The 264,045-nt window shown below is 39.9% G+C and overlaps 8 protein-coding genes across 16 annotated transcripts in view; 3 read left to right on the forward strand and 5 right to left on the reverse strand.

Moving 5' to 3' along the window:
- The first annotated feature begins 79,683 nt into the window (after nt 1-79,683).
- Nucleotides 79,684-88,989, forward strand: hnrnpa3 (heterogeneous nuclear ribonucleoprotein A3). Of its 2 annotated transcripts, XM_037790768.1 has the most exons (11): nt 79,684-79,790; nt 81,606-81,728; nt 81,868-82,014; nt 82,875-83,085; nt 83,187-83,276; nt 83,390-83,461; nt 84,101-84,148; nt 84,639-84,800; nt 84,929-85,054; nt 85,145-85,251; nt 85,353-88,989. In XM_037790768.1, the coding sequence occupies exons 1-10, from the start codon at nt 79,785-79,787 to the stop codon at nt 85,234-85,236; spliced, it is 1,077 nt and encodes a 358-aa protein (XP_037646696.1). In that variant the 5' UTR covers nt 79,684-79,784; the 3' UTR covers nt 85,237-85,251; nt 85,353-88,989. The 2 variants fall into 2 exon arrangements, with proteins under 2 accessions (XP_037646696.1, XP_037646697.1); XM_037790769.1 differs by lacking the exon at nt 84,639-84,800.
- Nucleotides 88,990-89,618: 629 nt separating this feature from the next.
- On the reverse strand, nt 89,619-96,914 carry nfe2l2a (nuclear factor, erythroid 2-like 2a). Its single transcript, XM_037790767.1, has 5 exons — nt 96,727-96,914; nt 92,879-93,145; nt 92,514-92,606; nt 92,236-92,421; nt 89,619-91,251 (listed from the first exon to the last, which is right to left on the reverse strand). The coding sequence occupies exons 1-5, from the start codon at nt 96,760-96,762 to the stop codon at nt 89,989-89,991; spliced, it is 1,845 nt and encodes a 614-aa protein (XP_037646695.1). The 5' UTR covers nt 96,763-96,914; the 3' UTR covers nt 89,619-89,988.
- Nucleotides 96,915-104,312: 7,398 nt separating this feature from the next.
- Nucleotides 104,313-140,078, forward strand: agps (alkylglycerone phosphate synthase). Its single transcript, XM_037790765.1, has 20 exons — nt 104,313-104,620; nt 110,817-110,906; nt 112,165-112,255; nt 112,356-112,476; nt 112,638-112,712; nt 113,700-113,771; nt 114,570-114,649; nt 116,648-116,728; nt 117,845-117,970; nt 118,272-118,380; nt 124,359-124,486; nt 125,440-125,491; nt 127,002-127,078; nt 127,171-127,283; nt 129,284-129,353; nt 130,932-130,993; nt 131,799-131,888; nt 133,978-134,077; nt 134,190-134,247; nt 138,505-140,078. The coding sequence occupies exons 1-20, from the start codon at nt 104,421-104,423 to the stop codon at nt 138,624-138,626; spliced, it is 1,917 nt and encodes a 638-aa protein (XP_037646693.1). The 5' UTR covers nt 104,313-104,420; the 3' UTR covers nt 138,627-140,078.
- A 1,873-nt stretch (nt 140,079-141,951) lies between these two features.
- On the forward strand, nt 141,952-243,207 carry osbpl6 (oxysterol binding protein-like 6). Of its 8 annotated transcripts, XM_037789475.1 has the most exons (26): nt 141,953-142,145; nt 182,419-182,579; nt 196,673-197,026; nt 197,157-197,298; nt 209,096-209,344; nt 221,064-221,186; nt 221,564-221,617; nt 223,296-223,409; nt 223,503-223,673; nt 227,060-227,198; nt 227,385-227,488; nt 227,923-228,015; nt 229,684-229,852; nt 231,514-231,644; nt 233,046-233,153; nt 233,553-233,684; nt 234,558-234,645; nt 236,653-236,906; nt 237,315-237,452; nt 238,448-238,511; nt 238,734-238,812; nt 238,903-239,047; nt 239,141-239,285; nt 239,430-239,556; nt 239,628-239,750; nt 240,217-243,207. In XM_037789475.1, the coding sequence occupies exons 5-26, from the start codon at nt 209,195-209,197 to the stop codon at nt 240,326-240,328; spliced, it is 2,763 nt and encodes a 920-aa protein (XP_037645403.1). In that variant the 5' UTR covers nt 141,953-142,145; nt 182,419-182,579; nt 196,673-197,026; nt 197,157-197,298; nt 209,096-209,194; the 3' UTR covers nt 240,329-243,207. The 8 variants fall into 8 exon arrangements, with proteins under 8 accessions (XP_037645405.1, XP_037645409.1, XP_037645407.1 ...); XM_037789477.1 differs by lacking the exon at nt 197,157-197,298 and having other exon boundaries at nt 141,952-142,145; nt 227,063-227,198; XM_037789474.1 differs by lacking the exon at nt 197,157-197,298.
- On the reverse strand, nt 145,026-188,426 carry pde11a (phosphodiesterase 11a). Its single transcript, XM_037789472.1, has 20 exons — nt 187,301-188,426; nt 184,977-185,135; nt 174,042-174,131; nt 173,324-173,464; nt 172,428-172,492; nt 170,765-170,897; nt 170,022-170,097; nt 166,089-166,156; nt 165,894-165,986; nt 163,812-163,862; nt 160,946-161,092; nt 160,682-160,789; nt 158,624-158,733; nt 156,334-156,424; nt 152,977-153,077; nt 152,678-152,755; nt 152,533-152,596; nt 151,609-151,683; nt 150,733-150,816; nt 145,026-146,412 (listed from the first exon to the last, which is right to left on the reverse strand). The coding sequence occupies exons 1-20, from the start codon at nt 188,114-188,116 to the stop codon at nt 146,176-146,178; spliced, it is 2,787 nt and encodes a 928-aa protein (XP_037645400.1). The 5' UTR covers nt 188,117-188,426; the 3' UTR covers nt 145,026-146,175.
- On the reverse strand, nt 190,335-192,812 carry LOC119500056 (cytochrome c-like). Its single transcript, XM_037789482.1, has 3 exons — nt 192,663-192,812; nt 191,837-192,013; nt 190,335-190,932 (listed from the first exon to the last, which is right to left on the reverse strand). The coding sequence occupies exons 2-3, from the start codon at nt 192,006-192,008 to the stop codon at nt 190,787-190,789; spliced, it is 318 nt and encodes a 105-aa protein (XP_037645410.1). The 5' UTR covers nt 192,009-192,013; nt 192,663-192,812; the 3' UTR covers nt 190,335-190,786.
- Nucleotides 243,208-244,778: 1,571 nt separating the features above from the next.
- Nucleotides 244,779-253,378, reverse strand: prkra (protein kinase, interferon-inducible double stranded RNA dependent activator). Its single transcript, XM_037790338.1, has 8 exons — nt 253,034-253,378; nt 249,650-249,825; nt 249,048-249,129; nt 247,812-247,890; nt 247,410-247,527; nt 247,219-247,313; nt 246,911-247,073; nt 244,779-245,870 (listed from the first exon to the last, which is right to left on the reverse strand). The coding sequence occupies exons 1-8, from the start codon at nt 253,090-253,092 to the stop codon at nt 245,713-245,715; spliced, it is 930 nt and encodes a 309-aa protein (XP_037646266.1). The 5' UTR covers nt 253,093-253,378; the 3' UTR covers nt 244,779-245,712.
- A 1,906-nt stretch (nt 253,379-255,284) lies between these two features.
- casp10 (caspase 10, apoptosis-related cysteine peptidase) overlaps nt 255,285-264,045 on the reverse strand; it is an 8,911-nt gene continuing 150 nt past the window's right edge. The window contains exons 2-13 of the mRNA XM_037790337.1: nt 261,977-262,265; nt 260,477-260,582; nt 260,094-260,229; nt 259,399-259,466; nt 259,233-259,281; nt 258,782-258,804; nt 258,667-258,697; nt 258,498-258,590; nt 258,278-258,366; nt 257,426-257,546; nt 256,815-257,310; nt 255,285-256,040 (exon numbers count right to left, since the gene is read on the reverse strand). Of these exons, the coding sequence (XP_037646265.1) occupies nt 255,869-256,040; nt 256,815-257,310; nt 257,426-257,546; nt 258,278-258,366; nt 258,498-258,590; nt 258,667-258,697; nt 258,782-258,804; nt 259,233-259,281; nt 259,399-259,466; nt 260,094-260,229; nt 260,477-260,582; nt 261,977-262,257 (1,665 nt within the window). The 5' untranslated portion in view covers nt 262,258-262,265 and the 3' untranslated portion in view covers nt 255,285-255,868. The remainder of the gene's footprint in view (nt 256,041-256,814; nt 257,311-257,425; nt 257,547-258,277; nt 258,367-258,497; nt 258,591-258,666; nt 258,698-258,781; nt 258,805-259,232; nt 259,282-259,398; nt 259,467-260,093; nt 260,230-260,476; nt 260,583-261,976; nt 262,266-264,045) is intronic.

Below are 264,045 nucleotides of genomic sequence, written 5' to 3' on the forward strand. Positions count from 1 at the left end.
ATTTGTTTTGCGACTTAACGTTTTAAGGCGTCCCGCTTGTCAACAGATATTCATGGAATTTTCGGCGAGGGCCTTCACAGTGAGCCTGAGCAGAGACGCGGGGAGGCTGACAGCGCTAATGGCTATAAAGATAAGTGGAAGAATGTTGACGCTTGAGAAAGCCACAGGCAATGGGAGAGGATGAAAGAGAGAGTTCACCACTTAGACCGCTCCCTCACAATGGGGGGACACAACTAGTATTTATCAGCTCTCACACTTCAAATTACTCCCTTTTTAAATGCTGCTGAATAAATAAAGCTGATTCATACAAATCACACAAACCAGCACTGTGTTTGATGCCGTTATATCATATTATGTATGGAGATGTTTTTGGCCACTTGCCTGCTGTTTGGATGTGGTTTTGCAGCAACATGACGACTTAAATAAGCACAGAAGAAGACAGTGATTGTTGCGCTGTTGAGAAATGAGATTGTTGCGGCGTGCCTGCTCCTCTCTTCCTCTGTCTTTTATCTGTCTTTTTCTTGCCCTCCTCTCTCTCTCTCTCTTTCCCTCCATCTGCTTCTCTCTGAGGTGCGGCCAAAGTAAACACCATGTTCAGCGCTCTCAATCACAGGATCTCTCAGAGGAAGAGGGGGCAGTGCCCTGGCACAGCGCTGGTGGCCAGGCCTGGGGAGTGGGAGAGGAAGTAGGCCACTGCCTCCGAAACGTTCTATCATTCCGGCGCCAATAGGGAATTCACATCTATCAGAGCATGTGCTCCCACACTCAAGTGCTCCTACTTGACATAAATATTTGCATGACATGGGCTGACATGGGAGATCCTATCATAAGTCATACAAACTCATCATAGCCCATTACGAGCCGCACTCACGGTGACCACCAAGACAGACAGTGGCTAAGTAGAGAATAATGGCTGACTCCTGGAATCGGTGGCGGCTACAGTTACAGAGACATGGGATCATTCTGTCATCAGCTTTTTAAACAAAATGTCATCCCCAGCTATTACATTGTCATTTTTAGCTGCTCTGTCACAGCCGCGCAAAAAAGTCCTGTGACGGATCGTTCTCCTGCTGAATGCCTCTCGGCGGTTATGTGCCTGTGCTTTTTTCCCACGTACTTCAACCTCTGCCTGACTGCAGCACACATCACTCTCAATTGTGCTTTGTGTAGCAGCACGAGGAAGAGCCTCTCTGTTATTTTTGGTGTATGAATGTGTCCGTGAGGTGTTGTGCGTTTGCGACAGGCCTATTCATTTTCACTTGTGTCCATCATCGCCTACTGTATTTGAGAGGAAGCCCTGGCTTCCATGCAGCGCATGGGGGCCGGTCTGCATCCATGTGAGCATTTCCTTCATTTAGGGCAAAAAAACATGCATGCTTTGTGACAATACCTCTGTTTCACGCTCACCCTGCTCCTCTGATTCAAAGTGTGTGTTACAGATAGCTTTGGCTGGGAACCAGCGCAGTTTGCCAAGCAGGTTATCCCGCTGTGCTCTTAAACATAAATCTACTGCTAAATAGTAACTCCTCGACATGCAGACAAGTAGCTTGAATTAAAAAAAAACACTTATGGGATGTTGGATTGGTGTTGGGTTAACCATAAGGGACTAAATACATGAGCAGAACAGGTCGAAAATGTTTCTAACACGCATGTAAATCTGAAATGTGTCTCAATCTCAGTGTGAGACTCTTTGCTGTTCCTGTCACACGTCGTGAAGGATTATTTTACCGTGTAGATTCGCATCTAAAGCCTGCAAGTACTTAAATCTTAGATACTGGATTACAAGACTATTAGACCTCATAAAATAATAGATGTCAGTGTGGTCAGCGCAGACCACTATGATCAAGATAAGGATTATTTGCATGCATTCATGCAGCGACTCTGTTAGAGAATGATCACTGTCATCCCGGGAACAATGGAGCTGATTTATGAAATATGACAATACTGAGACATTCATGATTATTGATTGGTATTGTTAGCAGCTTTAAAAGAGCCATATGTCTTCATCTTCGGCAATGACACACGTATAACAAATAAGTTTACCGCACTGTGTGAAACCCAAAGGCAAACATTTTAAGGTTCTGATGCACATCACAGGGTTACTTCATTACATCTTGTGTCATTATAGTGAGATTCGTGCATGAATTAGCAAAATAAATGAATACAAACCTTTTTCTTGACAAGCACATCCATAAAAAAAAAACAGGAGGGAAAAGTTTGTTATTGAAATACAAATGAGTTCCTTATTAGACAGGTGTGCACTGTAATAAATACAATATCATAATACACTTATAACTTTTACAGTGGAAAGAGAAACACGGTATGCGCTTTCAGGGCTCATGCATCTTAGTCAAGCGTGATTCCTCTCTGAAATGTGTTTATGAAAATAATTCTCTATTTGTTTTGGATTGTCACAGACAGGAGGATGTTGCCTCCTCTCAAGGTTAGCGAAGTTGCTCAGATGAATGGCTGTTTGAGACTGCGCTCGTATGTCAATGTTTACCCCATTAGTGACAGCTCCGAGGCAGTAGGCCACTTAATATTGTCTGTGTAGCCCTGACTGTCCCCGTGTGCCGGTTCAAAAGTTCAGCCACTTCCTCAAGGGCCTCATCACATTCTCGCCACATCTTGATTTTCAAAGCTACACGGAGAGGACTCGACCTGTCAGGAGAGATACCACAAAAAAACCCATGATGGAACACAGGTTTGGAGCCAGGACCCCGTCAGGCCAACAAAGCTGCCTCCTGGCTCTCTGGTTAGGGGGCCTGGACGGACGATGGAGCTCATATTAAAGGCTGTGTAGCGGTCCAGGGCACGGCTGCCTGCATCAAGCTAGAGGAGGAATTGATTGTTCTGGAAACTGATGAAGCTCGGGCACAATTAGATTGCAAGGCAGTGCTGTGAGGTGAGAGAGCACCCTTGCCTGCCTCACTGTTGATTGATGGTAAAATAATAACCGCTGCGTATTAACTATAGAGTTCACCGCCGGGTTAAGGTGGGCCAAAAATTGCTGCTCTTATTAGATTCCGATATGACTTGCGATGTAAAAAGATTATTTTCGCTGTGGCAGCAGACAGTCGTTTTGCATGCAGTGAGGTGGTTTCCTACAGTATGTTGCTGTCAAACGTCTAGTCAGGAGGGCATTAGGTCAGGAGTCACACCAGGACGTTGGCGAATGTTATTCTGACATTCCAGCCTACAAAAACAGATGTGAAGCTTATTCAAATACGATCACTCACACTGAAGGTCACGTAGGGTCCATTTATGTTTCACTGTTTCCTCATATCTCCCGCACTGCATCAATGTCCGCTCAAAAATGTGGCTCCCAAAAAGCTGGGGGAGCATCAGTTCATCATATTACCGAACTTCAAGATGAATATCCTCTTTCATGCACATGTCACGGAGCCAAACCAGTGAGTGCACAACCATATTATAATATATGGGTAAAGAAATGTGCAGCTCATGGACAGGGGGTAGTTTCTCTGAGCAATCGGTTCAGATAAGGATTAGGGAGGCCAAATAGTCAAACAGCAAATGTATTTTTTTTCGTGTGCTTACAAAACAATCTTCCCTCCTGCTCAAAGCGTGTAATCCTGCTGGTCATTTGTTAGCTGGTGCATCTCCCATGTGGAGCCGAGGCCGCTGGCAGAGTGTCGGGGTATACAGGAGGTGAAAGCTTATAGTAGCATATCAGAGCTCTGGGATTCACGCTCATTTATCTCCATTTCTCGGCACACGGTGTCTAGTAATAAAGGCTCAAGTGAAGATGGTGTTTATCATTGGAATGACAACATCTCCCAGATGCTGCGAGAAGAAATCAAGAGAACAGATAACGCATTACAATAGCGAGTCCTTACTCTGCGGAGAATCCAATTAGGAGAGCCTTACATCATGATAATCTAGCGGAGGTGGACTGGGTTCATTTAGACCGGTGGATAACAGAGCAGAGGGAGGTCTGGTCCTGGGGATCAGGGTTAGTTGCAGTTAGACCTGCTGCATACATCAGCAGCCATCTAGTGTGGGGAGGTTTACCCCCTAGTGGTTTAGAGGAGGAATACAAGACTGAGCTGCTTTTAATACACATTATGGAAAATGGGTTTAAATGCTGATTACTGCAATAGAGTGAAAACACCCACAAATAACTGAAAGCATCTTCAGTTTCTTTTAGAGAAGTACAGTTGAGTTCATTTACAGAATTGTGAGGTCTATACTGCAGCAAGCAGAAGTTTTTCTATGCACTTTTATGTGCAGATGTTCTTATGTGCGAATGCCAGGAACGGATGCGATGGTGAGATACGTTGTTGTGTTGTTGTGGGAGTGGGTGCACCGCTGGGCCTGTCTGTTCTGGTGTGCTGGTTTCCTGCTGCTCAGCATTTCGCAGGGCCTCGGGGGGGACATGGGGGGGAGGACATATGACTGGGCCATGCAAAGCTGAGCTAGTCACTCCTATCGTTCCGCAACAGACACATCCCTTTGGCGTCCTTCTGTCTCTTCATTGTCAGCCCACTCCTCAGCACGGCAGCAGACATGGCGGCGAGCCCTGATGTTCCTCTCCCCGTTAGTTAGATCCCTCGCGTCTCAGCGCCGGCGACTGCAGAGCAGGTGCACATGTTGCCACAAGGGCAAAATGGACATTTCTGCACTCCTTTCTCAGCAAAGCTCTGTGCTGACATAACACTTTGCCACCCACCAGCACGTACTATGTTTGGATCACTCTTTAACATTTACATGACCATGCAGTGATTTATTGGTGCTGTGATAATTCCTTGTATGGGGATGCAAGGTATGCTCTAACATGTCAAAGATGGAGAACACGTTAGATTTCTGGCTCTTTGAAGAATTGGCAATTATTGTTGTTGTTGTTGTTGTTGTTGTTTTTTATAATTACGTAGCAAATTAATTAATCACAAACATGATAAAAGGTCTGTTTTATATATATTTTATGCAAAAGCAGATATGTTCAAGATAGAATGTGAGCTGATTTGAAGGTGCTCTATACGATATCCAGAGCATTCATGGAGCATCAAACAACTATTGGCTATGTAAAGATATAGAGGAGTAATGTCCACCTGAGCAGAGAATGAAGTCGCCCTCCCTATGTGTGTGTGTTGGAATTAGAGCTTCTCTGTTCTTTGTTTTCATAGCTGGGCTGGCCGTGCATGCTTGCCCCTACCGACGGCGACATCGCGGGAAGCGTAGCACCCACCCTCGGGTTCCCCCTCAGGCATAACACTGCTATCTCTGTCATCACTTTCGTTGTTGTTTGCACTGTTAGCGCTCGCCGTCGCCATGTTGAGAGCTGTTGAGAGGCAATAGAAATGCTCCCAATATCGCATTTAGCACCTTTATCTTAAAAAGGCTTTTTAGTAGTACGTGTTCTCAAGCAATACGTAATAAATTGATCCGATGCTCTAGTTCAACCAGGTTGATTAATTGATCTCCAGATGGAAACTTTGCACATTACAGCAGCACAATAAACCGTCTAAAGAAGTACAAAGGGGATAAAGAACTATTTAAAATGATACAAATGCAGTAAAATACAATCAGAAATTGAGGAAACAACATTACAATACTAAAAATATTATATACATTACAATACTTTAGGGCCATAGCATTGTACATTTTGAAGCCTATGTAGCTTTCTTTATATTGTATATATGACCGTTACATCCCTTGTAACAACCCCATCTGTTTGTTCTTTTTATTGTTATTTTTGTTATTTTTCTTCTTCTGTACATTTATTTTAAAAAGTTAATCTAATCTAATATACATGATTTGTGCAACTACATATGTGCAGAAATAGTGAGGCTCGTGGTGCAGCTCTGCAGGCTTTATTGAGGTAGTACTGTGAGTCAAATTTGTTAAGAGTCATACTGAAGTGCATAAATTAATTAACTATAGTTACTGTGGTATTTATATTAATATTGTGTGTGCTACATAAACTATGAAATCCTAATCCCAATTTCTGTATGCAGCAAGAGCGGAGTGAGAAATTCTTGAATACTCAAAGGATAGAAAATATCTCGAAAGCATGTTTTACGTAATTAAATTCTGGCTCGTTTGAGCAGCCTGTGGTGACTGTCTTCTCTCTGTGCTGTGGGCAAAGCTGTGCATTGTTTGCGACGAGCATGAATGCTGACCTTTGACCCCTACGGTGGCCTGTGCAACCCCCCGACAGTTCACAGGAGGGTCAGAGAGTACTTGTGCCTCTACAGACGCTGTGTTGATGGAAACTCCACCCCCCCCCCATCTCGTCCAGCCCCCTCCATAAATCTGTCTGTCTGTCTCAGTCAGACACACACACACACACACAAATCAAACCAAACAAACAAAACCTGGTCACGATGTGAGCGTGAGGTTCAGAAAATATTTCAGCTCTGACATTTGTTTATTTCACGACACTGAACTGGAAATATTGAATAACACATAAAAAACACAGCTAAGATTAATTAAAAGAAATGGTCAGATTAAATGATTTACATATTGTCAAATGAATTAAATTCAGTCATCTGCATACATTTTTTAAAACGAGGCCTGTTTTGTTTTCACTCAGTGATCAGTGACGTCTGCTCATAGTGAGCGTAACAGTGTTGCGTTCAGGACCTCAGCTGCTGGGGCAGAATAATTTTCCTATGCTCCGTGGCTTCAGGCACGGCCACTGGCAAATGGGGTTGACGCTCATCACATGAGATATCACATGCTGCTAGGCAGAACATCCACCATGTCCTGTACATGAGATATGCTGCCGAAACATGGAGATCATTTTCATTTGGGGAAGCCATTAATACCGAAGATCTCCCAGTCCCACTGATTTCAGTATGTAAATTATTTTCCGTGAGCCCAGAGCATGGCGTAGCGCTCTCTGGGTTCGCTGTGATAGGTTGTTTAGGGATCAGATTAGGCCCCGTGTCATTTCATGCTAGAGATGATAATAATGGCCGCCACTGCCGAGATGACTGTTGACATCATTACTCATGTGCTCTGCCACACGCATCAATCTTCACATGCTGTACAGACGCTCCTGAGGTGAATGAATTTTTCACTTTGGAGTTCAGAGCGGGGTCATGCAGACACATACCCTCAGATATGAGAGGAGCGCAGCAGGTAAACCAAAAGACTTACACCGCTCATTTTTCTTTCCTTTCTTCCCCACCACCCCCCCACGGTATCAGATTACTTTGGGCTTTGTTTAATTTTCCCACTCAGCCGACTGATATGTTACTGTACATGATCTGGAGGGATGTTTCTGATCCAGATCCAGATGTATGACGCTATCAAGTTCAATGACACGCTGGGCAGCAGATGTATGCATAAAACTTGTTTTGGTATAGTCCAACTCTAAATTTGATCCAAAGCCCCTAATGATTGCACGTGTGCGCCCTTTTATAAGATCATAGCGGTGCTTCTTTAACTGAGGGTGATGCAGCGGTAATACAATCTGGAACCCTGCAGTGTTAATGCCATGCTCTACCCACTGGGCTTTACTGGATAAGCAGAGCTAATCCCCAATGAAAGATCAGGCTTCCACAGGGCTGCGGATCACTTTGTAAGATCATTTTTTCCCGTAGTTGGGATCTGGGGGGACAATACAGATGTAGATGGTGTATCGCGTTTTAACAGAGGTGTCCTCCACTGACAGGTGGAGTGAAGGTGTAAGAAAGGCAGGATTTACCCTCCTAAACTGTGTGCTGTCATCTTTACAAAGTATGTTCAGGGGGTGTGAAAGGGATCATTAGTTTGTGTGGCAGCGGAAGCAGCCGCGTTGTCAGCTACCTGCTATTTACTTCCCCTCATTACTGTACGCTGGCTGGCGCTGGTGGGAGTGTCAACATCATTAACATGACTGTCATTAGTCCTGTCCCACACTGCATGGAGAAGTTAGTCCTGGGGAGAAAAATTAAGCATCTTTCACCACCAACCTCTCTGCTGCTGCAGCTACCGCACTGTGAACGCCTGCATTCAGTTGGACATGATAGAGAATAGGCAGTGTGAGAAGAATAAAACAGCAGCTCTGGCACAGTGAATTGAAATAACTCTTTGTTAGAGCAGTTTATGCCATCTGAGAGACAAATTAATAATTTAGAATAACATGAAAATATAGAATAATAAGCCGGGTTTCCACCAAGAAGTTCCTGGTAATTTTAGTCCCTGGGGCTACTTTTCAAGGAACTAAAAGGTTCCTTCAGCCCATTGTTGTCTGTGCTTCCATAGCGGCCTAAAAACCTGCAAATTAGTCCGCTGACGTATGAAACAGCAACATGACATGCATGGGACGAGGGCTGCTGGTGGTCACAGCGGTAAACACTCTGCAGCATGCAGTTCAGTGTGCCCACCCGTTTCACCTAAAAAATACATTGGAAAAAAAAAAATTGCGATGACATTTACTGCTGCATAGTATTTACTGATGCATGTTGGATGTAATAAATGAAATGCAGCGAAGGAAAATGAAACTACAGTAAGAGAGCCTGTCTCCATAGTAAATCCTCTGAGTGTTTGATGATTATTTATTTGAACTTTAGAACGTAATCGCCGTGAAACGATCAGAAAATTACCTTTTTTTTATCAAAGTGCCTTTTTGAGGGGTAAAATGTTCCCGGAAAATGTCCCTGGAACTTAATTTAGACCTTTCCCTGCAGTCGAAACGCAATGAGTTCCTCAAAAGGTTCCCAGTCGAAACGGGGCTATAATAACACAACTAACTGACACACTTTACTGAATATAAAAGTTGATGCATATGCAACAGCTGAAATGATATCACCAATAATTTCTGTATATTCACAGTTGCTGCAGACAACTGTTCAAAACATACAGTAATCATGCTCCAGAATAACAGTGAAGGCTCCTGAGAACATGGACTCATCCATAGACTGTTGATACATGAATGAATATGATAAAACCACCATTATCTTCAAAATACACTCTAGATTTTGTTGTTTTTACCAGCAGCATCTCTCTTTTGAGTTGGCACCTACAGCAGGATTAAAACAAACAGGCTCCCTCACACCTTGTCATCTGCCTGACTTGGCTGGATGTTATTGTAGCCAACTTCAAGGCCTCGGCAGCAGCTGCAATCACTTATGGCAGTCTGCCTCAGTGCTCAGCCCCTCCGTGCCCCCAACTAGTTTCCCATCAGCCTTGAGGGGGTTAGGGCTCCTCGCACTCAGTTTCAACCCTCCTGCTCTCTGTCTTGCCTCGCCGAGACCTCCTCGACCTCTGCAGAGGTGACTGGAGAAGTGGACCAAACCCGAGAGCCGCGCAGAACGTGTCCCAGTGCAAACGGACTGCGAGTGGATCCACATACTGCGATTCCACATGCCTCGAGTTCAAAGTGGGCTGGGCTTTTCTAGAGGAATGGTGTCGTCCAATGGCAGCGCCGGGATCGCTGTGTGGCTCGTCTTGATTTACGGTACCATTAAGTCAGCGCATTCCTTCTCCCTGTGGCCCAGGTGGCTGTGGGGCCTGAGGCCCAGACTCGCAGGAGCAGAGAGCGGGGCTCTCTGTGGAGCACAGCACAGCCGAGGGGAGCAGCAACACAACACAGAGGAGCAGCTGCAGACCAGTGGATCCAGCTCCATAGCACGGCCAGGACAGGAAGCACTTAATACAATACATCTCAGCACCTTCTGTGTCTATGAAGGATATATGTTGTCTTATTTATAGGCCCACAATCCTGTTTTCATTCAACTTCAACTGCGACGAAGATTAAGAACTAAAATAGCAAGAGGGTTCGCCGACCTCTGACCCCTGCAACAGCAGGATGTGTTACAAGCAGGCAGTCATATATAATTTAAAAAGATTATTATTCCTCCCCAAATATGAACCGTCAGGCTAGTTTGATGTAAAGGTCTCATTGAGGGAAATAGCTTGTTCCTGTAACAAACATTCATTATGCTGAGGATTTATGTGTTATATATTACATGTTGTAATTAGTAATTTACACCCTCGTGAATGAATGATCTGCCAAACATAGTCCTTTTTCATCTCCAATATCTCAGCAGTCACAAATAACTGATGGTGGTTTGAGTCTGGAGAGATTTTTGGAGCTGCTTTGCCCTCTAGTGGTAACTCACAGTGTCAGAGTCCACAAAGACATGAACCCCCCCACCTCCTCTATAACACACCACCAGGCAGCCAGTGCATGAACCACAGCCTACTGTTAAAACTCTTTGAACACAGTAATAAGATGACTTATCAATCTGCACAGGATCTCACATCAACAGCTTTGTAATATTTTGCAGACTGAGTAAAAGGAAGTAGCTGTTGGAGATTTCAGCACTTTATGAAACTTTACAAGCAGACTTTAATATTTACAAGGCTACTAAAAACTCTGGCAGTCCTTTCAGCTCTGACCTACGCATTAGTGACATACTGCGGTTTATGTTGGGGGAAGAGGCGGCTTACAGAAACTGGCTGTGCGACTGTTTGATTTATCAGTTTTATGGTTTGTTTTATAACTTGAATATACATGCGTAAGTGAAGAAGAAACTTCACAGCAGACGGGACTCCAGAGTGTCTGACAAAATCAAACAACCCCTATTTGGTGGTGTTTTATACAGCAATCAATTTGCATCTATGTGTTTGTGGTTAAGGGAAAGATTTTATTCACTATCAACGATAAGTTCATTCAGGAGGGGAAAACGTTGTGGTCGTTCCAGCGTTTGGCTGCAGCTCTGGGAAATAGAAACAGTGTGGTGATGAGGTACTTCCTGCACGCTGTTCCTGTGTGTTGGTGGAGCCCCACAGAAATTGGCGCTGGTGTTGGTGAAAAGCTCCTCGGTCTCCTCACTGACAGTGGTAACGTGAGACAGACACTGTGCCATTTGCTGTGTGTGTCTGACTCAGATGTTTTGACCTGGCCGACTGGACAGGCCTGACTTCCAGCTCTGGCTTATCTCTCTGGCACAGCATTGGTCACTTCACACCCAGACGCTCGATCGGACACATTTGCACAGGATCGGTGAGACAGGAGCGGGTCAGTCTGCAGCATTAGGTGTTACAGTGGAACATAAACCTAAAACCTAAATAAACTACTGATATTCATTTTATATCAGTGGCTTTGAAGCCAAATTCAAAAGTTTGCTGAAAGGTAACCATTGACTCTGCAATTTATTGGTTTTGCTTTGTACACAAATATCCGTACTTTTACACTTGTTGCAGACATGGTGGGCGTGTGCAACGTTTTATTATGTGTCCTGTATGTCTAGTTTATTTAATGCTGTTCGGTCACTATGTTGACCTGCCAAGAGAGATGAAAATTAGCTTCAAGCTAACTCTGGTAGAATACGTCAAATGGTAACATTTATGTTTGATATTGTACATGGTCCCTCACAAATAAAATACATTAATAATTAGGTATATATCCGTATTTACAACAAGTCAATATGGAGAAAATACACACAAGTTCACTTGTTTTTTGCATTACTAGACTGAACTATTTTCAAATAAACTCAATTTATAACATTTTTGCTTATAATTACCAAATGTATTATAATATTACATTAACCTTTTAAATGCATATGTTTTGTCAAACATTCCTGCCATACAGACCTCTTACTTATTCAACATAGATTGAACTACACATTACACAGTACTGAACATGTATTTGTCATTTATTTAAAGGTGCAGTGTGTAGGATTTGGCGGCATCTAGCAGTAGAACTGAAACGTCTCGTGTGCCAAGCATGTAGGAGAACTACGGTGGCCGATACAAAAAATGTGAATGGCCCTCTCTGGAGCCAGAGTTTGGTTTGTCCGTGCTCGGCTACTGTAGAAACATGGCAGCTGGCTCAGTGAAGAGGACCCGCTCCGTATGTAAATATAAAATATTCCATTTCTGCCAATAGATTCCCCTAAATGCTACACACAGTTCCTTTAATTACTAAATGTAATATAATATTAAATTAGCCCTTAAATGCACAAGTGTTTTGCCAAACATTTACAACAGACCTCAGTAGGGATGCACCGATACCGGATCGTATATCGGGCCGATACTGACTCAAATAGCTGGATCGGATATATCAGTGACAATGGGGCCGATCTATTCAATCAGGTTCTATGTTTATGTGCTATATACATTATATACTGGAATTTTTATTCCTGTTTAAGTATTGACCAATTTGTTGCTGCATTAAAAAGTTTTACACATGAATTTTAATTCCTGTTAATTTTGAAAATTTATTTTACCAAATTACTGGTGTACAATTTATTATTAAAAAAAAAAAAAATACAATTCAGTAAATTTATATCTATGTATTTATTTGTTACATTTAGTTTTACAAAGTTAGGAAAGTACTGTTTAAGTCAAGCCTGATGTTACCCTACACATAAAAAAAATGATCCCAGTCACTTCCACACAGTGAAGCATACATCTTATTAATTAAACACTGTTATAAGATCGGTACTGAACTACATATTAACCAGTATTGAACATGTATTTGTCTAACTGTCAATGTGGCCTATTATATTCTATGTTCATAAACATATTGGACCAGTTACACATTACCAAACAGCAGAGTATTCACAGTTATTATCTTGTGGTCATTGCACATGGCTTAGCACACTGTGTATAGCAGCTTGGCTGTCAAGCTCATGACCTCTGAACTAATACTCTTGTTCTGCTCCTGAAATATCTCACTGACCACTTGGGGAATAACAATTATAATCCTTGTGATCAGTTGCTTGAAGCACATCTTCATTTTCTTAGTTACTTAATGTGAAAGTAAACTAACATAAACAAACTTCTTCCTCCTCGTGTGCGCATTAATTCATCAGTGACACAAAACGAGGTTAAGCAAGAAAACACATTACCTGCTTTTACTCTACTGGCATACCTTGAATAAAAACACAATTCAAGGGCTTATTTAATTAAATGAATGAATCAGACGTGGTGTAATATGGTCCCAGGTCTCTGAAGACCCGAGGCTTGTGTGTCTTTTACGCCACGTATGGACGCATGATAAAGCTCAAGCCACTTCACTTCAAGTCTGAAATGAACAACCATTAAAACTTCCAGCAAAAAAAATATCTTGTAATACACCTACACACAAAGCCCGAGTCTGTTTGCTGACACGGTGAGCCTACAGCCGTCACACAAAATAAATGTTCTGCCCAATAGGAAAGCAATTTTGCAATGCATCACTTTAAGTGAGTGGACCTCTGTGCCGCAATCACCGTCTCTTAACCTTTCCTTAATTTGTCTTGTCTTGTTATGAGCTCTCAGGAGCAACTCTGTCCTTTCACTACCGTAGATGTGAGTGCTCGGCCTCCACATCGGTTCAATGTCAGAGGATGAAAAGTCAGATTTTGTTGTGTATGGCTCCCTGCTAGAGCCGATGCAGCTGTTTCCTCTCTCATTCGGTCTTTGAAGACGCACAGAGATACTGCACGGCAACATGGATCCAACACACGCTTCTTCCTGTTGTCAGAGCGCCATTGTTAGTGCGTTTAAATGAGAGGTTAATAAAGAATAAGTTACTGCAACTTTTCACTGCGGACTTGATTTACTGCCACCGCACAAACATCAAACACTTCATTTCAACAGAGAGCTGATAAGGAAATGTTATCTCAGTGTGAAGGAGGCAGTGACCTCCCCTCTGGCTTGTAAGAAGGTTGCAGCATTGTCCGGCATCAACCATCCTCTGAGAGTGTAACTGTAGTTAACGAGAACATGGAGAGCGCTGTGTGGTTTTAATCTAGCCAGAGAGCAGGATCACACTACATGATTTGGTTTCTTCTAAAAAAGAAGTGCTTTGTCTCAGGAGTGCAGCTTTTCCACTTGTGTAGATCATCACTCTTGTTCAACAACCTGACACATATTTTTGGTAGGATTGTCGCCACAAGAAGGAAGTTGTAAACCAGTGAGGCTCCCAGTGCAGGAAGCCTCCTTTCATTGTGGATAATGTCACCTTGAAAACACGGTGGTCCTCAGTAGACCCTACACAGAGCTTACACCAAGACTCGGAACAATAACTACTTTAACGGCCAGAAAATAATGTTAATAATGATACAAACTGATCCCAATGTTCATGTAAAAAACAAACTCAACACATCTCGTCTGGAACGGTTGCAACATGTTTCAGATTGGCAAGTTGAATTTTTAGGACTTGTTTATGTTGTGTTTATTCCCTCTCATTCCCTGGACACTTTGGTAACTCTAACCCTTCATTAAGCCTTATTACGCACACCACTCACTCAACATCTGGCTTGGGGCTCCCAGAATGGCTCATTTGCCGTGCTTTTTATTGCAGTCATATAGTTGGAGTTGTAAACGACTGTGTGGCTGTGTATTGTTTTCTGTTGTGGGGAGCACGCAGTATTCTCACCAGCGACGACGTGGAGTGTTAATGTGCAACAGTCACAGTTTCACTCCTTCTAAGTTTAAGCTTTTATCTGCAGCTTGTTGGGGTTGAGAAGCCTTTTTTTTTAAAAAAAACAAAACATAAACAACAGGTTTTTATTAAAAAAAAGCCATTAGCAGCGTAGTCGTAGTAGTGGGTTGTTCAATTTAGAACCACGGCCTGTGATTGGACGGATGTCAGTTGAGTAAGTGGCACGTAGTGGAGGGATTGGCAGCTCTATAACTCCCTCAGACAGGTTTGTCATCTGTGTCAATGAGCCACCAGGGAGCCGGCCCTGATATCAAACCCAATGCTGATGGATGACCACAGTTCCAGCTGTTAAGGCACTGTCACAAACTGGTTCCTCCATACCCTGTCACCTTATGTGTGTGTGTGTGTGTGTGTGTGTGTGTGTGTGTGTTGTAAGTTGGATGTAAAGCTTCGGTCAACCTTGATTTTCTCAGTCTATGACCACAAGAGCTGCTGCTGTCATCATTACCTCACAGGGCCATATCTGATGTTTTGATGATATTTTTCAGGCAGTTTTCTGTAGCACATCAAATATGTGCTTTTGTAAACTTGTATGCTCTATTTTCATTGTTTTTCTTTTCTTCTGTCCAGGGCCGGCTTAAGTCACAGGCCATATAGGCGGTCGCCTATGGCGCCACCTTCTGGGGGGGCACTGGTCGCTCTCTCTGTAAATAAATAAATAAATAAATAAATAAATAAATAAATAAAATGCCGTGGGCGCCTTTCCTCATTTTCTGCATTGAGGTAACAAATGAACAAATAAAGAAAGAAAGAAAGAAATACACTTTTCACCCCTGTAACTCTCTTTGTCACACTTTTTCATCTGCTCGGCCGCACTTATTGGTTAATAAAAGTGTAAATTGTAGTGAAACTGACTAAACACTTTTAAGCCAACAGTATTTGAGACCAATTGTTTATTTATATTATAATAAATACAGTTATTTATGAAAAAAAAAAAATGTTTTGTCTTAAAACCACATTGTCTGATGTGAGTTGCGGTTCACGGGGCTAGGGTTAGTGCTCTGGAGGCCTCCAAATCCGAATTTCGCCTAGGGCACCAAAAGTGCTTCTGTCGACTGTTTCTCTTAAACAGAGAAAAACTTAAAAAAAAAAAATTGTTCTCACAATACTTACGTAACATATTCCCATTGTTTTCATGAATGTTTTCATGTGTGAGAGGTTGAGGTTGTCTGTCAGACAAGGGAGTCAAAACTAGAAAATCCCAACAGGAAATGTTGTACCTAAATGTATCTAATCCGTATTATTCATTTGTTTTATTTAGCTAATTGTGGATACAGTCCTAATGTACAATTTGAACTGAGGCAGAAAAATCAATGCATGTGACATAAGACTTGTATTTTATTATCAAACCGGTTTAGTTATGTTCACTGCAGAAAAATACAATAATAAATAAATAAATAAATGTGTTGGTGTAAAGGGAAGCCACTTTGTAAATCACATATTTGAGTTTTAAAAGGTTTTTAATTAAGTGTATCTATCTAAAATGTGACATAAATAACACAGGGCTACCTCACACAGAGGGACGTAAGGTTTGAATTATAATGCTGAAGGTGACAGAAGGCACCTCTCTCTACAGCACACGCTCTCATTGTTTCATTGTTCTGCCTCGCTTCTCGGTTCGTAGTGGCTCAAGTGTAAACTACAGTACATTGCAGGAAGGAAGAGGGACCTGGTGGTGGTGGGGGTTGGGAGCAGGATCCCAGACCATAAAACCTGGCAGCCGCCCTCCTGCATTGTTCACCGCCACCATTCCAGCCCAGTTTCACTGTTTTCTCCCTGTTCTGTGTGTGTATCCTGCATGGAGGCAGTAAATGTTGTTGTTGCTCAACAGACAAACATGAATCCTGACCCGGGCTGCTCGTCTGCCTTTTGTTCTTAGAAGACTCTTGAAGGCAGGAAGAAGGTTGTGCTAAAAAAAAAAAGAAAAGCAAATGAATAACCTGGTTATAAAGTTTGACACAGGCCTCATATGGGTCCAATCAGACACACATCAGGTTGCATGCAGCATGCATTACACTGTATAGAGAGCACAATAAATACAGCAATACAATCCAAGCCTCTCAGATGGATGGTAACACATCCAAATCTCCTCTTATAGCACCACCTTGTGGTGGACTGAGCGGCCTTCTCTGCATCTTTAAAAGCAGTGACTGCTGCAGTGTCTTATATCACCAGAAACTGATTCAAAGTGGACTTAATTAAAAAATATATGCACATTTTACATTTTTTGCGTCTTTTTAGTCTGCTAATATGTATTACAGCACATTTCAATTAACATACAAATATTTTTTATAACATACACAACACAGCGAATGTGATCACATAATGGATATCCCTGCATCTGCAAAAGTATAGTGCAAATTTACTTTATCACAACTTACTTTTTAAATAATACTGCCTGAGAAACTGTTCGCTTTCTATCATAAATGATTTCCCTGTTCTTATGCGTGGCATGAAACGTTCAACATGAGCGCAGCGGGAGAGCACAATCTTTTTTGTGGAATGCAGATGCTTCTCTCTCTCAGTCTATTCATGTGATTTAAGGCTGTCAAGGAAGTCACGCAGCAGGCTCTCTCCAGACAGGAGGCTGGACATGACAATGAAGCTCAAGTCCTGCACAAACTGCTCCTCCTGCTGGCCGGGCACAGAGGGAGCTGAAAACACAAACCAGAGGAAGGAATGTGGTCACTGAAACTCTCCATCTAAGTGTGTTTCTATTCTGTGTGTTACGATGGAGTTACCTAAACATTATTAGTCAAGTTTGGAGATGAAGACAGCAAGTAAAAAAAAAACAAAAAAAACAGGAAATGGATGTAAAATGCTGGACATAAAGTGAAATGCTCTGTGATGATGTTAGCCCTCATAGTAGCCATTCCATTGCAGTGAGGCCATTTTTTTTTAACTTGACCTCACTAAAATGACCTTTGGTGACCTCTAGGATAATCACAGCCTCATGCATTTTTACAACCACAAACTAGAGACCTAGGGCATTCAGAGGATGGATGGCTTTCCTAGCTAGATTGATAGTAAGGGGGTTTCTGAGCAGTTTCCAGAACAGTGCAGAAAAATGCAATTCTGGTAGAAATCTCCAAATATCAAAAGTTTTTGATACAAAATCACACAATGGCTTTTGCTATGGTGTTCCACAGGTCTTGGTGTCTTAATGTGGTATTTTGGAGGGAGTTTTGATCAATTCTCATGTGGAAAGAAAATGGTTAAATGTAGCACCAAATCTGTGTGACAAATGCTAACCCAAAAACTGCTGCAACAACTTATGAGACATAATATAGACTTTCCCTTTTCATTAATTCATTAATCCATTCATTTATTCATTCATGTTTATTTCTGATTTATGTCGAGAACAACTTGACATACAAATTAATCTTCAGGTTCCCAGCTTTCAGATGATGTACACCACTTCTATGTGACATATACTGCTGACCTGCTATCTCCTCCTAAAGAGCCCCGGTACTCCCCCAAAAAAGACGGGTCTATATGGGTCTTTTAAGGTTCAACATTTACTTTAGTTTTTAGAGTTTCTGGGTCAGTTATTGAGTACAATAGAGACCAATTAACCTTCATGTCTTCACATACGATGTCCCGGCTTTCTCACAAACACGCACGTTTACTCCCAGTTCATCTGATAACCACATTTGTTCTCCTATCACTCCTTCTGCTTCTCGTCTATAGCTCTTCTTGCCAGGACCAGAACTGTAAACACGGGCCAGAAAACGCCTCTGCGATCCCAGCTGCAAGTAGAAAGCTGGAGACATGGGGAACAATTTTTTCGGAAACCGCTCTAACACTCCAAACTAAATGCAGCCTTTCTGTGAGATCAGAAGGACTGATGAAGCCTGTCATAATCATTTCTATGCTACATTAACAGCAGTAACACTGTAGTTTGCCTTGGCGCGGGCAAGTGTTGCTCCACGGCCTCAAGCATTTATAGACTCCAACCTCCACTCCTGCTGGAGTGAAGGGCCAATGTCTGTCTGAGTTTAACAAGTTTCACATCATGAGCACTTAGAGCTGCTTTTTAAAAACTCAGTGGAAAACATTCATACTAGTTTGTAATGTGAGTCCAGCTCTAATAGCCCCGTCCCGACTGCAAGCCAAAACTATATTTAATGGAGTTTATATTTTGTATCCAAGATGTTTTGTTATTTGGGATAACTACATTTTATAGTCCTTTATCAGATCAGAGAGCTCCCAGGAAACACCCCGCACTTTCCAGGCACATGGTCAGTATTTTCAAAATCAATTTCTGTCTCACAGTTGGTTGCAGTGCCACTGAAGTCATCAGGGTCACGCACCTCCCTCCGTAGTCGTTTGCCAGCCGCTTCCAGCTGAAAAATGGAGCTTTCTGGACTAGAGGGGTATATGAACAGAGATAGCTTGACACAACCATTTGTTTGGCTCAGGTGAATACAGCCAGACAGCAACACAGTCCCTGCTCTGCAGCGGGGCTTGCACTATGGCCAGATCCTACCGGACACTCATTCCTCAAAGACACTCCGACGCTCAGCTCAGATACACCGCTACTGTACTGTATGGGAAAAGACACTTTACTGTATGTACAGTATTTAACTTTGATTGGCAATAGTTTAGCTGGGAATGTTTGGTAAGGGGAGAGGGTAAATTTCATTTCATTTTCAAATTTCAAGAGCTTTTCATGCATTAAAATCAAAAGAAATGATAGGAAATAAGCATCATCCGTCTGTTTTAGTGAAATTATGCATTAAACTGATTTTAGGAGAATTTGTTAAAATATAGATATATTTCATTTTCTCAAATCCCAAATCTAAATATGTTAAAAAAAAAATCAAAACAAACAAATACTGGCTCAACATATAAGTAAAGTCTGCCGGGTGTTTCTTTATGTGGTCCCGCAGGTGTCCAAAATCCAGTGATAGAAGAATTATTTACTTACTTAAAAGTAGCAGTACCACAACATAAAAATACTTCATTACAAGTAAAAAGTTCTGCATTCAAAATCTTACTTACCTAAAGTAAATAAGTACTATCAAAGGAAAAAAGTACTCATTATGCAGGATAAGGATGTAGAATGGCCATTGTTGTATTATTATATACAGTATTACTGGATTATTTCACCGATGCACTGACATGTAAGAAGCATTTCAATAGAAGGGCGAGGTGGAGCTTTACTTTAGCTACTTTATACATTAGTAGATTAGTTTAATCTGTTACAATGCATTATATCTTATAAATTCATTGTATTTTGTTTGTAAAATGTTTGTTTTGCTGCAAAAATCTGTCTTATTATACTGAAACACAACAACAAATAGCACCGCATACTGCATGTAAACACGCGAGTACAGAAACAGTCTTTGATGACACTTAGCTTGTCTCGATAGCATCTCACTACACTTTTTTGTGTTTTTAAAAGTCTTGTCCATCTCTATTATTCAATTTTACCTCAATATAAAAGCTTCCACTGTCACGCTGAAAAATGTTTACAATCACAAAGTGTATCTGTGAATTTCAGAGACGAAAATACAGCGGTGATAAATATAACACCACAGCCAGACTCTGTTGACAGATGTTATCTTGCACACATTCATTCCTCTGCTCTTTATTGACTGCGTCCTGTGACTTCATATCAAGAGTTTTGCTGTAACTCTTGCGTCGACTGTCACAACTTCTCAGACTGCTGTGATATTCATGGCTGCGTACGTACAGGTACGAACAGCTACAGCCTGGCACCTTGAGTGTAATGAATTTGAATCCGTGGCTGACTCAGTATTAGTCTGGGTTACTGCTCAGCCCTGCAGGAAATGAATTGCCCTTTATTTAACATTACAAATTACAGGTGACCCACGGTGAGGAGAGCTGTGAGTTTGAAAGGTGCGACAAATAGATTTAGAGGGGCAATGATTCCCTCCTAGATCCCTGTTGTGCAAATGCAAGAGATTAAATGACAGAGGATATTAGGAAATAATTTGTGATTCCCGCTGTGATAAACATAATGTGGTTAGGAGGCAATGAATATGTCTGTTTTTGTCACAATTAAATCAAATTAGGTATTGGATTACATTACATTGATTTGTTGTATTGCAAATTGTCATGTTGACGGTGCTAGCAGAAATGAGGCATTGCTGCAGGGGTGGATTTGTAGGAGGTTACAATGTGCTGGTGTAAGTGCTTCAGGTGTGGACCGAATAATTAGACATCCTGGACCCTGTGGTAAAGATTAAATCCTCACTTTTCAGTCAGCATTGTTTATTGACAGTGTTGGTGCCAGCGAGTAATATCCAAGCAGCACCGGTGCTGAGAAATGAAGCCAATGCAGAAGTGCCAAGAACTGCAGTTCCTCAAATGGCCACTTGAGGCTCCAAAAGTGAGTCAATCCCCATAAACCTCCATGTTACAATGCCCAACTTTACAGCAGAAATGAACATGTTTGCAGCCTTGTACAAAAAATGGTTTTGGTCTCTATTGCTAAGTTCCCCATTCATGACAACTGTACGGGGGTGAATGTTTACATAATTTACCCGTTTAATTTATATTAAGGCTTAAAGTTAGGCATAAATGAGGGTGTGGCCGCTTTGAGTGACAGGTGGGTGCCGTCTCAGGTCGCTAGCTGCTAGCTGTCTGCTCTGCTGCGTCACCCAGGCCCGCCTCAACTCCACCGAAGATCCACCTCTTTGCCCATTTTTGGATGAGCTGGAAGTTATGGTACATGTCCACATGGGCGTTTTTGGAGGGATCGCCTCCCTTCCCAGCATTGGACGCTTGATGGGCTACCACTAGGCACCTGATTGGATGAATCCTTTCACTCGTGCGGGCTGTTGCTCACAGCCTACAAACCGTAACCAACATGGAAGCTTGTTTGGAAACTTTTTTCTCGTACAGTATATTATGAAAACAATTTCACCGGAATGCATTTTAGGTGAGAAATGGCATGCAGTTGCTAAATCTGTCTTCATTTTAGATCAACAACGGTTAGTTTAAATGTTTTTCGTGAGTTTTCTGAGGTGGCGAGTCGCAACGGATGCCTCTGGTTTGCATAAAGTAGCCTAGACTTCAACTTTATGCAAATGAGGAGCGAGCAATATGACGATCCGTCTCTCGAAACGCCATGCTACACTACCAGAATGCATTGCATGGCTGCTTACATAGACAATGAATGGGAAGCATGGAAAGGACGGATCCTGTACCATTAGGCTGTCGTCACTGCCAAGATGGTGACAGCCGCAGCCGCCCACTTTGAGTTTCACAACGACTCCTCAGAAACCTATGGGTGACGTCACGGAGACTACGTCCATATTTTGTACAGTCTATGGTAATAACCGAGCTAAGTGCTGCACAGTGAAATCCTGTTGTCGGGAGCGTGGCTGAGTCATGCAGCAGCCACTTCTTACTTTCCTCTCTCAGGGATCATTCAGCCAGAGTTAACCACATCACGCGAATGCTAAGATCATGTTACCTCGGAGATAAATCCATCAGTCCCCTCATGGACGTATCGAGGCGAATGCGTTCAAACCACGCTTTACACCATTTTAGGCTCCCTCTCTCCAGCCAGTTGACTTGGCCTGTTGAGTAATGAAGTGTTGGGGTTCAGTAATGAGACTGTTTACAGGGCGTGCTTGTTTCACATGAATCAAGCCCAGTGTGTGGTTAGATAAATACCAGCTTGGCCCTGCACGAAGCCAGTCAAACCTTCTCCTCTGCTCAGGAAATGGCAGCCAAATTCCTGTGGAATGAATGAAGAGGAAATCTGTGGCAGCAGCCTACCACGAGATCGCTCTGAAAAGGAGAGGGTGGAAAAGCCGTGGCCCTTTCCTCAGTCTGGCGTGGACCCGGGCCAGGGCTCACTAGGTGAGACTGATGGAATAATAATACACATCCTGAGTGTTCTTTTCATTAGCAGCACGGTTTCATGTTTTTCATCATCCTGCTGAGAGAAATGGAGAGACCCTTATTTCTGAGCTGGACAAATTACCCTTTCCCCTCTGGGAGATGCAGCTGCATTCAATATTGTGTGTCTCTACGAGTGTGTGTGTGTGTGTGAGTGTGTGTTTCAGTTGAGGGTCGTGGCTGGATGCAGGGATTTCCTGTGGAAATAATAATTAACCACAACACGGGGCCGCCGATAAACGCTTGGCCCTCTCGCTAAATATCGTCTTTTACAAGCAACCAGTTAACTGGAATCATCTCATTTCCTACACGAGATTTAGATGTGAGGCAAACTTCCATTAGGATATAAGGAGTATTAACTTAAAGCCGTGACCTCAATCTGTCAGTTGTGTAAACCTATCAGTCCGGGTTGTTTGAACTGAAGTGACAGCATGGCCGTCTGTATTGAGAGCACATTATCTGTGATTCATATTAGCCCTTAACCAAGGCAATCCTTCCATTAACTCCACCTGCAAACACCTCATATCCCAGGTGACCTATTTTCCCAATTACCAACGCCATTACTCTGCACCTCGCATCCACGCCGGCCGTCACCGGGCGTCCAGATTAGAGCGGATTTCATAGAAACTCCTCTGACGGTTACATTAGTGTACATTTTTCTGCACTCTTATTACAGAGCACAGAGACGAAGAGTTACAGCGCCTCTCAAATGAAACAGGCTTGAGTGATAAATCTCCGGCACTAATGCACACGCTTAAGAGTTTTTGACTGTAAATAAAGTCATGGGAGACATGCTGTACTTACATGGGGAAAGCCTTGAGGAAATGGCTTCCCCCCTTGAAAGAACATATGGGTGTGTATGTCTGCAGCCAATCAGGATGGAAGTTGAAAATGCCTTTTTTTTTTTCTCTTGGAGTCTTCACCAAGGCCTCATTGCTGTTTTTGTCTTCTTGTTTGTGCGATAATGTGACCCAATATTTCAAAAATGATGATCTAACCATACTTGACTCTTATTGATAACAATAAACACCCATTTCATATGTTGTTTACTTCAATTTCTCCCTAAAAAAAAAGCAAAATACGATAATCTCTTCGGCAATAAAACAGCCGTGTGAATATTAGTCAGATAACTGGGAGGACAGTTCATTCCGGGTCAATATATAGCTTTTCATCATGATCATCAAAGCATCATCCATCTCTCTGTGCAAACACTGGTGACACCTTAATTGCCTCTGATAATACATTCATCCTGTCAAAACGAGGTGATAATCAAGTCGTTTCCACAGCACCCATCGATGTCTGCTCTAAATCAGTGTTCATGCACTGTTAAAGAAAAAAGATGTTACAGTTAGACACCTCTGAGGATATTCAGCTCATTTTTGTTGCCGCCAGATGCTCATTCATTCATTCATTCATCCGTCCTTTTTTTCAATCCCAAAATTTTACACAAAATATAAACTGCAATCTGTAACAACATAATACACAACTGATGATTGAAAAGGAGCAGAGAGAAGCTAAATCTTGTATTACCTGCCTTCTTGTCAAAGTAACTAACATGAATAGTTATAGATATTCTGTCAATGCTTTCGACAACCGTTAATGAGACATGTGCACTAGAGCCTGACCGATATCCTGATATCAATATTTGGGAGTTTAAAAAATCCAATAAGGATATGGTGACAGTATTTTTTTTAACACAATCACACATTACAATTGAAAAATCAACTTGCCAGTGCTCTCTGGTGGCCAAATTATGTAATGGTGACACTGTTTTATTAATTACCTACAATTCTGTACTGCAATTTCGTGTTACTTATTGGCCAATCTCAGAATCTATCGGTTATCTGATAAGCCTCTGAGGGCAAGGGGCTATATTTCTTGGGTTTTGGTGTAGCCAGCGGATATCCGGGCCAAGATTTCCTTTTCTGCGCGCTGCTCATTGTTTACAGTCCGATTAGCAACTTGAGATGCGAGACTGCAGTTGAAGTTGAGAGACGACGTGTACAGTACGACCATATTGTTTCACTAGTAGCCAGTTTACAAGCTAATTTTAAACCAATAAAAAGCTAAATCATCATCAGACGATAGCCGGTGGGTTCCCAGATTGCCTTTCGGCCAATGCGTTCCGCCTCTTTTGCTCTCCACACAGACTGTTTACCTGCATTCAACCAAAGCCTGCTCGAACATGATTGGTCATTACTACTCGGACTACATACGGAAACCAAAGCACTCACCTGTCTGGTCAGGTGCACATATGAACACTGAAACAGGTTTTGCTTGCTGTAATCATTCCTCTTGTTCATACTGGACATGTACAGATCCCTTTCTTATTTGTTTCCAATGTAAGAGATGGGGGACAAAATCTACAGTCCTCATTCTTTACGAAACTATATTAAAAATGAACTATTGTCTTTGAGTACCAAAGTCCCTCTTTGCAAGGCAACAAAGAAACAAAAGGAAGGAATTCTACACTAAAAAGGCTGAATCTTTGGAAGATATCCACTTGATTTGATCGACTCAGACTGCTGAAGCTTCATGTTTGCTTCTGATAAACTTTCTTTTTTACATAAAACAAGGACTGTGGATTTTGTCTCCCACCACTTTAGTACATTGGGAAGTTCACGCGGCCAGTGTGAACATGAGGAATTGTTACTGCAAGGAAAACCTGTTTCAATGTACATATGGTCACATGAGTATTGTTTTAAGACAGACTTTAAAAAATGTGAACCTATCCTTTAAATTCAAAACGTTTGAGTGTAGTGCATGCATATTGAGTTTTTAAATGAAATTTCCTTCTTTGATCCTCATAAGCTGATCTTCAAATTTAAATTTTTTTTGTTTTTGGTTCTTTACATACACTAAGTTATATTACCGTCTGTTGGTATGTTCCCTTGAATTCACCTTATTGATAATTATTTTTGCTCTGTTCTGTAGTATATATAGTGGATTTATATTAGTTGTATGAATTGGCCCTCACCTCTACACATTAACGCTTCAGTAGGCAACAATTTTTTGGCATCATTGGGCAAAAATTCCATAATAACCTCTTAGCATATTGTAATTAAAGTGTTCTGAGAGAAAACTAGACTTCTGCACCTCCTCATGGCTCTGTTTTCAGGCTTGGTCGGAGTCTGCGAGTAATTGACAGCAGGCTCTCATAGACGGCAGCTGGACAGCAGACTCCAGATCAGCTCTGATTGGTTCTTTTCCTCCGGTATGTGAAATCTTGCAGATGCCATTAGGAGCACCGGAGGACACAGAGGCACATAATTTTTTTTCAGATTACCTGTCTCATGCACTACTGTCAGGATATAGCGTTTTATATAAATAACTTTTTTGAATAATAATTTGCTCCAATCTCGCCTACTACAACTTTAACTAAAATATGGTAAATAAGTGAGCAGTGCATGTATACATATACACTGTGTATAGCTCTCTAAATGATCAATTGTTATGTCATTTGCAAAGTTCTCAGAATAAACAACTTCTAATACCACACACATGCTGCTGCTCGTGTAAGAGTTTCAAGTTGAATTTCCTGGCTCTTAAACTCAAAGATCTGCTGGCTGGCGACGTATTGACTATTTAGATTAGCTCTCACTGGAGTGGAAACCACCTTCACGCAGACCATCAAGTGCTAATTGGTTTGGAATGGAGCAAAGGTATCAAGAAACAGATTCCAGATGACACGCCAATGATGGAAACATCCTTAAAGTAAATGTAGCAGTCGGCTCCAGCGCGCCGCACCATGCTTCATCTGCTTGGGACTTCTGATTACGCGAGCAGTGAGTGCCAGCTGAAGCACAGGGTTCCTCTGTAGTGTACTGTTTGCTTTAATGAAGTGCACTGCTGCAGTTGCTGTTCTCGCTCTGTGTGAAAGTGATCTGCCTGTACTGTACGTGGGAAAGCATCTGAGGCGGCGACGTCCCGACGGGATGCAGTACAGATGGAGCAATTAAAGGCGAGCCACAGCAATTGTCTTTTTTGAGGCAGACATATTGGAGAATGAGTAGAAACAATGCATCCCGCTTAGAATATTTTACTGAGGTTCAAAGAAAACAATATAACTAGCCACAGGAGGACAGAGCATGTGAAGCTGCAACTAAAATAGCTAGCAAGTCTGTGTTGTTCAGGGACTCTATATTTTGCAGTTAAGTGCATCACGAAAGTGAAGCTGTGTGTTTATATGCAGTGTGTCAAGCAACTGTTAGTCTTATTTCAGACCAGTTAAAACCAGTCAAAAATAAATGCATTGGCAGAATTTTTATTTTTTACCCTTCAGCGGTTCCCAGTTCAACAAGAGCCAAAATCCTTTACTGCTTGTTCCAATAGACTGTGTATATAAGAAGTGAACATAGTCATCGTGACGTCGCCCATTGGTTTGTGGACTGCCGTTTTGAAGCCTTGAGTTTTGCATTTTGACCGTTGCCATCTTGGTTTTTGGAAACCAGAAGTAACACGAGAGGGTGGAGCTAAGCACAACTGAACTACACTTTAAGACCAAAATGTTATTTCATGAACTGAAAACACACTGTGAAAGGGTTAAAGTTCAAAGATGAAAACACAGACAACTCCCAGACCAGACAACGCTGTGGTGGCGACCTGTCGATCACAAGGTAGCCACGCCCCAAAGCATACCCTGCTTTATGATCTGTTTGACTCTAAATGGGACCATAATTTACTAAATGAACATCATGCTGTATTGAAGAAGACTTGAAACTAGCGATTGAGACCATAAACTCATGTTTACAATGTTTACTGAGGTAATAAATGAAGTGAGAAGTGTCATTTTCTCATACACTTCCATACAATCTGACTTCTTTTTGCAACCAGAGGAGTCGCCCCCTGCTGGCTATTAGAAAGAATGCAAGTTTAAGGCACTTCCACATTGGCTTCACTTTTCAGATTTGCCTTGTACTCTATTGAGGTGATTTATGCGCTGCATGTTGGAAAAGAAGATGTCTATCAGAAATGATTTTGAGGAGCAGACTGTCCTGGCACATCGCCCTCTAATAGGCCGTCTCCCCAGCTCAGTGGGCGAGGGACAACAGCAGGAGGGAGTTGGTGGGAATTGTATTTTCTTTCTCATCATGGGGTCTCCTCCAAGCTCGCTGGAGGTGTCGGGACGCTGTGCCGAGGTTGATGATATCAGGTTATAATTAATACGGAAATCAAATTCCACCCACTTTGCATCCTCTCCGATTTGATTATTTTTGTGTGGGTTAACATCATATAGCACCATCTTCTCCATATGAAATGTTTTAACCCATTTACTGTGTGTGCTTCACCCACTAAAAATAAATACAGCTTGTTTAAGGAGGCGGTCTTATATCCTCTCTAAATCACCCTTGCAAGAGCTTAGTCTATGATTTAAGAGCTCTTTTTATAAAGCCAATTTTCTCTGTTTTAGTAATAAACATGCTCTCAGCTTTCTAACAGTTGTTACCTTTTACAACAGTGTCAGTTGCCTCTCTGATGTTCGGTACTGGAGGCGTGTTGCTGCAGCAGGAACACAGATGGCTCACACATCAGACACTCAGCACATCATTCCATTATGGCAATTAAAAGAAGAGGACCTGGTGTGCAGAAATGGAGAGTAAGCTGCTTGGCTTACAGTATGGCTCAGGGCCATTTGGTCAGCAAGTCCTAATCAAGGACTCCAAGCTGTAACTGAACTAGCCCAGCAACTCTCTCCTGCCTTGGGACTCCTGTTTTAAAGAGCAGCCAAACTCCTAGCCTCATTTGTGATTTACTGCATATGTTACTACATGATTCGCTCCATAACGTTCCCTAATCAAACCTCAGGGTTGTTTTTCTTACCTGTTATCCAGCAGTGAGTTGTTGTATCTTCAAAAATATTTTCATATATCCCACAGATGTTTTCTGGTTGCCTGGAAAGATTAAATATTTCCACAGACTGACAGAGTCTGGAAATATTTTAGAATAGTTAGACATTATAGGGAAAATATGCTTACTCGCTTTCTTGCCAAGAGTTAGATGAGGAGATTGATACTCTCTAATATCTGTGTAAATATGAAGCTACAGCCAGTTAGCTTAGCGTAAAGACAGGAAACAGCTAGTCTGGCTCTGCTTTTATTTAAAGAGGACGTATTATGCTCATTTTCAGGTGCGTACTTGTATTTTGGGTTTCTACGAAAACATATTTACATGCTTTAATGTTCAAAAAACGCTTTATTTTTCTCATGCTGGCTGTGCTGCAGCACCTCTTTTCACCCTCTATCTGAAACGCTCTGTTTGAGCTCCTGTCCTCAACCCCCGAAAAACCCAGTCTGCTCTGATTGGTCAGCTGGCCCACTCTGTTGTGATTGGTCAACCGAACAAAACTCTTCGGACTCCGCTCCAGCTCCGCTCTAACTAGCTTTGTTTGTGCCAAACGAGCCACTAAGCAGGTATTATGCAAATGTGTTACCTGGTGACATCACCACGTTAAGGAACAAAAGGCGGGACTTCAAGCAAGACATTTCAGGCAGTTCAGGAGCAGTGTTTCTGTGGCGGAGAGTAACTCCCTTTGCCGTGGACTTTGGGCTTTGTAACTTTGCAGACCTTTTACATGCATGAAAAACTATATGACACACTAAAGGAAAGAGGAAAAAGCACAAAAGAATAATTTGGCCTTTTTAAAGATGACAAAATCTGCCATAAAACAAAGTGTAAACACAACACATGGTTTTATAAGGGACTAAGCTAACCAACTGCCGGCATTAGCTTCATATTTAGAATACTGTACAGACTTGACAATGGAAATAATTGGATTGGATTTTAATGCTGGTTATGACTTTTCCCATTAGGTTAGAGAGCAGAAAATTATCAGGTAGTAGCCTAACATACGAAACACTGAGGTTACAGATGGGGTTACTAAACTTGACGCATGTGAACATTTCACACATACTGAAGTTGTTTGTGCTCTTATGCACATTATTCCCCTCATACCAAGTGCTTTACGCCTGCTAATTATGATTATATTATAAAGATACAAACCATAACAGTAGGCTAAACTAACAGTTGGTTGTGTAGCCTACAAGCCTACATGACCAAGCTCTTACATAAGGGCATGCCTGTCTGTTTTTACTGCTATTTATTAAAGACAAAGTATTGTAGGTTGAATTGTAATAGTGTTTCAAGGTTATAGTCCATCTGCATGATAATAATAAGAGAAAGAAGAAGAAGTTACTTTTCAGCTGTGGTTCAAACTGTTATGTGTGCAGCAGCAAATGAAACAAAGGCTTAATGAACAGGATTGTGTGGATTGGAAAGACGCAGACAAATTGCATATTCTAAAAAGTTCTGAAACAATGAGTCCTAGTTGCAACAGATATACAATCTGAGCTGTAGTGAAGATATAGATCACGGTTTGACAAATGATTATGATGATTTTGATATTTCCCGCAGACAATTCTACTTTTTCATTTCCTGGTAAATTGTCTACAGCTCCAGTCGCGTCCTGGTGGGCTTCCCTCCCGGTCCCGTCTCCGCTCGGTGGTTTTATTAAAGCTAACATTTGTCAGCAGGAAGATGGTTGATATGCAAAATGTGGAGCAGCTCACACCTCACGCTTTAGTTATTCTGGCTGTTTGAGGAACGAGATAGGAGGAAATGCCCTGCTACAACACAAAAGATAAGAGACATGAGTAATGCTCAGAAGATTTTGGTGTTATTACTCTTTATTATATATATTATTTATACCTGAGTAGAGAAAATATTGCACTCTGAGTTTCATTAACAATTTAAGAGAGATTCTTATGCTTAAATAAGGATAAATAATATTTTTTTTCTCATGGAATATGCATGGAGAATTATTTAATCTACTATATTTTGGTCACAGAACTGTAATAATGTAAAAGAAAGTATGAAAAAAATGAAAAAGGGTGTTCGCTGAATTGAAATAGATAACTTTTACTGAGTTGCTCACTGGAGGGTGAATTAATTTGCAGCATTCAGCCACAATATTAATGAACAATTATTTATCACAAATCTGCACCATTCATACTTTTGCTGTCTGCCACACGATGTAATTGCAGCGGCCCCAAATGTCAATATATTCTAGGCGTCACGTGATCCCACGGAAATTAAATTAATCTAACGCCTTCATGCACAGGATGAGATGAATTCCACGGGACTCATTGTTTCCAGATTTCAAAAGCTATTACTTTCCAATTTTAAGTTTAACTTGTTTCATAGAATAATTAAAACATTCAGGCTTTTGCAATGTGATGTTGATGAGATTGGAGCGTATTTTAGGTCAAATCAAACTGCTTGGATTTCTCATAAACGTATATTAAGTTGTGACTCCGACATACAGAACATGATGTTAGTCTACAGCAACAGTTTGCACGGTGAATTATTATTTATCATAGGATTTATCAACTCAAAGAGACAGATCTTTTCTTCTCCCCTGATTGTGTTGTCAAGCCAGATATGTGATACAATAAGGTACAAAACAGTTTGAAAGCAAGGCAATTTCTCTGAATATAATTTCTACTGAAGCGAAAGGACCATGCTGTGTGAGGAAATTGTTCTGCTAAGTGACTCTTCCCCTCACATTGCCAAGCAGCATCTCCCCATATAAATGGCCGTCCAGGCTATTTGTCAGGAACACACATCAATCTTCGAGCGTATCGCCACAGAGCCAGGAGGCGAGGCGGCGTAGCGCTGCTGTTACCAGTCAGAAATGTGTTGAGCTTGTCTCCTCAGGCCATCCTCGCTCTGTACAGTATAGAGGAACAAAGCTGCAGCCACCGTTCTGGAGACTGGTCACTTTCATTATAGAGGAGACTTTAAAGGAATTACACGAGCCCGGCCATAGATTTTTCTTGAATTATCGTACTTGGATTTTGCTCGATTCATCAAGAGTTTAACTGAAAGGCTGCAGTGATTGTTGCAAAAATGTTTGACTGCGTGTGAGAAGCGAGAAAACTAAATTCTTCTAATATTATGTGTGTTGTGAGTCTTATTTTTCTGCCACTCCTCTTTGCATCTGCTGATTTCCTCATGGCTTCCCTAAAGGGAAATATGGGGCCAGAAGGATAATCCAGTTAGGAGAAGAATGACTGAAAAACAAGATTTTACAATCAGTCTGAACTTAGTTACTGTAGGTCCTTTCTTTGCCTTCAGAACAAACAGAATTCTTCAAAGAAAATGTTCAACATGGTGCTGAAAACCTTTGTCAGGGATCTTAGTTCATACTGACATACTACTAAGTCATTCACTCATCTGGCAATATTCTATGTTCTTCAAAAACACAATCCTAATAAGTATTGTCTGTGTAGGCAAAGTCTGAAAATCCACCTGATGGCTGGATGGATGGGGTGTAAAATGGGTTGGAGGTCGGGGGCGATGGATGGGACACAAAACACAAGGTTTTCACCCAGGAGACTGGGGGTTTGCATCGTGTGTGAAACCAACAACGTGTGGTTGTCTTTGTGTTCATAAGCGTAGTTATTTTAAGCCAAACACAAGGTTTTTCCCTAAACTTAACTAAGTGATTTTGTTGCCTAAACCTAACTAAATGTTTTTGTTGGCTAAAAAAGTTATAGTTTTGTTGCCTAAACCTAAAGAAGCAGTTTTGTTTGTGTTCAAAACTTAACGTTTCATTCAGTTTTACAACATCTTAGAACGTGTTGCTTTTAGGTTTCTCTTTCACTTTCACAACGTAGTACACTTAGTAGGCCCCTATTGACCCACGTCTATGGTGCTTATAGCGACCAATAACGCCTATTTAATCGCCTGATAACAGTCGAATCAGGTGATCCATCGCCCCCCCTGACTTCTGCTTTTGTTCCTGTCATAACTACTACAGTCGCTAGAGGTTGCTGTCGTGTTCTTTTATACCTTCTTTCGGTGATCTGCCATGTGAATAGATGATAAAACCTACTATTAGGTGTAGTAGGCCCCTATTGACCCACATCTATGGTGCTTATAGTGACTGATAATATAACAACTTTCCACTGAGATGAGTCAGTGGAACATCAGAAACATCATTGAGAGTAAAATGTCTCTATAAAGCCAGACTGAAACAGAGAAATATGATCAAATCTTGGGAGATTCGCCCTCAAATAGCTGATGAATAACAGCATTTCTCCAAAAATCATTTGACTCTTGCTTTGTAGTAGAGAAACCCTTTGAAATGAAAGCCTACTCAATTCTCAAATCGTCCAACACTTTTACCGGAGACACTTGAAATAAAGAAACATTCACATCTTTCTTCTTATTTCTGAAGGTTTAGTCGTCTGATAATAATCAGTTATCATAAATTCGGCATATCTATATGTGGTTTTCCACCGGTTTCCCCCTCTACTCATTTTTCATGCTTACATTGTCATGACCTAGAAGAGTGTGTATTCAGGGGGATGTTTCTGATCCCGTGTCCTGAGCTGTGGAATAATGTAAGAGCACTGGTGTGTTGCTGCTGCGGCTGGGGGAGCGTGTTGCCATAAAATATTAACGACTTGGAAGCCCAGCCACCTGACAAGATGAATGTAATTGGCCCTCGCAGCTCTATCTGTGCATGTTAATGAGATGGGATGGTATTTAAATCAGTCGCGCCCCAGACACTGTGGCTGCAGTCTAGAAAAACCACAAACAAAGACGCAGTGAGAGAGCACGGATGCAGCGGGATAGATACAGAAAATGTCACTTATTATTCAGTTTTGGGGACCTAGCTGCTTGCATCTCTTTGTATTATTGTTGGGGGGGTTTTGTTTGTAGCTGAACCTTTGAATTACTTTTGATCAAAATGCTGAGATAAATTAGTTTTTTGGGTTGAGAGAAGCTGTGGATAAAAGCCAAGGTATAAAGCTGAGCTAAAGGTGTGCACCTGCACAGCACCTGTCCTGCCAAGGCGCCGTGGTCAAGCCCCGCCTGTCACCAGTGGTCTGGAACAAAGCTGTAGTCTCTAAAACAAAATGTGACCACCTCAGGAGAAAATACGGGGCTGTGGTAACCACAAACAACAGCTTGAGTCATCTCTCCCAGGGGGCAGGACGCGGGAAATTGTAGCAGGTAGCAATAATATAACCTAAATCTTAAAGGGAAAGAAGGCCAGCTTGTGTTCAGCGATGACGCCCAGTTTAAGTGCGTGTAGGTGATTTCTGGAAAGCTGAATGAATAAAACAAGTCAGCAGATGGGAAGCTGTGTCACTTTACTTTCATTATTCTGACAACTTTTACCTTTTATGTGACAGCGCCGTGGTCATCCTCACTAGCACCCCATAAAACCTCGCTGGTGTCCTCTGCTGCCGTCACGTGATGCTGGCCGGACGAAGGTGTGATGTATCAAAGCCCCGGTGTCTCAGACAGAAATCTTGGCGTGCTGTGTTTGTATCAGTGTGTGTGTGTGTGTGTGTGCAGACTGGGAGAGACCTGACGCCCAAAGGGTGGGGGAGGTGCAGGCAGGAGGACAGATGGTCTCCCTCATGGTGGCTGAAATAAAAGAGGGAATTAGAGGACTCCAAGGTGTACACTCTGACGGCAATTACAGCAAATAGATTGGAAGTGGACCTCCAGGCACCCGGGGAGGCAGCTCCATGGGGGAGAGCTCCACCTCACCGCATCTGGTTCACACACCTCCAAAAAAAAACAAGTCAAGATAAAACCACACACCCTGTCTCTCCTTTAGCTGACCATTAACATACTACTGTATATCAGAATAAGTGTCAGAACATAAAAAACTGAAAATAAACTTCATATGCGCTGCAGAGTTTGAAATGGATTTCTTCTATATTACCATTTCTCTTGGTTTGGATGTGTGGCTGAAGGATTTGCAAAACCAATTTCAGACATCCCTGGGAGCTGTTTTGGTTAGTTATTCTGCTGCCCGAAGGAGTTTGAAAACAGTCAATTATTTTTGTCTTGCTCGCTTCCGCCCATTGATTCTCAAACGATTTTCACTGCCCCTCCAAGTAAGGATATGCAGCAATTGAATTAAATAAGCTGCACCCAATCAATATAAAATACGTAACACATCCACGCTTTTTCTTTTTCATCGCCTGTGGAAACTGAGAATTCATTGCAGATGAAAATGCAAACAAACTTGAAAGATACTTTTATAGATCTATGAAGGCTGTTATGAAGTTTATGGATGGCCATCAAATATTTGGAATATAAAATATTTAATGCATTACTTCTGGCAATATTTGTGCGCAGAATTTCAAACAGAATTTGGGGCTGCTTGTCTTTCTTTTTTCCGGAGCCATTTAGAGCGGTACAGGGATCAGCAGATTCCATTAGCCTTGCCCCGTGGCTCAACGAGGGAGATACCATTTACAGAATGTGTCTCTAACCCCAAAACCTTGCGTTCCCATCAATGCATAAATGATAAAGACACAGTCTAATGAAACAAAAGGCTTCCTGCCAAAGTCGGCCATAAAAATAACATTTGGGTTGAGAGAGACCTTAAGCTTATCCATTAACCTCAGAAAAGTGTTTTTACTGTTACTCCCACACGGTGCGATCTGTGGCGCCAACTCCACTGAAATACACACAAGACAACAGTCATAAAAACTTCAGTGATCCAACTGCGTCACTTGATACTTCAGTGAGTAATACATGTCGAAGATCCGGTGGTCAGACTGGAAGCATGCACAGCCAAAATCGCCATTCAAAGTTATATATTTTATGGAAAATCTCTTGATGATTATGAATTTAATGATCCTCACTATAACAAATATGCATAATGCCTTAACAGCAGTGGTGGAAAGTAACTAAGTACATTTACTGAAGTACTGTATTTAAGTACAACTTTGAAGTACTTGTACTTTATTTGAGTATTACCATTTTGTGCTACTTTATACTTTTATTCCACTACATTTATTTGACAGCTTTAGTTACTTTACAGATTTTGATTATCAATACAAAATATAAATCAACTAATAAATTATGATATATTATTATGGATTAAGCTACCCAGCAGTATATAAAGTAATTATAATTAGCTCCACATTTACCAGCTGACACATTAAAGTGATGAACACATGAAACCTGCAGTAGGCAGAACGTTTTGGCATCATTGGGCAAAAAATCCATAATAACCTTTCAGCATATTGTAATTCAAATGCTCTGAGAGCAAACTAGACTTCTGCACCTCCTCATGGCTCTGTTTTTAAGGTTTTGGAAAATCTAGCCCGTGACTTTCTCATTTTACAGCTAAACAGTACACTACAAGATGTTTCTGAAAACATTTGAGGCGAGAAATAGGCATTACAGTAACAGAATATTGATTCATATTTGATCAGCGCTGCCTAGTTTGAAGCGTTTGATCGGAGTTCTTGAGTGATTGACAGCTGCTCAGAGACGGCAGACTCCAGCTCGGCTCTGATTGGTTGTTTTCCTCTGGTCTGGGAAATCTTGCAGAAGCCAGTAAGAGCACCGGAGGACACAGAGGGACATTTATTCAGATTACCTGTCTCGTGCACTATTGGCAGGATATAGTGACCGTTTTATTAAAATAACTTTTTTTAAATCAGATTTGCTCCAATTCTACCCACTGCAGCTTTAAGTAAAGTTTGAGGTACTTGTACTTTAACATTTTGTGCTACCTTGTACTTCTACTCCACTACATCCCAGAGGCAAATATTGTACTTTTTACTCCACTACATTTATGTGACAGCTTTAGTTACTAGTTACTTTGCAGATTTTGATTATCAATACAAAATATAAATATCTCATTATGGATTAAGCTTCCCAGCAGTATATAAAGTAATTACAGTTAGCTCCACCTTTGCAGGCTGAAACATTAAAGGGATGAACACATTAATGCATCAATAATTATAATCCAATAATATAATACACACTATTCTGAAATGGGCCATTCTGCATAGTGAGTACTTTTGGCACGTTATGTATATTTTGATGCTAATACTTTTGTACTTTTACTTAAGAAAGATGTTGAATATAGGACTTTTACTTGCAACAGAGTATTTTTACGCTGTGGTATTGCAACCTTTACTTAAATAAAAGATCTGAGTACTTCTTCCACCGCTGCTTAACAGAGGCACAGAAAATAGAACCCGTAGATGTTCCTCGTTGGCTACCGCAGAGTGAAATTGTGCACTATTATAAGCCACACGTATTCCCATGAAGATTTACGCACCAGGCCTAAAACAAAATGAGAAATCAGGTTTGTATTGTGTACAATGTAAATAAGGCCGACTTTTGGCCTGTGAGTTATGGCCTCCACAACTGGCTGCTTTCCCTTGTTGCATAAATTCATGAACAGTAAATCACTGGCTTCTGAAAAAACAAAGACAAAAAAAAGAAAGAAAAAAAGAAACCGATGCATAAAAGATAATTAGGCAGCGAACATGTGTAACCAATCAAAAGGTTTAGCTATTTTTACACACATTATAAGAAGATGCAGAAGGAAAAAGTCACAACAACAAATACAGATTTATATCTTAAAAAGCCCTTGCTTGCAAAAGTGAATTGTTTTATTGATGCTTGAGTGAATAAGCACATTGTTAACAGTTGACAAATGTAAGCTTTAATCTAACATGCAGATGTGCAACATTTTTCAGTGCTCTTCCTGAATGGAGGAGGACTCTTGAAATTAAGGAAAAAGAAGAAAAGGAGAGAAGTGATGTAACCTCAGTGGAAGCAGGCAGAATAATATCTACAGACCCACTATTAAATACAGTTAGTTTTATGTGGAATCATCAGGGACCATGATATGGAAGAAAGCACAGAGCAAGAATAAATAAAACTCACAAAGAATCATAAAAATGTTTAGCAAGTTAAAATCCCTCCTGTTGATGGTGCTCTTGTGTTCAGTGATGCGGGTCCAAAGAGTCACTTTCAGACTCACTGAACCACGAATGGTGAGGGATTTAATTTTACTATTTTACCAAGGTTTAAAAATGCTCTTAGCTTGAGGGGGAAAATCATAGATTGTATATAAGAAGTGGTCACCGTGATGTCACTCGGTGGTTTGTGGACTGCTGTTTTGATGCCTCCAGTTTGGCATTTTGGCCGTCGCCAACTTGTTATTTTGCAACCACAAGTGACACGAGAGGGTGGAGACCGAAAGCTGAATAAGACATTTTTAGATGACCAAAATATTTTAATTAACTTTCATGAACTGAAAACACACTGTGAAGGGGTTAAAGTTCTAAGACGTAAACACCCAGACCGGACAACGCCGTGGTAGTGACCTGTCAATCCCAAAGTAGCTACACCCTAAAGCATACCCTGCTTCAAGCATAATTTTCTCATAGACTTCTATACAATCTGACTTCTTTTTGCAACCAGAGGAGTCGCCCCCTGCTGGCTATTAGAAAGAATGCAAGTTTAAGGCACTTCCGCATTGGCTTCACTTTTCAGACCCGGAGGTTGCCAACTGGTGAAAAGGCGAGATCAGTGTGCACAAGGCCGGTGTATTGATTGTTCTGTATAGAGGTGTAAATTCTGCATGTGGCTGGTTGTCTTAAGTTTATGTTGTTGAAAGATGACCGTGGGCCTCTCTCTGAAAACATTTCATCTGTCCCTGCTGAGCTCATGTCACTTTGCTCCTGTTCTCTCTCTTTTTTCTTACTTCAAAAGTCCTACTGCTTTCACCCTCAGTGCAACCCGAGGAAGAGCACTGTGCTGGATATGTACATGTGATTATTATGTTTTCATGTGCTTCTAAACCACCAATATCAATTAGCACTTTTTTCAAGCAAGGAACCTTTTTATGTGCTTTAGATTACACTTTCCACTTTATGTATGTATATTTTACACATGGCAATTTATAGTATACGCAATGTGTTTTTGAAATTTGACCAATCTTGGGAGTATTTGCAGCAGCTTCTTAACATGCAGAGAATGAAAAAATCTGACCTTCACTGTGCATGACTGCTGTGTTTGTGTTGGATTGGAAAGTCTGAGAATCAAAGTAAGAGAGTCTGTTGAACTCATACAGCGTGTGGTCATAAATCACGGACTATACTTCTCCAAATAAGCAAATCTATAAATCCTTTATAATAAAAACATACACCGTAAAATCACAAGAGCTTATTTCTGTTTTGTAATTCTATATGGTAATTGCTGTTGGCGCTACAAAAGTATTGCAAAATAAACCTTTGTAATAGTGTGGCAGTGACCACAACTCATTACAATGATTCACAATTCAACATTAGATGTACGCTCATCCCTCCACACAGTCAGAGCAGTGTTTTATCTGCACACTCTCCCAGATGTTTGTCTGTCCGAACTGTCTGCAGGTCGATTTGCTGTGGACAAACAGCAGCTGCAGGAAATCTCTCTGCCTGGAAGAGCAAACATGTTCTGGTAATTACTGAAACAAAAACATACTTTTGCAATGACCCATACAACCTCATATATTCAATTTCATGGTACTTTACAAATGAAATGAAACCCAACATTTCCCAACAAAAAACCAACTCAAGCATGTTGAGCTGAATGTTACTATTTTAGTTAGAATTATATTAAGCTTAGAAGCAAAGCAGAGACTCTTGTCCAATTTAGTGGTGGAAGAAGCACTCAGATATTTTACTTAAGGGCGCCTTAGGATGAAAAACTGACTTTTTCAGTGCTTGTGCACGTACATTTGGGTATCTGGAGTGCCAACCAACCCACAAACTGTTTTTTGTGGGCTACCTAGATCAGAAAACATGTGATTCAACAAGCCAATCAGATTTGGCTCCTCTTCCTATGTCACATGTAGGCTCATTACAATATATCACCCACAGGTTGAGAACTAGCTTTGCAAAGGTGCACCATATTTTTTCTCAAGCCAATCAGAGCAGACTGGGCTTTTTCTTAAAGCAGCAGTGGGTAGAATTAGAACAAATATGATTGAAAAAAGGTATTTTTATAAAACGATCACTATATCCTGACAGTAGTGCATGAAACAGGTAATCTGAAAAAAATGGTGTGCCTCTGTGTCCTCCATTGTCCTCCGGTGCTCCTAATGGCATCTGCAAGATTTAACAGACCAGAGGAAAACAACCAATCAGAGCCGAGCTGGAGCCTTGCCGTCTCTGAGCAGCTGTCAATCACTCAAGAACTCAAACGATCAAACGGTCAAACTAGGCAGCGCTGATCAAATATGAATCAATATTCTGTTACTGTAATGCCTATTTCTCGCCTCAAATGTTTTCAGAAACATCTTGTAGTGTACTGTTTAGCTGTAAAATGAGAAAGTTTGTGACCCAGCAGCCATGTTGAGATCAGTTGAGGAAATACCAAGCACCGCCCACCAGCCGGAGCACAGCCAATAGGAACGCTCAATAGGAATGCTCTCTCTGAAATGACCTGTGATTGGTCAAAGTTTCCCCTCACGGGCTAGATGTTCTAAAGCCTGAAAACAGAGCCATGAGAAGGAGCAGAAGTCTAGTTTTCTCTCAGAACACTTGAATTACAATATGCTGAAAGGTTATTATGGGATTTTTGCCCAATGATGCCAAAACCTTGTTGCGTACTGAAGATTTAAAGAGGTGCGTAAACGGAGAATTTTAGACAGAGGGTGTAGGTCAGTATGGGAAAAATAATGTGTTTTTGGAATCTTAAAGCATGTAAACTTTTTGAGTTTAAACTTTTTTAGTAGAAACACAAAATACAAGTGTGAACCTGGAAATGAGCATGATAAAGTAGTAATACCACAGTGTAGATTTACTTTAATTCAAGATCTTAATTAGATCTTAATCTATTATAATACATTATACTTATATATTGTATTAATAATCTGAATCATCTGCAAAGTGATTAATATCTAAATATGTCAAATAAATGTAGTGGAGTAAAAAGTACAATATATCCCTCGGAAATAAAGCGAGTACCTCAAAACTTAGTTTATTGAGTAAATGTATTTAGTTACATTCCAACATGGTGCACTTATGTGTCAAGTTGGATCTCACACATTTTTCTTTTACATGTGTGCAACACAGAGTGATGGGAGTATATCTCATTGAACTGGTAATTTGCCTGCAGTATAGACCGAGGATCGTATTGCTGTATAAATACCATGTGATCCCAGAGACAGATTTATTTTTTCCCACAAATGAACACATACGACATCAAAATAATAACCAAACGCAACTGCAATAAGCATGTGTTTTTGTCTTCAATGTAATCATCATAAAAACATTTAATCAAATGAAAATACATCTTATCAGATATTTGAAGTCTTTAAAGAACTATTCAATATCCTCCATGAATGATTTTAATAGAGTGAGTCATATTTCAGGTGGCCTGCTTTTCAGATCGTATCACTGCTCAACATTTGTCACCTGTCAAATTATTTTCCCCCCGCATGTCATGTTCATTTGTCAAAACAGCGTTGTTCAAAGTTGCCTACTGCTTCACGTCCAACCAAATCAGATTTGGGGGGGGGTGGTCTTTATTTGGATGTCATATTTATGGTAATGTTAGAATAATAAAATTGTGCTAGAATTCTAAATGTCATTCATCTAAGTCTCAATGTATTTAGGCGAATATCAGGACTAATGACTGGACCGTAAAGTGAGAATGAGCAGTTAAACATACTTAATCAGTCACCAGAATACAGAAACAGCTGCTGCAGACATCACCTCAATATGAGTCACTTGCCAAAAGGAAACAATTGCAGTCCTGTTCAATGTGAAGGCAAAAAAATTAAAATGAAAACTATGTTACCTGAAATTTGAAAGGACATTTAACCTCTTCACATTAATGAGAGCTGGACCTGGCCGGAGTCCAGACCACCAGAGGCCACGACCGTTCCCAAGCCGGGTAGAGACTTACTACTGCCTCGTACCCGGGTTTTAACACGTTAATATTTCTGCAGTGTCTGATCAATGCCAGAGAAAAGCATTTCTTATCATTCTTCCAGCTACTTAGAGCCACATCTGAATTACGGTTGGTGTATCCGATGCACATTTATTCTTCCCTCCTGACAGTTTTATGGAACTCATTATCCGCTTTGTGGCCATGGCTGTGAATGGAGAACCTGTGGGGGTTTTATGTGTAGCCAGTAGCTCCTCCACTGACCACATTTAATGTCCTCTCAGAAACAAAAAAACAGGCGGGTCGAGGGGGTGGGTGGGGGGCATCCAAGCCCCCTTTGACAACAGCAGTAAGGTCTGCTCGCATACAGACTGCCAGTGTTGGGTCTGTTGATGTGAGGGTGAGGGCGCAGACCGAGAGCCAGACCAGAGTTTTATTTACCTCAGGTGCAACGGCTCATTATAATGGTGTTAATGAGGAGCAGATGTAGCTGAGTGAAGGGGGGAGGGGGGGAGGCGGCTGGAGGAGCGAGGTGTGGCCTATCCAGGGCAAGCCTACATGGAGGTCCTGTCCAGGGATTCCCAAATCCCCCCTCTCACTACAACCAATACACCCGCTCCTCACGTGTTAATATCTACTCAGCAAGTGCCATTAGCAAACACTGAAAACTGCCTACCGCAGTGATTTAGTGAGCCCCTCTCCACGTTGGCTATGCTGAAAGGTTATTGGGATATTACTGTAGTCATGAAAGATTTAGACCTGTAAGGCGCCATCTTATTTAAGTTATTTGAATAAGGTTGTTGGGGCTTTTTCATCAGTCTGTATACCATAAAATCCACCAACCATTCAAATCAACCTAGCAGGGATGTTCAGAGCAGCGGCCATTTTTATGTGTACCGTTGCCATTGCAACCATTTCACAGTTGTAAACATACCAAATGTGTCCCAGTTTATTTCCTGTTGCAGTGTATGTGAATGACAACAGCTGATATGACGTAAACATGGACCCAAGCTGTTGCCTAGGAATACAATTCCGTTCAAACGGTCTATAAACCGACTTGCGGCAAGTCGCGGACTCACTCATGCCGGTGTGACGTGTAAAAAAAGGGTTGGTGTCTAGCCTTTAATAAGTAGGCCTAAGTAAAAAAGAAAATATAAATCGGCCTTTACAGACGTTGTTTCGGCTCTTGGAATACCAACACACTTTGCGGCCCCACTGACATGTGTTGGCACCATCACAACTAACAGCAATCGCCATTTTCGTTTGACCTAATCAAATGACCACGTCAAACATTTTAATGTCCGTTCTACTCCTATTCTATTTCTATATTTTTCTTATTGTCAACAAATCCCATGAAAATACCATTGACTAACAAGTATTGCCTGTGTTTTCAAAGCCTCATATAGTGTATACCTCTGTGTCATGAACCTCATTATTGACCGATTAAAACACATCAATGAGTCACACCAGTGTACTGGGTGACATGTTTCTTCATTACATTGTAGTTTATTCTGAGTCCATCCTACATACGCTGTCCTTCTACCATAAATACTCAGAGCACCAAATGTGTATTAATCCGCAGCTGAAAATAGTCCCCAACAAATGCAATGTTTACTCCTGTTTGAGTAACGTTTGCTAAAAACTACAGTGCCCTGCTGTTTTAGGAAATCATTTTTGTTAAAATGAAACATATTATATATTTATTGCCCTTTTCACATCTTCAGTTGGAACCAGTGGGCTCGGGATTGAGCCACAGATATTCTGGGGAAGCTGAAAAGTAACTCCACGAGAGGGAGTATCACCATTTTTAAAGGAACAGTGTAGCATTTAGGGGGATCTAATGGCAGAAATGGAATATAATGTTAATAAGAGTGTTTTCTTCAGTGTATAATCACCTGATAATACGAAACATTGTGTTTTCATTACCTTAGATTAAGCCGTTTATATCTACATACGGAGCGGGTCCTCTTCATGGAGCTGTCCGCCATGTTTCTACACTAGCCCAGAATGAACCAAACACTGGCTCTAGATATAGACATTCACGTTTTTGCGTTGGGCGCCGTAGCTCTCCTACACACTTGGCACATGGGAGAAGTTTTAGTTGGTTGCAATCTGCATCCTCACCGCTAGATGGCGCCATATCCTACACACTGCACCTTTAATTGGATTTGTTGACAAAAACAAAAACAGAGAATCCATTAGCCTTTAGCATATTTCCTCTTATGTTTGACATGTGCTGCACATAATAGTTGAGGTTTAATTGTAAGGCTAATGCATATAAAAGCAATCAATCTGATATCGTCAATGTGTTATTGCTGAATAATGTTAATAAAGAGTAAAATTCCAAAACTCAAAGTCATTTTTCAGCACCAGAAAAAGCATCTTTTCATAAATCTATGATATGGCTGTTTGTCTGTCCCTAAATGCCTCCCCTGAATCCCTCAGCTAAGAGAAATGCAACCCTCTGTTAGTGACGAGCCCCTTTTTGCTGCTGACAATGGAATAGCTTCAGCTTTGAGTTTGCCATTGTGACTTCTTCACTGACTGCGCCCTGGCAGTAATGATCTCCATGAGCCCTCTGTGCATGCCAATGGTGGGCCATAACAGTCTTTATTCACCATGAAACCTCCACTGGGAGCATCTAGTGGTCCCCAGGACAACAATGCTGGCAGCCGAGCCCACAGTCGGCCCGGCTCGTCTTTTACGTTTTTATGGGCTTGGCCTTCCCCCTGCTATTGAGGCAAATGTAGGCCATCAAACAAAACAATTTATGACCCAGTCTAAATTTGACCTTGGGCCTCCTGAAATGCCATTGCCCTCAGAAAATGCTTCAAACCTATGAATGAAAAGATGTATATATATGAAGACATAAACTGGTTTCTTTATTTTTCCGTGTGCTTAGCGTTACATGAGAACATTTCACCCAGAAAACGAGCAGCAGGGGAGTTTTGTTCCAAGTTGCCGCACATGACGGATCCTGCTCGACACGCTCATATCTAATGGGGGATTTGAGGATCAAAGCCTCCATATGAGAGATAATAGTGTTGTCCTTCATGCCTGGAGCAGAGAGCGACTGCATTTTTTACTGCCTGACCTCAAATATTTCTCTGCTATTAGTATTTTTTAGTCACTGACGCAACACAGTGACCTGGTCGACTTTTGCCTTCTGGTTTGTGAGTAGAGCTGCAGGGAATTCCTTATTTACTGCAGGGGTGTGCCTCGCCTTGTCTTCATTCACCAGCACATGTTAGATTGCTGTCTCTCGCCCCGCTGCAAAGCTTCAGTTGTTTATGGCTTTAGTTGTTTATGGCTCATCCTTTCGAGGAAGTGGAAACCCCCAAGCTGCTGATTGTGTTGCTCCAGATTTTTCAGATTTGCCTTCTACTTTACCAGCTCCCAATGGTTTGGCCCTATTTGTTTTTTTATTTTTATTACAAATATTCACAAAAAAGACAGACACAATTCAATCCAACATGAAACATGGAGATGCAAAATAGAAAATATAACAAAATTAAACACAAAATAACAAAGTTGTATGCATTAAACTGAAGCAAGACACATAAAAACATTAAAGATTGCTCTGTTACATTACAGACTTATGTAGTCTTAAGTATTACACTTACACCCAATTATTTGAAGGAACATGCATGCATGTAAACCTGCAGCAATTAGATTACATTATTGCAGTTTTAAATGCAAGAAAACATTATCTTTTCTCTGAATATGTGCAAACACGTTTGCAGGATCCTTGCAATTGCTGTAGAGTGACCAAGAAGCATGAATGATACAAGCTGAAAGAAGGGCTTTCCATCTCTGTATGTTATATGGATTCTTCTCACGCATTTCCCTCTGAGACAAGGGGTTCAGTAATCTGTATCCTTTAGTGAGAGAACCCCATGGAGATGCATTAAAGAGATAAATTGGTATCATCCCCAGTGTGACAGACTCCTCATCTGTCTCTGCTCGCCTCCATTGATCACAATTTATTTTATTTGTGTTGTTTCATTATTAGGCGGAAGAAAAGCATTGCATTAATAAAGCCCTGATTATAAAGTTAAACAGAAATGCTATACTGTTACACAGGAAGCCGGGGTTAGAGCACGAGGCTCCGGCACGCCTGCCCCGGTATCTTCTTACAGGAATAAACTGAGATCACAGGCGGCACTGATCATTCACAGTAGATCTAATTCATTTCTTAACGATTATCAGGCTCTCCTGGACTGGACACACTTCTCTAAATAGATCAGTAAAATCCTGCATTTCCCAGTAGCCTCGTCATATCTGAGACAAAGCACTGAGATGAACTAGAGAAACATATAAGCCCTAATATGTTTATAGTTATATAAACATGACATCAATATCAAAAGCAATGATTATAATTATTATAAACTTCGTGATCTTGTGACTCATTTATGAAATAAAGAATGATTAGTTAAACATGTAATGTATGAAACAGCATTTTATTTGTAACTAATAACCATTGTTTGTCAAATCCATAATGTACTTTGATCGCCGAGTAAACGACTTCAGCAAGTGATTGTAATGAAACATTAAATATGTTTTCTCTCATTGATGGGAGAAGTATTGAGATCATAATACTTACCGTAAATAAAAGGAGTACTATTAAAAAAAATACTCTATTACAAGTAAATGTCCTGTATTCAAAATTGTACACAAGTACAGAAGAATTCATAGCAAATGTATTTTCAGTATCAAAAGTTTAAGTACTTGTTAAGCATAGAGGGCCCTTTCAGACTATTATATATTTTGCATTTAGTGGTTTAAAGGAACAGTGTTTAACAGTTAGGGGGATCTATTGGCAGAAATGGAATATATAGTAATAAGTATGTTTTCTTTAGAGTTTAATCACCGGAAAATAAGAATTGTTGTGTTATTGTTACCTTAGAATGAGTCGTTTATATCTACATAGAGAGCAGGTCCTCTTCACGGAGCCGTGTTTCTACAGTAGCCCAGAATGGACAAACCAAACACTGGCTCTAGATAGGGAAATTCATATTTTTGCGTTGGCCACTGTATGTTCTCCTACACGCTTGGCACACGGGAGAAATTTCAGTTGGTTGCAATCTGCAACCTCGCCACTAGATGCCACTAGATCCTACACACTGCACCTTTAATCCATAATGATGTATAATATTTGTTGAATTGCATAAAATGGAAAGACTCAACGTAAGTACAAGTATCTCAAAATTCAAGTAAATGTACTTACTACTGGGCACATTTAATCTAAATCAACAAGATATGAAGATCACAGTGTAAAGATCACATCATTATTACTTGTGTGACTCCAGATGGTGCACATTCAGAGAAAATCACATTCCCACAGAAGAGATTGTATGTTTCCATATAACTATTTTTAGCAGTTACAAACTGTTCACAGTTTATTGAACATTAAATATAAATGTTGCTGTCGATTCTGATGCTTAAGGAGAGATTTAACTGTTTCACTACAGAGCACAATATTTTACTTTCCAATCCACAGCTGTCGTGTTAAAGTAAGTGTTGATTCACTGCGCTTACTGGAGAACTGTAAAGCAAAGCAGTCACACAATTCAAACAAACGATATGTGATGACGTATTTCTCTACATTCTCAAAAAACGAGAGGTTGTGCCAAGATTCCCCGGGTGAAATCTAAGAGTTTGTAAAACTGGACTGAGCCGGTGGCCATATCCTTTGATAAATAGATTGATGTTTATGTTGAAAATATATTTATTAGCAATCATGTAAAATGACTCCAGTTAAAATGATTGGACCTTTGGATTTCCTCTGTTCCTGGCTCAGGTCACAGCGAAGAGGCAGCCAGTAACAACACTGTGGTAAAGTGCTGGGGTCTTGTGCTGTGTGTGCACCAACTGTATGTCAGGAGGTGATGTGGTAATGTGCTGACAGCACCATATTTCAACACCATTTTAGGGTGACCCGACTTAATATTTTTCCTTATGAGCCCATACGATTCACCATAAACACGCAGCAACCTGGATTTGCTCTTAATATCTTCTCAGTCTGAGTGCTGATCTGGGATCAGTGACCAGGTTGAGGTGAGCTTTACTTCAAACAATTGAATACAACGTAGTTGAGTCAAACAACCATGTGCTTTATTTGGAATACCAGTAAATGTTTTGGGGGTTAAAATGAAAATATATGTGTAAATGAGAGTTATACAGTCAGAAAAATTACATTACATAGCAGAAAAGTAAAATAAATCAAATGTAAATACATCATACAATAATATACAAAAACTGCATATACTAAACTACATTAACAAGGGAAGTTTAGGTTCTGTGTGATGGGTCACATAGTGTGCAAAGATACAAGTAATGTTGCCAGATAAGAGACAATGCGGTGATATTATGTGCCATTAGACTACCAGGGTACCCCGATCAGCATTCTCACTCTAAGACACCTAATACTATGAATTCTCTTTTCTGAAAACGAGGCAAAAAAATAGTTTTTCTGAGCCAAAATGTACAAATTATTTTAACAACCCGATCTCATGAGAAGGCATATAAATAGCAGGATATTACAAGGACATTCCGCGTGTCATGAGCACGCATTTAAGGCTTTTCACGTGTCATTTATATGCTACGCAACTAAACTAACGTCTGCAGTTAGGTTTGGCAACAAAACCACTCACTCAGAATCAGAATCAGGTTTATTTTGCCAAGTATAATGCTGCTCTCTCAATGTACTTACACAGAATAGAAATAACAGTGGAACAACAATGGCCAACAATAAAATAAGAATACCATAATAAAAAAATAAAAATAATATACAAGTCAAGTGTTCTGGAAGTTGTAAACAATACAAATAAGAAATAAGAAATAAATACTGGATGGATATACATGGGCTGGATGATTATATACGGTATGTACGTATATAGAAATCTATATGTACAGTGAGTAGGATTTATATTGGCAGTGACAGATGATATAAAAGAAATGTGCATTAAAGACTGTATATTATAATCTATAACGGCAGCAGTGGATATTTTATATTTTATATTAGGTTTAGGAAAAACACCGTTAGACTTATAATAAGTATGTAAACAAAGCAAAATATGTACAGAAACAATGTAAGATAACTACAGAAAACACGTCACAAACGTCACTAAAAAACATGTGACAAACGTCACGTAAATTACAAAACAAAACTCCGGTCTCAAACACTGGCCTCCTACTTGAAAGTCCTGTATTTGTTGGACTCATCCACCTCCTCTTCCCGCCCACCACAAGCAAGTCTTTCTCAATTTTTATTCTCCGTCACTGAGCGTAGCATATTTACGTGGATACGTTAACATCGCAGTCAACACAGACTATGAACGACGTTCTTCTTGCACGCTAAATGTCTTACAAATTCATCATACGCCTTTACGTGCAACTAGGCTGTATTTTATAACCATGATCATGTTTCATGCACTTGGTATTCACTGGCCTCTTCACCCTCTTAGCAACACAGAAAATATTACTAGTTTAGTGGCTCTTGATGCTTTCTTTAATGATCATATGGAAAATGTTCAGGGTGAGAAGACATTCATGCCGCGCTGTACAGGTATTTGTGCTCACTGTAAAAATAACCCAGACTGGAAATAATTCCTATTATTGCTGCACCTCAGAAGAGTAGCACAGATATTTTTTTTCCACATTCTTAAATCTCCAGAAACAATAGGAGTCATTTGAACCAAATAAAATAAGTTGTGAAATAATGGTAACATGCCCTGTGAGATTTGGTCGGGAACGTGTGGCAGCCTCAGTGTGACAGAACTAGAATGGGGCGCCCTGGACGCCCACATGTCATGTGCTACACACCCTCATACAGCAGCAGCTCCTGTTAAGGTTATTTTTACTCCGGCACCTGGAGGTGTTGCAGACTTGCTCCGGCCTGCACATTCTTTTTCCCTCAGCACAATCAGGTGTGAGAGCAAGTGATCTTCATTCACTGCAATTAAGATTCTGCCTTCATCTTCTCCTGGTACACAATTACTGCTCCGCTGCTGTTTGCTCTAATTGCTCTTTCTGCAGGGATTGGTGGGGAGCCAGTGATTGTGATGGGTCGGGGATTATCTCCTTTCCTTTACTCTGCCCCCTTAAAAAAATCATTTGTAAACTCCCCGGTGTAATTACTGAGCCTCATGATTAATTGTCTATTGAAATTAGCGCGGGCCTAGCTTTCATTTTTACTGCATCGAATATTAATTAATGTTAACTCTCCCCTTTCCTTTTTTCACCCTTTTCTAAAGCACATCTTTTGAATATTCATTGTGGTCGTGAAAAATGGGCACAACCCAGTACCTTGAGTCTGAGTACTGACACTTGGCTATCACAAAAAAATGTATATCTGGAATTAAAAGATGTGTTTTAGGCCCATAAATAATATTTACAGGAGGTCGACAGGTGAAGAAAGCGAGCTCTTATTTAAATCACGTCTCATCTGTTAGTCGAGAGGTGTCAGGGAATATGCAAAGCAGCGCCTCAGCTTTTGTTTTCCTTTGGAGAGGGAAGAATAGTCACATTTAATTCAGTTTGTTTATTTAACCCTTGTGGGAAATGACAAGTTGAATAAGTGCCATGTAATCACATTCAGCATATTGTCATACCATAATGTATAGAACGCAATGTCACCTTGAATAAAGCATCCACCAGAAGAATACATTTGGGTAATAATATGGAAATTTACACTAAGGTCTGAATCAGATTAACATTAGAATATCTCCATATTCTATCAAGTAGAAAACACTCTCATTGGCCTGGACCCCAACCTGGAGCTCCCAGTTCACACTGGTGTACAGTATATAACACCAACTGGCATATACTGTACACATATATGGTCAAAGTATAATATGATGTTTGATCACACATTTGTGGAGCTGATACTGTATGTTCCAATATGTTTTATTTCAATGTCTCACACTAGAGTTTACCCTCTCAAATAAAAAATTAAAAATAATAACTTTAATATACTGTACATCACTTTCCAAAAAACTAAGTTTGCAAAATAAACACTGTAGTTTATTTTGACTCAGTCCCACATAAAATGCCCTGCTGCTGTAAATACTCACTAGTACACCAAATGTGTATTCATCCACGCCTGGAAATAGTCCCCAACAAATACACTATCTGCTCCTGTTTGAGTAACATTTGCTTAAAATTACAGTGCCCAGCTGTTGAAGGAAATTATTTCACCTTTTTTTTTTTAATTGCTTTTTAAAATTTACAGTTATATGAATGGGCTGCCACAGAAAGGGTACAGCAGGGTAGGGGTCTTTTCATGATTTGTTGACAATAAGAAACATATAGAACTAGAAAAGTGCACTTAGTACAGTGCAGATCTTCGCCAAATGTGTCTGCAACGACCACTGCTGTAATGTTTGATTGAGTGAATACAAACTACAATTCCCCCCGTCTAGACAAGCAAGTGTATCAAATGCGTTTTTCACTACGCTCTCATTTGAATCTATGCAGCTGTCTGCACCGGCTCTGAACAGTTAAACTGAATGTAACACTTCATGTTGACTATTCAATGCTTCCTCTGGACATAGACTATCAGACCTGCTGCGTGTTTAGTCCCGTTACCTATTAGCTCTGTTAGCCAAACACACCGTAGGACTCCCACTGGCTGCTGACAGCTAACTAGCTCTCCTGACATGAGAAGACACGCTCCGTTGTAGTCAGCACTTGGCTCAGTTTGTCATTTGCTAAGTGATAGTTATACATTACCTAGGTGTGCAAATCAAAAGAGGAATAATGCGTAACGTTAGCGGAAACAAGAGTCCAAACTGAAGCAGTTGTTGATCACGTGCGGCCCCTACCGGCCGGTTAAGAGTATGGAGGAGTCAGCAGTCAATGACGGTGTAAAACAGTCCATAAAATATGTTTTCAGAAAGTGTGAAGCATTGCAACCATGTGAAGTCCTTGAGCTCAAAACATATTAGGCTGATGGGTCCAGTAGTATGCAAGATTAACCGTGGACAGACAAACAGATACACACAAATGACCGAATACATAATCTCCTGGCGGTCATAATAACTTCTACAATTTATCCTTTAATTTGGCTGATGAATACAGTAATGGTTTAAGAGCGTTTTGTTATATATAACATAACATTAAACTTTGTCTTTGTCTCCATTCACTCACTCTCTCCAGTTACACTCTTTGTCTCTGTGTGCGCACTACGAAATCCAGTCGACCTTCATCTTGCCTTACTCAATCCACATTCAGATAAAGGGATCATACCCGGCAGATCAAACTAATGTCTTCACCCCTCAGCGTCTCTGAACGGCCACTGAATAAAATCGCAGCTGCTATGAAATGGCTGTGACATAACTTGATCCACGCAGTGACGGCGCACACCACCGCTTGCACCCTGTAATATATCAGTGCCAGGAAACAGTGGACGTGGAGACACACTGATTGAATCAGGGGCCATGGAGCCTCTGGGGAGAGTTCATCTACACCAAACCAGCAGCAAACACACAAGAATCCCTCTAACAGTGTCTGCTGTAACTACGTTTAAGGACTTAGCGGTCATTCATTCAACTTCTTCCTGACTAAGCACACAAAAGAGAAAACACAAAATGTTTCATCAAATGTTGCGTGGAAACCGAACAGAATTTATAGCAACTGATCTTCGGTGTAAATCACGATGAAACTGCAAAACGACCAATCGAGATTAAGTGTTTCTGCATTTACCTTGTATCCTAAATGTGTGTGCATAATTTTAAATGGCGTGCATAACTTTAAATGAAGCACATAAAAGTTGTCTTGATGATCATGGTCTTGACTTGAAGCAGTACAAACATTAGTGCTCACCTTATTGTTTTACAATTCACATTTGATTTACAGCTGAGAAGCCTACGATTTATTTTCTGTGAGCATAAACAATTAAGTGTTTATGGCCGTCACTGCGCTTCCTTCTTTACGTCTTTATGACTCATCAGCTGTTAGACATCTCACTGTACTGAGACATACCATTGTTCTGTCGGGATAAGTGACCAATAACTTTGACAAATGACAGTAAAATTGCATTTTAAGAGAGATAATAGAAATCAGATTTTCAGATTTGACAGGTTGGCGTTCGGCATTTTTAATATGAAGATTACATTAATATCCAAAGTGTGTGATTGTAAGGTTGACAAAGGTATTTTGCTTCCGATTTAGCTGCCTCGTGAGTAATAAAGCTATTTTGAGTCTTTGCTTTGTCATTAAAATATAATAATAGTTCCCATCTCATGACCCTGAGTACAAATATGCCCGGACGGAGAATATGAGGATGTATCATCATCTCATGTCTTTTCTTCCTAGAAAAGACAATGAATACTAATGAATTATTCATCTTTTTTGTATGTTTGGTTCAGTTAATATGGCTGCAGAGATCTGAGTGCTGGTTAAAGGGGAACATCAGTTAAATTAGGAATTCCAGTATGTTATTTGCAGGCAAGTTCAATCAATATTTGTGAACATGAGCTGCTCTCTTTCAATGCCAGAATCCAGAGAAGTAAGTCTCAAACTTGTGATGTCATAGGGTATAAAGTCTGGCAGACTGATTTTATGAACCCACAGGATGTTTGTTTTCCTTTTTATTCCCAAATGAGCTTTATTCTGTTGTCAGTTGTTGTCATACTCAGCGGTGCATGAAGCAAAAAAATGTTGACTTCCGAGTATAAAATTACCCAATCTCCCGTATCCATTGGGCCCATAGAGCAGGCGCAGTAGCGTTTCCTTTAACTCCGCCTCCCAGCCTGCGGTCCAGCCGTGGTCTGGGCCTCATTCACATGAACGGAGGAAGGGAAATACCTCTGGATTCAGCTATTAGTGTATTTTACAACTTTTAGACCTAATGATTTAAATAATTACTATTCCAGTGTTCGTATTGGGAAGTCGTTTACCTAAAAAAATATATACGCTGATTTACGGACGTCTCTTTCCCAATGTAAGTCTTTGGGAAAAAGTATTTATGGGCCCAATGACATCACGTGACGGACATGGAAGTTATAGTACCGCCGTTTGACCATTATGTAAAATTTGCTTCAAAGCCCGTCACTCTTTCGTGGGGCTTGGTCTCTCCCAATTCATTGTCTATGGAGCAGTTCCACACTTTATACCCCATGACATCACAAGTTTGAGTTTTAGCACTCTAGTTTTTGGGCTGTCTTAGACCATAGGAATAACATGTATGAAATTTGAAAATGGGCGTAGTTCCCCTTTAAACCGCCTTATGAGAACAGTGCAGAGTGGCGGCCGTGAGCTAAACAGTGAGATGCGCTCACATGCACTAACATGTACTAACATGCACTAAATGCGTGCACGGCTGGCCCGGCTATATCAATGAAGCTCGGATTACAAAACACAAGGAGGGAGAGCGACTTCATTCTCTGCTCAGGTAGACATTACTCCTCTATATCTTTAGCAAATAGTTGTTTGATGCTATCTTAATGCTCTGGGTATCATATAGAGCACCTTTAAGGTTTCTTTTTGGTAATTCAAACCACTTTTTTTGTGATAATAAAACAAATCAGGAAATCTTTTCTTAGGCGTAATTGTTAATTGATATTTTTATTCAATACAGACTACTGGGCTTAGACCAATTGAATGTTTGGGATGATCTGAGAAATTACGTGGTTCATCAATGCTTTTACTGGATTGATCGCTTCTTGTATCTTTGATGAGTGATTGATGAAGAGACAGGAATGATTTGTATGGAGAATTATCCTGACAGCTACTTACAGAAATGAAAGACACCACTTCAGATATGATTCAATGATATGAATCAAACACAATTCTTTTGACTTGCTGTATACAAAAACAAAAACAAAAAAACAGGAAAAAAGATGGTGTGCTTGTTGAACAAATCTGTTCAGTCTAAATCCTTATGATGACATCATTTTGGCACCTACAAGTAAGACAAAATGATTAAGACTTGCCACACAGTCTGAAAACGTTGTGATTTGTGGAGCTGCTCTCTGATGTCGATGTGTTAATTAACATCATCGTCATTTTCTTTCTTTGATTTTGACTGATAACCACTTAAATGAGTTTAAATTTCTGTTTTATTGTCCAACTGGACACTACATGCAACGTGCAGTAATGCATCTCTCTGAAAATATGATACGTTATTAAACTGTTCCCTAATATGCTAATTTGTTAAATTAAACTGTCTTTGGCTCAGCAGGAATAATAAAGCAAACTGATTTAAAAGAAGTCCTCTCATTTGCGATATTACAGCTGATAGATAGTTCATTTTGACTCAGTCCCACATACACCATCCTGCTGCTGTAAATACTCACTGGCACACCAAATGTGTATTAATCCACAGTTGAAAATAGTCCCCAACAAATACACTATCTACTCAGGTAATGTTTGATTAAAACTGTGCCCAGTTGTTTGCTTTTATAGATTTACATCCCTAAGAATGAATGGGCTTTGGGCTGAGAGCCACAGAAAGGGTATAGGGTTGGGGTCTTTTCATGATTTATTGACAATAAGAAACATATAGAATAATTTCTTCAGTGTATCCTTTCATTTAGCTGATTGAATAAAGGTTATATAATATAAATGTAAATCTGTAGTCATGTTTTTGTACCTGTGTCTTCTGTCTGGGAACAAGGACAAGTGACTAATTTTCCTTACAAGTGTTCGAGCTCACCCCTCCCAAAAAGAAAGCGGGCTCCATCCCATCTCCTGCACCGCTGTGACCCCGATCCTCTCCGGAGTTGCACCGCTCCAGAGTAGCCTGCGTTGCCATAGTTACCTCCTCCCGGCTACTTTGTAAGGTCACCAGCTCTGGCGAGCTCTTCCCTCAGAGAACAGGCATAACTAATGTCCTGCAGGTTCAGGCCTGATGTAAATAGTCTCAGTTGACAGCCTACTGTACAAATACTCAATTACGTTTGCTTAAAGGAAATGATTTGTTGTAACAGTGAGCACTCAACTTGTGTGACATCAGCGTTGCCCGGGCAACGGCGGCTGATTGCACAGGCTGGAATTAGGTATTGATCAGAGGAGGGGGGCCTGGCGCCAGTGAGGGACTGGAAGCGATCCGCCACTACGATTTACAGAGGATGGGGGTGGGGGTGAACCTGCACACTTCGCCCCAGCTCAGAGAGCTGAAAACCCCTCAGGAACCAATTTACACACCGCTACAGTGCAATATCTGCAGCAGTCAATAATGGAAATCTGATGCCCCCTCTGCCATCAATGTGACCGCTCCTCTCCCTCTCGTTAGAGCACCTTGAAAGTTCTAGGCCAATCCATAGACACAATGGATTTCCAATGGTGTAGGGATATTTTGACTTTGCTATTCTCCGTGTAATTACACCTCTAAGTAAGGTTGCAGCATTAAACAGGATCCGTCCTTTGTAGTCCGTTTAAAATGAATCCTTCTTTTATTTAATCATCATCCCATCACTTTCACATTATTTTAAACTGCGTACTCTTTCCGCCCATTTACTAGTCAGTAGGCAGCGCTTATGGCTCAGTTCCTGCTGACACACATGTGATTTAAAACGCCACTCAAATAGCATCTTCGCTTAATGAATTAAGAGCCTCGAGTGTGTGTCAGTATGGGTCTTACATTACTGCATACTTTTACTTTACTTACACAGTGTGTTTATGTCCATGCTTGCACGGTCAGCTAGTGGATCAGCTTCAGCTTGCAGGGATTTCTTTGGAAATAATGACAAAGCTGTTGATGCATTTTTAAAAAGTAGTAATGTTAAAGTCAGAATTTAGCTTGAGATGAAGATTTTAAACCATTTCTTGGCATGTTTTTGACAGAATCACGATTATTTCCTTCCAGTTATTGCCATCAGGTCCACACTACAAAGGCCACTGGCCCCGAAAGAAATCTACAAAGTCTTTTATTCCCTCAGCGATCATCACTCTGAACAAATTTAAATAGGCTTTGTACCCTGACCTCTTAGTACTGCTCTTGCCAACCGTAGTTTTAACAGTTTTAGTCATATTTTACGTATGTGTGTGTGGTTTTAAATGTGTTTTCAATATACAGTGGGTGCCAGGTGTGAAATCAGTAAAGATTCCTTTACAATCCTTATGAAAAATGTTGGACATTATATTACATGTAAGTGGTGGCCGCGGTTAGCACTGGGTTTATATTGACCACAGCTCCTTCTTCTCTATATGTGGAGTTTGCATGTTCTTCTCGTGTTCATGTGGGTTTTCGCTGCGGTTTCCTCTCACAGAAAAAGACAAGCATGTTAGGTTTCAGGAGGCGAGGCGCCAACCTCAAAACAGACGAGCGCGTGTTACTATTCAACAGATGATGTGTGAAATTAGATCTTTTGTATAAGACATCAAACTTCCCTCCCATAGGGGACATATTTGTAACAACAACAATCAGTCACACACAAGATACATCTCTCTCACACAGTACTGAGTACCTGATTGTGGTTTAACGCAGTGTTTCTTTTAGCTGAACTGAAGCTGAAACCAGCTGTTGAACCCTGAATGTTGAAGCCTGTTTCTGCTGCAGATGCTTCATGCAAACAATGTCTGAATCTTTGCTGGATATACACATGAAGTCTATGTGCAACCTTAAATGGAGCCAATCACATTCCTGACAAGAAAAACTCCCTCTCCTGGCAGCGCTCTGTAGTGCAATCCAGAGTGTGAGGTAACACCTCGTGACATCTGAGGATGTTTAACCCCGCAGGGCTCATTGTAGCCAAATTTCCTCCGTCTTCATAGGGAGGCGTCTGCCCTACAAAAGATAGAGCTGTCTCTTTTACGTTGCACAGACCTGGGAGATGTCAGCCGCACAGGAATCGATTATAGAATACATTTGCCATAATGTGATGTATGCATATTAAAGTAAAGCCTCAAAGGCAACAGAGACTGCCTCTTTAATAGAACCCAGCTATCATCAAGAGTAAATTCCAAGACCTCGATGTAATGGAAAAAACGGCCTGTCTGATCTTCCCAAAGCTCTCGTGTGGACTCTGAAAGGCAGCTCGCTGCCGTGAACTGGGCTGTGGTCACGGGGGTGTTATGGGTAGTCAAAAATGACATCCATGGGTTGGAGAAGGGGGGTTGGGGTTGCAGGTTGATGTCACCAAAGACACACATTTGCCGCAAAGTTATGGCACCATCATCAGCAAAGCAATGACAGCTTCATAAAGTTTGATTTAATCAGACAGGAGAAATTGAACCATTATACGGCATAATCTACAACTCTGTGATGATATATCTCAAATGTGATGTGCGACGGCGCTGATTAGAATTCATCCCTTTGAGAATCTAATCTAGAAAGCAGCTTGAAACGAAAAATCTTTACAACATAACCACCCGCTTGTGTGTGTGTGTGTGTGTGTGTGTGTGTTCATGTGAGCCTGCCTGCCAATGATATCTATTAATTTTCCTCTGTTTTGTGTAGTGTTATTACACATTGGCTGGCGCTGCAAGTTTAATATGTTGTACATCTTTTGTCTCATTCCTTATAGTAGGTTCAATGTCATCTCTTTGTTGTCTCAAAATGCAATCAATGAAGGTCTTCCTACCCCATCCACTGAAAGTCAAAGCCAACCTATCTGGGGCCACTCGGAGCTGTTCTGTCAAATCTAAGAATCAAGCCCATATTTCTTGGAGTCATGTTGTGCTAGTCCTCACTCCAGTTTGTGTGTGCCCTCGCACCTAATATACAAAAGATCTATTGAAATATGCATGAGGCCCATGATGCCTGCACTAAAAATACACTCAAATAGGGAATACATTGACAGCTCTGTTATTGAGCTCTCCTTGAGCTTCCTCTGTCACAGCAGCCACGGATCGCTCTCAAGACTCATGTATTATCAAAAGCATGCAACACCGCTCTCTCTCTCTCTCTCTCTCTCTCTCTCTCTCTCTTTCTCTCACACAATCTATATCCTCCTCTCACACTCACTACCACTCCCTCTTTTTTTGGCTCTACAGTATCACTCTCTTTCTCTCTTTGCTTGGCAGTCACATGCAAATTCACACACAAAAGAAGATCTTTTTTTTTTTTCAAATTCCGCTCAAAGACACTTTTCTCCCCAAAATAGTAGAAATCAAAAGCTGGGTGCACCAGCTGTTCTTAAGCTAACAATATTAAATGTTTACTAAGAAGGTTTACACATTAAGACAGGTTGCACCACACAATCTAGTTTGTATGTAGAGATACTTAATATTTACACTAGGGCTGTCAATCGATTAAAATAGTTAAAGGCGATTAATCGCAAATTAATTGCACATTTTTTTATCTGTTCAAAATGTACCTTAAAGGAAGATTTGTCAAGTATTTAGTACTCTTTTCAACATGTGAGCAAATATGCTTTATGCAAATTTATGTATATATTTATTATTAGAAATCAATTAACAACACAAAATAATGACAAATATTGGCTCACAGGTACTGCATTTAGCATAAAAAAATATGCTCAAATCATAACATGACAAACTGCAGCCCAACAGACAACAACAGCTGTCAGTGTGTCAGTGTGCTGACTTGACTACGACTTGCCCCAAACTGCATGTGATTATCATAAAGTGGGCATGTCTGTAAAGGAGAGACTCGTGGGTACCCACAGAACCCATTTTCATTCACATATTTTGAGGTCAGAGGTCAAGGGACCCCTTTGGAAATGGCCATGCAAGTCATTTGTACGCAGTCTGTACTGACTGCAATGTAAATGCATCCACATAAATATGCCAGAGGTAGAGCTACTGACGTAGAATAAAAAGCAAAAAAGACTGCTTATGGCGGTCGGATGGGGAGGTGGATGGGTGTTTCATTTAGTAAGTTGTGTTAGTGACATTTGTCACTGGGTTTTTTAGTGACGTTTGTGATGTGTTTTCCGTACTTATGTTACGTTTTTCTCCATACATATTTTACTTAGGTTACGTACTTATTTTAAGCCCAACCATGACCTAAGACGTCACTGTAGTTTTGTTGCGTGGCGTACAAATGACACGCAAAAAGTCTAAAATGTGTCCTCATGACATGCAGAATGTCTGTGTAATGTTGTGCTATTTATACGCCTTCCTGTGAGACCGACTGGGTTGAGTTTTGAGGAGTAAAGGTGGTAATATTGAATAGGATCGATATACAGTATCTGACCTGACACTGGATTAAAATGCAGTTTAATAATGATTAAAAAAGTATTATACTAGTGTATATATACTACTATATTGTGTTAATTCACAGAATTAACACAATATATATAAAATTACAAAACATTTTGCCACTATCGTTAGCCTAAACAACCAAATACGGTTACATTCAGCTTAACCTGAACTCTAAAGTGCTACAAATGCTACAAACACACACATACTTTTCCATGTAGCACGTATGAACAAAACATATTTATATCTACATTTAAAAATGATTGTCTGGTTCAATACAGTATCTCTTGGCCCCCTAAAACCATTATTTTTTGGAAATTAAAAGTAAAGATATTTTCTAGCAACTAATTTATACATTAGTAAAATCTTCACTTAAGACATTTAAGTTTTGATGTTGCGACCACATTTAGTAAATTTGATATAGGTAGTCGTGACTGAACATATGAAACTTGGATTTAGCGAGTGCAACCCAATCCTGGGGCTCCAGCGACTTTTTGAAACACACCCCAAGGCACCATGTGTATAAATGTAAGAAGCGGTTAAAACCAACCACCTTCAAAGTAATTTCAACAATTATTCCTAATACAGTCAAGGCCTCTTTTTACTGCCATAGATGATCTAGAGGGCAGAGTTTTATGCCACATTAGCCGCTGCTCTACCATAAAGAATGATGAAGGGACAGAAATTGGCCACCAACATACATGTGCAGACCCTTTTTATTTGACATAATATGACATAAAAGCAGGGCTCACATCCTGTTAACCCTTATGTTATTGGTTCTGTTAAAACATTTTGTTCAATATTATCGCAGTAAACTGCGCTGTTGTCCTGTCCACTTTGACAAAAGTGGTGGTGCTTTACAGTTCGGACTTAGGGGCCAAATTGGTCGGCACCAGTACCAGGTACACCTCTGTAATTGGGCAGATTTTAGAGAGGTGGTATGAAATACACCCCTGCAACTTTAATAAGTTCCAGAGTCCTGGGCTCCAGGTTGCTGCTCCCAAGGTGCTGGTCTGAGTTAGCTAACATTTATCACATAAACATCTAACACCGCTCCTGCTAAAGCAGACAAATGCCTTCCTGCTCTGCAATCCCTTCCGTAGCCGTCAGAATCAGGGCAACAAATCCAGCTTTAATAGTTATCTATGGAGTCTCTCGCATGCAATGAACACCCACATTTATTTCTCTGCTTTCTCCCGATGAGGGTAAGTGGATCAATTAGTGAAGACTACAAGTTCAGCATCTTTACACATAGTATCAATTGTTAAGTTGAGCAACAGCAGGTCCCCAGATTATCTCAGATCTGTGCCTCCCCTCACTCCCATCCCTCCTCCTCTCCCTCCTCCACATCCAAAGCTAGCCTCATTACAAATGATCCTCTGATACACACAACCTTGGCACACACCTCCTCGCTAATGGCCCACGGATTGATTTTTAATTAGTAACACTTTTGGACGGTGGCCAACTCAAATGGACTTTTATGAAAAACTAATCACCTTTTAGCTTTAAGTGTTAAAAGGTGCAAGTGGACGGTTTGAAGCTTCAACAGTGTTTGGATATTCACAATAAATGAAATCTACTCAAAGCTAATTATTCACATTTGTGTGATTTATACTGGTAGCGTAATATGTTCGAGGAGGAACTATTTATCACCACACAAAGAGCACAAAGATGACCTATAGAGTTCTTATAAAGTTGTGTGCTGAGAGGACGGCGGCGGTGGATGAAAAGTGGGTCAGGTCAGATATCGTCTCAGGGTTGCTGAACATTTTGGGCCAATGAAATGTCAGTCCACATTAAACAAGCAGGTCAGATGAGACTGAAGCTGTGTACCCAGTGAGTTCATCTGGCATGAGTTCATTATCAAAGTGTACCCAGCTTTAATAAACTGGGCCAGTATTTATGGCAAAAAAGAGACACGAACAACATCTGCAACATTTTAGGCCCAGATGTGCACACTGAGATCTGCTGGGTCAAGAAGTCTGCTGCAGAGGAATACGCATGCTATCCTTTACCATCTTTTAGGATTGTAAGATTATTTTATAAGCACTAATCAATTCATTTTCACACATTATTATTCAGATTTTCAGATAATATTCTACTACCACTATTACTTTATTGTAATTAACACTAGTGCAAATTTCACTACATCTTTTACATGATTTTACGGGCACTTTTCGCATCCAAAGTGCCCTATTTCTACAAAGAGCATTATCAATAGGCAGTCTGGATATAGAGTTGTGTGGCTCTCTGATCCATATTGTTCTTAAATGTCAGCATTTTTAAATTAATATTGTCACTCTGTTTCTCCATTTTGTAATTTTACTATTGTTATTACTGTCTACTGTTATATACAACATCTGTTCATGTCCGTCCATACTGGAAGAAGGATCCCTCCTATTTTTTCTCCAGTGTGTAATATTTTGGGGGATCTGGCAGGAATGGAATATAATATTAATAAGTATGTTTTCTTTAGTGTGTAATGTCCTGAAAAAAACGAATCGTTGCGTTTTTGTTACCTCTTGGTACGTGTCCACAGCCTCCGTCCTTTACATGCTTCCCATTCATTGTCTATGTAAGCAGCCGTGCAATGCATTCTGGTAGCGTGGCGACAAGAGACGGGGCATCAAGTTGGCCACTCCTCATTTGCATAAAGTTGAGGTCTAAGCTACTTTATGCAAATCAGGGGCATCCGACGCGACTCTCCGCCTCTGGAAACTCCCTAGAAACTTTTAGACTAAGCCTTGTCGATCCGAAATAAAGACCGATTCAGCAAATGTATGGCTTATTTATTGCATAAAATGTTTTCAAAAACACATTTTGATGAACTATTTTCGTGCTATAAGAGAAGAAAAAAAAGCCGTCATGTTGGTTCCGGTTTGAAAGATGGTAGCAGCAGCCTAGGAGGGAAAGCGTTCATCCAATCAGGTGCCTCGTGCCTTGTGTCTCGTGGCAGCCCATCAAGAATCCAATGTTGGGAAGCGAGGCGATCCCTCGCGATAAAAAGACGCCACTGTGGACATGTACCATTAGAATGAGCTGCCGCCAGCCGCCATGTTGCTACAGTAGCCCAGAATAAACAAACCAAACACTGGCTCTAGATGGGGCCATTCGCGTTTTCATCTTTTCACGTCGGCCACTGTAGTTCTCCTACACGCTTGGCACACGGGAGAAGCTTCAGTTGGTTGCAATGTGCAAACTCACCACTAGATGCCGCCAGATCCTACACACTGCACCTTTAAAGAGATTTTTTGTTGTGATTTTTCTTATCCGAGCTGAGGGAAGATAGAGAGTGCTTTACAGATTGCAAAGCCCTTTGAGGCAAATCTGTGATTTTGTGGCATGAAAAATAAAAATGACTTGACAGTGTATATAACATGTTAAGCCCTTCGTCGGTATAAATACTGTGAAAGAGCATGCTGTCGTTAAGTATTTGTTCTGTTGTGAAGCACAATAGATATATTTACGATTGCTGAAGTTTCAAGGCTTTTGTTGTTTGTTGGGAAGAAATGGTAAACATTCAGGGGGAATGTGAAAATGTAAAACAAAATGTGGAGAGCACAAGCCTGACATAAAGTCATAAATGTCTGAAGCATGTTCTTTATACAAATATAGCCTAGGGGACCTTGTGGACATGCATGGGCAACACATTTCCCAGTTGTAACACTCAAAATATTAAAAACCTACAACCAAAATAACATGTAATTTTGTACTCAAAACTGTCAGCAAATGAGATGAATGACAGAGTTCGTTGTCCACAGTTTACACTGCGTATTACGTGGCATGTATACACATGTTTGCCTGCATGTGTGTTTGCCTTGCTCAGGGGGGTTATTCATACTTTCCTGGGTGTTCAGGACTATCACACGCTCGCTGCTGCCGCTCACACACACACACACACACACACACTAACACATCTGACCTAACAATCCACTCAACAGTAATTTATCGGTGTGATCCATCATTATCATGTTTTATTATGGCCACCGTTGGAGATATAATTCACAAATAGGCACACACGCCGTAGCGATGACAGTGAGGGAGAGGGATGTCCTTTACCTTCGTCCTCTGCCAGGAGCCTTCAGGAGTCTCTGCGGTCCCGTATGCAGGAGACCGGACCCTGAATGGGCAGGGAGGCTGGGGATCTGGGGAGCAGGAGCCTGCCCTGTTAGCCTGCTGCATTGTGGGCCAGCAGGATTCCCATTAAGTGCCAGAGAGAGAGAGAGAGAGAAAACACACCACAGCAACAGCAGAGTAGTATTGGTGCCATGTCACATGACCACGTTTGTATTCGGTGGCCATAACTCACTGCCTGTGCGTAGGGGATTGATCCCAGGCTGGACACTCCCCGGAGGAGCCCTGGCACTCAGCGGAGTTTGATCCCTCAGATTAATGCAATAGGGATTCCCGGTCCAGGCCTTTGTCTCTAGCCAAACACTTAACGTCCCCCGAATTTGTATCCAGCAAAGGTTGAGTCCCATGTTTATTTGGGTAATGAATTGCTGTAATTAATGCACCTATTGATTCCTCCTCAGTGTCTCCTACAAAGGCCAGTCCGATATCTAATTTAAAGGGAGTGGGAGTGTTAGCGAGGAGGATGAGGAAAGGAGGAGGAGAGCCCAGTATGGGCAAAACAATTGCACTGTGCGCTCGCACAACGAGAGTGTAATTGTTCAATGAATCACATTTGAATACATTCAATTAAATCTTTCAAGTTGAGGGCGTTCGTTCTGTGCGCGTGTGCTGTTATATCACTTTGGTTTCCCTCTCGCGTTGTAATAAAAATGTAAATCCTTGGAGGGCATCTGAGAGCCGATGAGGACGTTTGCCAAGCAGCATCTAGGAGCTCTGGTGTCATGCTAATAACCACAATGCAATTTTGCTCGCACAAACAGGCAAGAGTGCATTAGCATATAATCCCCTGGAATTATGACTATACTAATCTCCATCACTGTGCCCTCCGTAAGGAATTACAAAAACTGTTACTGCATGTGGAGGAATTTTCTCTTCAAGGACAGGAGGTTTCCATTTAGGATGAAAATGTAATATTAGTTTTGGATCATGTGTGTGTGTGTGTGTGTGGTACGTCTCTTCTTTGATCGGAGACCTTTGCAGGGCTCCTTTAAATGCTGTTTATGTCCTTCCCCTTGCCGTGAGGCTGTGTGGCTGTGCCCTGTGTAAACACCTGGTCACCGCCGCTGTGCAGCGTCTGACCACAGAACAATGAACAGCCAGCTGCTCCATCTATTATTGTTTATTGAGGTTCACCTCAAGACTTGCATTCGCCCCCCTGTGAGTAATTACAAGAAAATGAGCCTTTGACCTTTGATGTATATTGGAAAATAAAACTTTAAGAGTAATATTGTCAATATGTGCGTATTGATCACAACTGTAATTACTACTAAATACCTCCAGAGGTGGGTGGTTTTACTGTTTTGTCCGCTGCAACGTAATAAATTACAACACAGGAAACAGATAACATTACTCTAATCGTGAAGTAGATTTGTTCTTGCTTACCATTAAATGAAATTGGTTTGATATTCAAGGATTATGTGGGTAACAACAATGTAACAGGGCTAGTTATTCAGCTCATTAATAACACACTTTAACTAAATCATAGCCAGCAGTTCAGTCCATTGCTCAGTTTTTCACCATTCTAACAACAATGATGATGAATAATGATTTATTCTAACCTCCTGGATTTTCCTAAGAACCTATGGCATGCCTTATTAAAGACAAAATAGGTAGAAGACTAATTAAGCAGACCAAATAGGAATGACGGCATGCCCAACTGCCAGAGCCAAGTAAGGGCTTGAAAAATGGCTCCTCTGCTATTTCAATTAATCAGTTGTATTTTGCTTAATTTTGTTTGACGTTGGCAGAGGGAACGTCCTCTGGGAGTATCTGTCCTTTGACCACTAATGCTTTAGTAATTCTTCCATCAGTAGAAGCCGTGATTGAAACAATCAAGTGTGTGTGCATTTGAGCCAGCGTTTGTGTGCATGCCTCTACATGTATGACTGTAGCCTACATACAGTGAATATATGCACCTGTTCACAGCAGAGCAGTGTGCATCAGTCGTTCATTCATTCATTTTGTGGTGCGTTCATCATTTTTTCCCCTCTGGAGACGAGAATGGAGGTTGATTGCGAAGCCCACACAACTGAGAGTGGAACCTGATTAACCTTACAGTGACTCCACAAGCATGTGACCACCGCCGCTGCTTCCCCTCCTCTCCAACCCATATAGCCCAGGAAGGAGATGCCGAACTTAACCTCTGCTACAGTGATGAATTAACAATAGAACAATTCAATGCCCCCAGTAATTACCAAACACTTTGGACACGGCGACATTTTTCAGCTCTGCCACACAGGTTTTGTCAGTATTGGTGGCTTTCACCTGGAATCCTGGGGCTCTTTGCTCTTCCTAACTTTGTTTTCTCTGACGCAGATTAGATCTGCCACCCCATTACAGATTCATTTTCCTAATTTTTCATGTCTGCGCCGCGCCCCATCTGCACAGGGCTGATAATTGTGGGGACCAGCCCTGGTGATTAACATCAGCAGAATTAATTACGCCCGCCATTAAGGCTCCAGGTTGCACACAATGATCAAGAGAAATTAACTTTCTCCCAGGCCCCTAAATCATCTCACCTTCAAGAGGAGTGATGGCAGAGAGACAGGCCACGGAGTCCCGGACCCCGCTCAGCACCTTCTTAACCAAACACGAGGTGCGCATCCCACACCTGCACCACTTCCCCACCAAGGAGATTATAGCCATGGCTGATGGGTATCAATTACGCTACCTTATGTGGTGGGATGAGCGAGAGGTGTCCAGGGTCTGGTGACTAATGGACCTGGGTTGGAGCCACCCTGCGGCTGGAGACCAGGGAGCTGACTGGTTCTCTGGCCAGGGAGCAGCAGCCAGATGCTGAGGGGCTCAGTTCACCGGCCTGACACACACAGGTATATATCTGCACACCACATTTGACTGTGCACTCTGCAGTAGGGTGGCCGTGTGATTGCAGGTTAGCCAGAAATTGATGAAGATCAGTTTGTTTTCCTATAGAAAATTGTATCTTATCTTAAAAGGACACCCGTAGACATAAGAAATGTTTTATACCTTTTTAAGATGCTATTCGGTTGTCTTGTAGCTGAGCATCCATAGATGAGCGTGGCTCCTCAGAGAGAGAGAGTGATGCGTTTGTAAGCTATGCTAATGGAGCAGGCCCCGTGCCCCCGCAGCAGGGAGAACAGTGGTAATGTCAGGAGGAGATAAGCAAATTGCGTCTGTATCATATTGACTTGTCAAGGTTAAGCAGTGTGAGCAGGGGGAGGAGTAAGAGGCGAAAACTCTCCATCCTTCTCACTCCCTCTTTCCTTGACTGTTGAAAAAGATACATGAGAGGCAGGAGGATAGGGGGGGGCGAAGAAGAAGTGAAACAAGAAGAAGAGGTGGCCGTGCCTCGAAGCAACCGAACGCAGAGTCCTGTCGAGATAGCAATCACACAGACACACGTTTGTACGGGGAGGCTTTGGCTCTCTGCTCTCGTTTAGACTGATTTGATTTAGCTCCACAGGATCTAATTAAGCTCAGACCCAAACCTCTTTGGAGTTTCAGCAGCCATATTGTGAATGTCAGGCTTTGAGAAATGGCCACGAGCGATCAAACCTTTGCGTATGTGTGTTTTTTTATGAACACACATCACAGTGATAGAATAATGGCTGTCAATGGATATATGGTAATAAAATCTGACGATCGTTATGCATAAGGGGCCGCATAAATTTTAATGACAGCGAATGCAACGTGTAGTAAACATAATAACCAAGACAGTAACAATAATGGCTCTGCCAAGTTAACTTGCACACAACAAAAAGGTGGGAAAATGCAGTGAAAAAACCAGCAGCACCGCCTCAGGTTCATCCCATGGTGATTGTCACAGTGCTTCCCTTTGCCTCTAATTAGCTGTAGCAGTTTTGCTTGAATTCGGAGTATAATCCCCTGGATGAGGTGCAGTCAGCATCTTTCCTTTTCCTAAAAGCACGAGAGGTGCAGTATCATCAACTCCATCTTCGCTCCAACACTGCCTCTGGATGATTTAATAAGGTTAAAAGACTAGTCAGCAATTACCCCCCGCTCAGTGGAGGAAAACTCTGAAACACAATTGCATTACAGCTGTAGACAAACGCCAGATCCACAAAGAAAGTGGCTATCTCTGCCTTTTACAATCCAAGCGTGAAAGAGCTTTTTTTTTTTAGTTATAAATATACAGAGGGTTTTGTTAAGAAGTTATTTTTGATTTTCTGGGTCTATCCCTGAGCCTTGTAATGGTCGGGGTGAGATAGTCCAGAGAGTGTCATAGACTGACATTTACTGCCTCTGCTGTGGGGAAACAGGTAAGCAGAGCACACCATCTACAAAGTAGTCCCCTTTGACACCAGCACTCTACAAATCAGGGCTGAAGGGGCAGGCCTGAACGGGGGGCACTGACACAGAGGTCCTTTAGAGTTCCAGCGTGGCCCAGGAATGTGGTAGAACAACCAGACGTCTGGGATTTGTCTGGCACCATGTTTGATTTTTACTAACCTCAACGTAAGACAACTCAAGGGGAGATAAGTGTCTGCAGTTCCTGTCCCACTAAACTAACTCCATACTTGTGATAAAAGTTTCTAACTGGGTTACCGTCTCCACCACGAGACGCTTGCTCATGGGGGGTATCAGCTCTATTGAAATTAGTCCTCCTAGTTGCACTTATTAGATAATACTTCCTGTATTAGTGATAGCAGGCAGATTTACAGCTCTCCGCGGCAGGCGGCTCAACTTTAACATGGGCCGTGTTAACTCTGCTCATTAAACAGAGGATGTCATCACTCCACGCCACCGCTGCATGTAACGTGTCACACATATCCTCCATAGGCCAGGCTCTGTCCACCCCCGTCCACAACATCCTCTAAATCTGTCATTGCCACCTGGTCCAGGGGTCCCACGTTTGACCACACTGCTTCGTACGTGCATGTGGTGGGCACATGTGTGTGTGGGAGGGAGATACACAGGTGTTTGTGTGTGCACACAGAGCATTACACACACCCACACTGCATGTGTGGACGGATGTGTGGGACAGCGGTCGGTCCGTCCACATGGGAAGAGGTGTAGGCGTGACGCTCATTACAGACCCAACTCTGTACACAGGCTAGATAAGCAGAACAGGACAAGATAAGGAAGCGTGGCCGGCTACAGCAAAGTGCAGCCAGATATTCTGATGCCACCACCAGATGAAACAGCATCCAGTCGCTCTCTAAACTCTATTGTTCACTCATGAAAGCACTATTTTAATAAACTGCATTTTAATCAGTGCAGGGAAAAGCAACTGCTGAATCTACATGTTTTGCTCAATACATGTTTTACTGTAAGAGAAGCATGCAAATTAAAAAAAATACAGACTTTTTTTAATCATACTTTGCTTTATGCAAACATATTTATGTTGTAGAATATGCCTTAAATGTAATCAAAGTAATATTGGGACAACTTATTGTATCTTTGTACTATAAATATTTGCTCAAGAAGAGAGAAAGGGGCTAAAGGCTCAACCTCATGCTTAAGGCTCCCTCCAAAGTTGTGTCTAAGCATTGCATGTCAGTTATTTTTCCACATACCTTTACATGAATCACAATTCGCATCAAACCCAGAACAAAATCTTCAATGAAAGAAAAATTACATTTTTCATGCACTGGTCAATTTTGAGATTTTGGGCTATCTTTTTAGACTAGTGGAAGGAAAACATCAAAAATACACATTGAGGTGTTTATTTTACGACTTGTATATTTGGGTCTGTAGATTTCTCCTAAATTAACCTAAAGTTAGCAATAGATAATGCCTCATTTGCATATTTAAACATAACATTTGTAATGCAAAAAATATGTATCTTAATGTAAGTAATCAACTGGGGAAGTTTCATGGCGATATATATTAGTTATTTGTTTTACCCTATTCACCTGGGGTGTCTCCCCTTAAACCATCATCTATTTAAAATTGCACTTGATAAAGAAAAGGAATTTAAAACTGGATGAATGCCAAGATCAATATAGCAAATATAAAATATTATTTGCTTAAAGTGAAGACAAGTATGGCATTTCACCAAGGGAATATTTAGCATTGTTTGTTTTTATTAAATTGTTAATTTGAATATGTTGCATCGTTGTTTGCTTTATTAGCAGCAGAAGTTTCCCATAGAGCACCATTCTCCTATCTGTCTATATACCTTGATTAATTCCTTGTCCGGGACATGTTTATTGTGGGCATTGTATGATGAAAATGGATTTCTATAAAGTCTAAAAAATGTGTTGAAATGCACTGATAGTAATCATTTCTCTAACTGGATAAAGGGCCGTAGAGGATTTGCCTGGGTCGACTTGCAAAATGACCCACGCCAGCACCGGCTATTATACTACATTAGTCATCGACTCCTGGGACCGCGTGGGCCTTATGGTTATTCTTCTTTAAATGGACTATCATCTAATTCAAAACATAGAAATGTGTTTATCTGACTGCACATAGCAACGTTTCTATATGTTAGTGTATATAGCTATTTGTGTGTACATGTGTATCCGTGTGTTCATAAGCCCCATGCATTGGTTTTGTGCGTGTGTGTGCATGTCTGTATTGGATCGCCAGGTGCGAAGGTCATAATTCAGCTGCTTCATAGTGATGCAGATAGTGTTTACTGTATCCAAGCGGTGCCATTAGACATCATGTCTGCAGAAATTTAGCCGTTGCCTCTCATCCAATAGATTGCTCCTCTCATCATCAACAGTGCAATCATTCTCAGTGATGGCAAAGCACAGGGGAGGGAAAGAGGAGCCGGCCCTCCAAGATGGATGTGTGTTATTGTTTGTGGGATGACAGTGTGTTTCAATCAGGATCCTCTGTGCTCTAATCCCAGGTAGAGCTTTTCAAGTGCTGAGTCAGTTACTGCTTCATCGATCCATCACGGTGGGTTAGTAGTGGGCAGGTGTACTCCCCGGCTCCCAGGGGACACGAGGAAACACCTGCCCCGCACTGCTCGGGACTTCATCATCCCGCCATTCCTTTGTCTCGTTCTGCCGGGAGCTCAACGTCGGGGCCACAGAAAACTGTGAAAGCAGCACTTTTGTGGTCGTTTGTTGCCCGTACACAAAAATTAGGGGAGATGGTTTTCCCTTGCCGCCCACACCTGCCCCCTCCTTTATTTCTCACCCATGAAGAAGGGACATGCACTGAATGGACCGCACACAACAGATCACTACAGGTTCACACCATTTAAACAGAGAGCAGGGGAACATGAAAATCTTAATTTCATTAGACAATCCCTGCGTTATCAAAATGAAAACTCTTTTACTGTAGAGGTGGATGACTTTAGAAGTACAGTGAGAGAATAGCTGTTATTATTACATCTGAGAGCAGTGCGCCGGCGAGGGGTGAGAGTCTATGTTTCTCCTGCTGCAGGCAGTCAATTAGTGCCAGAGGGAAACACAGCACTCCTCTGCTGCTCTCCACTGAGGAGCTGTAAATAAAGGTTTTTATTACACCACACTATCTGCGTCTCTTCTCTGGACATCAATAGGCCAAATGCATTGGACTGTTTCCTAACATAATCACTCCTCCTCTTTCTATTTCTCACCAAAATCAAGACGGAAAGGTCACGGTCGCTGGCTTAAAAAGACAAAAAAAAATGATCACATTCTTGGATTGATTGGTATTTTTTTTTGTACTGACTTTTTAGCTCCAACTTTCACACAAATTACCTTGAATCCTATCAACGCATTATTCATTTGGGAGAAGGATTGACAAACCAAGCAACCTAACACACTTTATTGCTCCCACAGAGCATCTGGAGAAAACCTGCAATTATGTGTCCGTGTACAGGAGAAGGAGAAAAATACTCCGAGCCCATCCTGACCTGTGGCTCATTTAAAAAGGCTTTGTCCTGGCCTGTGTGACAGTATCAATACACAGTGTGATGGCCTCCATGTATCAGACTAAAAGAATCAGTCAATATTAAAAAGCAAACTAAGTGCATAGATGTTCATGTTATGAAAACAGTGCATCGGAGTCTCTCAGGAACTCGAGCAAAACACATAAGAGTTAACAACAAAGTTCAACAATTCTCCCTGCAGGAAAACTTACTTCTGCTAAATTATATAAATTAAAGAGACTCTACACAGAAAGAAATGTGATGATCTTGGGAACACTAAACACTGTAACACATTAGCTTATACTTTCTCTATTTTCTTTATCTATTCTTTATTTATCTACAGAAACAGTTAATACAATTTTACATAATACACTCTTGACACCAGATTTACAGACAGCAGAAAAGACATTTCTTTATTTATTTTTATTTATTTTATTTTTATTTTTATTTATTTTTTTATTTTGTACAAGACCATGCAAATACATTTAGGACTTTAAACAACAATGCTAATTTTCACCACATAAAACTGCAAAATTTAGAAGCATTATTCCTCTTCAATATGTAAACCGAAGAGTGCTGACTAATTTTGCATATCTCTGAGATTTATTTTTAAAATAGATACACATAACTATATGTTGGACTCTAAAACCCTCTTTTAATCATTATGCTCTCTATGTACTGTATATATGTGTGTAGTCACATTCTATAAGAATAGGGATTCTTCTAAAAGTACAAATATAGAAAATTATTGCATAGGAGAAAATATAGAAAACACGGAATTGTCATATTTAATCCTTTATGCTGTTGTACTGCTGAATATGTAATTCTGGGGTAGAAAAACATACTTTTGCTTTATTATGTTTCCAGTTTAAAAAGCACTTGAATACCTAATGATGATTATATGTCCTTTTTCAACTCTTATACACACGTTTTAGTGACAGAGAGAACCAAAAATGCAAGGCCACTGTAACCAACTTTAGCTCCTGCAAATTGAATGCTGATTCTATTTATATTTGGTGTGATTTACACCCAGCTTCCTCTATGCGAGTGAACAGGAAACAGATGCTAGGAATTGTTCTTTCCCTAAATTCCTCAGAGAGAGATTCTCGTCAACACCGACGTGTGAGATTGGCTTTGTACTTGCATGCGAAAAGGTAGTAGACAGTGACTAAATTGACTCTCGGGTTCCCCTGCTCTGAATCTCCATTTCCTCACAGTTTCCACTTGCGTACGTCCGTCTATACCCAAACGCCAGGTTACGGGCAGGCAGGCTTCCCTAATGGAGTCATGGAGCCAAGTCTACGCTTTCTCAGGACAAGGTCGACCTTACAGTAACACCCCAGGCACCACAGACACTGAGGGGTTGTGAGGGCCATTAAGTTCATAAAAATATTTCAGTGACATCCGATAATACCAGGTAAACACATATAAAAAAGGAAATAATCTCTTGCAAATACTGTTAAAGTTAATGCTTTAAATACATCAATCATCTTGTAACAGTCCCCCTAATAAAGTTCACTTTTGCTATAATAAAAATGTGCTCCCCTATAATTAATTAAGGAAACAAATAGAAACAAATACAATTAAGGTTTTGAGGAGATTGCAGATAATCAAGTAGCCAGACATGTGACACAAGGGAGAAATAATAATTTAGTATCGAGGAATACTGTTTGACATTTACAAGGTGATATGATCTGAAAATAAAAGGCCCTATCTTTTCATGGACCATGGTGCCATCTAGAGGACACTGGAAATGAAGAATCAGACACAATATGGCCTCATTTCAGAGGTTATATTATTTGTGTAGTTATTTGCTTTTTGCAAAGTACAAAGCTTGTGTTTGGGAATATGTGAGTTTGTAGGGGGAAAAAAAGGTAATTTTTGTGTTAGTCCGAGTGGATAAAGTGGATTTAGTGGAAAGGAAACCCTGCAGGCTTAGCTGGTCTGTTATGTATGAACCTTGACACATGGCACATTATGATAGGGTGCCACCTACTGTTGGATCACCTCCTATATAACTGAACAATCAGAGCTGCAATGATATTGATCTTATCAAATTAAACTGACACAAAGGTTAAAAAAAATTTAAGTGAGTGTGTATGTGTGTGTGTTTTCCTACTCTATACCACCGGATAAGAATAAAAGGGGGGAAAGGTTATATCCATGTCATCCCTCACCTCACAGATGATTTGCAGCCGCTGGCTCCTCCCTCACAAAAGATTTACTGTACATGAAATTTTTGCTGACATGGTACTCTTCGGCCGCCGTGTCTCAGATATATGGCAAACCATAATTTGGAGGTGTAAAATGGGTATAAAACCTGTATTAATTATTTAATCGTGGTTCTAAGTGCTGCCTTTTAGTCCACACCGGGATGTCATCCTCCTCTATTTCAGGGCATCGTTATATCACTCATTTGTCACACAGAAAAAAAAATTACAAGATGGAGATTGTGTCTGGTAAATCAGAGCAAACCAAGACTTTTTTATTGGCGTCATTAACTGTTACTTTTATTAATTTTTCACTCCATTTGATAGAAGTGAGCCGCTAATTGCATTTAAATCTCAGTTTTCTGGAAGAAATAAAAAGCTGTTTTTTAAAAATGCCATATGAGAGGACAAAGCAGCCGCCACCACTGAATAGAAACGTCCCTGGCAGGTAGCAGTGTGTGGGACCTGTGATATATCTTTGTGTCAGGGGGCAGTTAGGTACAAAGACTGTGGGGTGTGATCAACAACCAAACAAACATGTTGTCCTGAGGTCGGGGCGAGGAGGTGTACACACAGAGCATCCATCAAACTACATCTGTGAGAGGCTGATACTCTACTGTTTACTCTCAATACTACACACTCAGCTCAGCTCCTCCTCGCCAATCTCAGATGTAGACTGTCAATTATGAGATTATTTATCAGTAATGATGGCTGGGCATTTGTTCATTGTCTGTCTGGGTTATGATGGCCAACATGTAGCACAAAATAAGGTACAATTCCACCTACTGCCAAGTTACATTTAAATATAGTGTTGTTTGTTGACCCTAATGAATCCCAAAGCCAAAATGTATATGTGTTAATAATTAAGTTGTTCTCATACTACAAGCATTGTTAGAGTTTTCGTCTATGACCATGCAGATCATTAAACAACAGTTATTCTTAAAGTTGACATACTGTGATTTCAGTCAGCTACACACATATACTTGCTCTTCTTACCTCTGAAGAGGATTCAGATACAACTAACAGTGTTGGAAGAAGTATCCGGAGTCTTTTACTTGAATAAAAGAAGTCATTTCACAATTTAAAATACTGCATTACAAGTCAAAGTCCTGCTTTCAAAAGGTTATATTCCTTTAACAGCTGCAACCCGCACAGTAAAATCCTGAAATGTTGCCAGGAAAGAAAAGAGGTGAAATGTATGATTTTACTCAAACAAATCATGCAAAACTAGATATTTTTAGCAGAACTAACCATGAACCTATCATGATAAAGTATTCAGTAATATACTGCATTATAAACTCAACAGCACCGGATCAAGCAGCACCTTTGCTTCTCTTTACCTCTCAAGAAAGTATGAGATAAATAAATTAGTAAAAAAATAAAAGTATTCATAATGCAGGCAGAATGGCCCTTGTCAGTGTGACATTAGTATTTGAATGTGTACCCAGCATTTACAGTATACTCTATGTTACATTAAGATGGAGATAATTATAACTAGTTACACTGTTGGGTAGTTTAACATGTAGCAAGGCATTGCATTTTATAAGCATATAAAATGAAATGCATCATATGTTTTGCATGTAAAACATGAATGTATTAATATTAATTATTCTACGTACAGCAACTCTATATAACTGTATAACTGTTAAGATGAATATTGTGGTGTAACATGCTGTGAAATAGAAGTATAAAATAACACATGGAAGTATACAGTACCTGAGTAAATACTTTATATAGTTACCACCACTGTCATTTGGTAATACATTTCAGACATGCACATGGATTTAACAAATTCAAACTGCCGGGTGAAAAAGTAAATTACATTGTATTAATACATCAGCTATATATTGCCAAAATCAGTGATTTTTAGCTTTTCATTTCAAGAAAACATCAGCTGTCTGAAGCTAAAGTTGATGTTTACTTGGTAATAATTGTCCAAATGCAATTAAAATGCAAGCAATCGCAATAATAAAGCTACAGTATTGTGGCCGTCGGATCAGTTTTCAGACAGAATCTGATATGCAGAGTATGTTGCATGATGCATTCTGATGTTGTTTGGGTTGTAACTCTGTTCCAATACAGACATAGAAAAAACTTCACCATGACATTTGGACAATACCCCAACCATCTGCTCTGTAGCTCACACTGGCTTCAGAAGTGTAACATTGGTCCTGCTGAACAGGCATCCACTGCAAATACACAGATAATATATGACCCTTTATTGTCGGCAATACCATCACCGTCCTCAAATGGTCCAACAGGGTCCAATTGTCAAAGAGGAAGATGCTTTTTCACATGTTCCCTCATGGCAGGGCATCAAAAATAAATATGTAAAACAATAAAAAATAGGATATTAGTGTTACTGCTTTCAATGATGTTCCCTAACTAAGGGTAGCCTACTGTTTATGCTCAGAAGTAGGAATAATGTTACCAATTCCTCACACTAATTAGGAGTTTAAAGGGACAGAAAGTATAGTAAAAACTGTAATTTGGCTGTGATTTACTCGTATTTTTTAAAGATAAGAGCCTAATGTATCCATTATCTCTAAGCAAATACAGTAACTGCAGTAGAATAAAGGGAGCAAAACAGAGACTGTCTCTTGAATTTGAACTATGGGCCGATCATAAATACTCATCATTAACAGTGTCAGAGAAACATTACCCTTTTTATTGGGGCTGTATTTTCCTCACACACAACAATAAAGTTAATGACAGACATTGTCTAAACCATAAAGCAGTCATATATTTGGATGCTGGTCAGCTTCAACAAGGCTAGTAGCATTTGGCTCATAGATCATACTCGCCCCATCAAGTATTCCTGTCAGAGAGATCTGACTTGAACTGAAAACACAGATCATGTTTCCACAATCACAGCTGAATAAAATTGGAATTTCAGAAACACTTTGAACCATGTTCAAAGGCCGTTTGGTCTGAGACATTTGGTCTGCTAAATGAAATTTTAGAAATTGTAGAAATTATTGCTTAGTATGTAACATCATGCCAATATACGATAATGAATGAATGAAAGTTAACAATGACAGCGTTGTTTGAAATGATGCTACAAACAAAGACAAACAAAACATCTCTTTAATACAATAGCACTTCAGTGAATATACAAGTCTGTGAAGTTTGTTTGTTTTATTTAGACTCTTTAAAATGTGGTCATTTTTTGAAACAGCTGGTAGTGTTGTTAAGCAAATACAGAGATCCTGAAAGCTGGTGCTCTTTAATATTGCAGCTTTCCTGTCTGAGGTTTATGTTATCATGATTTTGAGTCTTTTCACGTTACAAATAAATAGTTTGTTTTGCAGAATCTGATGCTCCATCATCTCACAGACTATCTGGCCTTTGTAGTAGTACTATTTCTGTAAGCTGCCTTACCTTGAACACCAAATACAAATAATGATTGCTCTGTTAAAACTGGAAACATAGACCTATCTGTTGTGATTATTTAAATGACCTCCCATTGTATTTGTGATATTTTGTGATAACATTGAATAATTATGTTACGCGGCAAGGAGTTTAATTTCAAAAATCACATCAGTAATTCCTTGATATTTTTTATTTATACTGATACTTTTATTTATTTTATTTATTTTATTTATTTTATTTATTTTATTTATTTTATTTATTTATTTATTTTATTTTATTTCGTTTTTATTACAGGGAAGGTAGTTTTAATGTATTTATTTAGTTATTTAGATTTTTATTATTGTTTGTATTTATTTTTATTTACTTATTTATTTTGTAATATCATTATTGTTTTTATTGTACTTGTCTACCTGGTTTAGGTATATCGTGTATGCCTTGTTTTATTATGTATGCAAAACCACTATAAATAAAATTTTCAGAAATCACACTGGCATATGCCAAACACTGGAGAGATGTATTAAGAAACATAATGCTCAATTCATGCTTGTTGTTGTCACAGCAGCACCCATGGTAACTTCTCATACACAGATTCTGCAACTGCCCCAGGCTGACTGCATGTCAATTGGTTTTAATAATGTGATTGATGGCAGATTTGTGACTGAAGTATGGCGCCAGTAAAGTGTCAACTAAGTTCTGTCCTGCATTGTTAGCCTATTTTTAGGCCATACCTTGTAGAGGAGCCCTGTGTCAAAATGTAGTTTTAAAAACGTAACTGTTTTGTTTGTATTGTGTTTACATGTTGCACATCCATGCATATTCCTACACATTTGATTAAACCAAATTACCACAAACTAAATAGCGCTGCTATTCCAGCGCATGTTGTGTGTTTGTTGCACTAAACTTTGAGGCACCAGTCTACATGCACATTCTGCAGAGGGTGGTAGGTGGGTACAATCTTGCCATGGGGCCCCCTAACAGGTTAATCAGGCCATACAGCAAGGGCACTATACTCACACTAGTAAGACGTGCCATTTTACATGCCACATATCCTACTAATTGAAACATCCAAATAGATGCATTTAAATGCCTTAGTGCTTTTGAACAATTGTGTTTTTATTGTCAAAGTTAGACTTACTTTTAGGCGTTAGTCACTTTTGTTGTCCATCTGACTCATAAGATTCTTTTATAACTCTGTTAATATTCACATCTATATTTGTATTTGGGCTTGATAAAAATAAGTCTCGGAAGGTAGATCACCAACACTGAACGGGAACACCTGATTAGATAATTGCTTAACAACACAAACATGACGTGACAATCAAGATCATAAATGGCTGCCATCCAGTTAAATCCACACCCAGCAGTCTTAATTATTGAATGTTCTTTTAACACATCCATGATGTTCAGCCGCACCAGATTGCAGGTTATTTCAGGTCTATCGAAACCCACAGTGTTTGGATTTTCCAACTGTCGGTTTCTACTTGAAATTCAATGTCACAGTCATTATGAACTGAGGTCTGCAAAACAATTCAGGGTCTGGATGAGCATTATTCTGTCATGACTAAACTCATGATTAAGGAGATCTGTTGTCAGACAATAGGAATATATAAACAGTGTTGATTTTCTCATGCAGTTGTCAAACAACAGACAGATTTATATCTCGGTGACGGAACATGTAAGGTGATCAGCCATATTGACATGCAAAATAGGTGAGAAAGTCAGTGGTGACAGAAACGTGTCGGCTATGTAGAAATGCATTGTCAAGTTTGTGAGTTGACTGCCCCAGGGCAGTTGATTTCAAATGTATCCAGAGTGCAAATTTGAAAATGTCGCCTTAGTGTGGATAACAGGCCAGAGCAGAGAGATTGTCTATCACATGAACCTACATTAGTGTGGACATGGTGTCATCCATGACAAGGCTGCAAGAATACAAGAAATATGGTCAAAGTTTTAATGCATAATATATTTTACCCATGTTTTTTAGGTGGCTATAGTGGAGGACGAGGTGGTTAGGGCGATGATTTTGACAATGGTAAGCTCTTGTAAAGTTTTACTTTAAGTAAAATATTTAAATTCAATAGGTGAAATATCCTTGCTTTGCTTACACAACTGTGTCGTATCTTTAAAAAAAATATTTACAACAGTGTTATGTTAATACCTCTCATGAGCTATTCATGTCACTGTTATAAATAGAGCTGCAAAACAATTCAGGGTCGCACCACAAGACATACATCTTAGTCACCAGGCAAAGAATATGATAGCTTTTGCATCTCTATTATCTGAGACGACTTATACTTCTTAAATGGAAGGAGAAGTATCCCCCAACCTTTAGGATGTGGTTTAAAGATCTCATACATCATTTGGTATTGGAGAAGATTCGCTATACTACAAGAGGGTGTGCTCAGAAATGTTATGCTATATGGAGACCCTTTTTAATCTATATAGAAAAAATGGATACAACTGACATTGAAGTTTTAAACTGCTGACCCCATATTACATATAATTCACAACTTACACTTTTTTTTTTGTTTGTTTGTTTTTTTAAATTTTATTAATTTATTTATTATTATTATTTTTAATTTACTTATTTTTTGTTTTTTTGGTTCTTTCCTTTTTCTTTCTTTTTTTTTGTCTGTTTTGTATGTGTTTTCATTTATGATGCTATCGGATTTAATTTATATGTATAAATGTAATTGCTAATGAAATTAACTCTGCTTATCTAATGGTGCAGTAATATTGTCATAGGGATGGGGAGTATAATTTGTTTATACAATCATTTCTGTAATTTATTGGATTTTGTTCAGAACACCAATAAAAAGACTGAGCAAAAAAAAACTATTCAGGGTCTGGATGAGTATTATATGTGTCAGGATGTATCCCAGTTTAACCAGTAGATGGTGCAAATTATCTCCTTTTTTTCATTGCACAAAGCCAGACAGCAAAAAGGGGACAAACTTTACATTTTATGAAGAAACAATGCTTCATTTATGTAGGACTTTGCATGATCACATGCATGCATGAAGCACAGCAGCTCATCATGTTGCTATAATTGTAATATTTGGATAATAATAATGCATGCAGGGCGGGTCTGGACTGGTCACACCGGTTTCCTCATCACGTGATCCACCCAGAGAGATCCGCGGCCGTGGACATCATCTGCAAAATGGAGGTGAAGTACTCTGCAAATGTTGCAACTTAAATACGTTTTTTTGTCAAGCTGTGGTCACTCTTTAACATAGTTGCAACATTGAGGAAGGCATGCACGCTGTTGTGTTGTAATTAGTAGATTATCTGTAGCTTGTACAGTGCTGAAGCAGATGTTTACTGGAGCTAACGCTGCAGCTAATGGGTGTCAAAGTTACAAGATAGGTGGTGTTATCGCTATGTTGGGTTACTGTTTTTAGTTGACTGTTATATTAACATTGTTGTACGGTTTCTTTAACCCACATTACGCACTATAAATTGTAGATAAGTGGTGTTTTTATGTAATAACACAAGGCTCCAACCTGCAGCATTCCTGCAGGAAACTAACGCTAGCTGTCAAAGCCAAGGCCTATAGAAGGAGGCTAGGACACGGTTCTTGGGGGTGTAGTGTATGACGCATGCGCTGTGTAACTCAAGCAGCGGTCAGATTCTACTGCGCATGTGCAATACCCCTGGATGTATGACGCGGGTCCTAGCCTCTTTTCCATAGGCCTTGGTTAAAGCTACTAAAGCTATCTGTCAAAGGCCTCCCAGGCTCGCTCCTGTTGTAACTTGTATTATGGATTGCAGGCCTCTTTTATACAATATAGTATATATAATGTTGCCATGATATCTTATTGTCAGTGCACTGGCTTTCTTTAAGAGATTTTACATTATAATGTACATTATCTGTCTGTCGCCACAACAGGAAACGTTATATCAAAACTGTCATTATATGTATGTGCAGACATTTTTAGGCCATACCTTGTAGAGGAGCCCTGTGTCGAAATGTAGTTTAAAAAATCACATCAGTAATTCCTAGATATTTCTTATTTTATTTTATTTATTTTATTTATGTTATTTATTTTATTTATTTTATTTATTTTATTTATTTTTATTATATTTCGATTTTTATCATATTTCGTTTTTATTACAGGGGAGGGAATATGGATGAGTTTTAATGAATTTATTAAGTTATTTTGATTTTTAATATTGTTTGTATATATTTGTATTTACTATTTTTTTTAATATCATTATTGTTTTTATTGTACTTGTCTACCTGGTTTAGGTATATCATGTATGCCTTGTTTTATTACGTATGCAAAACCACTATAAATACGATTTTCAAAAATCAAGCTGGCGTATGCCAAATACTGGAGAGATGTATTAAGAAACATAATGCTCAATTCATGCTTGTGGTCACAGCAGCACCCATGGTAACTTCTCATACACAGATTCTGCAACTGCCCCAGGCTGACTGCATGTCAATTGGTTTTAATAATTTGATTGATGGCAGATTTATGAGTGAATTATGGCGCCAGTAAAGCGTCAACTAAGTTCTGTCCTGCATTGTTAGCCTATCTTTGGTCCATACCTTGTAGAGGGGCCCTGTGTCGAAATGTAGTTTTTAAAACGTAATTGTTTTGTTTGTATTTTGTTTACCTGTTGCACATCCATGCATATTCCTACACATTTTATTAAACCAAATTACCACGGACTAAGTATTATTCCAGCACAAAAACCCTTGTTGCACTAAACTTTGAGGCACCAGTGTACATGCACATTTTGCAGAGGGTGGTAGGTGGGTCAAAATGTGCCAACCCTAACAGGTTAATCAGGCCATACAGCCATGGCACTAGTCTTACTCACACTAGTAAGACATGCCATTTTACATGCATGTTATTCATCTGCAACAGCATAGTAGCGTTATGCAACCATGCTGTAGGTGTCTTCAACTAGTAGTCTTGTAACAGTATTTTACAACTGCAATGATATTTATCTTCTTGTTTTTGTTTTATAGGACCGTGAAGCTAAAGAGCCCGAGCAGCTCAGAAAGCTGTTTATTGGAGGTCTGAGCTTTGAAACCACGGAGGAGAGTTTACGGGCCCATTTTGAACAATGGGGGACTCTCACGGACTGTGTGGTACGTGTGTTTTTATTGTAATCTGTGGCAACATGGCCTCAGATGATAATAATAAACAACGTGATAATGTATAAACTGAGCTGCAGGCCAGTTAAAACTGTCCTCACTACCATTGTGTGTGTCGTTTTGTTGTTGCCAGGTGATGAGGGACCCCAACAGCAAGCGATCAAGAGGTTTTGGCTTTGTGACATACGCCGCTGTAGAGGAGGTGGACGAAGCCATGAAAGCAAGGCCTCATAAAGTTGATGGACGAGTTGTTGAACCCAAGAGGGCCGTGTCCAGAGAGGTAAACAAATCCCAGACCTGAAGGCAGATACTACAGCGGTGTTAGATGATACACTCTTGTTTAGGGATGTCACGGTACCAGAAATCTAGTAGTCGATACCAATACAAGTGAATTTTTCCACGATTCCCGATACCAAATTCGATACCACGGTGAAAACGAAACAAAACAACAAAAAAATCCCCTGTAATTCAACATGTACTCTTTTATTAAAAACATTTGAACATTACAAAAACAGAGGCATGTAGCCTTTAAGTAATAAATAAAAATAATTGACCCGTTTTGTTCATTTTGGCATATCAGCGGCATGCTTTCAATCGATAGTCAGACGACGGACACTACATACTGACCGTGAACGCATCTGGTCCGTCAGCTCAGAGTGGCAGGAGCAGAGGATTTGTTGTTGAAGTGAAAAGCAAACGCACCTATTTGGCAATATTTCACGTTTAATCCCAACGCTATAAGGGAACCATAACATTAATGAGGTAATCGTTGCGAGGTGGATGGAGCTTTCACAGCCGTTGTGCGCGGAGCAGCAGCGCCAGGTAGACCCCCGCAGCGGAGCCCTGCAGCAAAAGTGCTACCGGAGAGGCCAGACACACCGCCGGTAAAGATCAGAGTCAGCGCTCTGCACATGTTGACCGTCATCTTTCTTGTTAAATGTCCGGTGTAATCGGTAACACCGTTGTTGTCAAAAGTTTATTAACCGGTGGGAACATTTTCCTCACTGTCACATCACTACCAATGACCATTACAGGCATCGTATGGTACTGTAGAAAAAGAGTGCCGTCACTTTTTTAGAATTTTGGCATCGACTTGGTACCGAAGTATCAATTCTCGTGACATCCCTACTCTTGTTACAGGACTCCAACAAACCAGGCGCCCATCTGACGGTGAAGAAGATCTTTGTTGGTGGCATCAAGGAGGACACTGAGGAGTATCACATTCGGGAGCACTTTGAGAAATATGGAAAGATTGAATGCATTGACATCATGGAGGAACGCTCCACTGGGAAGAAGAGAGGATTCTGCTTTGTCTCCTTTGATGACCACGACACTGTAGACAAAATTGTCGGTATGTGTTTGTTTAGACCTCGGAGTTAACAAGGTTGTTAGTATAGTAAACATTAAGCAATGTTACGCAAGTGTGTTGTATTCTTCTTGTTATCCTTACAGCCCAGAAATTCCACACAATCAACTACCACAATTGTGAGGTCAGAAAAGCTCTCTCAAAACAGGAAATGAGCGCCATGTCCACTAACAGGGGTAAGCACACCATCAAACGTTATTATACTTACGGACCATTATTGTATAAACTGTTTGCAGCTGACGGTTCATTGATGTAAACAGCTCTAAAATTACATCTTTGTACCAATCAGGCAGGAGTGGAGGATCTGGAAACTTCATGGGGAGAGGTAGTAATTTTGGAGGTGGTGGCAACTTCGGTCGAGGTGAGTAGTATTTGCATTGCAAATGAATGTGCCTCTGGTCTTAACCACACTAATGCAGGTACATTTGATAGGGATGTTTACATGTCAATAGGGGTTGCGGGATCCTAGTTTCACAACCACGCTGACACTAAATAAAGTAAAATGGTTGCATCTCTTCTTTCAGATTCCAACTCTGTGGGTACCTCCTTTTGAGTTTTATCTCTGCTAATCTCATGATTAAGGAGATCTGTTGTCAGACAATAGGAGTATATAAACAGTGTTGATTTTCTCATGCAGTTGTCAAACAACAGACAGATTTATATCTTCGGTGACGGAACATGTAAGGTGATCAGCCATATTGACATGCAAAATAGGTGAGAAAGTCAGTGGTGACAGACACATGCAGAAATGCATTGTCAAGTTTGTGAGTTGACTGCCCCAGGGCAGTTGATAAACTAATAAAATGAGTCATTTTCAAATGTATCCAGAGTGCATGTTTGAAAATGTCGCCTAAGGGTGGATAACAGGCCTGAGCAGAGAGATTGTCTATCACATGTACCTACATTAGTGTGGACATGGTGTCATCCATGACAAGGCTGCAAGAATACAAGAAATTGGTCAACGTTTTAATGCATAATATATTTTACCCATGTGTTTTAGGTGGCTATAGTGGAGGACGAGGAGGTTATGGCGATGATTTTGACAATGGTAAGCTCTTGTAAAGTTTTACTTTAAGGTGAAAAATATTTATATTCAATTTGTTTGATATCCTTGCTTGCTTACACAACTGTGTCGTATCGTTAAAAACTAATATTTATAACAATGTTATGTTAATATGAGCTATTCATGTCACTGTTATAAATAGAGCTGCAAAACAATTACAAACATTGCAAAATTCTCTGATTCCAGTTTCTTAAATGTGAATATTTTTGGTTTCTTTACTCCTCTATGACCGTAAACTGAATATCTTGTGTTTTTGTTGTGGACAAAACAAGACATTTGAGGACGTCTTATTGGACTTTGGGAAACATTTATCCACATTTTTCACCATTTTAAGACATTTTATAGACCAAACAACTAACCGATTAATCCAGAAAATAATCAACAGATTAATTGACAATGAAAAAAAGCGTTAATCGCCACCCTGGTTTTAAATAAGGATCTATTGGAAGCTTCCTTTTGTTTTTCACCGTTAAAGGTCCAGGAGGAAATTTTGGAGGAGGACCAGGTTATGGAGGGGGCCGAGGAGGCTATGGAGGTGGTGGTGGTGGTGGTGGTGGTGGTGGTGGTCCAGGGTATGGCAACCAGGGTGGTGGATTTGGTGGCAACTGCGATGGAGGCTATGGAGGTAACGACGGAGGTAAAAATGTTACGGACCCCAGAATTTAGTTTGTTAAGCTAAGTGCTAGATGTAAGCCATAGAAAGTGTGCAGTACCAGACTACAGAAATGAAGACTTGCCTTTAAAGATTGACACTTGCATCTTCAGGATATGGAGGAGGTGGAAATTACAACGACTTTGGAAATTATGGTGGACAGCAGTCCAGCTATGGGCCCATGAAGGGAAACAACTTTGGTGGGAGAAACTCGGGTGGAGGTGGAGGACCCTATGGCGGTGAGTTTTACCCTCCAAAATGATACCTCCAGTGACATCATCATTTCTCCTGATCTAACGTATTTTGCGGTGGCCGATCCTTAACTGCAGGTGGCTACGGCTCTGGTGGTGGTGGTGGGGGTGGCAGCGGCGGAGGAGGAGGAGGCAGCGGCGGAGGTGGCTATGGCTCACGGCGCTATTAATTATTTCGTGTTTTGGTAAGTTGCATTCAGTTCGACACCACCCTCGTAGCACAGTACAGAGTGAGCCCTTGAAAGTGCAGAATAACTATTTGTTCTATCCTGTATCCATTCAACAGGCTTCAGTTCTTAGCAGGAGAGGCGAGGAGGTGAGCAAAGGAGTTGTCAGGAAAGCCGCAGGTTACATTGAGGCAGTCATCTGAGCATTAGAGGAACACACAAGTCAGACATTACTGCAGCTAAATCGGAGAAGTTTATGGAAGAAGGACTGTATACACAAGACATGAGTGCAGATGATACTCTTCCCTAATTGTGATAGATGTTTCCCTACCAAGCTCTTTTTCCTTTTGTGCGTCTGAAGTGTGTGTATTGTGCCTATGGTATCAGGGGTAAAGAGTAAATTGTTTTTTTTTTAATATTATTATTCTGAAGCCAGTTCTTAATATCTTAATTTTTCTTTTTTTTTATATGGGTTAGTTTTCTGCTGGTCAATTAATCATTTGTCTCTTAACCTGGTTTTTGTCATATAGCATAGTTATATCAGGCCCTCAGATGAGCTAGAATTACAACAACAAAAAAAGTCTTTCTGAAGTTATTATGATTGCTCAATTGCAAGTGTCAAGTGTATTTTGATTTTGTATGTGAAGCACAGTATGTAAAATCCTTCATAGTAGTACCAGTGTCAACAAATATAAGCAGTCTGGGTTAGAAATCAAGGGAATCCCTCTCACTCTTCCTGTTCCCAGAAAACCGAATTCTAGATTGTTCGAATATTTTGATTAGAAGAAAAAAGACCGAATAAAATTGTGTAGTAAAGTGACATGAGGTTCAGTGCGTCATTGGTTCAGAAAAAAAGGTCAAATGAGTTATTGATTTATCTGTTGCCTGCACATTGTGACTGTGGAGTTTAGCAAATCAGCCTGTCCAGAACTGTCTCCTCCTTTTGGAAGCATTAAGACTTGTGTGGGTGTAATAGTGTATTTACTGTATTTACTTGTACAAGGGTCAATGACAAGGGAGTTTTGGGTAGTCCTAGATACACCACCTATACCAGTGTTGAGCGAGTAGGATTATAACGGCCACAAGCACCTGCAGTTTGGCCCTCAGCGTCGCTAGTGTGGAAGATTTGCAGATGACTGTCAGACAGGACGTCTTCAGCCCCCAGCACAGTGGACCAGTCAGCATTTTGAGAGAGAAGGGAGAAGGCAGCATCGAGCACAACGCCCATGGAGGAAGCTTGCAGTGTCGTTCCTGGTAGTGAGCGTCTATCTCTGTCAAGGCTAGCTAAACCCTCCAGCAGCTGGTGCTAGCGAAGAAAGACTAGTTCCTGGACACATTTGGAGATCCTGTTGAGTCAGAGATACTGCAGTTTTACCCGCAGATGCTAGATTTCAGACATTAACAAGAAAAGGGAGTGAGTATTTCACAAAAAAAAAAGCTGACTTAAGAAGATGGAGCAGGTAAGAGTAACTGCTTTGCTTGATTTGCAGATGTGGAAAGAGGCATTCTCTCTTCTTGCTGAAAATCTGTAAAGACCTGATAACATGGAAGGTTCTGGATGGGTAAGACTTTTTCAAAATATTATCCAAGGCTGCTCATATTGTAATCTAACAGTGCACATGGTGATTATACGAGGTGCAAGGGTTCCTTGAAGGTAAACGGAGCAGGATGACATCCAGTATTCAGGTCCAGAATCAGCCTGCGACCTTCACAACACTGCTAAGAATATCTTGAAAGCAAAATATGTTTTCATGTTTTATTACCTTTGCTATCAGTCAGATAGTCTCAATGACTTCCCTTTCGGGAAACCACAAAGGATCGTGCTCGGAAAACATAAACTGTGTTTACACTCCGTGGCCATTTTATTAGGCACACCCATACAATCTATTACAGTTCAATCCAGCAGATCTGCAATAAATTCTGCTTTTTATAAAGTTGAGTTTTTGTTGGAAATGTGTCAATTCAATTATATGTTTATTACTGAGGTCATAGTTAAAGTTGGTGTACCAGACTACATTTTATTGAGAAGGGTTTCTAATTTTGATGTCCTCCATATTTGCATACATAAGGGGGGGGGAACACTATATAATGTAATCCAGTATCCAATCTAATGTAGTCTTGTAACACCACCACTAATTATAACCTCAGTGAAACATATAATTGAATTAACACCTTTAATAGCCGTGTCCAAAAAAGAACATTATAGGCATCATGATGGTAGAACAGTTGCATTAGATTGTACAGGTAGGTGTAGTGATGCACCGATCTTATATTCTTTTTTTTTTATGTGTAAGGCAACATCAGGCCTGACTTAAACATCACTTTTCTAACTTTGTAAAACAAAATATAACAAATAAATATATAGATAACATAACATAAATTTAGTGATGTGTTATTTATTATGAAAATAATAAATCGTACACCAGAACTTGGCAAAAAAAAATCTTTAAAATGAACAGGAATTGCAATTCAGGTGTAAACTGTTTTAATGCAGCAACAACTTGGTCAAAGCTTTAAAAGGAATTAAAACTCCAGTATGTAATGTATATAGTATATAAACATAGAATTGAATAGAATAAATCGGCCCCATTGTCACTGATATCCGATCCGGTATCAGTATTGGTGCATCCCGAGGTAGGTGTACCTAATAAAGTAGTCACTGAGTGTTTATACCAATGCCAGGATATCACTTGCATCATGCAGTGGAAATCAGGTCCTTATCAGTCTGTAAATAAGCAGAACAATGTAACATAATAGAAAATTATTTTTTAACTCTTATGTAACTTATTAATGCGAAGGCAGTAATAAGTATATTAGTATAATGCAAAATAGTATTTAATTTATAAAAAAAAAGGGCTGCTAATCAGAACTTTTATAAGCCAGTTTTAAAGCAACACGAATCATCAACAAACTATCAACAGGTCTGAGGTCAAATCCTCTGCAAAAAAAAAAAGAAAAAGTATTTATTAAACAATTATTTTACTTGCCAGGCAGTCAAATGAAACGTATTGAAACATGGGTATCAACAGAGAGGAACTGTGGTCACATGTTGAAACTAACCAGCAGTGGTAGGACAAACACATTATATACAGAGTATTCACAAATACTCGTTGTTGGCACTCTGTCCAGGAAGTGTAAGCGTACTGTAGACGACCTTTGGTTCAAAAGCTTAATACTTTTTCCCTAAGTGCTGACATTTTGTCATGAGTTCAAAATAAGTTAAGATGTTGAGGGAAATGTTGTAAGGCTTCCTTAAAAATGGGAACTCAAGACCTTTTGCTTTTGTTAATTACTCTCCTTGAACATGTGGCAATTATACAGTAAGTGTTGGTAAGTTTAAACATGCATTCCAATTACAAATCTTAATAAAATAATACATTTACACTTTGGATAATGTAACTTCTTTGAGATTGAAGCATATCAAACATTTAAAAAATTGATGGTCGCGTAAAACACCAGGTTATAATGACTACATATGACCCCCATGATTACCTGCCACAAATTTAACTGCATTTTAGAATTTGTTAGGATTCCACGGAGGTCGGCTCTTCTCAGTCTGAAAATGGGGAAATGGCCGCTGATATGTTTCTCAATCAGTTGAAGGATCGTGTTTCTGCAGAGGAATGTAGTATGACGTACTCAATTACACAGAATGACGCTGTGCTTGGCAAACGCTCACCAGTGTCAATGAACTATGTTCAACACTAATATATGTGATTAAGTGTTTCTTGTGCTCTTAAATAAAAATATTTTCCATGACTTGAGTGTTCTATTTCTGAAAGCAATAAGCCGAGCTGTATATGTGTTTATTTTTTGTACAATACAACTGTAATGGTTTGATTGATTCACAGACGTCTAACCAGTTTAGTCTGCCAACACACCCTCTGAATGTTATGAGAGCAGAAACTGGGCTTGATGATCAAAGGTAGTGTTTGTGTGTGGAAAGTGCACGTAGAGCACATACTGATTGCGTAGGGCTTTACCTTTTGAATATGCTCGCCCGGGTTGGACCATTGTGAAGTCGTCATGCATGGTTCCCACCGAGCGCGCTCTACTGTAGCTCCACAATTGTGCTCTTTGTTGTGTGACATAATGAGCGCAGTGGGTGTGATTACTTTTGCGACGGGAGTTTTGCGGTATTAAAAGATTTAGGTTACTGTACAAACAAGCTCGCTCTAATAAAAAGCAAGCAGATTGTAGAAGTGTTTTAAGCCAATAACTCTCTGTACAATATTCCTTTTCTTTGTTAGAGCCTTCAAGTCAAGAACTGACTTGAACATGTGGTAAGTTATGCAATCGTTCCTTAAACTATAGATCCATCTGGCATCAATCTGTTCTGCAGGCCATAGTACACCACACTGTGTTCTCTCAGTAAACAGGAGGCCGTGTAGCTATAGGAATACTTTATTGAAAAGCACAGAAGATTTTTATAAAAGAACCTGGGCAGCAAATCATAAAGGGACAGTTATAAAATATGAGTAACAATGATTGAAACAATCATTAGCATACAGAAATATGATATATACAATATATATATACACACACATACAGTAACAGTTATCAATCTCAAAAGCAAGTTTATATTTACAAACGATATTGGTTAAAGAATCTGAGTACAAAAGAAGTAAAATATCAAAAATATTACAACATTCAGGAGAAGGGAGCAAAAACTATACAATAGTTCTGCTAATGCTTTAAAGCTGAATGACTACAAAGTTATTGCATAGTATTACTATGATAATGCAGTACCGTATATTACAAAGGGGACAAGAGGCTGTCCTCGCTTTTGATGAAAGTCTTTTTGATGCGAGGGACGAGGAAGACGTTGCCGTCGGTTGACTGCTGGAGGGAGTACTCGGAGGGGGAGTAGGAGTTCCCCTTCTCGTCCCTCAACATGCTGAAGACCTCCAGGTACAAGCTGTTGAGTTGCTGCTTCATTTCCTTCAGGCTCGCCGTGTTCTGGCTCTTTTCGCTCTGCAGACGGTCCTTCTCATCCTTCAGCGAGTCCAGGTTGGTCTCCAGGCCCACTATGTTCTCCATCTTGCGCTTGCGGCAGTTCTGGGCAGCCACCTTGTTCTTGCCACGGCGGCGTATGTCTCGGACCAGGGCCAGCTGGGCCTCGTTCAGATGGTGTTTCGACATCATCTCGTTGAAGTCGTCAACGGGCAGATTGATGATCATGTCGACAGTGAAAGGGATTTTGAGGGCCTTAGCCCTCTGCTCGTCTCTGGAGAGACGCTTCTCCGAGCGTTTCTTGTGCTTGTCTTTGGTGAAGGGGGCGCTGTTGTGGCCGCTCTCCTCCGCCGGGTCCGTCTTGTGGTGTTTGGGTTTCTTCTCCTGCTGCTGTTGTGACTGCCCTAGCGGCACAGAGAGAGAAATTGACGGATGAAGATCATCAGGTTGGAAGTTTAGCGAGAACATCTCTGAGTAGTCGGATTCTGCGCTTCCAGGGTTGTGGTCCATCTCCTCCATGTCTGAATCGCTGTAACCAAACGACTCGTCTCCGTACACAGACTTCCCAGTCGAACTAGCATTCGGACTCGTGTTTGACGAGATTCCCGAATCCGAGTCTGGCAAATCTGCCGTGAGATTCTGTTTGCCTCTGTCGAACGCATCTCCAGACGAGAGGCTGTAAAGATCCACCGGTGTGAAGGGAGGCTTGTTTGGGATATCACACAAGCCGTTTTTTTCATTTCCTTCAAGGCTGTGTCGACCACTGCTCTCTTCCAGGATGGCGTTGGGGTAAAATATGTCACAGAAACTGTCTGCAGTGAAGTTAGCATTTAACTGGGGAGCTTCCGCCTTCATCTGGCTGAGATTGTCTGATGGGGCCATGCTGGGAACAGAGCCATCAAATGTATTCATAAACTCTGCAGGACAAACATTTAAACGGTTTGTTTCTTCGTCTGTGAGATTCATGGGGTAAAAAGTGTAGTTTGGATTCTGCACTTCAGGGCTGTTTGGAAGAGGATAAGTTGTGGTCTCCAGTGTGTCCGCCATCTGCATGTTCAGGCATTGCTAGAAGAAACACATAAAGACCCATTAAAATAAAAACAAGCAACATATTGCAGTACAAAATAGGCTTTTTTTTGTGTGAAAAGATTTCACAAGTTTAAGTGAATATAAAAATGTCAACATGTATTGTATGTGTTGTTGTGGATGCATGCATAGTATGTGGTCATATATGAACCTACAGCTTCTTCCTAAACATGATCTGTGGCCCATTGCGATGACAGACATACAAAGATACATACAGTACGTAATCTATTATCAGTAGACGGGTATTTCACTGACAAATGCTGGTGGAGCTGGGTGGAGCACAAGGTAGCCAACACCAACTACATATCCAGTTGTTGAAATAGATCAGATAAATCACCACTACCAATCTCCCAGCATGCACTTGCAGAGTACATTATCTTCACAAAGCAGCTTACAAGACCTGAAACAAAATTCCACACAACTCCCTTTTTTTTTTCTACAATTTAAAGTCTTATCAGCAGCTTGCCAGAGAAACTAATGCAATGCTATGTAAGCTGTATGATTCGGACTGTAGTCCAGTCCACAGGGAGAGGTAAGGGCAACAAATGGCACACTGCTCCACCCATCAAATGCAAATATGAGCTGCCTCAACACAGAACTGATAAGGCAGTTACTGAAGAACTACCATACACAAATTTTGACTATGCTGCCAGAAAGTAAAGGTTTTAGGACTGCCACACCCTCTCTGAGCAAGATGTCTTCTTGTTCCGCTAGATGAAGAAACTGCATCGCATCTTGAACACCTGCCTTCCTAATTCTCTAAAGAGTCTCAACAGTGAAACCCAACCACAGTAGAATGAGCCGGGTGCACCTGTCTCACATGTATGAGACCCATTCTCATAGAGCAACAAAAAGGTGTTTGTCCTCTAATGCCGGGCTCCTGCCCGTTGATGCATTCTTTAGGTATTTGTTCCACAACGCAAAACACCACACCATTGAGGCAGTAGAATCCGTGTATTATACCTGCAGCTCAGGGAGGGACAAAAGCTCCATCCAGGCCTGTTCCAAATCTGGGGACGTCCTCTGTTGTGTCTGTTGTGGTGGTGGCGGTAGTGGACCTGGGGAGAGGGTGGCCGGTGGCAGAGCCGGCTGCTCGGGGGAAATCATGGGTACTGAAACGGCAGTTGTGTCCAAGCAAACTGAGGCGTTCTGTCAGATAAACACAAAGCATATCACAGTTTTTATACAACTGAAAGTCAAGCTATGATGCCACATGTGTGGTAATATTGCAATGTTCTTACCTCAGTTTCCTCTACAGGAAATGTCTCCGCCAGTAGCTGCAGACATTCATCAAATGACATGGCGTCACCGTTATCTTCTGTGAAGCCGACATTCTGCAAGAAAGGTTGAAATACACTTTACCACCCAGCATCCTTTGTGGCACACCGTCTTTTAAAAACGGCACACATATTTCATATTTATAGAACGTATGTCTCTGTAGAGTAGTTTCTAGAGCAGAATACACCAATGCTAAACTACAGACCCACCTGTGTTTCTGTAATTACACAGGATGAGTGGTTACCTAGCTACGACACAGCCGCAGCCTATCAAATGAGGTGGGAGTGGTCCACCTCTGACGTGATTAATGAAGGCCACGTGCACGTACCTGTGTAACCTCTAGAGGTGTGACAGCTGACTGCAGTGGGGCGCTGGGTGGCGGGCGGGGTATGTACTCTCCCGTCTCCTCGTCGAGCTGCAGCTGTGCCAGCAGGGCCTTCTCCTGCTCCAGCACCAGATGCTGCCTCTTCTTTTCCTCCAGCTCCCGCTGCCTCCGCAGCTCATGCTCTTTCTGACGGTGGTTGTAGTCAAACACCTCGCGCCTGGCGCCGAGATCAATGTCCTGCTTCCACAGTATGTCAATCAGCTCCATGTCCTAGAGAGAGAATCAGTTTAGAGAGTTATTGTGAGCCATGTTGTCCTGCAGGGAGAATGTGAGCAGCATTGGAGCAAGGAAGAGCGTTGCCCTGCTGTGAAGCGTGGCCGCTGCATCCGCCACACCCTGTCCCTCAGTATCTGCTTGTCTGACAACAACACTGGCACTAAAGTCAAGGGGGAGAAGCCGCATGAATAATAGATGCACTTCTCTCTTTCCCCTGTTGCCACCACGCGCCAGCAGATGACACGGATCCTCACTTGATACTCTTTCCAGGGGAAGCGATCATTACCCATCTGATTACTGTGAGGTGTGAATTCATTTGTCTTATTCAAACGCACAAATAGGGCACAATCTAAGTCGTGTTTTCGCACAAGTGACTTCCTTTTAGTTCTATAAATGAAGTACAGTTAAAAGCCCAAACATTCATGTCATATTTTACTAAGGATGTAAGAAAATATCGAGTATCGCGATATTGTGTTTTGTGTAGGGATGCGCCGTTACGACTTTTTCAGTCCCGATACCGATAGCGATACCTGGGCTTTGGTTATCGGCCAATACCGAGTACCGATCCGGTACCAGTGTTTAATTAATACTACCAATAAGCTGTGCGCCTCACTGTGTGGAAGTGACTGGGATCATTCTTTTATGTGTAAGGCAACATCAGGCTTGACTTAAACATTGCTTTTCTTAACTTTGTATATTAAAATGTAACAAATAAATACATTATTTATTATTGAAATAATAAATCGTACACTAGCATCTTGGTAGAAAAAACTTTTTCATGCAGCAAGTTCAAACCCGGCTTGGGGCCCTTCCGTGTGGAGTTTGCGTGGGTTTTCTCCAGGTACTCCGGTTTCCTCCCACAGTCCAAAGACATGCAGGTTAGGTTAACTGTTGACTCTAAGTTGCCCTTAGGTGTAACTGTGAGCGTGAATGGTTGTCTGTCTCTATGTGTCAGCCCTGTGATAGTCTGGTGACCTGTCCAGGGTGTACCTCGCCTTCACCGAATGTCAGCTGGGATCGGCTCCCCCCCAATATATATCAATATATCACCTTGCATACAGTATCGCAATGTATTGAATCGTAACCCCTGTGTCATGACACGTATCGCCAGATTATAGCCAATACACAGCCCTGTATTATACAGCATTTATGAAATCAGGACGTTAAAAGGTAAGTCTATAGTTGTTGTTTTAAAGGTAAGTCTATAGTTGTTGTTTTAAAGGTAAGTCTATAGTTGTTGTTTTTAAATATGGTACCATAGTTGTTGGAGAATGTATTATTTCTTTTTTTTCAAATGACATTAGTAATATTCTTTAAAGGGTGGTATTATATAACCAAATACAGTAGAGGATATAAGGGTTTCTTTGTTTTCCTTCCTGCTAGATCTTCATGTAAATAACTCAACTATTAATAACTGACCTCACACTCCACAAATTATTTTGTCCTACATTTAGTGTTTACACATTAAGCTGAGTGCTGCTGACAATACAGAATAATAGATGCAGGGTACTAACAACCATGAGGGTATTTTAATACGGTTTCCTGTAGATTTCCACTCACAGGCTGATTGTCATTTGCCTTTTCAAACAAGAAGGTCTAAAGATAAACTGTGCCTGCTCACTTCCTTGGGTCTTTTACACAGAAATTATTTACAGAAGGAAACCATTTCACAAGGCCCAGGGATGTTGCATAAACGGCTGGTTCACAGGAACATGTCTGAGCATGTGACTTGTTTGTTCCTTGAATTTGAGAATAAACAGAACTTATGGGCAGTCGGTCAAATGGCCAGAACGGACATGAGGAAGACGGGGAGGGAACCAAATGGAAAATAAAGCACAGAGCAGAAAAACAAAAATAAAGAGGATGTGGAACTGAGGGTAAAATATTGTATAATAATGTTTTTCTCCTTAGATTTTTTGATTCAAGGAAAATGGCGTGTGCTCAATCTTCATAATAACAGCAAACAAGCATCTATATATATATATATTCTTAAACCCTGTTGACACCATTACAGCTTTGGCACTGAAAAATAAGAACCCTCTAACCCTCTTTGACTCAATGTTGCATCAGAAGCATGACCGCTGGAGGATTACACGTCATTACAACAGAGTGAGAGGTGAGCACCCAACCAGACATTATGGCTTCTGAAGGAATAAGGAAGTAGCCGAAAATGTCCAAGTGTGGGACGTCTGGTCATCCATGTTTTCCAAACTAATAAACCACACTCTCGTCTGTTTGTCACACTTCATAAGCTCATCTGACATTAGTCATACGAGTCCCTTAAAAGAACAATCCCATGTCGTCTAAGGTGAGGTTCAATCAGCCCTTTCACTTTCACTGATTTTAATTGTTGTATAAAGTCACTGAAGCACTTAATACATCATATAACTCCTGTTCTATAGGCATATTAATGGCAAATAGGTCGTGTAAATGCGAGGGTGTGTCAGATCAGGTTGTCGGTGTGGTATCTGTAACCGTCACACTGGCACCATAACAAGGAAATTGGCTCATAAAATGGCTTAGATTTCCCACACCTCTCTGCCACACAATACACAGATGTACCAGCCAAACTATGTGCCTTTAGTTTCAAATTGGTGGCAAAATATGCAGAACAGACAACTCCCAATTACCAGAAAGTAATTGAGAAAACAAGCCCAACTAGTATAGATAATAGTCCCTCTGGCTCATCAAACTGGGTGACAGAGGAGTGACACAAAGTTGTTCATTTACCTCTCCTCGGCTAAAAAACAAGGGCCTCAAAGGGGACCTAACTGGCTCCAATGGTTTATTACAGCTTCTTTCATCACAAGTCGCTGGACATCCACCCTTGACCGGGGGATGATGAAACACATGTTCCAAAAAAAAAAAAAAAAAGCCCTTTTTTCAGTAGACCCTCATCAGTCAACCCTGAACTTCCACTGACCCTCACTCATGGCAGCTTTAACTAAACACTAAAAAGATGCATCACATGAGAGAATTAATCCCCTAATTCAACATCTAGTCTGGACTGAGAGTTATGAGGTTCTTTTTTTTTATATGTCAAAGTACACTGGAAAAAAAAACAACAGAACAAGCTTTTAAAGAATCATTCACAATGGTTACACACTTGTCTACAACAGATAAGGGATATCACATGCTTGGAGGAGGAAGGGGGAGGAGGAGGAGGAGGGAGTTACCAGAAATTAGCTCATGAGACTGCCTTACCAAACATGTCAGAAATACTATTTCATATTATTCAAAGTAACACCACAAACTCTTAACATTTTAGCCTGTTTTTTTTTTTATTATGTTATTTTATTTCTTGTCTATAGAAAAAAACGTCACAAGTGAATGACTTGCAGAAGTGAAAACTGTACAGAGGGCAACCTTAATATGTGTAGAATTAAAGAAACAGTCACACAGTGTATTCTGTATAGCCTTGCTATTTATACATTATAGGCTATAATCTCTTAACTACGCCATAACCAGGTTGTCAGTGCGTATTAGTTATTCAAACTTTACCTGAACTATTCGGTTATTACGCATCTGTCTCCCATGTCAGATCAGTATAATAAACAGAAGTTTTCGTTATTTACCTGAGGACTGGAATGCATCACCTCCATTTCCATCATAGTGGAGATCCGTAAAGAAACAACCTTATTACTGATTAAATGTGTGTGTTATATCCTTCAGATGGCAGGTTAAAATGGCGAGCGAAGCTGATAGTGTCCGTCGCAGCAGCTGAGCTGAGGAAAATATTGCTGCTGCTTCCTTTAAATCTAATGAACATTACGGAAATGATGGCCCTGCCCACCGGAGCTTGCTTCTGCTGGGATCGTCCCCCTCACAGCGGCCTATGAGGCGGCCACAGCTCTCTGTGCATGCGTGGTGGAGCTGGAGCGGATATAGACACTGAATACAGCTGGTTACAAAATAAAAAAAATATATGTATGTTTGTGAAAGTTGAAAATACCGTCAAATTTGATTTGTACGCATGATGCAAAAAAAACAAACAAAATTTAATTAAATTAAATAATACAAGTTGTCTGAAAACAATTAAAGCCACTAAAACATTAGGGCTAATATTGTATTATTTATTATTTAACATTTTTAGCTGCTAATAGCCAGCTGATATGTAATAATAAAACTTAAAAAACACGTTATAGTTTCTATTTTAACTCCACCATCAATAAGAGTTTGGATTGGTGCACAGCGCCCCCTGCTGGTCACTGTGCCCGGTGTGGAGCTGGAGGCCCTGGGGCCCTAATGTCCCCGTGGAAACACTGAGGACATCCACTGACACAGCTGGGACAGTGCCACAAAGCTCCGAAGAGAGAAATGAGGCCCTGAAGAAAGCCTTTAGATTAAACAAAAAGTATTCATTATGCAGAATGGAATCCCTGTCAGTGCATATCTTTATATTATTATTGATGCATTGACATGTAAACAGTACTTTATGTTGTATTTGGTCGAGGTGGAGCTCATTTTAACTGCTAATACTGTATGTATGTAATACAGAAATGTCTTAGTATACTTGGCTTATACTGAAAAGTATAAAGAAAAGTCTAAGTATACTGGGCTTATACTGACAAGTATACAAAAAAGTCTAAGCATACTTGGCTTATACTGACAAGTATACAGAAAAGTCTAAGTATACTTGGCTCATGAAAGGGTACAGAAACGTCTAAGTATACTTGGCTTATACTGACAAGTATAAAGAAAAGTCTACTTGGCTTATAATGACAAGTATAAAGAAAAGTCTAAGTATACTTGGCTTATACTGACAAGTATACAAAAAAGTCTAAGTATACTTGGCTTATACTGAAAAGTATACAGAAAAGTCTACTTGGCTTATACTGACAAGTATACAGAAAAGTCTACTTGGCTTACACTGACAAGTATACAGAAAAGTCTAAGTATACTTGGCTTATACTGACAAGTATACAGAAAAGTATACTTGGCTCATACTGACAAGTATACAGAAAAGTCTACTTGGCTTATACTGACAAGTATAAAGAAAAGTCTAAGTATACTTGGCTTATACTGACAAAGTATACAGAAAAGTCTACTTGGCTTATACTGACAAGTATAAAGAAAAGTCTAAGTATACTTGGCTTATACTGACAAGTATGCAAAAAAAGTCTAAGTATACTTGGCTTATACTGACAAGTATAAAGAAAAGTCTAAGTATACTTGGCTTATACTGACAAGTATACAGAAAAGTCTACTTGGCTTATACTGACAAGTATAAAGAAAAGTCTAAGTATACTTGGCTCATACTGACAAGTATACAGAAAAGTCTAAGTATTACCACATTTTGGGTGGTCTAATCCAGTGGCTTCTCAGCCAGGGGGTCTGGGAACCCCTAATGGACCTTAAGTGCATTCCAGGGGTTTCCCCAGAAAAATGGGGAACAGTTTATTCTTACTATAAATGTGATAGGGTAACACCTCCCATATTTCAAATTCAAGGAGGACAAAATACTATAATTTCACTTGTTTAATTGGCTCACACCACAATAAATCTATTATATCACATTTGTTATGCTTATTGGACTTTGGCTCTAGCACTCCATCGTGAATCTCATTGTGTGAAGTGCAACCTCCTTTACCAAAAGTTTATTTTCACTATTTAATTCCCTATAGAAGTGAGCCCTGTGAGTAAGAGTCATAAGAGGGACTATTCTGATAATAGGTTTCACTTCCTATACGTCATCTTCTCAACTGTATTGACCTCTATATAATTCTGTTTTTAATCATCTAACAACCCAAATCTTTTCAGATAGAGGCCTCTGAAACAAAATCTTGTCAAATGGGGGTCCGTGACCTATCAATTTAGGGGTCCTTGACACGAAAAAGGTTGAGAACCACTGGTCTAATCAACAACAAAGCATCATGTTTTATTTGTTGATCATGTTATAGATGTAAAATCTTCATCTGAGAAGTCAATAATAACTATAGCTGTTACATTAAATACAATTAATTCAAATTAAATACATGTAGTGGAATACAAAAGCACAATATTCCCTTTTGAACTTTAAGTACTTCATGTGGCTATACCTCACAACTGCACTGAAGTAGGCTACAGTACGTGTAATTTCTCTCCACTTCTGACTTTGGTAAATGTTTATTTATTTGGCTTATATACTGATGATAATGAAGTGTTAAAGTGTTATTTATTAAAGAACAGCCCACTAGAGACAAAACCAAATAAACTCGATATTGCATACATGGGCTACTGGTATTAAAACAATAAAGAGCAGCAGCCTCTGGACAACAGTGGTGGAAAGTAACATTTATATTTTATTATTTACTCAAGTACTGCACTGAAGTACAATTTTGAGGTACTTGTACTTGAATATTTCCATTTAATGCTATACTTCTACTATATTACAGATGGAAATATTCTCCTGTTTCCCCCACTAGCCTACATTTATGTTTCACAGGCAAAACATATGAACAATTTATAAGATATGATGCAGTGCTATACAGTATAGCGGAATGTATTTGCTCAGGTACTGTTGAGTACAATTTTGACTTTACTTCACTATACTTTTCTGTATACTTGTCAGTGTAAGCCAAGTAGACTTTTCTGTATACTTGTCAGTATGAGTCTAGTATACTTAGACTTTTCTGTATACTTGTTACTGTGAGTCAAGTATACTTATAATTTTCTGTATACTTGTCAGTATAAGTCATGTATACTTAGACTTTTCTGTATACTTGTCACTATAAAATTGTGACAGTGCAATATGTTGCATCTGTGTAATATTGGGCTATTGTCTGTGCAATATGGGCAAGACGGTAGACGGTGAAGTGCACTACCTGGGTGCAATGCCTGCCATGGTGTGTGTGATAGTATCTGCCATTATGTACGTGGACTGTGTATGTGTTGAAACATCTGTTTCTGTGGAACTATTTCCCTGTCTTGTGTGGAATCGTTTATTATTGTTGTTGATGCTGTCTTAATTTAGAGATTGTAACTGCAGTTGGACGGAGTCCAGGAAAAATTTCCCCACAGGGACAATAAAAGTATATCTTATCTTATCTAATCTTATCTTCCGAGTCAAGCATACTTAGACTTCTCTGTATACTTGTCAGTACAAGCCAAGTTTACTTAGACTTTTCTGTATACTTGTCAGTATAAGCCAAGTTTACTTAGACTTCTCTGTATACTTGTCAGTACAAGCCAAGTTTACTTAGACTTCTCTGTATACTTGTCAGTACAAGCCAAGTTTACTTAGACTTCTCTGTATACTTTTCAGTATAAGCCAAGTTTACTTAGACTTTTTTGTATACTTGTCAGTATAAGCCAAGTATGCTTATACGTTTCTGTATACTTGTCAGTATGGGCAAAGTATACTCATGTATACTTTTGTAAAGTATATCTCTGATAAGTACATGAAAGGTAAACTGAAAGTATACTCTCTTACTTTCAGTTTAAAAGAAGTTTACTAATAGCACACTTGAATAAACTTATTTTCTAGTAAGGGATGCTATTAACTACTTCTTTTTTTTTTTAACTTCAAATGGTTGGGGCTGCTGCTATTTAAGAAAGTTGTTAAGGTTTTTTAAAAGTTAATTAAATTGTAACCATTCTGACACCTCAGCATATAGGATCGAAATGTAATTAAGAGGTCTTTTGAAACATGTCAATGTAATGAGACAGAGCTGTAGCACCTATCTGTGAAGAAGCTCACACTAAAGTGCAGCTCACTGTGCCACTGCGTGAAATTACACTAAAAAAGACTCTTTTTTTTTTCTAACCCCCCCCCCTCCTCTCCTCTCCTCTCCTCTCCTCCTCATGCGCGCTCATGAACACGCGTTCACGTTTGGCAGCTCCACGTCGACATTCTTCCAGCTGCATATAGTGAACTGCACAGGACTGGGGGAAGAAAAGGTAAAAAGCGTCGGTGTATAGCCACCTTTACGATCAGAGCGCTGCAAAGTCCGCAGACGGACACCGACTGCAGTGCGAACAGACGTTTTGCATTGTGAATCCAGACGTGGCCTTGCTATATATCCTCACATCGCTTTCTGCTTTTTTTTGCATTTTATCATCCAGACTACTTGCACCCCTCGTGTTGGATTGCAGCTGGTCCCTTGCGTCCTACCTATAGCCTATCAGGTACAGTACGACTTGCACAACTTTAATATCACTTCTTGTGTAAACCATTGTCAAAATAATGATTGTTTGTTTTGTTGCATTATTTTGCACTTCTTAAAGTTGCTGTCACTTGATTGCTGTTGGAAGTGTGCAAGTGAACCTAAAAGTACCTTCAAAACTGACAGAACTTAATACTCCTGGAGCTCAGCTGGCCTCCTTGCTCTTTCCTCATTGCTGTCATATCTATCTACATTGTTTTAAGTGTGTCTCATTCCTCCAGAGCACTTCAGAAAGTTGTTCAAGCAGCAACAGGTAGAATCAATGACACACTGGCACAGGATAAGGAAATAAGGATAATAAGTTAAAGATATCACCAAAACTTCACACATGTCAGCTAAGAAAATAGAGGGTTTGCTTCACTTTTGCAACCAGATGGCCAAGCGTAAAGAGGTAAGTATACATTTAAGGGTCATTTTTGGTAGGATAGACGACAGGATGAACTAGTGCACATGCCCTAATGATATTTAGCCATTTAATAATTTCTGTAGAGAGCTGACAGTGTGTAAAAAGACTCCATCTGGCCTGCTTTACCTGTGGGACTCTAGGGAGGACCCACCACACAGCAAGCCTTTCTGTAGGCCCATTCCTAAAAGCATAGCAGTCTTAACTACTTGTTGTTCTCTATACAGCTATTTTCTCTCTTGTAGTTCTATGTTTCAAAAGTCAAGAGATAATCAAAGTGGATGTCCTGTTTTTCCTTGCTTTTTGTGCCTTTCAACAGGTTAAAGGAGCACCCAGTCATGAGGAGGATAAGGCTCTGCACAAGGACAAACCTATGAGGTGGCACTATGTGGCTTTCCAAATAAAGTTCTGTGATACACTTAGACTCTAAGTGCTTGCAGTCAGTGCATTACAGAACTTTGTTTTGGGAGTTAATGCTTTATCCTGTGGGAAATAAACCTTCAGACATCTGGACATTTACGTGTGGACGACATTTTACAGTGTGGTGCAATATTTCTGTTGACAAATAAAAGTTTCTCTCTGTTTTAAGCATTTTCACAGCCTCTTGTATTTTTTTTTTTTTTAAAGTTTCAACCAAGGTTAATTTGTATTCTAAAGTAGCAATACTGTTGTTTTTTGTGATTTATTTACTCTAACTTTGGGTTAAATCATTACTTAAAGAGCACTGCTGTGTGCCATATGGAAACAATAGTCAGGTGAGTGAGTGAGTGGAGGTAAACAGTGAAGTCATATTGTTTCAGGTTACTCTCGGCTTTTGAGAATGCGTCACAAATTACACAAATTGACTTCTGACACTATGATGATGGTGTTTTAATAAGTGCAGATAGTCATAAATAAATGAGTTTTCTTTATATGTGGAAGACAATGCAGTTAAAATGATTAGTACAAAACGAGATTTATCATCTCAGGTTTAAAGATGTCAGTTTTACGCAAATACAATATATGGGTGCAATCTGATACTTAGCTTACAGGTTTGATTAAATATTTTTCCACTTTTGATTCCACTGTTTCACTTTCTAGCATTATCCTGAGCCAAGCTAAAGTGGTGTTAATTTACATTGCCTAATTTTGCACAAGCCTTACTTTTGACTTGATAAACTGTTTATAAAGGCATTATTTGTAACCTTCAGTTCACTTTAACATACTGTAGATTTATTATTTATTATCAAAAATCATTTTTTTACACAACTTCCTGTCCTCTTCAATATTGAAAGTAGTAGAAGAAGGGTTATCTCATAACTATGTGACTGTAAATTCCAGTCTCAACAGTCAATGGAGCATATGTAACCAGTCGTATATTGCAAGGCATGCTGGGAAATACGCACACTGGTGCCTTCAGGGGCAGAATGACGAGGACACGTCAGTTGTGTAACTTGAATTCTCTGCTTTCAAAGTTAAACAAAGAGAGAATAAAAACATACAACACGATTATCATCTTAGGTCCTTGGGTGTCATATTCCCATTACTTGTTATGTCCTAACTGCAGTCCAAAACCCCCCACAAACACACACACATATATATATAGGCCGTAGACTGTTTATTATGGGCCTACAATACCATCATTTAAGATAAAGAAAAGCAGCAGATGCTCACATTTCAATTCAATTCAATTCAATGTTTTTATTGCCATGTCAACCCACAGTTGATTGGAATTTGTTTTTCGGTGCAGTGCTCATTAAAAATAGACAAAAGCACACACATATGAAACAAATTATTGTATACATAGGAGACAACCACCTACATTTATACAATCATTCAGACCAATAAAAACCTAGACATTGTAAAAGCTATAGGACAAGCAAATGTTTGGCATGTTTTTGATGGTAAAATTGACCCAAATGAATATTCGATTAACAAAATAGTAATTATTAATCAAAAAAGAGAAAAAGTGCTCGGAAGTTCAAATCAGTGTGATGAAGGTGCTCTTTGATGGGGTACACAAAGGTTCAAAAAAAGGGGGGAGTCCAAGACACTCTTCTGGCAAAAAATATAAAAAGCCTTTATTCACTTGGTGACTAAAATGATGATAAAATGCTAAAAACAATGCTGATACATGCAAGATTGGGGTGGGTTGTTACCCAATCTTACATGTACCAGCATTGTTTTTAGTAATAATTAATTTTCTGTCAATCTCCTAATTGATTAATTGACTTTTTACCCCTCAATCTGAACCCATGCCTAATAACCAAAGTAACCCTCAAAAGATTTATTATATGGTATTATCTTACAATTGTGTGTTTTAGTGTTCTATATGCTTTATATATCCGACTGTCAAATGTGGCAAGAGAGAGATTCCCATTTTTTGGTAAAATGACCCAAATTAATATATAATTGATTAATTGACTTTTACCCCTCAATCTGAACCAATGCCTAATAACCAAAGTAACCCTCAAAAAAAGATTTATTACATGGTATTATCTTACAATGTGTGTTTTAGTGTTCCATATGCTCTATACATCCGATTGTCAAACGTGGCAACAAGAGAGATTCCCATTTTTTTCCCCAGTTGCCAGGTTGTTTTCTTGTCATTCATGTGTGGACTGACTGGACTGTGATATTTCCGACGGTCTATGAACGCAGCTTACTTTCCCTGCGCTGACCTCTGACAGAGCCGCGGTGCGTTCATGGATCCGCTGCCTCCCTTCACAAACACGGAAGCAGCATGGCGTCCAACAGCTCCGACAGGCAACGGATCGCACAGCAAAGACTGAGGATAATAGCCGGGCATTTACTACAGGGACCAGGGGACGGTGGCGGCGACTCCTCGACCATCTTATCCGCCGAGGAGTGCAAAGCTCCGACCGGCAGCAGCAGCAGCAAGACAGCCGACTCCAGTGAAGGGAAAACGGTGCCGAGGAGGAGGTAACAAGGCTGTGATGGAGCGGTGGACTACCCATCCTCTGTGGCTTCTTTAGCTTGTTATTACGTGCAAAAATCAGTGGACTAACATGTAAACAACACCCACTAGAGGTGGCATGCTCCAACATGCTCTCTGCATAGCGTTTATAGTGTAGAAAGACATGTATAAAAGCTGGTTTTAATCAGCCTGCTAGCTGCTTCTTGGCTACAGATTGGGGCATTCACTTGCTATGAGGAGGAGTGGGTGCGGCTATAGCTTCACTCTCAACACTTTAATGTGGATGTGGTCGACTTTCTTTCAAGTTTGTCAGCTGAAGCCTCTTCTGTGGCTTATAATAGACCACTTAATGTGTTATATGGACGTTTTTCAGTGTTGTAGAGGTTGTGAGAAGCCTAAAGAGAAGCCTACTGCTTCATAGAACAGCTGGTGCCATTCAATAACTGCACATGAGCTATGATGTGGTTCATAGTTACTCTTTATTTGATTCAAACATGTTTGTAGGGAAATCATTTAGATAGTAATCTTTTTCTTAATTAAATCTCAAGATATGGAGAAAAAGAAACAAACAATTGAATCATTCTTTAACAGCAGATGAAGGGAAACTTCTCTGTCTCCTCTGATTGGCTAGAAAAAGTGGTGGTCTGACTTTCAACCTATTGGCAGCTCAGTTCCTCTTTGAGGAAACACCATCATCACACTGTGCTGACATCTAGTGTCAGGCTGTGGTAATCTGAAAAAAAAAAAATCATGTGCCTCTGTGTCCTCCGGTGCTCCCTAATGGCATCTGCAAGATTTCACAGACAGGAGGAAAACAAGCAGTAAGAGCTGAGCTGGAGCCTGCCGTCTAGGAGCAGCTGAATGTTTTTCAGTGTCCTACAGTTTGAGTCAACAGCTGGTGCCATTCAATAACTGTACATGAGCTATGTGGTTCATAGTTACTCTTTATTTGATTAAAACATGTTTGTAGGGAAATCATTTAGATTTAGAATATTTTTCTTTATTAAATTTCAAGATATGGATGAAAAAAAACAACTAAAATCATTGTTAACAACAGTGAAACTTCTCCCTCTCCTCTGATTGGCCAGAAAAAGTGGTGGTCTGACTTTCAACCTATTGGCAGCTCAATTCCTTTTTGAGGAAACACCATGTTGACATATAGTGTCAGGCTGTGGTAATCTGAAAAAAAACATGTTCCTCTGTGTCCTCCTGTGCTCCTAACGGCATCTGCAAGATTTCACAGACCGGAGGAAAACAAGCAGTAAGAGCTGAGCTGAAGCCTGAATTTACATTGCCTAATTTTGCACAAGCATTACTTTTGACTTTATAAACTGTTTATAAAGGCATTATTTGTAACCTTCAGTTCACTTTAACATGTATGTATTATTTATTATCAAAAATCATTTTTTTTTACACGACTTCCTGTCCTCTTCAGTATGTAAAGTAGTAGAAGGGTTATCTCATAACAACTATGTGACTGTAAATTCCAGTCTCAACAGTCAATGGAGCATATGTAACCAGTCGTATATTGCAAGGCATGCTGGGAAATACGCACACTGGTGCCTTCAGGGGCAGAATGACGAGGACACGTCAGTTGTGTAACTGAGTTTAAGTCTCTGCTTTCAAAGTTAAACAAAGAGAGAGAATAAAAACATACAACACGATTATCATCTTAGGTCCTTGGGTGTCATATTCCCATTACTTGTTATGTCCTAACTGCAGTCCATCGCACCATCACACTGTGCTGACATCTAGTGTCAGGCTGTGATAACAACAGCTGCAGCTAAAAGGGTTAAAAAAGCTGCACTAAAAAAGGATGAGCATTTGGCCTCTCTCTCTCTGAATTTACCTGTGATTGGCCAAAGCTAGATTGTTTTAAAGCGTGAAAACAGAGCCATGAGGGGGTGCAGAAGTCTAGTTTTTCTCTCAGAACACTTGAAATACATTTTTGCCTAATGATGACAAAGATATTCTGCCTACTGCAGGTTTAAGGCATGTCAGGGCAATTTTATTTATATAGCCCAAAATTACAAATCACACCATCACACTGTGCTGACATCTAGTGTCAGGCTGTGATAACAACAGCTGCAGCTAAAAGGGTTAAAGCTGCACTAAAAGTATGAGCATTTGGCCTTGTGAAATTCATCCTGTTCCGGTCAATATGACACTGTGATGATATGATAGAGTATTATGTCTTGCCCCTTGTCTGTTATGCCTATTGTTATGCTGAGCTTGGAGTCCTGGGCATCTACACAACACATAACAACACATAAATTAACAACATTAAAACTTGCTCATACAAAACACTTGACACACACAGACAACCTGGACTGCAGCGATTTCACCAGAGCTTTAAACTCATTCAAGGCAACTAAGTTTTGAAGTTGAAGATCAGATTGTACATTATTCAAAGCAGTAAGTGCCAAAAACCTAAACGCTTTCTTTCCCAATTCAATACGTACTTTGGGAACAACAAATTGCAAAATGTCCATAGAACGAAGATTATGACTTCCAGTTTTCCTTTTTAAAAGAGAAGATGAGTAAGAAGGAACTAAACCCAGAATGCTTTTGTAGATAAACACATACCAATGACTGAGGCGACGAGCACTTAAGGATGACCAATTCACTTTAGAGTAGAGTACACAATGGTGAGTCAAAGAACGACAGTTTGTAATGAATCTCAGTGACCCGTGATACACGCTATCCAGTATGCGAAGACAATGAGCAGACGCATTCATATACAACACATCTCCATAGTCAATAACAGGTAAAAAGGTAGAAAAAGGAAATTAAGTTTTTCCTCACCTGCCACTCTGGCAGGTCACTGAACATTTTTTTGAACTCAGGAATTGCCTTTTAAAAATAATATTTCTTAACATAAGGAAATGCTATCTGCCATGGCGATAGGTGATAACGTTGATATTTAAAAAGGTAATATTGTTAATATATAATATATGTTAATAATACACTATGATAATATAATGTAAATTAAAAAAAATTCAGAGCCTCTTAAATCCTTTTATTTATACAGTTTTGGTTACAGACAGTTACAGTGAAGCTGTAAAAATGGATGTGAAATTAGTGATTTGATTAATTTATAGCCAATTTGACTACATGATATGATGAAAACAGAGCCATGTTTCATAATTTTTCACCATCTTACATTCATCATTCACAACACTAAATTGCCATTTATCATTTAAGGAAATTGGCCTCAACGGTGCAAGTAACAAAAAATAATTGAAGAAAAGGGAAGTGATGAAAATGCGTATAAATAAATGATGGATGTAATGAAAATGAATTGAAAAATAGAGTGATGAATTGTTAATTGATTTGATAAACTTGACTGACATTTTATTTGAAACAGTGTTGCTTTGATAATCAACATTTGACCATTCATCATTAACAAACCAATTCATCGCAATTAGCACGCAATGTTTGTTACTTCCGCCCGAAATGTCCATGCCCAATGAATACAGTGCAGGCGAATGTCTGCACAAATACATATACACAATGTCAGTTGGGTGTTGTTAATGAATGGTCGACAGTTGACTATCAGAGTAACACTGTTTCAAATAAAATGTCACTTTCCTTAAATAGTAAATGGCAATTTTTGTGTTGTGAATGTAAGATGGTGAAAATGATGGAACATGGCTCTGTTTTCATCATATCACGACAGTTTTAGTCAAATCCACTTTAAATTAATCAAATCATTTGCTAATTTATCACTCCATTTTTCATTTCACGTCCATTTCTATGGCTCTAATCTTCAATTCACATGCATTTTCATCACCTCCATTTAAAATGATAATAATAATAATAAAGCAATAAATAATATGTTTATATAATAATAAATAATGTGCTGTAACAGGAGCAGGGGTAAGTAAGGTGAACTGCAGTGTGCTGAATAGTAAAATAGTGCCAAAAGAAAATTCCTCTGTTCAGCCTTTCAGATAAAATTTAGCATTTTTTACTTCTCACTGTTGCCAATCTGGTATGGTTAGTTCTGTGGTTTCAGGCAGAAATCCTGATTTGCTGGTTGTGTGTTGTCTCAACCACCTAGCTAAAACTAATAGAGTTTAATACAGGAGCCCAACAATAAATGTTACCTTCACGGCGATTACCTCACTAATGTTACGGTTCCCTTATAGCATTGGGTTTAAATCTGAAATATTGCCATATAGGTGCTTTTGCTTTTCGCTTCGACACCAAATCCTCTGCCATCGTCTTGTCTGTCAACTCTCTCTCGTCCCGTGTGTGAAATCGGACTCCTGCTACTCTGTGCTGAGACTCCGTATGGAGCAGACGCTTTCACTCTCAGATTGTAGCGCAAGCCTAGTTGTGATCTGCAACCTCATCGCTAGATGCCGTCAGTTTTAAAGATCCTACACACTGCACCTTTAAAACTGTTTTGGTATTGATTCATTTTGGTCGTTTTCAAGAATGTAGTTTGAGGTTCTGTTTGAATTGTATTGCATTATACTGAGAGGTATTTCGTTATTTCATATAGTTATACCAAGCACTGCCCAGCCGCCGGAGCAAACTTTCTCATTTTACAGCTAAACAGTACACTACAACATGTTTCTGAAAACATTTGAGGCGAGAAATAGGCATTACAGGAACGGAATATTGATTCATATTTGATCAGCTCTCCCCAGTTTGACCGTTTGACCGTTTGATCGGAGTTCACGAGTGATTGACAGCTGCCTCCGTTGAATGAACAGCCAATAGGAACGCTCTCTCTCTGAATTTACCTGTGATTGGCCAAAGCTAGATTTTTTAAAGCCTGGAAACAGAGCCATGAAGGAGGTGCAGAAGTCTAGTTTCTCTCTCAGAACACTTGAATTACAATATGCTGAAAGGTTATTATTGAATCTTTGCCCAATGATGACAAAAATATTCTGCCTACTTCAGGTTTAAGGCATGTCAGGGCAAAATTACAAATCACAAATTTGCCTCTAAGGGCTTCACTATCTGTACAGCAGGATACAAACTGGAGTCAGGCAGGAATGAGCTTGAGTTATAAAAACAAATTCATTAAGACCTACTATTGTGCTTTTCAACATTACCCTGCTAATGCTAATGCCCGTCACTGACCTTGCCACACACTTGCCCCATTTATTGATCCATTTTTATTCAATGTGTTCAGCAGCTATGACAGCATACCAATGGTGGCACTGGCGAGGATTCATTAAAGTATGACTCAGTGTGTCACTCTCACTCCTTCCTCTCACTCTTAATTTATAGGAAACTCCATTTCGGCAGGTATTAATCTCAATTATGGCTTTTACTCCTCTGTGATAGCATTCCATCCCCAAGTGAGCCATGAGTTATGGTTGCTCTGTGAGTGCTGAGTCTCTCTGCAGAGTGTAAGTAACAGCGCACGAGCTCTGCACACAGTATTGGTCTCGGAGCATAGACAGTGTGTAGCATCATCTCCGGTTGTGAAGCTGGTGATTATAATGGGTTATCCCTCTCACACAGTAACAGCATAGTAGCATTTGTTTCCACATCTTAAGTAGCTGCTGTACTCCAGTATGTTTGGTGATTTCACAACAAAGAACAGACAGTATGGCCGGTGTTTGTGTGCCATTCAAGTGGATACATTTGGACCTAATCGTAAAAGTATCGAACAGTATTGAAACTAGCTATGGTGAAGCGTGCCTACCAGCGGCCATAAATGTAAATTTATCTGCATGTGCGTGATGGGAAATGGCTGACGGCACAGGCGGAGTGTCTGCAAGCTTCTTCCGTTGATGGAAATGCTGTTTGAATGCATTACAATGTCAACAAGCTGCGTGTTTGCGAGCCTGCGTGCAGAGTAGTCGTAGGCACCCTGGGGATATTGTAGGTGTGCCTGTCTGCACCCTCCCGTATTGTAAATTTGCCAACTGATAGGCAGCCACGCCTTGGTTGAATGCAAAGACTGTGAATGACTGAATAAAATAAGGAGACTTTGACAGTGAAATGCTATATGTCTGGGTGTTAAAATTTCCGCATGAAGTATATCATCAACACTTTCTCTATTGCCCATGCCGATGTCAGCCCAGAAGGGATATGGTGGCAAATTAAGAGTACACCAAGCCACCTTCACACTTGTTTTGTTTTTTTAACTTCCTCCAATGGTGTTTCACGTCTTAACTTCAGTGTAAAGTGTGTGAATTGTAAGCTTAACCTCTGCCAATATTTGTTTTTCCACAGGCAGGAGATTATGAAATGGAACGGCTGGGGATACAGCGATACAAGATTCCTCTTCAATAAGAAAGGTCAAGCAGAATTTACCGGCAAAAGGTAACCTATAACATATCACATCACCGCTCTTTAGAATAATGTTTATGCTTATCTGTTGAGGATTTAGAGTCTCATTCACAGCCTCTAATCTTGTTTGTCATACAGCCATTGTGTCCACCTTCATTCAGACGTTTGGGTGACTTGAGACTGGAGTTCTGCATTGATCATTTTCACAGCCCCCATACTGTGTGCATTTGAAAAATCAGCTGCTGTCCCCTTCCTACGCTCACAGCAATGTGGTGCTATTGCCACCTAGTGGTTGGCATTTGAACTGTTCATTGTCATCCGAGAAGGTCACCGGTTGTGATTGTCGGCTCTCCCAAACTCTGTTGCTCATTAACAGAAACCGCTTTCCAAACCTGTTCAAAAACGGAGCGTATTATGTCGGTACTTATTGATGTGTCTCTGGGGAGTTGTGGGTAAACAAGCAGTCATTCACTGACTGTTGGAGACAAAAGGTTTAGTTTGAAAATGTCTGAGGGGAAACAAAGCCAGTTGTCCTCAATCTTACTGAATATGGCATCAGTTTACAACAGAGCCCTTTTATCCGTGTCTGTTATCCGTGTGACACGAGCAGAGGTATAGACGAGCCTCGTGATTGTAACGTGACTTTGGAATAGGCAAGCCCCCGCTTGTCAGAATGTAAACGCAGAGAACTGGCACATGGCGTATGAGGATGTATATTTGAGTAATGAGCCAAGCTGAACAGGATGTTGCACAGCAAATGGTTTCCTCCTGGGCAAAAGCAGTTGCCACAAACCGCCCTGTGCCCTCTCGACTGAAACGCTACCTGGGCGGCGAGCGTACAGTATCCGAGGCTGTGACGCTGTTGAATGAATGTCAAAGCCGGTATTCTCCTCCTCCTCCTCCTCCTCCTCCTCCTCCCCGCGCTTCACTGTGACAGAGGCTTTTTCATTATAGAGTGTGTTTCATGGTCTCTTGGACAAAGGCACACCACACAGTCCCCCTGATGGGCTGGCCCGGGCTGTGCCAGCAGCTCAATTATGCAGGGGATGGCGAGGGCGATCACACGGACAGCGCTGTCACTGCTGCTCTGCTTGCCTAATAACCTCATTGGACTCGAACCTCACACTCTATTCTTATTAGACACAGGCCCGGTTTTCCAAATGAATAAGCCCAGTCAAGCATTTAGATGTTTTTCAAATTGAGGGCTTTGACTACTGGAAATGCATGAGGTGTAGTTGATTTCTTTTTTTTTTTTATTCCCACAATCTGTCTTCTTTTATACACAACCCAGGTATAGACTAAGTGGTATGATCATCCCTGCTCTGAAAGAGTGGTTTGAAGGCACGTTTGGAGCCAATTTGCAGCATAAATCTCCAGCAACGGTGAGTGTTATTCATGTTTATTTGTTGCGTCTTCAATGAATGAATGAATGAATGGCGAAGAAGAGTCACAAAAAACCACAACGGCTTGTTTTTGTTCCAGCCCATTCTGACAAGCGGTGCTGTGCCGCCCCCCATTCTTAATGAGGCCTTCACGGAGGAAGTGAAGTCCACAGGTATTCCCTTCTCTCATGACGCAGAGGACCGGGTGTTTCGTGCCCACGGTAAGGCATATCTCTCTAATTAAATCACCCGCTTTTAATGCTTGTTAAACCCACAATCAGCATATAATATATTTTGATGATTTTTTGATTTAGTAGCAGCAGTGTTTTTATTTGTGATGATCATATTAATATTTCTGCGGGCTTGTGTCATTTCCTTCCAGGCCATTGCCTACACGAGATCTTTGCTCTGCGAGAGGGGAAAGTCGGTCGTGTTCCAGATATGGTGGTATGGCCAAGTGAGTTCAGAAGCTGTGTCATCTCTGTTTTTCTCCTCCCACATAGCTCCCCCCCCCCCCTACTAGCTTAGGTGATTTAAAGGGTTAATCTCTGCAGAGGCAGGGGTATTAATATGTATGAGTGGAGGCTTAATAAGAAGCGTCAGGGGGAGGACGGTTGACACCCAATACTCCTCGGTCTGGCCGGCACAGTACACCCGTGAATTATGATTCCGAGATTGGTTTTTCGTTGTTATGGCTGGCACTATTTTATCATGCAAATGAGTGTTGACTGATGGCTGAGACTTGATTAGCACCCTCCCAAACGGGCAGCAAATCACCAAGAAAACCGTAGGCATCGTTTCATCCTCGCCAGCAACCAAATTTGAATTTTACCCATGTATCCGATAGATATTTTGACCTGTAATTTGCATTCCTCAGTAGTCCCTCCGAGTCAAGCTGTGTATTTTAAGTGGAAAGTTCAGTTTGTTGAACTGTAATCCGTAGGCAGAAGCTGTATGTGTTTAATTGGATGGCAAAGTGCACTAGAATGCAGGCAATTCTCATTGCCTCTAAAAGCACTTGAGGCCAGTCGAGCACATCCATGTAGGTGGGTATCGCTACTCTTCCCACTCGCTCACCGCTCCGGCGTGAATGGATGTGAGCGCCGTGATTGGCCAAAGCACGTTTGTATTGATCCTGCACATCCCACCCCAGAGAGCGTAGCTTCATGCAGTGTGACTCCGCCTGAGGAAAGCCCCGGGCAAATCACAACTATCAGGCAAATCAAAAATCGTCCCCCAGGTCTAATGGCTCAGGCCATATACATTTATTCATTGTCTCCTGTATACACCTAGTGTTATGTGACATTTTTTTTTTTTTTATTCCCTTTACAATATGTCCACTGGTTATTATGTAAATTTATGAATGCAATAGAGGACGGTAAATGAAAACATTACCTTTATGATGGCCACTAATTTCTGAAATGATACTCTTGTGTCTTTGCAGGCTGCCACAGTGATGTAGTGAAAATTGTGGAACTGGCGTGCAAACATGATGTTTGTTTGATACCATATGGAGGTAAGCATAATTAGCTGTCACAGGCTGCTAAGTGTGTGTTTACATTTAATGTACTTTAATATATTATTTACTCCCATGCCATGCCTAGTGTGAAATTCTTTCTTTTTTTTATTAACAAAGCCACATAATCTATGAATGAACCTGGTAAATAAGGTACTGCTGACAGTGCATTTTTCTGCTTTGTGTGTTTTGTACTGGAGCAACAGAAACAAACAAGCATCCTTCTGGGCAGTTCACTTCCAGCCTGGGGACATCTATCATATGTAGTACCTTTCTCTACCCCCCAATGTCTCCTGTCACTCTCTACTGTTAACTATTTCATCATGGCAAAATGGCTGAAATTAATCTTATATAGTGTTACAGCAGTTTGTCAACAGGTTAAGAAGGATGTAATGAAAGTCAGTCACACATTTATGCAATTAGCACCTGAAACCTCCAGTCATTTTAGTCCCGAGGATGGGCTATTTGCACTGTGCAAACTTTATTTTGCATAACCGTCACTGAAAACACTTAAACACACTGCAGCGCCACGCCTACAATGCTTTCTGAAATGATCAAAACTAGTGTCAATACGATACCTACATTTGCTACTCATACCAAAACATTTTTTTAATACCTTTCTTTGAGAAATATAAGCACTTTTATTTTCCTAAACATTTTTGTGTTCAGTGTTTGACCCCAAACCCTAGATTCACAAGTGTTTGTGTTGAAAACATGAAACCAGGAAAGTGTTGGTTGTGATCACATGTTCTTCTCTGAAGGCTCCTCTGCTATAAGCGGTTGTTTTTTCTCTCTCAGGAGGGACTAGTGTCTCTAGCGCCCTAGAGTGCCCCCCAGAGGAAACTCGCTGCATCGTCTCTCTGGATACCTCACAGATGGTACGTAAACACTTGCGTCTTCTATAAGAGTTGATCTGCAGTAACGACAAGATAAACTGAAACCAAATCAAATGCAGTCTGATACAGCTGAATAAATACTATCATTGTGTCTGAGAGACAGTTTAACTTGCTTACATTAAAAGAGTGTTTCTAATTCAATTTTTTACTTATTTATTTTTTAATAAGCTTTGTTTGTTATATCGTTCTGTGTTTATTGGTAATGTGTCTTCATGATTGATTTAAGAAAGAAATACACCAATTTTGCTGTTGGCATAACAAAATTACAGTATTTGTTGTATACTATTGACACTTAGTAATCAACTCGCATTTTTTCATAGGTAGAGCACAGGGAACTAATAGTTTCAAACTGTGGCACCAATTCTAACTACATGCTATTGCATTATGGGATAGTTTATCATCACTAGGGCTGCGCGATATGACCAAAATCTTCTATCACGACATAGATCATTTCATATCTCGAGAACGATATATATCACCATATAGCATGTTTTTTTAGTAATTCAGTAAATAAATAGTCTATATGAAATAACCACATGGTAAAGCCTATTTTTGTATAATCCTGTGTAATTTAGATACTTGGCAAATGAAAAGTATTTTCTCATTTTAAGAACCTGAGTGCAAAATGAACATAACAGTTTTAAGTGAAATTGCAGAGAAAATAAATAAATAAATATAGGCCTTACCTACAGTATATCACGATAGAAATGTCATATTGCCCAGCCCTTATCATCACTACACTGAAAGAATTTAGCAATTTTTGTGTCCGTGCTGGGATTTTTCTGCATATTTTCCTATACCAGGGAATATACTACATATTCAGAATAATGTTAAAAATTATAAATCAATTAGTCAATCAATAGAAATGTATCATCTATATTTTTATAGATTTTTAATTATTTATCAAGCAAAAACATCTTCTGGTTCTATCTTGTGAGGTAAAATTAGGATTCTCCATTTTTTCATGTGTTTTATATAAATGTAAATTGAATACATTTGAATGTATTCGTCAGATAAAACAAAATAATCTGAATACATCACCCTGGGATCTGGGAAACTAATGGAAATGTTTCACTATTTTTTCACTTCACTAATGAAAATAAGCATTAATTTCATCCATGGTTAGAATTACTGCATTTGCTGGGTGTAGGCGGGACGCAACTTAATTCTTGTTTTTAAGATGATATAGATGTTTATTTGTTTTGAATCCCAAGCATCTCACCGTGAACGTGATGAATCTTCATTGGATATGATATAAAACGGTGAATCTTACCACCATTACAGTACAGCCCTTTGATCCAGGCTCACATAGAGGTGATATATAAGCTGTCCGGATGCTGCTAGCCATAGCAGTCATTGAGTTTGGTGCCACGGACACCGGCGACCAGTGTTCTGTGTCAGGGAGGTCAGAGGTGAGGTGGCTCCAATGGAAGCACATGAAAGGAGCAGTGTGGTGTGTGTGGAACATAAAGTTTATTACCTCTGGAGAATAATTGATGGCAGGTGTGAAATGACCTCCTGCAGGTAAGGGTAGGCCACGTGCCCAGCGGCCCAAATAAGAGGCATATATTTGGAATTAGATGTTAAATTGAGTTTAACCTTGAGGAAAGTGTCTCCGTCCCGCAGCCCCTCTGCACTCATTTATCCTCGGACATGTGACCGTCAGGCTAGAAGGACATGCTGGTGTAGAACTTAAAAAAGGCAAACTGTCAAGGGACCGTCTCCATGGGCTGCTGTTGATGTCTGAGCCGGAGATATTTCCAGACGACATAACGCATATAAGCAGTTTTAGAGTTCATATGACAGACATGGTGATACACAACATCTTTTATTAAAATCGTGTAACCTACACCGAGGAATAATGTGTTTTCATTTTAGACAAATTAAACAAACAGCCTCTATTACACTGTATGCCATAAAGCATTTACACAGAATGTTTTATGACCTCCTCAGTCACGTTGCTTGTTTTCCCTCTCACAGAACCGCATTCTGTGGATTGACGAGAAAAATTTAACCGCCCATGTGGAAGCTGGCATCGTCGGTCAGGATTTGGAGAGATTGGTAAGTACTGCTCATCCATCCGTATTCATCCGCCGAAAGAGCTTTAAAACGCCGTGCCAACAACCGATGCCGTGTGACCACTCGCATGCAGGTTGCCCACGCTCAGTCACCTTGGTACTCTCCTCGCTCAGTAGATCGAAACAGCGCTTAGGAAAGGAGTTTGAGACAGGAGCAGAGTGCTGAAGGGGAGAGATTAGAGAGTGAGGCGGCGGTCATGAGCAGATGGCACCATCAAGCTAATTCAGAAAAATGGAGAAGGAGCGGGCATTTGATGTAGGGGAATGCGTGAGCTGCATCTAAAGCAGACTCCACCTCTGCATGTAGACTGGGCCCCGTTTTGGTGGAGCAGATGGGTCTGCATTATAAAAATGCCTTCCAGGGGAGTGCTGTGATAAAACAAGGCCTGACTTAACCCCCGTCTTGTGCTTCTGGTAGGGGTTGTTGTTGTACTTTAAGGTCCTTATTATTATTATTACTATTAAATGTTCTGCCTAAAGATGCAACCTGTTAGGGGCTGGGCTGCCTTCAGGAGAATGAGTGTGCTCCTGATGACCGACACATTTTTCCTCAAAGCCGTAGGGACGCTGCATCTGATGAAGGTTGCTCAAAGGATTTTTTTTTGTGTGTCACCCCAAAGTACATTGTTGTGGCCATGTAAGAAAAAGTCACTTACAGTATTTTGTGGATTGGGTGGGGCTGTGGAAGCTGAATGTGCAGCAATCTTAGATCACGACTAGCCAGAGTTACATAAACACGGAGAAGTGAAGTTGTAATTTTACTAGTATTAATAAAATAAATGCGTAAACATGTCACCTGGCAGAACGCAGCTATTATTTTACACATCCAGATAATGCACTGATCTCTTTTTTTAGTCTTTTCGTGCTCTTTCCACTTGGTTTATTTTAGGCCCCGTTGTAAAAACGTATGATGCCATAAAACCAGACTTTTAGCATTGCAGCAAAACGAGAGCAGTGAAATTCAGCAGCAGAGCTACAATTATATTTTTTTCCCCCCCTTTGCTTGCTCATGCTTTTTGCTTGTTATTAAAACATTCTTGTGGGTTTACAACGTCATTGTTTTTCCAAACAATTTTGTGCTCATTTGTTTTTTTCGCAGCTTAATGAGAGCGGCTACTGTACGGGGCACGAGCCGGACTCCATGGAGTTCAGCTCCCTGGGGGGCTGGGTAGCAACCAGAGCGTCAGGCATGAAGAAGAACATCTACGGCAACATTGAGGACCTGGTGAGTCGCCCGCCCGCCCTCCCCTTTACCTTCTCACTCATGTTTGTTCCAAAAGCATGACAGTCAGCTGCTACTGCACAGTAATTAGAAAGGAAATTATTAGCAGAAGTTGTGTGGACTTTACCCTCACCTCTAAAAGTGCAGTGGTCACAGTATCAGTTATGAAATGCATTCACACATGTGGCACCCATGGCGGTATCCAAATTATAATTTCGTTTGTCGACATTTGTAAATCTGTGAAAGAAACTGCTGTTTGAATATTTTGTTTCTAAAAAAGTGTTGCTGTTTTGTGTCTGAATAGGTCATCCACGTAAAGATGGTGACCCCGCAAGGAGTAATTGAAAAGAGCTGTCAGGGCCCACGCATGTCCACAGGGCCGGACATTCACCACTTCATCATGGGCTCAGAAGGTTTGTTAACCTTTCCTCATGTGTTTTCAGTACACCAGGGCATTGGGCATGTGTGTTAAGTTTGTGTGTTAATGTGGGGTTTGTGTGCATGTGATAAAACAGTAACATCAGGACGGTTCTCATGCTCTGGGCTTCTTACACATTAACCAGCTTTGGTGTAAAAGTGATCTGGAGAGGGGTGTTAGTTAGGAACCAGCGAGTGTCCTCCTCCACCCCGTCTGCGGTGCCCTGTCCTTGTGAACGCCCACAGAGAATACTGCCATATGCCAGGTTCCCCTACATAATGAGGAGGATCAGAGACTCTTGGCATCGCTATGTTAAACAGCTGTGGATGCAAACTTTATATTTGCCCTACAGAGCTCAGCAATCTGCTCCCCCGACTGGGCCGGGATCACTACACAAATCTCCATTTATAGTGAATACAGCATTCCAAGAGCACACCTTTTTATATATAACATCAAAATCAAATACAGTCACTAATGTAGAATGTAGACACTGATTGAAAATGTAGAGTTCATGTAGTTTCCCTTAACCTTACTCCTCCAAAAGTCAAACATGCAGAGCAGTGATATGGCAGTGAACACAGCACTCTGGGGCTGGTCAAAACTTCCCCTGATGTTAAATATATGGCCCTCTCAAGTAGAACTCAGGCTCTCCCTCTAAGTATATAGCATAGTATAGAGTATACAGTAATACACCACACCCCCTATGTAATTAGTCCACAAAAAAATCAAAGGGGACTTCCTCACATACATTCAGATACAAAGGCATGTAAAATAATTGAAACATCATGATGATGTCCAAAACATGTACAGTTTATAAGAGAGTGTGAGAGAATGGCATAGTCTGTGTGGCAGATTGTTGACAAATCAAATCATTTTTTCACTCAGCTGTAAAAGCCACATCAGACAAGTTCCATCTTTAAGAAGACATTGGGGTCGCTTAACTTGACTTACCGTCAATCTCAACCATTTATCCATTTTTTTCCCACATAAAATGACGTCCCAGAGATACGGCTTGATACCAACGTCGTTTTACTATTGGCTCACAAGCCTTGTTAGAAGTGGGAACCAAACGTCAGATATCTTCCATAGAGATAAACAAAACATTCATTTTGGACCCGCTAAAATTATTAAAATGAAGAATTCACAAACATAATAATTCTTTCCAGGAAAAGCCATAATTTTTTTTCGGCATCTTTCTTTTTTTCTTTTTTTTTAAATTGTCCACATAAAAATGTTATCAATAAGACCTTTAAGGTTAATTATTGTAAATTACACTAAATGTAATTTATTTATTTATTTATTTGACCTTTATTTAACCAGGTAAAATCAATTGAGAACCAATTCTCATTTACAATGATGACCTGGCCAAGAGGCAGTAGCACAGTCCACACAAGTGACACAGACAGCACAGATACAATACAGTATGACAAACACATGAGAAAATGGCTAAAAACAGCATAGGTAAATTAACAAACACTATGTACAAAAAAAGGCGGATTACTGGATGTACTTTGTAAAAATGGAAGAGAGAGAGAGAAGTGAGGGCTGGTCAGCAAGTACAGCAGTCAACTATGACTTGTTGCAGCTTTTGTTTGAACATGTTGAGAGAGGTGAGAGCTGTTAGTTTGAGCGTGTTCTGTAGTGAGTTCCAGTCATTTGCAGCGGCAAAATGAAAGGAGTTATGACCAAACACAGTACGGACTTTTGGAATGATGAGCCTTATGAAATCACTGGATCTTAAACGGCGATTGCTGTCGGAAATGTGCAGAAGATTGGAGAGGTAGCAAGGGGTCATTCCCAAAATGGATTTGTAGACCAAGAGCAGCCAGTGTTGTAGCCGCCTGGTGTGAAGGGAGGGCCAATCCACCAATCTGTAAAGTTCACAGTGGTGGGTGGTGAAGGGTGCACATGTGGCAAAACGGATTGCTGAGTGGTGGAGTGTGTCCAGTTTTCTGAGGGTGGTCTTTGATGCCATTTTATAAATTATATCGCCGTAGTCAAATAGAGGAAGGATGGTCATTTTCACAAGGGTGAATTTGGCAGAGTGTGTGAAGGAGGCCTTGTTTCGATACAGGAAACCCAGTCTAGCTTTGACTTTAGCCAGAAGGTTATTGATGTGTGTGTTAAATGAGAGAGATGAGTCCAACCAGAAGCCAAGGTATTTGTAGGAGCTGACAAACTCCAGCTCCGAGCCATCAGCACTGTAGATCTTGGGAGGGCTGGGGATGATGAGGTTTTTCCGGTCAAACAGCATACATTTGGTCTTTTTGGCGTTGAGGAGCAGGTGGAGGTTGTGGAAAGACTGTTGGATGGAGGTGAGGCTTTGTTGAAGAGTGGACACAGCAGAGTGGAGTGAGGGACCAGCTGAATATATGATGGTGTCATCAGCATACAGATGAATCCTGGAATTTCCAGCAGCTTTGGCTACATCGTTAATATAAATGGAGAACAAAATAGGGCCTAAGATGGAGCCTTGAGGCACACCTTTAGAGATGGTAAGAGGTTCAGACATGATGTTTTCGGTCTTCACCCGCTATAATACATAGCTATGCAGTGCTAACTCATTTTATTTTGAAACATGCTGGTATGATTTCTTAATATTTGACTAGATAGATAGATAGATAAATGTACTTTATCGATCCTAAATTGATGCTCACTTGATAAAATCATGAAATAGATTTGACAACAACAACTTCCATAACAGCAAAATAAGCTGGGAGACAAATTCATTTTGAATTGATCAGTCTAATATCAGAATACTCCATATTATAATCTTTGTAAAACAGCATTTTAGCAGCATGCACCAGCACTGTGGGTCTGTAACTGTAGTCCACAATAGCAGGTTGAATGTTTTAAAAGGCCCAGTCTATAAATTAAGGCTAATAATAATGATCATAATAATGTTTCATAATGCAAGCACATATGTAGTGTGACACATGTGGAGGGTGAGCTTGCTGCTGGGGTTTGGTGGCGTAACAGAGATGGGACAGGACCACACTTCTCTGGGAGTACATGTACTTCTGGGAGGCCTAATGCTGGAACTAAGAGGTCACACCGCCGCACAGTCTCATTAAAATTATCTACCTCCTCATCCCAGGAACCGCATCCTGCAGTCTGACAGTAGGCCACAACAACAACAACAACAACAACACTCAAACCCTCAACTATGCTCTGCATGTTAAGTGGAACGCATCCATTTTTATCAGAAGTGACTGCGAAACCTCGGAGCTTCTCATTTACCGCACAACAACAAGCGAGTCTCTCTATATCTCTCTGACCTTGAAGTAGCCTGAATGCAAAGTATTTTTCTCCTCTCTTGCTTTTAACCAGTGTAAAGAATGAGTGGAATAATCAATGATAATCCCCTTTTCTCTTTTTAAACTCCTCTCAGCCGTGGAGGATGTAATGTAGGTGTGTGAAGCCAACCAGCACTAATTCAATATACAGGGTCAATTTCTTTGATTCTAAAGCGGTGGCTTCACAGTGGGTCAACGTTGTTTGTTCTTAGAGGGACTGTTCATCGTGAATAGTCCCTCTCCTCCAAATCCTGTCAGATGAGGTTGGTTTAATAGAGACGGTCGCAGTAAAAAAAATGGCTTAAGCTGCACTCCAGCATTTCATTGCATTGCATTCGTCCCCAGGAGAGTGTTTTTCTGACCTTGCTGTTCTTATTACCTCCCTTTATTCCTCACTCGCTCACCCTCCTTTACTCCCTTCCACTCTAGCTCCTCCCTAGCTTTCTCTCTCTCTCTCTCTCTCTCTCTCTGACTCCTCCTTGCTGGCTCACTCACTCACTCACTCAGTGGCTCCTCCTGTCAGGAAGGAGGAGCCTTTTCTTGGCTGAAGCCTAATGGAGTCACATGTTTTCCACTGGGCCGCTAGGGAGCAGCGTGTGGCATGTAGTGTCACGTTAGAGGGCTCATTAACAGCCATAACAGGCTGAGGAAGCCTCCTAATGGAGCCGGCTATGTTCAGGGGAGATGCATCTCTAAACGGACAGCGTCTGCAGTAGCATTCAGGCTCGGGGGGGGAGGAATAGGATTGGTTCTCACTGAGAAAATTCACAAACATATTAGGGTCTGCAACTAACAATTATTTTATTATATTTTTAATAATTGAATCAGTTAAATGTCAGAAAAATAGTTATAAATTCCCATTACAATGTACGAGAACCACTTGTGTCCAAAGTCCAAATCAAAACCCAAATATTTAATATTTTAATATTTGTTTAATTTAATTTATAATGATATCAAGCAAAAGAAAAGCAGCAAATTGTCACATCTGAGGAGCTGGAAGCAGCTAATCTTTTCTGTCAATCAACAAATCATTTTAGTACTACATGAAATGACTTCAATGTAATGCTGACACATTATATACAGTGTAATCACAGATCTAGAGCTGCAACGATTGATCGATTAATTGTCAACTATTACATTAATCGCCAACTATATTGATAATCGATTAATTGGTTTGTGTAATCATTTTTTTTTTAAAAAGTCTATATTCTCTGATCCAGCTTCTTAAATGTGAATATTTTCTGGTTTCTTTACTCCTCTATGACAGAATATATTTAAGTTGTGGACAAAACAAGACATTTGAGGACGTCATCTGTGCGCTTTGAGAAACACTGATCGACATTTTTCACCATTTTCTGACATTTTATAGACCAAACAGAAAATAATCGACAGATTAAATGACAGTGAAAATAATGGTTAGTTGCAGCCCTACTCAGATCACAGTCCTCTGCCCTCATTATGTGAGTAGGTGCACAGCTATGCAGCGAGTTAAACACACTTCCAATAATGCTTAAAGACAGGAGTTGGCGGTTTTACTGGACCCAATTATGAACATTTAAAAATGTTATTGAATAAAACGCAATCAATTTATTAATAGTGATTAAAAATCAGACAGAGATGGCTCCACAAACTGAGCTACACAAGCTGTTTGGCACCACATGGCAGATGGACACAGTTAGCTGTTAAACATAGTGGTGCATTTAGCAGCTAAAGAGCCACATAGTTCCCTCGGGAGTTGAAAGAGCTAAAAGAGAGTGAATATTGAACTTATATTCACCAGGTGGCCACAAACATGACTCCAAATTAATGATAATGTTACTCTTTGACTACTGGATGTGTAAATAAGCAACAGGATGATAATGTCAATGTTGTGTTCCCAACTTGTTTCCTCTGTCCCTAAGTGGCCAAAAAAAAGTTATTCTACTGTGAAGTTATCAGTTATTGCAGGGTTAAGTCCCCATAGGAACATAGAAATGTATCTAGTAACAACAATAAACAGTATTCTGATTTGTTTACTCACAGGGACCAGAAAAATGTATTACTATAATATTTTTCAGGCTGTACCTTGTGGACATGTTGGACTGCATGTTTTGTTCACACCATGTGCATAAAGCAAAAGAACTGTGGGTACTGGTCTTGAAGATGATTTCAATACAGTCACTCTGTTATATGGTTTATAATAAATAGTAATTTGGGGGATGGCAAACAGCACTCCCAAGCTACAGTTTACTGTGAACTCAGATATTTGCATTAAAGCAGTTTTTAAGTGTTATTCCCAGACAGTTTTGCAGTGTAAGGTAGAGTAGACACTCTGCAATGTGACTCCAGCAGCAGTAGCAGTGAATGGTTGACAGTTTTCAGGGTCACAAGGTCAGCCTGAAGTTTTGGCGTACCTGTATATGTGTTGCTGCTGTTGTTCCTTTGATAGGGGCTCTGCTTTATTTCCTCGCGGTCCTAAGTTGATAAATCATAGTTGTCCCCCAGTGTGTGGTAGAAAACCAGATCTACCAGGTGAAATGTGAGACAAAGGTCACCCGAAGGACCCTCGGGACGTGTACCAGAGCCCTGTAAAACGGTCTTAAGTTCCGCTCTAAGAGGGGGTTAGGTCATATAAGTTGTGGGAACTGATTTACTTCTTTTTGCTCTACTCAAAATCTCTCACTGTGATTTCCCACAGGAACCCTGGGCGTGGTTACCGAGGTAACGATGAAGATTCGTCCCATGCCGGAGTATCAGAAATACGGCTCGGTGGTATTCCCTAATTTTGAGCAGGGAGTCGCCTGTCTTCGAGAAGTTGCCAAACAGGTAACGTGTTAATCTATCGTTACAACATGTTGCGCTGTATCACTGCACAGGCTAGAAACTGCCCAAACTGCAATAAGAACTTTCAGGTCTTCACTTCACTTAAAACTTAACTGCCAACAAAAATATCTGAATGTATGTTTAAACCAACTTGCACTCTTGTTAAAGAGGACCTTATTTTCAGGTGCATACTTGTATTTTGGATTTTATACTAGAACATGTTTACATGCTTTAATGTTCAAAAAACGAGAAAGCCCAGTCTGCTCTGATTGGTCAGCTGGCCTACTCTGTTGTGATTGGTCAACCGAACCAAACTCTTTGGACTCCGCTCCAGCTCCGCACTAACTAGCTTTCTTTTAGGGCGTGCCAAACTAGCCGTTATGCAAATGTGTTACTTGGTGACATCACCACATTACGGAAGAAAAGGCAGGACTTCAAGCGAGACAGTTCAGGCAGTTCAGGAGCAGTGTTTCTGGGGGAGAGTAGCTCCGTTTGGTGTGGACTTTGTAACTTTGCAAACCTTTTACATGCACAAAAAAACTATAGAACACACTAAAGGAAAGAGGAAAAGCACAAAAGCATAATAGTCCCCTTTAAAACCTCCAAGTTAAGCTAGTCCAACACTTTTTACAGCTGTTCTTTACTGCCAAGACACTGCAGAAAGCTTTTTTTCCTGTTCTTCCTCTACAACTAAAACCCAACGGGCTGAGGGTGCCAAAAGAAATCAAAATTTACGGTGCCAGTTGGAACTTTTTTTTGTCACATGCATCAAGCAACAGGGAATGACTTGGAGTCTATACACTGGACATTTAGGTCATCAATTAAGAGAATAAAAGCTTTAAATTTGCACTGAATGTTGACAATAATAAATGTTGGTTGAATATGATATAACTTGGAAGCTTTTTTTTTGGCATAGTCATTTGACTTAATTGTGCCCTGTGATTTTTATTTTTCAGAGGTGTGCCCCGGCATCTATACGACTCATGGATAATGAACAATTTCAATTTGGTAAGTTTTGTTTCATCATTATTCACAATATAGGCCAGCTTAGACTTAAAGCATTATATATTACTGCTCTCATTAAATGTTGTGTGCAAACATCACTCTTATTTAAGTTCTCTGAGTGCTCTGTGGTGACCTTTCACTGTACAAGTAGGACTTTATTTGACCTGGTTTTCATTTTCAGGACGAGTTTTTCCTTTTTTTCCGGCCCAGATGAAACCTTTTAACCAGCAGTGTTACAGTAATCATATTTATTTTGAGTAGAAATTAGTTTCTCTTACTGTATTTATTTAGTCAATATTTGGCTTGCATTCATTTCATTCTTTCATTGATGTACTGTATACCTCTGAGAGAAGAACAATGAATGGCAATAGCACAGCATGCAGTGATTTTACCTTCTACAGCACCAAATTGTTAAATTGATTATTATTTCTGCAGCAGAATAGCTGCACACACAAACAGACAAAGAATTGAAGCGAGATGAAAAATGACCCCTGGCCAAAATTAAGTAGTTGTTACATTGAAGTTTTATGATGTTGTTTCTTAAGGTCTAGTGGAATGCATCTGGCATTGCCAGAGATCTCCGTAAAGTTCCCCAGCCTCCAGGGATCTCATTATCTCCCCTATATTTCCACTTTTCACAGAGTAGGCACTTCTTAGCATTAAGCAGGGAAGATGAAGCGGCCAGGTTTTTCACTAATAACTAAAACTCATGGCTCTATGATACCTTCTTGGGCTTATTAGTGGCTTGTCCTCACTTTTAATCATGTTGGCTGTTGAGTAAGGAGGGTTGATGTATTCACAGGTCTTTTTCAGATAGTACAATTTAGCGCTGCCCGTCTTGATACACAAGATGAAAAATGTAGTAGTAAGTAGCAGCATGTTGATATGCAAAAAAAAAAACAAACCACAGAGGAGTTAAAAGTAAAATGATGCCCAGTGTAGGTGTAATTTTCTCTCTCTGGATGTTGAGTATTTAATTAACGAGTATGATGGCTGCGAGAGACCCAAAGACCTGCAATCAAATTTTGGAATGGAAACAATTAGGACACTAAGTGATGAAGAGACTCGAGCATGGGGGGAAATAAATGAACTGTTAAGTCTCGGCGACATCACCCGTGACTTCCCCGCAGTGATTGATAACCATCCCATTGGCCCCAGCCCCTCATTTTCGCTTGTCCACAGGCGCTTTTGTGCGTCCGATCAGAAATAAATCAAAAAGTGTGGGTGAGGAAGACGGATATCGCCGCGTCAACCCCACTTCCCTTCGGAAACCCTCTGATTTATAGCCGCTGTCGCTGGCAGCCACTGGCCAGTTGTAAAGTTATTCAAATGTTACCATTTATTTTTTCCTCCTTTTGTTTGAAACCCCAAATAAATCTGACTCGCTTGCCCTCTCAGAACGCTGGAAGGATGTGAGCAGAAGCAGAGTATGACTAATGTGTGAAAAAAAAAAATGTGTCGGCCCACTTGTTTGTGAATAGATGGAGCTGACTCTTATCTCATATTTTCACAGGTCATGCCCTGAAGCCTCAAGTATCTTCAATTTTCACATCCTTTCTGGACGGGTTGAAGAAATTTTACATCACCAAGGTAAAGGAAATAATTAGAAGTGAAACATCACCAGTTGCTTGCCCCCGAGTGTTGTTCATAAAAAAAATGAATCCGTCTCTTTTAATCACCAGTTCAAAGGGTTCGACCCCAACCGCTTGTGTGTGGCCACCCTCCTGTTTGAGGGAGACCGTGAGAAGGTCCTGCAACACGAGAAGCAAGTTTATGACATTGCTGCAAAATTTGGGTAAGTAGTTGTTCCCTCTGTCTTAAAGCAAAGCACGTTACAAAGATCAGTTTCAGATCCCGACCGTGTAAAGCTCAGAAATGAAGCATTTGGTGAGACTTCGAACATGATGCCTGAGGCCCCTGATGTCACTTTATTTAACCAGCCATTATGTATTAGCAGTGAAAAGGATGGGGAAGCACAGTTACACACTTCAGACTTCTGCTCTGTAGTTTGTCTCTGTGTGGATTGATGGATCACCCGTGGATGTCCTCCTGTCAGGCCAGCCTTTATGTTAAAGTAGGTGTGGTGTGGGCGGTGATAGCAGGGCACAGCTCCCCTCAGGACAGCGCAGGGCGAGAGGACGAAGCCCTGGGAGTGCTTGACTGCTGTGATTGATCATGAAACGGATCAATGAGGACTTTGGTGGAAATCAGTTCCCTGTCAGCCTGAGAGGGATTCTCTCTCCATCCTCTGCCTGTTTTAAACCCCCAACAATAGTTTCACAGATGAGTTCATCCTAACATAAATTAAGCTTTGTGCCGTTGTTTATTGGTGATTCTGTTTCAACACATTGTTCCAGTGGAGCGTGCACTGTTTGAAACTTAAAAAATGTCTTCTCTGCTTAATCAATGGTAGTTGTCTAATAGTAGAGTTTATGCACGTGAATGCCATCTATACTCTCTATACTTAGGGTTTATTATTTCTGCTTTTATTTTGGAAAAAAAAGTGAAATTGTTTATTTTGAATTGTTTATTTTTTTTAAAGCAACAACACTCTGAAAATATGATTTTAAAAATATATTTTTTAATTTTTTTTATGTATTTATTCTTAAAGAGAATCTTAATTGGCCGCTAGTTTGTAGTCTCTTAATCAGTTGTTTTGGTCTTAGTCGACTAAGATTTATTTTGTCGATTAATCATTTTTTATGCTTTTTTTTTTTTATTCTTATTTCTAAGAAACTTATGAACACATCTCTGGTAAACACAAGATTTAAAGTGGTGCTTTTGTGTGATTCTTTGTGGAGAAACTCAGTTTTACAGATCTGTTGATTAAATCAAATTAGTGTTAGTCGATTAAGAATTTCTTTAGTCAAGGACAGCCATACATAGTTTGCATTTTCCTCTATTCTCCTCTTGATTTCCTACTACCTCAACATTTTTCTTGTATCACAACTGGACTTTACTGTAAACTATATGGTCAGGTAAAACACAACAGTTTTTGGATACACAGAGACAGAAAAATCCAGGTGACTGATTGATGACTGTTCAATCCAAATCTGTTAATCTTTACTTGAAAGTCAGTAAAAAGCAAAACAGTGAGCCTTATTTATACTGTGAACATTAATATAAATAAAGTTTTTTTTTGGGGGGGGGAAAGTTGCCAACAAAATGCCTTCCTTAAATAAGAAAAGAATATTGATGTAATAACAACTAGTATACAGAAACTAATAGCTCATTACAACACAAACTTAAACAGGGGACAAACCAGGGCTCCTCAGTGCTCCTCACTGGGTATAAAGCTTATCGATTATATATGACTGTCGGTGTTGTTCTTTGGCTCAGTGCCCAGACCTGCAGGTAGCTGGAGCGCTGCCCCGGTAACCGCCAGCAATTAAATCATAAGAAACTTGTCAGTTACATGCAGCATCCTCTGCTTTATTGCATTATTAAACATAAATCGTGATCACCCATCAGATCAAGTGCCAGTGATGGATTGGTGCGGTTCTGTGAAGAATATTTTCTTGTGGTGTTGGGGAAACAGGAAGAAGGGTGAAAATCAATATAGTGATTTCCTAATGAGCTCGGCCTGATTAGTTTGGGTGGTAGATGAAAATCTGATTACTCGCTGCAGGTGATGGATGTGTGGCTGACCTGTGGCGATGCACCGAGCATAGTTGCATTGATCTGTACATTGTTGGATTGACAGGCTCCCGGGCAGCTGTTGTGAAGGGGAGCGGTCGGACCAACAAAGCTAAAAGAAAAGAGCTGTTAAATATTAACCCTGTTATCTGCTTCCAGGGGGCTGGCAGCTGGAGAGGACAATGGGCAGAGGGGCTACATGTTGACCTTCGTCATCGCGTACCTCCGGGTGGGTCACTCCTCTGGCTTTTTTTTCCCTTTGCATGCGCTGATGGGCAGGTGGGGCGGGCTGGGAGGACGCGGGCTGACAGCAGATAGGATAGTGAGCAACGCAGAGAGGCTGCAGAATGTGACCTCGGGAGGTCTCTGATTTGATCTGGTCACAGTTGTTGTCAGGGTGTCTAACACTGAGGTATCTACACCACGAAGAGAGCACAGTGGTTGCGGTCAAAATGACAATAGAGAGCTGTCTTAGGTCAGTCCTGTCAGAGGCCTTTTTTGATCATCACAGAAACAAGCAACATGCATTTACATAACCTGGCTTCTCTAGGCTTTCTGTAGTGATATGTAGGGCTGTGTATAAGCAAGAATCTGGCAATACGGTTTGTATCATGATACAGGGGTTACGATTTTATATATTGCAATACTGTTATAACGACGAGGCTCCATTTACTCACCATATTAAGGGAGCCTTCATTCTTTACTATGGCTGAACATATATACATACATTTGCATCAAGCAGCATATTTGCCCACTGCCATGTTGACAAGAGTATTAAATACTTGACAAATTTCCCTTTTAAGTTACATTTTCAACAGATACAAAATGTGTGATTAATTTGCGATTAAATATTTAATCGATTGACAGCCCTAGTTTAAACACAACATAAAATGAACCACCGTGTGCCAAGAATCTTTGCTTGTAAACTATTGATTAAAAATCAATAGTGTTTTTCAGGATCGATACAGTATCACAAAACATAATATCGCAATACTCAAATGTATCAATATTTTTCTTACACCCCTAGTAATATGTAGAGCTGCAACGATTAATCGCTTAGCTGTCAACAATTGAATTAATCGCCATCTATTTTAATAATTGATTAATCGTTTGAGTCATTTTTTAAGAGAAAAAAAAAGTAAATTCTCTGATTCCCGCTTCTTAAATGTGAATATTTTCTGGTTTCATTACTCCTCTATGACAGTAAAATTAATATATTTGAGTTGTGGACATTTGAGGACGTCATCTTGGGCTTTGAGAAACACTGATCCATTTCTTCTACATTTTATAGACCAAACAACTAATCAATTAATCGAGAAAATAATCGACAGACTACTCGACAAAGAAAACAATCATTAGTTTCAGCCCTAGTAATACGCTTTCTCAAATGTCAACTCTTCACCTGTTTTTAAAATACACAAATTACGGCTTTAAAGTTAGACGGACTTGTCCTCTCATGCGTTTGTAAAGGGAAAACTGTGCACTCACTACAGAGCCTGTCCTCCCATTGTGTGTTCTTAATCCAATTGAGCCAACAAAACCTGACAAATTAAACTACTTAGGAAGCATCATCTTCACTAAAACAGTTTAAATCATCAAGTTCCAAAATAAGGTTGGGGGTAGTGGATAAATCTGATTACTAGCCAGTACATGTAGATTTTACAGTAACCAGGTACAGTGCATGTCAACCTGTTGTCCGATTACCTGTATAACCTGATGTCCCCCAGTATCCTGGTTTCATGTGTGCACGTAAATGTACCGAGCGACCGCTTACCGCCTACTAATGCTAATGTTGTTCTCCGAGCAGGACTTGGGGATGGACTACTATGTGATTGGAGAGTCCTTTGAAACCTCTGTGCCTTGGGACAGGTAAAGACACTCACTGATCTGAGCTGAAGGCTTTTTCTCACTTTAGTTTAAATACCTGTAAACATTTTTCTTTTCTCACCTCCCACACAGTCAGTCCTTAGAGAGTCCTCTTGTTCCTTTTATTTCTCTTTGCCTCTGTCTTTGACATTCACCTTCATGCCTGCCTTCTCCCCCCCATTAACAGGCTCTGCGTTGGCGGAAGCTTTGCCTCCTCAGCCTACAAACTCGCCATTACTGACACACACACACACACACACAAACTAGGAGAGACTGTGTGTGTCTGTGTGTGTTCTGAAATGCAATATGCGCCACATATTCATCTCACATCCACATGTGGTGTGTTCTGCGTTTTCTCCATGGTTTCATCATCATTTTGTCACACAAACACACGCATACACACACACACGCGCACACAGCTCCGTGTTGTGTAACATGCCTGTCGGGAGAGACCAAGGGATCAGGCACTGAGGCGAGCATATGTGCCTGGCTCATTACCCATCCTCCCCCCCATCCTCCACACACGGCTGCACATGCTTAGGACTGGCGGCCATTTCCACACCAGTGGGAACCTCTCCCACTATGGTCGTCCTGTCAGTCTCCTCCTCTTCCTCTCCTCATGTCCTTTTTCTGAATTTTGATCATTTTTGCATTGCTAATTAATTCAGTTAATTGTAAATTCCCTATACATTTGAGCAATATGTTTTTAAATACACAAATATCACGGTTTAGACTCCAAAGTCATTCTGCAATTCTGTTTTGTATTATTATTATTTTTTATAAATTCTGCCTTTTATTGTATTTCCAGGGTGTTGGACATTTGCCGGAACGTAAAGGCTCGCGTCATTCGAGAGTGTAAAGACAAAGGAGTGCAGTTTCAGCCGTTATCCACATGCAGGTAATGGTTGCAGATGACAGTTTTAATGCAAATTAAGGCTGATTAACGAGAACTCAAATCCCCAAGGGCCGGGTATCATTAAACATTTTTAGAGACAAGTGCAGATACAGTGCTTTTTTTTTACTTAAACCTGCAGTAGGCAGAATATTTTTGGCATCATTGGGCAAAAATTCCATAATAACCTTTCAATATATTGTAATTTAAGTGTTCTAAGAGAAAACTAGACTTCTGCACCTCCTCATGGTTTTCAGGCTTTAAAAAAAATCTAGCCTGTGACAGGAGACTTTGGCCAATCACAGATCATTTCAGAGAGAGAGAGCGTTCCTATTGGCTGTGCTCTGGCTTGTGGGCTGTGCTTGGCATTTTCTCAGCTGATCTCAACATGGCAGCTAGGTCACAAACTTTCTCATTTTACAGCTAAACAGTACACTACAAGATGATTCTGAAAATATTTGAGGCGAGAAATAGGCATTACAGTGTAACAGGATATTGATTCATATTTGATCAGCGCTGCCTAGTTTCAATGTTCACAGATGCGCATGTTTTTTTTTTCAGATTACCTGTCTTGTGCACTACTGTCAGGATATAGTGACCGTTTTATAAAAATAACTTTTTCTAATCATATTTGCTCCATTTCTACCCACTGCTGCTTTAAGTATAAATATTTTTTTTTAGCCTTAAAGCCTTTTTCCATTCAGCTAAAAAAAAGGCCAAAGTTCTCAAATGTTTCCCTTATCAAACAAATCCCATGAAAATACTAAAACCAACAATGTGTTCGTCTGTCTTTCAATACTTTCCGATATCCCTACCCTGTCTGTGGCACTCAGCCCCAAGCCCATTTGTTAATACTGAAGACATAAGTCTTTACAAACAAACATGGACTTTAATTTTCAAAAGAGGCTAAGTCACTTCTTAAGCCAGCAGGGCACTGTGGATTTTAGCAAACATTACTCAAACATGAGTAAATAGTGCATTTGTTGCGGACTATTTTCACCTGCGGATTAATACGCATTTGGTGTTCTAGTGAGTATTTAGAGCAGCAGGATGGCGTATGTAAGACTGACTCGAAATAAATTACAGCAGTCATATTCATCGTAATGAAGGAACACGTCAACCAGTGCAACAACGTGGCTCATTTATGTGTTTATAAAAGTTTTTGGACAATAATGGAACTCCACGGCACAATAATATATATCAGGCTTTGGATCCACAGGCTTTTTCAATACCAAAAAAGTATTGAGGTTGTATACTCAGTCCTACCCCCGACCCCTGGTGAGTTAGCCAGATCCACACAGACAGACGGACGGACAATCTGACAAACAGACGGCGAGCCGGTCGAGGAGCACCAGGCTTCTGCTCGCCGATTGCGGACAGATTAGGCCTCGGCCTGATTATGCGACAGCCATTCATTTCCCCGGCTGCAGTCTGTCACATGATTGATTTGTCCATTTAACCTCTAGAACAGTCAGCGTGCCAGGTGATGGGCCATGTCAAATGAACAAGGGCTCTGCACCCTGCTCCTCCACAGGGGACGAGGCCAGAGAGAGAGAGAGAGAGAGAGAGAGAGAGAGAGAGGACATGCAAACTGGAGAAGCATTTTATTCTTAACAAAACCTTTTTTTTTTTTAACTCAGAATTTAAAGCTGCATTTTTATCTAGAAGCAGCCACATGAGCAGTCAGGATATATTATTCTGTGTAAAACAACAAATTGTCTGTCCCGCATCAGTGAGTCATCCTGTTACCTGCAGCGCCCAACGTGGCTCCCGATGATTAAAAGCATTTGATGGCCATTTAATGTCTGATAATGTTATGTTATTAAAGGTGACAGTGCTTCTGCGCCTCCTCCGCTTGCTGGAAAACCATGAATGGAATTGAGGTCAGGGGTTCACAGGGGAAAGCCAAACCTCCCACTTTGCTTTGTCTTCCAGTTTACGAAGGAGAAAATGCATTTATTGTATGAAAATGGAGCGCCTTGACAAAACACGGCTCTTTGTGTTCATGTAAATGAGATTTTCGAGAGCTGAAGGAGAAACATTAAGGAGTCTTTTCTGCTTGTGTAAACACGACTCCAACCTGTTTTTCTTCCAGGGTGACTCAGACGTACGACGCCGGTGCCTGTGTCTACTTTTACTTTGCCTTCAACTACAGGGGACTCAGTGATCCCGTACACGTGTATGAAGAAGTGGAGGTATGACCAGTTTCATTTTGATCAACATTATAACCAGTTCTCTCATAGCTATATCTTTTGTGATGATATGTTGAATCTATGAGTGAATGATTTTTATTATTTTATTTCCCAGCATGCAGCTAGAGAAGAGATCCTTGCCAATGGAGGGAGCTTGTCACATCACCATGGAGGTACCACAACCTGAAAAACACATACTAAAATATCAGGTCTATTTCTGCAAACATGTGCTAAACAAATGCACATAATTCACGAGCAGAACATTGAAAGGGACGTCACGATATTTGCACCTTCCCTCTAGATTATAATTTATGAAAAGAGGCTGCACAGAATTCGCCAAATACTGCATGGCGAGCTTTCCCAGCGTGCTCTTCCGTGCTAGCGAGCAAGCCGGCCAGCCGTGCTATAAATGTGCATTCGGTCGGAGATCTTTCATCGCTTCCTTCACGTGTCCAAAATATGTTCCCGTGGCTCAGATGAATGGCTCCGAATCGGCTATTTGTTCATTTCTGCGGCGACCAAATGAAACGTGAGCGGGGGGGGGGGACGGCGGCGAAACAACTCCCTGGGCCCCATCAGGGCTAACCGAAATGGCTGCCTTATCTATATTGCCATCCGCCTCGCTGTTTTCATACATCACTTCAGGCTATTCATCACACCTGTCAAAAACAGTATGCAGTGAATCAGCTGCGATATTAAATCACAATTTTTCCTGAAGGCGGGGACGGGTTCAAAATTAAAAGATTGCTAATAAAAAGGAGGCGGCGGGGCCGGGGTAAATGATGCCGCCGTTATCGCCGGCTGTATACTGACCTCCAAACGGTGGCCCAGCCACCCCGAGCAGCACGGGGAGGTGACAGGGGTGGGGGGGGGAGGGAGAGGAGGGGATATTGATGCAGCTCCCGCGTGCGAGGCCCACTCTGTAATTGTGATTAATAACAGTGGGGCTCGCTATCTGAGCGCAGACAGGCCGGTTTGTCTGCCCACAATCAGCGCTTGACAAATGGAGCTAGTTTCACTGGGTTTTGTGTATCAAACAAAACAGATGTAGTCAAGGATGGTGAGGTGGGAGGGCACCGCAGGAAATATACATTTTTGTGGCCCTGTGTTTACAGCAGGTCAGTTGTTGTGCTGCGTGGGCGTAGGTAAGGGAATCTGGGCGTGTAGAGCGCCGCACCTCTCTCTCTCTGTAGGACATAATACTCAGCTAACACCACCATGTGTTGACTGCTGTCCATCACAGAAAACGCTGTTAACGTTTAGATGGAGTCAGGTTTTACACAAAGATCTGTTACATGTTTGATTATGCGCTTGGTTCTGAACGTTGGGAGAAAATGTCCTCTTTAACTAGGTCACCAGTGTCGCAGCGGTGAAGAGTTGTTGAACATCCATCACCAGGAGAGTCATCCATCTATCAGCCAATACTCCGGCTCGGCCGTATCACAGAAAGGCAGGGCCGCTACCTTACCCCGTCTTTCATGTCCTGACCCCCATTTGTCAGAGAAGCTCGGGGAGCGCGAGAGCGTGTCGAGGGGTTGAGGCTCAGCGTGGCCACTACAGCCTCCTCTGTATGAGGGGAGGGCCACCCCGGGGTGCCCGGCATCTTCACCTCACCTTGTGGCTCCCGCAAAGCTCCAATCTCGCTAACTCCGCCAAACACACACCTCCGCACAGGTCACTGCACTCGGGGAGGTAGAAAAATGACCTGATTCAGTGAAGTTCCCACCTTCCCCGGGCTTTTTCCACGCCGGAGAAATATGACACTTTTTAAAAAAAGAAATCTGTCATTTCTGAAATAACTACCTGCTCTTCTTTGCATGTCTCAGCTGCGCAGAGCCAGCCTGGTGAGATTGATTGCAATAGCAAGCAAAAAAGAGAGAATATGACAAGATAGATGTGTAAATTATCACAGTGATGGAGGCAATGATGCAGTCCCAGCACCTTCTGTTTTCTCTCCGTTTCCTGAGAGGAGGGAGGGATGGAGGTGGGAACGAGGAGGAAGGACCGGAGAGGAGGAGGTTGTGGAGAGCAGGGTACTTTCTTAGTTATTGGGTAGCAGCTGATTGGTCCCTCTGTCACCATCTGGAGGACTGTGTGGTATCAGAGTCCCTGGTGACCCCGCTGTCTGCCCTGTTTTGTCAGGAGACGGGCCTCAACCAGCCTCATGGCTGATCCCCATCTGGGTTTCCTGGCTGGACTCTCATAACAGGCGGCCCCCGTCCCTCAACATGCCCTATTAACACCGGAGCTCCCCTGCTAGTGATGCAAAGAGAGCGAAGGCAAGGCGTGTGAACACTCCCGTCATGCACCTGTCCCTTTTTTTTCAGGCCTCCCCTATCTAATCTCATGTGATTACACTGCTGGTTTCAAGTGTTTACTCAGCGGGCAGCACCTGTTCTGAGCGGCTCTGTTCACAAATTTATCTTTTTGTAGTTTTAGAATATAGATATGGTGCGTTTCTTTTTAAGTTGACACAACCTCCAAAAGTTTACCCAGCTCTGAGCTGACATATTTAAAGTTAGCATTTTCTTTATTCATTTTCAACATCAGACATTCAAAGCTTCATTTGAAAACCTCAATAGAAATTGCAAAATCCGAAAGTTTCGGTTTCGGTGTGGATAGGCTCATAGAGACTGATGGGATAGAATTTTTTTTATTGACGTGATGATTTATTTGCACGAATTATTCGCGTTTGGTCTGAAAAGAAGCCCTCTGATTGAGGCCCTGTGCTTTTTTTTATATATATATAAATCTTTTGATAATGACTAGTCATTGTTTTTACATTGATTTTCTCTGTGAGACTTTCAAACCTTCAGATGCTACAGGGGTGTTGGTGCTAGTGGCCAAAGAAGGTGCATACTGTGTAACAGCATTGATTGAAGCTGCAAATATGAAAAGTTATTTTCTATTATTTTATGGATCAGACTTTTATTCTAAAAAGAAATCACAAAGAGCCCAAACTAAAAATCAAAGATATTCAACAACACTGATATAAAACAGAGAAAAGCAGCAAATCCTCTTATTTGAGTAACTGGAACCAGAGAACACCACTTTATTTAGGAATATGTACCATAATATTGCGGGGCCCACTTTAGTTGATATTGTGCCTTAGTGTTCAGCCACCTTACCAAATTTGCAAAATGACTTAAGTAGGGCTGACCCGAATGTTTCAAAGCTTTAACCGTTGCCATGGTATTTGACCTCCAAATCAGTATTCGAATGCTTTGTTTTTAAACATTTTTTGGGTAATATTAATGTAGAAATCCCCAAATAGCCCATAAAGTAAGGAATAAACCCACAACAATATTCATTATTTATATTCAACATTAATAATTATTAGTTATTCTCATTAGTTATTCCTCACCGAAGCTTCGAAGGGGAAGCTTAGGACAGCCCTAGACCAAAGACCAAATGACACATAGTAAGTCTGGGGCCCTTGGGGCCCTTCAGCAGTTTCCCGCTTAGCTTGGTCAGGATCTTTGTTGGATGTCATTCCTCTTGCCCACTCCCCAATCCCCAAAAAAATCTTTTAAAAAATGACGCATTTAAATCCTCAGCATCTACAGATGCTACGTGAAAGCTCAAACTCAATCTTCATTGTACAGATTGTGGCTGAATTTCTATTTTATTTGAAGTTCTCTAACAATAGTTTGGCTCTCCGGTGAGGTTTTCCCAGTCCTCCGCACTCACCAGACCTCTCGCTGGCTCCACACTCTCCGCTAAGAACCTGTCGGGCACAGACGCCGTGGAGTATGTCGGACTGGACAGCTGGTGAAGCAATGGGCACCCTCGCTAGGCTTGGTGCCACAGCCTCCCTCGCTCCTCAGGTTGGAGGAGGAGGTGGAGGAGGTGGAGGAGGAGGGAGGGAGGGTGGGTGAAGAGCGGCTGAAAGCCAAAGTCCTGCTGACAGAGGAGCATTGTGTGGTGCTCCGCGGTTGGCTTTGGCACCCTGTTGGTGATCAGGCCAGTGTCAGAGGGCACAGAGCGGCGTTCAGGACAAGCGAGCACAACACCCCTCGCGGGTCAGCTGGAGGAGCGCGCTCGGCTCGTGTGCACAATGAGACAGAAACACACACAGAGACGAACGCTCCAGCGACTCTGGAGGGAGGGAAACGGAGGGGAGTGGTGGCTCAAAGAGCGAGGGAGCCGGGGACGGCCCGCTACAGCCGCCAGCCGGCCCCTCCTCTGGGAACACACAGAGCCTAATGAGTTTGATAGTCTGCTGAGCTCCATAAATCATGCCATGCAAAACATTTCTCCTCTCTGAATAAAAGCATTTATCACCCTCTGTTTATTCACTCACTCTCACAAGATTGATTGGCTCCCAGCAGCCCGCTGAGCAATCAGCCGTGCCGATTCCTCTATTTCTCCCCCTCGGTCCTCTTCCTTGAGTTTATTTATTTATTTATTTTCTCTCCTCTGTCATTCAGTGGGGAAACTTCGGAAGGAGTGGATGAGAGAGACCATCTCCAAAGTCGGCATGGGGATGCTCCAGTCTGTCAAGGACTACGTGGACCCCAAAAACATCTTCGGCAACAGGAACCTCCTCTAATTTCACCTTCATCTCACCTTTTTCTAAAAAAAAAGCATCTTGTGCATTTTGGATTAATAAGATACTAAATGTGAATTTAAAATGGACCGAGATGTTGTCTTTTTCCATGTGCCATTTATCGATTCACCCAAACCTTTTTTTTCTTTTATGTTATATTGCACTCAATATGCTGTTAACAATCATTGTCACTCAGCGGTGAAGCTCATTTTTCGCGGCCTCAGCTTGTTGTTGGAGCCATGATGCAACCAGACGTGATGCAACAAAACCTTGATTTTTGTCATATGTTTCTTACATTTAACCATTTCCTAAATGCCAACATGATTAACTCATCTGTCTGTTTTTACTTTCCTTATGTGTGTGTGTGTGTGTGGCCGTGGCACTTCTTTAGTGGTAACTTCTAAGATGAATGCGCTTTCTAAAGCTCTGTGCCTTTCTGAAGCTTATGTCTGCCTTCCCCTCCTCCTACTAAACACTCTGCTAGTGTACAGTGAGTCCCTGATGATGACGTTTTCTGTGTCTTCATCTTTTTCATGCCTTTTGTTGTACTGACCTATTGCCATAAGAGACTTTTTCTGGACTGTATGTGTGTGTGCGCCTCCACTAAAACCTCCCTCTGCCCCACCAAATTTTAACAAAGAACCCCCCCTCCTCCCCCCAGTGTGATTACAAAGAGAGATATTCCTTGTGTGTTTAGTTTTTTGTACTGAAAGCGTTAACCTTGCATGGTTTGTTACGGAGAAAGTGAAAAAGCCATCGCGTTTTTCCCGATCACGCCTGCTTCAATGTGACCACGTTTGCAGTTTTAAGGCCTCTGGATCCCGGTGCTCACGTCGTACCAAAGACTGAAACACATCAGATCATGCAAAACACACCGTAAACATACGTTTGACACACATTTCCTAACTTCACGCACAGCTAAACTATATTTTTTAATCCGCATATGCAAAGATAACCCCTCTGAGAGCTGTTAAAATGTAGATATTTGTGACTGTTATGTGCTAAAACTTTCTACATCATGTTTCTTATGTTCAATACACTAAATGGATTATTTCTGCTCCATATAATTGCCTAGAAATTCCTCCTGAAATAGCTTCCCTGTGTAAAGGGTTTCTGGAACCAATACTGTAATGTACTACAATTTCATACCAGACTTGTACCATTGATTTTGAAGCAAAGTAAAGATGTTTGCTGAGGAATCTTGCCTTTTTTCCCCCTTATAATCTGTGCTTCACATTTTCCTGTCCCTTTTAATTCATAATATTTCCCCAAATAAAAGAACTCATTCATTAGGAACCCGTCGTGTGACATTATACCTCTGTGTCAAAAAACATGAGAGAGCTTTTGAGCGTTATGGATGTACCTTTTTGTTATTTTCCACTCCTCTTAACGACGTCGTAACATCCGAGTACATTTTTGTCAATGCTGTTTGTGCAATAAATTTAACTAAAAACATCCCATTTGTTAGGTTTTTCTTTCACAATGTTCAGAGAGCAGAATTCTCCCCTCCTCTCTCCGTCTCTCGTACATCATTTACAATTCAGCTCTTCAATAGTAGCTTTTATTTGTGTTGTCAGATGGCGCTCAGAGGGTCAACAGGAGCCTGAGAGCAGGTTTTTGTTTCCTTGCTGAGCTCAAGGTAATCCAGCACAGAGGAGTTTAACACAGCCTGTCTTTTGCTTCCTGACTGGAAGATTTTTTTTTTTTCTACACACACACACAGGCTCATTTGGGAGTCAGCTTCACCCACACAGCCACCCACACACTGCCGGCTGACGTCACCGCCACCTATCAACAGCAATAGGGCTCAGCCTTGGACGATGCACTGCAGTTATTACACTCCTCACACTGGGGCTTAATACGGAGCATTGTGTGAATGAATACAGCAGATAGAAATAAGACATAACATTATCTCTCATCAATCACTGTACTTGTTAAAGGGAGTTGTGAAATATTCATATATATTTAGACAGATTCATATATTTGCTGCTAATTCCCATTTTCTTGTTGATATGTTGTTATCTTTCTAACCTGACTGCATCATGCAATTTATTTTCAATGAAATGTGCTGCAGTATTTCATGGATACATGTCATGTGTAAAGATACTTTTGTCCACAGGAGGTCAGCACTGCACTGAGAGAAATACTGCATATACTGAGCAGTAGTGGAGGAAGTATTCAGGTTTACTTAAGTAAAAGTAGCAGTACTGTAATATCAAAATACTCCATTACAAGTTAACGTCCTGAAAATGCCGCTTAAGTAAAAGACAAAATGTACTATAATATATTATTAGATTGTAGACTTACTGTAGACTGATGCATAGAAGTGTAAGTAGTATTTAACTGTTGTAGTTTTCTGGGTGAAAGAGACAAATTACCTTTACTGTTGTTACTGTAACAAACAATTTTTGTGTACTTGTACTTTTTGGAGTATGTTTTTAGAAATCAGTATTTGAGTATTTAGCTACAGTCGTGGAATGTAACATTTACATATTTACATTTACTCCAGTACTGTACTTGATTACTATTTTGACATACTTGTACTTTAATTGTCCAAATTATTCTGCTTTTTACTACATTTCAGAAGGATATATTGTACTTTTTTACTTCACTATATTTATTTGACAGATATAGTTACTTTTTACATATAAAAACATGATTATATGATATGATGCAGTACTATGCTACAAATCTACAGTATACAAAGTATCTGAAATTGGTTCCACATTGATGAACTACAACATTCAACTACTCTTACATGTATTTGTTTGTGATATAAACAGAGTAATACAATGTCCTATAATAATATAACATTGTGGAAGAAGCCATTCTGCATAATGAGTACTTACTTTTGATACTCTAAGTACATTTTGCTGAAAATACTTCTGTACTTTTCTGACTTTTACTTGTAATGGAGTATTTTTTTAGACTTTTTTTTATTTTTTAGACTATGGTATTTCTTTTACTTAAGCAAAGGACCTGAGTAACTGAGTCGCATCCGTCAGTCACAGAGTAAAACCAAAAAGTCACATTAAAAAATGTCCTGATAAACTGTGAGAATGGAACAAAAGAAAGATGATAAATTAGCAGCTTCAGCAGAGAAGAGGCTGGTTATTGATTTTTATTTATTCATTTATTTATGTATTTATTTATGTTTTGTTTTTTTATTCATTTATTTATTTATTTTTTATTTTTTTATTTATTCATTTATGTATTTATTTTTGTATTGTCTTTTTCATTCATTCATTTATTTATTTATGTATTAATTTACTTCTATTATTTAATTCATTTTTTTGTTATGCATTTTAGAAACATTAATATTTCCTGAAATTCTCTTTACATCTCGAAAGCAATCAATTAAATCCAATGCTCTGACAAAAAAAAAAAAAGCCTCTATCTGTGTGTCTGTAAAACGCTCATCCATTGGACGGCCTCCTCACCTGTCTACCTACTTACCTGCCCACCTGCGCGCACTCACTGCGCGTCACCGGAGTCCTCCACGAGCTGCTAGCCTTGTCAGCTGTGAGTACTAACAATAGCCATGTTTATTGTTCATTATGAGATGTTTACCTTGGCAACTACCTCTCCACATTTAGCACCTTTGGTCGCTATAATGTTGCTATGTCATTGGTACAGAGTTAGACTTAAACTGGGCTCGGCTGGGTTTTAAGTTGGATAACTTTTAAAATCTAACTTACTCTTGCTAGTTCCTCCATTGTCTCCTACCCAAGCTTTAAGAATCACGTCCTTATGGACTATGTAATCTTGAGTGGACTGGTTATACTGGGACCAGTGAGGCTGGTTATGTTTTGCTTTGAGAATGAACAGAAATTGAACATACTGTTGGTTTGAACATAAGGGCTCTGTGGTGTGATGTTGTTCCACTCATGTATAGGTCTATGTTGACATTTAATGCAATTTAGTTTGTTGCAAAAATGTGTTATGTATTTAACAGTAGTATCATATATCATCATATAACTTTGAAAAATGTGACGATATGGTAATAATTTCTCAGAGTACATTTTACTTTTATCTAAGTACTTTTTTACAGGAATAAAAAAATATGCTTTTACTTGAGTAAGTAACAATACTCATACAGTTATGTGAGTATAATATTCTAGTACTCTTTCCACGGCTGGTAGTTGGTCGAGGTTAATTTTAACAATTGTATATACTGTTGGGTAGTTCAATCTATAACAAGTCATCATATTTTATAAGACCATCATGTGTTTTGTATATAAAATTAAACTTTAAAGTAACCAACAATATTTCATTCTAAATTGTAGAAGTATGAAGTAGCATGAAAAGAAAATACTCAGATAGTCAAATACTTGTTAATGTATTTTTGTGTCCAAATAAACCAGAGGATATATAGCAGCATATTTTTTATTTAAACTCTGAACAGAAACATTGCAAACTTGCCTTTTCATGCCCTAGGTTTCTTTCAGTTTAGCCCGCTGATAAATAAATCCAAACTGGGAGAGGAAAGAAGAAATACAAGAAGCACGTTACATTGCAAAAAGGACAAAGTAGTTTGGCCACGTTTGGAGACCTAATAGAAAAATAGAACGGCGATATTCATAATTCACGTAACATGGTGCAATAGAATTTAAATCATGCATTTCCGATGAGATAATGTGTTTACTGATGAAGTTCAAAGTACGAGGTATTTGTTGGCTCACATGTTTGCTACATCCTTAGCAAGTGGTTGGATTTAATACTGCATAAAACATGCAATTCAAAATGTTTCTGGTCGACTTCAATTCAGCTCTTTAACTAAAGTACGGTAGAGCACACAGATCCATGCCACACAATGTGCACAGTCACGTTTTAAACTCCAATTAACAAAGCTACAACACAATTCATAAGGCATACCCCCACCCAAAAATAATACTTATAATAATAATAATAATAATAAAATAATAGCTTGTGACTACATGGGCACTTCAGTACTACAAGTTTCAGTGTCTCAGTCTTCTTTTGGAGATTATAAAAGCTGTTTCAGTAGCATTAGTGAGCTTTGTGAAAAGGAAAGAAATCAGATTAAAGCAACAGTCTGACATTTTAGGAAATACACTTGTTCACTTTCTGGCGGCAAGTTAGACAAGAGGATACCACTTTCAGATAAAGCTACTGGTTAGTTTAGCTTAGCATAGAGACTGTTAGTCTGGCTCTGTCCAAAGGTAACAACATCCACCTACCAATACTTCTAAAGCTCTCAATTTAACATGTTATATTTCATTTGTTTACTCCGTAAAGTAATAACGGCAATTCGTTGTTTTACAGGGGAGTTATGTGTCTGACTATTTTTGGTTCTGACCAGTGGGTGAAGTGCCTTAAACTCTCGTTCTTTCTAATAGCCAGCAGGGGGCGACTCCTCTGGTTGCAAAAAGAAGTCAGATTGTATAGAAGTCTGAGAAAATGAGCCTACTTCTCACTTCATTTATTACCTCAGTAAACATGAGTTTATGGTCTCAATCGCTAGTTTCAAGTTTACAGCAATACAGTTCATTTAGTAAATTATGATCCCATTTAGAGTCAAATAGACCATAAAGCAGGGGATGCTTTAGGGCGTGGCTACGTTGTTATTGACAGGTCACTGCCACGACGTTGTCTGTGTTTTCGTCTTACAACTTTAACCCTTTCACAGTGTGTTTTCAGTTTATGAAAGTTAATTGTAACATTTTGATCACCTAAAAATGTCTTATTCAGCGTTAGGTTGTACTTAGCTCCACCCTCTCGTGTCTGGTTGCAAAAAAACAAGATGGCGATGGCCAAAATGACGAACTCGAGACTTAAAAACAGCGGTCCACAAACCAATGGGTGATGTCACGGTGACTGCGTCCACTTTTTAAATACAGTCTATGGTTCTGGCAAGTTGCCAGGCAACCAGGGGGGGCTGCAGAAAGTTACATGTCCTGGCAAAGACATAGTCCTACACATAACGCTTTGTAAAACAGTACACTTTGGTTTTTGTTCAGATTAAACAAACAAAACATAACATTGTAAATATTGAGCTTTAGAGCTGCTGGTTGGCGGATTTTATTTCTTTTGGACAGAGCCAGGCTGGCTGTTTCCCTCTGTTTATAGACTTTGTGCTAAGTAAGGGATAATGTACAGCTAGTGGGTCATTGTTGTGAAATAAACCCTGACAGGACGATGCAGAGGGGTCTTGGATCGCCCTGAAGGGATTTATTTCACAACAATGACCCACTAGCTGTACATTATCCCGCTTATTACACAGCTACTTACTCAAGAAATCAATAATTTGACACAAAAACGGTCCGCCAGAGTCCGACATCAGAACTGCTTCCATAGCAACGGTCTGTTATACATAGCAACGGTCTGTTATACATAGCAACAGTCTGCTAAAAAGAAATAACAGACCGTAGAACGCCGTGATTGAGCAGCCAGAATTGAGTGTTCAACAAAGCCGTGTGCTAAGCTCTGACTTTTATTGTAGTTTTATTTAAGAGACGAATATCTGAGTGGTATCCTCTCATCGAAGTAAGTGTATTTCTTAAAATAACAATATCAAAACTATTATTTTCAAAGTAGTTTAGTGAGTTTATTAAATGTAACAGTACTTTATGTTTCAGCAGTCAGTGTTAAATCAGTAGATGGAATTACCGCAGAAATTAATTGATACCAGAACAACTTCATCAAGGCACATTGTGTGTGTTTGTGTGTGTGACAAGTGGCACCCTGCATTTATAAAACTGGGCAAAATAGATTTCTATATGTGTATATAATGTTAATGCTTTGTGGCTAACATGGGGTCAAAACATAACTGCAGTCATTGGTTTTTATAAATTATGGCAAAAACATTATGTGATGGTTCAACATGGATTTCCCTACTATCTAAGAATCCCGGTGAGGAGGCCATGCATTTTTCATTAGGATCTTAAAACAAGGCACAGGAAGGAAGGGAGGGAGCGGAGCACTCAATTTGCATTGCAAGCGCCGTCACAGGTCCTGCTGTTCCTGTACCCCTTTATCCTTCAGAAACTCTACAGCCACTTTACAATCCCGAGCTTACAGGTTCTCAAACAGCACTTGTAAATAACTTCATAGCCTATGTACAGATTTACAAAAAATATCTCTGTTACCCCGGACAAAATGCGAGCAACGAGGAGGTACCGAGAGCAAAACGAACCACAGCGGAGACAAACATTCCTCTCCAATATTCTCCATGCCTTGTTGAGCCGAAAATCTGTGCAATGCCCAGAATAGTTAGTGTTAGCTCGCTGGTTGACATGTTGACACAGTGGTTTGAGTTTTCCTTTCTGACGTGGTGTTCATCAGCTGATTTGTAGCTGCTCCGACAAGCTCGCCAAACACAGCTCGGTCAGCCTTCAGCACGGGAAGACTGAAGGAGAGCAGAAAAACCACTTATGATAGCGCCGCGCTCAAGTCTAAAGCTCATCTCTAGCAGCAAAAAGCGAAGAGGAGCAGAGCCCAAGAACCTCTGCATGCACTGCACGGCCTCTGTTGCAGGCTGCATTTTAGTGGAAGTAAGCCTACAAGATCAGCTCGGAGATGGCATCAGAAGCTAACTAACGGGTTTAGGTGGTGTGCCGTCGGCGTCGCCGCTGCAGCACGGTATGCTGCCCGTTTTGGCCGCGGTGCAGCCGCTTGTTTCTGTGCTGTCTCCGGGACTGCAGGGGCTCGAGGGTGCAGAAATACTCTGGCCACGTTGTCTCTTCATGTTCAGCTCCTCCCAATTGGCCCTGTTCGCTTTGATCATGTCAACCATCGGCTGGAGTTTGGGATTCAACTTGACGAGAGTCTAGAGGGAGAGGGAGAAAGATGAGAATGGAAAAATACACTGAATGAGATATAAAGACAATGAAAAAACATCAGCTAGGAGCTCTGTGAGGCTGTACCAGGAGGCATCCTCCGGGTATGAGAAGTGAGGCCAATGTGGAAGTGCCTTATACTTGCATTCTTCCTAATAGCCAGCAGGGAGCGACTCCTCTGGTTGCAAAAAGAAGTCTGATTGTATAGAAGTCTATGAGAAAATGAGCCTACTTCTCACTTGATTTATTACCTCAGTAAACATTGTAAACATGAGTTTATGGTGTCAATCGCTAGTTTCAAGTCTTCTTCTATACAGCATGATGTTCATTTAGTAAATTATGGTCCCATTTAGAGTCAAATAGACCATAAAGCAGAGTATTCTTTATGGCGTGGCTACCTTGTGATTGACAGGTCGCTGCCACGGCGTTGTCCAGTATGGGAGATGTCTGTGTTTGTTTTTTTTTCAATATTTTATATTTTCATACAGAGTACCGTGTTAATATTTTGCCTGTATTTTACATAACTCATGTCCAGCTACCTGGATTAGGGAGTGTCGCAACTAGAGAAACGGAGTCACTGACGATTCTGGAAACAACTTCAGAATAATGAGTTTTGTTAAAATTACCTTTTGCGTTTTTTAAATGTCGACAGGTATTTCTTTTTTTCAGAAAACCAGATGGTGCTTAGCTCTTTTACTAGAATATAATGACAATACATGGGAGGCACAGACTGGGGCTAGAAAAGCAGCACATTATTCATCAAATGCACTACAAAACAAATGAAACAATACAGAGAACACGCTGCTACAATAACAGCAACATACAGTACCTCGATAGTTTAAGTTTAAATGAAATGGCTGCTCTTTAGAGATTAGAAGCACATGTATGGCTGAGATAAGTCGCCTTTGTCATTCGTCTGTGTTGAACTGTAAGTGGCAGCGTAGTCAAAGCTGTCATCCAGCATTTTAATAAATTACCTGAGAGACGGGGGGTTTGTTCCCTCTGTTCTCCTCACATTGTCTACTGTGTCTATTGGATTTCCAGGGAAATCTGTAATTAGTTGTTGTTTCATTAACCTCGTTTCATATGGAAATATAACACGTGGGCGTGGGTCCCACATACCAAAACATTATTCACACATACATATATATAGGAGGAAATGGGCAGCCATTGTAAGAGTGAATGAAATAAAAAGGACGCTACACCCACACTGGGGATTGTGTAATGTACGTATGAAAGGGAAATGAAATGTGTTGTTATACATGGAGAAAACAACTAATTACAGCTGCCAATTAACTGAACTTTAAATGCATTTATATTCAGAGGGTGTATTCACTAATTCATACGAACAATTAAAACACTTGTGTGGGTGGTGGACCAGAACAAAGCTCTATAATGTGGCCAAGTTCAGACATCAAGACTATTTTCTTTGTTAAGAAAAAACGTCCGTCAGCCAAACTTTGTTCATTAAGAATTCATAATATGTCCTGTAAGGTGTTTTAAAAAACTGTGTGTGACTCAATAATTCATAATATTGCAATTGCTTGAACATGTGTGCTACGAATCATGAAGCTGTTCACCTGTGATGCCAAGCAACATTAGAGCACAATATGGATTTCCATTTCTGTGATTTGAGATAAAGTCGATGCCGGTTTATGGAATCTGACTATTTCTGTGTTATCGCACATATCTGGTTTTGTGTGTGTGTGTGTACTGTATGGTAATGTAGAGCTGAAACAATTAGCTGATGATCAAATCATTATTTAAAGGAACAGTATGTAGCATTTAGGGGGATCTATTGGCAAAAATGGAATACCATATTCATAACTATGTTTTCTTTAGTGTATGATCACCTGAAAATAAGAATCGTGTTTTCGTTACATTAGAATGAGCCCTTCATATCTACATACGGAGCGGGACCTCTTCACGGAGCCGGCCGCCATGTTTGTACAGTAGCCCAGACCGGACAAACCAAACACTTGCTCTAGATAGGGCCATTTGCGTTTTCACGTCAGCCACCGTAGTTCTCCGACACGCTTGGCACACAGGAAAATTTTCGGTTGGTTGCCATGTGCAAACTCACTACAGACTGTACCTTCTTCTTCTTCTACACTTATATCTTCTGTAACTTCATTTTTCAAGCAAAAAGGCCAAACATTCACTGGTTCCAGCTTCTGAAACAGGAGGATTTGCTGCATTTTTGTATTAGGCGATTATAACTCGGTTATTTTGGGCTTTTGGTTTTGTTGATTAGACCGAACAGGCTATTTGAAGACATCAACTTGGGCTTTAGGAAATTTGCATTCTTCACTATTCTCTAAATGCAGTTTAGCATCTAAATAGAAGTGCAAAAAGCAGTAAAGTGCAGAGTAATGTACAGAATTGTGTTCCAGTATCGTGTACTGGAATTTCTAACTTCTATACGATACCTTGAAAAATATTGATAATCAATACCATTTTCGATACCACAGGAAAAACTGACAAAATTGAAGGCATCAAATTTTAGATTTTTAAAAGATAAATAGCGGTGTCAACTTGACACACACATCAAATCAAATAATAACATAAATTTTCATCGTAGAGTAGACAATCAGACACAAATCATGGCATTTAACAGTCCAATAACAACTAATTAACATTTTATCTAATTCATCGTAAGCCTGTCTTACATGTTTTTGTAATTTTGTCTATGTTTTATGTGGCCAGGGTGCTCATGTGAGGCCTGTCTCTGGTTAGATAAAACTATAATCTATATTTTATAAACCAAACGATTAATTGAGAAGGTTTTCTGCAGATTAACTGTTAATGAAAATGATATCACACTGTGGTGGCATGTGGCCTACACAGTACACACAGCTGTGATTTTCAAAAACTACAAAAACCGAGCGGATTGATCGTGTTAATCTTTACGGATTTTTCTCATTTGCGAGTTAAAAGAAGAGAATCTTCTAAAGGAGAACAATGTCCCTCTTTCTCCGCAGCATATATCCACAGTGGGCCGTTGTCATTGGTTTGCGCAGCATCATTATTCCACTGAGGTAGACTCAGAGGAAGAAGAAGAAGAAAGAGAGACTGTCATATGGTGGGCTGTAAAGATGGAAGGTTATATAATGGGGGGGATTAATATTCCACAAAGTAGCGAGCCACCACCAGGAGAAGGAGATCAGCGAGATCAAGAACGAGATCTCTCCCGCCCACGGACAAAAAACCTTGCCGCCTCTGAACTTCCTCTGTTCTCCCCCTCGCAAGTTTAATTGGCAGCAGCATGATCGTGAGCTCCATATCTGCATTCTCCAAACATCAGCCTTTTACATGAGGCGGCGTGGAGACAAACCCCCCACGCAGACAACACACACACACCGCTTTGATGCTTTTTATCTACACTACACAGACTGTAACAATGGTGAAACCAAAGCCCCGCGTAGATAAAGTCTGCTCTAACTTTTGACACTGATCCTGGGATAATTCAATAGATGTGAAGATGATCTATTGTTTGTTTTATACTGGTGATGACTAAGAGTAATGTGTTTAATATGACAGTAAAAAGGAAAGGAGGTTTAACAATAATACAAAAGCAGAGAAAATCACCCAGTGCTGTAAGAGTGAATGAACTATTTTATCCTTGACTCCCTTCACAACTGTTTGCTTTCATGAATTTAGCTTCAGCACGCCTCATCTCTTAACAGATCCCCTCAGTAAGTCAGCCTGCGTCTTTCTCCCACACAGCCGCTGCTGCCGGCAGTGGGAGGGGCAGGTGAGCCTCTCTTGACGTCATTCAGAAACACATGCACACACATTACTATACAGGCGAGGACACAGTATAGATTTCCATTAATTCCCTGAAAGATAACCAGTAGCTCTAAGCCTGACCCTAACGTTTGCTCGGCCGGGATCCTACAATAAAATCCGCCTCTCTATCTGTGCGTTAGTCCTTATTTCATTACCGTGCAGTAAAGTACACCATCTTACTGAGGGGATTTAACCCGACTAACATCACAGCTCTATTCACACACTCCACTACCTCTCGCAGTCAGAAAGTGCACACTCACTCTGCTATTCTCAAAAGAACAGGATGCAACCTTTTAAGTTGTTTCAGAGCATTCAATAGAAATTTCTTTTTCAGTGAGAAATCTGTGGCTGCAAAAGAAAAAAAGTTGTTGGTGACAGCTTCATTGCTGGCGTCAGTGAGGGGGACAATAGCTGAGGAAGGACAGCGACTACTGATGTCAGAGGCAGATTTGTGTATGTGTGTGTGTGTGACAAGCACGACACAATGAAGGCCAGAGAGCGGTGAAGCTTCAAGCGTTTACCTCGTAAAGCGGCGCACAAATTCCATCAATCCACTCCAGCTGAAGCCCTGGCAACTCGTCCTTCCTGTTTCGATCAAAGATGGCCTGAAACACAAAAGTTAGACCTACATTTGTGCTGGAGAAACAAAGGAGGAAGTCAGGATTACTGTTACTAAGAAAAGTCTCCCTCAGCTCTCGAGAGTTTATTTCACGTACATTTCCTATTCTACCTCATTCTTCTGCAGCCTGAACTTGAGAGGCTCCACTGAGGCTGTGCTTCAGAGATAGTTACTTGGCTGCGACTTAGAAGTTAATATTTAATTTCCAACACCCACACACACAGAGCGGTAAAGGTTTGACACAAGCGGCAGACCTGAGGCTACCGCATTAGTTATTTCAGAGGGGAGGCAATGTGGCCTGGCTCGATTAGTCAACAGCCATTAATTGCACACAGAAAGCTGTTGGTTTTTCCCCCTTTAAGAACTTGTAACACAGTTCAGCCTTCAAAGCTCCTCAATCAAACACACAGGGCTCCTCTGTTGTGGCGCTGTGGCTTTGAGGACAGTCTGAATTAGTTATGAATTAAGATCTGCTATTATTATTGTGCTATTTTTACATTTACTATCTCAGCAAGTGAAAATACACCAAAATGCGTGAAATGTGTGTTTACAGCTGAATGAATAGAAAGATCAGTGTTTGCTTTGAATCCTGTGTAGGGGGAGTTTTTTTTGTGTGTTTTGTGTATTGTTACACGGTGCACAGTTTGCTCTTGGCACAGCAGCGAGGCAGTGGAGCAGTGTTTTTTTTTTTAACTGCGGAGAAAATATATCTTGTGGTGGTCTCGGAGGTGAAACACACTGTAAAAAGAACAGAAAACAGATGGTTGGAGGGACTCACGGAGGGCGTGAGCTTCAGCTCTGATCTCTCTCTGTCGCCTTGCTCAAAGAACTCGCTGGTCACCAACTCCGCAACCTGGAGTGAGGGAAAAGATGAATGTAGCAATTATTTTCTTTATTAATTAATCTTCCAATTATTTTCTCAATTAATCATTTGATCTATAACATGTAGGACTGCAACGAACAATAATTTTCACTTTTGATTAATCTGTCGATTATTTTCTCGATTAATCGATTAGTTGTTTGGTCTTTAAAATGTCAGAAAATGGTGATGTAAATGTCCTCAAATGTCTTGTTTTGTCCACAATTCAAACATACTCAGTTTACTGTCATAGAGGAGTAAAGAAACCAGAAAATATTCACATTTAAGAAGCTGGAACCAGAGAATTTTTCCTTTTTTTTCCTTAAAAATTACTCTAAACGATTAATCGATTATAAAAACAGTTGGTGATTAATTTAACAGTTGACAACTAATCGATTAATCGGTGCAGTTCTGATACAATGTAAGGAAATTGTGTGGAAATTGCTTGTCACAACATCCTAAAGCCCAAGGTGATGATGGCAAAGGGATGGACCGATCTGACTTTTTCAGTCCCGATACCGATACCTAGGATTTGGGTATCGGCCAGTACCGATCTGATCCCAGTGTTTAATTAATAAGCTGTATGCCTCACTGTGTGGAAGTGACTGGGATCATTCTTTTATGTTTAAGGCAACATCAGGCTTGAATTAAACATTGCTTTCCTAACTTTGTAAAAGAAAATGTAATAGATAAATACATAGATATAAATTTACTGAAGTCATTTTTGCTTGAAAAAATATTTAAATGATAATCAAAATAGTTGCTTGTTATTTTTTCTTTTTGACCAGCTATTGATTAATCAACCAGCTGTTTGCTTTTCATATATAATAGCGTATTTCTCACCTTGCGTGATATTTCCCAAGGTTTAGTGACAGCACCAAGATCACACGCTGTCATCATCATGGATCTGAGAGGAATCAAACAGATTAATTTCATGTTATGATATTAAAGCTTTAGAGACACCATGTTTGTGTGTGCAGGGCGTTACCTGCACATGTCTCTATGAGCCTTCACGTTCCAGTTGTACTCTCCATTGGTGACCAGCTCAAAGAAAGTGTTTCTGTTCCTAAAGGGAGACAAAGACATCTGTATATGTAGGTGTAAGTGACATAAAATCCACAAGGGGGCGGTATTACCTAAAAGAAAGCTGTAGTAAACATTGAACAGGGACTCGGTATGCTTCATTGTAAATTAGTTCGTACACAGTCAGCCCAGCTCTGTGGACTCTGTCTCACTATACAGAGATTTAACAGTTTAATAAGCAGTGTGGTGTTTAGCAGAACATACTCAAAGTAAAGTGTGAGGTCTGTGGCCAGAATCGACTGTTTCAACAGCTGCATGAGGGCACTGTACTCTGTGGACGAGAGGTTGGAGAAGATATTGTGACCCTGTGGAGACACATACAGAGATACCATGATAAAGAATCTCTAAACACATTTTCTAACTGCACACAAAGAGCCTAAAATAAAGTCCCTGGATTAATTATTCATCATGTATAGGACGGGCACCATTTACTTAACAGAAGGTCCATATTACTTGTTACATGGGTTTATTTTAGAGACTTTTTGAATTATTTATTAACAGCTTGGCCGATATATATATGAGACGGCTGACAATACGGGCTGATACAGATCACTGGATGTGGATATTTAGTATACAATATACTGTAGTACTCAATGGAACTAAAAAAAGTTAATGGCATGTACACAACGTCATGTAATGTGTCACATTTAATGGGCTACATACTGTACTATTGAATATCTATAATATAAGAGGAAGTGAATGAGTGAGGGATTAAAGGGACAGTTTGGGTGTTTTGAAGTGACGTTGTTTGAAAGCAGACAGGAGTTACAGCACCGGAGCAAAGCATTATACTGCTGTGGACGGGGCCAGCAGCAAAACATATTTTAGCCACCTAAAAGAAAGGCTCTCCTAAAACAATCAATAGCAGTTTAAGTGTATGCTATATTTAGAATATTTCCCCCGCTTTACCGGCTGCTGTCAGACAGGCCTTTTCGACGGGGAACTGATGCTGTTGTATCAATCTATGCTCTCGCTGAAGCCACCAGACTCCGCTGAAAAAAACTGTAATTTTACCTCGCAGAACACGGGGGTTGCTGGTCTACCGCTGCCTCGATTGATTCGTTTATTTGTGTTATTTTGTGACTTTGGGGAATCCGGACTACAATAATTACACAATAACACAAACAAACTAACCGATCGAAGCAGCGGTAGACCAGCAACTCCCGTGTTCTGCGGGGTAAAATTGCAGTTTTTTTCAATGGAGTCTGGTGGCTTTGGCGAGAGCATAGATAACAGCTTCATTTCTCCATCGGAAATATAGCTGTCTGATGGAAGACAGCGATATAATGGCTTCAGTTCGACCATTGGAAAGGGCTGATGATTGGAAATAAAGCGTAAACTTGAACTAATTTTTTAGGTGGCTAAAATACGTTTTGCTGCCGGCCCCGTCCACATCAGTACATTGCTTTGCTTCCATGCCGTGACTCCTGTCTGCTTCTCCAAACTGGGGGCGTGCTGACCGTCATCTACTGTAGGTAATACACTGACTATGGATAAATACCTCATATAACCCCACTTCAAAACACCCAAACTATCCCTTTAAGTCTTTAGTGAAAAACTCTTTTGCAGGACTAAACCATAATGGTTAAAAAAACACTCAATAATAAAACTGAATGGATCTGTGCAGGGGAGGAGGGAAGCCAGCAGCTCCCCAGCAGCTCTTAATAAGTAAGCAACATCTCTCACTTGAGGCTCTCTATCATTAAAACAAGCCTCTCCCCACCATGCATTATACATTCATTCACCACTTAGGCACCCTCCTCTAGAGGATGGAGAGGTCCGTCTGTGGAGAAAATGGAAGATGTAGAGGTGATAACAGAAAAGGAGCAGAATAAGGGGACCTGCAGAACTTAGCAGAGATCTGCAAAACTGGATAACCACTTTTTTTTTCCTTTTAAAGGAGGCTGGGAATCCAAGTGTAAAGCTCCTGCAAGTCCCTTCATGAGCTCATGTGTTACCATGAAATATTGAACTACGTAACAGCAGAGACAGAAAGCACTCCTCTCGGTCTGTCACAATTGGAGCGGATGAAGGAGGGGAGGCAAGTAAAATAGGAAGTGAGAATGACGAGAGAAAATTGAAAGATACAAAAGGAGTGAGTGGCGTTTAAAAGTTTTAAATTAATGGTTTGTGCGGGGCCGGCAGATTGAATCGTGAGATTTCTACTTGAATTAGCCACATTATTCATTTATATGCTAATAGGACAGCGGTAGTTCAACCCCAGTATCAACAGAAACCATTATGATATCCCAAGCAAACATTTGTCAGCTTACTGTGTTGTCAGCACCGCGATAATGAAGCCAGTGGAACAAACCCCACTAAGCCTCGTCTCAGCTGCTCCCTCAAAACGTCTTTAATTACAACTTCATGCAAAGGCAGTCACCTGGTAAAATGTCTCCCTCAACCAATTACCACCAAATCTATCGCCTCTGTAATTACATTGATTTGAGGGCAGTGTGAGCTTTTTGTTTTTTGTTTACTCGCTCACATACAGCAGACATTGAGGCAACACATGGTTGCCTTCAGGCACAGTGGGCACAAACTTAGTATGTTATTTTTCATTTAGATGGCTAGAAAGTTAAGAGATATATATAGTAGGTAAGACACAGGAACCGTACCCAGTCAGGTGTATCGTCATGGTTCAAGTTACATTACTTTAAAGGAATATTTCGACATTTTGGGAAATACGCTTATTTGCTTTCTTGCTGACAATTAGATGACAACATCGCTCTCATATCTCTATCTTAAATGTGAATCTACTGCCAGCGGCAAACTGTAAGACAGGAGGAAACAGCTAGTCTGGCTCTGTTCTGGTTGGCTGCTAACCTCATTGTGATGACAAGACTCCAGGAAGTCACTGTGCCCAGATAAGAAATTATGCAGCTCATAACCCTCCGTAAAAAAAACAAACATGTTGATTTTATACTTCGGTTTTTGTACAGATGAAACAAACGAGATATAACCAGTGGGCAACCTGCGGGTCTGAGAAGTGAAGCCAATGTGGAAGTGCCTTAAACGTGCATTCTTTCTAACAGCCAGCAGGGGGCGACTCCTCTGGTTGCAAAAAGACATCGGATTGTATAGAAGTCTGTGAGAAAATGACCCTACTTCTCACTTGATTTATTACCTCAGTAAACATTGTAAACATGAGTTTATGGTGGTATCGATCTCGTCTAACTCTCTGCAAGAAATCAAATATGTGTTTGAACTATTCCTTTCATTCTAGTGCTAGTGCTAAAGTTACATAATTATGAACATACTGTATAATATACCCTCAGTTGCCAGTTTATTAAGTTAACACCTTGCTAAAACGAATGCAGTCTAATACAACAGTCCTGCAACAAATCCTCCCTTCATGAAGGTTCTAATGTTTAAAGAGGTGTTATACTGACAGGTGTTTCTATTATTTGTCCACCTTAGCGCTCATCGTCTACTTATAGATGGTGTTTGAAATGGCCTGATATGCAAGTGAACGTGTTGCACAAATACAACATGCAGTGGTCGGCATTAGCAGAACCTTCATGGTAACTGCGTTGTAGCAGATATTGGAACATAGTGCACCTCGCTCTGCAGGATCATGACAGCGTGGTTGAAGTGGTGGTGCTCCAGCGTAGCAGAGGTCCCATAAAGCAGAGCAAGAGCTGAGCCCGTCCTGATACACACATAGACACACACAGGGATCAGGAAGAGAGATAACATAATCAGCATTCAACACATACTGAGAGACAAAGTCTGCTGTTGAGTCTGTTGTAATTCCCTTACCAATTCTCTCTGCACTCTGTCGCCGACTTATGAGCCAATAATAAACGAAGCTGGAGAGCCATAAGCTAAACTGCAGCTGAAATTCAACCATTCAACATTGAATATGATCATTTAATGTGGAGAAAAAAGACTCATGAGAACTGAGCCTGGTGTACTGAAGGTTGAGGCATGTTTTCTATTTTCTGCCATTTCCACAGTAAAAATTATCTTTAAAAAGTTTTAGTTTTGTTTTGATCTAGTTTCTATTCTAGTGTTGGTGTTGCAGTAATGTCAGAAAGCATTAGAACAGTAATGTGTTTTTTATGGTGTTGTCTCTGTCCTTCAACACATTGGATTTTATTTTTTTATTTAACCAGCAACTTTAAGAATCTCTTTTTCAAGGGTGACCTGGCCAAGACAGGCAGCAGCGCAAAAGAAAACACAAAATCTGATTTGAAAATGCAGCAATGACTATGAGGTTAAAGCGCTGGCTATTAGCTGTAGAGGGTGTGTGCACATCACATGTCGGGTGAGCATATTAGGACTTTTGCCCTCTTCATAAATACATACAATTTATGGACATTGATCTTAAACATACAGTTGGACTGAAGGCAAACAACCAGGTGAAGATAGCTGCAATAGAATTCAAACAGTCAGTGATCACAAAGGATTTGTGATAAATCTGATTATTTAAATTAAGCTTATGTCAACAATTCTTTTCTTGTGCCTTAAAGGAACAGTATGTAGTATTTCTGGGGTTCTATTAGCAGAAATTAAAATTATATTCAGAACTATGTTTTCGATCCTGAATCTAAGAATCGTTGTGTTTTCATTGGCTTAAAATGAGCCCTTCATATCTACATAGGGAGCGGGTCCTCTTCACAGAGTCCGCCATGTTGCTCAAACCAAACACTGGCTCTATCGGGAGCCTTTAACATTTTTACGTTACCTGAAAGCCACCGTAGTTCTCCGACACGCTTGTGAAACTGCGGTAACGTGAGCAGCAGAGTGTAAAACCATGGTATCGCGTCTGACTTCTGTTCTGTTGCTCTTAAAGTAGTGTTATCGTAAGGATTGAATCTGAGCGAGGCGAACAGTGTTACCACTGTTTTGCACTCGGCGGCTCACGTTACCGCAGTCTTGTAAAGGGAGGTGTGAGCGGAGGGGTACTCAGTTGGTTGCAATCTGCAACCACACCACTAGATGCCACCAAATCCTACACACTGTACCTTTTTAAATTTTAACTACATATAAAAATACTCAATATAATTCCTATGCTGTTCATATGCTATGTATGTAAAAACCATCAATTAAAAACAGAGTTTGCATTTTAACCTCGTAGTTATTGAAATTCTTATTTAAATTCAAATGTGTTTGCAGGAAGTGTTGCTGTGTAAAACAAACAAGTCATAAATTCTTTTAAAATGTAGTTTTTTTTCCCCCTAATACATCCTTAACTACAACTACAATGCACCGCCTGATGAAGTAAAAACAAACAAACTAAAGGCTCTCAAATGTTGATGTGTTCAGATGTGTTCCTGTTAAGAGCTTAATTACCTTCTTCATCGTTTGTCACCCTAAACTAATTTAGCACTAGCCGAGTCAACACTCATTTAAATTCAGACCACTTAGCTCAAAATAATGAAGAAATATAAAAACAAACTATATTTGACAGTTGATATGATGACACAGAGCTGAGATGAAAATACAAAAATGGATTAACAAGATTATTTCTGTTTAATTATTTTCTAGTTAAGATTTCTAATTTAGCTCATGATTATGTCCGTCCTCCACCTAGTTTCCATCTCGGTTACAGATTCAGTTATTTATAATAACCTTTGTGAGGGCAGTGAAAACTAAGTCTAAGCAATTTAATAGCGATTTTAGCTGCTGATCTAAATGTGTTTAGTGTCAGCAGTGTTTACAGGCTCTTCGTTAAGCAGACCCTTATATAAGCCTTATACAATTTGCCACTTGACTCTTGCTGATCTGGGCTGGTCTACTGCAGACTGCTGCAGGTGGTAAAACACACTATAAACGGTGTGTAGGAGGGAGCGTGTTTATGTGTGTGTGTGCGGCATAGACATAGAGATAAAGCGGTAACACTTACTTCGCCTGAAAAGCGTTGTTGGTGCCCCTGTGGTCCAAGTCATGGCACACACAACCCACAATAAGCGCTAAGGTCTCCACCTCTGTCAGAGTCTCCTGGAAGCCCGCCGTCTGATCGGCACAGAGGAGAGGAGGCCAATGAGAAAACAAACACACACATAAACACACAAATAAGAGCTGCATCTTTATATTCTATGAGACTGTGAGGAGTACATTGAATAAAAATGAAAAGCCCTCCCAGCAGTAGCAGCATCCTAAATCTCTAGATAGCCAGTGGGACTGCAGTAACATGGGGAGCGTTATGGCTTGGATGGATGGCTTCTGGAGGCCATGTGCTGAGTGAGTCACTATAGGTCATTGTGGGGATAGCGGCGAAGATAGCACGGCCCTCAGCCCACTCATTAAAACACATGGCAGGAGAGTGGAGGGGCCCAGAACAGCTTACACACTACTATTTCATCTCCCTCTGCCAATAATCAATTCAGATGGGACACCACGCATTAATGCTGTGCTTGATTAAATGAACAACACTGGTGTTTGTATAAGAGCGTATGGTTGTGTATGTGTGTTGCCCCAAGGACCTGATGAAGTAAAGGCGTGCTGAAGTAATTCTCTTGGGGTCTCTATTCAAACAAACATCCCTGGTTTGGTTCTGCACACAAGTGGTTGTTTGTATAGTTAGTAACACAATGAGTCGGAATTTGAATTTTAGTCAAATAGAAATGTATCCTGTTTTATCTGCCTTTTTAATAATAACAATATTTCAATAAGCACTGAAGTCAGGCTTGCATTAGCTGCTTCATTCATGCTCCACAATCCCTGGCTCATTCATCAGCTGCTCAGCAACCAGCTGACTAGTAACGTCCAATCATATTCATGCAGGTATACACGACTGTCATTATGACCTGACACTCCTCACTTTTATTCTGACACCTTCATGCCAAGGAGCTCCCTCCACCACCCCAACTTCCAGTGGTAAAAGAAGGTTTTAAGATGCTGTACTTAAAGGTACTATAGTGGGACTTTTAGAAAATCCTTGTTACCTCCGCCGGTTTGTTTGTTTGTTTGTTTGTTTGTTTGTTTGTCAGCAGGATTACGGAAAAACTACTGGCCCCATTTTCAAAGAATTTGGTGGAAGGGTGTTAAGTGAACTGCAGTCAGCATCCCGTTGCTCGCGCTCGTGCTCCGTTAACCGTAACTAACCTGCAAACGGCAAGCTAGCCAATTTACCAGCCAGATCAGTCCTTTTAGTCTGGATGAATTAGGTGACATTATCCACTCAAGATAGTATTTTGCTACGTTAGGCGCCGTAGTGGAGCTGAAGAGAGGCAAGGCACTCAGGAACACACATAATCCTTTTGATTTCCCTGGCAAAACCTTCCCGAGTCGACCTTTACATAGAAATCAGCCCACAAGCCATTATAGGCAACCAAGAAAGTCGGGGAAGGTCTCACTTTTTAAGTTACGTTACAATCCATTCACACATTGGCAACGCGATGCGATTAATACATGTAGATTGTGCCATATAGTACCTTTTAAGTAAAAGTATCACTACAACAATATCAAAGTACTTCATTCAATATCCAATAATCTATAAATCAAACTATTATCAGCAAAATGTAATTGAAGTTCTGGTTCTGCAAAAAAAAAATAGGTTTGAGACTGATCTGAGAGGTCGTGAGAAAGCAGTTAAAGCAGAAATAAGCAGTTATTTAATTAAAATCATCTGATAAGTTGAGAGCGGAAATCTCTCTTAGGTGGAACTGCTAACCTCTAAACTTCTAAATTGTACTGAAGAACAGTACTTGAGTAAATCTATTTAGTTATTTTCCATCAGTGTCAACTGTCTTATGTACTAAAGGCTTATGGTATTGTTGATTAAATTAAAATCTAATGTTCATGTATGTGTTCATTTAGGGGGGAATAATCCTCACTGCTGCTCATATCGTTTGAGACTGAATGAACATTTGCTATGAATGATTGATGTCAATTCCTTAAGGCAAGTGTCTCTGACTGAAATTGATCTCATGATCTGCAGTCATAGCAGCATGATCTTTACCGTTAGCATGGCAAACATGCACTGGCAGACGTTGAAAGCGTGTCTCCAGTTGTGATAGAGAACCATTCTGTAGTTTTTCCTGACAGTCAGCAGCCATCTGCACAGTGTCTGGAGGGGGAAGACAGACAGAGAGAGGGATGAGCACACGGGTCAGCAGTTGTCACGAGGACACATTAGGATTTGGCAACCGAAGGAACAGTAATCTGGGCAAATTCAGTCAAGTATTCAAAGGAAATATAAAGACAGACCCATTCGTGTTCTCACCTCGTAATCGATCTTAAATTTCTGCACCATTCCCAGCTCCATAAACATCCTCAGAGCGGCCGTTATCATGGCGTCAACGTCCAGCGAGAAATCGTCGAAGGAGAGCTTACCGATGCCCAGCTCGCAAACCAGGGGAATGTTAGCAGCCTGTTTCATTGTAGAAAAAGAGGAAACATTAAGGAGGAATAGCAAACATGAAGAGTTCAGAGAGCAGAAGAGCGTGGAGAGGTCAGAGGAAGCTGTGCCACTTTCAGATGATACATGGAAATATGGAGACATGCTAATTAAGACTCCGAGGACTCATTTGGAGAGGGTTAAGTTTAATGAGGGAGCTTTACCGCAAGATTTCACCGTTGTTTACTTTCACTGACGAACGTAGTCGTGCAGTAGTAATCATCGTCAATGTCTTTTTTTTTTATTATTATTCAAACAAAACCCAAAACACTTAACACATATGTGATTCCAATTAAGCATATTCATACTGAAGCATCCATGTCTGCCATCTTCGGTGTGGTCTAATGAGCAGATATGTCTTATCTGCCTCCAGTCAGCATTTATAATATGACCATTTCATGCTTTCTAACCAATGAGTCAAAGCCCTCTTGCAAATCTGTGTTATAGTTTCAGTACAGCCATGTTTCTCTATCGTCTTCTCCTCTCTAGCCACCATGTTTTCCCTCACAAATGTTTGCCTGTCAGGTCAGCAGGTATTCTCCTCTCTCTCTTAATTCACAGCCTCGGGTTACGAAATGTCAGCCAGGTTTGTTTGCCGCTGCCATTTGCTCTCCGGTGGAATCCCAGTCAAGTGTGCTTCGTGAGGCTCCATATGTAGAGCAGTTATGAAAGAAAGTGGGGGGAAAGGCAGGAAGGAGAGCGCGGCGCTGGATGAGGGGGCTGAAAGATCACACGAGCACACTGGGAAGCGGGGTTCCTACTTTGCGGTGACGGCCACAGGGGAAAAGCCTACACATGAAAGTGCAGGAAAATAGGTCATATCTATATTTCAGAAGTGTCATGCTAATTAAAAATGTAGATATTTTCATTTTTTTACTCTTTATAAATAATGAATTGAGAATGATTGCCTATTGATTGGAGTAATCCATTTCAAATACCACTATTAGTTTATTTTCTTTGGGGAATTCTCGGCCCATATTTTTACTGCAGTGCTTTGGAGGAACTGGAAAATGAAGTCTAGAAGACGGACTGACAATAAGTCCCCTCTGTTGCCATATTTATTTTATTCAGATTGTTATTTAATTAGAAATTATTAGAAAAACGAATTAAAGGGCCCATGGGTAAAATAAATCATTATAATTATGAGCTAAATTTCCAAGACTTTACTTTCTAGTAAACAACAGTTACATTTAAGTCCATTTTACTGTTGATGCCTTGCATCATACTTTTGTTAAATGGAGGGGTTTTGGCCGAATAATAATGGATATTTGATATTCTTTTCTTTCATTTGTCTTAATTGAACTCAATAAAAAGCGGAGACATTAAGGAACGCATCTACAGAAGTAGGAGAACAATTAAATTATATTATGGCAATTACCTGCACCACCAGAGCAAACCTGATGATCACAAATTGTAATCCACACCGAGCGTGTGTATACGCTGCAATATATAGAGGACAGACGGTCCTCACCAGAAAACCAGAAACGTGCTCCTGTGATCTTGGTCTTGGTTTACAGGCTGATGTTATTTTATATTTTACTTACTGTCAACAAACCCAATGAAAAGATCAAAACCAACAATGCAATTTAGTCTATTTATCACTACTTTCCAACTTCCCTCTGTGACACTTCATCCTACGCCGCCTAATCATTCCTACTTAAGACATGAATCTTTAAATGGGTCACAAATATCAGCTTTATATTTATTTTAAAAAAGTTTTTTGTTTTTTTTCCTAAAACAGTTGGGAACGTTTTTAGCAAACCTTACTCAAGCAGGAGTAAACAGCGCATTTGTTGTGGACTATTTTCAGTTACGTATTCATCAGACCGACACATGCAAGTACTTCGCAAAATGTCAAGACATCAAGTAACGCCAATTCCGTACTTATTTTAACCCAAACCATGATCTTTTCCTAAACCTAACCAAGTAGTTTTGTTGACTAAACCTAACAACTTGTTTCCTGTGGAGAAGCAAGTTTATTTTGAAAATAAAAAATGAGGACGAATAACTTTTCGTAAGATATCATGCAAACCGTTGTATGTGTGCCACTGGAGATCGTTATCCGTCAGTTAGGTAGGAAACTGTGTTGATGATAATTTCTCGTTTGCTGCTTTGTATTTTCATTTGTTTAATATATTTAGCAGTAAGGACACATTCTGTTTCCTCTGTAAAATTAAGTTTGATAGGTTGGCACAAGTACTGTATAGTGATTATACAGAGCAGTGTAATGAATGTTTTTCTCCTCCCTGTAGAGGTGCCGCTGCTGTATTTGTGCTGGAATACAAGTGGATTTCTTAATATTTGCTTTGAACAATACCTGTTTCTTTTTGTAAATTGGAAACCATTTCCTTCAGTGGAAGCCGAGCATTATTTTACTTTTATTCCATAGACAATATGCATAAAACTTAGGAGAAAATAATAGCAGAAAAGATCCCGCAAAATAGCATTTGAAGTCATGTGTGTGTGATTCATCCTGGCTTCATGTAGAATATTGACAGCCTTATCCTTTGACAGCAGTTACTTCTGTTAAAGGATGAGGCTTTAAGAACAAGCAATGTCTCACGTGAGTTGTGACTTTAATATCAGCGTTGAGCTCAGAGTTTAAAAAGCGGACTACTACTGTCAGTGTTGAGAGGAAGAAAGGAAATTTACTGAGACAAATCTTATGATTATAACGGTGAATATCTGTTACCTTGAATTTGTCAACTTCAGTCTTGGAGCAAGTGGCATGGTAAGAAAGAACCTGCAAAAATAATGACACAGTGTCACTCAATGTATTTTTGACTTGCAAAATTATGTTTTAAGTTGACAAACATCATACAGTGTGATTCATGGTGCAATTCAAACGGGATCAAAAAGATATTTGTCTCTTGCCGTTGACTACCGTTCATGTTTTTTCCGAAATAAGGTCCCATTGTGGTCCACAGGAAGGGGCGGGACTTAGCCTCTCTATTTGGTTATACTTAGCTCCACCCTCTAGTGTCACTTCTGGTTGCATAAAACCAAGATGGCAACGGCCAAAATGCCGAAGTCGAGGCTTCAAAATGGCATTCCACAAACCAATGACGTCATGGTGACTACGTCCACTTCTCATATACAGTCTATGGGTGTTATAGCAATTCAGCGGGTCTTCCAGATGTGGAAGTTAACATTCGCCTCTAGAAAAGTCTACAAGAGCGTTGACGTCAGCCCCTATTCCATCGCCATGTTCCTTTCATTTCCTGAGAGAAATACCTCGCACAGACCTCCAGTTGCTTATTTGATCATAAACGCTCATGTTTATTCAGTGCTGCCAGAAGCAATGCATCTACATATTAGTTTATTCTGCGCCTCTCCTTTAAATGCTCTATCTCTCTGTTCTGTGCTCCTCCTATCTTGAAACAGAGTGGTGCTAACTACTATAATGCACCTGAAAGCTCCCCATTGTAATGTAAAGACGCACTGTAAAGGCTGAGTAGTGCTGAATGCCTACATACTGCAGGGCAGATGAGGGATTGCTTTTCTCTGCCTCTCATTAATTTTCAATAAAACCTTTGTGAGAAGGTTATCTACAAAGAGAGATCAGCACTTTTGTTTTCATGCGTACATTCTTGTGGAAATATGAGACCAAAAAAGGAGCCAAGCGCAAAGACCCATGAGAGAGAATAAGTAAGAAGAGGGTTTATATTAGCCACGCAGCAGCCGTTGTTTCCAGTGACTTCTGGGTAAATGTTTCAGCACAGGGCATATGTTGACTGGAAAGGAAAATAAAGATACCGTTATAGATAATGATTACAAGAACAGATAGTATGCACGGGGAAAATCCTCTGAGGGAGGGCATGAAGCTCACATAAACACAATGAGCATACAGGCGCAGGAGCAGTGCAGAATCTACTTAAGTCAACAAGCCACATTACACTTCGCATAGTAATTTTTTTTGCAAAAGTAAGTGGATAAAAAGATTTCTTGTTCAAAACATGGAAATTTCATTTTCAAATTAAGATGTGAGTTATTTGAGATGTAGTGTGTATAGGGCCGTCAAAGTTAACGCAACACATAATAACGTGTTAACGCAACTTGGTTTTAATGCCATTCATTTCTCTAACGTGTTAACGCAACTTGCGATTTTCAGGTTGTAGCGGGCTCAGTTTTAAAGTTAGAGTGAAGATACTGGTATCATATGAAACAAGAAAACCTGAGGAATCCACTTGTCATACAGTAATTGCTTGTCGGGAAGGAGGCTAAATAACGCTCCAAACTTGCACTAAGTTTTGGCAAGGAAAAACTGTCATGGCCATTTTCAAAGGGTCCCTTGACCTCTGACCTCAAGATATGTGAATGAAAATATGTTCTATAGGTACCAACGAGTCTCCTCTTTACAGACATGCCCACTTTATGATAATCACATGCAGTTTTGGGGCAAGTCATAGTCAAGTCAGCACACTGACAGCTGTTGTTGCCTGTTGGGTTTGAGTTTGCCATGTTATGATTTGAGCATATTTTTTATGCTAAATGCAGTACCTGTGAGGGTTTCTGGACAATATTAGTCATTGTTTTGTGTTGTTAAGTGATTTCCAATAATAAATATATACATACAATTGCATAAAGCAAGCCTATTTGCCCACTCCCATGTTGATAAGAGTATTAAATACTTGACAAATCTCCCTTTAAGGTACATTTTGAGCAGATAAAAAATTTGATAAATTTGCGATTAATCACGATTAACTATGGACAATCATGAGATGAATCGCATTTAAATATTTTAAAATATTGACAGCCCTAGTTGTGTACTTACATCCAAAGCCACAGACTGCTTGGCCCAGGACTTCTTCACCTGGTCGTACATGATGGTGTTGTTGATGCCCAGTCCACAAAAGATCACAAAAGCCTGAGAGAAAAGCACAAAAAGCAAAACATACTCCACTACATTAGTTTCTAATACACCCACAAGCTACTGAATGTTAAAAAGATATAGAAACAAGTGTAATACTTCAAAGAGACGCTGGTCTGGGTCAAGAAACGGTTGCCCGTCGAGCCTGTTCAGCACTTGGGCGACACCTGTTACACAAACAACACAATAAGAACTTAATGTTTTCATCTTGATATTGGCTTTAAGACTCCAGTGCATATAACCTGCCTCCAATTAAAAGAGGATCAAACCCACACACTCCATGTCGTCGACTAACATGCATTATTAATGGCAATTAAGGAGAGACACAACATCTTATCACATAAATAGCAGTATATGAGTATGACACATGGTTACACAGAATGACAAAAATGTGGAACTGGTGAAATTGGCATTCAATTAATGTTATCTTTGACGAGACATCCAGTTATTGTCCACAATGCTGCAGCGGGATTGAAGACTTTTTACTTGACAGCCCTGTTTAGATGGCTTCTCTCATCGTCTAATTAAAAAATAGAGAAAGGCTTTGTTGATAAAGCATAAACATTTAATTGATAGAGACCGACTTTTATTGTCGCTGAGAAATTATGCTTAAAAAGTAATTACACAATGCATTATCATTTTTATTTATCTCTAGGAGGTCAAACAAACCTGCCAAAGTGACATTTTAATTTCAACGTATGGCTGGAAATCCACAGAGGTGAAACAGGATTAGTACTGTAGCTGAGAACAATTTTCATTATGGTGTCATTAAATTTAAAATACAGGGCTGATGTCTTCTCAGATCTATTAATGCTCCCTCTGTAATGAGCATGTAATTTATGATGAGTTGCAGCATAGGTGGCCCCCGAGCATAAGTGAACTAAATGACTGCTTAGGGCCCTGTGGCCACACCAAATGATACACCATTATTCCTAAAGCCACAAGTGTTATTTTTATGATCACAAATATCAAAAACCATAAAATGACAATAATTTGCAGCTCTATTATGAGTTTTTCATTGATGACCCCATGTGTTGTGTGACTGTACAATGCACAGTTTGTTCACGAGGGGTGTTGGGTTCAGCATTATGTTGACACGAGGAACTATACCAAACAACCAAGCTAAACTCAAAGTAATGCAGTAGCTGTTAATCATAATGGGACATGCAGTTTCTGGAACAACAAACATCGCTGTTAGCTCAAATGTTTGTCACGTACCGTCTTTAATGGACACTCTACAGATTTTACACGTTAAGTCAAAGCTTAAAGCCGAAAGGCTCTGATTGGTTGGCTGTCCCACTCTGTTGTAATTGTAATCAGACCCAAGCTCTTCAGACTCCGCTCTAACTAGCTTTGTTTGAGGATGTGCCAAACTAGCCACTAGGCAGGTATTATGCAAATGTGTTACTTGGTGACATCACCACGTTACGGAAGAAAAGACTAAAGTATAAAAGACTAACATCTAAAGTAGACTTCAAGCAAGGTGTTTCAGGCAGTTCATGAGCAAGGAAAGGGAAAAAGCGCAAAAGCATAATAGGTCATCTTTAACAATGAAGCATCCAGAAAATACATTGTATGACCATCTACCTCTAGTAAAGTAGCTTTAAAGGGGAACTATGCCCATTTTCAAAATTCTTGTGGTCTAAGACAGTCCAAAAAATATTACTAAACATGAACAACTCTCTCTCAAGTGCTTAAACTCAAATTTGTGATGTCGTAGGTGTCATAAGTGAGGAGCTGCTCCATAAACAATGAATAGGGAAACTGATTTTGTGGATCCACAGAAATTTTGTTTTCTTTTTTTTTATAGCCAAATGAGCCTATTCTATTTTATTACACAGCTTTGTTGAATACTCGATTTGGATTGGTCAGTCACGGCGTTGTACGATGTGTTATTTCTTTATAGCAGACAGTTGTTATGTATAACAGACTGTTGCTATGGACGTAGTTCTGATGTCGAACTCTGGCGGACCATTTTTGTGTCAAATGTTTGATTTCTTATGTACGCAGCCGTGTAATAAGCAGGATAAGATACAGCGAGCGGTTCGAACCCTTCGCTTCGGGGTTTATTTCACAACAATGACCGGCTCGCTGTACATTATCCTTTACGTAATGTTGTCATTGTGAAACAGAAAATGTACCCATATACTCAAGTTCATCTATAACATCTCTCCTATTCATTGTCTATGGAGCAGATCCACACTTTATACCCTATGACATCACAAGTTTGAGTTTTAACACACTAGTATTGGGGTTTGAGAGAGAGTTGTTCATGTTTACTAATATTGTTTGGACTGTCTTAGACCAGAAGAATAGCATGTATGAATTTTGAAAATGTGGTGTAGTTCCCCTTTAATGGCACATTGCTAAAGGAAGTGATAATATGATTTTACTCACATTTGATATTAACACATTAAACCTCATTGTTGTTATAGTCACAACAGTATTTCTTGTGATGACGTTTTGAAGGAGCTTGCTGTAACCTTGGCAGATGACACAAGGACATTGGTTTTCTACCTGAATGTAGCCTTGGCTTGAGAATTTCATCTCCTGCTGCTTTGTTTGTATAATGTTTTTTTTTTTTCACTCCAGATCCTCAGGTGCCACCCACACACACTGCATTTCTTTCTCCCCTCACTCTCTTTCTGTTCTTCTTCCTCTTCCCTCTCCCCTCCCCGACAAATGCACTTACACCTACGCAAAAAAAAACCTGAGCGCACATGGACATCAAACACACGCAGAGACACACACACACACACACTTAACCAACCATCTGCGGCCGATATGCTGATCACTTTGCACTCCAATATAACTAATGACTTCCTGCGTCAGATCTCAGTGGGCCGAGAGGAGCCGCAATCATTGCTCCTCCCAGCAATATCCAGCACCAAAACCAAACGAGAGATCAATGATTTATCAGAGTGTCAGTGTGGTGTTGGCCTGGGGCTGATTCACAAACACAAAGCACACAGCCAGAAGAAGGGAACTCCACCTCCAAGTGTGGAGTGATGGTGCAGCGTGGATCTAATCACACACATGCAGCCTCAGCTGAGCACACGCTCAAACTCCCCTCTCCTCTGTTGTCTACTATGCAGTAAAAAGGAAAAAAAGACATTTGAAACCTGCATTATGAGTTCATATGAGTGCTACATGGATGCACTATATGGCCAAAAGTATGCGGACACCTCTGTCTTTTTGGTTTGGGGCTGTTTGTCATAATTTGGGCTGGTCCCATTAGTTCCAATTTGGGTAAATCTTAAAGGAGCAGTGTGTAACATTTCAGGGGATCTATTAATAGAAATGTAATATATTATTCATAACCATGTTTTCATTAGTGTATAATCACCTGAAACTAAGAAGCATTGCGTTTTTGTTAGCTTAGAATGAGCCCTTCATAGGGAGCGGGTCCTTCCTATGTTGCTCCTCCATGTTTCTACAGTAGCCCAGAACAGACAAACCAAACTCTGGCTCTAGAGAGACCTGAAGGTCACCGTAGTTCTCCGACATGCTTGTGAAACTGCGGTAACAAGAGTGCAAAACCGTGGTACCGCCAGCCGCTGTCTGACTTACATTGCTCCTAACGTAGTGTTGTTATGTTGAGGGATATCGGATCGATTGTTGGGCCGATACTGACTCAAATAGCTGGATCGGGTATTGGTGACAATGGGGCCGATCTATTCAATTCAATTCTTTGTTTATATACTATATACATTATGTACTGGAATTATAATTCCTGTTTAAATTTTGACCAATTTGATGCTTCATTAACAATGTTTCCACTTGAGTTGCAATTCCTGTTAATTTTGAAGATTTTTTTACCAAGTTGCTGGTGTACGATTTATTATTTTAATAATAAATAACAATTCAATAAGTGTATATCTATGTAGTTATTACATTTTGTTTTACATTTGAAGTCAAGAAAGTGATGTTTAAGTCAAGCCTGATGTTGCCTTACACATAAAAGAACGAAAATATTCAAGTACACACATCAAATATGTTTAAGAGAAAAGGAAGCTCCATTTGCCAACTTACCAATGATTTGGTGGTTGCTGTTCCATATGGGAACACAAAGCACAGAGCGGATGTGGAAGTCTGAGAACTGGTCTGCCTAAAAAGAGTGGGAGTAGAGTAAAATGAGGATTACCATCCATCTGCACGAAACATTTCCTTGCTCTGTTCTCTGAAGGTTTTAGCTTGAAGTATAAATAGGACTGGATGTTGGAACCTCAAATCTTTCTGATTATCAACCAAAGATTTTCCGTATGAAAAAACAGGCAAATGATTCACTTGCAAAAATAATCTTTAACGCAGCCCTACTTGTTTACTTACTCTTTAATCTGCTATTTTAATAATAACATCATAATAACAGCAAAACTATATCAAAGCATTCATTTACAAACTCTCACACAACTCGTGCAAAATAATCCAAGTCTCATTTATCCATTCCTATGCACAGCGCTTCCCAAACATATGCACAAAAGGTCATATTGTGGGTGAAGTATTCCTTTAATGAATCCCATGTGACCTCATTGACTCGCATGTGACATCGACGTGTGAACATCCCACATAGGATTAAAAAGCCTGGGACTCCACACTAGTTAGTGGAACGGAGGAGGCCTTTTGGATGAGCGGTGAAATAGCTTTAAAACCAAGTCTGGTTTTGATTGAGTACTTCTAGAAATGATAATCGTCACAGGCGTATTTCATGCCGGTTTGTCTGTTGAGATAATGTCACTCTGATGTCAATTTGGAACGGTATGTCATTGTATGTTTACCTCGGCATCAAAGCGAGGATCCTGATAGGCGTCACTGATGTTCACGGGGAGTCCTGTGGATGCTACCAGCTCTGCGATACTGTTGTTGATGAGCCAGTCTGAGTAAGACGACTTCTCCATACTGTCTTTGAAACTAGGGTCAGAAAATAAGAGAGGAGGATGACTCAAGGAACAGAGCGGAAGAAAAACAGAACATTTCTCCACTTGCCTTTTCCCAGGAGAGGTTTGATTCTAGAAACAATTCTCAAACACTCTCCTTTAGCTGATAACTTTATCATAAAAATAATAAATACTCTTTTTTTTATTGTATTCAGATAAAAAAAAAAAAAAGATTCTCTTTCACACCTGAACTGCAAGCTTGCAAAAGGCCATTCTCATTTCTCCTTGTGGACCCTCTTTTACGTTGACTTGCATTTAATGAACTTCTCATACAGCAGGTATCAGTAAGCTTCTCCTGCAGCTTATGAAGTAATGAAAAGTTAATTGTGTGATTGTCGTCCTCATTGCCAAACGCCCCCACACTCTGCCACAGAAACACCTGCATCCCTGCACAGACTTCCCCATTCACATTTACTGCAGTGGGCTGCCTGTCGCTGACTTTTTTGTACCTTCAAACGCAACAAGGTAAATGCTCAGCGTGGCTCATTTTGTCTTTCTAGACTAGAATAAAGACGGAGCGATGTCAGACCTTTTGAATCCCTTTGATCTAGTGATCCAGCTGTGTGTTTGCAGCAGGGAATAAACCTCATGGGTGTAATGGCAAGATGCCGTACAGTACCTACTTTTTCTTTCTTGCTCTCCATCCTCTCTGTCTCATGTCTGTCATTTAGCTGCCACAGACACACCAGCAGCAATGTACACTCGCTCAACATTATCCTCCCCGTGGGGGCGGCTGGGGATTGTAAGGCACATTAGAAATCCTACAGTACGCTCGCCTTCTGACATCAAATTTATTCACTTAAATACACACATGAATCTCACACAGTAGCCCTTGTTATTCCGATGTGAGCCTTTAGGAAGACTAGTGTCATCACAGAGATACTGTGTTTTTGTCATTTCAGCTTGGTTTGAAATAGTTTTATTACTTGAAATCACAAACTGGCTATTTGTTGAATATTTGAAACACAGATCAGTAGGACGTAGCCACTCAAGCAGACTGATATTTAATTGATTACTACTAATTTCCAACTCTTATTATTTCTTGTTAGAATTTCTTTTAATTACTGTGACGGTTATCACTACTGCCTTGAAGTGACCACATCAGTTATGGCAAGTGCACGACTTGTGGAATAATATGTCATCCTTTCCAGCGTTGATTTTCATCCATAAACATCCCACACAATATTAAGCCTCTCTTTCTCCACTCAGCCGTCCCTAGCAGTGGAGAGAAGCAGCAAAACCTAATTAAGTAGGGCTCCTACAGTATGCCTTCTATTCAGCATCAGCATATTACTCCCACAGCACTACAGACTATTCCATCTTTATGTTTCCCTTATTTTTTCGTCCTTGATGGGAGCTCTACAGAGTCAAACAAGGCTCCGTGCAGAATTTACAGGTGCTGTGGCGCCAGAGGAAAACACAGGTGGAGATATGATGAGAAATGTGGAAAAAAGGAGGGCAAAGCTATGTTTTTCAATAGATTTTAACACTGAAACATACATACCTGCATTCAATGTCTGCACTACACTTAGGGGACAGTAGCTCAAACGACGTGGTGAACTTCACCACCTGAAAGATTTGAGAAGAAAGAAATCACTTAAAGCTGCAGTGGGTAGAAATGGAGCACATATGATTTTTAAAAAAAGTTATTTTATATTAAACGGTCACTATATCCTGACAGTAGTGCATGAGACAGGTAATCTGAAATAAATCATGTGCCTCTGTGTCCTCCGGTGCTCCTAATGGCATCTGCAAGATTTCACAGACCGGAGGAAAACAACCAATCAGAGCCGAGCTGGAGTCTGCCATCCAGCTGCCGTCTCTGAGCAGCTGTCAATCACTAGTGAACTCCGATCAAACGATCAAACTAGGCAACGCTGATCAAATATGAATCAATATTCTGTTACCGTAATACCTATTTCTCACCTCAAATGTTTTCAGAAACATCTTGTAGTGTGCTGTTTAGCTGTAAAACGAGAAAGTTTGTGACCCGGCAGTCATGCTGAGATCATTTGAGAAAATACCAAGCACCGCCTACCAGCTGGAGCACAGCCAATAGGAAAGCTCAATAGGAATGCTCTCTCTCTGAAATGATCTGTGATTGGCCAAAGTTTCCCGTTACGAGCTAGATTTTTTAAAGCCTGAAAACAGAGTCATGATGAGGTGCAGAAGTCTAGTTTTCTCTCAGAACACTTGAATTACAATATGCTGAAAGGTTATTATGAAATCTTTGCCAAATGATGCCAAAATATTCTGCCTACTGCAGGTTTAAGCTTTTGGAAGACTTGCATGGAGGCTCACAGTACTCGCTGATTAAAGTAGATGCAAAGAGAGAGAGAGAACAGACATGCATAAATGTACAGACACATACACAGCAGAGGAATAAAAAGAAAACAGTACCGGTGACTCAATGTCTTCCAGCAACTGAACAGAGCAGCGCTCGCACTTTAGCAATGTCTGTGCACGGTGCATGATCTTCCTGACAATCTTCTCCAGGTCAGTCTGCTCTTCAAACAGGTCGTTGACTACCTCCAAGAGTGCCTGAACACCAGAAAAAGACACCACTGCCATTATTCCCAACAATCTGAACCACACGCTGCTGTGAAACCCGCTTCAGATGAATATGTTTTGCCTCGCTCAGCTGTTAGAGCACAATTATTGTTATGATTATCCTTTAACCATAAAACAACAGGATGATATAACATGATCAGTTTTCCCAATAAAAGTAAATTAGGCCCTTTATCTAAGGCGGTGCCAATCCAATTTCATACACAAGCTCATAAAAATCATATGGGAGCTCTCCTCATTTCTCTCCTCCATTCGCTGAGCTGTGTTCTCATTATGTCCTCTCTTCCATCACAGATCAATGTGTGACATGAATTAGTGCATCTGTTAACATTCCCTAGGCGATTTAGATCATGGACCAGGCCCCAGTCTGTACAGGCCCATCCCCCACCACTACAGATCCAGAGACCATGCAGGGGCTGCATGCTGCTCTGTGATCCCCACTGCAGTGGCAGCGAGTGGGCCGCTGCTGATCAATACTCCGCCTCAATGTCAGCATCAGGGGGGAGGAAGTAATGCTGATCCCAGGGATGGGAGGGTTTATTGTCCTTACCCGACTCCTGTCATACTCCTTTCTTGAGGCGCCGAAGAGTTGGGCATTGGTGATGGCAATACCACAGAAAGGCAGGTACATCTGCAGCACCTGTGGACATATTGAACAGAAAAACAGGGTTGTACCAAACATGTTCCCCGATGTCACAAAATGACTGCTAATATAAACATACATTTCTTTTGAGCTGCCCATAAAGCTTTTTTTCAAATATCTTTAAAGGTACAATCAGTGGACTTCCTCTGGATCTTAAAAGTGAAGCCAATGAGGAAGTGCCATAAACTTGCATTCCTTCTAACAGCCAGCAGGGGGCGACTCCTCTGGTTGCAAAAAGAAGTCTGATTGTATAGAAGTCTATGAGAAAATGAGCCTACTTCTCACTTGATTTATTACCTCAGTAAACATTGTAAACATGAGTTTATGGTCTCAATCACTAGTTTCAATTCTTCTTCAATACAGCATGATGTTCATTTAGTAAATTATGGTCCCATTTAGAGTCAAATAGCCCATAAAGCAGGGTATGCTTTAGGGCGTGGCTACCTTGTTAATGAAAGGTCGCTGCCACGGCGTTGTCCAGTATGGGAGTTGTATGTGTTTTCGTCTTACAACTTTAACCCTTTCACAGTGTGTTTTCAGTTCATGAAGGTTATTATAACTTTTTTGGTCGCGTTCGGTTGTACTTAGCTCCACCCTCTTGTGTCTCATACTGGTTGCAAAAAAACAAGATGGCAATGGCCAAAATGTCAAACTCGAGGCTTCAAAAGAAGCAGTCCACGAACCAATGGGTGACGTCACGGTGACTACGTCCACTTGTTATATACAGTCTGTGGGTACAATGTGGTCACCACTTTGACTGTCAATACACTCAGTACAGCCTATGGTTTCACTGTACTCCACTCATCTACAGGTGGCAGTACTGCGCATAGAAGCATAGAAATTAGCTAATTAAAGGCAGTTAAGAAGAAGAAGACTGGCGGCTGGTAATCAATGTAGGATTTTAAAAAAAAAATCTGCTTTTCAAATATTTTATGAGGAAGGAAATGCATTCAACACATTTGTTAGAGCTCAAGGATACACACAAAGTGCTTTGGAGAGAAACACTGACTGTAAACACCGACAGAGAAACCCAGCAGGGCATCTTTAATGTTGTAGCCAATTTTAGAACCAGCTATAAAATTAAAGCTATTTGTAAAAGAAAGCAAATGAAAAGAAAAAGTGAGTAATATTTTCATCTGAGAAAAACTTTCGAATTGGAACAAATAAGAAATGGCCTTTCATCGACATCATTACTTGCTAGGACAAATAAATCAATCCAACTGACATTTTACCATTTGACTGAATAGTCTGACTTACTGTGCCTCGGGCTGATAACATAAATACCTTATTTCATTCATATTTTTCTCCCCATAAATAATGCAATCACTTGATGTGGCCTAATGACTTTATTTAATATGTATCCCGAAATCAAATCAACGTCTTACTAGTTTGGAATTGTACTACATTTCTTTTTTTAACCTCACCGCTGTTGATTCATAATGAACACCACTACGCAGCACGCAGAGACGTGCTGTTCAGACAGCTGTGATGTGAAAACAGGTTGAATTCTATACGACTAACAATTAGCCTTATCTGAGAGACACTCGGCCCCATAACATGGAATCAATAGAATTTAGGTTGTGTGCTTCCTTACTCTGCCTCTTTGTTTAGTTATCTATCTTTAGCATCTGGCTGCTGTGTAAACAACACAACCGGTACAACAAACCCACTAATATTTACCAGCCTTCAGCGCGACCTGAGGGTAGGGACACTACAACAATACATGAATGGGAAGTTACTCAGCTGTGGCCACTGATACAGGGATATATCGCTTTCACCTTTAAGAAAAGATAATGCATCAGTTACTCATCAGCCACAAATGAACATGTACAGAACAGAATCCTATAGCGCTGTGTTGATATCTGGGAAGCTTGTGCCTACTCAAAAAATATTTTCTAGGTAGTCCACAAGTTGAGTTAGGGACCCCATGTGGAGCGACGTCACATGCAGTTGGATATTCAGGAAATTAATAGAGTAATATTGGGTATTTATTTGTTTGATATGCTTTAGTAAAATATATAAAACATGTATTTAAAATATATTAATATTCCAGTATAATACATTTGGAGCTTCTTCAGTGCTCTTACAATTGATCACATGACAACTTGACAGCCCTAATTGCTGGGGTCATGATAATTAGAGACCTAAAAATGGCAACACAGGCTGGAAAAGGTTGAGAAACCCTGCACTAATTGCTATAATTTCTCTTTACAATCAAACAGCTCTCCTGGATTAACTATATAGCTTTAGTTTCTCAATTTATATTTCATATTTGGTAGTATGGTCATATGAATCTAAAGAACATGACTCTAGCAAGAATGGATTGTTTATACTAAAGAGAGACTCAAGAATGAGGGAAAAGCGTACATGTTTATACATATAAATCCTCATCTGCCAGATCTTATCAAGAGCACTTGAAACATACAAGCTTTTCTGTTGAATGTAGGTGTGTTTGACTGGTTTTATAGTTTTGTTTTGTGTTGTTTGTTGTATTTTTGGAGGACCACAAAGTGGTCAATTGTTGTGTTTTTATCCTCACTGATTGTGCAGAGTTATAGCCAGTGGGCTACATCCGAGGTCTGAGAAGTGAAGCCAATGCGAAAGTGCCTTAAACTTGCATTCTTTCTAATAGCCAGCAGGGGGCGACTACTCTGGTTGCAAAAAGAAGTCTGATTGTATAGAAGTCTATGAGAAAATGAGCCTACTTCTCACTTGATTTATTACCTCAGTAAACATTGTAAACATGAGTTTATGGTCTCAATCACTAGTTTTAAGTCTTCTTCAATACAGCATGATGTTCATTTAATAAATTATGGTCCCATTTAGAGTCAATTAGAGGATAAAGAAGGGTATGCTTTAGGGCGTGGCTACCTAGTGATTGACAGGTTGCTACCACTGGTCTGGGAGTTGCCGTGTTTTCGTCTTACAACTTTACCCTTTCACAGTGTGTTTTCAGTTCATGAGAGTTAATTATTGCAAAAACAAACAAATGCCAAACTCGAAGCTTCAAAACGGCAGTCCACAAACCAATGGGTGACGTCACGGTGACTATGTCCACTTCTTATATACAGTCTATGGTTATAGTGTTGTGTTTTTTTAATCATCAAATAAATTAAATCAAACAATACTATAATAAACAAATTGAATTCTCCTGCTCTGGCCCTGATGTGCATATTATGATACTCTTTATGCTAAGTGCAAATTAAATCACCAAATTAAGAACAATTCTAATCATGACGCGATATGAAATATTACTCTGTCATGCTAATGAGTACATTAACTTCATGCACTTCATTCAGTCATTATACATAATCAAGCACCTCGCGCAATTGTTTTCAGACACGGAAAAACAGATGATGCCGAGCAAATAAGCTCATACATAATGCTATTTCAGCCGTCCTATGGAATTCTCTAATAATGATCTTCCAGAAAGGCGGAGGCCATCAATAGTCGCAGCAGGAGCAGATTCATTAGCGAGCAGGACTTCAGGGATCTGGCTATGGATCTACAGGCAAACCCAGGAAAAGCACTGCTCTCTCTAATTACATTCTGTCAGGCAGGCCATTATACAAGGTTGCATTACAAACAAGACGTTTTTGCCTAGAGACCTGTGGACTGACCAGTAAAGAGTGGTTTAATAACGAAACTAACTGGCCAAGGCCTCAGGGACAGTCAGTTCCTCTAACCTCAATGACTTACGCTTCCACAACTGGAATTTCATATGAGGCAAGCCAAGGGAAATTACAACACTTTCTTTCTTTCCACTTTCCTCTCTCCATAACAACTACTAGTTGCTGTGTTCACTTTGCATGTGCGGTAAGGTGAAGCCATTGCTGTTTTGCCAATAATTCTACTCAGGAATAAAAAATGAAGCTCTCCATTTTCTCTGATCTCATATGGGACTCCCTAGCTTCTGTCAGCAAAGCGCATAGCAGTTTTGCAAATACACTTAGCAATGATTGCTTCTTTTGAAGGTGATATCAAATATTTATGCAACAGGAATCTACACTCCAATACATTTTACAAAGCAAGTCACTGTTATATTATTAGCTGCATAAATAGTAAAATGAATACCATGTAATAAAAGACACTTGATGTTTCTGTTTACTCCCTTTATGACACCATAGGATTTACAAAGTAAAATTTCATACAACCATATTTAGCAGTTGAAATATGCTGAACTGACTGGCTGTAATTTATGACACTAATATAACACAGCTAATAAACACTGTACCACACCGCGAGTGCTGCTCAATAACTATTATCCATAAATAATTAAAGTGATCTACACATAGCTGCTACATGGAAAAACACCCGGAGCAAAGTGAGGTCACAACAACTCAGCAGCGGTTGTTGCATCAGTGCAGTAACATCAAGACAGATCAAGTCTTTAACACTCATTGCTCCTCAGATTAATATTCTTGTCGCCATTATAAATGCGTGAAACTGGAAATATGAAACATTTCTAACAACAGTCACTCTTTTTAGGTTTTCTCGTACTTTGTAAACAAGTTCACACAAAAGCTAAAAAGAAATCTTTCTTTCAAAAGATGAACTGTACAGTAGTCTTCAAATTCAGTATAATCTAAATGGGTGCATTTTAAAATAACATTACAATGTCACAAAGCAACACAGATCAGCACTCAGAGCTACGCAAATAGTTTAATTGCAGTAATCTAATTGTCTTTATCAGGCTCTGGGATGGTTGATTTTAAAGCATCAGCAGTACCCGATTAACATCAATGTACTGCCACCACGCTTGGCAGTGATACAAGGTTGTTTACACACCCAATTTCGCGTCTGAGAAAATTTGTGTAATCAAATGGCATCAATGATTAAGAATTACGTAACGAATGAATTTGCTAATCAACAGTTGAGCGTAGTGTCATCGTGTTTATTGCGACAGTTAGGGGATTATCTGCAAGTTAAAGACGTGGAAATTGAATCAATGAGGGAAACTTTGTGTCCCACTCAGAAATTTGAGCAGCTAAATGTGGTCTGTGTCAGATATAAAGACAGAGATTGGTTTAATTAATAATAGTTTTATGAAGGCTGGATAAAAACAATAGTTGCATTAAACTGTAAACTGTTAATTTTGTAAATAGAATCTTGAATATTTATGTATATATCTCCTCAACAATTAAGCTATTTGACTTGAGTATGTTTCTTTCTTGACTTATTTTGTCTCTGCATTGGATTTCCTGTATTTCTTTTTGTATTAATTGTTTCCTTTTTATATTTTCAAAGTGGGATTAATTAAATTGCAGTGAACTAAACTGAGCTAAACTGTAGAATTCCCTTGCTGCTGTATTTTTGTTAAGAGTCAGTGTTTTGAAAGTCTGCATCTTCCAGAAATTGTGACTATCCTTGAAGGCCACAGCAAACTGCAAAATACTAAAATCTCCATTGAGAAAAAAGAAAATCACTTGCACTGTTTGTTGAATGGTTAAAGACCTTACCCCTTATAATGATCATCGCTTCAAGCCCAAACTGGCAGTAATTACTCTGATTTTCTGCAAGGAACTGCTCAGTGGGCAGCGAGCCACAGTCACAGCCGCTATATTATAGAGTAGTGGCACAAATCAAACCAGGTTATTGAGGCTCACGTGATCACTGATCTGGTGTTATGCTATTTTACTATACGGCCATCTTTCAGGTGTACACAAAGAAAGGAAAGTACATTTCAGTCGGTTTCATTTAGATTTAATTCACAAAGAGATAGAAACCAGTCAATACTGGATTTTTGCAGCTGCTACCATTAAAAGTAAAATAAATAAAATCATACTTAGTATCTTATTTTTTTCTTATTAGGCTTTCATTCAGAGACAAAGGCAGGCACTAAACTTCACGATCACACCCAGCTCTTGCCTTTTGGTTGATTTGAAAGTTGAACTCAGATATGGATTTAGTTTTTTACAACACAGATCAGATCTAAGTGGGTCAAAGTTTGGTGTTTTCATGTTAGGAGTTGAAATGGTTTGTACCTTTGTGTAAATATCAGTGTTTGAATCATTGCATTTTTTAGTCTTCACTTTAAACTTCCTGAAAATGCTCTTTCATTATACAGTTACACTGTCACACATTTTATCTGTTGGACCCACATACTTTTGTTGATTCAAATTACCAAACATCCATGCTATCCTATATGCAGACTAATGGCTCTAATGAAGGCAACCAATAACCATCATCTGCCAAATGTCTGTCCGTGTCTGCTTTTGTTCTGTATCGGTTTGTGTTTACTTGTCGTGAGAGTTGTCCACTCAGATATCACAATTTGTTGCAGTAGATGTGAATTAGGGCTGCAACTAACGAATATTTTCATTGTCGATTATTTGCTCGATTGATTGATTAGTTGTTTGGTCTATAAAATGTCAGAAAATGGTGAAAAATGTCAGTTTCCTAAAGCCCAAGATGACATCCTCATGTTTTGTTTTGTCTACAACTCAAAGATATTCAGTTTACTGTCATAGAGGAGCAAAGAAATTTGATATATGTTTTTTTTCTTAAAGAATTACCCAAACAAATTAATCGATTATCAAAATAGTTGGCGATTCATTTAATAGTTGACAACTAATCGATTAATAGTTGCAACTCTAGTGTGAACATCCTGCTTTGGCATCCCCCAGGGCGCAGTTTTAGGTCATTGTATTTTTTCATGTTGAAACAAAATGCCCTCTTTATCGCTTTACAAATGAAAAATGACTGTTGCATCGGACTGCAAATACTGGTTGAGCACTTGCTCCAAATCAAGGAACCCAAATTGTCATAAAAGCACCCCTTTAATTTCTTAAAACAGGGCAATAGCAAAAGAAAAGGACAACAGACAAGCAGTCAATACTGAGGTTGAGACTCACTTAGCCAGCTTAGAGTTCAATTCAAGCCATTATCTTGCAAAACCTTCATACTGCAAATGTCGTTGCCATTGTCCTCTTTATTATTTTCTCTTGATTTAAGTGGATTTTCGTGACATTTTGCTGTTATATAAAGAACTATGTAAGGAACCAATTTGGTACGATGCGCTGTATAAATCCGATTTGATCTGATATCCTGCAGGAACGTATTAAAAACATGTGGCTCGGAGCAGAAATTGTGTTCTCTCTTCTTTAGCTCTAAATTTACATTGGGACAATTGTGTTAAAGTGGTTATTAGAGTATTGCTTGGAGGCAATTTGATGGGGAGTTTGGCAGCCAGAGGGAACACAGCGGTGAGGTGAGAATGCTATTTGACAATCGACTCACACAGATGTTCAACTATATTGGCAAATGGAACCTACATGGGGGGACTCGCATTTTATTAAGAGAAAATTCATGAAAATGTCTACCTGAATAAAAAAATGTAGAAAAAGACGCAAGATAATGACGCAAGATGTAGAGATAGCAGGATGAGGTCAGCTTATACACTTCAATTAAGTCAATATTCCAGAAGATAATGAGACAATACAATTATTCATGTGATGAACCATTATCCAAGCCCCTCCAAAGGACTCCCATCCTGCAGCGTATCAACACAACACAATTAAGGCAGCGTGGAATTTAAAACCAGCCATATAATATGTTTAAATATCTTCAGTACATAGAGAACAAGATTTGTTGTAATAAAGCCACACTAAAGTCTCTAATGACGTCTGCTATTATCTCGTGCTTTGAAAAGTGTGATACATTTTCTTATTACAAGGTCTCTCATAAAAGCAGAGCTGCAGCTGTGCTGTGCAGGGAGCTTACTGTGTTCTCTGACGCCAGCATTGCATTTCATTACTAATTCAGCTGTAGCCATCCCGAGCATTAGTGTGACGTTAATGCAATGTGAAGCGAACTCAAAACATCAGAAAGAAAAAAAGGAATTCCTAATCTGCATCTATTATGAACACAGGATGTAATTTTGACAATACAGTTAAAGCAATGGAGAAAAACATATAAATAAAAAAACTATAGTCCATTGCGGTGGAAATCTAACCCTAAAACAAAAGCACAGCGAGCTCTGTGCTTTCATGTTTCATCTCTTCTCCCCTTTAGGGGCTCGCAGCTGCAATAAGAGAACAAGTCAGTGTGTCGGCTTGTCACCGCCTTTCTGTTACATCTATTCATGTGTGCTGATGGACTGAACACGTGCTCCTCGTGCCTCTCTGATGGTGGTAATAAGCCAAATAAACATTCATTCAGAAACAGTAGATCTATCTGGATCAGTGCGAGTGTGTGAGATGTAACACCCCACCTACTGCTTTGACATATTATATTTGTATATTATATTCATTCACTAACATTTGTGTCTTTGTGTTTGTTGCAGCTGCCAACTTGACTGATCTCTTAACAGACTGAGCTGATCCACAATGGCACAGCAGTCATCTAAGAGCAAGCTTCACTCCGCTTGGATCATACATCTGATCGAAAACAGAATATCTGTGGACAGCTCATCAACGTCTCTCCATTTCTATCCTGTACACACAGGTACACGACACACATTCACACCTGGAAGTACCATTCTGATCTGTTGGCCATTGAGCAGCTCCACTGGAACAGTCAAAACAAGACAACAAATCGCATAAGTGGTGAAATCTAAATGAAAGACACTCTGGCTGTCCCACTAAGCACAAAAGTAAAGCGCTAACCAATTGGAGATTCTGAACAGCTTATATAAAGCTGTTATTCTTGGTGACACTACAACAGGGCCCTGGCCCTTTGGAAGATACTGCCTCGGGAAAAATGTGGATGCTGAGAGACAAGCTATGACCTAGCTAGAAATTGAGCGCTGAGACTCAGACTCGGGGCAAATATGCTACACGTCAGACTCAGCTGGAGGAATTCTTCAAATAATAAATGTTAGTTTTACATTCAGCTTGGACACAGAAACAAACAGATAAAGTGCAAACATCACCTGCTGTTTATCAGACAACAGATATGCAGTGGTTGTCAAATATAAAGAAAGGATGCCAGAGGAAAAGACAGATGTAAAAGTAGTTCAGCAATTCAAATAACAAAGTAGAAACAAAATGAAAAAGTCAGTCTGAGCATCAGGACACAAAAAGGTTCCCCTAAACGACAAATCGCCCAAAATGAATGAAATGTCTCATAGCATGTTCAATGCTGGCAGGTAACAATCCTCTTTTTACTTCAGAAAATCCATCTTGTTTTATCTGCTATTATAAACTCGTGAGAATAACAACATTGACAGCAATCAAAAATGACATCACTACAGCCCTGCTATGCTTGTGTACCACTAACACCACATAACAGTATTTGCCTTTAAAAAAACTGAGTAACATCCCTGAAATGCCACACATGAATCATGAAGCCCGTGAGCATTTTACTTCAGGCCTATTCTTTCCTCTGCACTAGATTTCACTGTGCTGCAACAATAACAAGACTGAGTCTGAAGCCATGCTAGCAGCATGGCTAACATGACAACATGCTTACAATGACAATGTTAAAGAGGACCTATTAGACTTATTATTAGGTGCATACATGTATTTTGGGTTTCTACTAAAATATGTTTACATGCTTTAATTTTCAAAAAAAGCTTTACTTTTCTCGTACAGGCTGAGCTGCAGCACCTCTTTTCACCCTTTGTCTGAAACGCTCCGTTTGAGCTGGGGGAGAGTAACTCCCTTTGGCGTGGACTTTGGGCTTTATAATTTTGCAGACCTTTTAGATGCACAAAACATGTATAATTATATATTATATAACACACTAAAGGAAAGGGAAAAAGCACAAAAGCATAATAGGTTAACATGCTTATGGTTAGCAGGTAATGTTTACCATGCTCACAGTCTTACTGAAGGGTTAGTTAGCATGCTAATATTTGCTAGTTATGCTGATAGGAATGTCATTTACCGAAATTTATTTTGTAGGTATTTGTTCATAAACCAAAATATTGGACAACTTGAAATCTGATGATGGCACTCGAGGAAAAGTCAGAGTATCACTAAAGTTATGATGTCATCCAGTGGGGAAACTTAATGTCTTCAGCCACCCAATTTAATTGCAATTCATCCAACAGTCGCTGAAACATTTAAATTTGAACAAAAAATTTCAAGCCAGTCAGAGGATCATTGAAGTGATTAGGATACATCTCTAGGAACCATGAATGTCTGTACCAAATTGTGTGCTAATCAATGAGGTACATTTCACTGGATAACTGAAAACAGACATTTTACATGAACCCCAAAAAGTCCTTGTGGTGGCGCTAGAGGAAAAGTCACAGGATCAAGAGTCCGAACGATGACGTCTGCACAAAATGTCCTTGTTCTGTGGACCAACCTACCACCATTGCTATCCCTAGTGCCCTGTTGCAAATTGAGACCAAACTACAGTATTACCATAAAACCATGTGCCAATATGATTATTGATTTCTTCAAATGAATCACTAGTATGTAAGCATTATAAAGGTGTGATTTCATCCATATTAATTTACTCCAATATATGAACACAAAAACCATCAGACTAACAGGATATACAATTGCTGAGCTAAATTACCAAACCAATGTGACTTACTGCCCCTTAAGTAGCAATTCTATTTATACACAAATGAGAAATGAACTGAGACTGCCCCAAATATTATTTTTAGCTGTTTGATAAAGTCGATTGATTCAGACATACAAAAACTCTGTGGATTTTTGGAAGTCTACCTTTTACATGTGCAGAAAACACAAATTGTATACCCAAGGACTGAGATGATAATGACTAGTTGTAAGTCAACATAACGTATTAGAATCCAAAAAATTAAGAACCAACACAATCTTGATATATTCTGCACATGCCAAGCAAGCAGTGGGACTCGTATTGATAGCTAGATAGATTATGATAGCACCCAGCACTTATACTCGCATAATATAATAATGAAATTACCTTTTCATCATCTTCAGTGAAGAGCTCTCCACTTGAAGTCTTGTTGATGGCCTGAGCAACTCCAATGATCTCTCCATCACTGTTGCGAATGGGCATGCACAAGAGTGACTTGGTTTTGTACCCTGTCAGCTTGTCAATTTCATCACTGAAGCGACGGTCCTGTAATCCATAGGGACAGCGCAAAATTACGACACTGTAAGCACTTTTTGAAAAATAAAAATGCAGTTTTCCTCTTTATACTCTCAGATGACGGTCCAGTAAAATGTACAACTCATGACTCCTACTGTAAACAAAAAAGTCTACAATAAAGGCAATATGATAGACAAATGTCTGACTTGAAGAAGTGATGCTCAGCTGTTTATGGACATTAAAGAGGACCTATTAAGCTTATTTTCAGGATTTGCATACTTGTATTTGACCTGATTGGTCAGCTGGCCCAATGTTGTGATTGGTCAACCGAACCAAACTCTTCGGACTCTGCTCCAGCTCCGCTTTAACTAGATTAGTTTGAGGGCGTGCCAAACTAGCCGCTATGCAAATGTGTTACTTGGTGACATCGCCAAGTTACAGAAGAAAAGGCAGCACTTCAAGCGAGGCATTTCAGGCTGTTCGGGAGTAGTGTTTCTGAGGGAGAGAGTAACTCCCTTTGGCATGGAAGTTGGGCTTTGTAACTTTGCAGACCTTTTACATGCACAAAAAAACGATACAACCAGCCCAATCGCACAGCAGTTCGTGAAAAATCACTTTGTATGTAATTCACATAATTGTGAACCGGGAAGTATAAAGAGCGGCGAACGCTGCGTAGGGAGGGGGTCGGTGTGAATGGGTGGGAAATCCAAAGGACTTTCGGCCAGGAGACCGGTGTTCGTGTCCCGTGTGAAAGTCAAAGTTGATTTATTTGCCACGTAACTTAAGTTACGGCACTTTCAGAGTTATTTGAACCCAAACCACAATCTTTTTCTAAAGCTAACTAAGTAGTTTTTGTCACGAAACTTCCGTACTTAAGTTACGGCACCTAACTAAATAGTTTGTTGCCTAGGCCTAAGCAAGTCGATCCTTTCCTAAACCTAACTAAGTCGTTTTATTTTGAAAAGACTGGAGCATAAATTGATTGATGATTTCTCAACCTGCTGTGAGACTGTTAATATAACACACTGAAGGAAAAGGAAAAGCACAAAAGCATAATAGGTCCTCTTTAAAGCAATACATCTCTTCATTTCTGTTACTCATTTCTACTGTGAACCGTTGGCCTACCAAGAACAGGACTTCTTAGACTTTTTTTCACTGACAAAAAGCCACTGGCATCATGAAGCTATATTTGCTGCTGCAGCTTTAATGTAATCTGATATTGTCTTGCTTTCTTAAAATTCAAGAAGTGGAGTTTGCAAAAACAGTAGGGAGAGAATGATACCTCTCCTTTTATTGCCTTATTGTTATTACTCAGTGATATTTTTGTGAATCTGTGGTTTGACACAAGCTTTGTCCAGTTGGTGTTGGTTTCCATGCTCTCAGCTCTGTTACACATTTTTGATTGACGCTCAATTAAAGAGACTGTTTGTAACTTTTTACACGTATAAATCTACCGGGTCGATGACCCATGCGCGCTCGCGTGTGGCTATGCTGTTCAGACCGCTCCTTTGCCTGCTTGTCTTCACTCACACAACGCGCGCGTTCTCGCTCCACCTCACGTTCATGCGCGCACACTACACACTGCAGAAGAGTTAGTTTAGCTCTGAGAATATCTCGTGAATGTACAGTTGACGTTTGTGCAGAAATAACTCCTCCAGACCAACAGAGGTTTCCCGTGTTTTGTGAAGCGACGGAGCTTCGCAGCAAGAAACGTTATTGTCTCCGTCCGGGTGCCGGTGTCTTCCCTGTTCACTCCGGCCGCGGTCGGAGACGATAACGTTACTCGCTGCTTCAGCCTCGGAGGCTGAAGCAGGAAAAGCCAACACTAGGATCAGCATTGATTCATCGAGAGACCTCCATCTGGTCTGCTAACATTACTGTCGAGCAGGTGAAATATAGAGTGATATTGTGGTTTAAGCTGACGTGTGTTGCCTCACTGTTTTGAGCGATGCTCGTTCATGTCTATGTAGAGCGAGCAAGCGCGAGCCCGACGCTGACTTTCGTTGACTTAACGGCCACAGGTGTCGCTGTTAACAAGCATTTCTGAAAGTTACAAACAGTCCCTTTAACTGTATCAGATAAAAATGAAAGTAAATGATCTGTCTCCCTGTCCGGAGTCTCTCTCTCTCTCTCTTTTTCTGTGACTCATGCACAAATGCACACACATGCATGCATGCCCAAAGAGGAGCAGGCACCTGATAAGCGTCAGAAATGTTCACAGTCTCTCCATGTTCGGCCACGTATCCAATGATCCCTTTGCCCCACGGCACTTGAACTTCATCTGAATTTATTGAGGGTAAAACTGTGGTGCCTGCGTGCACATCAAAGAATTTGGACACTAATGTCTGCTTGTTGCCAGTCCCCTCCACTAAGAACAAGGAGCACCGGTCTGCATCCACCATAATGCAAACAAACACAAGGATTTTGTAGCTGAGACTCGTTAGATCCAAGTCATTGGAGATGTCTTTTACAAGCTCCAGGAAGAACTCTCTCTCGTTGTGCTCTTTGAGGTAATATTTGAAATCCACTGCTGTGGACGGGTACTGTGGGATGTTGACTCTGGACTCCAGCAGCGCGCTCAGGATGTGCGCAGTGGTCGGAGGCAGAGAGCTGGCTTTCCTCAGCAGGGCTCTCCTCCTCATGCTGGTCAGGGGCTCCTGGGCACGGGAGTTAACGTGCTCGTCGTACGTCCTGTTCACATTGAAGGCCTTGGATCTGGCGAAAGTTTTGCGCAGCTCCTTCTGCGAGACTCTCCGTTGCAGACCGTCACTTTTGCTCGCCCAGCTGAGCTTGTTGCACGACGCGTTGTTGCTCTTCTCCACACTCAGCTCGGCTGCAGGAGCTGGAGCAGCCACTGCCACTGCTGCGGGACTTTTGCTCGCCTTGTGATTCTTGAGCCATTTCTCCACCATGCTATAATTCCCCTTTCTGTTCAGGTAGTCCTCGAACAACTCGGGATGCGAGTCCAGAAAACTTTCCACGTCCGAGAACACCACACTTGGCATTGCCATGTCTGTTCTGCAGATGTTTCCTCCTCAGTGAACCAAATCCATGAAGAAATGTCATCTATGAGGCTTTTTACAGAGAGTTAAAAGTAGAGAATCATTTATAACTTCCACTGTGCGTTACTCTGGCTGCATATCCAGTTTCCAATTCCGAGAGGAGAAGGATGGAGACTCCCTTTTACGCACCAGCATATTCCTCTCCATCATCATCTCCACATCATTTAAGATCATTAAAAAGCAGATCCAAGCAAAAAGGAAATTGAGGCTATATCACGGGCACTAGAAATCTCACAGAGAGCCACTATACCGAGCATCACCGTCGTTATGGGTCTTCTTGTGTGCAAGATGACGCTGGCTGTGGTTGGCTCGGTCCTGCTGACGCGCGCTTCGTCACGCAGACAGGAGCTCGAGCAGTCAGCCCCTCTGGCCATCTGAACCGCGTGTCCTCCTTTAGAGAGGCGCTCCTCCATGAGTATGATGATGATGATGATGATGGTGGTGCTGATGCTGAGGATGATGATATGTATAGGGTAAATTCATCATCTTCTCATCATGTGATGCATATTGCAAATGCAGAGGAAAGATGTAAAAGAAATGGTGGATTAGTGTGGTGGATGGTTTGCTCATTGATAAACTTTCAGCAATAATTCAGTGCTCCACTAGATTTATCAATCAATCAAAATGTATTTGTATAGCCCTTTACAATAACCAAAAGGTACCCAAAGTGCTTTACATTAACATCAAGAAATAACAGGAATAAAACATAACATATCATAAAATCATAAAAAGGTGCATAAAAAGCACAGGGAAAATGTCACTGGGCTACGAGGTATTAAAAGCCAATCTAAATAAAAAAGTCTTGAGCTTGGATTTAAAAAGTACTAAGTCAGTGACAGTTCACATATCAGGGGGTATTTATAAGGTTTCTTTTTTTTATATTGTGTTATAAAGTGATTACAAAACAAGTGAAGACATGTGCAGGGACATATATAAAAAAAGACCAAAATATATTATACAGAGAAAGACAAATAACAAAATACAAAAACAACACAAGGGGATAAAAGCAGGTTGAAGAGTGTGTGTGTTTGTGTGTGTGTGCGTGTGTGATGTGGATAATGGGTTTGTGTTTGGCATTGAACGAGGCTAGATGGTCATATATGACATATATCTACTCTTAAACACATGTACTATACACATGCACACATATCTACACACACACACATACAGATATCCTTCCTTTCATGTGTAGAGATTTATAAGGTTTCTGAAAGACCCCCTTGTTTTGTGGGTGGATTGTAGTTTTATGAAATTACACGTCAGTAGTGTCAAGCATAATGGATTCCAATTTTTGGTGGTGATGGCACTGCTGGCTGACAAGAGTAATCATATTGAGTGACTGTCGCCTGAGGAACAATGTGTTTCATAGCAGATATAACAGATATTTCACAAGGCCACAAACTTTGGCAAATGTGGAACATGCACTTGTTGATCTATACAATTTAATTATGGAACAGCGACTTTTATTGGCAGGGAGGGAGGGAGGGAGGGGGGTGTCAGAAAATTAAATCAATCAATTATACAATATTATTAGTGAGTCTGTGTGCAGGTATGACTTCTGAACGCTAGATGGAGACCTACTCCACAGTGTGGACTGAGAGTAGAGACACATACAGCCCAGCTCTGATGGATAAAACTGTCCTAGCTGCTGTTTCCTAACATGGACAGCCATTTCTCCAATCATCTCTATAAAGTTAAGTTAATAAAAAGCCCAATAAAGATTAGAAAAGCTATAATATTTACTACCAGCTCTTGAGAAAGCCAAAACCATATTTTTTTCCTGTACCAGTTTTTGTCTACCTGCAGTTTCCCAAATAAATAATACTGTTAGCCAGACATCTGTAACCCAACATGGAGTCTTCTTCAACTTGTACTGAGGCAAAACAACCTCCAAGTATACCCAACGATCTTAGAAATGTGCAGCATTTGTGACTCACACATCACCTTCTAAATTCAAATAAACTCTTTTAAACTTCAAGCTTGATCATTTAGAGGGAGAAGCGACTCTCTTCTACTCTGGCATATATCAAAATGCATATAAAGTATATCGCCATATGGGCCAAAACTGTTGAAACGAGAACACGATTTCAGCCTGTGTTTAGTCAGTATTTTATAAGAAACCTAATACTGATCACACATTTGTCAAGTCAAAGAAATTACAAAAGAATAAACATTTAGTGTCCATTTTATTCACCTTGCAAATTCAGATATTACGTAAGACTGTTGAGGTATCATCAAATTGGAAGCAGATAAGGCATAGTTATTATTGGAACAGACAATCATTAAGACAACGTGATTCAAGAAAGTACTGCAAAAATAAATCTGGATGACAATTAAGAAGCAAACATAATACACAGCTTTCAATCTCTACATTCTGAATACACAGTATATGGTTTAATAATTTATGTTAGAAAAGTAACCTGTTAAAACCAGGGGATATCATTTACTCCACCGCAAAGGAGGATCAAGTCAGAAACAGGTACAGCTGTGACAAAGATGGCAACTTATCATGCCAATACCAGTCAGAGATTTCTTGCCATTATGTCTGATTTTGAAAGAACGACAAAGTCCCGGCCTCTTTCCCAGTCTGTCGGGACACGAAAACTGGCAAAGAGTTCTTTATGAAGTTGCAGACTTAAGGTATGCTATGAGGTCAGCGCGTTCACCCTTCTTTTTGATGCCAGCGAAGATCATCTTTGTTCCTGGAATGTATTTCTTGGGGTTCTCCAGATAAATCATCAGGGTGTCTTCCTCCCAGGTGATGCCTGAAAACAAAATGGAGAATAATGTTTAAGCCGATCATTCCCTGGACTATGCAAATACTCTAAAGCAGGGGTCTGCAACCTGCAGCTCCGGAGCCACATGCGGCTCTTTCGCCCCTCTCCAGTGGCTCCCTGTGGATTTTTTTTAAAAAATGAGCGGGAAAAAAAACTTTTTGTTTAAATTGTTATTTATAATTGTTTTAGGTCTAATGTACGACAGTACTAGTATTAGGGCCACAAAAAAATTAAATCTGAGATTTAGAGAATAAAGTCATAATATTACGAGAATAATGTCAAAGGTTTACGGGGAAAAAAAGTCGTAGTATTATGAGAATAAAGTCATAATATTATAAAGTAGTAATTTTACGTGTTAATTTATTTTTTTCCCGTAAAGTTATGACTTTATTCTTGTAATATTACGACTTTTTCTCGTAAAGTTATGACTATTCTTGTAATATTACGACTTTTTTCTCGTAGAGTTATGACTTCATTCTCGTAATATTACGACTGTCTTTTGTTGTTAAGTTATGACTTTATTCTTGTAATATTATGACTTTATTCTGGAAATCTCCATTTTATTGTTCCCCTCAATGTGGCCCTAATACTCCGTAGTACATTTGCACTTTGGCTCTCACTGCATTAGACTTATATACTATATACTTAGACTATAAACTGTGTTACCTTCATCACAATGCTCAAATGTTTTTGCAAAAGGTTGCTGACCCCTGGCCTAATCTGTATCTATTTAGGGGTCCTTAACACGAAAAAGGTTGAGAACCACTGCCATATGGGCAGCAACTGGTGAAAAATGTCTGTAAGGTCACTTCTGAAGGTCACAACACATTTTCTGCACATTTGCTGACCCCTGCTCTAAACACACACACACACACACACACACAGCATTTACCTTTGCTTTTGTTGGCGTCAGTGTACGAGAAGCCCTCTGCCTGGCCTGTTTTGCGTCCAAACAGACCCCAAAGGTTAGGCCCAACCTTGTGCTTTCCACCATTGTCCACAGTATGGCACTGGGCACACTTCTGGACAAATGCCTTCTTGCCTTTGGCGAGATCTGCTGGCATGGTGTCTATGAAGGAAAAAAACAGACTTTATCAGCTTTAAATTACTGTCAATAATTACTGACTTCTAGTAGATTACTTTCATTGTAATATTTAATCTTGTTAATTATTTTCCTGGTTAAATAAATAAAAAACTACCCTCATTCAGCCACAAGGGGGCGCTCACTTCATAGTTACGCAACTAAAGTTACATTGTTACAAAACTGCCTTAGGTAACTTCACTTAAATAACCATTTCTGATAAAAAAAACAAAAACACAAGCAGTAACGTTAAGTAGGGTTTTTATTACGTTTTACTAACGTAATGAGATGAATTACAGTAAAACAAAAAAGGTCACATACAGTATCTCAGACTGGCCTACTATCAAATAATGATATATACCATCATTAAGTAAAAAAAAAAGTGCTATATGTAAAAAAAAACTATCTAATGTAAATTTAGATAGGAGACATTTCACAGTAAAACATGTGACTCAGCTTGTAGATAAGAAATAACGGTGTAACACATATTACTGTCCGGCAATACCGGTAGTAGACCACGTTGCACACATAAAGGAACCGGCAAAGACAGATTTCAGTCGCTTGGAAACATCTTTCACTAAGAACAACAAAGAACAACAAACAGGAAAGCTTCAGATGTTCATCAGCAGCTTCTTACCGTTTTTTGATATGTATTTAACCGAGTTATTGAGGCTCAATTCTTCCTGCTTTTGTCCTCCAGCCTGCAGGCGTAGTCACAAGTGATTCACTGAAACGTGCTTCCTCTTTACATGAAGTCACTCCTGCTGCAACGTCATCAGTCAGCTGACCTGTTTCATCACCCGAGTTATGACACTCAGCAGTTCAATGACTTCTGTTATCACATCATGCAATGGAAAACCTCCACATCTCACGTAGTAGCTGCTTCTTCCTGATACCAATACCATAAAAACAAATATGAATGAATAGAAACCAAACATGTCCTGTTTGTTTTTCCCTCATTATCAGACACTGCAGCATAATCATTAAAGTGATTTTAAAACTTGATTCAAGTCACAGTGGCTTGGATGATAACAATCTCTACGTTTACATCTGCATACAGTCACAGCAAAGTGTGTTTTGTGATAGTGTTGTTGAATAAACAGCAGAAAATGTGTTGTCACCTTCAGAAGTGACCTTACAGACATTCTTCACCAGTTGCTGCCCACATGGCAGTGGTTCTCGGGTCCTTTTTCGTGTCAAGGATCCCTAAAAAGATACAGATTATTAGGCCATAGAACCAAATTTGATACGGTTTCGCTTCAGAGACCTCCACCTGAAAAGATTTTGGTTGTAAGATATGATTTTTTTTTTTTTTTCAATATTATATTTATTGTTTTTTTTTCATTTTGAAACAACAGAACAAACATTCACAAACGTCCCCAATAATAACATCCTCGGTACAAAGAAACTTAACAAACCTAATATTAATATAAAATAAGCCAGTATACAGGAAAAACATTATCATCATTTAAAATAGATAAATAAGTAAAAAGAATATACACAAGTAAAAAAAAATAAAATTAAAAACAATAAAATAAATTAAAATCTATTTATATATACATATATAGTTAGATATGATTATTGGTGCCTTCAAACAGGGTTGTGTTTACTGTGTTCACAAGAAGAGTCCATCTGAACGCCTCCCTCTTGTGGTATTCACGACATTGTAAGTGGAAAGTTTCCGAAAGCTCTGAGTTCACGACTTGTGACGTGTTTGTTGACGTTGTCAGAAATGGCGGAGGCCATGGAAGTTAATTTTTCGGTGCATAATAAGTTAATATATTGTGATTTTAGTCGCATATTGTTTTTCTTGGTAATTTTATAATATATCTGAGGAAAATGTTGATATTCTCAACGGCCTCATCCTTTTCCTCTTTCATTATGCCTTTACATTTCCTGCATAATGTCAAGGCCTATGGAAAGCAGGCTGGGTCACGGGACAACATGGGTCTTGGGGTATGGGGTATAACACATGCGCAGTGTAACTGAAGCTGCGGTCGTGCGTTGCGATTGGCTCAATTTCAGCGAGTGCAGACCAGATTTTACTGCACATGTGTTATACCCCCAAAGATATGACGCGTTGATGACGCGTGACCCAGCCTCCTTTCTATAGGCCTTGCATTATGTTACCCACTTACTAGCTTGCTAAATTAACGTTAATATTGCCGTTGCTTAGCAGCGGTGTATTTACGACTTAACCACTTGAACGCCAAGCCTATTGTGGTCACAACTTCCCATGTTGTAAACACAAGCTCACGAGTTTCATTTGAAGGCACCATAAGACCAGAATTCTCTAGGCCTAGTTGACAACTACAGTTGAGGAGATGAAACCTATGATCACAATAGTCAGTCTTGTGACTCTTACTCACATTGGGCTCACTTCTAGCGACCCCCTGGAACTCCTTCAATGACCCCTGGGGGTCCCCGGACCTTTGGTTGAGAACCACTGTCATACGGGCAATGACATGTTGTGAGACCTGAGGAAAAGCTTAAATTGGAGCATGTCAGAGTTCAGGTTGGGTAAGCCAGCCATGACATCTGACACCCAGCCATATTTGAGACAGACACAGACAGATGAGAAGAGTTTATGGTTACCAATATGCCTCTCAAGTTACTTGTGTGCGTAAAATATTCTCCATGAAACCCAACCTCTTGAGTTACTGTTGTACATAAAACATTCCCCACTGTGTGTAAAAAGCTGAATATAGGTATGTGAAGCTTTCATTGATACTGAGGTCACCTTGTCTCACCTCTTACATCTCCAGGGTGCTTCCTTTCTGTGGCTGCATCTGAGGGCCAGTTGACCTCTAGTTGACAGATAATCATTACACTCAAATATTTACCTTAATAATACATTCATTACCATCATTCTGTTGACAAGCAGCCTCGCATCTTACTTTACATTCGTCAAAATGATGCGGTAAATTAACTATAAATTGGTAGGTTGCTTTTATGCCAAACCTGTGACCATACATATAACCAAAGGAAACGTCCGTAGCCACGGTAATGTTGCGGTTATAGCTAACGTAAACGCAGTAGCTATAGCTTGCTTGACTTTCTAATCCACCAGCAAGCTCATTTTAAACCCCTTTCCTCCCACAGAAACAGACTTACTTGTTTTTCATCACTTGATTTACTTTCACCTTACTTTCTTTGTTTCTTTTTTTTAACCAAATTTAGCATTATGTGACCACAACCGTTCATACTTCTATCGCGAGAGTGGGGTGAAGCAAACTCTCACGCTGTGACGTAACTACCAAGGCCTATTGAAAGAGGCTGGGTCACGCGTCAACAACGCGTCATATCTTTGGGGTTTAACACCTGCGTAGTCAAATCTGGTCTTGTACTCACCGAAATTTTTAATTATAATAGCCTGTGGCTGTGGTGAGCAACATGATGTGACAGAGATGGTTCGGGTTCAAAACTAAACATTATTATACTAAAAATAATGTACGTAGGCCCAGACAACATTAAAGCTGCAGTAGGCGAGATTGGAGCATATATGATTAAAAAAAGTTATTTTTATAAAACGGTCGCTACATCGTGACAGTAGTTCATGAAACAGGTAATCTGAAAAAAATCATGTGCCTCTGTGTCCTCCGGTGCTCCTAACGACATCTGCAAGATTTCACAGACCGGAGGAAAACAAGCAGTAAGAGCTGATCTGAGGTCTGCTGTCCATCTGCTGTCTATGCGAGCCGGCTGTCAATCATTCGGCACTTGGCACAGCCAATAGGAACGCTCTCTCAATGAAATTACCTGTGATTGGTCAAAGTCTAGATCAATCCGGGTCGGTGTCCCGTGCGCGCTCGCGTGTGGCTACGCTGTTCAGACAAGACTCCAACACAAACTACGTGATGCACCAAAACCTCAAAACAGTGTTGGCCGCGGTCGGAGGACGCGGGGGAGACCGTAGCTTTGGTCTCCAGGGCCGGAGTCTCTGCTGTACTCTGCTCCTCTGCCTGCCTTCACTCACACACCGCGCTCGTTCTCACTATTTTGCTCCACTCTAACATTCATGCGCGCACACTACACACTGCAGAAGACTTTGTAGCTCTGAGAATATCTAGTGAATGTACAGTGGACGTTTGTGCAGAAATAACTGCTGCAGCTCCTCCAGACCAACCGGGGTTTCCCATGTCTTGTGAAGTGACGGGGCTCTGCAGCGAGAAACGTTATCGTCTCCGACCAAAACTCCGGTATCTCCCCTGTTCCCTCCGATCGGGCGGTCGGGAGGCTGAGGCAGGAAAAGCCAACACTAGGATCAGCATTGATTCATGGAGAGACCTCCGTCTGGTCAGCTAACATTACTGCCAAGCAGCTGAAATATAGAGTGATATTGTGGTTTTAGCTGACGTGTGTCGCCTCACTGTTTTGAGCGATGCTCGTTCATGTCTATTAGAGCGAGCAAGCACGAGCGCGATCAACAGAATGCTGACTTACGTTGATTTAACGGCCACAGGTGTCGCTGTTAACAAACAATTTCTGATTCTTACAAAAAAAAATTTTCTGATTCTTACAAATAGTCCCTTTAAGGGTCCCATGGACACACAACACATGGAGGTAAAGGCAGCTCTCCACAGTCAAATAACAGTCTACTCCGAGTCCCAGCTTTGTGTGACTCCATCTCCGTGTTTTGTGTCTCAGCCTGTCCACCCGTCTTTGATCCAGTCCTGCCTTTTCTTCCCGCTCAAAGCTGATCTTGCTGCAGGGAGGAGCGATCCGGAGCGCAGTTGAGCGTCTGAGCTGAGCATCACATTCAGCCCGCATTCAAGGAAACGGACAAGCACAGCACTTTTTATTTTCTTCTTTTCTTCCAATAATATCCCAGCCTCCGTACAGCAGCACACGTCTTTAATAAGAAGAAACATCGATGTGGACCTCTATTTGTCTTTGAGGAGCTGAGGAGTCTCTGCGTCTCCAGTGAAGAGGAGAAACCCCCCAAACTGCGTCCTGCGCCAACAACTGTAAAGACATGGTCATCATCACACCGCAGCTGTGGTAAGGAAATACATTTTTCTCCCTCGCCTTCAAGGCGACCTCAATGCGTGTTTATAATAGAGGAAGTGACATAATGCTTTTTGTCGAAATTAAGGATGCACAACAGCCTTTGTTTTGGTGCTACATTCAGACTCCCTCAGCAGCATCCTTTTGTATTTGCATCCAGAGTGAATCACCAAGAGGACCAGTCAGACATTACCAACGTTACCCAGCCAGCTGCTGCTAGTCTGCACACAGAGGATGATGAGATGACGACACATGCAACATCACAGGTGCATTATCACGATTTTAAGACCCTCTAAAAACATGGATGCTGTTGTGGAGCAATCGAACACAGCAAAGGCAGACAACTCTGTAGCAGACATTGATGATGATGATGATGATGATGTAATGCGTCACTGACATGTTCACCTTTTTACCAGAGCTGCATGGCTTTTCTTATAATGTCCACTAATCAGACTGTGTGTGTGTCTTCATGGAGTATTATTGATGAGCATGATCTCCACTTTATATTCCACTCATTATGTAGTCAATTGTTGAGAGATGCCAACTAATTGAAAGTTAGCCAACTTCTGTCACTTACAGGATTGCTCCACAATATCACTCTGCCTCCTTTTTTTTCCAACTGAAGGTCAGCCTGTGACTTTGCAGTTGTTTAAAATAGCCCATATAAATTAAAGAACAACAGAGAGGGATTGGACAGCTGGATGCATTTTTGTAGTTTGTCACTGGCTTTTGCTTTGATCAGCAGTGATGATTGATTTTCTGATATATTTCTTGGCACCCGGCCTGAAGAAAAACCCTGAAGGTGTCCCCGTCCCCATTTAAATGAAATCTTTGCGGAGGTTTTATGTGCCTCATCCCTTGATAAGAGGGAGAGAGGGGGATGAAGCAGAGGCCAACCTCACTTTGATGCTCAAAATATTGGATTCAGATTGTCTTTTTTTTTTTTTTCGTGCCACATGTCATTAATATTGACAATAAGTCAGATAATTGCTCCTTCTACTTGTTTAATTAGCTGACACATCCAAGCACAAAGTTCATTACATATTGAAGCAGTTGCCAGGCTAATATATGGCTTTTAGGCCTATGAGTCATGTAGCTGTTCCTTTGGTTTGCTTTAATTAAACGTGCAGTAGGCAGAATGTTTTCGGCATCATTGGGCAAAAAATTCCATAATAACCTTTCAGCATATTGTAATTCAAGTGTTCCTGACAGATACGATGCGATAATACGATAGTACTTTATTGTCAGACAGGTCTGAAATGTGTTTTGCATCACAGCAGCTCCATTTGCAACATCACAGAAAGGACAGAAACAAGAAACGAGGATACATACATTTAAACATTACAATCACAGAAGACGATATTCAGGGCCCTTCAACGTACATTTGATCTGGGATTAGGCTCCATATTGAGTTTTAGTATTGACTGGTGCACAAAAGAGTGCTTCAGTCTAACCTTATTAAATCGTGGAACCCTGTATCTCCGATTTGATGGTAACAATTCATATTCACTGTTCAAAACATGGTTGGGGTCAGATAACTAGACTTCTGCACCTCCTCATGGCTCTGTTTTCAGACTTTAGAAAATCTAGCCCGTGACGGGAGACTTTAGCCAATCACAGGTAATTTCATTGAGAGAGCGTTCCTATTGAGCGTTCCTATTGGCTGTGCTCCGGCTGGTGGGCGGTGCTTGGTATTTTCTCAACTGATCTCAACATGGCACACTACAAGATGTTTCTGAAAACATTTAAGGTGAGAAATAGGCATTACAGGAACAGAATATTGATTCATATTTGATCAGCGCTGCCTAGTTTGACCTTTTGATCAGAGTTCGCGAGTGATTGACAGCTGCTCAGAGAACGCAAGGCTCCAGCTCGGCCCTGGAGACAGAATTGATTGAAATCCTGATTAAACACTGACGACGTGAGCAGATTCGTGCCACATAGAAAATAAAGATTTTCTATGTGGCATTTTTCAGATTCCCTGTCTCATGCTCTACTGTCAGGATATAGTGACCCTTTTATAATAATTACTTTTTTTTAATCATATTTGCTCCATTTCTACCCACTGCTGCTTTAATGATTGATTCTTGATAATCTTGTTTTTGGTTATAAGTGTAGTGCTTGGCATCATTCTAAATTTAGAGATACCAGTGTCAACATGGTTTTTAGTTCCAATACCAAAATGATACTTTCTCTGATAGGGCTGGGACGATATGACGATATACATCATCAAACAATATACAAAATATCTATTGTTTCTATTTTTTCTATATCGTTTCTATCGTGATGTCGAAAAAACCAGCGGCCACACTGTGTTGCGGCAACGTTTACATCGTTTGGACAAAGCTTAACATTCCTTGCATGTGGGAGCCAGAGCGGAGCGGCGCTGGAGCGAACAGCTGTTTTTGCTTCGAGAGGAAACATCATGCGGAAACTTTCTCAGACTTAGCCCAACCAAAACAAGAAGAGCTCATAAGAAAGTCAGACACGGATCAGAAAACCATTTTCTGCCAAGTTTGCCACACGCTGCTCCCCACTATACAGGTGTATTTGGAGTGCAGACTCTCCGTTGTCATTAATGGGCAGGGCGTGCCTTTTTTCTTCTTCCCCTTAAACGGACTACAGACTACGGTACACAGAAATACGTTAACACAATGTTTTTTTTGTGTTTGCTAATGTAGGACCAGTATCTCTGTTGTACAGCATACAACAGCTAACTGGTAAATAAAATAATCTGCCACCTGAACTGTAAAATGCAATGCAATCTTAATGAAATGAGAAAATACTCAGTACTTCTCATTCGTCAAGTATTTAAAAAATAGGATTTACTACAGTGTGTGGTTATTTCATATAGACTATTTATTTATTGAATTACCAGAAAACATGCTATATCGTGATATATATATCGTTATCGAGATATGAAATGACCTATATTGTGATTTTGGCCATATCACCCATCCCTATTTTCTTATATCTTAATTTGCTGAGTATAAACAGCTTTTCCTCAAGTGAGGGAGATGCCAAAAAAACCTCTAAAATGCACCAGTGTTGTCTTGAAACAAAAACTGTAGAATGACTTTGTCTAAATAAGATACAGTTAAGAAATCATGGTTTTACCCCGGGCAACAACGGACAGGATCTGAACAAGAATTCAGGGCCAACTTTCAGTTCATAACAGTTCCCAATATGGGCACAACAAGTCAGTCAGTACTTAAAAAGTATTGCAGTGTGATACCCAGCTCTACCTAGATGATGTAATGTGTGCAGCGCAGGATAAACTGGCTCTGTCCAGTTAGTAGACAGGCCTACTTTTAAAGAGATGTGCTGCTCACATGCTTCCAGATGTCACACAAGACCTACATGCTTTTTCGCCTGCTATTGTACACCTTAGGTAAATGGTCAAAACACTGCTGTGTGCTAATCAATATGCATTAGCAGTTGTAAATTCAGACAATAGTTGTCCTTAAAGACGCTGTAACACAATCTTTGGACACGAGTCTGCTTTTGTTGGCTACTTTAATTATGCAACAGAGAGGGGGAGATCAGCAAACTTGGTTTCGCTGTAGAGTGCTGGTCGATAATGTGATATTGTGTAGGGCTTGGATGTGGTGACAACAAACATGGATGTCTTTTCACCCCTATTAGGCACAGTTACCATCATGCTTCATCCTATTACATGTTTGCGATGAGTGAGCATTCGTGTGGCTTTACGTTAAATGCGCACTAACAGCAGCAAATATACAGTAGAAAGTGATCAATGACTGCGTCTTGTGGTTCTGCTTGACATATTGGGTGTCTAAAGTTGATTTTCTTCATCCCTCTCAGATCTCACAGAGCAGGGCGCCCACAGTGGGATTACTGCGGCTCTCTAACGACAGCTCTGCGTCGCTCTCCCTGGCTTGACCCACGTCAGGACAGATGATAGTCACTGCTTTATTCGCGATACTCTATTGATCCCCGAGGGAGAAATTTGACTTCTCTCTCGCCACCACGCCCCCTAAGGTCACAGCACATATTCAGCAACGAAAAAGCCCCGGAGCCTGTTGGAATTTAGCATGTTGTTCAAAGACATTTCAGTAGAGCAGATTGTTGTTATTGCAGGTGACTGAACCCGTAGCTGGTGGTTGTCTCTCTCTATGCCACCCTGCTCAGACTTCATAAAGTTCCTCACAACTTTATTCTGTTAAATTTAAACCACCACTGTTATGTTTTTCTGCAACCATATTTGTTGGCCGTAGAAAGTGCTCTCAAAACCTAAATTAAAAGAACTAGATTTCTCAAAAATAGACCATAACATCCTGTTTTCTGTTAAAAAGGCGAAATAGTCTGAACTATTAATTGGATTTTTTTTGGTTTATCTAACAATCCTAATTACAGTAGTATGCAATAATGCTACAAAGCTTTTCATTTGCTCAGTTGTTGCTCTGAAACAGGGAGATTTAGACATTTCTATTTACTCAAATGCAGAATCAGTCTACCATAGCATGGGCTAAATAATTAATTGGATCCACTTTAAGGCTGCAACTAACGATTACTTTTATGAGAAAATAGTGAAAAATGCCCATTATATTTTCCCTCAACTCAAAGCGATGTATTCAAATTGCTTGTTTTATTCAACATCAGTCCAAAACACAAATATATTCTGTTTACTATATGACAAAGAAAAGCATCAACCAGGAAAGGTTAAGCATTTTTTTTACTTGATAAATGTCTGAAATGTTGGTAATTCATTTTCTGGCAACCGACTCATCGGTTTAGCGACAAATCATTGTAGCTCTACTCCACTCCATCAGGTCTCAGTGGCTACAACCACACAAACCTTTGGTGATATGATGCCATTGATATAGTTTGTCGTCACAAATGAAGCCTTGCTTCCTGTTTACACCCAGTCATTAGAGTTGTTTAGATTAGTCTAGATTAATGAACCTTGTATGAACATGTGGCCCTGAATCTTTATGTTTAGCAAGAAATGAATTCCATAGTATATAATCAGTGGATCGTAGTGGTCAGAGGTAAGATTATTTTCACCCCCCAAAACTTCTCTCTCACAGTTTTCATCATTTCTTTTGATTCGGGAAAGCCCTTTCCCCAAATACTGTTTTTTTTCTGGAGCATGAAATGAAAAAGACAGAATTTATTTATGTGTGGGATTGAGCTGAGCGTGCATTTTGAGTGAACAAGAGAGATGGGAAAGGGAAATGGAAGTGTTTTCCTGCTTGCGTAGACATTTCATGCACGTGGAGACGCACAACTAGGAGGAAATTAGGCAGAGGAGGATAGGCTTTTTTTTCCATAAAGAAGAATTCTTTGTAGTGTGTAATGCATCAGCACAAACAAAGAGGCTATATGTTGCAGAAATGCAGTTTTTAAAATTAATCTACACTACAGTATGTTGTGTAGGCTATACCCTCTTTCTCTATTTGATATACATATATATGTTCTCTTGTTCCCAAAATGCACATGTATATATACATAACATATGTAGGCGTGTATTAATGTGTCATTACATTATTTGTTGTTTGTTGACTTTTGTATAGATTAAAAAAACATATATTTGCCATTCAGACATCAGCATTTAAAGTACACATCTTGTATGTGGTATATATATTTATTACAGTGTTTTGCAATACCACTGATTTGTTTTAAAATATCACACTTCTCCATAATTCCTCAGTAGCTGTTGTAACCGTAACCCAGGGTTGAGGTGTTGTCCACAATTAAAGGTATTTATTAATTACATTGCTCATTCTGCGTTCTCTGAAAAGAGCTGCTCATCTACTTCAAATCATCGGCATATTGTATTTAGATTTAATTAGGATTTAATCACATGTTTAGTGTTGATCAGTTGGATCTGATCTAAACAAGAAAATGGCGAGGGCTGTCAATCGATTAAAATATTTAATCGTGATTAATCGCATGGTTGTCCATAGTTAATCGTGATTAATCGCATATTTGTATCTGTTCAAAATGTACCTTAAAAGGAGATTTGTCAAGTGTTTAATACCCTTATCAACATGGGAGTGGGCAAATATGCTTGCTTTATGCAAATGTATGTATATATTTATTATTGGAAATCAGTTTACAACATAAAACAATAACAATGTTGTCCAGAAACCCTCACAGCTACTGTATTTAGCATAAAAGAATATGCTAAAATCATAACATGGCAAACTGCAGCCCAACAGGCAACATCAGCTGTCAGTGTGTCAGTGTGCTGACTTGACTCTGACTTGCCCCAAACTGCATGTGATTATCATAAAGTGGGCATGTCTGTAAAGGGGAGACTCGTGGGTACCCATAGAACCCATTTTCATTCATATATCCTGAGGTCAGAGGTCAAGGGACCCCTTTGAAAATGGCCATGCCAATTTTTCCTCGCCGAAATGTAGCGTATGTTTGGAGCGTTATTTAGCCTCCTTCGCAACAAGCTTGTATAACATCGTTGGTTCCTTAGGTTTTATAGTTTCATATGATACCAGTATCTCTAGCTATAAAACTGAGCCCGCTACAACCTGAAAATCGCAAGTTGTGTTAATGCGTTAAAGAAATTAGTGCCGTTAAAACAAATTTGCGTTAATTGCATTATTATTATTTGACAGCCTTAATAAAGACAAAAAGATATACAGTATTGTTTCTGTGCTCCAATGAGTAAACTCAATTTGATGGCGATGGCATGGTACGCCTCATTGTAGCAGTGAATGTTGTAAAGCTTGGTGACATTTCACTCCAACATGACGAATGGAAAGAATGTCGACAGAAGGGTCCTTTCCTCAGACTGTTGCACACTAGAGCCATTGTTGCTTCATGTGACTGAAGGCTCCTCTTTGTCCAGTAGGGTCTTGAAACATCCCAACCACATTTGGTCATCTGAACCTCAGAATCAGACTTTCAGAAAGGGAGTCTGAGAATAAAGTACATCAATAGAAAATATCTGTTATGTGCATGACTCCACATAATATTGGAAAATGATGTTTCATTTGAACTAAAATCATTTAAATTAATTGAATCATTGCATATCATGTTTCAAATAATCTATTTTCTGTATATCCGGTATACACTGTATTCCTTTTGCATAAAGCATTACACAAGATCATTTTAAAATATGAATTCACTCAAAACAGCTCCCCATGAGCTGCTTTTCTGTCCTCATTGTCCCGCATGGCACATTTTGCTTGCAGCATACCGACACATCAAAACAGACTCATCCATCACTAAACAGAATAAAATCCATCCATTAGAAAAAGGAACATGCTGTAGCAGTAAAAAAAAAAACACAAGTGATAGTAATATATGAAACAAATGGAAACAGGCAAAAACAAGTTTTTAGTTTGTTTAACAATTTTTATTGATTTTCAATTAAATCCACCATACATTTGTTTGCAGCATATGGTGCCTTCAAATGAAACTCGTGAGCTTGGGTTTACAACATGGGAAGTCATGTACACAATATGCTTGGCGTTCAAGTGGTTAATTCATGAAAACACCGCTGCTAAGCAACGCAAATATTCACATAACTGTCGGCGTTGAGAAGCCACAGAGATAATGCAGTAAATGACAGAGGAAAAAGATAAGGCAGGTGCGAATATCAACATTTTCCTCAGACCTATGATAAAATTACGAAGAAAAACAATATATGACTAGAAAGACAATATTTGAACTCATCATGCACTGAAAAATTAAATTCCATGGCCTCCGCCATTTCTGATAATGTCAACAAACACGTCACAACTTGTAAACTCTGAGCTTTCATAAACTCTACACTTACGAGGTCGTGAATACCACAAAAGGGGTGCGTTCATGGACTCTTCACGTGAACACGTTAAACACGACCCCATTTGAAGGCACCAAAATATATGGAAATGAAAATGGTTTTGTCCAAAATTCCATACTAACATGCTATTTAGTACGCTAAAACAGCATGCGAGTTATTTGAGTATGTCCAAAGCCTTAGTATTAAACCAATAGTACGCAAATTGCATACTATTTCCGGTGAATTGTTACAGTATGCAACGCTGGACACTACGGCGGCATAAATATCCCACAGTGCAATGCGGTAGGGATGACAACATTCATAATGGACGTTGACAGACAGCTCTGTAACATCAATAACACTTCAATTTAACTGCAAGTGTAAGATTTCACTTTGCTAGGCCCAATATATATTATAAATTAATTCAGAATTTGATTCTCACAAACCATTGTTTTGGTCACATGAAATTGGCACGGGTTACCATGGTTACTCATCTCCAAACAGCAAGTGACGACGTAAATTACAGTTCAGTGGGTCCGAAAAGATACATACTACTGTTTATTCACACAATGATGAACGATAGTACACCTATTGAATATGTAGTGCATAGAATGTGATTTCGGACGAAGCCAGTGTATACAAGCATAGGACAGCTGCATTATTCAAATGATTACATATTTGAAAGATATACCCATCCTCTCACCCCCACCCCAACCCATCCAACAGCAAGTTTTTAAAAATAACCAGACATCATCATTTAACAATCACACATTTGTGAGGTCAGTAGTGTTTGGTTTGATTTAGTTCTTGAGGTCTTGACCAGGTGCTTAAGAAGTGTTGTTGTAGCGTCACCATGGCAGGGCCTGCCTCGTCTTTAAAGGACCATAATCATGGTGGCTGGATTTAGAAGATTAAGCTCATGACTAATCAAGTTCCCTAACACGATACCTGGCTTTGTATAGAGCAACACTGCTGTCCATCTGAACGGGAGTCAAACAGACACCTACACATTGGTGTCCTCAAATTTAAGAATCCTGCATTTTATATTTCCTCTCCTCCGCATCGAATGTTTACTATGGCTGGTTTATCTATGCTTGGCACTACTGGTTTACACTACAAAACCTCTGCATTGTCAGTTAACCTTAACATGAGGAGTTATGAGCAAACAATTAGGGACCAATTTAGTTAGTAAATTAGAGCTAGTTTGATAATTGATTAATTTTTTAAGTCATTTTTCAAGCAAAAATATAATTGTGTTTTGGACTGTTGGTCCGTAAAACAAAACGTCTTTGGGCTCTCTAGGATAATACGCTGGCCATTTTAAATGTTTTCTAATGTTTTCTAGATAAAATAAGCAGCAGATTAATCAATAGCAAAAATCATTGTTAGTTGCAGCCCTACACTAAATAATGGATATGAAACTAGAAAACCCCAGGAATCCATTGGTACCAACCATGTCATACCAGCTTGTCGAGAAAGAAGCTAAATAACTTTCCAAACCTACGCAAAATTTTGGCGAGGAAAAACTGTCACTGCCATAATCAAAGGGGTCCCTTGACCTCGGACCTTAAGATTTGTGAATGAAAATGGGTTCTATGGGTACCCACGAGTCTCCCCTTTACAGACATGCCCACTTTATGATAATCACATGCAGTTTGGGGCAAGTCATAGTCAAGTCAGCACACTGACACACTGACAGCTGTTGTTGCCTGTTGGGTGGCAGTTTGCCATGTTATGATTTGAGCATATTTTTTTATGTTAAATGCAGTACCTGTGAGGGTTTCTGGACAATATTTGTCATTGTTTTGTGTTGTTAATTGATTTCCTATAATAAATATATACATACATTTGCATAAAGCATCACATTTGCCCACTCCCATGTTGATAAGAGTATTAAACACTTGACAAATCTCCCTTTAAGGTACATTTTGAACAGATAAAAAATGTGTGATCAATTTGCGATTTAACTACGGACAATCATGTGATTAACTGCGATTGACAGCCCCAGTTTTAATGCATGCACAGTGTAACAACATGTAATTTCTGTTGACACAGTGGTGAAATTAAATCAGTCTCGGTTACAAGTTTTCACTTTTACTTACAGCAGCTTTATATCTGTTTTGGCACATTTCCATCCTTTTCACATACAGCTATATCTCAGAGTAAATGTCATTGAAAGGACTTCAAATTCAATCTTAGAAACTAGATTGAACACGTATTAAAATGGTAAAGTGCACACTTAAAGTACTTCTCCCTTCTGCTTCCTTATTAGGTCAAGGAGAGTGGATCTATTAAATAGGCTAAGTGGAATACTCCATCTGAATGGACTTAGCGCCTTGTCTTACAGTAGCTTAGATCCTAGTTGGCTTAAGACAGGGCAGGGATGATGACGTGGTTGAAGGATCTGAATTATAGATTATAGTGTGTGAGTATGCTGCACAGTTGCATGTGAAAGTGCATACTATACTGCACCGCTGAAGTGTGCAGAGCTGCTCAGTGGACTTCCCCTAACACATGGGAGAGCCTAAATAGACACATCCTCGGAGGCTCCAGTGTTGTATACAATGCCTGTGAACACAAGCATACTGTATGTATCACATCCTGTTGATAATTCTGGCCTGCCACATTTTCTATATTAATCTTTTAGATTTAACCATAATAATAATGATAATAATATAATACAATTATATAATAATGTCAAAACATTATGTAGAACTTACAGTAAATAAGGACAATTTGGCAGAACAGTTTTGTGTCATGATATGAGACTTCACCAGGGCTGCAATTGGCAGTTATTTTCTTAATCTGGTAATCAATATAAAATATCAGAAAATAGCAATCATAATTTCCTAAAACATAAAGTAATGTCATCCAATTAGGGCTGCAACTAACAATTATTTTCATTGTCGATTAATCTGTTGATTATTTTCTCGATTAGTTGTTTGGTCTATAAAATGTTAGAAAATGGTGAAAAATGTCGATCAGTGTTTCCCAAAGCCCAAGATGACGTCCTCAAAGGTCTTGTTTTGTCCACAACTCAAAGATATTCAGTTTACTGTCATAGAGGAGTAAAGAAACCAGAAAATACTCACATTTAAGAAGAGATTTTGGACTGTTTTTCTTAAAAAATCGCTCAAACCGATTAATCTATTATCAAAATAGTTGGAGATTCATTTGATAGTTGACAACCAATCGATTTAACGCTGCAGCTCTACATCCAATTGCATTTTTTTTTCCCCTGACAAAACCCAAAGATATTCAGTTTACTATCACAAAAGACAAAAAATGTGCACATTTTCACAATTAAGAAGCTGTAACCTGGATGTATTTAGCATTATTGCCTAAAATATGATTTAAAGGATTAATCAATTATTAGAATAGTTGATTGGTTCATTTTCTGTTGATCAACTATTAGATTAATCAATTGTGAAAATAAATAATGAACTCCTCTTGAGGGATTCGATCAAAAATATTGTGCTATTTATCCTCGTAAAGGTCCAATAACATCCTCAGTATCTCATTGAGTGTCTCAGTTTCTAAATTAAACAGGGTTTGTTTACTTGTTTGTTTTCCACTCTCTTGCAATCGATGTATGTTTTATGGTTGCCGAGACCTCCTGAGAGCTTAGACAATTACACAGCACCACTGCAGGCAGTATTGTGGGTATCAGTACAGAGCAACACGGTGACTAATGACGAAAATGAGAACTTGTTATCTGAACATAAAGTTAACCAGCCATTTTGATCTTGACAAATCTGAAGAAAGACAAATCTTTGGTATTTGTGCTTGAAAAATGACCATAAAGCCGGGGTAGGCAGTTTATTGTTGGCGTCATTGGGCAAAAATTCCATAATAACATTTCAGCATATTGTAATTCTAGCCCGTGACGGGAGACTTTGGCCAATCACAGGCCATTTCAGAGAGAGAGCGTTCCTATTGGCTGTTCTACAAATGCAGATGCGTGTGCAAACTCTATTTGTCGATCGATGCTACAATATGTCAGGATTCAGCTTCTCAAATGGGAGAATTGTCCTGCACCAATCTCATAGCAAACACGATGTAATCCTTATCCAGAAATGTAATGAGAAGAATCTTAAAAACCCATGCTTCAAAGAATATAGCTCACGGCGTCTCGACTGAGCGTCTGTGAGTTAGATTAACATATTGTAATGATGGAGGATAGCTCTGAAAGCCGAGGAGAGGCCCAGACACTCATTTCTTCAAAGAGTAAACTAGACTACGAGTCGTTTGATGGATGACAGCGTGGCGATGTAGATGTGATATCGTAACTTTCTGACCTTTTTGTTTTTCAGATGAACAGCGAACAGTGAGTGTGAGAAAGTGTCAGAGGATGCTCCTGATCTGCGGGGCCCAGTGCTGAGGGAGGTCCACGGAGCCAACTGGTGCCCACCATGTCTCACCACCACCAACACTACCAGCGAGGCCCCCACGGCCGCACCATGAGCTCGGACGACAGGGGCTCCCCGCCAGTCAACAAGAGCTCCACGCCAGTTCACAAGAGCGCCTCCTCCTCTTCCTCTTCCCAGCGCGACAGCCGGCAGGTAATTGCCAAGCTATGTTCGGGATCCGTATGGAAATAGTTTTTGGAAATAGAAGCACTTGAATTAATGTAACTTGAGCAGTGGTATAATAAAGGGAGGAGGAGTGAATATTATTATCCGTTATTCCAGTCTTCTATTATCGCCATCCTCTTGTTTATGCAACAGAAAAACAGGCAGATAGAAGAGAACTGCCAGGAAATAGTGAAGCATGAAATATTAATTTAGCAGTTTTAGTGTGTGAGACAAAAATCAGTCCAAACTATTATGTGATGACTTTGCCAAAATTGCAGTTAGTGTTTTCCTTGTAGGGCTGTCCTCGACTTATTTTGTTGAATAAAGCTGGACAGACACTACATTTTTATTAATCTTGTACACTGTGTTGACGAGTTTTAATCCAAAACGTACAACCTGTGTACTCACACTGTACAAATCAATTCACCAGTTACAACGTGTGTGCTCGCCTCACACTGAACATAAACACAATTTTGTCTATTTTGACTATTCCAATAGAGTTTATTATACCCCCGCGACAATGTAGTCAGGGGTATATAGTGCTCCGCGTGTCCGTCCTTCCGTCCTTGAGCGCATCCTTAAAAAAATTGACAAAAACAGAAGGGCAGCATTACTTCATTCAATTCTACTGTTGACTCAAAGCAGGAAGAAAAATGGACAAATATTGACAGATGGCTGAGAAGATGCAAACAATATCTTTTGCCAGTTCTGCAGGGAAGTCCAGTTTTATTTCCCTCACAGCACAGTCTCAGTCAAGACTACAGTAGCCACAGCAATAGTACTCCAAATCGCATGATGCCAGAGATCCATCCAATCTTCCAACGGCTAGATTATTGATCGTTTGGGCAATTAATCGGGCGTTGTGACGCCTGTCAAAATGAACACCAAACAACAACAGATCTGAAAGAAATTCAGCCCAGTTCTACTAATTCAGGGTTACACCGAATTCACACCAGAGCAGCAGCGAAGAGCGTCTTTCAGCGAGCTGCCATGCAAAGTCTATGAAAAGCTACGACGGCCGTTCCAGAGCTCAGCGAGCTGTGGCCGTTTAATTCTAAAGTACGGCCAAACAAAAGTTGGGAAATGTTTGGCTGTATTCAAAACCGCATACTATACTAGTAGTAGTACGTACTGATTCGGACGAAATGTAGCATCTAGTGTGCAGTATGCATTATGCAAACAAAAGCAAAATCTACAGTATGCCAAAAGTACCCGGATGTCATACTGATTTGGAAAAAGTCTCCAGTAGCCTATGCATCGGACCTGTCTACCTCGCCTACTGTATCCCACAATGCAAAGCGCTGGAACGGAACAGGCATTGGTCACAACAACAACAGTAACCAAAATCTGCACTTTTTTTTTATTCGTAACTATTTCATCACTAAATTCACTACTGAAATTTTTCGAGATGAGAAATCAACTGTGTAGATGTAGATTTGAATATTGTCAGTTTTACGATATCAGATACCAAATCCAACATTTGCTCCAACGTCTTCGGAGTTCAGAAGCTCCACAAACTGCCGTGACAGTGAGCTAGCGCCTGCCGGGGTCGCTACCTCGTCAGCCGGGCAGTCACGCTCACAGACCGGTATGAGCTGGCTGGCGAGGGAAGAGCAGCCTCTGACGGGGCAGAGAGCTACCTGCTGAGACAACATGACCCTTTTTAACATAACTCTAATATTTGTAGGGATATCAATCCACTATTTTGTTGCTGTAAAAAACAATAAATTTTGTCGAGCAATGTTTTATATTTACCGTCTCCCCTCGTTGATGATCCTGTTTGTCTTACTTAACTATGAGCTGTTAGAATAAATTGTCTAAACCTGCAGTATCTTATAAAGTAAACAAACATCGGTCACAAAGAAAAAAAAAAATCAAAGATGTATTTTTCGAAAATATTGCAATAGTGGTACAAGTTCACTTTTTTTGTTCAGTACTTTTAAGAGCTTGTTTAAAGCCTAAAGCCTGTTCTAGCATACTGCAAAATAAATCGCTTTAACTGTTTTATACTGCATTCTACTGAGGAACGCAGTATGCAGTACATACTGTATACTGGATTCTGCGTTCGTCGCGCAGCCAGAGAGGACCTGCAGCAAATCAGTAAACAGATCCTGTGACTCCTGTGACATGTTGACCGCCTAAAACACATGAACATGCCTCCAGGCTGCAGAAAAATGTAATTATTGCAGCAAGCCGCACTTAGCCGCTGTCTGGTCGGAATTTCATGTTAAAATCTGTTTTAATCTATTTAATCTGTCCAGTTAAATAGTCATAGGATTCCTTCCACTAATTGAAAAGTTCAATCTTTCAACATGTCTCTCTGTTTTTCCCTCTGCAGATTAATTCAGGCATACAGAACAATCTCATCTGATACTGACTAATGATTAACAGTTTATTTCCTCGGAAAAGTCCATTAGGAAAAACACTAATAGACTATCAGCCCTACAAGACCTAATCAACTGACTAGATGACTAATCAGCTAAGAGAGCAGCCCTAATTCCCTGGTTAGTAAGTAAAAACCTTGCAGAGGCATTGGTAAACAATGAGATACACTCTTATTTCACAGTTCACAGGACAAGTGCTTAAACTTAACCTCTTGCAGTAAGAAGCCCCCGGCCCTCCTTACCTCACTGAGCTGCTGTGTCACTGTGGCTGCGCAGAAACCCGACACCGAAACTGGAATCTCTGACATCACAGCTTTTCCGTCGGCACCGGGTGATGAATATTTCATGAGGGACAGGCGGAGGCTCGGTGCTCCACTGAACATGTGGCACGCTCCGGTATGCCGTTTGGGAGCCCAGCTTGTGTCCGCGGGAGATGGCTCTCTGAGGGGGAAAAAGGGAGTTGGTTTGAGAAATGGGGCCTGCGTGAAGCGCACAGTTGATAGGCCTGCTGCTGCTTGATGAGGCAGACAGTTAACCCTTTTGTTCATCGCTCCTTTCTCTTATATCGCTACTTGCTTTTGATAACAAGGCCCTCGTGGGTGAAAGGGTTGAGCATTTCATTTTCCAGCGGCTCCTTAATGTAAAAGGCAGCTAAGTCTGAGAGCAAGGTTATCTACTAGCACTTCTTTTCTTATTCATGTCTTCTAATGTGCTTAATGAAGTCAGGTACTATCCAAAGAGGCGGCCGCTAAGATAGCAATAAGGTCTCCGTCAAGTAGATTCCCTTACATTTTGCACACCTGCTCGATCAAGACCTCAAGATAGTCGGCGGTGTATTGAAGGAATCAGCGTGAATTTAATTGGGAGTTAGTACTTGATTGTTGCAGCTGTTTTGTTTTATGATGCAGCAGTGTTCGCTAAGTGATGCAGCGACGTACCTGTGGGCGATCCCGACGCTTGATGTTTCAACTACAGAGACAGGTGCATCGTTCAGAAACACAGAGTTACAAATCCCTCTTGTGTTCGGTTCAGCTGTCTCAGGGTTTTAGCTCACAACTATTATAAATATGTACAAGGAAAAGGATATTTCTGCATATTTCTAAGTACATTTAAAGAGACAGTGACTTTAAAGTCACCAAAAAATGGAAGTAAAGTGTCTTTAGCTTCCATAATGTCACATACTTCCTAATGAAAAAAGAGTATGTGTAGAAGGGTTTAGTTATGATTCTTCTGATTTGATTGGATCGCTCGAAAGTTGGCGCAGCTTAATGAATGCGGCGTGATACAGAGCTGTAGAGGACTGTTGCCCTCCACCCACACCTCCCTCACCCTTGAAAGTTATGTCTGCCTTTGCAAACACAATGGAAAGCTAATAATAGATTATGATTATTGCTGACAAAACAATCTCAATGCATGGTATTTTTAGTGGCTGTTCTGGAGCTTTTGGTTATATCACATGGTCTTCTTCAGCAGATGGAGTCTTCCCAGTTTTCATAGCTCAAAGCCCCATGTTGGCTTAAAACAGTGGTTCTCTATTTGTGGCAATGGTGTTCATTTGGACAGGTAGTCTGAAGGTTTACAGAATGGACAGATATTTGACAGGGACAAAAAGAAAAACTGACGATGCTTCGGAGACGAACAAGACAACGTGCCCATCGGTAATCAAAAGAAAATATGACGAAGTAGTTAAGAGGCTTCATTCCTAACGTTGACATTTTAATTATTATTAAACTTACAGAAACATTAGCCTGCCTTCCACCTTCTCTTCCCTATCCATTTGTTCTATTTTAAATATTTTAACTGCATAGGCTGCAATATGTGGCTTTTGACTGGGGTCACTGGGACCCCAATACAGGGCGTGTAAATATTTCTTCCTCCAAAGGGGGGAATGACAGAATAAGTTTGACACCACTGGCTTAAAAGTTCATTCTTGACCTTCTGAAACTACAAAAAAAAAATCTTACCACAAGGTCCATTTAGTTGCTCTGGAGCTTTCTATCTTATAACATGATTTTCGTGACAACTGGGTGAATGGTGTGACAGACACTAAATGGACCTTGTGGTGAGACTGAACTACTGTCTACAAGGTCAAGAATTAACTCTGAAATATCGCTGACAGCATTGCGAGGACATTTCCGGCATTGATATGTGTTTCTGAACTTTATTGACATAATGCAAAGTTATACCTGTTTCAACCTTAATGATAGAGTGTTCCTGCATCGCTGTTTGCTTAGTGTGTTCTGTGCAGGGAGTTTTCAACGATATTGTGTCGGTGGACCGCTGTTGAGAATATGCAGTATAGTCCATCTTCCCCAGGGACGTCCCGAGGAAGCACAGTAGACGCTGAGAAAAGACCTTAGCTGGCTTGGCTGGGCATCAGTTTTTGAGGAAAAATGAGAGCGGGGCACTTTGTTGGGGGAAAGCCTTAATAAGATCCAGTCCCCATTTTCTAATCAATACATGTCACTTTCCCCTCTGCTGACGACTACTGTTCACTCTGGAGACCCTCATGAGAGCAATTATAGGCACCACCTGCAGAAAGCACAGACTCTCACACACACGCACACACTTACAGTTTGTGGATCAAGACATTGCACATTGATTCAGGATGTCGCTGCAACTATCCATTTCTTCTCTGGCTGCCTGTCATTTCCTTCCTGGTTAGATAAGATGTTTTCGGCTTGGAGATAGTAGGAGGAATCCCACGCTGTGTTTGCGGCTAAAATTTGAGAACGGTCCCTTTCATTTTTTGAGAGTGGAGAAATCAATGATTATCAGTCGCTCTGAGGTCGGATAGTGGCTGTTTTCATGGTAATAATGACCAGAACATACTGATAGATGAAAGAATGATGGAGCACGTTCAGTGACAGCTGCATAAATCAGTATTTTTTCCCTCTCCTGTACAGACGTCTTTCTGTATTTATTCTGTGGCCAGGTTATTATAATGTCTAATGTGCTGGTTTGACATGTTTTATAATATAATCTTCCTCAGCACACAACAGACCAACTCAAAAACAGAGGAGATGATAGAGAATAGAAATAAATTGGAATATGAAATGTGTAAAAAAGACACACACAGGTGGTTTTACAGTAATCTTAGTTTTATGCAAGTGGTGCCAATATTTCCATGAATATTTATGGTTTCAAGTGAAGTTTTGCCATGATCTTCTCCATGACATAAGACACCTTCACCTCTTTTCTATACTGCTTGATATGAGGAGATTGTGGCTTAATGTCTGATGTATTGTCAGAAGTTATGCCATGGATTGGGCTGGCTGTAGCTCAGTGAGTAGAGCGGGTCGTCCTTTAACCACAAGGTCGGCGGTTTGATCTCCATCTCCTACTGTCCGCATGTCTAAGTGTCCTTGAGCGAGACACGGGCGCTTTACAGCAGCCCACTGCTCCTAAATGCTTAGGATGGACTAAATGCAGAGGTCAGATTTTATGTATGTACCTGTGTGTACAACATGACGATTCTAATAAAGTTTAAGTTTTTTTAAGTTTAAAAAGTCCTGGATTGATTGATACCCAAGTGACAATATAATTTTCTATAGGGATCACTATTGGTCAAAATTTTGACTGAAAAGAAGACCAGGTCAAGCACCTTTTATCATAAAAAAAGGCTGGCTGAATGAATATTTTAAATAGTTTTTTAGTCTTTTTATGGCCTTTTTCAATACCCTTTTCTCGTTAGGTTTGTTTCAGGGACAAACAAATTCAGCACAAGGTCCAAAAGCTAGTAAGAGGACCTTGAGTGAAGTTTTTTTTTCCCGTCTAAGTACTGTTTCTAAGGTCAAGAATGAACTGTCATGTTTCAGTAAATCAATCAACACATCCAGAGTTCCCCTCAAAGTTATCCAAACATGTTTTCACTGAATCAGCCTCAGTATCTTTCCTACAAGTCAGCAGGTCACACATGTGGACTGTAGGTTTGTATTTGAGTCTGTGGTGTTTACACAGAGCATGAGACTGTGCTTATACACTGTCTCTCAGGGTGTTAACTTCTCATCCACGGGGCAGCCCATCCTCCTACTCTAAGCTTTACTGCTGAGCCAGCCGGACACTGCAGTGAAATCCATCCTCACAACAATTCCTCTGTGGTTGTTAGTTGCTGAAATACCATCATTGTCCAGTGGTGATTGTGGAAGACGAGTTACAGTTACAGTTATTCTATCAAGGAGTACAGTATATGCTTACACAAGTACAGGAGACCACATACTATTATGTGCAATTTGAATTATTTAGTGTTTGGTATTTTGTATAGACAACACAGCGACATAGTGATCAGGCTAGCTGTAATATAGATTTTTACTTAACAAATACACACATACAGTGAAAAGACTGGAAATGTCTTAACTCTTTAAGGTCATATAAAGTATTAAGAAATGATTTAGAGTTCTAGCAATTTAAACATTCAAAGATCACCACCTCCACTTCTCCACTACCATCACTTGATGTCCTTCACCCCACCTACCCACCATCCACCCTCATATACAACCTTTATTTAATCAGGTAATCTAATTTAGATCAAGTTCTCTTTTGCAAGAGAGACCGGAGTAGAGCAGAGAGAAAGAAATCATAATCAGTAATCGCAAAAGGACAAATACATACAACAAACGTAACCAGAAAAACGAAAGCACATATACATATAGAATAACGAGTCGTCTACGTATATAGAACAAAAATAAATAAATAGTTTGGTGTAATCTAATGGTTGCTCATGGATGCTGTTTAAAGAGCCACTGGGAAGTCATCAAGGGCTCTTAAAAGGTTGTATGCTTTATGTTTGTGTCGTGGTTTGTTGTTGCTGAAACTTGAGCTGTTCAGGTTTCAGCCTCATATAAATAAAAGTGTAGACCGGTGAGTGTCTGTCTGTTACGGAGGCCGAGAATGGCTGTAGTTGCACTAGTTTCATTTATATCAGTAACCTCGAAATCACAAGTTAATTGTTTCATTATTTCAAGATAACAAAGTTGTTTTCTTGCAACTAGGGCTGCAACTATCAATTAGTTTAACCATCAGTTAATCTGCTGATTATTTTCTTGGTTACTCGTTAAATCTTTTGATCTACGTCAGAAAATTGTGAAAAACGTCCATTACAGATTTTGACGTTTTCTCCAACAATCAGTCCAAAACCTAAACATGTCCAATTTACAATAATATAAAATAGAGAAAAGCAGCAAATCCTCACATTTGAGAAGCTTAAATCAACAAATGTTTATCAATTTTACTCAAAACTTAAATTATCAATATTCATAATGTCGTTTATGAAAATAGTTGCGGATACATTTTTTGTCGATGGACTAATCGACTAATTGTTTTTCTTGCTCTTCTTGTAACAGGATACTGATCTTTAAAAAACAACAGGTTGTTCTCTTAAGATCATGGAATAATGATACTATCTAGGGCTGCAACTAACAATTATTTTCATTGTCGATTAATCTGTTGATTATTTTCTTGATTAATCGATTAGTTGTTTGATCTATAAAATGTCAGAAAATGGTGATAAATGTTTCCTAAAGCCCAAAATGACGTCATCAAATGTCTTGTTTTGTCTTGTTGTAATTGATTGATTTTTGCAACCCTAATAATATCCTGTTATCCCAGGAAAAAAAACAACCTTTTCTTTTCTTGTGATAAGAAGATGATGCTAACATAAGAACGCAAACCTGTTATCCTGAGATACTCTCAAGTTAACAACATATAATATAATATAATATAATATAGTATAATATAATATAATTATTGCACTTATAGCCGATCTTGGCTTCCGTAGCTTGTTGCCTAATGAACAATTTTCTGGCCTTTATTTTGTTTATTTGACGCCCTTAGATTTTGAACTCCCATGAAAGATTAAACAAATTTGTCTGTTTCATTATTTTTTATCACTCTTGTTATTACATCATTATGTTTTATTGCACTCTGAGTACACAACGGTGAGGTAGGAAATAAACTGAAGTGACCTGAAATAATTGGAAAATCCTTCTGATTTCAATGTGGTTGTGTTGTGTTTATGCAAAGCAGCGCTTAAGAAAAGTTAGTCCTTCAGTATTTCAGCAGTCAGCAACAGTAGAGACTCTACACGTAGATCAGCGTCTGTGTTGGAAGCAGATGTGTGCGAGAAACTTGTCATCAGAAGAGCGTTCTGTTGTACTGATATTTATAGTGCTGATTTAGCCTGAGGTATCCCCAAGGAGTGTTTGTCCTCCCTCCTGCTCAGGGACACTTTAACTATAATAGTTTGATTCATTGCAGCATTAAAATGTCTACTGCGCTACAGTGTCACTGCAGGTGTTGGATACCAGAAGACTGACACAGGATTGATTTAGTTGATGATCGTCGATCCACTGATATGATATGAGTCTTTGTCAAGGGAGACGTGGAAAAGATAGAAACAAAGGTTAAAAGCTAAATCAAGTTATCCAGTTATCAAACGAAACAAGTTCATGGAGCAAAACCTTTTCAAGTTTTGACATCTTAGAAAAGCAGACAGCCTCAATACTGAGTCTGCCACAAGATCCTTCATTAAAGGGGGTGAACTCACCAAGAGGGACCGGCTCATTCAGCTTTATATCATTCTGCAGTGAGATCAATGAATGTGAGCAGAGTGCAGGAAATCACTTTGGCTTAATTCAGTTCTGTCTTCAAGGTCAAATAACAAAAGCGAATCCTCTGACCGTAGCAGTAATTTCCATATAAACTGATAGTTGGCATATACGTTGGTATCTAGATGCAGCCAGAGAGTTGAGTGGACGGTTCCTCATGAGGAATTTGTTGATTTATATCGTAAATGGTTTCGGATCTTAAAATGATGCCCAGGAAAAGTGCATTGAATTGCAATATTTGCAGCCCAAGCCATTCTTTATTTAGTGTACTATTGATTTATCAATTTAGAACCAGCTGAAAGTCTGTTGGTAATGCCGCTTATAACACACAGGAAGTTTGTCTGAAGGGTTTCTCACAGACTGCTGCTTGTTATTGCCTCTTAGGGAGGGTGCTCGTCACGAGGCCGTTATGGTCTAAATACAGAAGCGTTGATGTATCGATCATTTCACATTATGCAGTTGAGTTGTGAAACTGATAATGACCTAATCGCTTTGGGCATAATGAGTAGACCGCTATCTTTTTTTACGATATGATTGCTTTGGATGGTGATGTACATTTTGGTAATGAAGTTGAGCTCCTCCGCTTCCTCAGTTTGCACACTGAAGGGAGGGGCCGGCGGCGGCGGCGGAGAAACATGACCTCATTACAAAACAGATCTGTTCGCCCGGTCATTAGATTAAACAAGCTGTTGTCTCCTTTTGTTAAGTGTCCTGCAAGCCAAGGTCGGGTGTCGTAACGGACACCCGACGAGCTGTCTTGAAGGTCGCAACATCACGCCGAGCAGTGAAGAGCCACAGGCTGTTATTTGGTTAGATGCTTGTGCGTGTTAAGTTATGGGTTTTTGCCTTAAAGGCTGATTCAAGTATGAAATTAAAAATCTGACCTACTTCACCAACATTACATTTAGATGCATTCCATTTGATAAATATTTTACTAAATCTGATGGATAACTGCTCAAAAATAGACGACTATATGTCTGATATTGCTACAGAGAGTGACTTCCACTGTTGTTGTACAAAACATGAACATTGTGTAGACCACAAAGCAGTCAGACGAGTAGCTGCGTTGTGAGTCAAAGTTGCCACTCTCACTTTTTCTTGACCCTCGATGCTCCGTCACGGTTGTGGACGAAAGCTTACAATATATTCCTACTTGCTCTATAAATGCCAGACATTGCCTGATGCAGTTTAAAGTGCTGCACAGGTTATACTATTGAAAATCCTAACTTAATAAAACATCCTCCTCTCTGTGACAAATGTCAGTTCCCAGAAGCCACTTTAACCCACAGTTTTGTACTCTAGACTGCTCAAAAATAGAAAGCCTTTGGACCAAAATATTCAGCATCTTCCTCAATATGCTGAAATTCCCACCGGAGCCAGATTCAAAACTGATTATACTGATAATATCTGAGGCATTTAGTAAATTGACTGCTTCTCAATAACACTTTGTCTCCTTTAGGCTAATAGCAGCAAACCTTATACTTAAATTCTGGAAAAAAGCTGATATCCCTCCAGTGAAGACACATTACACCTAGAGAGAATAAGTTAATTATTAATTATATTGACTGATAAACTGAAGCAATTTAAAAAATTTAATTGAACACAAACTCAAAAATTACAAATAGTGCTGGGTGGGCGGGTAAACGGGTGGTGCGACAGGTTCATCCCACCTTTTCTTTTTACTGTCTCTTCCTTTCTCTCTTTTTTATTTTACATCATTTTTTGGAAATAGTGTAAAAATTGAAGCAGTTCCCTATTCTGTATGAAGATTTTTGCAAAAATGCTTCCAATAAAAATATTTGAAACCAACATCCCGGTTGCTTTTCTCCATCTGAAGCTTAACACACAGCTAATACTTGACAAATCTCCTTTTAAGGTACATTTCGAACAGACACAAAAATGTGTGATTAATTTGCAATTAATGTGGACCTTCAGTTTTGGGTAAACCGAGACCATTCAAAGACTAATTCTTAGCATATTAATTAAAGAAAACATTTTCTTTGCTAACCAAGACCATACAAAACATAGAATACTTTTTTTTTGTTATCCAAGAAGGTAAAAAAAACCAAGTTTATAGTGAATTAATACGATGGAAAACAAATGCTTGGTTAACGAAGAACACTAACAACAATTAGTTGACTGATTGATTGTGGTGGAGCAGCACAAATAGAAATAGATGAGACACATACAGGGAAAGTCAATTTTCAGATTTGCACACAAAATAACTTGTGAAAGACGCTGAACGGATCATGTCAGGTCAGAACAGCAGGATGGTGATGATCCTTGCTTATCTGTTCCTGGACATTTTGCTGTGATTCCCAGTGTGTCCTCCCCTCCCCCCCAGTGGGAAGACGGTGTGATGTTTTACCTGTCCCTGCCAGACTTTGCTGTCCCTCTACTCCAGAGACGTCGCTTTGATTTACAAACCCACTTGCAGCAGGAAGCGCACAGTCAGGAGAAAGCTAATGGAGTGGAAATGCTGAGGGAGCAGGAGGAATTTGAATGGGGCAGTATTTCTTTAAATGTGTGGTGAAGAGGGGAGAAGAATAAAGAAGTGTTAAGTGTATTCCTGTGGTTTTTCTTCCGTCTATCAGACTGTGGGCGTGATGGGAGCATATTTTCTTCTTATAACAGCAAGTGTATCTCCGGTTTTCTTCTTATTCTGGAGGAGTGAGTGGATTAGCTCTGACACCACGCTGTCTTTTTCTTCCTCTCTAGGAGGCAGACAGCTGGGAAATCATTGAGGGGCTGAAAATCGGCCAGAGCAACGTCCAGAGGCCTGACAAACACGAGGGTTTCATGTTGAAGAAGCGGAAATGGCCCCTGAAAGGCTGGCACAAGGTAAGATCCACGGGCAAAGCGAGACAAAAACAGCCGCTGCTTGAATGTTAAACAGTTTGCTGTTTAGTAATGAAATAAGTTCCCCTTTTCATGCACCTTGCTCTACCCTCTCGGGGCCTCTTCCGCAAGCGGTGTTTCCTTTTGAAGTCCACCGTCAGCATCAGCTTAACGGTTGTTTTCTCAAAACACTTGAATACCAGTGGAAACCAGCCTTTGCTGTCAGCATATTTAAACTCACAACACCACAGAGCACACAATATATACATATATATATATATATATATATAATGTAAACAGGTACAGTGTGATCTATATTTAATGTCTGCCCTTCCTGTGTTTTAACCAACACATTATTTTTGTGCTTATATTCTCTGCAGCGTTTTTTTGTTCTGGACAATGGTATCCTGAAGTACTCCAAGTCCCCCATTGATGTAAGTAACCCTGACTAGAACCCCACAGGCAGGAACAGGGCAGCCTGGCCTGACATCAGCTTGGCTTGGCGATGAGTCAGCAGAAACATCTGCAACACGGGTCATGATGTTCAATGTGTTTTAGCACGCCATGTCACTTTGCAGGAGAGCTAGAACTTTACGGACAAAACGAAAATGTGACACACGACTGTGAGGAAACCAAAGAATCGTGCGCTCTGTGGATCTCTTGTTCTCACTTTGTTAACAATGTTTTGATCCTCAGACCTTCATCAAGGTCAGTATTCTGTTTGTTGGCCTGCAACTTATACAAGGTATTTACATTGATGAAATTTGCTGATTGTTTTCTTTCAGTAGTTGATTAATCGTTTGGGCAATAGAGCTCAACAGTGACCACCCACAGTTTGAACAGCACCGGTTCTGGAAGTGAATTTCCTCTTAATTCACTCCATTGACGTTTCAGAAAATCCTTATATACAGAGTTTTAATCATGGAACCAAGTCAACCAGCTACGAGATGAATCGTGACCATAAAACATTTGATTCGGAGCAAAAAAAAACACATCGGAAAACAGAAAAAAGGACAAAGAAAAACCATTGCAAATGACGACTCGCCACCTCTGGAAACTCAATATTTAAAAATGTTTAAATAGCCGCTGTCGATGGCGTTTCTCGCCTAAAATGTTTTCAGAAACATATTTCGGGGAACTATTTTCGTAATATAAGAGAAAGTTTCCAACGGCCATGTTGGCCCGGTTTAAAATTCGGGAGCAGACCACGGAGCAGCACGTATGAGCACATAAAAGCATGTACCCTTACTAGCTGTTTCCCGGGAGCGGTACATATTTCCATGGTAACAGCGAGCTCCACCAATCAGAGACGTCGCTGTTACACGTAGGATTATGGGTAGTGTAGTACTTCTCCATGACACTGCGAATAAAACAAGTTTTTCGTAAAAAGGTTGATATCATAAAGACTTGTGGCTTCTACAGGAGCATATACGATTGTTTCACATTCTCACAGCTCGTGGTAAATCGACCTTGGATTTTTACGACATTATGGCTTATAATTGAATCCGCAATTCAGAATGTGAATGGGATTTTCGCCTACGAAACCTCCCTGTTGAGCTCTATTAAACCTCAAAATAGTGTGTAATGCCTAAAAAAAATTATCTTTTTAAAAAAGAGACATCTTCATGTTTTGTCCAACCAACAGTACAAAACCCAAACATATTATTTTACTATCTTATTAGGCAAAGCAGCAAGTCTTTACAGGTCAGTTGTCAGAATCATTGAATGTAATTTCTGCTATATATATTCTCTATATTTTATTACCAAATTATAATTTCTACTTTTTTTTTCAAATTAGCTAAAATACTCCACAGTATTTCCAAGTACCCACTGGTACCTGCAGAAGTAGCGCCTGGCGTGCATTTAGCCCTGTTGGGAATCCCTGACTAAAACGATTCATTGATTATCTAGATTGTTGCCGTTAGCAATCAATCAACTAACAAATTCAGCTCTGTCTGTTTGGCGAAACAAATTCTACTTCATAAAGGTCTGAAGACTGAAACACCAACAGTATGGAGGATTCTTTGGTTTCTTCAGACTTTAGTGTGAAAGAGGTGTAAAAATGACGTGTGCACAAAATAAAACAAATATTTGACTATCTGTAAACCTTAGATCCAAAAAGGCAAGCTTCATGGCAGCATCGATGTCGGCCTCTCCGTCATGTCCATCAAGAAGAGAGCCCGCCGCATCGACCTGGACACTGAGGAGCACATCTATCACCTGAAGGTAACACTGATGGGACGGGTCAATATTGTCGTTTCAACGTCGATAAACAGGAGGTCAGCGGAGGACAGGGTTGAAATCTGTCTTCCTCTTTAGGTCAAATCTCAAGACATCTTTGATGCCTGGGTGTCCAAGTTGCGTCATCACCGGCTTTACCGACAGAACGAGATTGTGCGATCTCCCCGGGAGGCCACCATGCGACCGTTTCCTCCCCCAGCTGCCATGGAGTCCCCCCAACCTGCCTCCAGTGTGGTACGAGAAACCAAGGTGAGCCCTCCCACCAATTAATCGTATGGTTATTTTCTCTATTAATCAATTAATCCTCTGGTTTTTAAAATGTAAGTAAATGGTGATGTCTTCTAATGTCTTTTTTTGTCAGACCAACAGTCCAAACAGTCAATTAACAATGATATAAAAGCAGCAAATCCCCACAATGGAGAAACTGGAACCAAACACTATTTGACATTTGTACTTAAAAAATGTTTTAAATTGAATTTTCTTTACAGAGATCAGCTGAAAACTAAAATTATACAGATTTGATGTCGATATGAACCTCTCTAATCAAACAGCCTTCTCGTGAATGTGATATCTCAGGAACGCCTTGAGGGAATTTCTTCAAATTTGGCACAAACATCCACTTGAACTCATGAACTAATTAGATTTTGGTGATCAAAGGTCACTGTGACCTCTCGTCTTCATCCCATTCTCATTATAGCTCAGGAATGCCTTAAAGGAATACTTCACCCACAAAACGACCATTTGTAATATCAATTACTCACCCCGTGTTAACTTGAATTCTTGAAGAAAACTTTCTCTCGGATGCCGCCACGGTGGACAGGGAATCCGAAAATCGAGTAAATACTTGATAAATTGAAGTAAATGGAGACCAGGTTTAACAAAAATATATAAAAAATCTGTTTACAAACTCTCACACAGTTCGTGCAGTATAATCAAAGTCTCATTTATCTAGTCATATGCTCACTATTTCCCAAACACATGCATCTTTGCCATGCTTCTGCCGTTTTGGGATTATCTGTTCATGCAAGAAAAACAAAGTTTCTTCAAGAATTCAAAGGTAACATGCAGTGAGTACTTGAAATACAAATGGTAGTTTTAAAGGTGAAGTATTCCTTTTAAGCAAATTTCTTCAAATTTGGCACAAACGTCCACTTAGACCCAGGATGAACTGATTAGAATTTGGTGGTCAAAGGTCAGTGTGACCTCACAAACACGTTTTTTTCGCCATAACATGAATGTCAAATAGGATAAAAGGATGAAGTGATGACATTTTGGACAGACATGGATGTAAACTTGGCTGGTTGGTGGAGGCATACAACTGTGAGGCGGTAATTCTAGTTCATACTTCTACTGTGTATCAAACTTAGAAGCAGTCTCTCTGTGCTCTGAGCAGATGAGCAGAGTGCAATTACTTATTCAAGAAGTGTATGTCGCGGGGAAGGAGAGATTGCCTCGTTTTTTTTTTTTTTTGTAAACTGTGATAGTGTACCAAAATATCATCCAGAAGAGAGGAAGTGAAACTCACTGAACGTTCATAGTAACGAGGCAGGAAGACTTAATAAGAGAACAGACTGTGTGTCTCTGTTGAGATCACCCACCTGATAAATTTGTAGTGTGCAATGTTGTCTTTCAATTTATGAAATTACTGTTCAATTTAACAATTATATTTCCATACAAATACTGTAAATGGCCGGTTTTTCACAGTATAAATGTTATGGAAGCCACTGTTTTACTAAGTGTGATCTTAACACATTGTTGTTGTAACCATAGCCCTGATCTGTCCTGTGTTATGTGGCCAGTACTGGTAGTACTGGCTGTGAATGTGTAGATATCTGCCCAATGCAGTAACCCTGATTGGACAGGTAATTGTATACAGATCATTAGGATAATAAAAACGGGGTTGTTTGTCCAGACTGCTCTCGGTTTAGTGTGAGCCCCTGGTCCTTGTTGACGTGTCTGAACTGTGTGTAAATGTGAGGATGCAGCCAGAGTGGGTTCTCCTGGGAGTGTGCCTCATGCAGCCATTAGAGGTGATCAGTAGGATCTGGATTCAGAGCAGCTGGCTGCTGCCTGATGAGCTCTCCCAGAAGAACAGCTTAAATATGAAACTCCAATCCGGGAGTCAGAATGAACATCAAAGAGCTCTGAAAAGGAGGACTATCAAGGTCTCTTCCAAATACTGAAGAAATCCTCAGCATGGCAGCATTTGTACATGCTCCAATAAGCCCATAATATGACACAAGTTAGTTTTCTTTTAGCATACTATTTTCCAGCTAAGCACATTCACACAGTTACACATAGGGGTGGGGAAAAATCAATTCATGTTAAAATCAAGATCCTTATCTTAAGACTCTGAATTGATTCACAACTTTCAAAAATCGATTTTTCAAAAACTTCATTCTACAAAACAACAACAATTGTATGATGGTAGAGAACTCGGACGCAGAGAGAGTGACACCGTGTACTAACAGCAAACGTAAGGTTATGTCATGTAAACAAACCACATACCTATCAGCTGTGCGCTCGAGATCAGACTGGAGACTTACTGTCTACTTACTGTCTTCCAACGTTTGTACTTTTTAAACAGAATGCACACGTTTAACATTGTGTTAATATGAATCAGTCGTTCCTCGTCCATTGTGGCGCTTTCAAAGCGAGCAACAGGAATAAATAGAAACAGGGAGTCAGAAAAAAGTTCAGAACAAAATACGTTGTCAAGGACATAATGTGTGTGATTTGTTAAAAAAACACATTTTTTTTTTTTTTTATAACTTGAACTTGTTATTCTTGAAGTCACAGAGAATTGAGAAACACTAAAAAAGCTTTTAGTAGAAAGTGTTTATTTGTTTAGTTTAGCATGAATAAACGTTACCTTTTGCCTTTGTGTGTTTATTGCAATCAGTTAATACAACTTTTTCAAATATAAAAACTCCATAATCTTGTACACACTTCACTCTGCTTTCATGCCATAATTTGCCAAACCGCCTTTATTAGATCACAGCGGACTGGAGCAGATTCTGAAATTAGCACCCCTATGTATTGAATCCAGAATCGATTTGAATCGGGGATTGTTTCGTATCAATATCGAAATATGATATACCAAAAAAAGATTCTCACCCCAAGGTACACATAACCTGAGAGCCTCAGAGATCAGCCAGTCTCTTTTGGCTGCTGAACAGATTCACTGCAGTTGTTACTGGTCAGTCAAGTGATTGATCAACGGCACAGAAGATCCATACAGTATGGTATACGGTCTAATCTATTTAAATACCAGTGATATTGTTGTATCCAGGATAGTCCTGAAATGATCAATCAATTGACAGAAAATTAAATTACAACAAGCTTCCAGCTTCTCAATTGTGATGATTTATTCTTAATCGGAGAAAACAAAGAATTCAAAGACATAAATTTGAGGAGTTGTGATGTATTTTTCGCTACTTTCTGACATCTTTTAGACCAGAGGTTTTCAAAATCCAGAATCCAGAATATTCCTTCTTTCACAATGTCAGTGCCACTTGGAAAAATTGAAATATGATCAAAACCAGTTGAACCACTCCTAACAAGTGTGTAACTCTGACATGAAGTTCCAGACAAAACAACCACATCTCTGTATCTGTTCCCGTATCACCCTTCAACAGGCCAAGCCAAGTAGCCTGCCGTGGCAGCCGGTGGCCCCCATCAGCAACAGCAGCCTGCCTGCCTCCTACAGCAATGGCCAGAGCAAGGTGGTTGCTTGGCTGCAGGACTCAGAGGAGATGGACAAGTGCGCAGAGGGTGAGTTCAGTTTTCCTCCTCACGCTGGGAACAAATCTGATTTTATAAAGACGTAGATTAAATCACGCCTCAGGCCCTTACGGTAAGTCTTCTGAACCCTGAGAGGAGGATTGATGACCATTTCATGACACATAACACTGAATGTGTTTTTGTGCACTCGTGCGTGGGCGTGAATGTTATTTTCAGAGCTCGCACGATGCCAGTCCAACCTGACCGAGCTGAGCCGGCTATTGCAGAGTTTGGAGATTCTACAGAGGACACAGTCAGCGCCCAACTTCACAGATATGCAGGTAAAAAAAGATGCACAGAAAAACACACACATGCACGGGTAAAGATAGCAGGGGAAGCAATATATTTAGTGTTTCATTTAGAGGTTTGTGTGTGATGATGGAGGTATGTCAGTCTAAGAAGTATATAGTCTTTTAAAACCACAGCAGACAGTCACCTTCACTACCTGTCTAGACAGACAGGAGTCAGCTGTGCTCACAGAACACCTGCCAGCTTCTCCAACAGATTAATATCTATTAAATTTATATTTATTTGTATTATATTTTTTTGGTTGAAATGCATTTTTTTTAACAGCACACATTCCATCTCCCTCAATATTTTGTTTGCGACTCATTTGTGGGAATGTTGTCTTGTTTTGTCATTTCACTGCTGCGTGTGTTAACCTTTGCTTTATTTGTGATGCGTTTGTCCTATTAACCACATTTTGCATATTTAGACCAATTGTGTAGAATTGTCAAAGAAAGAAAAGCGCTTGAACAGAAGATGGAGAACAAAAAGTGTCGGCAAAGATGCAAAATTCCAGCTTCAGGTACCTTTTTTAAGATTTTTGCTCCGCCACATAAAGTCACACACACACACACACACACAGCACACAGTAACTCTTAGACACAAAAGTCTTCAGTCTCCCTTTGAGTAAAACATTTCCTGGGAATTATTGCTGTAATTCAGGTTCAGTTAATTAAGACCAAAAGCTAAATAAGTGTTTTTTTTTACCATGTGTCTTTCATTTATGACGCATATCTTAAAAGGAAATATATATTGGATTTAATTTTGAATAGATACTATATTTTCCACATAACGTACAGTACAGTAACCTTTCGATATAAGAGTGGTTCACAGTGTTTGTTAGTGGTCAGTGTTTGTTAGTGGTCAGACAGACCCTGATGTAACTGAGAAGTCACAGGTAGTTCTCAAGATGTAGGAATAAATTTGAATTAGCCTGCATGTGACAAAAATCATGTTTTCTGATCTAGACAGCCCACAAAAAACACTGACTCGGTGGTCTCATTTCACAGTTTGCGGGTTGATAGGCACTCCAGTTTGGAGCATAACAAGAGTTAAGTAAATAGTAATACAGCATTTAATTGATTGATAACTAATTGTACAATAAAATATTTTAAATGCCATATTAAAACCTGTATTATTAATACAATTTGTGAATCCAGTTATTTTTTTTCAAATAGATTTTTAAATTCCATTATTTATTTATGAATTCATTAATTATTAGTATTTTTAAATTATTTACTGACTGTTTTATGGTGTTTTTGTAAATCCCTTTTTGATTTGAATTATTTATTGATGGACTATTATTTAATTTGTAAATTAGTTTTATAATTCTTCTTTTAATTGCCCATTAAAATGTCAAATAATGAATTACTTTGTAATTTAGTCCATTTATTCATAGATTAATAAATCATAAATAAAATGCTTATTTTTATTGTACAATTAGTTATTAATCAATTAAATGCTTTATTACTATTTCCGTGACTCTTGTGGTCCTCCATACTCCAGATACCGAAATGCATGTGCACAAGCACTGGGAAAGTGAGTTTTTCATGATATGTCCCCTTTAAAGTGTTATTGAGCAAGAGTCAAATTTAAAATGTACTCCTACTGCTTCTTTCATTTTTAAGAAGGGAAACTATTACAGCACACTTACACAACAGAGCATTTATCTTATTTTCTTGATAGTTTTTGCTCTCATTAATATGGTGTTTCATGGCCTGAGTAATCTCATCTCTGCGAATTTTCCCTTATTTTGCCTGATATATTAATCTATGCTTCCTGAAAATACTAATTGTGCTTTCATACACTGTTGCTTTTCTTTTTAACTAACCAATTTTAAGACATTTTCTCTCAAGAATAGATTTGCTATCACAGAATCTAAAAGCTCCTCAATAGTCGTAATCCTTAGAGATTTCTAGCATATCCAGTTGCTTTTTGATTTACTAGTTCTTGATGTCTAATGACCTTCATGAATGAATGAATCAGCAGCTGGTGCAGAAGAATGACGATGCAGTTCTATTATTTTGTTTTTTTCCCTCAAAATTATTTCTGGGACAGTAACGAGAAGAGCGTGGTGTGACACGTCAGATATGCGTTTTCGCTCTTCACAGTTAGTTCTGTCAGACACACATTATTGTGCCTCTCAGCTGATTGACAGTGGTCTTCCTTTGTGGTCGCCATCTCTCTCCAGGTCCCTCTGTCTGCCAGCATGTCTCCTGTCCGCCTCCACTCATCCAACCCCAACCTGTGTGCCGAGCTGGTGGACTTTCAACCCCCTGTCTCCCGGCTGACAGACAATGTCGAGTGTGCCACTGACTACATTAAACTTCAGGAGGAATTCTGCACCATCGCCCAGAAAGGTAGGCAGGCAGCATGCATGGCTGCAGGGTGATTAGGCGAGATATGTCCCAATGTTTTCCATCTCATATGTAAATCTTAAAGGATTATTCTGCTTTGTCACAACCTAAATTTTCATGCGATAGTGTTGCCCATCGTTTCTGCAGGATATATCATTGTACTTATAAAGTTAATTGCTGAGGAACAATAAAAATAACGGGGCAAGAAACCCAATCACGCAAGTTTTAAATAAAGTCACAGAATTAACTTAATTAGAAGATAAAGTGAAAAGCAAACACTTGATGTGTGAAGTGAAATCTCGTTGTTGTATAGTGAATATGTACTGTGCTGTAATTGTGTTTTTATAGGCCCACTAGAGTGATAATTGTCTTAACAGCGATGTTATTCTCTGTTTCCTGTCCAGGGACTACAGATGTAAATTGGCTTATAGCTAACTCTGGTACAGTTATGAAGCTGTGCACTGTCCCTGTCAAATAAATAATAAAACTATGAAACAAACTGACCCTTGTTAACATCCATCACAGTTTTAAGGCTGAATTCCTGGTTCAACTTTGACCTACTGCACAGTTTTTCTGTGCAGTGAGTGATTATTAGCAACCTTATGGATACGTTCATTATCAGTTTTACCTCCAAATAAAGTGGTTTAGAGACAATCTGGCAAAACCGCTTGTTAACAACCTGTCTGATCCGCTTGTTTCTTGGTTGGACTTGTTAAATCGATGTCACCATTTTCCCAGCTATCAGCAATTAACTTAGTAAATATAAAGTTATCATAACCGATAGAAACAATAGCCAAAGCTAAAGTCATAATAAACTGGAATTTTCTTTTTGAACATTAAAGTTTACAATAAACAATGTTGATAAAAGCTAACTCAGTGCATCACTGGGTTAATTGAATATGATAATAATGATAATAATCGCATCCTTAAAGGGAGATTTGTCAAGTATTTAATACTATTATCAACATGGGAGTGGGCAAATATGCTGCTTTATGCAAATGTATGTATATATTTATTATTGGAAATCAATTAACAACACAAAACAATGACAAATATTGTCCAGAAACCCTCACAGGTACTGCATTTAGCATAAAAAATATGCTCAAATCATAACATGGCAAACTGCAGCCCAACAGGCAACAACAGCTGTCAGTGTGTCAGTGTGCTGACTTGATATGACTTGCCCCAAACTGCATGTAATTATCATAAAGTGGGCATGACTGTTAAGGGGAGCCAGTTTTTCTAGTTTTTCTTAAGTTTTCTAGTTTCATATGATACTAGTATCTTCACTCTTGCTTTAAAACGGAGGCCGCTACAACCTAAAAACCGCAAGTTTAACTTTGACAGCCCTAGCTTTATTTTTAGAGCGCTTTTCAAGATACACAAAGACGCTTTAAAAATTAAATAAAAAAAGAAACTAAAAAACTAAAAAACAATACAGGAGCAAAGTAGCACAGCATTTGTTAATCAAACATTAGAAGCAAGTTTTTGAATTCTGTGTGAAAATAACAAGAAATGCATATACCGGTTGAGAAAATGAGGAATGGATGTGAGAGTTTCACACAGTGTTTTTGGGGATAATATTTTTTCACTGGAAGATTGTGACAGCTGTGATTGTACGGTGTAAAGGTATACTAATTACCTTTTATCCCGTCTCTGTGCAGTCCACTCTCTGCTGAAGTCTTCCTTCAACACGGTGGCCATAGAGAAAGAAAAGATCAAACAGATTCTGTCTGACCAGGAGCAGTCGGACCAATCAGCCCAGATCAACTCTCTCAGGAAGTCTCTGTCACAGGTAATGAGACATCTTCAACCATCACCCATGATGCCTCTTTCTCTCTACTATTAGTTAGGGCTAGTTAATTTGAGCCGTTCTGTCAGACATATTTGGCTACTTCACATTCATAATGCAGTAAGTATGATGCTGTTTTAACATGTAATGACCCAGAGTGATCAGGACATCACTGGGGAAATTACTGCAATAACATTGAGCGATGTGTCTTCGGTGTCTTTGACGGGGCTGTCAGATGAAACACACAAACTGCACTTTATTCCAAGTAATCACAAATAACAAAAGAGGACGTGAGGAAATGAGAGCACTGGCAAGTGAGCAGTGAAAGTTCAAGCCTCTTTTCCCATATTAATTGGCGAGAGAGAAAAAATGTGCCGTGCAGTTCATTAACTCGGCTCCTTTAGGCTGTCTCTCTACCCCGATGATTTAATTGGACTGTTCCTCTGCTAACAGTTGACATAATTTCGGTGAAATGTTTCTGCAGCTTTATCTCCGCTTTGTTCCTAATTGGATGCTCGTGTGACAACGTTGTTGTAGGCTGGAGGTCAGGTTTTTATGGAAAAGCTGTGTTTGAATATGATTATCAGGATTCATGGTTGTTACAGATGCTGCTGTCAACTATTTTAATCTCTGAGGGAGTTTATTTTGCACTTTTTGATGTTTTATTACACATGTACACAATTACTTAAAGCAGCTATAATCTATATTTTTACATTAACGATGGACCACATGACTCTTTGCATGTGGAAGCGGTGGTTTGAAGTGATGCACTCACAGAGAATGATTATCTGATTCTGCATTTCCCCTCAGCATTACTGAGCTTTATTGCATGTTTCAGCTCACTGATTTGGCTTTAAGGCCTGCAGCTTTACTGTTTTGGTTCACTCTCACCGCTCTGATCAGCGATGATGCAGCAGGCACTGTTTTCAGTGAAAAAGCATTGGAGCATTTAGCAGCAAAAGAACCAGACGCCTGCCGGTGTGGAGAGTTATTTCCACTCATGCAGGCGTGATAACGTACGTGATAACCGGCCGTCGGCTGTAGTCTTTGCGGTCTGTTCCAGTACAACTTGTCAGCCAGGACAAAGGCGGCGTGAGGCGACGCAACAGTCGGCCTTCATCGACGCTAGTTCTTTGATGTCGGCTTGGTGTGTCCGGGCCTTTAGGGAACTCTTCACTGCCAGTATGGAGAGGAGGAATGGTAGCAACTAATCATGTAAGAGTATTCTAATAGCCTTGAAGAAAATCCAAACCAATCCCTTTTTTTGAAAACCTTTTTTTACAATTTTATTTTCAAAGTATCTACATCCAGGGCATCAAACACTAGATCTTCCTTCCCTCCCTTCCCAAGAAAAACAGAAACACAAAGCACATGGAAAATAAAACCACACTTTTCATTATTCAGGCCGTGTCCCAAAATGCAGAACTTCGCACTCGACTCAACCGCATCCACTCTGAATCTGTCCTGACTGAACAAGTTGTCAGTGTGAACATCATCTCCACGCCTGATGAGGTAGGTCGCTGTGGTCAGTCTATCTTTGACTCTTAAATTGATGAAACAACAAGTCTTCCGAGGCTGACCGGGTAGTTGTAGTGTTTGCATCATGCATTCGTCAGTTGCATTATTGACTCCTGTCCTTATAGATTGATAGGTTTTCCAGTAAACTCTGGCAGGTAAGCTTAAAGGATCGTTATGCTATGCAGAACCTGACATCAAGGTTAATAGAAAAGAATGACTAATTAGAAACGGATGGGAGCTTGCCCTCTGGCAAGGATACACATGCTGCAAAATGAACTCTGTGTTGTCTTGTGATGGTGTTTGTGTTTGTTCGGGTCTGTTTCGGTTCTTGAACGTGTCATCATAGCAAGGAACGGTGAACATCTCGTGTGTTTGAATGTGTTTTTCCCGCAGGCTGGAGAACAGATGGGGATCCCTCTGACTCAGCAGGCCTCTAATGAGAGCCGACTCTCCATGTCAGAGTCCGTCTCTGAGTTCTTTGACGCCCAGGAAGTGCTTCTGTCGGCCAGCTCGTCGGAGAATGAGGTATAACAAAGGAGTGTTTAAAGAAAAGGACGGCAGTTTGGACCATGAGGAGGGGAGTTGTAGAGGAAGGAAGGGGTTAAACTGGCCCTGCTGCTGGGAAGCCAGATAAAACGTCACTGTGATGGCTGTGTGTGGAGCTGGAGTTAGTCAGCAATTAATGAGGGCAGCATGAAAAGCAGAGATAGCATATGACGGAAACTCCAAAGTCAGGCACACAGAGGGGCTTCTCTTCAATCTGCCCTGAGGCGTCATCCCTCAGTGGTGCCTCAGAATCACAAAAACTACTCCTCTGTCTGTTCCTTTTGATTTGTAGTTTGTTAAAAAAAGGCAGTTTATACCATCACTTGAAACTATAATTCCTGCCTTCTCCCCTTTTTAAAGTCCTGCGAACAACCCGCTCCAAATATATGTGGTCTCTGAAGAGCCATTAAGCATTGTAGCTCCCCAGGCATGCATTGAGCTGCGTTGAAGGATTGCTCACCAAGGACACTCATCAACTCCCCCATCCTCCTGCTCCAACAGCCGGCCCATTCAGACCTGTGTTACACTGTTGGCCAAACCATCACCAGCAGCAGGTGACTGTAATAGAGGCTATTACAACACGTTGCTCCAATATGCTCCTCTTTGGCGGCGTCAATGGCCTCATTGTGTTTGCTATATATATATCTAGAGAGAGTATGAAAATGCTGCAGCGTCTCATCTTATGATTACTGCGGCGGGACAGATAGCTGGCGACTGCTGCAGTTTGTTAGCCACTGGCAAACTGCAGTAACAGTGTGTGTGAGGCTACGGCCGTCTGCTGGTCTGATCAGAGTTTGTGTTGTACCCTACTGCGCTGACTCACTCCGCTCTGTACCTGTTCCCCCCTCGCAGGGCTCAGACGATGAGTCATATGTCAGCGATGTGAGCGATAACATTTCCGAGGACAACGCCAGCGTGACTGATAACGTCTCCAGACAAAGTAGGTCCAATCCTGCACCACCACGAAGCCCTATACCAAAGCATCCATATGTTTCTCTGTTAGACATAAGTAAAGGAGAGGATCCTATTTGAGGATCAACCATGCTTCCTCTTCAACATCCATTCACACAGACACATCTGGCAAGATCATTCATCAGTGTGGCAGAGGCAGTTGACTTTGCAGGGTTGCTCTGTGCCAAGGGCTTCTCTCAGACTTTATGAAAGCTATCTGTGTAACGAGGGATGGGATCTCTCTCCTCCGTCATTGTCACATACCACACGGCGATGTATAGCATCTCATGATGATGAAAACACTGTGACCGTTGGGAAAAGAACTGACATTGGTAATATTATTTCAAGGTGATGAAAAGGCAATGAAAGAAAGTAGAAAAATGTTAAAGGGGCTATATGTAAGAATCTGAAATTGCTTGTCAACAGTGAGACCTGTGAGCGTTAAGTCAACGGCAGTCAGCGTTCTGTTGTTCGAGCTTGTGCTCGCACTACGTAGACGAGAGCGAGCACCGGTCAAAATAGCGAGACGACAAACGCGGGACTGAACTTGATTGACGGGCATCGTGTTTATTAACGTTAGCAACATTAGCCAGCTAAAACCACAATATCACTATATATTTCAAATGCTTTGCCGTAATTTTAGCTCACCAAACGAAGGTCCCTCCATGAATCGGAGGCCCGGCCGATGTTGATCCTAGTTTTTCCCGGACGTCGGTCACATTCCTGTTTTGCACAACGCTCTTTACTAGATATAACTTTGTTTTTTTTTGTGCTTCCGTGGCGTCTGAGTTGAGGTGGGGGCTGGTCGTTTGTTGGCGTTAGCGGACTCCTCTCGCGAGCGCGCATGATATCACATCCGTTTGGTTTGCCCGCATTCTTCACATTAAAAGGCTGATAGAGGAAAGGTGTAATTTTTTTAGGTTAGGTTACAACCTGTTCACATATTGGCAATAACAAAACGATTAAAAAACAGTTTTATGTGTAAAAACTTACATTCATTCCCTTTAAGTCTTGATACATGTACTACACATTTTCTATCTAGACCCACTGTCATTTTAACATATTTGATGTTGTGAACCCTACAGCAATAGAGTGATGTGTCCCAGTTAGTTGACAACAAATCCAATCAAGAAACGCCAATCTGCAATACAATAATCCAGGGCCGGCGTCTAACCAGGACTCAAGAAGCATGACAACATCACACCTGTTTTAACCCCCTTACACTAACTCACAGTATGTTTTTGGATGTTTTTGATCTGACTGATGACTTTAAAGGCTGTTTGTGGCCTGGTCCCTCGCTGTATTTCTGTCCTTTTCATCCCATACGAGCCTGTACGAGGCTTGAGCTCCTCAGGCAGAATTATTTTATCTATTCCAGACACCAGGTTCTTAACAAGAGGGCACAAAGCCTTTGCGTTGATTGTTCCAAAGCTTATGAACGGCCTGCTCGTGGGAATGAGGCTGACTGAAAAATTTACTTTTAAATCTCTTCTTAAAACATAGATTTACCGCAGAGCTCAACCTCATTTTACTTGGATTATCTCTTTATTTCTTTTATCTGATATTACTTGCATTGGCTTTACTTTATTCTTACTCCAGTTAAAGTCTATTGTGTAAGGCTGCAATTTTTCATTGCTTAATCTGGTGATTATTTTCTCAATTAACTGATTAGTCGTTGGCTCTATAAAATATCTTGTTTCATCCAATCAACAGTCGGATATTTGCAGTTCACTGTCACATTAGACAAGTTGGAATATGAGAATCTTTGGCTTTTTTGCCTTATTGTTCCATAAAAGTTCCCAATTTCATTCGATTTTATATAATATTTTGTGATTTGTTGATTTAAACATGCTGCCATGTAACCAGTGCTTTATAAATGAAGATTATTATTATTGTTATTATTATGATTATATCATTCCGAGCATGTTCCAGAGACGGTCACAGATAATGTTGTACCGTGTGCAGATTGTTAATGTGGGGGTATTCTTCTTCCCAGTGGCCAACGGAGACTTTGCTGGCAGTGCCTTCCGTAACGGGCGTCGCAGCTGCCTGCCGGCGCCGTGTCCCGACACCAGCAACATCAACCTCTGGAACATCTTGAGAAACAACATCGGCAAGGACTTGTCCAAAGTGTCCATGCCTGTGGAGCTCAACGAGCCCCTCAACACCCTGCAGCGTATGTGTGAAGAGCTGGAGTACAGCGAGCTGCTGGACAAAGCTGCTGAGACCGAGGATCCCTTTGAACGCATGGTAAAGAAACTGTCATTTGCAAGCACTCTGTCAAATCAAATGCTCATCAGGTTAGGTGTAAGGACATGGTGACCCTTCATTGCTGTTCATAAGGCAATGTAATGTTTGCTTTGGTTTTAAATTCCTGCTTTATTTTTGTGTCTATAATACCTGTATTTGTTTATATATGAGGTGACATTGCCAGTCACAACCAACATAAATAGTCTCACTCAGAGGCACGTCTGTGAGGTGGTGATACGCTCCGATGCAGCTGTCGACCTTGGATCCTCCTATTTTTATCTGTCTTCTGTCCTTTTGATAATGCCCAATGCATGCTAATGTTTGGATTATTCGTGACAAAGCCTGTTAATATGAAGCGATTAATCCCCTTGTGTTTATTTTGGCTGTGTTGTTTTGACTCTCTGACAGGCTCTCGTCGCTGCTTTTGCCGTCTCAGGCTACTCATCCACTTACTACAGAGCAGGAAGTAAGCCATTCAACCCGCTACTCGGAGAAAGTTATGAATGTATTCGGGAAGACAAGGGCTTCTGTTTTTTCTCCGAACAGGTAAGTCTGTTTTGCTTGATGAAAGACATTTTTTATGATATAAAGTGCATTTTAAACAAAAGCATTATTTTGGATATATCGCGATTTTCTTAGTATCTGAGATTATTATAAGCTATATATTATACTATGACTTTTTTATTTTTTCAACATACTGTACTATGGGTTTTTTTCAACATACTATACTATGTCTTTTTAAAAAAAATTTGACATACTATACTATGACTTTATTTTTTTTGACATACTATATACTATGATTTTTCTTTGACGTACTACAATGTGACTTTTTTTCATGAAATTTTTCGACATGCTATAGTATGACTTTTTTTTCATAAGATTTTTCGACATAATATACTACGACTTTTTTCATAAAATTTTCGACATTCTATACTATGAACTTTTTCATTCAATTTTACAACATGCTATACTATGACTTTTTTTCATACGATTTTTCAACATACTATACTATGACTTTTTTCATAAAATTTCTCGACATATTACATATACTATGACTTTTTTTCATTAAATATTTCTACAAACTGCTATGAATTTTGGTGAAATTTTTCTACATGACTTTTTTCATGAAATTTTTCGACATGCTATACTATGACTTTTTTTCGTGAAATTTTTCGACATGCTATACTATGACTTTTTTTCATAAAAATTCTCGACATACTATGCTATCACTTTTTTTCATGAAATGTTTGACATACTGTGCCATGACTTTTTTTCATTAAATATTTCGAAATGCTATACTATGACTTTTTTTATGATTTTTTTTCAACATACTATACTATTCATATACTTATTTATTCATACTTACAAAGGTCACTGTGACCCCACAATATACGTTTTTGACAATAACTCAGGAATTCATATGCTAATTATGACAATTTCACAAGGATAAAATGACATTTTGGACAGATATGGATGTAAACTGCAAATTGCGGAGGTATAAAACCACAAGGCAGTAATTATAGTTTGATGTTGTCTTACAGGTGAGCCACCACCCTCCCATCTCTGCCTGCCACTGTGAGTCAAAGAATTTCACCTTCTGGCAAGGTAGGTTACCCACCTATTAATTAGTGATGAGTTTTCCTCTTGGGGACTCTGGCTTAGCAGATGAGCCTTACAGTCTCATTAAGACTCTTTAATATCCCGCTGAATCTTTACTGATTAAACTTAGCTTTTTATTTCTAACATTTTGAGAAGAACTGCAAAGATTTGAGTTGTCAGTACATTGTAAATTTAATTTCTGATGTTCTTTACCGACTTGTTTTTCAGATGTGAGATGGAAAAACAAGTTCTGGGGAAAATCGATGGAGATTTTACCGATTGGGACCGTGAATCTCATGCTTCCCAGGTAACTTTGAACCAGCTGCTTCGCGTAGCGATTAAGATCAAATCCATTGATTTCATCTCTACAATCAATGCTGTTATTGTGTATTTCTAGGTTTGGAGATCACTATGAATGGAACAAAGTCACCACCTGTGTGCACAACATCCTCAGCGGACGACGGTGGATCGAACACTACGGGGAGATCACCATAAGAAACACAAAGAGTAGCGTTTGCCTCTGCAAACTTACATTCGTCAAGGTAAAACACCTTCACCAACCAGTGATACGTGTTAAGATGTGATTTAAACGCTCTGTGTTGTGGTAAAGGGAAGCTACGGTGTTTATTTTTCAGGGAAACTACTGGAGTTCTAATGTGAATGAGGTTCAAGGATTTGTGATGGATCAAGAAGGGAAAGTGATTCACAGGCTTTTTGGAAAATGGCATGAGGGCCTTTACTGTGGTGTCCCACCTTCTGCCAAATGCATCTGGAGGCCAGGTAGGCACTAGTTCAATGGACTTCACATGAGCCTTCTAACTGGTTACTAGTCACCCCGTCACATTTCTGTGGATGGGGTGGGCAGGAAAGTTAACGCTGATAATTGTTAAGATTTTGGTTCACGTTGTTTCTTCTCCTTGTCAGGCTCCATGCCCACAGACTATGAGCTGTACTACGGCTTCACCAGGTTCGCCATTGAACTGAACGAGCTTTGCCCCGAGTTGAAAGACGCTCTGCCCCGCACAGACGCCCGATTCAGGCCCGATCAAAGGTACAGTCTCACATCCACCAAGTGCGAAATAAAATTTATCGTTACTGAAAAGTGATGTTTGGGTCACACAGGCATCTGGAGGAGGGGAACTTGGAGATGGCATCCTTAGACAAGCAGCGTATTGAGGACCTGCAGAGAGTCAGAAGGAAGTGGAACGAGGAGAACAACATCAAACTAGAGCCACGCTTCTTCAAGTAAACACAGAGACCAGTAACCAGATGCATAAAACTCAAAAACACAAATGCTTTTTATCCAATTTATGAAGCCGTGCATACACATGGTTCTAGTTTAAAAGTAAGGGATAATGTACAGCAGGCCGGTCAAAGCGGGGGGTTCGCTGAGGGGTCTTGCATCGTCCCTTTCACAACAATGACTCACTCGCTTTACGTTATCCTGATTTTTACACGGCTACTTACTTAAGAAATCAATAATTTGACACAAAAATGGTCCTCCAGAGTCCGACATCAGAACTTCGTCCATAGCAACAACCTCTTATACATAGCAGCGGTCTTCTATAAGGAAATAAGAGACTGTAGAACGCCATAATTGACCAATCAGAAATGAGTATTCAACAAAACTGTGTAATAAATCTAGATAATATGTATTTTTTTTCCTCATTACCTTCAGTTACAGCTGTCACTTCTCCATCTTTTCTTCCAGGAAAGTGGTTGATGCCAATCACAGGGAGAGGTGGGTCTCCAACAACTCGTACTGGGAGCTCCGCAAAAATCCCGGCTTCATCAATATGGAATCTACAGTGAACCTGTGGTAGCACACGGATTGCCATGTCCATCATTTTCGTCATCGCAGACAAGACGGCCGTTACCTATGCACAATAAAGGTGTCAAGAGAAACATGTTAACAATGAAACATCCATGTGCAGTAATACGAGCTACTGCAGAGCTGAGGGATGAGGCCTGATGCCCAGCGACCCTTTCGAGGTTCTGTGGCACTGCCACATGGTCATCCATCCATGGAAACATCCTGTAGGATCACCTTCATTGTGCTTGTGGACGCTGGGTTGTCAGGGCAACAATCGTACCACTCCTATGTAGATCTCTCCTCAGCTCCTTTGACTTTTGAGTATGTCCTTGCCTTAAAAAGACACCCATACAAGTCACACAATTTAGCGCTTTGTCGTTGAAGCCATTTGATTTCTGACAGCAGTTTGGGTTAGACTAGTCTCTGAAATAGACCTTTTGATTACCTTACGATACCTATGTGCATGTTTAGAGAGCAGATTTCACTGGCATAAAGCCGCATTTACTATATCATCAATTATTGTAGAAAAAAAGGTATTTTTATAAAATATCTTGGACTCGGAATTTAGTGAAATAGTATTATGTGAATTGGCAGATTTTTATTTATTTTTGCCTTTTAATACTGTTGAATCTGTGCGATAGCAGTACTCTCTCTCGGGAAACATACTCATTTAAAATTAATCTCGACTGCAGCAGAGGAAGTGTGGCGACCATAGATGGAATTTTTAATGAATATTTTCAAACAGCGGCTCTCAAAGCTGATCATGGTGTGGAAGGAGAAGTAGGAAATGTAAATCCTATTCCGGTATTTGAGATGCAGAAGATGCCTACAACCTCTACAGATGTTTTTTCTTTTTTTAAAACGGTCAACACAGATCCGTCATGGAGTCCAGTTTCTCCTCACTGTGGAGATTCTGTGTAAATAGACGGTCAATCTCACCGACCCTGCCCTGCCCTGCCCCACTGTCTAATTTTAAACAGAGTTACATGAAACCAACTCCTCTGAATCACATGGTTACATAAATACACACATAACTCCCTCCATATAGAGTAGCCACACCGTATATAATGTACTCTCTCCAACATCACTTATCTGAATCAAAAGTCTAAGAAAAGATGGTGTAGTAGGTTGTACAGATTGTAAAAGCCCTCAGAGACACTTGTGATTCGGGGCTTTATAAATAGACTCGAGGAAAACAGTCACATATTTCCAGTACGAGGCTAAACACTCATCCAGCTACACTAGTTGTGTAATTATTTTTTAATTATCAAAACGTATTTATTTTCTGTCAAAAATTAAATTTAAATTGACATCCTTGTTCTGACTAACAACCAAAAGCTTGACATGATATGAAACAAAGAAAAGAAAATAATCAGCAGTTTGGTATTTTTCTTGATCGATTACCTACATTATTAATCAATCATCAAAACAGGAATACATTTTCCTTTTAGTTAATATAGTAATAGTAGTTAGTTAATTGTGTCAGCACTACCATGACTCATTCAGCCAAAAGAATACAGTTAGTCCAATATGAAGCACCAGAGCCACCTACAGGTCGTCCCATCAAAATGCAGTTTACTGTAGGTCAATAATATAAATATGTTAAAGCCAAACAAGTTTGTAAAGTAACAATTATACTGTACAAAAATCTAAATGTGAGTGATTCCCCAGAGACTTTACTGCTATGATCTGGCAATTTGTGTATTTAATGCAAAGCAGATTAGCTTTAATGTTTTAACTAGTGTCCCCCCTTTTTGTGTTACAGAGTAAGAAAATATAATTGAAATCAACCTCCAACTCACACACACACAAGTAGTGACACATTATCCACACAATGTGTACGAGCATATTTAAGTTGATTCCCCTCGAGGACACCGAAGGAAGAAAAAAGAGAATATAAATATGTAGAATGAAAACTATGTGAAGCAAATCCATCTTGTGTGCACTGTTCCTATGGTACTGTAGATTACAAAACCAAAAAGGTAGTACTGCTTTGCATCCATACCTTTTTTTTTTTTTTTTTTTTTTAAATGTACTTAATGTGCTTTTAATTTTATCCCCGATCACAAACTAAATGCTAGAACTCGTCAGCGTCAGTTTCACTTGCTGTGCCTTAATGCATTTATTAATGCCTCACAAACACACTACTGATAAGAATCTCCATGCCAAGAAGGTATGCCATTAACAAACTCCGCACATTACCCAGACTCCGCCTGCCTACAGAGGGTAAATTATACTGTTAGCATTGATTGTTTAGCTGAGGACAGAATGTCTTTAAAAAAAAAGGGAGATGTCTTTGACATTAGATGAGGAAAAAAAACTGTAAAATGCTTGCAGATGTTCTGCACTGCTCCGCTACTCCGACATGTAACCAGTACATTTTTGGTGATCACTGTAAATACAGCACATTTTAGAAGATGGGTCACTACTGCAAAAGCTGATTCTTTTTTTCCTCCTACATCAGTGATATTTTTTAATCTGAATCACAGCAGTGTGTTTGGAGGTAGGAGCAAAGCTTTGCGTAGAGTTTGGTATCATAGAGTCAGACTGTAGTGAAAAAAATAATCATGAAAACCTCTTCATGCTTTCTTCATCCACTGTTGCACCTGCATGTCTAGACAACTTAGCCTGCCAATGAATGTTGCAGATGCCTTACAAAAAAAAGAAAAAGAAAAAAAGGTTTTGTTTTCTCAATTGGACTCTCATGTTTTTTGTTTTTGTTTAGGACTGACATGTATTACGAAGCCCTGTGTCAGCTCTGTTTCTTTCAGATCTATTTCCTGATGGGTACCTTCTAAAGTGCAATTTTAACAAAGTACATATCTTTCCATGAACACTGTACACTGCTGCTACATAGTGCTTGTTCTAATAAAACTGGAAAACTCAACAGATGAGTGTGTGGTTTATATATGTAAAAGACCAAGCGATTAAAGTCAATTAACCAAAAAAAAATCAGTTATTGCTGCCAGCATCATTAGGGTTAGTCAGTTAGATATTGTCAGGCATGATTTTCCAGCAGTTTGTCACGGTTAGCATAAAAGGGGCAGCTACGTAGCTGTTATCAATGATTATTACACCGTTGAATACTCCATTCTGATTGGTCAATCATGGCATTCTACGGTCTGTTATTTCTTTATAGCAGACTGTTGCTATGTATAACAGACTGTTGCTATGGGCGCAGTTCTGATCTTGGACATTGTTCTGAAATAAACCCAGACAGGGTGATGCAAGACCCTTACATGTAACGCCACTTATTTTTGATTGATATTAACTACGCCACGAATGAAATATAATAAATGTGGGCTAAATCGGTTAAAGTTTCTATTGAAAATCAGGCAAGTTCAATTAGAAGCAAGGTTATAGTTTTAATAATAGTTCTGAATTTTCAATTAGTTTTTATTTTAGATTTCACTTTTCCATTTCATTTTAGTTTAGTTTTAGTTTTCGGACCGTGTTTGCTAGTTTTAGTTTAGTTTTTCAGAAAGGTATAATTTTAGTTTTTATATATTTAGTTTTAGTTTGTTTTTGCTAGGGCAGGGTATAATGTCTCAGAAGTATCTACATATGCATACAGAATACATGGTTAGAGAACTGTCGGAATGGCCATAATGTTGAATATTTAATCTTTGCGTTACTTTAGTGTCCGATGTGAAGCAATTGCAGCATAGCGCCATCTTCTTGAAGGTCAAGTTGTGGTTCTATGTCACGAAAGTTCAGGAAAATTCACGCCATTTCATTTTTTCGGCAGTGATACATTATAGTTAAAAAACTAAAACTGAAATAAATTTGCGTTCATTTTTATTAGTTTTTTTAAACAGGCAATATTGTTTCAGTTTAAAAGATTTATTTTTTTATTTAGTTTGTTTACTAAAAATATTTTCACTGCTTATTTTCTTTTTAGTTTACTATAAAAACCTGCTTAACCTGCTTACTGTTTAAATTTTTTTTTTCAGCAACAGTCATCTGTATTATTCTATCTGATTCTGAAAAAGTGATTATGCTTAGTATAAATGCATCTTGTAGACCACGAATGCAGGCCTGTAGTGAATTTATACGAAATTAAATAATTGAAATCGCTATCACAATACTGGTCAAAATGCCTAATTGACATTTTCCTCAAATTGATCAGCCTTAAAAATCCTTTCCAAAATCTCAAAACCAACGTGTCAGCCAGTGAACAACAATAGCATCCGTTTGTACGATCGACCTTCTTGTCTCAGTTATTAAACCACACAAATCAAGAGTGAATGATTGCCTCAGTGCACAGGCCCTGGTGTAATTGCCTTTGTACCAATACAGCGAGACGTGCAGCCTCATAAATTGATGGCCGTCAAGTGGTCAACTCCCACGAGAGACGTTTCATTCAATACAACGCTGCACACGGCTCCTGAAGGCCCCGCCGCAATCTGTTCTCTCCATACCGTCTATTTGTACGACTGTTAACAGAAAACGGACACTTGTTAACATTTAGTGTTTGGGTTTATTTTCAGGATTCATACACGTTGTTGTTGTTGCTGCTCTCCACCATGGATCCATTCATACAGCAGAGAACAGCAGTCAGTAAATGTATTAAATATATCACACGATACTATGAGGCACACTGCAAAAAAAATGGCAACAAACCAGCATGATGGGAATATGAATTAACCAGATACAGACGGCAGGGGTTGTACTGTAGATTGCTTACGGACAGATGGGAGATTGCAAGTAGGGAAAAAAAACTAATTGGACCTATCTGTGGATCAAAATGCAGACCATCCTTTCAAATATAACAAGTCAAAATAATCTCTCTTTTACAATTCACTTTCATTATAGAGTTTAACAGAAAGGCTGAAGCAAATCAAAAGTTTAAGATCATCTATTGGCTCAATACAGCTCAATATATTGCTACAGGGGGGGAAACTGGAATAAAAAGAATAAATTAGGACAACTGGAACCTAAAAACATCTGCATCCTGACTAAAAAAGGAGGCAAACATTCCCATTAAAACACAAAACAAGTGGATAAATACAGTTTAAACTAAACATGTAAAAAGGTAATGTGGAAGTGCTTCATATTATTCACTGTTCCTATCTCATTTACACATGTACATTTGCTTAAATACAGTACATCTCAAGTAAAACATGATGGTAATCTAACAACCTGAAGACAACATTTCATTTATAGTTGATTGTTAATATTGAGTCACCTCACAAATACTGCTCTATAGTTGCCTGATTCAAGTCAATGTACGTTGAGTTATTGTTGCATCTGCTTTGTGATAATTATAAAAATATACCTTGACCTCATATCGTCCACTGGCAGGAAGATTAGTGGGAGGAACGACCGACAGCCTCATCATGACTGCACATCAGCTGATATAATGTGACAAGACAGGTGAGGCAGATGCTGGTTTTACTTGGTGGAGGCCATGATCTTGATGTACTGGAGGGCGCTGTGTGCTGCGTCGTTGTGAGCGTTGCTACAGGAAATGCCGGTGCCGTGGCACACGGTGACCGGGGAGGTGGACAGCTCCGCCAGGCACTGGTACTGGCCGTTCACCGTCAGCTCATCTGCAAAATACAGCAGCACACTTTACAACATGACACGGACGACAAAATGTACAATACAGTGTTCTCTTTGGGTGCTTTCCATTCAGCTAATTATGATTCTTCCCGTCCTCCAGACCAGATGATCGATCGAGATCTGCCATCATGGAGGATGTTTCAAACCACATTTTTGATACTATTTATCAGAATCTGATTCAATTGCCAAGTGCATGTGCACATACAGGGAATTTGACTCTTGTTTACTTACACAGAAATACAATTAACGGCTAGCAAAATGGACAACAAAGCTGGACAATGTATTTATAGTCCGTAATTATCTCTTGTATAGTAGTTTTCATTGTTAGTGGCATGTAATCCAACAACACTGACATTTTATCTCATTGATATCATCCACAGTGTTCCCTGTTCACTGATCTACAGCCCTATCAGAGCTGTAATAAGTTACTGCTAATGCAAAACTCAACATTTCCTACAGCCGCTGCGTCACATTACGCTTTAATTTGTGCACTGTGAAACCGAACCAGACTTAATAGAAAACAAACCAAAAGTATCAAATTCACTATGATTCAGACGAGCCAAACAGAATATAGCTTGTGAAAGCGCCCTAAAACAATCATGTTTGTTTCTTCTTGCTCTGTTCCAAGTGCAACTTGGGTCATTTGGGGAAAAAAAGAGAAAGACTGTCCGAACATTTGTTCTCCACAGCTGTGGTTAAAATGAGTCCTACAATATCAGCCTGAGCCTGAAAAAGACAGTACCTGCAGCTTTTTAAAAACAAATTATAGATATCATTTAAAGTATTTATAGCTGGTTTTATTAATCCCTCACATCTCTTTTGTTATTTCAGTAATAGATTCATTTTAACTGGCTACTGGTGTTTTTTTTCTATCATCTCTAATCAGTGATGAATCAGTATTGGAATATGTCATATGTCAGTCATATGGCACCAGGGGTTTTCCTTTTAAGCTGACCCAATCGAGAGAAGGAAAGCACCCTGTATCTTAGCAACCCAAGCAACACTAGTGCAGTGTGTGTTTTCTTACCAATATCGAAGTATGTGACCTCAAAGCCCTGCTCCTTGGACAGCTCCAACATCATCTGAATATAATCTGTGTTGGGAATGCTCAGCGGGTTTCTTCTCAGTAAAGATATACTCTCCGATGATGAGTTCCTCAAGTTCTCAAATCGGACGCTTGGTTTAGGAGTCTGAAAAATTTAAAATAAAAAAAAAAGTAAGTAACACAAAAAACATGACACAATTTAAAGACTTTTAACTTTAAGAAGGTGAACTAAGAAATGTTGCAACTGCGTCCAGTGGTCACTTCACGAAGGAGAGAAATATTTGGCGTACCCATGTGATTTCAGAACAGCCTGATAGACTTTGAAGCTTTGACACCATTTTCTCTGCAGCTGCCTTTTTTGCCGCCTTTTTTGAATTTCCTAAAGCTGTCGAAACACGAGACAAGAGAGATTAAGAACAGGATGAACAACAACACAAAGCTGTTTAAAAGATTTTACATGAACGTCTCAAAAACACTCTACCTTTCTCTGACAGGGACTCCATTCGACAAGTAACAGTGAATTCTCTCTTGTGTGGCGGACCAGCCTCCATTAAAACTGTGTACTCGGGAAGACGCCATCCTCTCTGCAATGCTAACTCCTGTAATGAAAAATAAGAGAAAGTAACGAGGACAAAGACAAACAGAGTTAGTACTTTATTTCAGAACACTTATTGTGCATATGATAAAAGGATATATTTCTATTACTACACGCCACTCTCAATTACAGTTTAGTAAACGCACCCAATTTTTAATATGTGGAAGAAAATAAATATATAAAGCTTTCCCTACTTGTGTTTTTTACTCTTCAATCGGAAAATCTTCAAAGATTTGCTCATAAACAATTAAACAGACAAGACACGTGCAACACACATGATTTACACACCTGCAGTATCCCCACTGAGTTGGGATGATTGTTTGTTTCTGCTACAACACCGTTGCTCTCAGACTTCACAGGAACAATCCTGTTGGGAATTACATCAAAGTCAACACTCAACACTCACTGCCAGCTGGCAGATAAACAGTCTCATGTATGTACTGCAAGAACGCATTGCTAAAAAGGGGTAGAGAATGGGGTCGTGACGTGAGCGGCAGTGAGCAACGCAAGGCATTGTTGTATTTTAGGACACGGATTGGAAGCTACAGTGACGTTGTTGCCCACTCTCTATTAAAGGCCCTGACACACCAAGCGAACGGTCAGCCATCGGAAAGTTTTGGGCCGTCGGTGAGTGTCTGTCGGCCTAGTTTCTTCGGTGTGTCTCGCACCGAGGGCTCTAGTTTGCCCGTGTCGGAGGCTTTTCAGCTGATTCAGCAGGTTGAATCGTTGGTGGAGCCCATCGGGGAGAGAAATCCCTCCGATTGGCTGTTCAGCTTAAACAAATCAGCGCACGAGAAGAGAAATGGACATGAGGAAAGCAAGCCAACGAGTAAAGTCAAGAGGGCACACACAGAAGGCTCTTCTCATCTGATCATTCCAATATACGGATATTTTCACAACGACATAGCCATCTGGAATGAAGCTATGTGGCGAGTGAGAGTGGTGTGAAAATGGTCGGCAGACGCCGCTTTATTTCATGTACGTATCATAACAGCAGCTGTATATCCGCAGTACTCTGTCTTCCTGTTTCCTTTTTTGAATGACGAATACAGACTACCGCCACCTGCTGGTGTGGAGAGTTAATTCATCTCACGCACATCAGTGCTAACTGGCCATCGGCTGTCGTCTTTGCGGTGTGTTCGAGTGCAAATTTTTGGCCAAGACACAGGCGATCTGAGGCGACGCAACTAGTGTCCTTCATCGCCGTTAGTTCTTTGATGTCGATTTGGCGTGTCTGGGCCTCAAGAGACAAGGTTTTGGCATCCTCGACTTAGGGCTGCCACTGATGGTTATTTTCATTATCGACTAATCTGCCGATTATTTCCTCAATTAATTATCTCAGAAAGTTTTGAAATATACCATTATAATTTACCAAAGCCCAAGCTGATATAAAATTAAAAAAAACAGTTCACTATCATATAATACAAATATTCACATTTGAACAAAATGCAATTTAAAAAAAATGAAATTAAAATAACTGTTGCCAATCAATTTTATTTCAATAATGATTCCAGCTCTACTCACATTGTTCCAGCGTCTATCTGCAGAATATTCAGGGCAGACTCTGCAGCCTGGTGTTTAGCAGCCTTTTTACTAGGACCTTGACCTGAAACAAAATACAATCACGCACGCACACACACATACACACACACAACACTACAGATTATGTAATACATGACAAATAATATTTTACAGTCAGATAGAAAAACACTATAACCTCAAGTCACTTAGCCACTCATAATGGCTAAAATAAATACAAAAATATGGTGTCTTGTATTCCAGAAAATAAAAGTCAACCTTGGAGGCTACTGGAAAGGACATATAGAACAACACTGAGACAAATGTGTCCCTTTTCAAGAGCATACTGTTGTTTGAAGATGTCAATTGTGAAGACTCATCACCGAAGTGAGATACCTTAATTTAAAAAACAAGGCATATAGAGGATATATTTAAGAGTATACTGCAGCAACACACACAACTGATGACAAAGCAGAAGTGACAAATAATACGTTGCAGGCTGGAGTGTTCTTTCTGAATTATCAGCATATCATTTTCACCTCGAATAAAAAGGCTTCATCCAGTGACGGGCAGTTCTCAGCGCAGCAGGAGGCGGGACTGTAACTGACCTGTGCAGTTAACTTCTCCGATTTTCACACTGAAGACGAAGCTGGGCTGGTGAGCCTCTCCTTCAGCCTTTTCCATCACATACACAGGGAGGTTGCCACTTTTGGTGCCATATTCATGCAGGACTTGTATAGGTGTCTTTCCGGGGTTGATCCTCTGCGATTCTTGTGAATTCAAGCTGTATTGAACAAACATCCACAAACAGTTAACCAAGACCATATTAACTGGGTGGTTGCCATTAGATGGCTGCAGTATACATCTGAGCTGCAAATCAGACCGCAAACAACGAATACAAACGGCAAAACCAATTTACAGTATTTAGATGCCAGATAATTATTATTTTTTTAAATATAGATCTTTCCAAAGATATTGATGGCTTCATTAAGTAGCTTCTTATTAAGGCTCACTGACAAAAAACTACTGCATAACGTGATACTGCAACAGCCTCTGAGTTTGAGTCACTGATCACATTACATCTAATGAAACTATCACAAGACCCTCGAAAAGTCTCAGTTTGTTATCAATATACACCCAGTGACCAGAAAAGATAGAGACCTCTTGTACAATGTAATTAGGTCTGTCCTCAACCAAAGAAATCTTAGTCGACTAACTCTCATACGATTTTGTCGGCTAATCGATTAGCTGATTTCATCAACAGATCTGTAAAACTGAGTTTCTCAACAAAGAATCACACAAAAGCACCACTTTAAATCTTGTGTTTACCAGAGATGTGCTCATAAGTTTTCAGTCATTCAGCATGAAAAAAGCATAAAAAACGACTAATCGACTAAATAAATCTTAGTCGTTTAAGACCAAAATAAACCCAGTAATGAATTTGGAAATGCGCGTCTTGTAAAAGGAGGTAGACATAACTTTACAAACATCTTTAAATATAATACAGTCCATTGCAACCTTATAAAAAAATTAATTAAATGATGATTCACAGAGGTAATACATATTGCAGGACTGTTGTACTGAATTGCACTACTGTACAGAGCTTTCTATTTTACTGCTCACCATATCACACATGTAGGCTGCACATCTTCTATTATGACTTACTGAAGTCCAGTCTGTCTAAATGTTCAGTTTTGTCACAGACTTGATAAACGTTTTGCAAGAGCTCAAAGCTGTCCTGCTGTGAAACTGACAAATACTCAAGGTCTTAACCTTTTCAAGTCCTCTCTGCACATATTTTGTATATCTGTAATACTGTAGACTTGTGAGAATTTTTCACAATGTAGTGCTCTAATGTTAAAAACAGGGATGTCATGGCAAGTAAACAAAACATTGAAGGAGCTGGCGAAAAACAGTTTACATGTATATAAGCAGCAAGCACAGCGTCTGGTTCTTTAGTCTGTAAAGCATAATAATCATGTTAATTTCAAATTTAATCTGATTTGATCCGGTGTTTCTGATATAAAAGCTTTTAATATAATCACAAAATGTGCAACCACCATTAGGGCTGGTTGGAAGATATGGCCAAAACATCTTATCACAGTATTTTTCTTAGTTTTTGACGATTTAACAGTATTTGACAGGATTTCGTTTTCCAGTGCAAATTTCAATATGATATGACACAGGTCATTATGTTGTACAATTGTCATGGTGTTATTTAATTCAAAATGGTCTATTTTCTTTTATGTTTTTTAATACTAAAAAACATAAAAAAAGATTTTTTATTTACTTAAAAAAGTAAAATATTGTAGACGACGGGATAGCAAAAATCCATACCTTTACATGGACCTATGATGGTTTAGCTTCATATTCTTTATGCCTCCCAGCCCTAATCCACCATTCAATTTCATTACATTACATATGAAATATGAGCCTGACACTTTACTAACCACAGAAATGCTTCTGCACCAGTCCTCCTGCTCTTGCACATTTAGGCTGAACACTCACTAGCTGATGTTTAATTAATTGAGATCTGTTTGTGGTTGCTGTGTGGTGGACAATGGGACTAATGGGCCTAAAATTAGTTTTCTGCTATCTAGGAAAGTATTGCTGAAAGTAAAGCTTTTTTTTTTCAGAAAACCCCTGCTCACACTAACACACCTCTCTTTAAATAAATAATCATTTTGAGAGGGGAATTAACAACAAACATATGTTATATGATATAATCAATCCAATTCAGACATCAAAACAAGTAAATATCAGAAAAAGAGAAAAGTAAAGAACTAATCATCCTGAAGACCTTTTAAGCCATTTTTTATGGAGTGGTCTGCTGGAGCAGCAGCATCTCGGCTGCTGAGAGGAAGAGACTAGACAGAGTAATCAGGAAGGCCAGCTCTGTCCTGGGATGCCCCCTCTGCACAGTGGAGGTGGTGGGAGAGAGGAGGAGGATGATGGCTAAGCTGTCATCCATGATGGAGAATGACTCCCACCCCATGCAGGACACCATCTCAGCACTGGAGAGCTCCTTCAGCGACAAGCTGCTCCACCCAAAGTGTGTGAAGGAGCACTATCACAGGTCCTTCCTTCCTGCAGCTGTCAGACTCCACAACCAGCAATGCTCCCAGTAGACCACAACCAGCACTGCTCCCAGTAGACCACAATCAGCACTGCTCCCAGTAGACCACAACCAGCACTGCTCCCAGTAGACCACAACCAGCACTGCTCCCAGTAGACCACAACCAGCACTGCTCCCAGTAGACCACAATCAGCACTGCTCCCAGTAGACCACAACCAGCACTGCTCCCAGTAGACCACAACCAGCACTGCTCCCAGTAGACCACAACCAGCACTGCTCCCAGTAGACCACAACCAGCACTGCTCCCAGTAGACCACAACCAGCACTGCTCCCAGTAGACCACAACCAGCAATGCTCCCAGTAGACCACTTACACTTACACACCAAAAAACTAAAAATAACCTGATATTTTCAGGTGGAATCTCATTCATTCATTCATTCATTCATTCATTCATTCATGCATTCATTCTCACTGTGCAATATCATTTTCCACTTGTGCAATTTTGTTAATAGTCTGTTTATTGTCAATACTGTATATACTGCTCCTATCTTTATACTTCCTTCTATTTAAATGGTTCATATTTTGTTACACTTTGTTTAGCTCTTTGTTTACTGTGTTATCTGATGCATCTTGTTTTTTTGCTGCTGTACACTGCACATGTCCTCACTGCAGGACTAATAAAGGAATATCTTATCTTATGCTATGATGCTGAATAGTAATAACAGTAGACCTTGTTCAACAAGATGTTTTGAGTAATCAGCTAGCAGTTAGCTCCTGTAACCTACCTGAGAAACTGCACAGTGTTTATTTTATCATAGCATAGTGAACTAATGTTATGTATTATTACTTCAATGTGGTCAACATGTTGTGGTATATTGTATATAATGTGTTAAACAGGTGTATTAAGTGAACAAACCTCGTGTCTGCGCTGGTGTTCGCTGCTGCTGGTGCTGGTTGATATCCTTCTTGAGACATGTTTATAATGTTTATACTGTTTATAATGTTTATAATGTTTAGTTCTGCTGGCTGATTAAAGGCGGTATTAAGGGTGAATCTCAGACACCACTTTGGTATATTTTCTGGGCGTCTAGTTTTGTTATTATTAAAGAATATGAAGCCTGATTAAAGCTAACAAGTCTTCATTGTAACCTGGAAAATACCGAATTTAATATCCTATCAACATCCGGGTCACCAGCGAGTCAACATGACGTCAGAGGGGTGCAGATTAAAAACACGTGTACCGCCTCCTGCTGGTGAGGAGGTCCAAGTGTCTGCCTCTTCTTCTTCTTCTCTTCTTCTCTCGGTTTCTGGCGGATCGCAACCAACTTTAAGGTGCATACCGCCACCTACTGTACAAGAGTGTGTAACATCATGTCATTTGCTCTTTACTCCTACTCTTAAATTCTATCCACCAATCCTGTGTCTCTTAACCTTCCTGTTGTCCTCGGGTGAAATTTGACCCGTTTTCAAACTTCATTATATCATAAATATGGTTTTCTTTCATCTAACTGCCCCAAAATAACATGAATGAAAGTAATTCATAATTTCTGGGGGGTTTTCTCAATCAAAAATTAGGTATAATTTCATGTAAATTAGGTTTATTGACCATAAATTAAAAAGAAAAAAGTTTAAAACTTGTGATAATGAGTTGGAAAGCAGTTGGCTAAAAAGGTGTCATTATGTGCTGCCATTGAAAATGTTTTATATTATAATATTTATAATATTGTCTGTGATAATCCCTCAACATTATGTTCCTCTGATACTAACTATAGTCAAAATAATTAGTAATTTCTGCTTTTTTTATTCAAAGATTAGGTGTAATTTCATGCAAATAATGTTTATTAACCATAAATTACGAAAAGAAAAGTGTAAAACTTGTGAAAATGAGTTGGAATGAATTTGCTACAAAGGTGTAATAGAATTGGGTGATAATTTTGGGTGATAATTTATACCGTATGCTTTATAAACCGTCAAACCAGACCAAAAGTTGCACGGTCAACAGGAAGACAACAGGAGGGTTAAGAACATTAATAATGCCTTCCTGGTGCCTTCAACCCCCTCACCCTCTGTTCCCAGTATCCCCATCAGATCCCAATCCCGTCCCTCCTCTCTGACTTGGTCCTGTAGTCTTTTTCTTTCAGCCTCATACTTTTTACATTGAATTAGGATATGCTCCACATTTTCTTTATCACCACAATCCCCACACTTGTCACTGTTCCTTTTCCCCATTAAAGCCAACGTGCCATTAAGACCTGCGTGATCCAGTCTGAGTCTTGTTATGATGATTTCTTCCCTTCTGTTCCTTTCTTTATACGTCTTTGTTATGACCGACTTTTGTATTTTCAAATATCTCCTTCCTTTCTGGTCCTCCTCCCATCTTTTCTGCCATATCTCAACTCCTTTCCTTTTAATCACAGCTTTTCCTTCTCCTTTCCCAAGTAGAACTGGTACTGTAATGTCTTTTTTGCAGTGAACTAAGTGTCTGCCTCACAGTTACTAGAGGGCTTTATGTTACTAGATTAGAGCCATATAGGTGGTTGCATAGGGCGCCATCTTCTGGGGGGTGCTGGTTGCAAACAAAAAAAAAATGTTAAAGAAAATTTCAAATAATGCCAGAGAGTGCCCTTTCTCATTTTCTGCATCGAGGTGAGAAAGAATGAAAGAAATACACTTTTCACCCCTGTAACTCTCTTTCTCACACTTTTTCATCTGCCCAGCTACACTTATTTGTTAATAGAAGAGTAAATAGTAGTGAAACTGACTAAACACTTATTAACCAGCATTATCATTGACCAATTGTTTATATTATATATTATTTATATTATAATCAATACAGTTATTTATGAAAGAAAATCTTAATTTTTGTCTTAAAACCATTGTATGTTTGATGTGTGTTGGGTTTATGGGGCTAGGGTTCTGGGGGGTTGAAACCTAACGCGAATTTTGCCTAGGGCACCAAAAGGGGTAGAGCCGACCCTGGTGCAGCCCTTACCTCTTATGTTACGTTTTGTGTTTTTGTGGTATTTTTGTGGTAATATGGTCATTTCAAGGTGTTCACTTAGAAGAGCTTCATTGAAGATTTGGCAAGTTATGAATGTAATAGACCGTGACAGAATATTTTTAAAGGGTCAAACTACATGCATATAAACAAACAGAATGAATAGAAATAGTTTATATACAATTTATTGTTTGATTGATAGAAAATTGCTGTTTTAACTGCTTACAAAATTTCATAGATTTCTGATGATTCTGATTTGTGATAACTGTGTGTACACAGTGATATTAAATGACAATGGCAACAATAATACCATCACATTTGGGAGAATATACTTACAAATGGTGGCTGTACCAGGAATATCTGGATAATAACATCAGTGCAATATAAAAAGATGTTGGTTGTTGCATTTACTCCTGTATCAATATATTGTGCATGATTAGTTCAATCAGGACATTAAAGTTCAACATCAAACATCATGTAAAAACGTGATGCTGTAAACAGAGGAAGGGAGTTGAACTTGTGTTTACGCTGTATGTATCATACCAGGTATAAAAATAAATGTAAACAAATTTAACTTCATCAATTATAGGTATGCTTACAATTCTTCATCAGCAAATGGAGCTGGTTCAGGTGTTGTTATGAAAATAAACACATTTGGATAGCATATTTAAAAGTGCGGACAGTAAATGTAATACAAAAACACTTGTGTGTAAGGGATCATATGATGAGTGAGTTGATCAAACAGGCGAAACATTATTTTCGTCGGTGCGACAGGCTGGGAGGAGGGGCCTTGGGGATCGGAAAGACCACTTTCTTCCTGAGTGAGAAGGTTGGTTGAGGCATCTGCTTTTTTACACCGGAGGAATCCGTCTTCTGGCTAACATCTGCATTCACTTTTGTCAGGATGGACACAAGGTCACAGCGACTGGGAAAAAAACAAAAGTTGATGTGAGTTAGTGAACTAAAAAACTATGAAAGTCACTTAAAATGATTTATTCTCCAACTTCACAGAAGTAACTAAAATGAATATTCAAATAATTTACTTCAAGTAAAAGTCACAATAACACACAATAAAAATAATGCAAAATATTACCAGATATATTTGTCTAATTACTAGTCAAAATATCATAACACTTAACATAGGACACAATATTAAGTGACAAAATATTACTTTTGAGCATTATAGTCTTATTCTGACACACAGCTTTTTCTAATACTAGTGAAATATAGCTCAAAATGAGTTTTCCCAGCTAATTTCAAGATATATTTTTTTATCTTGAAAGGCCTACATATTACATCTATTTCAAGAAATCTCACCAAGAGAATTTTCACTTGTTCCATTGGCAGACTTTTTTTACTAATATAAGCAAAAACACCTTGTATTCATTGTTTTTTAAAACTTATTTTTAGAGCAGCTTTTTATATGTATTAATATGTAAGCGTTACTTTAATTTTGTAGTTAATCAATGTGGAGCTAATTTAAACTATTTCACATACTATTGGATAGTCAAATATATGAAAGGTGTATTATGTATATGTTTTGTATGTAAAATCTGTCAAATAGATGAAGTAAAAAGTACAATATTTACTACTGAAACTAATAGTCAGGATATGAAAATTGTACTTAAATATAATTGTACTTTCCAGCACTGAAAAAAATCCCATCATCCAACAATATCTGATATTTTGCTTTACTAACCTTGGAACCATCTGGACAAGGTTTCGGCACAATGACTGAATAAACCACGTGCCATTTTTCGTCTCTCTGTAAGAGACGAAAGAAGGAACTGTGGCCATTCCCAGCAGGAAGTCTGCATCAGACGGGATGGACTCAGATCTAACAGCATCGCTGCAAACAGGACTGCGTGCAGGACCATCAGCCTCGATGTGGACGGCCGTCTGCGCGCCGGTGCCCTGGCAGGCCTGGATGAAAAACAGCTTGGGTTTCTCTGCCAAAGAGGCACACTTTACTCCGTTGACGGGTTCCTTCAGCTCTTCAATCTTGACGGTGAGGCCGTCCACGCCGTACACTACTCCCTCCTGGCCGTGGCTGAGAACGCAACACACCAGACAGTCCACCTGACTGTGGTCTCCGCTGCCGAGCTCCCGAAACGCAGACAGAATGTCCTCCCTCTTACAGTCCCTCCGTATAACTACCTCAAAGCCAAGCCACGTAAACACTTTCCGCAGACACTCTGGAAGACACACAGATACATGTAAATACAAACATGCAGCAACCTGCCTGAATGCAGACAGAGCACCAGTATGGAACCAGCTTTCATTTGAGATTTCAAAATTAATTGAGCATACCTTCATCCATCATGGTCCCCATCCTCTCCCCGAGAACTTTTTTGGATTTAGTGAAGTCGTTGTTGTTTACAATCAAGCAGATACCTCTCTTCGCTGCAGTCATGGGATATGTTCCCAAAACCTAAAAGGACAAATCAGTAACCCAAGACAGGATTCAGTATAATACCTGCACTTGTAATACAATAATGTACTTTTTTTGCCACAATTTTGCACATTCAAACTATAGCTTTAGTCAGCACAATAATTATAATTATAATAATACATTTTATTTATATAGCACCTTTCATAACATAAAATGCAGCTTAAAGTGCTTTACAAGGGAAACAAATCAATAACAATCAAAACAACAAAATAATATAATCGTAAAGAGATACAAAATAGGAAAGTACTATCAATAAATACAAGATGATAATGGTAAAAACAATTTTAAGATATAAAACCATAAAACAAGTATTAGAAATATATAATAAATATTAAATAATAACACTGATGTTAGAAAAGTTGGAATTAATTAAAAATATTTTTTTTAGCATATTCTTAAAGTGATTAACAGAAGTTGTGTTATTTGTGATGGGAGTTCGTTCCAATCCAAACCTTCGGTGCATAACAACAGAAGGCTGCTTCACCGTACTGTTTGTAAGTAATTTTTGGTACATTGAGCAAGCCAGCGCTAGACGACCTAAGGTAACGGTTTGGAACATGCTCAGAAAAGCAATCGGTGAGGTATGAAGGTGCTAAACCATTTAAGGCCTTAAAAACAAGTCAAATTTTACAGTAAAATCAATCCTCAAGAAAACAGTGCCACATTACTCCTTACACATGTACTTGTAAGAGAAATAATAAATCACATACCTCAGTGTTTGTGTTTGTAGTCTGAGACGTCTGCTTTTCAGAGGACGCCTTGTTTTCTTGAGACGGCAACTCCAAAACTTCAATCATCACTATGGGACGGACGGTCGCAGGGTGGAAGGGCAATAATTTTAGGGCATAGATGAAGAGACAAAAATCATATTTGAGTAATTAAAAGATCTGACATGTTGCTTCACCACAGCTTGACACAGAAACTACTTACTACTTTTAACGCTGCTTATTCCAGTGTTCAAATCACTCAGTCCGAGTGACAGGGCCCCACATTCATCTCCACCAGGAAACACATTTGGCACATCTAGGAAAGTGATACAAGAAGATTTAGAATAACTCCATCCACTGCACTTAAAAGATTTCATCAACGCAAGACTCACCCATAGAGGTGTTGGAAGTATTCATGGGAGACTGTGAGGGACACAGAGGAAATTCATCATTAAAGACACAAAGAAATTTCACAATTTATTTGTCATATAACTGACGTATTCTCACCTCGCCCAGTGGTCTGAATTCCTCTGAAAGGAAGGAAAAGGGTAATTTGGATAAATATTCTCAACAAAATGGCTAAAAATACAATATATGTTCAGTGTGAGTGCAATATAGCATTTGTATAGCATTATAATACGTAATATATAAAAATACAATATGTAAAGAAAGTAGGGGTTTTTTTTGTTTATTCTTTCTCATAATTATGAGACACTGTATCATATCTATGTGGAAAAAAAACACTTTATAATGAAAAGAAAAGTTAGGTGGTGGACTTAGAAATGGGCTTTCACAATTAAGATATTGATTATTTGAAAAATAAATTTACACCCACTCTAACAGAATGATATACATATACATACAAAAAAAAGCACTCTATGGTTCATTTATTTAACTATTTGAAATAAAGATATACTATAACATCGTGATCCAAAATTATCTTAAGAGGTCTTTTTACCTGGAATTTCACATGAGAAAGTCCTCTCAGAAGTAAAAGATTGAGGGCCCTGATAATGAACACAGAAAAAAACCCACGTTGAAGTAAATACTACTACTGCAGAAAGAATCAGTAACATGGCGTGTGACACTGCAGGTCAATGCGGCAATAATATCATGGTACGTACCGGGTTAGAAGGGGTCGACATAGACCTTGCTCGACCTGTTTCTTGAGCTGCAGGACTGGTGTGAGCTACTGCAGTTAAAAATGACACAAGTAAACCAATAGTAACGTGATTTACAGACAGATTGATCAGCAAATATTCAACTTATATGGAAGTGAAATATTAATTACAGTATGTGCAGCAAGAGAGATGGACAGTATGAACATCATTTCATGTGTACACATGTTGTGGGGACATACATCTGTTCACGGTGGTTACTTCCTTTTTTATATGTGACTTATTCAGTCTCTCTTTCAAAGTCTCAAACCAGAGTGGATGATTGTTGAAACAGTGGAAAGACTAACAAAGACGGTTTAGATGAGTTTTATTTCGTTTCTGTCAAGTTTGAATGAAGTGTGTTTTACGACGATCAGCAAGGTAAAATGACTGTTTCTGTCAATTGAGTCTGGTAGGTGTGAGGAGAGTATATTAATTGTATGTTGTTTACGTTAATAAATTATAATAATTGTCCAAATCCCTGTTTATTTTATTCATTATATAATATATAACTCATATACCGGCGACCTACCGGTCACAAGCTCGCTTCTCTAACCTTTAGGCCACCACTTCCAATGTGAGTCAATGCAATGTCCCCTCAAGTGACGCCACTGCTGTTGTTATAAGTTAACATCTGCAATGATCATTTTACTGTAGCTTACCCGGTAGTGCTTTAAACTGGTTGATCTTGTCTCTCAGCATGGGACAGACTGACTGAATTATGGTCTCCAGTAAATGTAGATTAGTGTCACTGATGAGGTCCATGTGCTCCATCTCCAGGAAGACCTCCAGTGTAGACTGAAAAGTTAAGCAAATTTACACTTTATTTTACCATAAGGTAATATGATGCATATTTTATAGCAGTCAGATATAATTAACATAAAAAATTATTTTAAAAAAAATAATCTTTTTGAGAAAAATTGAACATGTCATGACGTTGTAGTTCTTTTTATAAAATATAATTTGTAAGTTTAACTACTTCTGTTTGCCTAAACACCATCTAACTCATGGGTTTCAAACACTGACACTCTGAAGATGCACTTACAACATTGTCCTCCAGTTTTCTACGTGGAAGCTCTTTGTTTAGCAAGAACTTCACATTTTTCAAGTCTTCATCAGTGATGTCCTCAGACAGGTCGTAGAGCAGCTTCCTGGAGTTACAGAAAAAGTATTAAAAGTAAGTAAAACAGGTCACTATAGTCACTATTCTGAAGTCATTTAGCAGTGAGGATACTCCTCTGATTAAGATCGTTTTCTATGTAGAGCTAAATACTAAGATTATTGATTAGTTGATCATTGAGAAAATTAATCAGTAACAATTGTTACAATTGTTTAATTGTTAAAGCCATATTTTAAGCAAAAATGCACCAACAAATATGTGGTTCCAGCCTCTCATATATAGTTTCTTACTCTTTTATTATAGTAAATTTAATATATTTGGGTTTGGATTGTTGGTTGTAGAAAAAAACTGGACTTTTTTACAAACAATTAATTGATTAATCAAGAAAATCATCAAGAAAATCATCAAAAATGTCCTCAAGAAAATCATCAAGAAAATCATCTGCGGAATCGTTAGTTGCAGCCCTACAGTAGTTCTTTGTAACATAAGGCTGTAACTATGCATCACATAATTAATGTAATTTAATAAATTCATATACCAGCATTTAGCTTGTGAAAAATAATCATATTGTTCTAGAAGGTTTATTATATTGTATTATTATGTATAATCATGGTGACTAAGAAACAGTAATTAACATGAATGAGTGAGTCACATCATGGCTGACACCTATGGGCTTGAATGAGGGTCATTAGGATTAAGAGTTTGTCAAATTATATTCAGAAATAATCAGAAATAGTCTCTTGTTGTATATTAGTAAACATGTAAAAGAAAACTCAAAAATTCAAGTTCTGTAGTGTGTTGAAAAGATTTTGGAATGTCTAAATAAAATGTGTCTTAATTACATATACAGTGAGGTTACACAAAGACTATAATAAGAAAAGAACTGTTTTAGTGTACATTACAGTACAGATTAAAGCAGAAAACTGTGTGTGAAAGTCAGCGCTCAAAGTTCCAACAGTGAAGTTGAACATTTACACTCATATTTAAGTTACAAGTCCTTATTTTGGCCCTGCTTTTGGCTGTAAAATCAGGGGCCAAAATTCATGATTGTATCTTAAATGTAGGGCTGCAACAATTATTTTCATTGTCAATTAATTTGTTGATTATTTTCTTGATTAATCAATTAGATTGGAATGTCAGAAAATATTTTTTTTTCTCAGTCTTTGTGTAACATCACCATTGATCTAATTTGTGCACAAATTTGTTTCCGACATTCTCAAATTTGTTTCTGCAGCTACAAATCTTTTCAACACAAACTTTCTCATGCAAAATGAGTTTTTGTTTTTTTTTACAAACATTGATATACAACAATAGACAGAATTATTCCTACACATGATTTCACAAGCTCAAAATTACTTTACTTAATTACTTATTTTTTCCATGCTTAATGATTTACTTAAAAACAGTAAAACGTAGACAGTCCACCTGTAAGGAGAGATGAGGCTTCCGGTTGTAGATGCTGGTTCAAAGAGCTGGAAGTCCCGGATCAGACGGGTGCGTTGGATGATGAGAAGAAGCTCAGTCAGCAGGTATGGTCGCTCAGCAGAGAGGTGGTCTTGATCCGCCAGACGAGAGAAGAGGTCACTGGCCATCTCCACTGAGTTCGGGTTTCGGCCCAGGAGGTCAGTGCAAAGAAATGCTAAAGCTTTCACCTCGTCCTTACGCAGGGCCTTCCCTACGTCTAAGAGGAGCTTCTGGAAATCCATGTTGTGTGCTAAATACGAGACACAAGATAGCTGTGTGATTTTTCTGCTGTGAAGTATTTAGGCCTAACAATTAACAGTATGTGGTACATCATGTCAGCTCTTTCCTCACAGATCACATCAGATAAAAATGTTCATAATACTGGATGGAATTCTGGAGGAGCTTTTGTGATTTGTTTTTTAGCCCTTAGCCAATTTATCTTCCATTTGCAACTGGTTTGACCTCTAGTTTTGGTACGTCTAGTCTATGTGTATATGTGTGCGTGAGAGAAAGCATGTTAGTTAGAGAAGAAAATTGTTTTTAGAGCCTATAGGAAAACAAATCTCATGAAGTTTCTTATCTCAAACAGTGGCATTATCACATCATTCAGCCAGACATACCGTCAGGATGAACAGGATATTTTTTGTCCGCTTCAACATACTCAACGTACTGTAGGCAACTACTTATATGTTAATATATAGCCTAAATATGTTTTAATATACACATGCACACAAATTTAATGGAGATTTTGCAGTTCGTACTCAGACAAGTGAGCTTTTTCAAAACCAACATGTCAGTTTTTTGTAACCCCTCATCTCTTCTCTGACATGATTTTGACAGATGATTTGCTACCACTACACTTCATAGTGATGTTTGTTCAAACAGAGATAGAGAGACTGAAGGCTCATCTGTCACTGGATTTAAATGAATGCCTCTGACTGCAGTAGATGCAGAAAAATAAAATAGGGTCCAGGTCCTAACATCTGTTATTAAAGGAATGTATACAAATAAGATGTGTCTTCTGATTAATCTAAAAATCTGTTAATTTTCCAGAGAAATGAGTAGCTTTGTGTAGTAATTCAACTTTTGGGGGGATTCTGCTCCTTTCACGCCTGCTGAACATGCTCAAAATTTCAAATAACTTCACCTAAAATCTAAAACAGTGCTGCTTTATGATACCTATAAAAAATACTACAATACATTTTAAAATATACAAATAAATCTAAAATATTTTTTTATTAGGGCCACATTGAGGGAAAAAACTAATAAATCTGAGATTACGAGAATAAAAACAGAAGTTTACATGAAAAAAGTTATAATATTACGAGAATAAAGTCATAATATTATAAATTAGTAATTTTACATGTTATTTTCTTTTTTTCTCGTAAAGTTACGACTTTATTCTCGTAATATTACAATTTTTTTTCTCGTAAAGTTATGACTTTATTCTCGTAATATTACGACTTTTTTCTCATAAACTAATGACTTTATTCTCGTAATATTACAACTTTTTTTCTCGTAAAGTTATGACTTTATTCTCGTAATATTACGACTTTTTTCTCATAAAGTTATGACTTTATTCTCATAAAATTACAACTTTTTTTCTCATAAAGTTATGACTTTATTCTCGTAATATTACGACTTTTTTCTCATAAACTAATGACTTTATTCTCGTAATATTACAACTTTTTTTATCATAAAGTTATGACTTTTTTCTCGTAATATTATGACTTTATTCTGTAAATCTCAGATGTTTTTTCCCTCAATGTGGCCCTAATACTCTGAAGTACATTTTCTCTTTGGCCCTCACTGCATTAGACTTATATACTATATACTTAGACTATAAACTGTGTTACCTTCATCACAATGCTCAAATGTTTGCCTAAAATGACTCTTTTGATAGTAAAGGTTGCTGACCCCTGCTCTGGCCTATGTGCGCGTGTGTGTGTGTGTGAGAGAGTAGAGAGGAAGTTAGAGAAGAAAGTTGTTTTTAGAGGAAAACTAATCTCATTAAACAGCCTGACATCCCA

Source organism: Sebastes umbrosus, chromosome 13, assembly GCF_015220745.1.
Source record: "Sebastes umbrosus isolate fSebUmb1 chromosome 13, fSebUmb1.pri, whole genome shotgun sequence".
NCBI classification, from domain to species: Eukaryota; Metazoa; Chordata; class Actinopteri; order Perciformes; family Sebastidae; genus Sebastes; species Sebastes umbrosus.

Excerpts from the sequence above, each read along its gene's own strand:
- hnrnpa3 (XM_037790768.1), top strand. Across the intron at positions 84,801-84,928 it reads CTATGGAGGTAACGACGGAG|GATATGGAGGAGGTGGAAAT; the intron begins GTAAAAATGTTA and ends TTGCATCTTCAG. Across the intron at positions 85,055-85,144 it reads AGGTGGAGGACCCTATGGCG|GTGGCTACGGCTCTGGTGGT; the intron begins GTGAGTTTTACC and ends CCTTAACTGCAG.
- nfe2l2a (XM_037790767.1), bottom strand. The coding sequence starts at position 96,762 with ATGATGGAAATGGAGGTGATGCATTCCAGTCCTCAG. Across the intron at positions 92,607-92,878 it reads CACCTCTAGAGGTTACACAG|AATGTCGGCTTCACAGAAGA; the intron begins GTACGTGCACGT and ends CCTTTCTTGCAG. Across the intron at positions 92,422-92,513 it reads TTCCTGTAGAGGAAACTGAG|AACGCCTCAGTTTGCTTGGA; the intron begins GTAAGAACATTG and ends TTTATCTGACAG.
- agps (XM_037790765.1), top strand. The coding sequence starts at position 104,421 with ATGGCGTCCAACAGCTCCGACAGGCAACGGATCGCACAGCAAAGACTG. Across the intron at positions 114,650-116,647 it reads CTCTGGATACCTCACAGATG|AACCGCATTCTGTGGATTGA; the intron begins GTACGTAAACAC and ends TCCCTCTCACAG. Across the intron at positions 129,354-130,931 it reads TCGTCATCGCGTACCTCCGG|GACTTGGGGATGGACTACTA; the intron begins GTGGGTCACTCC and ends TTCTCCGAGCAG.
- pde11a (XM_037789472.1), bottom strand. The coding sequence starts at position 188,116 with ATGGCAATGCCAAGTGTGGTGTTCTCGGACGTGGAAAGTTTTCTGGAC. Across the intron at positions 173,465-174,041 it reads AGGAGTATGACAGGAGTCGG|GCACTCTTGGAGGTAGTCAA; the intron begins GTAAGGACAATA and ends TCTGGTGTTCAG. Across the intron at positions 151,684-152,532 it reads CTTGGGAAATATCACGCAAG|GTTGCGGAGTTGGTGACCAG; the intron begins GTGAGAAATACG and ends CCCTCACTCCAG.
- LOC119500056 (XM_037789482.1), bottom strand. The coding sequence starts at position 192,008 with ATGCCAGCAGATCTCGCCAAAGGCAAGAAGGCATTTGTCCAGAAGTGT. Across the intron at positions 190,933-191,836 it reads TGACGCCAACAAAAGCAAAG|GCATCACCTGGGAGGAAGAC; the intron begins GTAAATGCTGTG and ends TTTTGTTTTCAG.
- osbpl6 (XM_037789475.1), top strand. The coding sequence starts at position 209,195 with ATGTCTCACCACCACCAACACTACCAGCGAGGCCCCCACGGCCGCACC. Across the intron at positions 223,410-223,502 it reads AGCACATCTATCACCTGAAG|GTCAAATCTCAAGACATCTT; the intron begins GTAACACTGATG and ends CTTCCTCTTTAG. Across the intron at positions 227,489-227,922 it reads CCAACTTCACAGATATGCAG|ACCAATTGTGTAGAATTGTC; the intron begins GTAAAAAAAGAT and ends TTGCATATTTAG.
- prkra (XM_037790338.1), bottom strand. The coding sequence starts at position 253,092 with ATGTCTCAAGAAGGATATCAACCAGCACCAGCAGCAGCGAACACCAGC. Across the intron at positions 247,528-247,811 it reads ACTCAGTGGGGATACTGCAG|GAGTTAGCATTGCAGAGAGG; the intron begins GTGTGTAAATCA and ends TTTTCATTACAG. Across the intron at positions 245,871-246,910 it reads GGTCACATACTTCGATATTG|ATGAGCTGACGGTGAACGGC; the intron begins GTAAGAAAACAC and ends TGTATTTTGCAG.